We start from the raw sequence: 251,921 nt of genomic DNA, 5'->3' as shown, positions 1-251,921 counted from the left end.
TATTATTTGTTGATAAAATTGTGGTCAGTACATTTCTGCATAACATTGTATCCTTAACATTAAAGAAAAACCAAAAATAAATATAAATCTTCTGAATAACTAATAAAATGACTTATACTCCCTGCACACACTGACAATCAGAGCGCCGCTGCCACCTAACGCTGTGGATGTGCAATTACACTTGATCATAGTACGGAAAAAGAAAGCTCAGCATCGCAAACCCCCCATCAGAGGGACACCCCACTGTTTGAGAGACTGTTTATAGGATTCCATAAGTACTGCTGTTTTGTTTAGCAACAGATTTCAACCTGAGCATGTGGTGTAAACTGCTTCTGTCACATCCCTTATGATCACTTGAAAATTCAGCTCCTAAAACTGGTTTAACTTCGTAACTTGAAATTTGGTAGGCATGTCTGTCATGAGTAGACCCACAAATAAAGCCTCATCAAGCCATGCCCAAAAAGATACAGGACGTCTGCCAATTTGGTTTGAAATGCACATTTTATATTCATTTGGGTTATTTTCAGGGGTCCTTCAAGGATGACAAATTTTGTCCGTTTGCTACCAAATTTGGACTCTACCAGACAGATTGGACAACCTAAATAGTGACTTTTGTGTCTTCGTCATTTCGTGTGGGCAGGGTATGGTGGAAGTTTGATAACTCATAATAACACTTGACGCTAATACCTCCACAAGGTAAAGATTCAAAAATTCAGTGCCTGAAGGCAGTTTTTGACAACATGAAATTTTGTTATGAGAAGCCCCACAAAAAAGCCTAAAAAAATCAATCCCCCCAAAAAACTCAGTAAGTCTGCCATTGTAGGCTCTTTTTATGAAATTTCCAGGATTCCGAAATCGTTTTTGCCAAATTGCAACCGATGATGACCATGATGATGAAGAGAAGCATATGTCTAAAAATAAACAAGACACGTGCAGACTGATTCGCACATTCAAATCGCTCACACTGGGAATTAATGAAGAGCATTCATGAAGTCTGACTTCTAATCCGAAACGGCGGAAAGAGGGAGGGTGGTGTGCATTCGGTATCGAGCAAGATAACTGTTGTAATCCAAACGCCTCGGGCATCTGCTAGAGTAATTCATAAAAAAAAGAACAACTTTTGAAAAATCTATTAATAAAGCTTTAATTAAAAACTACATATTTTAATATCTCAAGACCTTTTCAATTGACATTTTTTCTAACCGGATTTGCTCACTGGCCTCGAGCGCTTTTTTCACACCAGTAGTGACGACATGCGCTCAACAGCGCAGCCCATTTAACACATTTACATATCATATTGACGCTATTGTTTCGTCTCTCCGAAACCTGGATGTTGACGTCACTTTGGATCCTCAGCCTGATAGCAAACTATTCCATAACATCACTAAGACTAACCACAACCGTCATAGTGTGTAGACTTAGTGCACAGAAAAAAAATACAAGCGTGACCTTTTTTATGACCTTTTCATTTAAGTTAGGTCAGATAATTAACCTGCAATGGAAACCATTACTGGGTTGTTTAGACCCAAATAGTCAGATGATTCGGGGAGGAAAATGTTTTAGAATGTATACAACCCCTCCTTGCAAACAATAAAATAATTCATATTTAAAAATGAGTGAATTTAAAACTGGGGTAATTGGTTTGACCCAATTTTGGGGTTAATTGAAAAACCCCAAAAGTTGGGTCAAATTCACCTAGACTAGCTATCATTCAAAACCAGTGGTGGGATGTAACAATGATACAAATACTCTCTTACCATACATAAGTACTAGATATTTCAAGTATCCAACTTTATTAAAGTATTAATTTTAGGACAACTTTTGACTTTTACTCTCTACGTTTGAAAACACAATAGGCTCATTACTTTTTCAAACCTTGGCAGATCGCAACATAAAATAAAAATCATCTTTTGCAAATTGAGCATTTTTTGTTTATTTGTTAGGAAAATGAGCAAAATTATGGTTGGTAGGCATAAAAGTGGTGCCAATGCTAGCAAACGCTTAACAGCATATGACATGTAATGTGAATTTTATTTTTTTTACATTAAAAAAGATAAATGTCTATGTACAGAGTCCCCCCCCCCCATCATGCCAAAGTATCAAAATAGAGGTTGCATATAATTGACAAAAATAACTTTACTTTTACTTTTGAACATTTCAGACTTTGTACTTACATTTACTAAAGAACTGATTCGGTACTTCTAGTTCTACCAGAGGCTTTTTCCAAATATCTTCTGATGTAAAATAAACTGTTTAATAAAGAACAATTTTCCTTTGATTTTCACAAAACCATCCAAGACTGTATATTGGGTTCACTTGAAGGAAAAAAAGTCTATAGATTTTAGCTGAGCAATTGTGTAAATTTGATCATCACAATTAAACCTTTGTGCGTTCTCACACAAGCAAGCATGCATCGACAACTTTTTCAGGCGGGATGATAAGGTGCGTTGAGGGCACAGCAGCTGCTGCAGCGATGCGTTCAGGTGCAAAACCTGTGGCTGCCGAGTTGTGCGCGTGTGTCTGCGTGTGCGAAAAGCAGGTAGTGTCGGAAGAGATGTTGCCATGGTAACACAGAGAGAGAAGCGGTTTGTCTGTGCTCGTGTCCTGACCCATTTCCTTTCTCACCCACAAGTGTTTGCCGCCATGTTTTACAACTCCTCCTCACTCGCAACTCCAAAGGTACATTGTGCTTCCCGTCCACGAAAGCATTCAAGTGCCCTCACAAGAAACAAAGTTTGGGGTTTGAACCTGCATTAGCTTTGAGATTATGTTCCCTTCTGCTGCCCATTATCATCCACAGTTGTCAGCAAAATTGTCCCGGATGTTATTGCAAATACATTTCATTCACAAAAGACAAGAAAGTGTCCAAATTGCTTATCACTTGAATTATACATATCAATACATATCAACTGTATTGATCTGTGGGCCAGTTAAGACAGGGATGCACAGAGAAAGGAAATAAATAAATAATTAAAAATAATAATAGTATATGCACACATTTATACACTTGTACGTGCCATCATGTGCAGTCGACTTGCCTGTCATACTCACCTATTTGCATTTCCTGTTGCTTTGCATCACCACAAGATGGCACTCAAGGTCAGGCTAATGGGGTAAGTCGTATTTGGTGTCAAGGAAGTACGTATATAATTGAAGTGATAATTCGTATGCCGGGGGAATCTCAATTTGAAAATATGCTTTGGTTTGCTTTAAATCTATTAGATAGTATAATGTACATGCTTTTGTACACATCAAATATACTTTAGTCTTACCAGTAATCCAATTTAAACTTGTGTTTCAAAGTACAATTAACAATTTGACGATGACAAAGACTCTTAGAATGAAAGTATAGAGAAAATTACACAATAAACTAAACTATACAACGCTGCATACGTTTTATTTTATAATTTAAACTTATCATAACTAATAAAACAAAGCAAATCTTGTACTATGTTGTAAATGCTTACTCGTTCATGGCAAAACATCAGCTAACATTTATTCGTGCTGTCGTTGCACCAAATTAATTACAGTAGAGCACGATTTTAATGCTAAGCTAAAATGCTAAGCCAAAAAATAGCTACAGTAAATCTTTACTTGTGGGTTGAAAGTTCAAAAAACAAGCAAGTAGCGCATTGCCTGTTTGCAGCACATCCGAATATGGATGAAATATACTCCGAATACCGGAGCAGCAACTTCTTCTATGGTGGAATCTCATTAACATCGTAATAGCTTCCAGGCTCATTTGCATTTTGCCGTGAGTGATTTTTTTTTTCACCCAACTCCCTCCACCTCCTCCTCCTCCTTTTCTTCTCACCCTCTTAGCTTTTGGCTGTTGGCTGTAATAATAAAAATAATAGTAATAATAATAATGATAATAATAATATTAATATTAATAATAATAAAAAAGACACGGTGGGGCACTGGTTAGCACGTCCGCCTCACAGTTCAGAGGTTGTGGGTTTGATTCCATCTCCGGCCCTCCCTGTGTGGAGTTTGCATGTTCTCCCCGTGCCTGCGTGAGTTTTTTCCTCCCACATCCCAAAAACATGCTTGGTTGACCGATTGAGCACTCCTAATTGCCCATACTAGGTGTGAGTGCGTGTGGGGATGATTGTTCATCTCTGTGCGCCCTGCGATTGGCTGGCAACCAGTTCAGGGTGTCCCCCGCCTACTGCCCGATGCTGGCTGGGATAGGCTCCAGCACGCCAGCGACCCCCGTGGGGACTACCGGTACAAATAATGGATGGATGGATGGATGGATGGATGGATGGATGGATGGATGGATGGATGGATGGATGGATGGATGAACGGATGGATAAAAATAATGACAAATTCAAACTTTGAATGAGCCCTCTTTTTTCCCTTGTACCAAATTATTTATGTTAAACAAATGATAATTGAAAAGCACTTTTCAATTATGCAGTGCGCAGACAAAAATCGAGCAGCACAATTACAGGATGCCAAAGTCTTATTTGCACACGGCGGGATGACAAATGGTCGCGCACAGGCGAGGACGGGAGTTTGTTTGAAAGGAGAGTATAACACAATCATAATAAGGCATTGAGGCTTAAGGACGCACACTCCAAGTTAGTAAATGTATTGTATTGTGGGTGGGTGTCAAGCTGGCCACGCATGTCCTTGACACACCACAAGCTTGTATTTCACACATACACACACACATGCACGCATATATATATATATATATATATATATATATATATATATATATATATATATATATATATATGTGTATTGCTGATGAGCCATGATTGATTCATAATATATTTCAGTTACCAATTTGATTCGTAACGTGAAAAAATCGGGAAAAATTGGATAATTGTTTTCCAATTATTTTATTTTTATTCCACATGATAATAATGAACCTTCTCAAAACTAATACACAAAAACAAAAAAAAAACGCATGATCTGATACACAATCGAGTCTGGTAAGGCATTCACACTGATAATGTCGCAACACAGCTATGTAGTGAGCTAACAAGTTGGATTAGTATTTACAAACAAACACAAACACACACACGTCCACACACTGATGGTTAAAACACGAACATACATGCTCAAATACAAAAACAAAATACAAAAACACAGATACAAGAAAGATACATGTGAATACACACACATACAGAACACACACAGTAATGTACTCATTCATGACACATAAAAGAACAAAAGAACACACACATGCCCTAATATAGAAGCACACACAGGGACACATGCAGGCTTGTACATGCCTGCATGTGTGTGTGTGCCTACATGCATGTACAAGCACAGGCACGTGCACAAACAGTCACAAACATACACAGTGACTACACAGAGACATGTGCATTCAAACACTAACAAATAAATGCACAGCTAAATATATCAAGCAAATTCATACTCAGATACACATATGTACACAACTTCACAAAAAAAACATGTAAAAAAACAGACACAAATTCATGCACAACACACAATAATACCCACTTACACACAAATACACAGTAGTACATACGCACTATTGAGCAGTTCAGTGAGCAAAGGATTAATAGTTCATACACACAACACACAATAATACGTACTTACACGCACATACACAGTAGTACAGGCGCACTATTGAGCAGTTTAGTGAGCAAAGGGTTAATAGTTCCTACCAATTCTAACTCACGCACACACGAAAAGCACGGAAACACTCACTACACTCAGCAACATACAGAAGCACATCCATGCACAACGACACATACAGTACACGGAACACGCACACAAACAGAATCCTGAACACACATAAAAAACACTCGTAAACTAGCATGAACACACACACACGCACATAACACACACTGCACGAGAGGGCACACACAAAAATACTGACAGACACACTCACAGTCAATCACACGCACGAGCGTGTTGTGTCTCTAGTAAGACATACATGCATACAAATACTAGTAAAACTCAATGAGCATGGTTACACACCCACAAATACAAACCTGTATAGAAATACATTACGTATATTGACATGCATAGAAAAAAACAACCACACATTGATACATGCACACATGTTCATTCAAAATATATTTCCAAACAAGCATGAACACACACACACACACACATGCGCATACACACACACATGCGCACACACACACACACGCAGGTGGTACACAATCCCACACATTAAGAGAAATACAGAAAAACAGACATGCATACAAAGCAAACACATTTACACACAAACACAGTTTAGCTAGTTTTCACTTCAGAGCAGTGCAGTACGCAATGGGTTAATATTTTTTCTACCAGTTCTGACTAAGACACACACATGCACGCACGCACACGCACACACACACACATCCGTGCAAACCATCACCCTTGATCACGCTTAGACTTGTGCACACACACACATATACAGCAACACACACACATGCGCGCACGCACACGCAACTCCCCCTCCTCACCCACCACTTCCTCCTCCTGCCTCCCTGGGCTCAACAACCTCCCCCCTTCCTCCTCCTCTTCCTCCATTCTCCATCGGCACCCCCCTGTCCTCCTCAACTCCCCCTCCCTACTCCACCAGCCCCGCTCACCACCCCCCAGGTCAGTTAATAAGCGAGCCTTTGCTGGGGCTCTGCTGTCTGGAGGACATGCAGAGGGAGAAGAGGGAGGGTGGTGGTGGTTGGGTTGGGGGTGGGGGTGATTGGAGGGTGGGGGCCGAGGCTTGGGGTTGTGGTGGGGGGGCACGTCTCCCAGGAATTGGCTCTTGCTGAATGCAGAGCTCCGCTGAGAGAATTTTAACCCCGTGCGGGAGAAAACCAAACATGCAAAAAAATGTGCACCCCCACACTATCCGAGGGTACATTTCAGGGGGTGACTCTCTCGCCGTCCCAAAACACGTTAACAATGTTAGCGTGGGGTAGCTAATGAGTTGCCTTGCAGGTTTGGGGAACCTTCAGTGTTTCAGCACTCAACTTTGAGAAAGTCACCCTCTTTTTCCTTAAAACCACAGCGCCATCTATTGGAGGGAAGTTAAGTAGCGGATTATGATGCTAAACGTGTAGCACATCAGAAATCCCACTTTGTGTATATAAGTAAGTACCTTGGTTTTCAGGTCGCAGGATGGTGACCCGATGGTTACTTATGCCTCATAGTCAAGATATTGGATTCTTTTTCGGAAGATATCCAGTACTCTTGGATACTCTTACTCTTGTTTGCCAGTACAAAAAAACATGCTATATCGATGAATTACAATTTGTATGTATGTTGGACAACATGGACAAGCAGCAGCTTGCCTCTGTGACTGAGCCTCGCACCCTAATTCAAAGGAAGACCCCGGACAGCGGACACCTTGTGGAGGAAACGCTGCTTGTATCTGGGATCTCGTTTTTTTCGGTTAAATCCCACAATTTGCGACACGAGCAGATTTTGATTCCCATCGTCCTCCCACAGAAAATAATCCTGTCCCGTCCCAGTCTCCGACTATAATCATTTTTTTTAAAATAAATCCTAGTGAGTACTGCTTTCGGTAAAAACAACTCCAGCTCCCAGTCTGCTCCTGTTCGGAATGACCCCCGCTTCTGTGCTGATCCTATTTTGGAAATCAGCTACATAAAAAAAAAAGACTGCACGTGTCTTGAGTTTTTTTTCCTACTGGATAATCCCGCTCCTGTCTAGCCCTGTGAACTTTTATCCTTTACCGTCAGAAACCCATGATAAAAGGTAAAGTTGCCATTCCTGAAAAAAGTCATGATCATAGGTGAGGATAGGAGGAAGGTAGATCGACTGGTAAATGTGAAACGGCATCACGGCAGATGGACGATCTGCCTGTTGATCTCCCGCTTCACCCTGCCCTCACTCATGAGCAAGACCCCCAGGTACTTGAACTCCTCCGCTTGGGGCAGGATCTCATCCCTCACCCGGAGAGGCTTTATTCCAGACTTTTTCAAATGGATATGAGGGGAATGAAAAATCTCAGTATGAAATGCCATCCATCCATCCATCCATCCATCCATCCATCCATCCATCCATCCATCCATCCATCCATCCATCCATCCATCCATCCATCCATCCATCCATCCATCCATCCATCCATCCATCCATCCATCCATCCATCCATCCATCCATCCATCCATCCATCCATCCATCCATCCATCCATCCATCCATCCATCCATCCATTTTTAAAAATGCTTACAGTGTGGATTTGGGACTTATCCCTTCGAAAAGTCCTCATGCAATTCTGCTGCCTGCCCCCCCCCCCCCACCCCTCCCACCATCTCCCCCGTCATCCTCCTTCTCCCTTCACTGCAGATGTTTCAGGCGAAAATGTGCTCCCCGGCCGAGGAAAGCTAACGCCGCTCGGCCAAGCGTCGTTGACAACTTTTGGCATACCGACAGAGGGCAAAGCGAGGTCGTTGACAACACAAAGTCAAGAGCGCCTTCATGGGAGTAATCAAGTCTTTTTTTCACACAGAGCCTTAATTAAACTAACTGAACAGTGGCCAGTACACTTTTCTTTCTTTTTTTCATGACACTTTTTAAATTTAGCACACTTTTCAACCCTAATCATGTATTGTGGCACTTCAATATGCTAATATTTTGAAGAGTCATTTTTTCATCATGATACTTCAAATCTTTGACACATTTAATACGTTACATTGGGTTAGGGTTACATTGCAAGATACTTTTCAACAATATCAAAACTTGTTTTCACTTTTAATATTCTCATATTCAAAATGACTATTTTTGGTACTTTTAATATGATAACTTCATAAGCCAATCAGAGAGATTAACATAGCAGACTATTTAGCTGAACCAATTGGATGATGGAAAAATACTGACATCACAGTAAGCCTTCCCCAAGGCGCAGAGCAGGGAATCTAAAATCTGACTGGTTGAAATAAGACAGAGTTCAATGGTGTGTGTGCGTGCGTGTGTGTGTGTGTGTGTGTGTGAGAAAGAGAGAGAGAGAGAGCGAGAGAGCAAGCGAGAGAGAGAGACTCGGGATTCTGAAGGTAGTGGCTGATTACATTGAGATGGCAACACAGAAGTTAAAATCTGATTGGACGAAAAAATAAATGAAGCCATTAATGATTGGAGGCTGTGCAGCCAAAGACACGCTACAAAATGAAAACAAAAGACAGTTGGAAATAAAAAAATACATCTCATGTGAAGTTGTTAATGTATGTGCAATTTGACACTTTTAATATACTATTGCGGCACTTACTTTTTGTCACTTACTTTTCAACAGCATGTAATAGTTGATGCATGACAGTTTTGTTTTTATCATCGTTACCAAGCATCACTTTTAACATGTTAAAAGCCCTTTTGATCATTTTTTTGTGACTCTTCCGTGACAAAATGAATCAAAGCAGGCATACATTTTGGTGCTGATCCAAATTAGGATTGCTTTGCCTTGGCTTAGGCCCGTGCTGAATGTCCTTGTAGCTAGAAGATCATAACTAGACTGTGTGCAAGCATATCTTTCCCACTTTTATCATGCTGACATTGCAAAATAGGTCATGTTTCAACTTTGTCCTAATATTTGTGGTCACTTTTGATGTATGCAATATTGTACAGGGCATTTGGGGGCATTTTCTTTCTTTCTTTCTTTCTTTCTTTCTTTCTTTCTTTCTTTCTTTCTTTCTTTCTTTCTTTCTATAACTAAACTATATTTTTCCACGTTCCATCCATCCATCCATCCATCTTCTTCCGCTTATCCGGGGTCGGGTCGCGGGGGCAGCAGCTTTAGGAGGGACTCCCAGACTTCCCTCTCCCCAGCCACTTCATCCAGCTCATCCCGGGGGATCCCAAGGCGTTCCCAGGCCAGCTGAGAGACATAGTCTCTCCAGCGCGTCCTGGGTCGTCCCCGGGGTCTCCTACCGGTGGGACATGCCCGGAACACCTCCCCAGGGAGGCGTCCAGGAGGCATCCTGATAAGATGCCCGAGCCACCTCATCTGGCTCCTCTCAACGTGGAGGAGTAGCGACTCTACTCCGAGTCTCTCCCGGATGACCGAGCTTCTCACCCTATCTCTAAGGGAGAGCCCGGACATCCTGCGGAGAAAACTCATTTCGGCCGCTTGTATCCGAGATCTCGTTCTTTCGGTCACGACCCATAGCTCGTGACCATAGGTGAGGGTAGGAGCGTAAATCGACCGGTAAATTGAGAGCTTTGCCTTTTGGCTCAGCTCTCTCTTCACCACAACGGACCGGTACAGGGTCCGCATTACTGCCGACGCTGCACCGATCCGCCTGTCGATCTCACGCTCCATCCTCCCCTCACTCGTGAACAAGACTCCAAGATACTTGAACTCCTCCACTTGGGGCAGGATCTCATCCCCGATCCGGAGAGGGCATTCCACCCTTTTCCGATCGAGGACCATGGACTCGGATTTGGAGGTGCTGACCCTCATCCCGACCGCTTCACACTCGGCTGCGAATCGTTCCAGCGAGAGCTGGAGATCACGGCCTGAAGAAGCCAACAGCACCACGTCATCTGCAAAAAGCAGAGACGCGATGCTGAGGTCCCCAAACCGGACCCCCTCAACGCCTCGGCTGCGCCTAGAAATTCTGTCCATAAAAATTATGAACAGAATCGGTGACAAAGGGCAGCCTTGGCGGAGTCCAACCCTCACTGGGAACGAATCCGTCTTACTGCCGGAAATGCGGACCAGACTCTGGCATCGGTGATACAGGGACCGAACCGCCCTTATTAGTTGGCTCGGCACCCCGTACTCCCGAAGCACCCTCCACAGAACCTCCCGAGGGACACGGTCGAACGCCTTCTCCAAGTCCACAAAACACATGTGGACTGGTTGGGCGAACTCCCATGCACCCTCGAGGATCCTGCCGAGGGTGTAGAGCTGGTCCACTGTTCCACGGCCAGGACGAAAGCCACACTGCTCCTCCTGAATCCGAGGTTCGACCTCCCGACGGACCCTCCTCTCCAGCACCCCTGAATAGACCTTACCAGGGAGGCTGAGGAGTGTGATTCCCCTGTAATTGGAACACACCCTCCGGTCCCCCTTCTTAAAGAGGGGAACCACCACCCCAGTCTGCCAATCCAGAGGCACTGTCCCCGATGTCCACGCAACGTTGTAGAGGCGTGTCAGCCATGACAGCCCCACAACATCCAGAGCCTTTAAGAACTCCGGGCGGATCTCATCCACCCCCGGGGCCTTGCCACCGAGGAGTTTTTTGACTACCTCAGTGACTTCGGCCCCAGAGATTGGAGAATCCGCCTCAGAGTCTCCAGGCCCTGCTTCCTCAATGGAAGGCGTGTAGGTGGAATTGAGGAGGTCTTCGAAGTATTCTCCCCACCGACTCACGACGTCCCGAGTCGAGGTCAGCAGCACGCCATCCCCACTGTAAACAGTGTTGACGTTGCACTGCTTCCCCCTCCTGAGACGCCGGATGGTGGACCAGAATTTCCTCGAAGCCGTCCGAAAGTCATTCTCCATGGCCTCACCGAACTCCTCCCACGCCCGGGTTTTTGCCTCAGCAACCGCCGAAGCCGCGTTCCGCTTGGCCATCCGGTACCTGTCAGCTGCCTCCGGAGTCCCGCAGGCCAAAACGGCCCGATAGGACTCCTTCTTCAGCTTGACGGCATCCCTTACCGCCGGTGTCCACCAGCGGGTTCGGGGATTGCCGCCACGACAGGCACCAACGACCTTACGGCCACAGCTCCGGTCGGCCGCCTCAACAATGGAGGCGCGGAACATGGTCCACTCAGACTCAATGTCCCCCGCCTCCCCCGGGACGTGGGAAAAGCTCTGCCGGAGGTGGGAGTTGAAGCTCTTCCTGACAGGAGATTCTGCCAGACGTTCCCAGCAGACCCTCACAGAGCGTTTGGGTCTGCCAGGTCGGACCGGCATCTTCCCCCACCATCGGAGCCAACCCACCACCAGGTGGTGATCAGTTGACAGCTCCGCCCCTCTCTTCACCCGAGTGTCCAAAACATGCGGCCGCAAATCCGATGACACGACTACAAAGTCGATCATCGAACTGCGGCCTAGGGTGTCCTGGTGCCAAGTGCACACATGGACACCCTTATGTTTGAACATGGTGTTCATTATTGAAAATCCGTGTCGAGCACAGAAGTCCAACAATAGAACACCGCTCGGGTTCAGATCAGGGGGGCCGTTCCTCCCAATCACGCCCTTCCAGGTCTCACTGTCATTGCCCACGTGAGCATTGAAGTCACCCAGTAGAACGATGGAGTCCCCAGAAGGAGCGCTCTCCAGCACTTCTTCCAGGGACCCCAAGAAGGGTGGGTACTCTGAGCTGCTGTTTGGTGCATAGACACAAACAACAGTCAGGACCCGTCCCCCCACCCGAAGGCGGAGGGAGGCTACCCTCTCGTTCACCGGGGTGAACCCCAATGTGCAGGCGCCCAGCCGGGGGGCAATAAGTATACCCACACCTGCTCGACGCCTCTCACCGTGGGCAACTCCAGAGTGGAAGAGAGTCCAGCCCCTCTCGAGAGGGCTTGTACCGGAACCCAAACTGTGTGTGGAGGCTAGTCCGACTATATCTAGTCGGAATCTTTCTGCCTCGCACACCAGCTCGGGCTCCTTTCCAGCCAGAGAGGTGACATTCCATGTCCCAAGAGCCAGCTTCTGCAGCCGGGGATCAGACCGCCAAGGTCCCTGCCTTTGGCTGCCGCCCAGCTCACATTGCACCCGACCCCTTCGGCCCCTCCCACAGGTGGTGAGCCCATGGGAATTTTTTCCACGTTACCTGTTTTATTTTATTCTCCTAATAATGCAAGATCTAACATTGACAGAGCATTTTTCAACATGTTTCTATTTTTCACAACTTTTTGTATGCCAACATTGCCAAAATTGTCTTTAATTGTTTTCATGATGATTTGTACAACATCATGTTTGGTGGAAAACATGAAGACAGTTTGTGCAAGACCAAACTTGATGGTCAGGAGGAGAAAGAAAATAAACGAGATGGCTGCACTGCTACCATCCCCCATCTCGTAGGCATGGCAGCAGCTTTGCGCGCACACACACACACACACACACACACACGCACACACACTCACACACGCACGCACACACACGCACGCACACACAAACACACACACATACGCACATACGCACACACAGCCCATCTCTCTGAGCTACCTGATGTGAGGCAGTCAGAATAATCCAGAAGCACAATGAACGTTCCCGTGCTATTCACAAACACTCACACACACATGCATGCACACACACACACACACACACATGCACATACGCACACACTCACACCATAAAAATCATGCTAATTAAAGTAAGCGCATTTAAAGCAGCTGCGGCTAGTAAGAGGAAGCTACCTTCTTAGCTAACATCATGTCATTTTTCTTTAAACAGTAATGAACAAAACAACTGTAGAACATTTGACCCCAAAAATATTTTTGGAAATTGCTGACATCGGAAAGATAGGGCTTTTTTTTTTTTTTTTTAATTGATTTTGTAACGTTTTGTCTTTTTTAACTCATTGACTGGCAACCATTTTTCAAAGCCGAGTTTCCCATCTTGCCAGTGATTCAAGAGCATTTTGACTCATCCGTCAAGAGCCACGCAATATTGTTTTGTATTGTGCCCTGCTGATTGATATTTTAGCAATGGATTTTTTTTTAATATTGAACGTTAAGAAGTGGAGGAGGCTTCACAGGAGGGCCCCTAAAGGTTTTGGGCTTTGGGACCTCTTTCAGTTTTTCACCCCAGGGCACAATGTAACTTTTATTAATTTAGTTCCAATATTGTTCTCATTTTGGGTTATTTTTAACTTAAGATTGCTTGATTGGGCACTTTCAAGCTCTGTCCTTTTTTGTTATTTCTAATATGAAAGCATTGATTGTAGGAAAGGATTTTTTTCAAACTGTCACGATAATGTAATGATAAAATGTATATTATGCATTGATTGTAGGAAGGATTTTTTTATCACAATAATTTCTAATATGTATTCTGTATATTTGCCAAACCCCAAAGATAATCAATAGAGCACCACCATGCTGACTATTGGCCCCGCCTCTTTCCTGCAAGCAGGTGTATCATGGGAATTGGTGAGGTGAAACTCTTGAACGAGGACCTAGTGAGCTCTTGGCAAAAGTGAGTGATCAAACATGAACGGAAGATGTGCTGCACTTAATACATATGCACTGAATCCGTTAGTGGGAATACAAAAGGGAGTTAAAAAATGAAGCACTCTCTAAATGGGGCGAAAGGATGAAAAAGAGTGCGCACCTTGTTTCTTCTATTTTTTTTTCTTTTTCTAGCAATGGCATCCTGTGTTCTTGGATGTGGCGTTGCCATGGCAACTGTAACTTGGTGACCTCGTTATTTCTGCCTAATCCCGCGCTGGAAATTATGGCTGCTCCACCCTTTTGCCTGGCTGCCCTGATAACATAATCATTGCAAATGAGGCAAACGCCAGCCGATGGAGAGAGTGCGCAGACGAAGGACAAGGAGAGGGAGGATGAGGGAGAGGGGAAGGAGAAGAAAGACAGGAAAAAGACTTTTACTGCAACAACCCAATTGCATACGATTTATATATTTAATATTAATTTATTAATCATTAGGTATTTCTTATTCATTATAGTTTATATTTCTCGTATGTATTTAACATTTGAAATATTTATCTTATATGTGATTTATTTTTTCAAATATAGAATGCATGTATTATGGCAATTTATAATTCATTATATGTATCTTATATCCATTCTATTATTTATTGTAGATTTAAATATTTGTTCTATTTGTAATGTTATTTGTAATGCTTTATATCTATTATTTTTTTCATCAATATTTATTCAACATTTATATTTATATCATGGACTTACAATGCCATAGCAAAAAGTGATGCCACTGGCGACCATTTTACATAGCCATTCATTAAGCGCGCCAAACTTCAATTCTCCGTAAAGTTTTCTAGTACTTATTTTCTGTCTCCATGGCGCAAATGCCAGTGGGTGGGGCATGGTTGTTTCAATAAATCTGAGAGAAGTGCTGCATGCACATTTCCATGGGTAAGAATGCAATTATGAATGTTCTCTTATAAGGTATATCTCGTATTATAGTTATCTTCTGGGGCTTATTTGTTTAAATATCGTATTGTTTTGTTATATAACTATTTAAAAAATAGTTTTTCTGTAGAATCCTGCACCAATGGCCGGTGAGTCTTTAAAATGCGCATTGAGCGCTAATTGTCGGTGAACGTCTGCTAAACTGTATTGATTTCAGATCAGTCATGGGTTTATTAATGAGGCAACTCGGGCCAAAATCACTGCTTGCCAAATTTTGTACCCAAACCGTTCCCACCCCTAAAATGCAACGCAAACGCATCACAACAGCTCAATTCTTGATTCTGTGTTTGATTAGATTGACTTATTGGATTGAGGTACACTGAAAAATTGATGTCTTTTTCTTTTTTGGGGGGAAAGGAGAGCAGATAAACATGCAAACTAATAAGAAACCCTCAGTCATGCCTATTCAATAATTCAGCACATTTACATACTATTATTGGCATATCTCATTACCGCAGCGCGAGGCACACTTATATATTCCAAAATTGTATTAGTCGGGTGGCGGCTTGCATAAATTAACATGGCTAATCAAGGACAAAAGTGATTCCCAGATATTCTCTCATTAGGAACGCAAGAGGGAAGCTGGCTTTGACTTAAACGTGTGATTGGGAAGTCTACATATGTCAAGTTTTAATACGCATTAGGATCAACTTAAAGATCAACTCATGATATTATTATGATGTGACTGAAAATAAAATGAATGCTTTTACACACTGTGAGCTTGATTGTTCTTCTATGGTCTGCCACCTACGTAAATAGTAGCCACTCCAGCCCCAAGTTACCGTCATCCATTGAAAATAAGTGTAATCTTTACACAGGTATAAAGTCAGATTTTTCTAAATTAAAAAAGGCTCAACGTTAGAAATAAATGGTTTAATCTTTCGCAAATAAAACTTATAGACTATGTAATGCTACGTTTTAATAAAAAAAATAGCTGCAATTTTACATGAATAGTTGTTTCAGAGATTAATATTGCTACACAAATAGAGAAAATTATCTTATTGGAAAAAAATCTCATAAAATACGGTATAAAGCTTTCATTGTTGTTAAACAAAAGTGGAGTTGTTACCAAAACAATATTTATTGAAAAAAGTAGTAAAATTATGAAACTAAGTAGAATTTCTTTTGAAGGAAAAACGATAGTCGTAAGAGAATAAAATCATTATGTTACAAGTAAAAATTGCAATATTCTGACGAGATACCGTCTGACAAAATAAAAGCCGCATCTGCAAAATGTACAGGGCAGGGATGAACCCAGTGGAGGCTTTTCACCTAAACTGTCACATATTAACAGTTTTCAATTGAATTTTAGGTGCATTACAAAAATACATGTAGGCGGCCATGTTTCTAAAGGGCCAACGACGATGTTTCAATCCATGTTGAACCAGCGCATGCATATCCTTTTAGTGACCCAGGATGTAAATGAGGAACACGTGTGTATGTGTGTGTGGGCGGCCGGTGTGTGTGGGTAGGGTGGGGTAAAGTGGGGGATGGAGGGGGGGTAATGTTTTGGGAGACGGTTTCCACAGCGACCAGAGTCTTAATAAGGGAACCCCATTGTCTGTTTTATGGTTTGGGGCCTCATTTTTTTAAACGGGCGTTGTACACAGACAGCCATATTGATTGACAGGAGAGTGAAAGACAGACAGGAGGACAGATGTGCTGCAGCGGAGAAGTGCATGCGTGTGCGTAATCTGTCCTAAGAGGCGACTGCGCTGCTCTCAAGAGGATTAACTTGGTCAGATCCTGTTGACTGTATGGAAAGTCTCTATTTGGACACAGAGTTGATTTCGCCTATTGTTACATAGTCTACCCCCTCCCCATACAACCCCCCCAGCACTGACCTGGATTTGACTGGCTACTGCCCGCCGCAGTTTCCGCCCACACTGGCTCTGAGGCTCAGGTTGTTGTGTCTTTTTGCTGAGATGGGGGGAAAAATACCAGCAAGACTACAGACAACATTCTGTAACAACACTGGAATACACTGAAAGCAGTTGTTGGCCGTGTACAATAATTACTGAGATTTATGGAAATAATTAGGATACATTTGTATTTTTACACAGAAGTAGACAATGCGACCCGGCATTTGGGGCAAAAGCGGTAGTACCCCACTAGATTTCGCGAATGGCGCTCTGGTTCTCTCTCTCTCTCTCTCTCTCTCTCTCTCTCTCTCTCTCTCTCTCTCTCTCTCTCTCTCTCTCTCTCTCTCTCTCTCTCTTCCTTACTCTCTCTCTCTCTCACTATCTCTCTCTCTCTCTCTCTCTCTCTCTCTCTCTCTCTCTCTCTCTCTCTCTCTCTCTCTCTCTCTCTCTCTCTTTATATATATATATATATATATATATATATATATATATATATATATATATATATATATATATATATATATATATATATATATATCATATGTATTGGCCCGAATATAAGGTGTTTTTTGCATTGAAATAAGACTGAAAAAGTGGCGGTCGTCTTACATTCGGGGTCGAGACATTATACCCATTCACAACGCTAGATGGCGCCAAATATCTTTAAAACGAACGCTGAACTTAACTCCGCAGGTCAAAGCAAACCCCTGTCACGAAGAATAAAAATAAAAATAACGGTAGCAGTTCGCATTATTTATATTGCAATGTTTTTTCTTATTCAGATTTGTTTCACGACTACAGTTACAGTTAGACTTCACTTTGATGGTGAATGCAGTTATTGCAATTTTGTTGTTTTATCACAGTAGATTTACATTTCAAAAACCAGAAGCTATTCATTTACAAATGCGAATACACTTTAGTTACATATTTAAATGTTCAGATATTAAGATGTGATAGTCTTTGCATGATTTGAATGAGGCAAAATAGCATGCTTTTTCTCTCCAATATATTGTTATAATCATTTGTTTCAGATGTACTGTAATTGTTTTCTGTATAAAAATTACATTTGGTGTTCAAAAATTCTTTTTTCAAACTTGAGTCTCGAAAAAGAGGGGGTCGTCTTATAATCAGGGGCGTCTTATATTCGGGCCAATACAGTATGCACACGCACACACACACATATATACATATATATACATAAATACACATATATAGTAACAAGAGACTAACAACGGACTAACAAGAGAAAACATCATGAAAATAATCGTTTCGTTATAAGAAAAAAAAGTGTGCGTGTTTGTGTGTACTGTTTTTTGTAAATTTGTAAGAGAAAAAACCAAGAATTTTACAAGAAATATGTGGCATTTTCTTTGAGAAAAGTTACGCATATTCATTTTTGGGGAGTAAAGGATTTGAATTTTACAATCCGTCGTTGAATTTTTTTAGAAAAAGTCAGACTTTTACAAGCAGTGATATTTAGAAGTAGTACAAAGTTGTTAAGTTGCAAGAAAAAGGAGCAACATTTCCTGAAAATAGCTATTTTTTCCTAAAAGAAAAGCTATCAACTTGAGAGAAAAAAATATTTTTTAGGGGGAAAACAACATTACGTGACTGTTTTCTACTAAAGACGTGCTGGATAAGAAAATCCCAGTCATTTCCTCAACTCACAATTTTACAAAATTTTACAAATCTCCTGAACCACCAAACTGACCTTTTGCTTCTTGTTGTGCATGAAATGCTGTGCATGCTTTGCGAGGCGCTCTTAACAAGAGGGAACAAGAAGCTGATAGATTTCTTTCTCTCTTTTCACACGGGTCAGATGTGATTAGGTGGGTCGTATGTGATGTCCTCCCCCTTCCTCCCAACACTGCCGTTTAGCCCCTACTCTCCTTCCCCCCTTGCCACGATATAACGAGTCCATTATGGTTCCCTTCCTCCTTTCTCTTGGACCTGGACTAAGAAAGTATAAGAACGCTGCGAGGAGGAGAAGCTGGTCTAGGGCCGAGGAGTAAGGTCATGTATAGTGCCCATAGCCTGAGGCCCATTGGGGGGGTGGGGGTCTTCCAAGCTGGCTTACTCCTGGCTGATGTAGCGAGGTCATGAAGAAAAGGGCGATAATTCCAACCTTTTCCATTGTTTTTTGTAACCTACTGTTTAAACTGTAGCATTCAATTAGAAACAATTCAAATAAGTCATTGAGAGGCAACTGAGATGTGGTTGCACAAGTGTGCACACCCTCTTAGCCAGTAGGAAGCCCAGTGGGGCTTGACTCAAGGTGAACCCTTTGACATAGCAGTCAATGTTAGCACAAACTGAGCGTGGTTTGAAGTTAAACGTGGTTGCTTTAGTTTTGAAGAAAATAGATTACTATCTTCCAAACTGCTGCTTGTTGAGAAGTGAACTCAAGTCACTACCATTACACTTGTATCTCCAAGTCTTGCGAAGCAAAAACAATCGGTCGAACGGTAGGTTCTATCTTGAAAAACTCTCAAGGTACCACTTTCCAAGAGGCCACATGACGGGAGCAAAGGAATACTTTTGTTTGAATGAAGCACTTCAACTCACTTTAGTAAACCCTTGGCATCAAGATCTGAACAGAAACACCAATTAGGTAAGTTCAAACAAAGAGCAGGGAAAAAATATGAAATTATTTAAAAAAAAAGGCAAATAAAGCCTTTACCCATCTGCAGTTGAGTAACCAAAGGCCCCTTTGCCATCTTTTGTTTTGAAGCAGTGCACACACAGCTGCGACTGACACAAATAAGTATTTAAAAAATATAAATTTTCTAGTAGAGTGAAACTTTTGGTTGCATGCATGAAGACGCTCAGCTTGCACCAAAGGGCGAGGTTGAGGGGCTCCTCCTCCTCCTCAGTACATTATTTATTCATTCACATGGATTCTCTCTCGCACTCCACATCTCATGCTGCCTTGAACTTGAGAGACTCCCAACCTGATGTTGCCTTTCTTGGAGAAGGGGAGTCGAAGGGGGGGGGGGGGGGGGGTGTGGGGGGGGGGGCATATTCAACATCCACACCGACCTTGCACTGCCAGTCGCTGGCTTCAGGGCCGCTTAATTAAATCACAAACTTATCACTCGAATTTTTAATTACGTTGCCGCCACGGCATGGCTACAGTACACTTGACTTGAAGCTTTTGTGCCATCTGGAGGTCAATAAGAGTATTAACTACCCCCCCCCCCCCCCCCCACACACACACAAAATGCAAACAATACTGTATGTAGTAGCCAAAGGACACTGATTAAAAGGCGTGTCCCAAAACCTTAGTCCAAATGGTGTACAGTACTTGAGTAAATTTCTTTTTATAGGAACTTTTTATTTACTCAACTGCAGATGGTACCAAGGGTTGATCACGCATTCTGAATTATTTCCATGAATTCTTTCATTTAGAAGGAATCGTATAATATATCAAATAAAAGGACATTTTCCATCCATCCATCCATCCATCCATCCATCCATCCATCCATCCATCCATCCATCCATCCATCCATCCATCCATCCATCCATCCATCCATCCATCCATCCATCCATCCATCCATCCATCCATCCATCCATCCATCCATCCATCCATCCATCCATCCATCCATCCATCCATCCATCTATCAATAACAATAATAATGGATTACACTATGATCATAGCCATGTCTAACATATTTAACATACTATATTTGTGACCTGCCATCTTTTTCTGTCTTTTGGGAGGCTGGGTGGGTTTGTGCACAAAAGGCCCTAAGCATAACAATAGCAATAAGCTATGGTTTCATATTTTGAGACTGACTCTTGTTGACCAATAATCAGTTCCCCATAATCAATAGTCTTCATAGGGGGGAGGCTAAATATTCTCATGAACTTCCAATCAAGCATGGGGCAAAACTGGTTGTCATGTTTTATGTTGAGGCAGTGTTTACAGAAGCGAATGTTGTAATCTAATGTGTTACTTGTAGTTTAACTTTCAAAACAAAGTAATCTTAAAAGTATGTCATTTTAAATAGCACGAAAGCAACATACATTTCCAAGCTAAGTGTGGCAATGCTGATCGCCGAACATCACTGTCATTTTTTCCTTAATATGTTCACAAAAACTTGGATTGAGACTATGTTGAGTTGACCACAACATGAAAAACAGCATAGAAGAAGAGGAAGACTGCCAGGAAGCCAAGAGGCAGGTGGGGGTTCCTGGGCTTGGGTGGGGGGGTGACTTACTCTCACGCAACACATGTGGCGTCTGGTCCTCAGGAGGCAGAGAGGTCCTTCCCCTGCAAGCTCAGGTTACACACGAACTGCCACCGCCGAGGAATAACCACAACCATCTGGCTTCACCTCGATGGCTTCCACATGTAGGGTACCTCCTTGTCACACACGCACACACGTACACACACACACAAAACATCATTTGACGCAAACAGACAAAAAGCACAAATGATCATTGAAGAAGTCCTTAACATTTTTTACATTTTGGAAGGCTTTTCAGAGCAAGCAGCAATATGTCAAACTTTTTGCTGCTTTGTGCAAAGGCGCCTTGATACAGAAATAACCGTCGCTGTGCTGTATGTGGGATAATGGAATGTACGCAGAAAGTTTGTGTGCGTGTATGTTTTTCAACTTCAAAGTTACCGTGGACCCCCGCTATTCAGGGGGGGGATACAGATGGGGTCAGCCTACGAAAACCCAAAATCTGTGTGTAATTGACAAGCAGTATTTGGATAAAAAAATGCAGGGACACTTGGAATTGTGAACCTGGGATTCGCATATAATCGCAATCATTTTAAGTACAACATTTTTCTTTTGGGGACTTAGATGTTTGTATCTTCATGGAAAATGCATATTGACTGCATTTCTCAATTTTTTTGCAAGCTTTAATGCTTTTTGAGAATAGAATAAACTCCAGTGCCTCTGTAACCAACACCTCCAGTCTCACCACATTGATTGGAGTCTAGGTTGGCTGACTCCAATTAGTACTTGGAGAAGTCGGCCGTTCTTGGGAGTTCACATACTTTTTCCACCTTGCACATGGTGGGTCCAATAAGAACATAAATGATCAGTTTCAGGAGCCTGTATATTTATGTGACTTCAAAAAGATGAGATAATATTTTATGAGCAATTTATACAGAAATCCAGGTAATTACACAGGGTCCACACAACTTTTCTAGCAACCGTATGCTGATTGGTTGTATCATATGTGCGGAAATCGTTGTCAGATCAGAGCTGACGAGGAAACAATGCAAACATAGGAACAACAACGCACCCAGTGCCAAGTGTAGTCACATATATGCACACACAATGGAAGGTTTTAATCAACAAATACACCTCAGGGAAATGGCTGGGGGGGCAGGGCCATTTGTTTTGGGGTTATAGTGGTTGACGCACACAATGAATCACAAGCGGGCTGCCCAAAACTGAGAGCCTTGACCCCCCCGGTGCCAATAATGCTAAGTGTGAAACGCAATCTCCCATATATGCTTTCATGGAAGTGTCTGATGAAAACGGGTCACATTCATATTTTCTCATGTTGATGTTTTGTTTTGACTTTGTGCATTGTTTCATTGGGACAATAATAAAAACAAAAAATGGGCACAGAGGTAACAAGGTAACATGATGTGGTCAATGTGTTTTATTAACAGTTGTTGCCTTATTTTTGAGTTATATTTACAAATAAAAAATGATGAGTTACCTTAAAATGTAAACAAAAGGGGACTTTCTCCAAGTTTTGTATATTATTGTCATTTATCTCCTTTTTTGAAGAGGAAAAACACCACTTTTGGACGCAGCTCTGGCTCATTATTTAATCCAATTGGTGTTACTTATTTGACCTTTGAGTACACAGCGTCCCCTTCCACACAGACACCACACTGCCATAAAATCCCAGGGTCAAATTCATCGCCCCACCATTCCGTGTCTGTGACATACAGGCAGAACTGACTCACTGGGTGCAGCAGCAAGGCATCATGGGAGAAGGCGCTCACGCCTGTGAATGATCCCGCCACCTCGAATAAATACATATCAGCTTCTCCGGGGAGCCGGGCCCCGCTTTTGCTTCTTCCTATTAATCCTCAGCGGCGGTGATTTATCGCGGCGAGCTTGTCAACAGCCACGCGTGCGCTCCCACGGCAGGCAGCCTGAGGAACAGCAGAGTTTAACACTGCGCCTGTTTATGAGCATTCGCCTCCCTACTCTGCTGCTGCTGAATATACGATCTGCTGTTGTGCACACAAGTGAAAACAGGCCCGTTGGAATAATCTATTGGTCATGCAATGGATGCAAGCGAGCATTTGCATTCGCCAAGGTGAGAGGGAGGCGAGCTCAGAGCAGTGTGTAAATTATTTTTATGCCCAAACACATAGCCGTGCATGTAGGCATGACTCTTGTTAAACACTGCCATCTGGTGGATGCTACGTTTTTTTAAGTTGTTGGGTTCCTAAAAATGTGCTGTATGACACGAATTAATTAAGTGGCTCTCATTATGTGTACTTAATGTTTTGGCCCATCATGTTTTCACACCAAAACCCACCTTTGAACATCACAATGGTTCTTTTATTATATATTTTTTAATCACGTTTTTGACAGGCAGCCATTGCCTAACAGCAAGAGTAACATGCACAGGTAGATGGCGCTGTTATCCTTCATGTAACACTGACCTCTTTACCCCTCCCCCCTTTCCTTCAGACTCCATCATCTCCTGATCCTCCTCTCTATCTCCTCTCCATCCTTATCTTCCATTCTCCCTCGATGACAATGTTGCCACTGCTGCGGTCCGTCTCCCTGTCCTCTATGGCGCCGCCACGGCCTCAGTTTTGCCGCCGGAGGTGAGCAGCTGCATGAGGCTGCCAGACGCCGGCCTGTCGACGTCCGTGGCCCACTTGAAGAATGTTCTGAAGTGGGAAAAAGATGTGAGAAAAGGTTAAAACATGGCTGCAAACACCAACAGTGGATTTTGTATCATGGTGAAATCTCCACACACATTCATAGGGACCAGTGGGGTTGTGAAACATTTATTCCCCATGGGAGGTAATGGAAATCTATAATAACTAGCATTATAAGCTCTCATATATGCTTAAAAATAAATCACTGTCACTGTAATATATTATAGATGAGAATACATAACCAATGTTTAAATTGATTCCTTTTGATTTTAGCACTTTTGGATTATTTCCAAGCCCCATGCAAAACTCACAACTGGACATTATTGCTGTTCTTGAGAAATGATCATGACAGGAGGCTTAATGCAAACTCTTTCAGAGCGGACAACCGCACCATGTGAGAAATTATGACACATGTTCATCACATGCAAGGTCATCGTGCTAATAAAAAATAAAAAAAAGATAGAATGCTCGAAACGATCACTTTTCATTTCCCCCGCCGGGCAGATTCTTTTCTATTATCGACCCTCATCCAGTCTCAATCTAATCCCCCCGATAATCCCATGAGGTTTTTCACAGGTCTGGGATCTGTCGAAATGCATCTGTATTTGTTCTCATTTCAAAATAACTCCCAGTAGGAAATAATGTCATTGTGTTAAAAAAAAAATCAAGAAAAATGAAAAATTATTAACATAATACCTTAATTACCGTTCTCACTGTATCTAAAATCATATTTTAATTTACTCGACCTTCATACATGTGTAAAAAAGGAGGTTAAACACTACAGAATAAAATGTCTACTGTACCATAATTAATAGATATTTATAATGAGTGATAGGTTAGTGGTATTATAATAACTCATACTCACTCTGCAACGTATTCAAGAGGTGTCCATGAGCCAAAATCAGCATCTGGCATGAACTTCCTGTTCATGGGCGTATCCAAGGTAACCCTGTTGTGAAACGGAGGCAGATGACAATCAGGAGCTGGGCGAGCAGCAGCAGAAGTGTCTGGGTCTGACTCAAAGCATCATCATGTGCAAATACAAATGTTAGAAAACATGTCTGGTGGCGAAAAACTATGAAAACATACAAAGAAATACAAACAAAAATAATCTAATATTAGAAAAAATATATTCTGACATGAATACATTTGTTAAATGTTTTTAATTGACAAAAACTATAAAACGAATGTTTTAAAATTTGAATTTAGCTTCCCCGCCCAATAATAATAATACTATAATAGCTGAGCTTTATTTAGGTTTAATTAGAGGCACTGTAGTTTGTGGCAGGTTAGCTGACTGGAATTTAAAATGAGTTGAAATGGGATAGGTTAGAGCTGAACGCAGCCAACATCCCTGGTTACGACTAAGGATTTCATTTGTGTTTTTTTACTTCAAATGAGTTAAGCATGTCAGGTCACAATGGTGGACCGTGTGTTGCAATGATTTATCTTAGTCTTATTTTTTATGTCACAAAACTCTTGCATTTCAACAGGGGTGTGTAGACTTGAAGACTATGAACCAATACAGGAATCGAAAAGTTTTTTGTCCTGTGCGGTTTTGCCTCTTGACAACTAAGAGGCAACCCGAATATCAGAAATCTCTTTCTATACAACTCACACAATAATGAGACAAAAAGAATATATCACCTTTGTAGTGGTAGAATTGAGGATCAATTGAGGACTGCAATGTGCAGGTGTGCCTAATGTTGTGGCCATGGAGGAACAGAAAAAGCTGCCGCACAAGAAACCACATGCTTGCCTTATAGTACCAGGAGGCATCGGTCATGTGATCGAAAGTTGGTGCGTGGAGATGAAAAGTGGCAGACATGCAAGTCATTGGGCTAATGCAAAACACGTGTGACAGCTCCCCCTCAGCACACTGCCGCTGCGGTGGAAGGTGCAACCAAATGCAAGATAGAAAGACGATAAGACAAAAAGAGATTCTAGATTGCCATGATGGTGCAACAGGACACAACCATTCAGCTAAAACAGGCCCACCAGAGATCTGCCATTTGCGTCCTAATTTATGATGATTGTCTGCTGCTTATCTTCGCTTGGCTGTTTATCTGTCCGTCTGTGACGCATGTACAACATGGCTAATCACAGCACAGCAGTGTCTGTCTTTGCAAATGTTCAAATAAAAGAAAGAAAATGGCATGTTCATTTAATGCCATAAAAATACATTTGAGTTATGTTTAATTCATATCATATACTTTTCAAGATCATATGATCTGAATTTGACACCATTATGGAATAATACCAGTAGAACAATGTGAGCGGTACATGACAATTGACACTAATGAAACAAAAAAAGCTCAACTTCATCTATATTAGGGACTGTTTCCATGCCTTGGTAGTTGCTGCTTTTTTTTTGGTTAACAGATTTCAAGTGTGTTCCACAGTTAACAAATTAGGTTGATACACCTAGGTTAGGTTGACTATGGGGGTGCAGAGGCTATGAGCTCGACAGCAACTACTTCTTTGGTAAGTCAATGATAAGTAAGTGTAAAAAACAAGGTTGGCACGACAACCTGCGAAACATAGCAATTGAGGACTTACGGCAAAATGGCCACGGCAGCAGCGCCGGAAGGCATCCCGCTGTTTTTGCCTGCCAGGCTCCGACATAGCTGGTGCACAGCAGCCTTGGCCATCCCGTAGCCCATCATGCCTTGGGGTCAAAAAAGGAAATAGGTGGGGGGGGGGGGACAAAAGTAGCTGGATGAGAATGTTTTCTAGCTGCAGCATCTGGCTGCACTAAAGTAGTGGCTTTGCAAAGAATTACAAGAATTCCCGTCTGGCACGGACACGCCAATAAAGAATGGACCAATGAGAACGAGGGGAGTTTTCCTCCATACGTCTTACCAACGTGAAGCCAAGCTAGAACGGATGCAACGGACTTGAGGTCTCCCTGGGAGCGCGGACTTCTGCCACTATCAGACAGGGTGCAGATTCAATCTCCTTGCTTTATTGACGATGACCTAATGAGCTCGTTTGTTTTTACAGTACAATCTGTTTTAATGGCCAATAGCGTAATGGTGTCCAATGTGTCACTAAAGTGACAGGGGAGTCTGGTTGTCAGAGTGCAGAAAAGTATTTGACTACAGAATACATATTTTTAAACACAATCTTACTTTTCAGACGCTATGTAAACAATGTAGTCAAGGCTAGGAGAATTTATCTTCAACTCTATGAGGGTTAATCATTAATGTGTATTTTATCGATAATTTCAATGCTATATTAATTACACTATTTTAGTTTTACACTTAACATTATACTCCGTAACTATAGTTCTGTATCAGGTAACCTGATTTGTCTTAATTGCTGCAATTGTGCCTTTTCCTGAAAATAATTTCTTTTGGCTTCTTACTGGCTAAAACATTCTGAGCTTCAATTTGAGCTCCACTTGACAGTCCTTGCTCGTGGGCACAGAGTAATTTTTATGCTATATTTTTCATGTATACAATATTTCAATAACTTCAGTTCAAAAGTTCAAAAGATTATTCTATACATTCCAAAAGTTTGCAGCAGAGTCTCCCCACATGAACTCCAGCCTGCTACTTTCTAAATATTGACTCGGCCTCCCTTTGCCAGTGATCGAAGCGAAGCGATTGGGTCGTGGCCAGGTCAGCGTGCCGGCTGATGGACAAACGGGCGTATCAGAGCATTGACTTTCTGTTTACGAAGCAAGGAATTGTCCATTTCTTCTCCCTTGCTCAGATCCATTTTATCGGCACATCTTCCGATAGGAGAGTCGATTCCCTACAGTGCTTTCTATTATACGCATCATCTGTATTGACAGGCCGGGGGACAACACGCACAGATCAATAGACTCACGTGGATGAGAATGGGTAAACACACACAAACACACAAAAGTAGACCTCACCTCCGGTTCCTGACAGAGCGGCTTTGGCCCCTGCCAAAGTTAACAGACCTCCTGGCTTCAGGTGCACGGCCGCCAGGTGGCTGGAGATGGTGGAGGTCCACACACTCTGTTTCCACATTAGATCTGTGTTTTTGTACATGTCTGAAGTGGGAAGAAAAAAAACACACAAATATGATGCCATCATAACAGACACAATATCTCAAAGGTGTGTCCAAGGGAAATATTTGTATTTTAGAAGCGCGGTCCCAGGAAGATGGAAGAAATATCCGCCGACACCGGTTTCATTAATGGAAATTGGGTCAACATGTCTATTCTAATAGCACATGCAATACAATAAAAATTTATTTACTATATGCCACATTTCACAACAGATGTAGCTGTCAACACAAAGACAGTGAAAACGTACACAAAAAAGTCTGAAGACCCAAGGCCCGAAATTCAAAGTTGGCCATTTTGATTTAAAGTAGCCATTTTGGGGTGACTTCCGTGGGCTCATGCTTTGCCAAACTACTATGAGGTAATTGATCCAAATGAGTCAAAATTGTAAGAAACAATCCAGGACAGATATGTGAAGCTAAATTACCAAGCTTTTTAAGCCTATGCCAGCAAATGTAGACGGGAAATGTCACCAAAGTTTGATGATCCCTTCCACTATTTGCCAGGTAAAAATGCATCGCTGTTTGCAAACGCACGTCGTAGTCAGACGTGCTCGCTCACGCGAGCTTGCCGAGCGGCATTTAGAAAATATACGGTTGAGTGGACCTCCTGCAAGGGAGTGCATGCGTCAATATTTCTTTATGTTCTGACGTCAAAGACTCAATGTAAACAGTAACATGTGGAGCAAGTAGAGCCAAAAAAAAAAAAATGTAGAACAGGCGCGCCTTGGCCAGTGCTAGTATCTTCCTGGTGGTGCCTGTAATTCTACAACAAGGTGAAATTTTGCAAAATGAAGTGTTTTGATATATTAATAGGGCGCCCAGAGGATGGTTGTTGTCGTTGCTAGCCCATGTCAGAGCTTCTTTAAAAGTCTTGCTGGGTCTCCATAGTGCTTGCCCACCCGTCAAGTGTGATTAATTTGCAGTAATTCTTAACCAAAATTCATCACAGATTTGTTTTTAAGACACCTAGGATCCACATTTAATTCTGGGGAAATGTACTTCAGTACTTTAACATGTACGAAAACTGACAAAAATTCTGAACCAGATTTTATTTGGATTCAGTTTTGCTTGTACAAAGCAACCTCTTACCTTTGGAACTGCAGTTTCCTCCTGCCCATCCACCAGCGACGCACAAAATGGCGTCCACCTTCTGCTCTCCAAGCAGGCGCGCCACATCTGATGTGACCTAAGAATAAATCAGTGTTCTATTTTTTAATCTGTTGAGACATCAAAAACACATTATGCTCTCCAGGGCTAGACAGGGGGAGATTAGTAACATTTTTTTTGTAAATCTGTGTCAGCTGATGACGCTGGGTCACAAGGCATCTTATCAACAAAGGATGTTTTTCAAAGCAGTGAATTCACCATTTGACTTGTTCACATGCAAATGTTAGCAGTAATGGACATTACTACTTATTCTAGTTTTATATACTGTACTACCATTCATTAAGAACAATTGAGGGATTGCCTTTTTGCTGTATTTGACCAAACAAATAGCCTGATCAGGCGAGTTAAAAAAAACAAAAAAAAAAACAACACACGCACGCTCCTCTCATGAACGCAACAAACGACCAGAAAAAAAAATTCTTAAATTCTCCAGGTAACGTGAACGCAACGCCTCCCGGTAACTCGAACGCAACCACGGCAGCTCGACTCTCCCACACAAACTAATAGGATGTTACCATTTACGATTAATTTAATATTTTCAGTAGAAGTTTATGAAATGTATAGATGCATAAACTAAAAGAATCGTCTCTTCGCTGTCTGTCATCACCCACCTGGCCAGCCTGCTCGCAGAAGGAGTCTGTCAACTTGACAATGACGTTTTCGTTAGCGTCCTCGTTAGCACCCATGTCGATATTGGCAACCCACTAAGTTAGAAGAGGAGGAAACATTTGCAAATTGATTTGAACTCGGTGAACCGGGGGCTAGCTGTATAGTTAGCCGCGTTAGCGTGTTCTGCTAGCAACTCATTCACTGGCACTCACCCATCCTTTGGATTTGAAATGCTGGACACACTTGGAACCCAGCGCGCCTCTCCCACCGTAAACTATCACTTTATTAGCAGCCATGCGTCTACCTGGTGGAGTAGCCAAGGAGTGAGCCGGGGGAGAGGCAGGCAGCTGGCGAAGAGGGAAAGCAGAAAGAGGAGAGGAGGCGGCTCCCTTGGACGGCAACAGGTTGGTGGAGCAGAATTGACGATGCGTTCAAGACACACTGTTACTTTTGCTTTCGTCCGCTTTACGATTACCATGTATGCACGCACAAGTGGTTTTATATCAATTATAGTAATCAAATGATAAGAGAAAAAAGATTATACGGTGCTTAACTGTTGCCGAGTAGCAATCCAGAAAGATCAAGTTGTAGTTTAAAGATACCACCTCAGGAAAAGGACGTAAAATAACATATCTCCCAAACTGAGCAAATGGGGGCCTTGGCCACACTACGCGTGGCCTCCTGGATGGTAATTTTTATGCTAAAGAGCCCTTTGCACTGGAAACAAAATCACAGAAAATGATTATTTTGTTGCTGTTTTCAACCCCGTTGTTGTTGCGTAGTGGATCTTTGATACACGCATTAAAACCCCATCCATCCATCCATCCATTCTTAACATTGCTCATCCTGTTGTCCAGGGTTGGGAAGGGTGGGGGGTGCTGGAGCCTATCCTAGCTCACGATAGGCGGAAAACATTAAAATGTATTTAAAAAAAAAATCGAATATATTAAGAGCATTTACTACTAATTTGGAAGTGTGCAGTCTTATGTAGCCCACAAGTAGCACTGATGCAAAATTGTTGCCCCTGAAAAGAGGTAAAAATTAATTATCAAGCGATGATTCGAGTAGATATCATTTACTTGAGTGGTACCAAGTAGCAATTCAACAAAATAAAGTGGTTCGTAAAATAGTTTGCATCTGTAAAAGAATTGGGTTGTTTTCTCTTCCAGAACAGATGAGCACTAAGTAGGTGTGTTCAATCCAGAAACGAGACACTCATTAATGCAAGTCTGCTGGCTGCACCGGAAGGAGGCACATGGGTGACACGAGTGACACGTTGACACCCAGCCTGTCAACAAACATGAAGTTGCCTTGCTGCAGCCCACAACAGGTACCCCAAGTTTCCATTAATGAGGACAGCGGCAGACTGCTTGTCATGCCCCTGGTCGTAGGAGTGGTGACACCTGTCGCAACATTAGGTACACTTGCACAGTGTAATGAGATCCATCACAAGACCGCTGTCAAAAAAAGATCAGTCTTTTGTTTGTTACTATGGCTTTAGAACATTGGTGTCAAATTCATTTTCTTTGCATGACACATATGGTAGTTATGTTTTTTTCTTTTTCAGAGGGCCGTATGAAAAACATACCGTATCGGTGATAGAAAGGTTTTGATTCATTTTTAGTAAATACGGAGCTGATATTGGCAATGGCAAGATCTGGTATTGGTCTGATGCTAGGTAAACACGGAGAGGACCGTGTTTAATTGTGGATAGTTCTCCCAATACTTTATTCCATGGCATACACGTGACATCGCTTTAAATGGATTTTTTCTTTGCAGCTCTTTAAATGGGTTAACCTTAGTGAACACTAGATGTCCTCATGGGTCTTTACTAAAAGTCTTTGCCAGTAGGAAAAGCAAAGTCCTGAACACGTCAGAGACGCTGCTTTCACAAACAAGCATGTTTGATGTGGGCTCAAGCGACAAGATTAATTGTTATGCATAATATATATCAGGACCCTATTAAATCAGCATCATTTTTAAAAGAGTTTTTTTAAAGGATTAATTTGGGGCATTCGTTGATGTGACAACACAATTTCGAAGCCTGATCATGCCATTAATTAGAAATAATGTACCAGTAGTGTAGATGTTTGGAAATGATTAGTACTTGTGACTTATGTCCGTAATGTGGAAAAAGCGTTGGCGAATAAGTTACATTTCCTTGATAAAATCAAAAATAGATACAGCTGCTCCAAAGATGATGTCAGACAGTCTTCTGGATAAACAACCCTGTCCCAAAATTCGTCAGAAGTGTGACTCAAAAACAATCACAGCATTTGAAATTGATTAGGCTTGATTCAAAACCAATGACACCACAACGATCACACCCATAAACCGGTGTTAGAGGTGTCTTTCAAATCCAACAACGTCTTTGGCAGAGCTACAAAACCATGGCTTCAATTTACTGTCAGAAGCGAAATTTGAAACCAATAACATCTTTGGCATAAATCCGGGAGCAATAGATACGTACACTCCGTAAGAAAAAAAAAATACTGGTCCTTACGTTAATTTTCAAAAATCCTTTTCTGAGTCACTTTGAATCTGAGTCATCCTCGAATCATCAGTCCCACTTTGAGTGAACAAGTGGTTTGATTGGCTCATTGTGGTCATATAGTTGTCCCGAATATAGATGGGTCCAGTCTGTTACAGCAACCAATATGAGGATGCACGCACATATTTAATCTGTAACAGCAAATGGCTACAAATAAGACCTTGAATAGGTCCAGACCGCAGACCACCATTTGAATATACCCAGGACTATGACCCTGACCGAAAAAGAGATTTGAAACCACAGACTTTAGCATAGACTACACCTCAACCCAGAATTTCTGTCAGAAGTGGGACTCAAAACCCAGCAACACCTTCAGTAAAGATTACGGCCCTACAAATATGAGTGAACGTGAGCCTGTTTCGATTAGTAAGCCGCTCCCCAAGGTGTTGGTCACAGGAGGGTGCCATTGTGATTAAATGGAGATTGGCGGTAAGTTGCAGGTAATCAGCAGCATCTGCGCGGGTGACTATTGGGGTCTTGCTTTTTCCTGCGTGTGCAAGGAAACAATAAAAAAAAACTAATTTGCAAAGGATCAAGAATTGGAATTGTTCCAGGTTCCCGTGAGGCGGCACCCCTGATCCCAGAGAGAAAGTAATGTCTATGCCTTAACACAGCCTGGTGAATAAAATAAAATAAAATAAAATAAAATAAAATAAAATAAAATAAAATAAAATAAATACAATGCGCTAACTCTAAAGACCCTCACTCTAACCAGTCTGACTCTGAACCCCTACCCTTTGAAAATGCTTGACTCACACATGTAATGAAGGATCAGAGAGAAAGTGAGTGAAATGCTGAAAGACAACTATGAGTTTGCTGACGTGTTTTAAAGACTTCTTCTACTTTTGAGTGTTTTTTCTTTTCATTCTTCAGAAAGCGTTTGCTCAACTCTGTCGAGGCAGGTTGGCAGTGGGACGACTGATCCTCGGTATTAGAAATAGAAAGAAAGACATTTTTCTGGTAAGACAATGTTCCATCTTCTAATATATGTTGAAAAAAACCTTGACATTTTCAAGTATAAACAAAAGATATCTGATGCAATAAGTGCTGAATGCTTGTTTTATTTCTCCGAATGTTGTCCTATTGAACCAAATGCCAGTATGTAAATAGAAAAAATGACACTGCCAACAATCTTTGATGGTTGACCATGAAGCTTTATACAAATTCTGCTTTTATCCTGGATAGTTTTCAACAACTCTTAGCACCTTCACCTTGAATTCTAACTTGTTGTAATATGTAACTTGAACACAAACTCAACACAAACTAGAGCTGCAAGTGGCTATAAAAGGGTCCTAACAATTCTAGTCACTTTGGGGTACTGGCAAATTGGTGCAGGCACAAAGGACAATAACCCTCGAAAATAGAAAAGGTTTTGCCAGGCCTGATGTGTGTGCAAAGTTTGATGAGTTTTCGCCCAGTTTTTCTTTGCAGACAGCACGTCGCCACGGCAACAGCGTGACACTATAGAAAGGATTCTGTAAGTTTTCACCTCAAACATGTTTAGATGAAACACCCGAGTTTAAGATGGTTGGAAAAGTTTTCTAAAAGGAGTTTGCTCAAATATGACCTTTCTAAAAGGCCCCAAATGATTCCAAAGTCAACCTCCCAAAGTACCCATATATTAACCACCCTTACCACTCCAACCCATCGCCCCAACCTTCACAGACCTTAATCATAACTATTCTGGTCTTCTCCAAAGCCAAATAGTTCGACACTATTGGCATTTCATGGTATAAAAGATAATGTAACCTAATGCTCTGAGTTCTCACTGGAGTTGTGTTGTCTTATGTTCTTTTGTTGTTACACATCAACATGACTTTCCAGTTTAGGAATTATGGAACTATATTAGTTTAAAAATGGGCATCCCAATATCTCATCCTGAACTGCATCATCAAGACATTTCTTCTCTGTCACACGTCTAAATGTCAATATTTACACAACACTCTCTGAAAACAACATTAGCGCAACCTGCGCCAGCCCACCGGGGATTGCTAATACAAACCGGATGAGGCTTGTCATCACGCAGTCATTTGCTATGAAAGATAACCCTCGCCCTCAGGCCCCCCGCTGAGGCAAAGTCCGTGCCGAAGCTGCCATGTTCGTTTGCTTTGCATAATGAGATCTGATGGCAATATGGACAGAATGCAGGCATGCATATCAATGCTAGTTGGAAAGGGCCGCTGAGACGGTGCTCCAGTGCCGGGGATAATCCCGATGTGTCACCATTAGCTCTCAGACGTGCCAGCATTAACGATATTAGTTTAAAAAATATAAATAAAATACATAATTACAATATGCTGTACAAATTTAACTCCAGCACTATCCCCGATCGTAACGACCGCAACGGTAATTTAACGTAACCTTAATCCGAAACCCTCCAATAACAAGCCACACCACATTTCAATTGATTTCTTAATTCTGTACACCCATTCCTAATCCGACAAGGGGTGTAACAAAAAACAATTTGAATTGGAAAGTCGGGTTTGATTTGACAAATCCAAACATTACATTTTCAAATCATTGCACCCTTTAATCGTATCTTGTATTGAGAATCGTATCGAATCATCTTATGTGGGGTTGCAGAAGCAAATCCTACCCTTTCAACTCATAACTACTTTAAGATCATTGTAATCTGAACAACCCTAACTTTATCCCTAACCACCCATCTTTAATTCTATTCATCCTAACCGGTCTTCCCCAACTACCATAACTAATGAATAAAATCCATTTATTATTTTAGCCGTCTTTATTTGACTTTATGTTCCAGTACTTTGAATGCAACTGTGTTGGTTTTTAAAGTGCTCCATTAATAAAGTTGAGTTGAATTGAGTTAGCTAGCTAGCTACGCCCACATCCCACACATGCATCTTAACATCAAGAGTACCATCAGAAATTTCATGCTAATGTCCACAACACCTTGATCATCATCCAGTGCCAACGCTACAGTTAGCAGAGCTCATTAAATTTTCACCCCCTGTTGACTTTTTTTTCCAAAATAACCCTCATCGTGTCTTAAAGCAAAGTTTCTCTTTGGGTTTGTTTCTCTCCCGCTGTGATCAGTCCAAGTACACTCCCTTCGGGAAACACCGTCCTGTATGACTAAGCGCACTTCACAAGGTTACAGTGCTCATTTTTCCAACATGGATCAGCGTTGAAGTGCGTTGTGCTTTTGTCCTTCTGGAAGAAGTTTTTGATCGCAGTCAGGGGTAGCTCAGATGTTCACTTTTAATCACAGCAAAGTTCAATCAAAAAATGTAACTTTCATCAGCTTCATTCTTTAGTGTGTGCTGGCCTACGTAAATCTGTGAAGCTTTTCACTCAAATTTCAATCCCTATTTGGAAACCGTAAACCTGTCTCTAAGTCTTACCACGATAGGCCAACTTTGGAAATTACTATTATATAAATCTTTATTTTGAACTATAACCATGACCCAGGTTTATGCCCTTAATTTGAAACCCTAACCCTTGTTTGAAACACTAACCCTTTCTTTAAATTCTTCTTGAAACCCAATTTCTGAATGATTTAAAGGCTGACCCATATTTGGAACCTCAACTCAGATTTAAGACCTGATTTACAAAGCCTAACCCTGTTTTGATACTCTACTTTGGAAACCATAAATAATATGAGACCCTTTTCACTGTTTAAAACCTTAATCTATGCTTGAAACACATTTTTAAACACGTAAACAGAAGGTTTCAAAACCTAACTTAAAACGTAAACCCTGCCTTGAAACCCAACTTCAAAAGGCTAATCTTGACTCAGAAACCTATCTTGAAACCCTATTTTGAAACTCTAACCCTGGATGAAAACCTTAATCCTGACACCTTTAGATAGGCTGAAAATAACTCATTTAAAATCCTAATCCTTCCTTGAAGCCCCAATTCTAGAGTTACACCCTGACCTATGACCCCAACTTTGTCCTGAAAGCCTTCCTCTGCCGTGAAACCAAAACCCCTTGGTTGAAACGCTAACCTTGCCACAGCAGGCTTGTAATGCTAATTTGTGTAATGACTTTGGCACGCATGTTAAGTGAAAAGCAGTGTACACCATTGTAGCCAAATTTCGTTTTCAGAACTTTGGGGCATGAATGGAGTGGTGCTTGATATGAGAGCACAGACAAAGGCTTTCAGATCAATGGCTGCTGCATTATGGATGCCCTGGTGAGTTATTCCATTAGAGTTGACTTCTCACTCATCCACAAAGAAGGAAACACTCTCAAATGCAAAATACTCAGCCGCATTGGAACATTTCAGTGGAAGAAACTAAAGTATATTTAGAGACACACCAAAGAGCTGAGATTGAAAGTCACAACAGCTGAAAACGTAACCCTTTCTTGAAACCATAACCCGACGTTCTAATCCTGTCTTCAAATCCTAATTTGAATTTCGCAATTTCAATCTGAAATGTGTTTACTTTGAAACACTAGCCTTGGCCATGAAACCTTAATTTGAAACCCTAAAGCTTTCTTTTTTGAGACACATAATTTAAAAACCCACCTTGACGCACTTATTCTGGTTTAGAACTCTACACCTGTTTTGAAACCTTACTTTGACACCATAGCTCGAAACCTGGACTTTGTCTTGGAACCCTTTCTTGGACCCTCAATCCAGTGTAAAATCATGCTTTAAACCCATATCTAGAAAACATAACCTTGTCTTGAAACAAAGACTTCAAACTCTAATCCTGTCTTGAAACCCTCATTTGAAATATTACTTAAAGCCTAATCCGGCCTTCAGATTCTACATGTCTTGAAATCCTAGTTTGAAAACATAAACCTCATTTGAAACCCTCACCTTATCTTGAATCTATGACCAAAACCGTTATTTCTTTCTTCTCATCCTTACAGTGAATTTTGAATTCTTAAACTTGCCTTGAATTTAGTCTTAAAACTAACCAGATACAAAACCGCAATTTAAAACCTTACCTTTTATCCCTACTCTGTTTTAAAATCCTAATCCTGGCTATGATGAACCCGGGATTGGCTCGGTCCTTTTTGGAACCAGCTCTGTCTTAACTCTTCCACCCAATTTGGGTTAGATTTGACCCAGCAGTTTTAACAGAACCCTGTCTTGAAACAACCTTCTTTAAACACTATGGATTTAAATCGTAATAAAAGGTGACATGCAAGACTGCTCACAGAAAAATCTTCAACACTCACCTACACACATGCACGCACGCACACGCACTTACACACACACATGCACTAAATGTCAGCGTCAACTTTGCATAACATCTCCTCCAATTAGCATTCGGTACATTAATGCTTCACTTGATGAATTGGCAACGTGTGACATGTACTTGCCGTTGGTTTATAAGCCCAGATGCCACCGCGCCATCTTCTTCACACGTGCAGGGAATGTCAAGGGAGCTTCTTCTCCTGTTCCTCCTCTTCTGTGTTTGTCCTACACCAGCTGCATTCATTTGTGAAGAAGCGCATACAACAATAGCCAGTCTGTCAGCCACTTGTTTTCTACATAGGTGAATTTTAAGATGTTTTTTTTTTGGACTTTATTCTCATTGCATTGAATTTTTCCACTACATCACAGATATCAAACTTAAGGCCCAGGAGCCAGATCCGGCCCACTGTAGCATTATTTTGAAAGCAAATCATGTCAACTTCCGTGATCATTGTTAAAATCTGGACAACATTTTTAATTTGGGATTTGTAATAAATATTAACATTGAGATTTTGCAATATTCTTGTGACCATTTTTACAGTAATTGGAACAATAATTGACAAACGATTATGTCTGATTTCAAAATTAGCAGTACACCTCTGGGGGAAGCCGTAACTACAAAGTGCCCTGCAATAAAAGTGTTCGATACCCCTGTGCTAACATTTTTAGTGTGAGCCTGCCTACTTTTATTCTCACTGGCTCAATTTGTAGACACAATTTACTATTTTGCGTGCACTTCACATTTATTTTGTGGCTACCATCTAATTTATTTCAAGTCATGTTTGGGGCTATGTGATTTTCAGCCAATAATCCAACTGTTTCATTTCTTTCTCTCGCAGCATCCCGCTCAAGGACAGTTTGCCTGATCCGCTTGTGTCGCCTACTCCGGATTGGCTCCTGTTCCCCTCATCCCTCCCTTCCTCCCTCTCCCCGCGTGACTCGGCGCAAACCCGCCGGTGGGGGTGTGCACGCGAGCGGAGGTGAGCTCGCCGTCTCCCTATTCGCTGGGGCACACGCGAGCAGTGCGCGGCCAAGGTGAGATCACACAACCGTGCTGCTTCTCGTTGGGAGCTGTCCATCCACTACTACGCTACACGGATCTCCGTTACACCGCACTGTTACTGGGAATTACCGGTTGGATTGTTGCAAGCGCTCACTTGCATTTCTTTTTGAATTTTGCGCGTGTGGATTATTATTTGTTTTTAATTTTCCACGCGTGGATACACACACACAGGTAAAAGACATGTTTTTTTGTGTGTTTTTTTTACTAGTTTGCAGTCTCAGAAGTGAGTTATAGCTGTGTCAAATAATCGGACACGTCTGATATATGTGGAACCTCTGCCTTCATTTATCAACCAAATACTTTGTACGTGTCTGTGTGTGATGGTGATGGTGGGGGTGGGTAGGGGCTATAATCCTTGAGTGACACCGTTTTGGCGCACAGGAATTAAGACTTTTGTTTTTATCTTGTTTGGGGGGGGTAATGTCTTCTGTGTGTGTTTGTGTCAGTGCGTGTGCGCATACATGTGCATGAGTGTGTTTGAAGGGGTCACTTGATTGTTTTGATGATGTCGCTCTGGGAGTGTTTTAATCATTGCAGCAGATGGTAGTTGAAGTCTGTGTGTGTGTGCGTGTGCGTGCGTGTGTGTGCGTGTGTGTGTGTGTGTGTGTGTGTGGTTTAAAGCAGATTAACTTCTCATAGACAACATAAACCCTGAGTCCTACTGGGGTCATAATGAACTATATACAGTGGTGCCTGGAGATATAAGATTAATTTGGTTCGTGACTATGCTTGTAACATAAAAATTCAGATCTCAAATCATCTTTCCTATTGAATTGAATAGAGATGTTATTAATCTGTTTCGGTACCCCCAAAAATCAACTTTGTAATTTTTTTTGTTTGTTTTAAGAAAAAAAAATTAAGGATAAGAGCGCTCTACCAATATATTTTGTAAAAACATATCATAACATAATTAGAAATGTAAAGAATTAAATACTAAATAATGCATTGTGATTAAATCATTGTGGTGCCGACTCGAGTGTGCAACTCAGACACCAGGTGACAGCGTAACACAGTCATGCAGACAAAACAGTTGAAATGATGCCTGAGAGTTTATATATCATCTGCCTACATGTATTGCCGCACCATTTGTGTTAAAACAAGTGTTATGCATTGTTTGATTGCATTAAGCTATAAACAACTGTTAAAAATGCAAAGCAATTAGATTGTTTATCTCAAATTTATTCTCAGTTAATTAGAGGCACTTTAAATGGTGGCAGGTATGTGCTGACTCCCATATGTAAAATCACAAACCTGGCATTTAACAAGAGTTATGTATAAATATTTTATATTCACTGTAAAGCATGTGAAACAGGCAGTCACTGTCAATTGCAATGCAGTACAGTAGTGTGGTAGGTCTAAGTGTTCATAAAACTAATACTATTGGAATCATAACATTATGAATTATTAACACGGTGCCTATATACATATGGGAAACAAATACCACAAGTGATTCTAGTAATTAACTTTGAGAGAATTGTTACAGAGTTAGTATAGTTAGCGTCTGCTATTTGGCACAGTAGTTTATCACGGCCCTTGTTGCATTTCCACACACATCTGGCATTTGATGGCGCATGTTTGAGCAGCAGCGAATAGCAATTGATGACCTACCCAACCTCATCTTTTAAGCCTTCTTACATCTGCCAAAACAAAAAACAAAACAAAAAAGAGCCCCGACATGGAGCAGGCGTTCACCCATCCTTAACATGGAAAACGCGCCTTGTTCGGCCGTCTCTATTAAACAAGCTTTTGGCAATAACAATCCAACAATCCACTCAGAGTTCCATCTTGGCGTGGCGCGAGGAAGGTCACGCTTCAGAAATTCGTTTGAAGACAAAAAGCCTCAAACTAGGTTTGATCCTCCAAACATGAGTTAGCAGGAAATACAATCTCAAAACATAACAGTGAGAGCAGTGCTAGTTATGAGTGCACAGTAAACATGCTAAAGAGCACAACACTTCATTCTGCTTTGCCTCCAGAAGCAAATGTACAAATATTTATTCACATTTAGAGCATTTTGGCTAGTCTCTCAAGAGTCACAGAATATTTTGTTTTGTGGCATTGGCAATGTAAGCAACAAATCTACTATAAGGAAGTTTATATTTTATATGTCTTTAGTAATCAGCAGTAACAGGTCTCTGCTTTTGAGCGATCCCGTCCTATTAATACAATATTTACATGCTAATTATCCAATTGAAGATGTTTGATGATCTTCTGGTGAGCTCAGTGTCCAGGTAAAAGGACTGAAGGGACAATTCTTCCAGCAAGTAGTGTGTAAACACAACTCGGCGGGCCTATTAAAAAGTGTACAAAGTTGCACCACTGGAGTCGTTTCAAATGTAATGAGTGCAGCGTTGCCTCCCTTATGAGTGCACGCGCCAATGCTGGCAGCACGGGCAGGCAAATGTGTGGATTTTGCCAATCCAAAAGTGGAGTAAGTATAATTAAAGCTGGCTGCAGTGATACATTTCCATTTCAACTGTTATTGTTTCTTTTTTGGTCAGGCTTTGGTGCTTGGAGAGTCAAGTTATTAGTTTCACATTTTATGGCGAGTCATCAAAATTTGCCACTGTGCTCTGTTTGGACTAAATATTTGCAAATTTGCATCCGTGACATACATGTGGTTGATCACTGGGACAAATTTATCCTGAAAGACCTCGACAAATGTGAAAAAATTCCCCAATATGGTGGCTTTCAACCAAAAGGCAAACTTCTTGTGTCTTTCAGTGTATGGCCTCTTTTTATGTTGGTCTCCTCATGATAGATGTGCTCACCAAATTGCCTATTACTAAGTGAAACTCACTTGAGGGGCGGCTCTTTTTTTTTTAAAATCTGTTTTATGATACGTCAGTAGAGAATTGTTAGATGTCAAATTTTTCCCCATACTCCACCCACATCCAATGACCAAAACTAACAGTCTGTCTTGTACTCCTGGTTGAAAAATAACTCTCAATTGGTTGACTCCCTGTGTCCTTTTGGGCCCGACTTCTTCAGAATTTTTTGTGTGCCTTAAGTCATGATATAGCAGACATGCCTCCCCGATTCCATATTGAGGGGCTACATTTTCAAAACATTCTGAAAGTGCTATCTGAGTTTTTGGTGACGGTAATGCTCTCACAGTGGTGATTTATGATAATGACAAAGAAATGAAGCAATTTCAAGAGGACCATCTTGCATAGTTTAAACGTTGACATTTTCACAACACGGCCACATTATGTGTTTTATGTATCTTTCGGTCACTGGGACTAGTAATCCAATTGTCACCCTAAAAGCTTTTTAAATTGAACATTCTTGTTGTTTCCTTATTTTCTATTTTGACTTTTTATGGCGCATCCATACAATTTTCATTTCACGGCAGAGTAAGCAGAAAATGCTCCGTGGAGAATGTTGGACCATATTTTCTCTCATGACTAATAAATCTTTCAGAAAGCGGTTGAACAGCTTGAAACTGCAGGCTGACGGTAAACAACATCTTTTGTTTTGGTAATAACTACAAAAAACTGACACATGAATGTGGGCTGAGGTTTGGAACAGACCCCCACTATCGCTGTTGTCCAGCAATTTAAGCCACCTGACCAGAAGGAACCCCTGCACAGCTTAATGAGATTCAATACAGACGCTGTATGAAAAATGTATTGCTGTATCGTGGTTCACTACCTTTGACCTCATGGATCACATCCTGGTTGCTGTAGACTTGGTTTGTAATGTGGCCTACGCTGACCTATTCTTGCAAACAAAACTAAAGTATGGTGGCCTCAGAGGACTGAAAAAGATCACCATTGGTTGAAGAGTTCTGTGCGCCATAGCAAATTGGCTGCAAATATTTGGCAACTCACTTGTCATTTCTTCAACCTGCCCCAGACTTTTTAAGAGGTGCACCACCTTTGACACCCTCAGGGAATCACTGACCCTCATTTGTTATGCGCATGTTGAGGAACTGTCAGGATTTACAATATCCTTGTGCCATGTTTGGACTGAACACTCACAGAGCATTGCTGTGCTAACACACCGCAGAGAAGAATACACCTTGAATCATCAGCCCGTGTATTATAGCTTTGAGCTACCTGGCAGGGAAGTCACACAAGGGGTATGCGTTCTTGCATGCATATGTGGGTTTGATGAACGAGACCACCTGCACCGTCCCCCCCCCCCCCCCACTGCCCCAGGTCTCTCGCTCCTGCGTTTTCCACTTTCTCCTGTCTCAGCTGTCTCATTTTATACATTTATTGAATTACCTAGGGAAAAAATGAAAGTTGTTTTTAGTTTGTCCCTCTTTTGTTGTTTTATGATATATATACATATATGTATATATTTATTATTATTATTATAACAAGAAAAGTCCATCCATCCAACCATTTTCTGTACCGCTTGTCCTCAATAGGGGTCAAATGTCCATAATACGTCCCCTAAACCAACAGGCTTCAGTGGTCCAAGTGAGGTCATGTCTCCCTCCCTTGCACACAATGTCTGTGTCATCATTGAGTCTTCAGAGGAAGATGGTGAGTGTAAATGAGAATGTGGTCAGGGTAACGAGAGTTCACATCGCTCAGTAAGCACTGCACTAATGAGCCTCAGATGACTTTGGAAGTGGACGGGCGGTTTTGTTCTCAGCAGGACAATAGCGTGTGTACCACAGTTTGAACACCCCAAAATTTAAAAAAAATGGTGTCTCTTTTGAGATAGAAGTCAGATGAAGTGTAGCAGCCCTCAAGACATTTCATTAAGTTCAAACAAATACGTACGAGCAATGGACAGGTACGTTTTTGAGTTTTACTTTTGTGAGATCGACAGTCACAACATTGCCAGGACCAACCTTGACCACACTTGCCTGAACCTAGACCAGTGGCTCTCACTTTTTACATCAAATGTAAAAAACTACTACTACCTAAAACTACTTCACTTAAAGTATCACCTAATAGTTTCAATATCAGGTCAAAAAGACTGTACTTAAATGTTAAATAATAACACATACAAGTTTATGTAAAACGGTAAAAAATTGTCCTAAATATATTTCTGAAAGATTCATTTCAAATATATTGCACTCTAGTTGAATATGATTTAGCTGTACTTAACAAATGCATTGTCCTGGATTTAAAAAAAAAAAAAAAAGTTTGCACATCAGTTATATTTCATTGATCTTTTCGCTTACCACTAGAGGTAGCCCGCATTGCCCCACACTTTAAGAATCAGCGCACTTGACTCTCAACTCTAATAGGCAAGTATTTGGGCATGGGCCAAAAATAAACTTTGGATGGCAATTTTATTCAAATGAAACATTCCCTGAGCTCTAATTGGAAAGAATTGTCACACAGATGCGACTCTGTGGAGTACAGAAGAAAATAGGTTGCACTGAAAAAAGGATGGTAGCATTTTGGATCGGATATTCTTGCAAATTAATCTCATGCTGACATTTTAAGTTAATCCCTTCAAATTTGAACAAGATTCTTTTGAGCCTGAGCCTGCTTTGTGCAAAGAAAAATTGGCTGGGTAGCAACACTCAGAAGTTTTTGAAAATTCAAGCCCCTGGAGCAAGTTTCGCTGACATTTAATAGGCATGTCAATCAAACGGAAACGCACAAAAATGTCTCAAGAACCCATTCTGCTTTGAAATGGTCATATTAGTGTCATTTTGACGATTTCCAGCGATCCTTCACAGAAAACCGCCGTGAGAAAATGTGTCCTATTGCTGCCAAATTTTAACATTTCTGTGTACAGACAATATGTTAAACTGATATAAGGAAGCAGTCAAGGCTAACTATAGTCAATTTTGCTTATTTCCAGGAATCCATCACAACTTGTCCTAAATACTTTGCTATCAAATTAACAAAATCACATCGACTAGACAGAAGAATGAACTAAACTGCGAATCCTTTGAATTTTTTTCATTGTGTCTGTGAAAAATGTCGCCAAAGCAGTTCGGAATGAGTTACATAAAGCTCACAGATGCAGAGAGATGACAAAAATCTGATGACATTTAACCCACAACTTTCTTCTGAGGAGAAAGAAAAAACAAATAGCACAAGCCAAGAAATGTTGGAAGTCCAAATAGTATTACCTTTGTGGCAAACTTTAAAGGATTTACTGTAGTAAACTATTCGTGAATGTGTGTCTGTGTCTGTGTGTTTGTGTGCATATCAGCCCAAGAGTGGCGTCATTAATAAGTCATTTAACACAAAGAGATTGATTGGCCTGCTGCCAGGAGACGATACGGATGGGGGAAAAAGTAATCCGGCTCACTTTTATCTCCGCTATTGCGGCTCCAGCGAGGCGGAGAAGAAGCAGCTGCATGCGCCACTCCCGATGGGGTGGGATGCACCTCAACGGCGGGAAATAGAACGAGACTGGTGGTTGATAAAGGTGCAAGTCGGTCAGGCGAGCAGAGAACTTTCACAACATATTTCCGCAAGCCATCCCTAGAAAACTTTGTATTATTGTTCTGTTGTTTGAAGATAAGAAGGCAAATGAGTTGGAAACAAAGTGTAAAATGAGAATTACAACTCATGTATTTTACTACTATTGCTATTATTGTGTATTTCAAAATCAAAGCACATAAATTACAATAGTGTTCGAATATTATATCAACTGTATTATTAGTTAAACATTATTTTTATTTAAACCTATTAATATTTAAACATTATTTTTATTTAAACTTATTAATATTTAAACATTTTTTTTATTTAAACATAATTACTGTGCATAAAAATAACACGAAAAGAAATCAACATCACTCATGTCCAAACATTTAGTTGTTGTTGTTTTAATTCTTACAACTAGAAAATGTTCCTTTTTTTGTAACATCATTTATCAAGTTCCAGGTTGTGGTCTTGAAGCAATTGGAGGCAAAACATTGTTCTTTTTCTTTTCTGACAGCAAACATTTGAAAATGCTTCATGTTGGATTTCAAACGGTAATTCCCAGCGGATTATCACAGCACCTTGAACACTCACCCCTCAGAGACGCAACTTAATAACTAGTGCTGTGAAGGTCTTAAGACTCCAAAGCAGCAAGTTTGCTTGCATCATTTATTCCTTTTTAGTTGTTGTTGCTTAATTGCCTTTTTTGATGCATGCTCTTTTCCTTAATTCTGTGCTAATTAGCAGCCACATAGCAAGCATGTCACTTCCATTCATCGGGCATGCAGGAACAGGAGAGGGCGGAGATGCTATCTGGCTTTTTTAAGCACGAGATGGAGAGCTTAAGTGCTAACACCAATGAAAAGTGTGTGTGTGTGTGTGTGTGCGCGCGTATGTGAGTGTATGCGCGTGTGTATGCGTTTATGTAACTTTCATCGAAACTTGAGATGAGTATGTCGTGTGGAAATTTAATTTTGTTAGTCTTGGCAAGGGTGATAGAAAAAGTCGGTAAAAGTCGCAATAATAATAACTCTTCCTAGCCTATAATGAGCATGATTAAGACAATATAACAATTTCTGTAATCAATTTCATTTATCATCAGATTTCAAGTCTTTTTTGGAGTAAATTTGGACAAAATCATTGTTATTTCTCTCTACGGGTGCATGGTATTTGATTTTTCGAATATAAAATATGTGCCTCAGCTCCTTAAAGGTTTGGAAACACTTATTTGACAGACGGGCGGCCCCAAGTTGTTCAAGTTTTCATTATTAGCTGCGGGCAGAGGTTGGCAAAAAATGCGCAAGTGTTAGAAAATATTAGCTCTCATGAGTCTGACTGATTAGCAATCTGACCTGATATTCGTTTCCCACCGTTAACACACTTTAGTTTCACACTTGTTGCAACATTATTTTGCTTGGGCGTGATGACTAATGGAGCGGTTCTCCTAGGACAAGTTGAAAGTGAATTCTTTGAGTTACTCGTATGAATAAAGATGTTTGCTCTCGACTGTGGAATCTAGGCCTCATTAACTCGTAAAGGCCTCGCTGTAATTGTCTTAATCCATCGTCTCGTTGTCTTCCCCCAATCTTCATCTCCTGGTGACGCGTCTATTTTTCCTCCTAATTGATCTAATCACAGAGACCATATTTGATAGCCTCGCTTTAAAAGGGTGACGTTGCTCATTATGTTTTGGGGCTTGTTCTTCCCCAACAGGACAAGACCAATGACGGCGGTCGGATGGTGGTCAGCAGCCATTTTACTGGCAGCGCTGACAGTCTTCTTCGCAGACGGGATGCCTAACAATGACCAGGGGTTGCATCCCTATCGGCCTGTCTTGAGATTCCGACATAAGGTATTGTTTTACCTATTATGGTTACCATTAGATGACTGGATTTCGTGTCTGAATGATCAGCGATGTGTTGTCAATTTCTATTTTGTGGCGATAGCAATTGGCAATGAAAAAAGGCTGTTGTTATCACATCTAATCGTAGTGCCATGGACCAGTAGATCTTAACTTGATCAAAGTTAAAATTATGTAACTAGAATAACGAAAACATTTAAGTGGAATACGGTACTGGAGTAGGATGTTGCTGGCAAGATTTGAATGTAGCTTCTCTTCACTCTTTCCTCCCCCTCTGGCATTTCTGCCAAACGAAACACCCAAAGAACAAAAACGATCAGTTTGATGTTATATTTTTTCAAATGTACAATCAACTAAAACATGAGAGGCTTTATCTGGTGACCCGAATGGAACGTTCACGTGGGCGCACGTGGTTGCTGTGTTTCAAATCCTAACATCATTTCCCTTGAGAGCCTCTGTGCCTCCTCATGAGCCCTAATGAACGACGATGTGTGCACTACAAATGACTTGGTCGAGCCTTCCGTCTCTACTAGAATCTCTGGTATATTTTATTCACAACATTATACGTTAAAGAATAACCATTAAAAATAAATTTGATGCATAAGATGGGGCCAAAGAGTGATGATTTCCCCCAAAACCAATTTAAGAATATTTTACTGTCAGTTTAACATACCTAACAAGTGTTTTTATCACTGCAAGCTCCAACTTGAAAGACAAAAAAGAAAAAAATATCTGCCAGTAAAACGTGAAAAACCCTTCTAAAATCAAAAAGCCTAAAGCTTAAAAAAATCCCTCCAGTGCACATTACCTACACATGTATAAATATTGTATTTTGTATTTCAAGAACCTATTCAGAACCAATAATAACATCTCAATAACACAACTGCTTGAAGCAAAAGAAATTCCGCAAAAGCTGCCAGATGAGAAGAACGCACTTGTCAGACAAAGAACAATCATGAAGTAGCTTGCCTTGATTTGAGAGCTTTATTCTTGCTTTGATTATAGTTTTTTTCTCAGCATAATCATCAGGTTAATGCAGTATTACAGAGTTGACGTTAGAATAACAGAAAATAACCCACATAGTTTTGACAAACCTACTCTTTATGATTCAGAAGATAACATGGAAGAAAGACAACTCAAGATCAAAATGTTCACCCGTTTCTGCCACTTCCAACAAATCAGTAACGTTCTAAGTTACTTATTCATTGTGACAGCAGTTGAGGCAAGCATTCAAAGCGATGCTATTGTGCGTTAACGCACCACAACAGAAAAAGAATGTTCTGCTTTTGTCTCGCTGAATAGTAGTGCCATCCGTCATCGGAAACCAAATCGATCAAAGGAATGGATTTGCGGCTCGGACAGGACTGCCGAGTCATTCGTTTTTTCAGCACAAATATCAATCGGAAGCTAAAATAATGGACTTTTACTGCAAAGGGAATCAAAGGCAGCATCTCTGATGTTCAAATATTGTGGTGCCCTGAGATACGAGTCTTTCAGCGACTGCGATTGTATCTCAAAAGACATGTACCTCAAATTATGAATGGAAATTATATGAATCCATTTCAGCCACCCTTTCCAGTCCAAAAAAATATCATGTATTTTCTAATGAGGAGAAATATCACTATAATAGTAAGGGGCTGTGACACTTTGACTTGATGCAAATTTTTTGATAGTCCCTGGGGATTTCTCTAATGTGTTATACAAAAAAAAATCACATATACAGTCAACAGAGGAATAGTTTCTGCCATTTTGCAATAAGTTATAATTAAAATAAGTAACATGTGGATGTTTTATATATGGATATATAAAAAGCAACAGCATAAAAAAGGTTTGTATACTTTAATTAAGCAGTGGCATCATTCATTGGATGTTACATCAATCAAGGGAGAGAATGACTTTTTTCAGTGAGATAAAAGCATCACAGCCATCATTAAAAATTATTGAAACCCCCAAAGCAGATTTGTGCCCTTTTCCAAACAGCTTTTTAAAAAAAATTGTCCAACATTGTTGGTATGAGACGTACACAAGCTTGCACTTGCGAAAGAAACCAGCAAAAACAGCAAATAGCGGCTTTTATCTCACTTAATAGCCGTGCCGTTGCTCATCGGATACTATATCAATCAAAGGAAAAAATGTGTCTCAGACAGGATTGCTGTATCATTATTTTTCTCCATAGTGACAGAAATTGGAAGCTGAATATTAGACTTTCTCTGCAAGAGCAAAAATACAAAAAAAGCAGGAAAGAAAAAAACAAAGTTCAAATCAATAGAGAAAGAAATCAATAGACTGTAATTTTTGAGAGATTTCGACCTTTAACAAACAGAAAAAAAACCAAAGTTCAAATCAATAGAGAAAGAAATCAATAGACTGAGATTTTTGAGAGATTTTGCCCTTTTCCAAAGAGTTTGCTTCCCAAAATCCACATGGATTTCTCAGACCTTTTTGGTGGCATCTTTTGCTTGCTAAAGATGCTCGCTGCAACACTAAAAGAGCTTGTATCTTTTTTAATAGCAGTCCCATCACTCATACTACATCAATCAAAGGAAAGAGATGCAGCTTGTATCATTCGATTTCTCTGTCCCGACACATACCAGAAGGCAAATATTAGACTTTTTTGTTTTGCAAGAGGATTAAAAACAGCCAAATTAATGGATGTGAATTTTTCGATGTTGTTACCCTTTTCCAAACAATTTTCATTCACAAATACAGATAGATGTAGCTTTGTAGCAGGCAAAAAGATTGTCCTCACTAAAGCTAGCAACAACAACAAAAATCAGTTTTTATCTCCTTTAATAGCGGTATCATCACTCACCGGATGCTTCATCAATCAAAAAGAAAAATGTGCGACTGTGACAGAGCTGCTTTGTCATTACTTTTCACTGTTCGGAAGTTTAATGTGAGAAGATCAAATCCACACTGCGACTGCATACTTATAAACAGTGGAGAACTCGATTAGATTATTTTTGTGAATTCCCGTCCTTTTACCAAAATGTTTCCATCAAAAACACTACGAATCATTTTCATTCTGGTGTTTGGTTGTATTCTCATCACACCATGCGATGACGTCGACACAAACAAAATGGAGTCAAAGGGCCAGCCGCGTGCTCGCGCAAAATCCCGCAGATTGACGGCCATGCCGCATTGGCCGGGCTACGCAGCTAATCCAGATTAACATGGATTGAGTGGGGATGGAATAGAGTGGGGGGTCGGGGTTGGGTGTTTAGGTCCGCGAGGGAGAGAAGTGTGATGAGGAGGCCAAAAAAACAAAGCTGAAATAGAATTAGAAACAACCCATTTTCATCCATAAGGTACAGCTACGAAAAAAAGACATTTGGTAAAAATCATTAGGTGGTCTTGTTAAAGTGCTACAAATCTTCAAAACGGATTGAATTTGTTTGTTTCGATCATTATTACAGACAAAACGTGCCAGGTTGGTCAAACTCCAAACACTGGGGATTTTTATATAAAAAGAAAAAATTGCACTTCGGAATGGAATGTTTACAAAAAGATAGTCAGAGATTATGAGATAATGTGGGTGGTCACCCAGGGGATTGGCTGAATGGCGCCCCCTACAGGTGGGAGGCGAGCTGCTTCACTGCCCCCAAAAGCCCCGAGGGAAATCATTCTGTTCAAACAAAATGAGTGTGAATTGTGTGTGTGGGTATCCTATGCAAATAAGGCTTGGGCTAATGTCGCCTCCACCTGTGGAGCTTTGCTAAATGTCAGCTGCTCAACACTGCAAGCGAGGAGGCAGGAATAAGATGCAGTCACAGGTGGCCACTACTGTGCTCAGCCGGCTTAGCCCAATAAAATGAAAACAGAGAGGTATTCATTTCACCCTTCACTGCAAGTAACTGTCCAACATTTGTCATCAAAAACCTGGATTTTTAATTTACTCTTGCAAGAACATTCCCATTTAATCAACTTCTGAGACAACTACTATTTTGTCGTACCTGCTAAAATCTGTTTACAATTGAACATATTAATAAATGGATTTAAATGAATACATTTAACTGTAAATATGCCACAAACTGGGATACTGCGTTAGTACTATGTACGCCTCACAGTTCAGAGGTTGCGGGTTCAATTCCACTTCCAGCCCTCCCTGTGTGGAGTTTGCATGTTCTCCCCATGCCTGCGTGCGTTTTCTCCATGCACTCTGGTTTCCTCCCATTCCCACTTCCCAAAAACATGCGTGGTAGGCTGATTGAGCACCCCAAATTGCCCGTAGGTGCGAGTGCGAGTGTGGATGGTTGTTTGTCTCTGTGTGCCTTGCGATTGGCTGGCAACCAGTTCAGGGTGTCCCCTCACCTACTGCCTGATGACTGGGGTAGGCTCCAGCACGCCTGCGACCCCCGTGGGGTAAACCAATTCGGAAAATGGATGGATGCCACAAACTATGACCCCCAAAGCACTGTCAAATAAATTCGAAATTGATCCTGCAATCAATTAAAAATTGTGTGTAGAGCTTTTGATTTAAAAAATACATATATAAGAAAAACAATGCTTGTACAGTTGGAGTGAATCTTATGGAATGAACTGTAGTTTATCGCATTTGAAGTGAATGACAAATTATAATTGGGGTGAATCACATCATATCATCATTGGAGCAAATTATATTATTATTATTAAGTGAGTCATACCGTATCGTATTTGGAGCAAATTGCCTTGTATTGTAATTGAATGAATTTTATTGTGTTGTAATTGAATTAAATTGTATTGTATCTCATTGTAATTGGAGGGAATCATATCATATGCTAATTGGAGTTAATTGCGTCGAGAGAGAATTGTGTCAGTCTTGGATTGAATCATGTATCTGCAGTGAATTGTGTCATAGTTGGAGTGAATCGAATTTTGAATTGTATCGTAAATGGAGCGAACGATACGTCCCATTGTAATCGGGGCAAATTTTTTCATATCGCGATTGCAATGAATTGTATCTCATTGCAGTGAAATATATTGGGGTCATCCAAATGATATTGTATCGTAATTAGAGTAACCTAAGATGTATTATCTCGTAATTTGACAGAATTGTTTCATAATCAAAATCAATCATCTATCATTTTTGAAATGAATCCCATTGTAATTTCAGTGGATCATTCAAATGTCATGAATCGTATCAAGCTGGAGTTAATCGTTTTTTGCTGAGCGTGGGCTTTGGTGTTTTCCATGACTATTTTCAGCAAGCATTTTCAGCAAGCAGCATCTGTGGCTGTTGATTATTGACCTGTTGCATAATGCATCTTGTTCTTCATAACACCTCCCCAGCCAGCTAGCCAGCCAGCCAGCCAGCTTGGAGTTTTCTGAGCAAGAACAAGAACAAATGTTGCAGAAATCAAATATTTATGGCTGCTTCTTCCGCATTCACGCATCACGCTGCTGGAGATGCTGCAAACTGTCTTTTCCAGCAGCATTAAATGCACCACTCCCTCTTTCCCCGAGTCACTTTCCATGGACTTGAGACTAAACTATTTATTCCTTTGTGGGGAATAATCAGGTTCACTGTGACAAAAATTGCTGCCTGCGGAGTTGTTTGGAAGATCGCCTCCTTGAAGTTCATGCCCTGTCTTTACTGGGAAATGGTGGCTGAACAAAGAGGGAAACAACAAGGCCGTGTTTATCGAAACATAGGATTCAAATATATGTTTGCCATTTTCAGTGTATTTTTTTAAATATAAAGATATTATTCAAATGATGTCACGATAATGTATTGTAGTATACTGTCTTATTTAAGTGTTCTAACTTATTCACAGTTTTAGTTATTTTATTTTATTTTTTTTCTCTTTAAATAATGTATTAACTTTACATTAATTTTAGTCTTTCTTTTTTTTACGCCAAGTGCCACCTGAATATATGTTTTGTTCCAAGTATATTTTATATTATTGTAAGCCAACATCATTGCACAGTTTGAAAAGTAATGCTGTGCTTAACATTCATTCAAACGTGTGGCATTTAAGAATTAATTAAAAATTCTACCTAAAATCCTTCAAACCAGTTTTGAGAGAAAAAATACAAATATATTGATTATTAAATGCAACCAAAATGGATTTAAACATTGATTCCATCAAGTACCACTAGAGAATCCGTGTTCTATCTTTTCTTATTATATGCATGTTAACTTCTTTTTTTTATTTGATACATTTGTTCTTTACATGCTATGTGTTGTTAATGCTATGTATTAACTATATTATATTTGGCGATTATTCATTCGTCTGGACACAGATACGACTAGTCCCAATTTGTTGGTATTTATTGAGTCTGATAGTCTTTCTTCTCGTGTCTCATTGGCTAAAATGGTCTTTGTTGGATTTGCTGTTTATAGTGCCACCTGTTGCATTAGAATCAACTTCAGATTCATAATATGACAGCTAGTATGTTTTGTCTACTATATGTCGTGTAGCATAGCAGTAGAAGTTTATTTTATTCAATGGGGAAAAAAGTTCCATGTCACCTTGGATGGTTTATTTTAACTCTTTATTTTTCTTTATCCTGCAGGATGGAATCACCGAGAGCGTAAAGATGAAGGGTAAGTTTTCAATTTGTGATTCCCTCACGCCTTTTCTGTCCCTAGCAAAAAAACTTATGTCACTTAGGTGAAATATGGCTATTATGTTGTGCATCAGTAGGGACGAGTGTGTGTAATTTTTAATATTGTACAGTATATACATTTTTTTCAAAACGTTATGCAAATAAGGGACAGCGCTAATTGATTGGGAAAAGACGACTTCCATCCCACAATGGTGCACAAACGTATGACTCCGCCCAATAATCCCAGCGCAAAATCTCACACAAAAACCAACATAAAGAAAATTCCATACATCCGAAGTGGCCATTTTAGAGCCTTGTTTTCATCTGAGAGTGCTCACACATTATGGAAGGAAGGTGGAAGCGTAAATGTGGGAAAGAAGTCTGTAGTGACAGCAGCGTGAATTTCATCTATATTTTATGGATTTGCAGCACAGGCGTTACAATTGCTAATTGATCAGGTAAAAAAAAAAAAAAAAGATCAACAATTCCTCACCAGGCTGCATAAAAAAGTAATAACAAATATTGTCAAAATGTCCTCAAATGAGCATGAGATTCTCCTTCCAAACCGGACGTCGACAAGGTCGTGGTAGTAATTGCGCAGGCCGCATTAGCATAACACGCCCGGAGGGAAAGTCTCACTCCGGTCTGTTTTCAGCAACTCGTTTGCAGCCGCCACGTTGACGAGAGCGAGGAGGAGGAAGTCATAAATAATTCAGGCTTCACCTCACGCACATTCGCCGCCTTCTGATGATTACACAAGTGAGGTCAATTGAGCTTTAATGTCTCCGTTTTACGAGCTGTGTCCAGCTCTCAGATGGGATTTCACAGCAAAACGAAGCAGTAGAGTTCACGCAGACAACAACCCAAAAAAATCCTCTAAACACAGAGCAAAGACCTTGGCCAATGTATGGATGAATAAATGCCTACTCAAAGAAATGCATTTCCCCTTTCAGTCACGTAAGAACGGATCGTGACAGCAAATAGTATGATTAAGCCCAAAACTGACACAAGTGCAGTCATTATTACCTCAACACACAAAGACAAATTAATAGCAGAAGTAGTATTTGTATAGCTGGAAAAGAAACGTTGCAAATAAAAGAAAGTGCAATCGAACGGGCTGTAACAGAAACCGTCTTGAATCGGAAATGTGTTTTGATAAAAATTGTAGGTGGCTCACATTGCCTTTATGTGTGTGTGATAAACTACAGCAGAGGTGGCATCTCTAAAACTGAATCCTGAATTCCTCATTAAAAAAAATCTACTAAGATATCTGGACAATACACTAAGTTGAAAGGTTGCATTCAAATAATCAGAATGGTCATGGTGGAGGTGATACAATAGAATTACAAACCCCTTCCGAGGCTTTTATGTAATCGAGCGAGTTTGTGAGCAAAATGAATGGAGACTAATGATATGCTTCTTTTTTTTTTTTTTTTTGGCGTGCACCAGGACTAAAAAGCCTTGGCTGTCGCATGAAAGAGCAAAAAAAATGGCAGCCGCATTCGCTAATTGGGAGTCCCCGCACCGAGAGCTCGTCACGAATTCCTGACTCATCAATTTTCAGGCAATATTTAGCTTGGCAGACCACCCAAAAGCTGGCTCAATGTCCACCCATACATCCAACCATCTGTCCACCAACCAACCCAACATGGCCTGATGCGACCTCATCGTCTGACTGATTTAAATTATCCCGCCCCTAAATCTTTCATTTAATACAGTATCCGTCCGACAAAGTGCACATCTCGTGCTTTGGAAAAATTCAATCAATACTTTTTGAGCGGTGCACTTGAAATCCATTGTTGATTTTAAGTAGCAATTTGAAATGAAAAAGAAGCACAATTACGCGTGACAAAAGCGCGGCGGCGTAATTGGAGATTGTGCTCGGCGAATCGGGAAATATTTCCCACCGTGATGGCAGTGCCGGAGACAATCAATGTGGCTAATATGTTGAAAGACGCATCTTACTCACCTCGGAACGTGGCCTCGAAGGGCACATCCTCCAATGAGATCATGTTTACATGCCTCGGCGACTCGTTGGCACGCTTTTCATCCGTCAGCCTCCATCTCCATCGTAATTACCTTCATTTGTATGCCGAGAGAGCGTTCGTAAGTAGAGGTTGAACCATTTCAAGCAATACATTGGACAAAATGTTTTTTTTGTATTTTTTCTCTGTTTTTTATTTTCTCAAATACTTTAGTATTTTTTATATTTTGCCTCATATTTTCTCTTCAGTATTTTGTTATACATGTTTATATTTTTCTTTCTATTTTATATTATCTAATAAGTTGTATTTTTTTCCATTCATTTTTTTGCGTTCTACGTACTTGTGTTTGTTGGCAATTATTTTTCTTTTTTTAGTATATTGTATATATTTTTTTATTTTTAGTGTACCAGTATTTTGTTGACCAATTGCTCTGTAGTTTTAATATATCAATATAATATATATAATAATATATATTGATTTTTTTTTTTTTTTATTCATTTAGGTTGTGAGAATTTGTAGTTTCCAAACATTTTGTCTCATATTTTACCCACTTATGTTTTCAAACATAATCATGTGTATATGCGAGCAGATGCATATAGAAGGTTGCATACTGTGGAAATGCGGGAAACCCCCCGCTTGGTCTGGGCCCCGTATTATGGTGTATCTTATGATTAAGCCATCAGGATGGCTCCCTGTTGTTCCGTCGTCACCACGCATGGCGACACGATGACAACTTTAATCACCGAGACAGACTCTGGAGCAGTGATGTTTTTGTATGGAAAAAAATAGTACATGCCAAAGAAACTACATCCCTTTTTTTTCTGTGCTTTAACTACGCTTCAAGAAAATCAAAGTAATCATATGTCTGTTATGTGTTTATATTTTTCATCAAATATAGTCTAATTTCCCCTGACAACACATTGACAAGACAATTAGTGAATTTGTAATTTCACTCAAAGAAAGTTAATGTGTTGATAAAACACAACATCTGAAAACTTCGACGTCTCTGCAAAGGCGACCGCTCTTGTTTACACAACTGCTGTTCCGCAGTTAGTCACAGAAGAAATAGTGCCTCACCCAATTATGCTTGTCGTTAATGTGTTCTGCGCATGTGTTTGCTCAACCTTAAATAGGTTTCATTATTTGCTATGGCTTTTATGCAACAAAGCTTATTTGCGTGATACTGCACACATTTGTGGGCTAATCTCCTCAAACAATTTTTTGGGGAAGCACAAAGGCAATTAGTCTAATTAGAACAATGAACATTTGAAACAGATGAACACATCTCATTCATGGCCTCCAGCATGCATAAATAATTCATTTTATATTTTGCCATGAATGGAATACCTCCCTGTAGGAACAATATGTGACGATTTTACAATATAAATCAGATGTCTATTACAAGTAGGCATTGTTCTTTTAAGCATACTCATTTCCCCAAACAGTGGTGCTTTAGTCACCGGGTGCATTATCCACTTATGGAATAAATACCTCATTTGCAATCAAGGTTTCTTGCAAAATGCACCCTTTCTAATTTGAGGACATCTCCCTTGGATTCACCAGATTTTAACATAAAAAACGATGGCACATTTGAAAAATGTATGCCCGCGTCTACCAATTTAAAAAAAAAAAAGAAATTCATTAACATTTGAGTTTGCTTGCTGTTCAAAGCCTTAATGTGAACATGAACTAAAGCATTTTGAAACCCAACAACTGAATGGCTCCAGAGTGAACGCAAACTCCAGTATTTTCTCACCCTGAACCCAATGGAGAGTTGCAGATTTTCCCCCGTTAAAAATAAATAAATAAAATAATAAAACTCAGACTCAGTGAGGTAGAAGTCATCAATGTTTCAAAGCCAAGCGACTTAGTGGCGTTCCTCCGAAGGGAAGGAGAAAGCTCTTAGGCCTCAAATAGCTTCTCATAAAATCTTCACGACTTGTTTATGCCAGCAGGAGCTCAAGTGTTGTCACTGGTGCAGCAATTAGCAGAGGGAAGGACCGTGTGAAGGGGGGTGAGAAAAGGAAAGGTTATTTTTTTTCCCCTCACATTTTCCATCTCGGCTTGACGTTTGTCTTTGCTGAGTCTAAAACATCTTTCCATCATTTCTTCGTCAGCAAAGTGGCACCGTACTGGTTCCGTGAAAGTGGGGGAGGGAAAAATCTGCGGCCGGTGGCGTATTTAATGAAACCCGTGCATACATTAATCCATCTTTGCGTGACAACAGGTGTGCTAAAAATACACTCGCTGTGCACGCCAGCTGAGACCTGTAAAAGTGTCATGATATTGTCTGTGTTCTTCTGCATGTCCTTTTAAGGGTGTGTCGGTGAGCAAACCAATGAAAAGGGGTTTTGTAACATTACATTTATAATGAGCCAGGTCTGACGGTCAAAATGCATCTCTGACGTTGACTCGACTGTTTGATGCTCGTACCGTTTACTGATATTAGCGTTTCAAATTACACTGGCGCAAGTAAACCTTTCAAGAGTTCTTTTATGTGCGGATTCTAAATCCACCTATCTTGTTATCTCGAGCGCATCCGGTTTTCATGATAATTATATATATAATAATAAAATTGTGTGTATATAATTATCTGAATAGCACTAGAATAATACACCTTTGGTGGCGACTGTCAATCACAACGTTATGTTCTCAAACAAAAACTGTATCTCATTAGATAATATTTGGGCATCATAGAACATCATGGGTCATAGGGTCATCTTCTCCCTGATGTCGTCCAACAAAAAGATGGTCGTACAAGCGTCCTGGTGACAAATGAGGGCGCCCTTCAATGACCCCGCCGGTGGCACAGGATGCTCGCCCCTGCCGCGGCGCGCAAATTCGTGGAATAATCATTACGCAGGAGAGCCGCCGGAAATTAATAAAGTGGCAAATTGACTGTCTCCATTCAGGTCACAGCGCGCTTGCCTCTGTGTGTGTATGTGTGTGTGTGTCAATGTGTCCGTGCCTGTGTGTGTTTAGGAAGACGTCAGAGGTTCTAAATCGGTTTGTTCACGCCAACAAGCACGCCCAGCGGTTGAGGCCTGCCATTTTAGCGAGCGCTTCTATTTGATCCATCTGAAATAATATGTTCGGTGTTGCCATTATCAAGACTTATATTAACAAAAATGTTCATAGGTTTGTGTGATCCGCTACATATTTAATCATTCATATATAAATAAATGAGAACGAGAAGTGACTAAACATGACTACACCACAACACCATATCTTGTTCTCGGCTCCTTGAAATCTCAAGTTTAATTTTGTTTTGGCTCTTGATTTGGCTCAAGCCTGAGAGTCTTGACTCATTTCAAAGCCCTCTAAATCTTGGCCATGATTCGCATCCCAATCCATGATAATCTTGTACTTGGTCTCTTCTCCTTCGAGTTTTGATCTTAATCTAAACCCTTCAAAATCTGCTCTCAAGTCTTGAGTTGGTCTTGGCTCCCTTAATGCTTGATATTAAATCAATCTCTTGGTTTACCAAGTATGTTTTTTATGGATTGTGTGGGTATTAGGTAGATTTACCCTTTCTGACCATCTGCAGAAGTAGACGTTTGTTTCATCCCTTTTCCATTTCCAGGTTTGATGAACCACCATAGCGACCCGCCTCCATGCGAGCACAAGTACTGCGGCCTGGGCCGCCGCTGCTCCGTCAATCCGCAGACGGGTCGAGGGGAGTGTAACTGCTTGGAGCATTGCAAACCTCACTACAAGCCCGTGTGCGGCTCAGACGGGAAACTTTACCCCAACCACTGTGAGCTGCACCGCGCGTCCTGCTCGGAACGTCGCAGGATTACCATCGTTCACGGCGAGGAGTGTTTCTACAAAGGTAGGAGCTCAAGTGACCTTTTGTGAAGGATATGTGGGATTTGCGGGGTATTGTATGCATCGAATAGTAACCTTTACAGATGCTGATCCAACATCCTGGTTGCCTTTCCGACTGGATTATACTGGGATTTTTGCTAATACCGGCAATATGGGGATATGAGGTGCTTCAGAAGTGTATATCCTGACAGTTCCGTGCCTAAATGTCATGGCTTAGCTCTGAAATGCTCACCAATGACATGATTTTGAAACTGAAGCTATTAACTAGTGGAACACCCCTAGAGTTGTACAATTTGGAATTTGACTCCAACACGTAAGAAAAATAGCTCTAAAGTTGGGCAAAACTTCAGAGTACAAACCATTTGATCTGGACTGAGGTGATGGAACTGAGAATTTGGCTAAATGGCGAAACTTGGAAATGTGCTAAGTCATGCGGAAGTGCCAGCACTGGAACTGCAAAAACACGTGGGGGCTGGTCATCTAAATTCATCACTCTATGTATCACCGCTTTCTTTTCAGTTTGTCTCAATTGCTTTGTTAAGTTATAATATATTTGATAAAAAGCTGAAGCTTGACCTCAGAACTTGATGAGAAGTTGACTTTTCAATGTAGAACACAAACATTACACACAAAGAGCAATAGAACTGATCAAACGCCAAACTTCAGCTGCTCCACTCATCTCTTTGGCAACCTCCCAAACGTCATTACTGGCTTCCCATCTAATCTTTGGTACTGTTGGAAGTAGGTTCCAATTCTGGCATGCAGATAGAGAAAAGTGCCGACTCTGGGCCTTTCTGACTTATGGACTGGATAAAACGGCAACGCTCCAGTAAAGTTGATGATGTGATTTCACACGCCGGTCAAAGGCGTTTTTATGGAGCTTGCTGAAACAACACATTACGAGGTGACGCTTAACTGCAGTTAAAGTAGGAAGAGACGCGACGACGCACTTGGAACGTTAGATTTGCACAACACAAAGTGTCTCGATATGCGCCAACGCTCATGGAACGGTACGGCTGTCAGTCAATCCAAAAGTGAGGTCATACAGACAAAAACCTTCCACTCAGACCTTGCACAGTTATAAACGTTTCATGCATAATGACATTAAGTCATCAAACTTCATCTCGTTGACGTTGCGAGGCGTCTTTGACAGTCCGTCAAAAGACCTGAAAATTGTGGGGCACAAAAGATCGAGCAGTGGACGGCTGCCATTATCTGTTTTAAAATCACCTAGCGGTCTCACACAGGCTCATATTACAAGTCATAGTTGGGCAGTTAATTCCTCGAAGCTGCCATGTGGAAAAACTGAAACGGTTGCTAAGGGCCACACCAACACACTAACTCAGTTGTATTCACGATTAATTTCTTGTTGCTGCTCTTCTTCAATTGCACTACTGATAAATACACTTCCAAATGAAGGCAGCACATATTTCACTGTTTAGTTTGACTTCCTAAAGGATAAGCTCATACATTTATTTGGGTTGACAGTCATAATGGCCCTCCGGAAGAAGCTATGACTACGATGCGGCCCGCGAAAAAAAATGAGTTTGACACCCCTGATCCATGAGGTTGGCGGGTCAGGAGAAAAAAAAAAAAAAGAAAAACCTCTAGTGCTCATATGAGAACCACACCAAAATGTTTATATGTACCCCTGAAAATAGCAGACTTTCATTTTGAGATTTTTTTTTTATGACTGCACTCATGATAGAAAGTACACCAAACTTCATGTTGCTAAATTGTGTTTGACTGGAGCACTTTCACTCAAAGTTTTCCATCCCTGCAGCGTAAAAATCTTCTCCCCAATCCAAAATGTCCACAGGCACCTCGCAGCAAACATGGTCTTGATATCCGTACGTGCTTGTGCTCCCAATGCTTCAAACTGACTCCCTTTTACAAAAATATGATAGTGACCAGATGAATAAATCATCATGTTTTAATCCACAATGAGGCAGATGTGCTTTGCTTGTATAATAGATAACTCGCAGCAGCAGCGTGTAGTCGCAAAGATAGAATGCCCAAAACAACATATTATGCATATCGCAAGACATTTGTACTGCAGCGTTTGTATGGAATTTACATATCCGCAGTCCTCCTCTGGTACTTAACATGGCCTGTAATCTGAAAGGCATGCATAAATACATAAGGTGAGCTATTAACATACTATATGAGAGTGGAATTACAGATGGAATATTATGTTGAAAGGATGGAAGTGTTTAGTTGCAGCACAGTCACACAAGACTTTGTTTGTTGTGTTGACGGAAGGCTCGAGTTAGGTGAGGGGTGGGTAGGATGTCACCAGATCATGACAATCCTTATCACACTGCTGTGGTATTTATATGATGCGAGATCTGGGTTATTTTAAATTGCCAGAAAGGGAGGGGCAGGGCTAAACAGTTGATTTTAGGTGAGGTGTATTTTGCTGTATCATTTAATTGTTTATGCCAAATGAGTTCAAAACAGAAGAAGTGGTGGAGGGCCAAACAGTTCATTTGAGGAGAGTTGGATATTTTTATTTTGGAGAGAGAATATATATTTATTTGAGGAGAAGTATTTAGGGTGTATGCACATAGTTCTTGTGATATGATGTCAATACAGCTATAAGTTACATTGTCTGCTTTTATTCTGGAAAGGAAAACAAACGTTTATTTGAGGGCGAGCCTTTTTTTTTTTTTTGATCCACCCAGTGATTGTCAATATGTTTACCGGATTTACGCAGAAATTAGTTTGGAGTGCGTGGGCATCAATTAGGTGGGAGGCTTTTTTACCATTCCGTTTCAGCAAAACTGAAGTTTAAAACAAAAAAGGGTGAGGTGAGCATTTAATCAAATACATAATTGTGTTTTATTTAATTCCTAAAGTGATTGAGGCATGATGCGAGGATAACATGATACCTCGAGGCGTATATTTACTCAGCAGAAAAGGTGACTATTAGACGGCAATGTCGTAATCAGCAATATTTTCCCTCAGTGATATTTGTCACTAGTCAAGTTTTATTAGGTGAAACTACAGTTTAAGGGTGGAGATGACAAGGGTTTATTTGAGGTGAGGCATCTTATTAGCTCTCATGGATGTGAATGATCTTTTCTCTCGTAGATTGTAGGTGTGTGTGTACGAATGGGAACATGTCTGAATGCTGCATGTTTGCGTCAAACGATGCACATGCTGTGCATCCACAACAAAAGTGACGAAGAGCAGTAATTAGGATCTTTCCAGAAACGTGTTGCTTCAAACACCCCTGGCAGCACCAACAAGAACATCAACAACAAGAAACAGAGGCCCCTGGAGAGCCTCCGCCATAACGAGGCGTCTGTCTGTCTGTCCCAGTGGAGACAGAGAGATGACTTGCTCTCCTCTAATGACTTGTTGGCACTCGGTAGTTAATTATGAGGTCATCCTGCAGGCGTTGTCTAATGTGAGACAATGATTCTACATTGTACTGTATATATTTGTAGTTCTTTATTATCCAAAATAATGCTAAATGAATAAATAAGGTAGATGTGTATAAAAAATAATATAATGGAAAATCAAAACAGGGTGGCACGGTGGCGCACTGGTTACCAATGAAATTATTACAAGAAATGAAATGCATAAAGCCAAACTATTGTGCGAATAAGGATACAATTTAGCCCCATCACTCACTCCTCGCTGTACATCGTTCATACTTTGCTCTTCTGTTTTTTTCAATGAATATTTCATGCATAGATTCGACACGCCTTTGATATGCACTTGCTGGCAAAAGAAAACGCGCATACTGTAGCATTCTAAATCATTTACACTATACATCTCAATCTGACAAGCCTGTAATCTTATTTGCTTGCAGGCTGATGGAGGTTAGATGATGACTCTGTGCATGTGCGCACATGATCAATAGGCTTATTTATAGTGCCGGCCTTGAGACCTCGCTGTATCGATTTGCATGTTCATTACAGGGAGCGGAATGAGCCCATTATTCCTCGTGCCGAGCCCCAACAATCATATGACAAATTGGCTGATTAAGCGTTGCGGATTATTGTTCCCTCCCCAAAGCACCAAGTGAGACATTTATGACATCCATGCGCTCACATTCATTAAAAGGAAACTTCTGTGTAGCATTTGAATGTGCGTAGGATTTTCATTTTACTGCTCAGGCAATGTTTTGAATCATATTCTTAACAGTATTAAGTCCGTCATACAAGTGTCAAGATGTAAAGTGTCTTGAAGAGTCTGCAGTGGTAAAACTGCCAGCAACATTTGAATGCCGCTTCCCTTCATTAACCTCTCTCCTACTTGAGTGTCTGACTAAAGACACGCACCCTCACAATCATGATTGTCACGAGTGTGATTCTTAAACATGGCCATGCATCATAGCATATTGAAAGTACATAGTCATGTTACTCAGAAAAAAACATGTCCAGCTTTGAGAAAATAGCAGCGGTAGCTGAGCTAGGATTGGCAGTTTAAACAAGCTGATGTTAGCCACGGCCGCTACGACTACAATTGAGATGTTAAATATCATTTCGCACCGGACTATAAGGCGCACCTTCAATGAATGGCCCATTTAAAAACTTTGTCCTTATATAAGGCGCACCGGACTATAAGGCGCACTGTGGGCTTTTGAGAAAATTTTAGATTTTTAGGTGCGCCTTATAGTCCAGAAAATACGGTACTTGGAAAAATTCAAGGAATAATCATAACTATTACTCTTGGTTCTCACTGAAATGAACTCGTCATTCCGTAGAGAGCTTCCAACTCTTGTTTTGTGTGACTTTAGAGACTTAGTTTCTTGAAGTGAAGCAATGTGCCTTGTTTTGGTGTCATCGCGATAAAACCAAACAAAGAGTAGTAGTGTATTTAATATTTGTGTATGTATTCATTGTGCTAGCGAGGGGAGTTACGAAATGGAGCTGCATTCACCTCTAAAAAAACAAAACATAAAAATCTATTTTTTAAAAATATTATCTAAATGAAATCTATTGGAGCAGGCAGCAGATTCTGGCCTTGGTCTTTGTGGCCTTGTAATTTGTGTGAGATGACTGTTCCAATATTTGTTCACCAATTTATGTTTTATTGTATCTGAGCTATTTGTTGGATTTGTTTTGACGTAAACTGTTTTAAAAACACTTTAGTGTACCACTGCTGGACTCTTTGCTACCACACACTTGAGGAGGAGGAAGAGAGCTTTGACTGGGTCATCGTACCGTGGGCGTCTTCTCATATCAAAGCTATGAATAGTCCACTCCACACTGTCCCCATCGCAACCTTCCCTGTAGAACTTTCCTCCCGTGTAATTAAACTGCACTCTAGAACCCAAGTGTGACCTTACCTATACCTCTCATGAAATCATCATTAGGAGATATTAAAAGTTCCCTTCATATCAAAGCAGGAGTTCAAATCTCCATGGGGACCGTGTCGAAAAGAGCAAGTCACTAAGAATAACATTGACAGAGACACAATAGGCTTTGATTTATGAAGGCTTGAATGTTAAAATATGAATTAATTTAATTAAAATGTGAACAAATCCATCAAATTATTATCAAGGATTACATTGTGCAATAGAATATTTAGTCATTATACTGAAGCTTTTTCATGATCATTTGACGCATGACTATCATGCATTGTATATGTTTCAAAGAGGCTTAATGTAAGAGAAAGATGGACACAAAGATGATGTATGGATAGATGGATAGCTAGATAGCTGGCTAGACGTATCCAGGTCAACAGGACCATCAAATATTGGAGTCCAGGAGGTGCATTCATTGGTCTTGCCGGATGAATGGTCGGAAATCGAAATGTTTGCTGATGTATGGAGTCATCTGCCGTATTGGCAGCCAGTTCCACCGCGTCCCCCGCCTACTTGGCAAGCGGGAGGACGACAAAGTAATTTATCTACGAGCTGCACTCCAGGAAGGCAGGATGTGGAGTCCCTCAGGACTTGGCTTTGGAACGAACACCCCCTAAAATGACTGCAATGAGCCACAATCCCATGATTAATATAGAAATTACAGATACATTTACTTCCATTATAGTATGTTATATTCAAACAAATTGGGGGGAAAAAAAGCCCCATACACGTATATTTGTACATAGAATGTTTCAATAACTGAAATGTACTGAAATGACTGGTAGGTATTTGTAATTAAGCTTACTGTGATGAATATTTGGCTCAAACGCAGCCATAGCAAACTCCACGCAGATGTTAAATTTTCTAGTTTGGCAGTTTTGGTTTTCTTTATTTACGTAGGTATGGCCATTTAGAACTAATTGTAGTATTCTGTATAAATGAAGTTGAAATGAGTTGACTGGATTTTACTTTGGCTTCCTTCCACATTCCAAATACATGCATGTTAGTTTCAGTGAAGATGATTCCAAATTTTCTCTCGGCGTACGTGGTCGGTTGTCGATACGTGCCAATGAGCAGTCCACCTGAGGAGCTGCATGCTTCTCTGGCTGTGTAATTCACATGACAACTCTGTTTTTATTCACCCAAAAGTAATATACGTGAGAGTTATTCACTCAGATGGCTTATGTTGTAGCACTGCCGAACAAGTGGCGGGGTTCAACGTCTACTCAAACAGAATCTCCAATAACACCGCAAAAAGTCACAGGATTCTCCAGGCGCTAGTATTCACTCTATATGAGGAAGTGTGGTAACCCCACTCACAAAGCCGCCTCGGCAGAGGTGATAAAATATAAAAGGCAAGGCTGCTGAGACGGCGACCCTTCCCGTTAGCGTCACCTTTTTGTCAAGTCGACGGCTTTAGGAGGCGATCGATGAAGGCTGAGGATGATGCCACATGCGGCGCAATAGATCTATGGGATTACATCACTTAAGTTCGGATGGATGGTGATGATGAGAGTTTGTGTGTGTGTGTGTGTGTGTTCACCTCTCTCTCAGAGAGTATTACCAGTCAACCTCAAGAGACGTCTTGATAATCATTGTGTTTGCCAGTTTGCCAGCAACAGTGATCCACTTTTTGTGCGCCAGAAACCAGTTTGTGTTCAAACGATTATGAAAAACATCATAACTGTGGTCTTGATTAAGCTTATCGAGATAAAAAAAATTGGCAAAGTTGCAAAAGTCAACAAAGTTTACTGCTATGCATCAGTCAAGCCGATTTTGAATTTTCTTTTTCTTTTTTTTATGAAACTCTACTTTTTAAGTTCTTTGTTGCACTTTAATAAAATACTGGTTAAATTGCATAGCATTCATCGAAGTCCCTTGCTTGTCCACCATAGGGGTGAACTTTATTAAGCCTTTAAATCAAGCAGCGACCATGTGACAGCTCATCCCAGGAATGATTCCTCCCCTGCAGAGAAGCTAGCATTTTGTTATTTGCAGCGCAGGCAACACGAACCTGAGTGCTATGCCGGTGTTTTTGTTTCAGTTGTTTTGGTTTCCTTCAAGTACTAATAAAGGTTATTTATCGTAATCAACACACGGCCACTTTGATGGTGTCTGAGCTGCTTTTTAAGGCGGTGCAGTAAAACCCGCAGTGATAGATGCTGCTTAGGTGTTTATGGAAGTGAACACAATTGATTGAAGGGGGCGAGATTAAGTACAGTCGTTAACAAGTCAACTTGACACACTTTTGCTCACGACTAATGCTACTGACCGAGTAACGCTCTCCATTTACTAAAGTCAGCAGAGGATGCAATCAATCCATGCCTGGCTAGTTGAATGCCTAAATGGGCTGAAGTAAAATCGAAAATAGAATTTTGTTACGCAAAAGTGAATGAAGTAAGGGCATGGTAAAAAGGCTGATCACCTAAAATGGCATCTCAGAGAAACCAAGAACGAATGACGACGTGCCGTTGTGATTCTCAACGTGAGTACACGAGCAAGCAATCACTGCCCAGTTTGGTTTGAGTTAACTTTTGGTTGCAGTTAATGTTGAAGATCAGTACACATAATCTTTAGAAACTCCCAATTTTTTAGCGGCTTGCATTTGGGACTTGAACATTTAATCGGCTCGTGTTAGCGCTTTCAAAACATACGTGTATATATTTTTTTTAAACCAAATTAATTGATTACAAGATAAGACAAAGGTAATGACATTCAAACATTTCCCATCCACAAAATAAAATTCATGAAAAAAATTGATCGACTGATTTTTCCCTCAGTCGTAGTTAAACTAACAAAAACGACCAAGTATTGTAAACCAGTAACATTCTGCTTGGAATTCACTTCTTCATTTGGGGTAAATGTTAAGGGACATTGAAGAACGTTTTTCATTCATTATATTAATCAATCGACATTTATTCCGCTACCAGAATTTTATTCTGCCAAATATCGTAATCAGCATCGCTATAAAAATATCCTTATCGGTCCGGCACTAGCCTTAAAGAGATAAGACACCAGTGCTCTTGAAGTGAACTGTGAATGTATGGCGTCATACGTTAGTTTACTGCCAAGCTCAGGTGTCGCGGCCCGCACTCGCCCTTCAAGATTGCCATCAGTGACCTGCGCTTGAGGCCAGCTCGCTTGTCACCATGCTGATGGATGGTGGGAGCGGCTACGACCGCGGCCAAGGCCACGGGCGGATGTGCTATTCGCGACTCGCATTTCGTTCTTGGCTATTGAGCCACAGATTTTTTTATTTGGGAGTGAGATAGAAGAACAAGGTGTGATTTTGATTGTAGAAGGCCTTTCGGTTACGACCTTGCGCAGCATTGTTGTTCATGACGCTTTGTGTGAGGCATCACAAAAAAGACATGGACTGCCTTGTCATTGTCACGTTGCATCTTACAAAGAAGGAAATACTTTTCAAAGATTTTATTCAATTCAATTATAATATATTATATATATATATTACATATAAAATGTATTATATGTACCCATACACACAAAAATATCCACTGTATATATCCATCATACAATTTAATATATTTTTCAGGGGACTCAAAAAGATTTGGCAAAAATAAAGTTGGTCTTCCTTGAGAAAATAAGAATAAAACAATGCCATATAGAAACTTTTTGGGTGAGAAAAAAATTGTAGTCTTACGAGAATAAAGTTAATAAACCTTAAGAAAAGAATAAAACAATTAATACCTACTTATTTTGTGGATATGTGACGAGATGAGGAGACAAAGGCAAGTTGTGTCTACTCTCCACACACTTTCTAAAGCAAGCAGCAACCTGCTCTCCTTCAACCTTTTCAGATTTATCATCCCTTTGAACCCACTCACAGGTGTTAAGGTCTCTGACTTGGGGTCACCACAGTACTTAAACCAAAAAGTGGTTGGACTGTAACATGAAAAAAAAAACTGTACTGTAATTTTAGGTTTTAGAAAAGTTGACATTTTTGCCGTTGGTTTCCATGGCAACACATTTCGTACAGTTAAAAAGATGAAACAAGAGGCTTTGTCACGCGTGACTGTATTTACAATCACAGGGCGCAATCAATATAAATAAGGTTTCATGTGCCAATAAATGTGCTATTGCACTAAAGAACGCCGCTGGGAGTCGTAGAGCAGAGACGTCTTCACAACCTTCACCTATTTTTGTCTGGGTGAATCATGCATATTAGCCACTTCCAGCTATCTCATTTTGTTTTGGCACTCACAATAAAAAGGCATCCATCTTTTTGATACAGCTGCTTTTTGACAAAACAGAAAATGTATCGCTTGGTTTCATTTCAAGTGCCTGTGAACCAGCTTTAATAAAGAAGCTGCATTACAGCTGCTGTCCTACAAGGCTCAAGTCATATTTATTTGAGGAAACATTTATGATTTTTAAGAAAGCAAATATTTGCTTAACAAAATAGTTTTTTTTTCCCAAGGGCAAGTCAATAACCGTACAAAGTTGCAATTGAATGAGAAGACTCATTTTTGAGAAAAGTGTTTTCCAAGAAAGATTTTAAAACAAAAAAATAAATAAAACAGGACTGAATTGCTTAATACATTTTGTGGCACTAAAGTTGTGAATCGAAATGTTAGGGTAGCAAAGAAAGTTTACCATTGAACTGAATAGAAATACAAATAATCTGTTCCACCCTCAGCACTAAGGTATCTTATCTTTATCGGTTGTGTGATTATAAACAACATAGAAATAAGTGAAAGCACGTTTAAAAAAAAAAAAAAAACTTGTTTTATAGCAAATTACTGCACATTGGTTGCCTTTTTGATTCTCCTGCTGTGTGTGTTCACCATAGATGACCAAAATGACCGCCATATTCAACAACACAATGTGGCTTTTGAATTGCATTGTAGGATGTGGCGGACATTTACAGGAAATTGGTCATCAGAAATTTTGTTCGTAAATTGAACCGTTTGTCAACGCAGCTGTCCATCAGCTGAGTTTTCGCTGTCGACTTTGCGGAATACTGTTAGCGTGCAAACAATCGTGTTAATATCACGCATTTGTCTATTTCTCCATTTGCATGAAGAGAAAGAAATGCTTGTGATAGTGGCTAGTACTGTACCTCTGAGCCTGCGCGTGTGGTCGCGTGTGCGCCGCAACGTGACGGCCGTGACCTTCACGTTCCCGAGGGTCCGCCGACCGCCATTTATCTTTTATTCATTGTGCCATTTGCGAAGCGGGCGGCTTGTCTGATGCTGATGCTTGTCAAGAGATGTCACAACAGTCCTGTCATAGGCGAGGCATCACCACACACTTTTTACTCCTTTCACAGCGCAAAGACTTGTGTCCAGTCAGAAACACAGCGTGACAGCGTTCCGTACTATACTCATTACAAGACAACATTACACAGGAGAAAACTCAACACGTGACTTGAAACATTGAACGTCTTCTTGAGCACTTGTGGCTTAGTTCTCTCAGTTCCTTCTTAATCTTATTAAAACTAAAGCAGCCGGGGCGATCCTCTTCTTGCTTGGCATTTGTGCCACATTATTCATAGCTCAAATTAAAAATGTATTATTTATTATTTATGGTGCCTCAAACCATTGTTTTTCCAATAACGCCTTGGGTAGTTGTTTTCAGTTGCAGCGAGTTGCTAATTTATATACAGTAGTGTGAAAGTTTGTTAGTTTTTGTTTTTGCACACTTAAATATTTCCTATCATTAAACACCTTTAATTATTAATCAAAGACAGCACAAGCAAACAGATTGCAGTTTTTCAACACAGGTTTTTTCATTATTAGGAGAGAGAAAAAAAAAATCCAAACCTCCATGGCCCTCTGTGACCAAGGGATTGCCTCTAAACCTAATAACTGGTTGGTTCACTCTCAGCAGCAAGTGAAAAGTGAAAGTGAAATCAAGCTTTTTTATATGTGGCAATGAGTCTTGCAATTTCTGTGGAGATCTTTTGTTCAGCTCTTCCTTGCAGATTTGCTTTGATTCCGCATCATCGGATCAGTAACATGGTTTCTGGTAAGAATGGCCTTCAATAGTTTCTTTTCACTTGATAAATCAAATCAGGAAATAAAACTGCATTTTACTTAGGTTATCTTTGTCTTTGTTACAACTTTCTGTCCTCTATACATTACAATATTTTTTATTTAAAATTACATTTTTGCTGTCCTTATTAAAGGGATCTCATTCAAGCTACTGAATATTTCAAATGCGGTTTACTTGCTCTTACAACTTCTATCTCATGACGCCATGGAAATTCGGAGTAAAAATAAAAGGTTGGCAGGAAAAAAAAAGCTCTCTAAGTACGTATTCATGAAAACTCTCCCCAATGTTGGATTGAGGTGGTGACAGCAGCAGATGTCGCGGGAGATCTGACAGTGACTCTGCTCCGAGTTTGACTCACGACCTCCTTGTGGCCTCTTCGCGTCAGTGATGTTAGAGCCTGTGATGGTGACTTGCAAAAGGCAATTTCTGATCCTGTCGCTCGTCGACTATGGCGCTTCTGCCTCAACTTGCTACAAGGGATGTTGGGTTGTCACTAAAGCGGAGGCAATCAAAGAGTGTCACCAATTTGGCCAGTTTTTTAACAATATTCACAAAACTCATCAAGGACCCGACCAAAAATTAAACAGGCAGTCGGCCATTTTTAAATGCCCTTGACTTCTATGTTAGCATCTGATTGTCACGACTCGTCCCCGGTTGCTTTATTATGTCTGTTACCATGGTTTCTATTCGCGTCGCCCCTCCCCTCCTGTGTTACCTCAATCAATGTAATCAATCTTGTATTTAAGTCCTGTCTGCCCCTTACCTTAACCCTAACCCTTACTCGTTGATGTTCTTGTTTCTTATGGTTCCTGTCTTTGCCAGTTCTGTTTTGGTTAGACAGTCTGTCGGTCGGTCCGTTAAGTTATGTCAGTTTGCCGGTTCTGTTCGTTTGTTCCCCTTATCCTCTCTTCCAACTACCTTTTCCCTTCAACAAACCCTGGTCCAAGCTGCGTTTGGTCGCCCTGCTCCATTCCGATCCATGACACTGATGCTAGCTGCCAAATAGTTCGCTTTGACCTTTGACAAGACTGAGTGAAACTGTCTCATGCTACCTGTGCAGTTTTAAATGACGTTTATGGTCGAGATCATTTACAATAATATGACTTGTGACGTCCTCCTGAATGATAAAGAGTGTTTCATTGTTTTTAACCTACTCATATTAAACTGAGTGAGTGGACTGCTTCACCTTTCAGTCCTCAATGAAATGCCACCTTTTTTTTCTCCTTCTAGGTGACAGCTGCAGACTGAGCGACTACCGGCGTCTCAAGGCCAAGGTCTTGGACGTGTACGACAAAAGACATGCCACGACAAAGGTGGCAAGTAGGAGCCGCAAGGACAACATGGCCGCCAGGAAGCAGCTGGTCGACGCAATGTTCAGAGGTTTCGACGCAGACAGAAATGGGCAGGTCTCAGCAAGTGAACTTTCACAGGTAAATGGAGAGCAGTCCATTCATTTTCAGTTGAAGATAAACACAGATTTTTTGTACCTGAACTCCTCATCTAGAATTTAGCCAATCACCAAATTTAAATTTGACATTCTTTGCCCAAGTCATAATTGAGTATTTTTGGAAAACAAGAAACATACAGTGAATTCAACCAACATGAAGAGCCCAGTTGCCTTGATTCAACCTTTGTAAATTCATTATTTTAATTAATTTAAATTCATTCTAGCACATTAGTGGTTTTTTTATTCTGTACATTAGTGTTTTATGGCTATGGTGACAGTAAGTTAAAAATGACAGGAAATTATATTAGGTGGAGAAGATACTAAACACAGGTGAGACTGTGGAAGTTGTGACCGTTCATTAGAACTTCCAGGCATAACAATAATGTTAGTTGTATTTCTAAGAAAGTGAGAATTCAGAGAAAAAAGTTGTAATCTTACGAGACTAATGGTGTAATTAAAAGGTAAAAATGTATATCTTAAAAAAGGCCTAATAGTATGAGAATATGACTACTTATTTTTTGAGTGAGGGATTTTAAGTAATAAAAGCCAACATCTTACGAGTAAAACATTGACAAACTATTTTTTTATGAAAAAAGTCATACTGTTGCAACAAAAATGTGACTTTCTTAACATAGTAAAACTTTAATCTTGTGGGAATAAAGATGCTTTTTTTCCAATTTTATTGGAATTGATCCAGTTATTCAATAATATTTTATTAAATGCCTTCAGTCTTTAGGGAGTTTAGGGTAGGTTCACTGTGGTTAGCTTTGTTATCCATCAGAATGTCTCTTCAGATCTATTTTCATGTATTCCCGCTGGAGTTCAGTGTCTTTCTTAGTAACCGTCTGCCAGCCTTGACATCTCTTTTTAATATTAACATATTTTTTACATGTTTTTACATTCTTGCCGTGCGTCTCTTGACAGCACGCAAGGAATGAAAGCTTGTTAAGGCAAAATATGTTGCAAAAGTTCGGCCTGTATTTTTTCAACATGACTTTGAAGACACTATTCTCAAGCTTGCTTGATACAATTTTTTTCTTCAATTTTAATTTGTCTTGAAAATGAGATTAATTAGTGAGACAGTGTTTGTAGACATCAGAGATTAACAGTGCTGAACAGACGTTAAGTCTCTGGGAGAAAATGCAATTAAAGTCACTGTAACTACATTATTGGTTAGCCACAATGTCTGTTATTATGCTCATATAACTAAGTGTTTTTTTCATCGGGCAACGACAGAGTTTGTTGACGGAGTAGAAATAAAAAAAATAAATTAAAAAAAGAAAAGCACCGCCATCTTAACACCATCTTTCCTTTCTCAAGGTGACGAAGCACCAAGGTCTGCCTAAGGACATTGGCGAGTGTACATTGTTGGATCTGCTCAAGTACAACGATGTGGACGATGACCAGCACCTCACCAAGGAAGAATTCTACACCACCTTCGGTAGGCTGGCCACGTTTCCTTGGATACCTTAACGATCACCACTGGGAATAAAACCCTGATGTGTAAATCGCATCTTTATCTGATTGCGGCTGCATGGAAAAAAATTACAAATACTGTAAAGGAATTTTGTACTTTAAAAAAATAAATAAAATAGGGTGAGAAGCTCGGTTAGGGTGAGAAGCTTGGTCATCCGGGAGAGACTCGGAGTAGAGCCACTGCTCATCCACGTTGAGAGGAGCCAGATGAGGTGGCTCGGGCATCTCATCTGGATGCCTCCTGGACGCCTCCTTGGGGAGGTGTTCCGGGCATGTCCCACCGGCAGGAGATCCCGTGGACAACCCAGGACGCGCTGGAGAGACTATATCTCTCAGCTGGCCTGGGAACGCCTTGGGATCCCCCGGGATGAGCTGGACGAAGTGGCTGGGGAAAGGAAAGTCTCGAAGTCCCTCCTAAAGCTGCTGCCCCCGATAGATTAAAATAAATTAAAAAGAAATAAAAAGTAGTTTGCTAAAATTATCCAAAGAACGTACCGCGCAAGAGAAAGATTATAGAAATGCTTTATAAGACCAAAAGTATGGGGGGGGGGGGGAATTAAGGAATAGTTTTATATTAACCTGGGTTTAGAAACAATTACACTTGGTGCTGACTTGAGTTCTGTTGGCATCTTATTCTCTTTCCATGCGGCATAACATCTAAATGCCAATTCAACACGTTTGCTTTCAACTCTGGCTCTTGAGGCCGCTGACCTCAAAACCCTAATGGATTCACATTCAATTCGCATTTCTGAATATATTCTAGACCAAAACCTTGGAGTGTTCCATCTAAGACATAGTCAGGTTTTTGCCATGCTTAATTGGGAATAAATGGAAAAATCTGGACGAAAACAGTCCAATATCTTTCTATGCGTAAAGGGCCTTAGTTGCAAGTTTACAAGTCTGTTAGTTCCTCACATCGTTACATCAAAGTATATTGAATCTGTCCAGTGGGGCAGGCAGATGAAGGCGGAACAAGTTTGACGGCTTAGCATTTGCCAAAAAGAAAGCAGGTCACACAATAACAAGTCGTTAAGGGCGACACAGGTGCTTGGCGAAGGCAAACACGCGTGCACTACTTTTCCATCCCCTTTGTTCCCCCTCCACCTCTTCACCATCATCATGGCTTTCATGACTCCCTTTCCCATCTGACATTTTGCAGCCTGCCTTGATATCTTTTGACGGGATCTGACATTTGGCTGGCGTGACACATTTAGTGGCAGGGGGCGGCAGAGTCCCCTGCCGCCGCCTTCATCTTATCAGCCAATACAAAGTCGTGAGCCTGTGTGTGTGTGTGTGTGTATGTGTGTGTGTGTGTGTGTGTATGAGAAGCTCTTCAGGACCAAACTGCAAACAATGTGAACTCAACTGTGTTGCCTTGAAGAAGCACTTGTTTGGCTGAAGCTCACAAGACGAAATTATTGGCCTTCCCTTGAATATGTCAATATGTTGCCAGGTGCATCAATTTATTTTACGCACGCACGCACATACACACACACACGCACACACACACACATGCATTTTAACCCTAACCCAGTGATTCAGCATGGATGGCACAAAGGCGACCCAGCAATCCAGCAATTTCCCATGTCTGGCTGTTGTACGCGAGCCGTAACTGAGGTGGGACGGCACCTGTGTGAAATGAAAGGTTAACCATCGTCAGGACTCTGCAAAGTTAATTTCAACATTTTGACATGATAACGACACCTGTCGGGGGCGCTCCCTTAACAGTGGTGCCTCAGCACACCTTTAGTAGCGTCCATTTATTATTCAAAGCAACGCCAGAATAAATTTACATGGAGAAAACCACCAGGCACACACATCATATTTTAATAAACGGCATCAATGTTGCTGCTTGAATAATATGCGGAGTCATGGCTCACTGATTTGTGGACAAGAAATTATGTCCCATGACCCAACACTGCATTTTAAATGGAATACACCAGATAGTTTCAAACCTCGGTTATGGTTCCAAAGTCAGAATTCAAGGCACTGATAAAGTTAGGATGCAAGGTTTGGGATTCAAATTAGGATTTTAAGACAGGGTGGAGGATTCAAAATTGGGTTTAAAATCGGTGTTAATATTTCAAGCCTGGGTAGGGGTTTCAAAGTAGGGTTTCAAACACAGGTTAGGATTTCAAATAGAGTAGGGCTTCAAAATAGGGTTGCAGTTTGTAGTCATGGAAATGTTTTCAAACTAATGTTAAGGTTTCAAGGTATTGTTTTAAGTAAGCGTTAACAATTCAAGTCAGGGCTTCAAGCCAGAGGTAGGGTTTCAAGTGTTAAAGTTACCAGCAAGTGTTAGGATTTCATGGCAAGGTTTGGGTTTCAAAGTATAGTTTATGACAGGCTCGGAGTTTTGAAGTACGGTTCCTGTCGTGGCTAGGATTTCAAAAAAACGATTTCAATCTAAAGCTTGGGTTTTAAAAAAAAAAGCATTTCAAGCGCTTGCAGCATTTCAAGACAGAGGGTTCAAAATTCCATGGCTTTATTGTGTTCAATTAAGGTGCTTGGACAGGGTTGGTGTTTCAAAATTTTGATGTGTGAAAAGTGATATGTAACCGCTTCTCTCTCTATAAAATGCCGTCAAGCCTTTTAGCACATAATATTATGGCTTCTGTACATAATGCACCTTTTAAATGTAGTGGCTGAGGTAGCAGTGTAAAATTGAGTCCAATTATAATTCTTGAGGGAATACTCGGAAAAAAATCAGAGCGGCACCATGCAGCTGTTTTTCATTCAGCAAGGTTTTATTTATTATTGCAAGTGGACATTAGTATGCTTGTAGTGTTTGCGGGAGGAGGGACAAATTAGTCACTAAGCGACCTTGTGCATTTAAATGCACGCTTCCTTTGAACGAGTTGATACTATTTTGTTGATTTAAGAGTTGTGTGTGCTTCAAATATGAAAGTCTGACAACACCGTATGCGTGTCGGGATGGTAGTGGCTGGTGAGTCAGAGAAATTAGAAGAAACAATTTCATTTATATTTATTTGATTTCTCATGGATCCGATTTGTCGGCTACACGAAGGATGAGGGATTGAATACCCCCCAGGGTCAAGTTTCGGCTACCATAAATAAATTGTAGTCATTTGGAATCAGGACTGGTATTAGTGCCGTTACTCATGTCAAATGGGATGTGCGGACAGTTTTGAACATTCACAAGTTGGCTCACTTCCTAATGTAAAACAAAACCAAAAAATATCAATGGCTTAGTCACCTGTGTCATCAAGCCACCATCTTTTCATCAGCAAATAGCAACATTCAGTGGCAAAACAAAAAGCAAGTATCAAAGGCAGACTTTTGTAGCCAATGAAGAATGTCTGCTTTCATTTGAAGTGTCCTTTTGTCTATTAAAGCAGCTCGGAGCAGGGGACAAAATGTGGAAGCGAGACGGCGTCAACATGTGGGCAAGTGTTGCTTTCTTTATTTGGACGCGGGACTCCACATCAAAGCCCAAAATACAAGAAGGGAAGACAAAAGGGAGTGCTTGTGTTTCCAACTAGTTTCTGTCTTTGTCAGAGATGTGGCATCAAAAACAGAAACCCATCCTTTTTCTTCTTCTGGGAACCAAGGAGCTCTCTCGAGTCAACTGAGCCGTCCAAGATCACAGAAACCTTCCCTTTTCTGATCTTGGCGTCTTTTTTCCCATTCCCTGCCTGTGTGCGGAAAAAGGCTTTTATCTGCACTCCGAGGCGTCGAAGTGCAAGCGTTGGTGGGTAGCTTCGGTTGTTGATGGACCTGCCTGTGAAAGCCACGAGGCGACGAAGGAGAGCGACGGGCTAAGAGCAAGAGCTGAGTTAAGCGACCGACCTGTAATTTGTCTTCATGCGGTGACCCTCGCGGCAATTTTAAATGTGGCCGTATCTCTCCGTCCCGCTCCTTAATTGCTTATTACAGGTTCATCGTACGAGGTTGATCCTTCCCCGGGGAGGTCGAGTCACTCCAGCCTGGAAATCTTACAGGGGGGCCAATTACTCTTTTAATAAATATCAAATGAAAATTTCTGCACTTGTTTGATTCACATTCCAAAGGCTCACATTCAGTTGAGCTTCAAATACTCACAGATTTTGTCTTTTTGGAAGCGATATGCAACAAGCTATTTTTGTTGACAGGCCAAAGGAATAAAAGTACATTGGCGCATTCTTATGGCATCTTGGTACCCAAGAACTATTTCCGAGCAGGTTGAGGAGCTTCATTCTGACAAAAGTTGTCCTTTTGTGGCAAAACATACACCAATATTCCTGTTGGAAATTCTCTCCGAATAATGACGGTCACCCCAAATGCCATGGGAAATAAAAAAATAAAATGTTAAGATAAACATTTTCACACAAGACATATGGCTAGAGCACGAGACACTAACATTTCCTGTCTTATATGTTCCGTAGGGAAAACTCAGTCAGAAAAAATAATCCCCTCCCAGAAGTTTACCAGGCACTCTTCCTCTGGGGATCAGCTGCAAATGGAGTTTGTAGCTTGTCGCGCATCCCGGCGGCATTACTCGACAAGATTGAACGGTTAGAGGACGACATTATGGGAATGAGATTTCGGATCAGCTGATCCACCAGCCAGCAGCTGGACGAGTCTAACTTTGTCGGGTTTCACTGTCCGCAAGGGGAAGAGGCGGAGAATACATTGGCCCTAGCTCATCGAACGACAGATCCAATTTCCTTGCGTATTTACCTTCCGCATCTGAAGAATGTCGGATGAGTTTTACTTTCCCAGGACACTGTGAAGGGGGAAAAAGTGACCCAAGTTTCAAATTCAGGGTTTTCAGTACCAACTTTGGACCTGTGTTCTGATTAGGTAATTGGCAGAAAGGATGTACAGACCAAACAATGGCTAAGCAATTTAAATTGGGATTTTCTTGCAAAATTACAGTAATCCTCCATGAAGGAGTGAGGACACCAGCGAATAGTAAAAAGATGCATGTAATTAACCCTGCCAAAAGATGTTTATAATTGCCTATATTATTAGTTTTACTCTACCAGGAACTATAATCCCCAAAACACTTGAGTATCATTCAAGCTTATCTTACATTTCCCTTGAAAAATCATCAAATATACTTAAAGATGATTCGACTTTGAAAAAAATAACGTGTTCATGCAGCAAACACTCTCTGGTTTATGTGATATACAAATATTGTCTCTGTCGCAATGTGTCACTTCAGCATATTTCCTTGACACCAATGTACTTCTTTTGTATTAGGTTGGGTGTTAATTTATTCAACGTATTCAGCGAGTGACTGCCGATAAGTTCCGTAAGAAACCAAATTTGCAATCAGAAGTTTAATTCATAAATATTGAGTGTGGTCATAAGTTTTTGTCAGAAAAAAGAATTGCGACTATTATTCTTGGAAAAAAAAGCCTTTAATCTCATAATGCCAGTTTTTCACTTTTAAATACATTCCCATAAAATTCTGACTCTTACCTATGAAAATAAAAAGACATCTTTATCACAACTATTTTTGGAGCTTTAGCAAAAATGTGACATTTTTGTTGCTGAATTTGAACTTTTTTTCTTATGATATTCCAACTGTTGTCAATACCATATCATAATCGTATAACCTTTTAGTTCCTCTATAAATAGTGTTTCTCAAAATAATACGACTTTGTTTTACCGATTATTACATTTACCGTAAAATATTTTGTAAAATATAATGAACATCAAAATTAACCAAATCATCTAATATTACTGTAGTACTGAGTATTTATTTCCTATGAAAGTTGTGTATGCATATATATTGTATATAAATTGTAAACGCAAAATGTAAAATTATAATAAAATAGTAATATTAGTAACGAGAGCAAAACTCCATCGCTGGTATTGCATCACGAAGATATTAATCTTTAAATCATTACGGCTGTACATAAAACACAACAACGAGGTGATGGAGGTTTGGACCACTGGGCATTGTTAATCCCCTGATTTCGCTGCGATCCTGACTGTGCTTTAGTCGGCCAAGTGAGAGATTACCAGTCTTAGCTGTGAGCCTCGCCATTCTCTCCGCCCTCTGGTCCCATTGGTCAGTTGAGCTCTTGCAGGTCGGTCGAGGTCGCCAAGACATGGAAGGTTAAGACGGAAATACGCGGGGTCTTTGGGTTTGGATTTTACACCTTCAGGAGCACAACTAATGGAGTCTGTTTTGGAGTGAAAGCTTAAAGAAGCCTTTCTTTCAGACACGGGGTTGCGTAACACAACTCAGTGACTTGATGCAATTGCTGGACACCATGCAACCCTCCATCCACTATTGGGAACAGTACATTCTTGTATCTGTAGAGAATGACTCCAGACTATATATATATATACACGTATATATATATATATATATTTTTTTTTTTTTACTGTAAATAAACTCCCTCACATTTCCTCTTATTTTCACTGTACTACTAATAAATGGTTTGGCAGAAGTGTTTTAATTTTTCTTGTAAATGTGCAAGTTTTGACACATAAGTTATACAGCTGAGATACTAAAAATGTAAACGTAATGCAGCTAACCCCAAAGACACACTTAGGCTCTGGATTTTCTAAGTTACGAGTAGGTAGTTAGGGTTTAGTTTGTTTAAGGTGGTTGGTTAGGTTTGTGGCTCCAGTTACCTTCAAGTCCAATTTGTAGCCCAAAAAAAATGATTTGTGAGGGAGTGTGTTTGCAAATGGTCGATATTCTTCAATTGCTTAGAGATAATTGTCCCGTGTCTTAGCAAGAACACTATTCATTAAGCATGATTGAAACCAAGATTAGCCTTGGTCCAAGTACACCTTTCTAACAATTCCCTTCTTCATTTATTCAGATTTTTAAATGATTAAACTCCTCTCCCTCATTAAACCCCTAAACCAATATTGTTATTCCAGATCAGACTCTGCAGCACACCAGCAAATAACCTTGTGTTCATTTATAATCACATTGTTTTATTCTCTCGGCATGGATTGACACTGCAGGTTCGTTCCTATTCTGATTTCGTGTCTGTTTTGACTGAAACCCCCAAAACACAAGTTGGCATTCATGTCTCTGTGCCAACAGATGTGTACCTGTTGGATCTGCCGGAGAACCAGAGGGTGACGGTGAAGACCGTGACAGTGGGGCAAAGCGTCGTGCTGATCTGTGCCATCACGGGCCAGCGCCGCCCGCCCATCCTGTGGAAGAGGCACAATCAGTATCTCAACGCCTTGAACCTCGACGACATCAATGTAAGTATGACAACAAGAACATAAATGGCCAGTTTTATAGTTACTGTAGAGACGTACCAGAGACGTACTGAGACTCATTTTCACACTGCGACTATTCGTCATGAGCCAAATTGTAATCTGGAGCCTATCGCAGCTGACATTGGGCAAAAGGGAAACTACACCCTGAATTGGTCGCCAGTCAGTCACATAGAGACAAACAAGCAAATATATCCACATGCACACTGAGCGGGGATCAATTCCACACTGTCCGCGCACAAGACAATCGTGGAATAACTGGAAATTTCTATCTTTCTCAAAAATGCAGAATTAGGATTTTTTTTTTCCTTCATGATTTTAACCCCTGTTACGAGTTTTGAAATATAATTGTTTAGATATAACATTAGAAATTTAGACTTTAATTGTAATAATCAGATTTTTTTGTTCTTGGTTTGCTGGCTGTGCATTTAGCGTGTGTGACTTTTGGCGCTTTGCATTGAGACACAGAGACTGACGATAATTCAGCACGTCAGCTGCTCGTGTCGTGCTCTGAGGTGACTGCGGAAGATGGCAGGGGGGATTTGTGAAGTGAAATGAAGGTGGATATCGAGGGACTTCAAAACAGTTTTGGCATTTATTATTTTATGAGAAAATATGGCTTTTTAGTTTTCATAAAAAATGTAAAAAATATTTTTGCACAATTATGATTTCGGTTTTGAGAGCTTAAAATGCGACTTTTGGTGTTGAAGTTAAAAAAAAAACAACTTCATTTTTACACAATTACAACTTTATTCTTGCTTGGAGTTTTGAAGTGTTAATATTACTTTTGTTTTTAGATTCTGACAATATGGTAATATGCCAATTTTTCTCCAAAAATAAAATAAAAAGAAAGAATAACAAGTTTGTTTTAGTTAGGTTAGCCCCTCCAAATAAAAAAGGGAAAAATAGTATTTTGGCGCACCTCGGCCTTCTGAACTTCTTCATGACTTTTGTAGGGATAATGTTCAACTTTTACTCTCTCAATATTTTTCATTTTCTGGACAAAACACGACAATACTTTTTTTTCACCAAAAATACAATGGTCTACGTTGATTAGAGACATGTTTGAGACTTTTTAAATTCACTTACTAAAGAAAGAATGCAAATATCGTGAAAATGTAAATAAATACATTTTGTTTTCTTTTGCTCAATTAGAATCTAATTGTTTAGAATTTAAAAACTACACAATTGACTTTTTACTCTAAAAATCACTATTCTACACAATTATGGTTTTATCTTAAATTGGATTTTGGGAATTGTATTAAGATTACTGAAATAATTTACATGTTTGTATTTTTTGGGAGTTGTGGGTACTTTGGGTGACTTTTAGTGCTTTGCATTGCGACTTGGACAATAATCCAGCATGTCTTTTGCTCTTGTGCTGCTCTGAGATATGCTGGGAAGGACGACAGGGGGATTTCAGGGACGGGAAAAGAAAATGATGGTTGATACCAAGGGGGTTTCAAAACAACTACACAATGTTGGACTTTGTGCGTGTGTGTGTGTGTGCCTCTGTGAGCTCAGTGTGGGGGAGATACCAGATAAAACCACCTCCCCTTTTTTTTTTACATTTCTACTGTGTGCGTGTGTATGTGTGATGCATAATAAAGTCAACAGCGTTGCAGTAGATAAAGGGAGCCCCAGTGAAGCCAGCGATGTAAAACATTAAATCTTGATGACCCTTCAAATGAGCCGCCCAGCTGTCCGCAGTCATCCTCCGACACTCCGGGAAGCAGTGTGACGCATTTAAACACTCAATTTTCACACGTTATATAACGCTTTGAGAATTTTATGGTGAGGAAAATGAAAAAAAAGAGAAAGCTCAAGATGTAACAAAAAGGGAGACGTCAAGATAGATTATTTCTTCAGACTGCTCTGAAGGATTTACGTGAGTGGAGAAAGTAAGAAGGTACGAGGGGTTCTGTGGGGTTGCTAAACTTGGAAAATAAATGCTTTGTGTCTGAGTCACGGCTGCTAAATGAAAATATGTGACAGGTCCTATGCGACTATTTATATTGGAAGTGCGAGCTAATGCATCCAAATTAGATTTAAAGGGGGTTTATTATGGAAAATGGACTTTTTAATACAAATAGTTGGGTTCCCGAGGTGCCTGCCTACCCATCAAGTGTGAAATTACACAAGCAGGTAAAACTTTTCTTAGTTGCCTAATACTGAAAAGGTGAATTTGACACAATTGTGACATTACAATTTATGTCATAAGTAGTGCCCCCACAACTGAGATTTTCCACCAATGACTGGCCAGTTAGGGTTGGCCAACATCAGCTGTTTTCAAGCAATGACACAGAAGCACTGTCATATCAAATCTAAACGTTAAGCAGAGCTGTTGCGTTGTTGGATGCACAGATTAGTGTCTGATAAGCAACCTGTTTTGTTTGTATGCTACATGCGTTACATGAACTGATTGACTGCAATCTTTGGAGCCTCTTGGCGTTGTGAAAATGTGGCTTATGGCATAATTCTATGCCACATTGCTGGCTGTTGCGTCATCACTCAAAGCCCGTCAGCCCAGCGGAGCTGCTCTGATTGTTGCAGACTCGAACATATTTGTGGACAAAATTTTTCTGGTAGATCGAGAGTTACGGATTGCATGGGATTGGTGGAATGCGATATATATTTGTTTTAAATCAACAAAAGAAAACTGACAAGGTCACATTGTGGAGTGATTGCATGTTAAAGTTAAATGAAAAAAATACAAGAACAGGCTGCTACATATCTGATGAAGCAACATGTGGTTCATTGTCCAATGTTCGTTTTGTTTGTTTACTGTGAACAGTCGCGTGTACTTTTTTTCCATGTGTTTAAAAATATTTAAAATATTTGCCATATATTTTTCCAATATTGGTAGTTTTAATATACTATTAAAGCAACATTTAAATAATATATTATTTATTATTATTTTAATTTTTTTTGTTTAATGTAATTGATATAATATTTATATAATTATATAATTTTAGAAATGTGGCACAAATGTGATTGGTGCATTCGTAACATTCACATTATTCAATATGGTCAACTCTGACTTTAATGCCTCACTCATCTTCATGACACAAGCGAGGTTGATTTATGTGGTCGCGTTCTTCTTTACAGTTGGAAAAGAGAATGGACGGCAGGTTTTGACCTCAGGAAGGCTGCGCGAAGCCAACGCTGTCACCATGCCGAGTGAAAAATGAACGGGTGGAGGGGATGAAAGTCAGTGCGGTAGAACCTTCGGCGGGCTGTCCGGTGCTGTGCTGACTGGGCGCGTATAGCTGGGGGGCACACAAGGGCAGATGGATTTACCCTCCGGAGACTATAATTAATACGGCCGCCAGAAGCAACCTGCTTTAAAATACAGTTGACCTCACTGCACTGCGTACACATACACACACGTCTTGCATATACGTACGTATCTCAAGTAGAACAAATCCCATCTCAGCTTTATTTCATGTTAATCAGAGACACTGGGAGGTGTGAGCTGGCTCATATTTCATTTCAGTTTATTTTTATTGGTTGATTCTAAAAACAACTAGAGTCTCAGTTACAAGAGGGTGTGCACACACAATCACATTATCTCAGTTGCTTTTTTTAATTTCCTGTCATACTTTTTTTCACTTGCATTGTACAGGTTAAAAGTTTAGAAATGTTTTATCTTGGTTTTATCTTGGTTTCACACACACACTCTATCTCTCACTCAAAGTCATCCAGGCCTCAGCTATCTGGCCAATCCAAGGTTTGAGGATAAACGCTAAAATGGACGACCGGACAAAAGATAATCCTCATGTTGCCGGTCGAGGCATGCCAGCATCAACATAATTAATTAATGTGCTTTGTTTTCAATTGAAAAGTAAACATAAACAACAGTGCGAAAAAAAGACAAACATTTGCCATTAGTGAGAAAAGCCACCGCAAACTAATGAGCTTGTCAACGATGGATAAAAAGGAGGGGGGGGGGGGGGCGAGACAATTCATCTATCTCATATTTAGAGCGGTTTGAATTATTCATACAGCCACCAAGGAATGTTTTGCTTTTGACAAAATCGAGTGTTGATTCTTTCCGATATGAATTCGCTTGTTTTGCTCAGGGATGTCTTTGAAGTAATCACCTCACATGCATTACGGTTATTTTATTCATTATGTTGTGTTGCTGACAAGAGCCTCGTTGCATGTTTTTGTCATTGTAAGCTTAGAAGAATGTGCACAAGCCGCAGCAATTGAGAATATTTACACTGTTAATGACAACAACAAAAATTGGCAGACAAAACATTTCACTTGCTTTGATAATGAATCAGAAAGTACACAATTTACTGCCGTGATTCTCAAAGTGAGCTTAGCAGGTTCTCTTGCTGTATGTGAATGAATCACTGACTGGAACGGAGCCAATGAAAATATGATTTAATACAAGCAAAACAACAAAACATTCCAATGAAGCTTGTGTAGCTATGCTCACTGCATGTTTAAACGTTTTGAATCAAGCTCAAATCAAGAAATAGTCATATTTCTTTACAATAACACATTCAACCCCTCCCCACTAATCTAAACATATTAATAATATTGTGATTAATATTACATTTGTGGAATATGAATTAAGCCAAAAAATTCGCCCAATTTTAATCCATCTCAGTGGGCCAACATTTTGCCACATATCACAAGGCTCAAGCAACGAGTCACAAGTCTACAAGACCCAACTATTTGTATACAGGCCATTAAAAAGTCACCTTTGCATAATACATCCCTGCCCAAAAGCACATTTTGTTGTTTTCACCTGGCTGCGTTTGTCTTTGTTACAATCAGGACTTTGGCGATGACGGCTCCTTGTACTTCACCAAGGTGAGCGCCACCCACATGGGCAATTACACCTGCCACGCCGACGGCTACGAGAAACTCTTCCAGACGCACGTTCTCCACGTGGATGGTAAGAGGCCTCTTGTGTGGAGTGGCGACTTTTTGTTCTCGGGGTTTGAATCAATTAGGCGTCACATGTAACAGATGGCCCATTCATCATTCTTGCCAACTTAAAGATGGATTTTGAGCTCCAACTGAGCGCTTTGGCAAGGATACGCCAGTAGTCTCCGGACGTTTATGGAAGGGATTTACAAGGTATTTACACGAAGAGAAAGCTTTCCGACGGGAATCCCAAACATCTGCTGCTGTTGTAAATTCCGACCTCCCCAAAAAATGTTTTTGCAATGTATCTTTTCCCAGGATATTCTTTTGATTAAAAGGCAGTCTCAGAACACTATCGCTGATTCTGATTTGGGGTTTGCTTTGGCAAGTGCTTCCAAAACTTATAGCAATATTTTTATTTAAAATTTCCAACAAAGAACAAAAGATAGATGGATATGAAAAGTCTACTAGTTTTAAAAATGTGGGGAACAAAAATCATTGTCAGATTTGAAAATACCAGGTTCTTAAAATGAATTGTAAGTCATTGGAGTTACGTAATGTGCTCCCTCTTATGTGTTCCAGTTCAGAGGCGAACGGCAGCATTTTACTAATTAGTGTGCTGCCGTGGAAGATAAGCCTCACCTTTGCCAGATCCCTGCGGTGAAAAAAAAGCAGGGCTTGACAATCGCACTGAACAGAAAGCTTTTATGCTGGGGAGTAGATTTTATTGGCCGATATCAAGCCTTTTCAAAATAAAAGGAATCAGCTGGAGTTTTGCCCATTAAGCTCTGCTACAATCTTACTCTCTCATAAAAACATCGGCAATGGCCTCAAAACACCCAAATCGGCTGGGCTCTAAAGGCTACAGCTCAGTCACTACTTTTGTTTGAATTTTGAAGTACCAATAGTGTTCAATGATGGAGGTTCACTTTCATCCCACTTGGTCTTCGTTCACCATGAGGTGAAGAGTTTTGCTCCTTTGCTAATTGGGCTAACTTTGGGAGTAAAATGAGCTCTTTATGGAGAAGGTAAAGGTCACGGGTGTGCTGTGGAGTACCTGCTTTCCCTCCTAATGAGCTGGCAGGGAGTTGAGGAAACTTCCTTCTACGTTTGACAGACAGCTGCTTCATTAGCATTCATTCAAAAGTCAATCGCTGTGACCGTTAATTGAAACACTACAGGGAGACGAACAATTGTTCTGTTTATGAAAACCCCGGCGCCCGGGAAAGAGCGAAGAATCCCAGTCGTAATTGATTCCGGACCAGAACTTTTCAACATCACCGCTATGGATTTCACATTGCGGGGCCCCTGAGAAGACGCTATTGCCTCCTGACGAAGCGACTTGACGTTTTCTAAAACTCAATTAGGCAAGCGAGCTCGATACCTAAGTGGATTTGGAACGCTGTTCATTGCCACCGACGCACGAGAATGTGATGGACACCTTTGAATTTGAAGTGGAAGTAGAAGCATGAAGGAGAATAGTTAGAATAGTTGGGGTCTCGCATATATACATATATATATATATATATACTATATATATATATATATATATATATACATATATGTGTGTGTGTGTGTTTGCCTTAGAAAATTATGCATTTGAATAAATTATTTGACTCATTTGCTTCAAGGCACAATTCATCAATCAATTCCACACCAGCAACCAAATTCTTAGTGCTCAATGAATCCTCATCCCTACTGCTGCTGAAGCCAAATTATTTAAGATCCTGTATCGCCAGTGTGCCTATTCATTTATTTGACATCATTTTAATAATGCCAGTTCATTTCATACGCCAGACTGGCTGCTGCCATTCATCTCAACCAAGACGTTTATCCATACCGCGACACCCTCGGAAACGATTTTCCCCAGATGGTCGGCCATGTTTCATCAGTGGCACATATGCTGCTGTAACAACACCAGCAGAGAAGGATTAATGCATAAATATTACAAGAAATACAGTACAATGAACGCCCTTTGATTTTGATCACTTCTTTTTTTTGTATAGTCCATATGCTACTAGCCCTCCCACATGTATGTAAACTTTAAACAGAACAGATTTTCCAAATACGTTGTTAACATACATATATGGGATCTTCATACATGGCAATTCATGTTGTTTTGCACCTTTATTACACAGTGACTGATGTAGTGCATTTCTGGGGATGCAGAAATATTACTCATACAAAAAACAAAATAACCATATATTGTGATTTTTTCCCCAGTGCAAAGAACTCTCTTGCATAAAAACTGCATTTCAGGGACGGCACTCTACTGCTGAACAAGAAACCAACATAAAGCGCAACAACTCATATTTCCACCTCCCAAAATGGCCCCAAAAATGATTTGGCCTTCTCACGTCGTAATGTGGTGCAATATATGACTAATTTTAAGTGAACTAAGACATATAGTGGAAATTACAGTATCACGATCAATAATTTTTCATAGTGTGGATTGTTCCTGCCACAACCCCTATTTTCGTCCGTTTTTCATGAAAAACGCATGTTGAATGTTTTCATCTGATTTCCAATGAAGAAAATTGTTGTACAGCATGCTTGTTTCCCCCCCCCCCCGCCACCCTTGCCCTCCTTACTTTTGCATGTGCACATTAGCCACAGCATGTTGCCGCGATGCATCTGATTGGCAGCACATATCTCAGAGGTACATGGTCGACTACGTGCTTTTTAGCCGACGCCTCCAGCTTCTTTGTGTGATTGAAGTGGCTGCTTGGAATTTCACAGTTTGAGAGCAAAACAGCCTGCTGCCTGTGTATGCTGTGTGCGTGTGTGCGCACGTGTAAACCAGTGTGTGTGTGCGCAGACAGTGGCCTTGCTGGGTGATTGACGAGCGGCCGGCGAGCTGCATGAAGGACTTGTCAGCTATGTCGCAGTGAGCCTGCAGTGCAAGTCGTCTACATTCCATACGTACGGAACTCAAAGCATGGGTGGATGAGGAGGAGTGTTTGAAAAGGCTTTTTCCTTCACGATGCCCATGTTATAAATACACAGACTCTAGTGCACCAGTTGTAGATGATCCATAGTAAAAGCTTTTTTTTTTTATGATGAAAAGAGTTCGACCTTGGAAAAGATTATTTCTACGTGAATTATTCTCCATGGGGAGTATATGTTTCTAAACACCGCAAGACAAAAAATAATTCCATACCCTAAAAGACTTTTTGTATTCCGTCATCTCAAACACCAAGTTGTTTGTTTGGATTAAAAATTAATCTTCAAAATTTTTAGAATTTTTTTTGTTTTTTTCTTATTAGCTGAATGTAAGATGTAATAAAAAATGTTGGACTTTTTTTTTTACACAAAATGAAAGGAATGAATAATTGTTTTTAATGTATAATTTAACATAAATTTTACACATTAAAAAAATCTGCAACCCAAATAAGTTACTTTTATATATTTTCAAACTACGGAGCATAATTTTATCATCATTAATTAAAAAAAAACTTCATCCTCTAAAATTCTAAGAACATGTTTGTTAACATTCTAAAACCACAAATTTAAATGATTGTTTGAACTGCATCTTGTCAGATATAAAAAGATACTATTCTGACACTTTTGACACTTTTTCTATGTTGTCAGTCTGCGTTTATATGCTGCCCTTCAGTCAGTGTCCTAGATTGTGTTTGTGCCTTTTTATGGGTTGAAGCTGCACCATTGCAACTGCGTTGTGACCTTGTGTTTGCGATTGTTAACAGCGGCCCATATGTGTGACTGACTGCCAACACGCCAACGGGACATTCCAAAGCTCGCCTGTACCTAACGGTCCAGATGGCGATGGCGGCCATTCCTGGAGGCCACCATCCACCTGGATACCTAGACAAACTTTTTTGTGAGGCTTCTCAGCAAAAAACTAGAACAATTATTAGAGGATTATGGTAGGCTCGGTTGGAAGATGACAAGATGGAGTTGTGTGTTAGGATTTTGCTATTTTTGGATGCCTTTTGTGAATATTTCACACTGTGTGCTCTTATTTCTTTGAAATTCCTTCGATATCAAACATGTTCCGTGAAGCTGGATAAGCAAAACGTAATCTCCCTTGTGTATACTATGCATAAATGCATTTGATTATTAATATATCGCCTGCTTGGAAGTTCACAGTGTATATTTTGATGATTTGCTATTGCCACAGGGTAAAGATTTTTTTAAAGAGCCAAGTCAGGTACTAGACGTTGTGCTTCGTCTGCTTGCTGACAAAAGGTTGCTTGAAATCGATAGAAAGCAGGAAAAAAAGTCAATGACCTCTTAATGGTTCTATTGCTCATTTATATGCGTGATTTGTATACGCTCAATCGTACGGGACCAAAGGCTGCGGGGAAACAACGGAAACATTGATCGTGCTCTAAATACGGCACTCTAAAGCTTACCCAAAAGGTGATACTAATAGAATACTAATAGTTTTTTCAATTAGATTGTAAATTTCAAGTTTACAGGACTTGGCACAGTTCTGTGATTAAAATCCCTCATGACACCCTATTAAGAAAGTTTTGCATTGCCGTCTTTTTATATATATATATATATATATATATATATATATATATATATATATATATATATATATATATATATATATAGTCTGACAAACATTAACAGTTTATTGAAATTCTGATGGTGTCCATGCCCCCACAGTTCCACCCGTTATCCGAGTGTACCCGGAGAGCCAAGCCAGAGAGCCGGGCGTCACCGCCAGCCTACGATGCCACGCCGAGGGCATCCCCCAGCCGCAGCTGACCTGGCTCAAGAACGGAATGGATATCACACCCAAGCTATCCAAGCAACTTACACTGCAAGGTAGTTACTTTCTTGTAAGGTAGTTTTATTTTCATCTAACACATTAGCTATTAGTGTTTTGTTTTTTTTGTGCATATTTTTGAAGTAATTGAAAGCCGTTAGATTTTAACCAGTGCAATTTATGGCAGATTTAAAGTAAGGGATTAAGGGATTCAATTTGTTCTTGAATCTACATAGCTTTTGGGAGCTTCACCATTGTGCCTGTTTAATAGTTGTAATTTGTTCATTGTCAAAACTATGCATCTTTTGTGTTATTCAACACTCCTTTTAGACTTTGGGGATTTAAGGGAGTCATGCTAACCTACACAACTATTAGATTTTTAGTAGTCCTTCTAAAAAAAAAACTGGGTAACTAAGGTTGTCTAATTTTATCTTCTGTAATAATGGATGGGATTTCAGGTCATGTAAATTTAGCCAGAAAAACTTTTGTTTGGATTTGCACTTGTCTTGTTTGAATCTGGGGGGAGTTACACTAGAGCTATCAACCAATGCAATATATGGCAGTTTTTTGTCAATTTGTAAGTTAAGTAAGTTAACAGTCATTTTACTTTAACACTTCTAACTCTTAGCACATATAAGTTCATCTTATTTTACATTGCATAATGTTTGGGGTATTTATGGTAAATTAATCTGTTCAATTTTTGGTGACTTTAAGGTAGTGCTTGGCTATTTTAAACTTGTATGAGTATTCTGTGGCATCTCATTTTGAATCTGCACAATTTTTGAAGGTGATTTGAATGAATACTTTAACCTGAGCAGATGTTGGGAAAATACTGAGAGAAGCATAATTTTTTTTGTGTGCGTCTGCTCATCCTAGCTAATGGCAGTGAAGTGCACATCAGCAACGTGCACTTTGAGGACACCGGTGCTTACACCTGCATCGCTAAAAACCAGGCAGGCATGGATGAGGATATCTCTTCTCTCTTCATAGAGGACTCGGCGCGCAAAACCTGTAAGTCAGCATGGAGACGTCCATTTGAGATGTCCGCCCGTCTGCCCGCCCTTGATTTCCGATGCAGCAGTGACAGAAAATAACAAATAGCCTCAGAGTGCGTCGACCGAGCCTGACAAAGCAGAAACAATTGGCACACTGTGAAAGGCATCTCTTTTGTGCCAGTTAGCAGCAGACTGTTGCCGTTTGAGGCACGGCGGACTGTTTAACAGGCCTGGAAAATAAGTCCTCTGCTCCCAAATGTACTTTATTGACAGCCAACTGGAGTGTGGCCCTCGTAAAAAAATGATTTGACCTTCAGAGGCGGGGATATCATAATGTTGTTTAGTCTGTTCAGACCACTGCTAAAAGCTTGGTGACGTACTGACCATGTTAAAACTGAGTTCAATTAGCTGTTTCACAAGGAAAGCAGCCAGTAGGTTAAAGGCAGAAGGAAGTGCAGCTACATTCAAACTAGCGACAAAATGGGATGAAAATGACAGCGCGACTCCTTCCAATTTCATTTTCCTCAGAGGAGGAAGAAAGTATCATGGGTGAAAAGTACACGACTCGCAGTCCATTGTTAAACCCAAAGTGTAATGCCCATAGGTATTGGAGTGTCTGGACCGGGAAAAAGAACTTTTGTAATTCCTGTCCTCTTGTCATTAACCCCTCCAAAATTAAATTAAATAACTTGTTAGAAAATCTGCCAAATTAGCCACTGTCCATCTTTTTATAGGGAATCTTTGGTTCATGAGTTCCATTCGTACGCTGACAATGTGTACAAACATCTTTACACATAGTAGTCTATTACTAGCCTATGCCAGTCTATTTCTAGCCTATGCTAACACATCATTGGTGTCAATATTTATACCTAAACACTTCTCGCCCATAAGTTAAAAAAAATAATAATAATTAAATGAATAAAAAATATAAGTAGCCTACTATGTTGAGAACTGCCTTCTTGTGTCGTTTGACCACAGGTTGTTTATTGTGAGCTACACACTGCCGCGACTAACAACTTTCTGTTGTTCAAGTAAAGCGCTAATGTTGGAAACTAATGATGAGAGAAAAGCGGTAGAGAATGAAACTGTCATTGCAAAAATATCTCAACTGATTTGCCTTACTTCTTAAGTTTATTTGGCGAAAAGTATATGATTGTGGCTTGTCATTCCACTGTGGATACTCTGATTCTAAAAACGATGGTAAAATCTACTGTGCACAAATAATCCATATCAAAGAAAAACAAAACTGTCCTTGGAAAAAATAACTCCAATGATATGCCTTCTCACATGTTTTTTAAGTGTAAAAAAGAGACAACGTGGGTGACTTTTTTTAAGTGGTGTGTATGTGTGTGGTTTGGGACCCTTAATTACCCTGAGGAGCGCCACAGCATACCGACAACGGCTCTCCAACCCCCAAACAACACGTGACATTTGATAAAAGGTCACAGTTAATTAGCTTGCCCTCCTTATTTAGAAAAAAAGCGTCTAAATTTCAATGAAGTAGTCTTGGAATAATGTTGTTTGGTGACATGTTGACTGGACTTATTCAAATAACCGCTGGCATTTTCAGCCTCATTAAGAAGAGACTCTCAGCCCCTTTCAAAGAGAAAACCTGCAGATTTGATGCAGAACACACCCTTTCACTTAATTTACTCTTATTTTGATATGCGTTTTTTTTTTTATCATTATTATTTTTTTTTTAAAGTCATCTTATTTGAATATGAGCACTTTCAAGAGGTTCAGTTGTCTTCTTTTAATGCAAAATGTAAAACATTTGGAAACATTTAAGCTGGTCTTAATTCAATATGTAAAACTTTGGGGGAATTTAAGGTAGTATTTTGACCTCTCCAACTTTTGCATGCCTATGTGACTTTGTACTGCTTAACTTTTGAGGGCTTTTGAGTTATGCTAATTTAAACCCGTGCAACTTTTGGTGGCTTTCACCATCTCCGTTTTACCTGTGCAACCTTTGGTGCGTTTATGGTACTTTAAAAAAAAAAAAAAAAAATCATTTCGTTGCAGGCTTACTTTAAAGCCATCATCGGGCTATTGCAAAGCCCCGCTCGTCAAAACGTCAGCACATCAGTGCTTGTGGATCTCCGTCTGGTCTCACGACTGCTCTAAATCCTCCCCATCAAACTTTATGACTCACAGTGAAGGTCTGTTAGATAAGAAATGACCTCAACGGGAACAGAACACGGCATCTTGGAAAGGTAGTGGGCTGAAAAGTCGGGCGTTGCATGGCAAAAAAATAAAATTCGTCTTTGTTCTATTGTATTGTATAGAACCCTGAAAAATAGGACTAGAGCTTTTATGCTGCACTTTTTCCTGGTTATTAAATGACCTTAACTCAACTTAATTCAATATATCTCCTTAAGAAACTATTGAAATGAATTCAGTACTTTTATTCAACTTCTCAGATAATGGACAAAAACAACAATGGTTAGAAGCTTCAATGCAATCCATACTCTGTTGGCTCAGTGCTGAGTGAAATCAGATGCAAGAAGTGTGTTATTTATATTGAGATTGCACAGACCAGGCTGGAAAGCAATGAAAAAACAACACTGTGAAACAACTGGGAGCAATTATGCAGTCACTACACATTTTTAAGTCCCTTACGTTATAGCTTTTGTTTACCTGATTCTAAAACCTTTTGCCAAATTGTTGTGTGTTTTTTTTATTCTTCCTTAGAAGACCACAGGTAGCCCTTGACAATGTTTCATTACCTGGTGTGACAGACCTTGGTGCCTCGAAAGCAACATTGTGTGCAGCCCACAATAAATACAGCAAGTTGGTGCCAAGGAAGTATATTGAAATATGTATTTGTATCTCAGGGAGTAGCATACATTTAGTTGGAAGTTGAGGGGAGATTATTGCCGCATGTCAGCGCATTTTTTTGTTTATTTTTTATTTTTATATTCAGAGAGTCTAATGATAAACATTTTAGGAGAGCATCCGTTACTTGCGGGCCAAAGTGAATCAAGGTTTAGTGTTATCATAACTACGTTATGAATTAAAAAAGAGAATCCACTTATTCTTTAAATGAATTAATGAATTAATTCAACATCAACACCTTTAGTTATACATTCGTTGTATGAAGCCAGAGGTCAAATAAATAGTTATGATTACCAAATTTGATTACCACATTTATTTTTTTAACCTCATACTATATGACTGGCCTGCCCCCCTACTCTTTCTCTACACTGTTTCTGGGCTAATTAGCGCCGTCAAAGTATGAATGGTCTGTCCCGGGTCGCCATCGCCATGAGCCAGTCATAGCGTAACCTTGCCGCTGGGCCTCCCGGGCGTGACGTCCCCAAGCTTTGGCGTCCAGCACAAACCGTTATCACGAGAGAGCCAAACGATTGCCCGCCGCCGTCCGCCGGCTTGTTTTTGCTACAGTATATGGACACTGAAGTTGATATATGGGCCCCTCGCACGCGCACAACAGCCGCAGTCTTTTCGACCCCGGGTGATGAATAGCATCAATATGGCGTTCGTACGAGTGCTTTCTTTCTATTTTGTTTCCATCCCTGGCAAGCGCTGCCATAAACGCCATTGTTCTCCAGTTTTTCTGTCCACCGTCCATTTTGCAGATGACACGGTGCTACTTTTGTGACGCTTTTTAATGAGCTGAAAAAGATTCGCAAGAGTGCACAGGAAGGGTAACACTCGACAAAGCGTTTTTTTTTGCAACGATTACGCCTGACCCTCGCCGCTTTGTCTCTTTGCCAGTGCCGTTCCACGGGAGAATGAGTGCAGGAGGACAGATTAGCATCGGCGCCAATTGGCCCACAAATTGGACAGCCCGTCAGAAAATGGAAGACGGGAGTGGGTTGATGGAGGGACTGGCAGACAATAGGCAGAGAGGGTCGACATTAAGGACACAGCGTTGTATTTGCATGAAAATAGAGTTCATATCACCGTTGCATTTCTTCCTCACAACAGTGACCCTGTCACAGTTGACCTCATACAAAAACTCATTTTCACTCTCAGGAAAGAAATAAGTCCGAATCCATCATAAAACTGCACAGGCAAAGCCTTCATTCAGCCGATCTTTTTGTTTTGACTTGTGAGCAAATGTGACGTAGGACCGCTATATGGTGGCAGTGAAACATAATTTTGCTGGCTTGATATATGTGATTCTCTTTTTGAATTGAACTACCCAAAAATTGTGACTTGCAATATAACTACAACAAAGTGGAATTAGTCACCCCTTTGAAAAAAATGCCTGAAAGACGTGATGGAAGGGGAAACGAAAAATGATGCAGTCACTTAGTGGCATTTTTGCAGGTATTGCTGTTACAATAAAGAAAAGGTTTACCACCGCAAAATCCATCACCTGAAATGGAGTAAAACTACTCACCCTTTGAAGATATCTGACGGACAAAATAATGACAGAGGTAACTGGTAGTGGTAGCTATCAGAAGCTCTCAGGCTCTGGTCTGGCACTGCGAGTGTCATTAGCCATCTCGCAATGACTTTAATGGGAAAAAAAAAAAAATCAAGGTCTGCTGCTTCTAAGAACAGAAAGATGGGCCATTAATCCATGTTAATGAAGCATTACAATGACCTTAGCCTGAGAAATGATTTAGTCACCTGGGGCATCTGAGGTAACCCATATCACCTCACACTAAATATATACTAAGGGCACAAACTTTAATATATTTGGAAAGTACGGTGATAAGTAACGAGGGAACAAGCAAACGTTGTCTGGATCATTTCTCAACACTAAGCCGCCTAGCGAGCAAAACATACTGCTGGGATCTAATCCCAAATATGCAACTGTCAACCAAAATAATGTGCAACTGCAAACTTGATGTACAATTGTGACAAACAAACAAACAATTTTGGATCACAAACATATATGTATGTACATTAGCAATAGTGTTCGCAATTGTTCAGGTCAAATTCTCAAAGTATTGTGTTGTTTATATGCTAGATCAAGAGAAATGTAGCATAAAAGTCATCCTTGCTTGCCCGCTGCTTTGCTCGCATTTCAGGCTCATGCTAAATTATATTGTTGATTGAAGTCGATTCCCGTAAGCATAAGCAAACACAGTTGGCGATGTCTAAAACCAAACATCCTTATTTCCGAGCAGAAGACTCAATTATCTGTTGCATTGGATATCGGGGCCCAAGCATTCCAATAAAAGTCTCACAAATGTGATGTTATTGATTGTGGCGTTTAATGTTCAATGTTCTCTTTCTCTTTTTCTGCCTGGCAGTGGCCAACATTCTGTGGCGGGATGAAGGTACGGCTCCGTGGCTGCATTCATTAAAGTGACTTAATTGAATTCCTGTAATAGGGTTAGCCAACTGTGACAAGAGGGATTAAATGATTGCACAGTGCCTTATTTACTTTAGGGTGTATAGTGTCGCTCCTATTTCACCGGGCGAGTGACGTTCTTTGTTGTTGCAGGTCTTGGTATCGGAAACATGTTCTACGTGTTCTACCAGGACGGCATTAAAGTCATCCAGCCGGTGGCGTGCGAGATACAGAGACACATCAAGCCCAGCGAGAAACTGCTGGCTCTTAAGGTGACAGACTCAATAACACTGCATGGATGGTTGGAAAAAAACAAAAATTAGCCTGGCCATCATTTCCACTAATTCCACCCAGAAATTCAATTGGCATGTCCATCATAAGACACATGAAAATATCTCATGTCCAAACTTGACATTTTGATTTGAATCATTTTGAATGAATTCTAAGGGCTGCTACTCTGACAAAACCTTACTCGGGGGGGAAACAACACAAGCCAATTTCACCGATTGACACCAAATTGCTTTGACTTGTTTATCCTGTCTGATGAAAGTGTAATAAACCCAAGCCTAAAATTGAAGGGTAATTGAAGCTGCCCTTGCATTCTGAATTTGGTATCCTGGGTGGATAGGCAATGCTAAATTGCCAAGCCGAGCGTTTGTTTCGTTATTATTCCAGGATTCACCAAATTCAGGCCTTCAGTCAAGATTGCAGATTCCCAGGCAATTTTACTTTCTTGAGAAATTTTCAGGGTCTATCCATGATAGACACGTAACAGAAAATTTCATGTTGCTAAATGACACTTTACTGGGGCTTTTTCCTTGTACTTTCGGGGTCTCTCTTCCACCGATCGATGTTAAATTGGACAAACGTCCGTCATACAAGATAGTTCTGAAGAATAAACAGGAAGCCATTTTGGACAAATTCAAGTTTCAACTGCTGGTTAGTCTGTTTTTTTATACGCGATATTTTTGTATCCCTCTAGGAAGTCTCTATGCTGCAGAGACGGTTTTGAAGTTTTTGCTCCCCGGTGAGACGCTTTTGTGGATAATTGGATTTTTTTTTGTGGCGGGGAGGGGTTACGTTCACAACCAATCATAGGTTACAGTAGGTAATGTGGCAATACATTCCACTTTTGCCTTCCCGAGAGTTATCTTGCTAAAATTCAATCGAAAAGAAGACTTGAGGAAAGGTGAATTAAGACCAGTAATGCTGCATTAAGGATTTTAATGAATTCGCAAGAAAAATATACTTCTGACTGTCAAGGGAATTTCACACAGAACAAAAACAAACATATTTAAGTCGCCCACACTCAACCCCACGCAAAGTACAGTATGCAATGTGCCGAGACATTGCAGCCGCCTTCGTGCATACCCTCAGCTGCATCAACGAGAATGTTGGTAAAAGAAGAGGAAGAATAGCTTCGCATAAATAACTTCTGAACAATTGACTAATGTGGATCCTGTTTTTTTTTTTTTTACTCTTGCCATGTATCTGAATCCATCTCTTTGCCTTGGAACATCCGTGGCTGCCGCCGTGCATCTGATTATAGATTACTGCGGTAGTTTCTAGTGCTATCGGTTTTATGTCGCAACATTAGTGCCGGTGTAGATTTACTGCACTACTAGAGAAGACAAGAGCGGTATATGCCCCTTCTTAACCGAGACAAGTTGGCCAGCGGGAAGGCACCTGTCACCGCACTGCCTCTGTGGTTATAAATACACACGAGAAGAAGAAGACGCGTTAAGTCCAACGTCCCGGAGCCTTTTTATTTCAACTCTCCTGGCCGGAAGCCGCTCTAAATCGCCCCGCAGAGTCTGGAACAGACGGCCGGGCAGGGGATAGCCACGTCAGCCAGCCAGGCAAAAAGCTGCCAGGGCCTGGAAGCTGAACATCCGTGGGAACGTGCAGGCTTTGTTGTGTGGATTATGCGTTAGAAAGAAAAAAAAAACTCATTTGTCAGTAGGCGGGAAAGGAACAGCAACACTGTTGATAAGATAACTGCAAACTGTCTTGCACGTGTGTGTGTGTGTGTGCGCGTGTGTTTGCGTGTATGTGTGTGCGTAGGAGGAAGTGTGTCCTGCCTCAGAAGACGACGAAGTGCAGAAGTGTGTGTGGTCGGCGGCGGTCAACGTCAAGGACAAATTTATTTACGCGGCACAGCCCACATTAGATCGCTTGCTCATTGTGGACGTCCAGTCGCAGAAGGCTGTCCAGGTAACTCAATTTACATGTTAACACTCAATTAACATGAATTCATGTCCCTAAGTAAACAGTTGGTATGCAGTCAAATTTGATAAGCCAACGCATCATTTAGAAGAAATGCTAACCAAGGAGGTTTGGGTAAGCCAATGCCTGCAATGATTAATAGCACGCAAAATGCATTCAGTTATTAAAGCAATAAGCAGTACAGCTGGAATACTAACTCCATATGTACACTGGAAAATGTAACACGTTTTTCATTATTTTTATGAGAGAGATTGCCAATCTATATTTCTTGCTCCATTAAAAAAGTTATGTATGTAATTATGTAGCGTGCAAGGCACTCAGTTTGTATTTAAATAGTTTTAAATATTGTTAATTTCATATTTTTTAAATTGTGTATGTTTCAGAATATTTTATTGTTCTATTAGTCACTAGTTTTATTTTACAATTAAATGTGTTTTCTTGTTTTTTACATTGTAAAATTTTTAAATCCTTTTTAAATCATGCTTTATTTCTATAGTCATTTTTATTTATGTATTATTGTACAATACACAATGTTTTACATGTTATATTTTAGGGAATATACATGAAGACATTATAACATTTGATCACCTATATTATGTTCTAATATGACATACAGTACAATTCGTAGTTTGAACGAAACGCTACGGAATCGATAAGAATTGCTGTCATGTACGACATCGCATCCAAAACCTCAGTGCAGTAAACATTGAAAGATCAAATGCACATTTTTTATTATTTTTTATTTTTTTGCATCAAAATCTCATTGCGACTCATCTCAGTTCCACACGGGGCCCATTACACTTGTTATTAAATAGTCTTTTTGCTTTGCAGGGAGAATTTGTTATATTTGTCATGGCTGCCACACAAACATCCAACATGCTTGTTGTTTTAAACTAAATGGCCATGAGTGCAGTCATGTGTGTCGGTGTTTTTTTCTGGGTGTGTTGTGCAACCCCAGACGGCCGTTTACGCCTCGCCAGCCTCTTGGGGGGAGGAGAGCCACCGCTGCTAAGCAGGCCGAGCTCCCCCGAAAACTGTCAGCAGCTCATTTATTCAGGCCGCCCAGAGGTTGAGCTCCACTGCGTTATATTAGCAGCTGTTAATTAAAGCACCTGAACCTCCCCCCATGAGCACACACACACACACACACACACACACACACACACACACACACACACACACACACACACACACACACACACACACACACACACACACACACACTGTACTATATTTCTACTAAAGTGATGACTCCAGCAATGTAACAGTTTCCAGAATGGGAATCAATGAAAAGTACAAAGTCCCAGATGGTGGTATGTTCCAGTGGCAGGCTATGCATTCAATTCTTAACCCAACTCTCAATACCAACGTAATTATATAACTCAGGTAAATCCATTGGGATTGCAGAAAGGCTGATGTTGTGTGTATGTGTGTGATGCAGACAGTCAGCACTGACCCATATCCCGTCAAGTTGCACTATGACAAGTCCCGTGACCAGGTGTGGGTCCTCAGCTGGGGGGACAGGCAGAAGAGCTTCCCGACACTGCAGGTAAAGGAAAGACAAATCTCAGACCAAGAGAGAAACAATGTCAATAAGACATACTTGGAACAGGCATTGGGTGGATTCGGACCTTTGTGATGTGCATTTTCATTCAAAAATCTGAGGTCACTTATGCAAATGTTTTTCAGGGATTTTGACATCAATGTGTTATTTTGGACATCCCTAATACACACACATACAAAACACAAATATCCTTGCAGGTGATCAGTGAGGCGAGCGTGAGGGTGTCCCACCACACGGTGCACATGCAGCCGGTGGGTGGACGCTTCGACAGAGTGGACGACTTCTTCATCCCCTCCACCAGCCTGATGGTAGACAGCCTAAGGTGCGTAAGTACACCCCATCCACGCACATGTTGGGCTTTCAAGTCGGCCCTTGGGAATGCTTAGGTGGTTTGTTTGCAGTCGTCTCGAACGGGCCTGCTTTTACCCGCCTGTCCGTCAAGCCAAGAGCGGGTAGGTGGTGTAATTACGTTGCCAGGCATCCAGCGTCGAGCGTACAGACAGGCTTATTTTAAATCTTGTGTGTGTATCTCTTGGTATAATCCCCCCCCCCCCTCGCTATTCATGGGGGTAAAGCAACAAATCACCCTGACAAATACGACACAAATAATGACTAAAATCAATTAATGCCCCACTCCTAGATAACCAAGGTTGACTGTAGCTCTTATTACTTATACAAATACTTTGTATGAACTTGACTGGTGTCAAGAGGAGATGAACAAGAAACAAGAGATCGGTCACATATAAAAGGATGTTAGACTTTTTTTGAAAATTGAAAACATTTCACAGGTGACTCGTTTGACATCTCACCACGTCAGCAAAGTCACCGGGCATGAGACGCTTGTCAGAAGCTAACGCTAATCTGCGTGACCCAAAAAAACAGAAAAAAAAAAACACTTAGTGCACCTCTGCTTACCTTTTGGTTTTGACATAATAATGTTTCAAATGTATTGGCATTGGATGAACCTTTCATTTGGCATAATATTTTATTTTTGTATTGGACCTCATTAGATTGAGCCTGATGTTGCTCCCTTTGTTGAAATATCAACATTCCAAGAATTGCACGTGGCTCTATTTTTTAAAAAATTTTTAATTGTTAGCAAAATAGCAAACGATTTCAAGGAATTGGTAATGTGGAAACCGGTTCTTGTTGAGAATTCCCATCTCTACCTGGGGGCGTTCACAAATCGAAGCATTCAAAATGATCTTGTGATGAACACGGTGGTGGCAAAATGGAAAAAAGTCTTTGTGTGAACGATTCATGACTTGCTTCCATGAATCAAAAGCAGTGTTAGGAAACATCAAGCTCCATCTGCCATTGTGGCTGAAGGAAACATGCTGGTTTTATGACTGAATTGGAACAAAAGAAAAAGTGGACAATACGCATGATGTATTTATAGAAAATCAATAGGATTTGCTCCTTGTGATGTGAAGAAGAGTTTGAAGGCCATCGTTGCGGATTGCTCGAGCTCCCAACAGAAACACTGATCGATTTCAAATGTGAGTGCGGCAACTTCAACCATTTGATGACACTTTTATTCAACATCAATATGACTCAGGCCTGAATACCAGACAAAAATCCATGAAATGCAACAGGTTGTAGTTTAGAGGTACGAGAAGTGTCTTATGGCAGAAGACAAAAGCTGGATTTACACTAATGTAAATGAATCCGATATTCTCAGATCGCGAGCCTGATATCTGTGTATACAGTGTAAAATGGACCTAAAACAAACAGACCACCACAAAAAATAAAATAGAAAACAAGACTAAACGTGAAATTAAACCAACTAACCATTTTGAGCTTCTTATTTTTTAAAATGTGTCAGAGCAAACCATTCCAAATTCCGTCAGATCCTGACACAACATCAACTAATTAGCATAATCCCGCCCCCACCCAGTTGCTTCAGTTCACTTGTATTTATTTTTATGCAAAACCCAAGATGGCAAACCCTAAACGTTATTGAAATTCAGAATTTGACCAGCATTCGGTGTATGTAAAAGATTGTTTACAGCCTAATAAATATGTATGTCCCTTATCCATCTGCGGCACGTACAAATAAAAAGTTCTGGCGGCTGCCTGGCGACGCAATCTGTGGATCAATGATTGCCTTGACAGAGAGCCTGATAATATGCACTCGGTGTGTGCCCACCACCTGCTGAATGTTCAAACGCCATAAAAAGATGACGAACGGTCTCGAGATTGAGACGGCCGTCAGCCGGTCAAAAGCGTGCATACCTTAGCCTACCGTCTGAATGTGATGTTCCGTTCTTTCATTCTGTGGCAATGTCTTCTTGGGACAATGGAGGTGGGCTCAATATGAAGACCGTCAGGGGCTAGACTAGAGACTGAACCATTAAAAAAACATCAGACAATGGGCTTTTTGTCCGTCTAGTTTTCATCAGTCAGGGTGTAACTTTTTCTTCTTCATGTAATTCAGTGGCTTTAATGGCATCCAGAAAATTCCCGGAACTGATGAAGAGAAAACATGCTGATCTCTTCTGTATAAGATATTCTAAAATAAAGTCAAAGTCAAAGATGGGATTTGCCCATTAAGGAATGGAATGGAATGGAATGCCATGCCATGCCATGCCATACCATGCCATGCCATACCATACCATACAATACAATACAATACAACTTTTTTTATATAGCGCAATTCATGACAGCTGGGGATGTAGTAAACGGTGAAACACCCAAAATGTGCCTTGTGTCAGACTGGCTACTTATCCAGAGTCACGTTCGCCTTTAGCATCAGTCATGTCATTAACTTTGTAAATTTATAAAATAAATATTTCTGGAGATAATTTGTGCGATTCTGTCTTTGATATGTTTATGACTTTTAAACACCGGTGGAGAACTGCTTACCAACACAAGAAACTTTGTGGACCAGGTCCAAATAAGCAGATGCAGCAGTGTCGCATTGCAGGGACAATAACTAATGTTCCTTAGCACCAGACTGTTTGCACGAATAAATGTAAATGTAGAAAAAACCCGAAGCATTATCATCTCTACTTCAGCCTGTAGCATTATTGCTCTGGATTGGATTATGCATTTCTGTATACTCGCTGCTGAATGTTGATGTCGGTTACCCCTAGGTAATTAGAATTAAGCCTGGGGGCATCGTAAATACGTGCGCAGAATGTTCAGACGTAGCAAAACATCACAAGATCACAATCAGAACAACAGAAAATGTTACGTTTTTATTTATCTGAACATCAGACCTGTCCTCGCGTATAGGGGTCGCGGCGAGGTTCGCGCACGTGTCTGTGTTCTTTTGTTTTAAAATTGTATACTTTAATGTTGACCGTGTTGCTGTATTTTGCTGTATACCAGTTTTTCAGTCATAGCATCTCTCCCTTCTCAAATCCATCTAGGGTGTGGTGGGCCTTTCATCCAATCCAAAGTGTTGGGTGCATATTTGACCTTTGAGCGACAGGCAAACAATTCACAATCTGCCCTGTGCTAAATTGGCCAACACTACCTTGGATAGTAGTGTGAAGCAGACCCTTGACACAACGAGCGGTATGAAATGAATAGCTGCATGAACGGTCCAGTATGTGACCCAAGTGTGTAGTTGTCTGTCTGTACAAAATACGGTTGCGCTCCATCCAAAGAGTTGATGACTTTTCAGTCTAAAACAAAGCGGCGACTGGTCCAGCCGTGACAAATTACTGGTTCAAGCACAGAAATGTCATGATTATCTATTGATTCAATCTTTTGTGTTGTCTCTCCTGAAATTGCCAACAGATTTGGCCTCATCTTTCACCGAAACGAGCCTGTCCTGCACAAGATCGACTTGGACACGATGGCTTATGTGAGGAACATCAGCCTGCGGGACTTTAACTGCATCCCCAAGTCGGCGGCTTACACCCACCTGGGCGGCTATTACTTTATCAATTGCCGCCCCGACTCCACCGGCGCCACGCAGCCTCAGGTCATCTTGGACAGTGTGACGGACGGCGTGGTGGGCCAGAACCGCGACGTCACCGGAACGCCCCACGCGTCCCCGGACGGCCGTTACCTCGTCACCGTGGACGACGGCCACGGCCTAATGCGGATACAGACGGTCTCAGAGCGAGGCGACGTCGGGGAGCCCTTTGACATCCATACCAACCTGCACCTCTCCGACCTGGCCTTCCAGCGCTCCTTCACCGAGGCCCACCAGTACAACGTGTTCGGCAGCTCCGGCCGCCAGACCGACGTACTGTTTGTGGAGCTGCACAGCGGCAAAGTGAAGATGATCAAGAGCCTGAAAGAGGCCATCAAACCGTACGAATGGCCTTGGAGCGCCAGCAACCGGGCGGTGGTGGGCGGCGGGACTTTCGGCCAGTACCTCATGACTCCTTCAAGGGAGTCCCTCTTCATCCTGGATGGGCGGCTCAACAAGCTCAACTGCGAGATCACCGATGTGGTCAAAGGCAACGTCTTGGTGTGGGTCGGGGAGACTTAATTGGGTTCCCATATTGCTGTACTGAATTTTGTGGGAGAGCAACAGATTTGAAAATGCTAATTAAACATGCCGAGCTCCATATTACGATTGAGCCAAAAGTAATCAGAGTCAATAAAATAATTACACTGGTCAACATTTTTTTTTTAATTCAATCAGAGATGGAAACTCTAAAGAACATATTCAAGAAATGTTTTGAATCGGCATCAAAATACTTGAAGGGACACTTCTGCGATTAAAATTTGCTGTTGACCAAGTGTTATTTAATGAAGAGATACCTTTTAAAAACTCCAATACAGATCCAGACGTCTCTCGTAACTTACCCTGAACTTCTCTCCCGTGCCTTGAAGGAAAATTAATCAGTCATTTTTCTCCTTGCCCCTTCACATTCACGCTGAGCCCGGCTATCCACAGCCTGATGCTGTCTGCTTTAAAGTGCAGCCCAAGAGTCTCATTACAGTCCGATGCTCACTAACCTATAAGCATCATGCGGTCAATTTTAATTTGGTGTTTCATTTTTGTTTGTTGCAGTCCAAAGCAGGAAAATCAAGTTGACTGTGATGTTTATTTCAGCTTTAAGAAGGCAAAAATATCACTTCATTTTAAAGATTGTTCCTTGAGAAAGAGTTAATAGAGCACCTGTCTGTATGAAAGATTAAACCTTGGACCAAACGAACAGAAAGGAATTTAGACTAGACTAGGATGCACCCTGGTGAGATTAGAGTGAGATAGACTATGGGTATTTATGATGTACAATGTTGAAGACAAGCTTCCATGCTGACAATGGACTCCTTTCTATGCATTAACAATCCCAATGACAACTGCATCTGAAAAATCCACAATGGACTTTTGGTGTGTATATACGATATGAAATCTGTTTTTCCTGTCTCATCGTGTGTCACGCGTCACTATCCCATTTTCTGCCACACAATTTCTTTTACGCCCCGAGCGGCTGATTCGATTGGTTTGTTCCGAGTGTACAGATTAAAACGCAAGTGATGGTCCTCCACTTCACCGCTTTCCACATCCATGGTATTCATGTCCTCTGTGTGTGTGTGCGTGCGTGCGCGCGTGTCCCTTTGTGCAATGGCTGATTGCTATTTATACATATATAAATAACGCTTGTCCTTTTACCCAACAATAAAATCGAAACAAATGAAACCATGTGTCATATCTGCCCTTTCAATCATGAGCGCAATTTTCCTCACTCGATGGAAGACAAGTTGATCAATATAACGCTTAGCCCTTATCTTATCATGGCAACAAGACACGCATTCATCTGGTAGCCAAGATTCTTGATGTAATGTGCAATCATCACAACATGAGAATGCAATTACTGGCAAAATTGTCGGCATATGTTGGAGGGATTCCTATTGAGACTTGCTGTTCATCTGGCAGTAATATTTTTAGACATTCAACAGCCTATATTATTTAGACCAGGGGTCGACAACCCGCGGCTCCAGAGCCGCATGCGGCTCCCTGGAGTTTTTGCAAAAATGCGTGAAAATGGGAAAAATGTTTGTTGTTGTTGTTTTATGTTTTTTAGACGCTAATCGTGACTCAACCGTTCTTATGCTGTAAAAATGTATGTAGTTATAAATATATTAAAAATACAAAATTTAAGAATGACGCATAATAGCAAAATTGCGTCATAGCCTGCGACACAGCACAGGTGAGTTGTAAACAAACAGGTGTGTGAGTGATCGGCCACGGATTCAAAAGGCAAAAAGAAAGATTGCTGATGAGAGCAGAGGCTTTAAGAAAGAATGGACGGAACTCTTTGCTTTCATTGTCAATGCTGAAGCATTGCCTGCATGTTTGATTTGCAATGAGAAGTTGTCAAATAACAAGAAGAGGAATTTGGAGCGACATTTTCAGCGAAAGGGTGCTAAATTTGTTGCCGATCACCCAGTTGCAACTGAAAGGAAAGGTGCAATTGCAGTGCTGGTGGAGAAATTTGAGGACCGCAAAAACAGTTTCAAGAAGTGGATTGCATCTCCAAACTCTACTTACTACTGCAAGTTTTGTTGCAGCCCGGGAGATAATAAAACGCGGAAAACCGTTCACCGAGTACATGAAGGCTCTCCGCACAAACAATATCACCGATCAGCAAATCAAGGACATCAATTCAGCTCCAGCTTTCTCAATTGCCTGTGATGGATGAGTCGTGTGACGTGACCGATATCGAACAGACAGGGCTGCTATGCAGGTACGTGAATAATGGGGCGCAAGAAGAAATGATCAAATTGACACCACGATTTTTCTTTAAATGATTCTAATAGTAGGCATACAACTTATGTATTGACAGTCTGTGTTGCATTATAAAAGGCTTTTAGGTTTTTGCGGCTCCAGACAGATATGTTTTTTATATTTTTGGGCCAATATGGCTCTTTGAACTTTTTGGGTTGCTGAACTCTGATTTAGACCTTTGACAGATATGGATATGGGCCAATGATTTCAAAATTAAAGTTGTTCACACGTTTTAGCAATTAAATGAAAGCCAAAGTACAGTCGTGAGCCTCATGTAAGATGCATAATAATTACATTTTGGATTTGAATGATTTTCCTTTTTGAATGTGAAACTTGTGAGACAGCCAGCTAACTAGGGTTAGTTTTAAACCCTAACCCTAATTTGAAACCCTAGTTTGAAACCCCAAATCTAATTTGAAACCCTAGTTTGAAACCCTAATCATAGTTTGAAACCCTAACCCTAATTGTCTCCATTGCTATCGTCAACTGCAGACCGTGTTGGGTGGGGGTCACTTAGTGACGTATATCCATTATTGGTAGTGGAACTCTGTCCCTCTTACCAGCGAATAGGATGACTTGAATGTACCTGCAAAGTTCTAATGAATGCATTCCTTGGCCGCCTATCTCCATTTTCTATTCTCCATATAGCCACACAGGCTGGTGATTTACATGAATCCCCCCCCCCCCCCCCCCCCCCCCTAGCTGGATGTCCCTTAATAACACAGCCGCACAAATAGAAAGAAGGTGCTGGCACTTTCTTAATTATCTCTAGTTGGCGCTTTATCTGGGCTAGGTCACATGGGCGGGCCGCAATCTCGTCTCCATCAGGAGACGTTAACTCCGCCACCGGGACGCTTCATCGTGTCGCCTCCGTGATGACTGATGGGTTGTGGTTCCATGTGCCAGTCACAGCACTAACAGCATCGCATGACACACAGGTTCTCTTTTGTATATAAAGATATTTGTCATGCTGGGCCAGTGAGCAAAATGTGTCTGGGTTTAATCAAAATGAATAGTTTGTTATTCTTACCAACTGCATGCGCTGAACCAATTAGCACCAGGAAGGAAGCGGCTCAGTGTTTGTTAAATTAACATCGCAAAGTCCACAACAAAAAGCCATTTAGAGGACCCGCTTCCACAATCAATATGTCTAAAAGCAAATACAGGCATGCTAATATTGTGAGTTAAGATAGAGACTGAGAAACACAAGGAAAAACTAAAATATAAAACACTTTTGTTCATCAAATATAATGCTTATAAACATAAATTGAAACATTTGAGAAAACTAAATGTAACGATAATTATAGTGAAAATGTCTTTCAGTGGGCAGCTCGGTAAACATTCTAAATCTTAAGAACAATCGACTTTGCCGGCAGTGATGTCTTTCTGACATTTTCATCTTCCTGTTAAGTCGTTGCAAAAAATGAACATCTTGACTTTTTGCCTACGTCTCGTCCGCACGGGTACAACACTGGCTGCTCTGCAATCTTTGACCTCTTATTAGATCAGAATGTTTTGTTTCAAAACAATAATGGAAATAATGTAATCTCAAAGTACATTTTACAAATCACACACACACGCACACATACACATATACCAACCAACCAACCAACCAACCTGTCAAATAACATCTATTCAGCCTGACCTGACTTGCTTATTACGAGTCTTGACATGTTATGTCGTCCTCATCAGAGACAAAGTCGCGGCTCGTTGCACACCAGGCAACCATTTTGTGTGCGTGTGTTTGTGATACTGTGATGTTTTATTCTCAGAGCTGTCTGATGTGTGACTACAAGATCTTCTTCTCCTTCAAAAGAGGAAAGACGCTACCTTTCACAGAGCTCCACATAAGTTGGTGGATACGGCACAAACACAGTTATTACCGACAGGAAAACGGAAGAGGTGAATTAGAAGGTAATTCCAATGCAACGGAGCAAGCACACAAAAGCTGGCGTCACCCTGAAACAATAAAAGAAGCAGGCCTGGATTTGCCAGGTTCCTCTATAGATTGCTCGCACGGTACTGACGTCGCCTGGGAGCTTTTTCTCGGGTAGGTGAGACGCCTTCCACCTGGCTGCGTGCTCATTATCAGCAGATGATACCTTGCACATATGCTCTGTGTGTGTGTGTGTTTTGGGTAGATGTGTGTGTGTGTAATTGTAAGTGGGCGTGGGCATACTATGTGAGATGAATATAATGCAATAAATGAAAGCAAAGGGTTCAAAAAGAGGTATCATGAATGTCCTTTTCACACTTTTAAACTGTCCCCAGGTCTCTTAATATGACATGCTTTGTCCAATTGGAGAAGGATTGAGAATTACAAGCACACGTTATTTCTGTACACTAAATTTTCCATATTATACGCTCGTTAAAATAGTCCAGAATCATTAAAGTTACTGTCACATGACTTTTGCAGTATGTAATGAGGTAAACTGAGTTTACTTTAGGTACGGTTGCACTCCAGTCCTGTAGGTGGCAATACTTGAAGTGGTTACAAAACGCTGTGCTCAGTCTGGATTTGATGAGACTCCACCAAACTTGACCTGAAAACAGTCAGATTGGAAGCACAAGTAAAAATATATTCCATGATCTGCACCAGACTTGAATACACGATTCCAGGATCTAACCTCACGTTTTTCATGCTCGCAGGACGTAATGAAGCATAATCATGTGCGTAACGAATACCACCAGGCGTTATGTTAATTGCGCACTTTTGAAAGCCTCACTGATTAGTTAATGGCCACGCACAATGTACAGCAATGAAGCATCTGGACTCACCAGGCAGTAGACAACAAAATAATGAACAATAATTATAATTAGAGCATTTCAATTCCCTGAGTGTGAATTTTTTTTACCGCCTGAAAACGGCAGGATTTACCCACCTTTGTTCCAGGTTGCTGTTTCATTAGAATGGCCAGAGGTGATGTTGCTTGTTCTCAAATAATCTGTAGACTGTGGAGAAAAATTGAGACCTTCAACACACCCTAGCTTCCAAGTCATGGGTGGAAATGGGAATTACGCTATGTACATTTGCTGACATTATTAGGCAAAATTCAGAAGGGCTTACCATTGACATTTTGAATTGTAGGCCAAAAAATACTTGGTTGTTTGATTTCACACACTGCTGAAACTGCTGGGCCAAAAAATGAAAAAGAAATTTGTCAAAAATTGGACCAACCCGCCACAACAATTTTTGGGGCTGTTTTGTACAAAACAAGCCAGAAGGTTGGGTCGGATTGATCCAAATGTGTCTGTTCAATTTTTGATCAAAATTCGTTTGCTCTTGATCCATTTTAAGAGTGCATGACTTTACAGAGTGTTTTTTTCCCAAATGTGACCTCAAAGCCAAAGGAGCCTAAACTAACTCACTTTGCACCTTCAATATGTAAATTGTTGAAGGCGCAACCTTTAAAAAGAAAAACACCTGCCAGAGTAGTTTATAGTTTGTTTTAACCACCAAACAAAGGCAGACGCTCAGTGTGCTTTTGGATCTTTGTTGCAGCACAGGGAAGCTGAGCTTGCTGCACCACGTCTGGAAAACACTCGCACACAAACATAAATGTGAGCTGTAAACATTCCATGCCATTATGAATTCAAACGTGGGTAGAAAACTACACTAAGCTAATACGACTCTTTGTGTTTGGCCTTTTGCCATGGCAGTACAATGTTTTAAAGATCGTGAGTAACGCATTCCTGCCAGGGAAGACAAAGTCAAGTCTGCTTTTGCTGAGAATACAAAATGAGCAGCTTTGGTGCGGCTGGATGCATTTGTCAAAGTCATGTCAAGGAATCCATAAGATGGGGTACACAAAAACAATTGTATAAATGCGAGACCTGGGTAAAAAAACATTACTGTTCTTTGGGTGTGTGGTGTAGTCGAGATTAGAGCTCGATCGATATAGATTTTGTTTTTTTTTTAGGAAAAAGCCAATTTTGATGTTTGATGAAATGAAAGTCTTACAACTCATTATTTAGCCAAGTATATATAATGAAGGAAAAAAAACCCTTTTTTTTTTTCCCCCTTAACGGTTACAACAATAATGATATGAATTAGATACTTTGTCCTTCAGTATTTGAAAACACGCAAATTGGGCCTGTCTGTCGAAATGGCGCCCATGTTATAGGAGAAGCTGCAACTGCTTTGGTGACCCTCCTTAATTGAAATGGAGTTTTATGAACAAGAGAGCCTCGTAAACTGTAAATCTTCCATTTGCTTGACACCTCGCGCGTGAAATGCATTCCCGTCTTTTCACTTGTCACCTCCGAGCAAGTCGCCCGATCGCGTTAAAGCCTCAGCGAATGAGCGACAGAGACGAAGTATCGTCCGACATGGCGCTAACGTAGAAGACGACCAGGGTGAACTGAACACTAACAAGATCTCCTTCAGATTATACTGCCAGCCCCAAGTCATTTGTGATATCACATGATAAATCTAGTCAAATTTAATTGTCCTCAGGAGGAAATGATGGTTGCCCCCACCTCACGTCCAAAATCAGCTATGAAAGGCTACAGCTCACCCGCAACCCTAATGAGGACAAGCAGTAGAGAAAATCGACAGATAAGTGTCTTTCAGAAAATCCCAGAATCCCCTCACATTTAAATAGCACGGCTCTTTAATAACACAAAACATATTCCCCGCAAATAAGAGTTTTGCTGCCGAGAGGACATTTGCTAAATGTAATCAGCAAAACTATTTTCTCCTCTCTTTTTGTGTCCTCCAAATGCTTGATTAAAAGGGTTGGCGCAATCACGCTGAATGAGCCGGCCGCTTCGCAGGCAGACTGAGTGTATTCTGCATTAGGCGTGATTACAATGAGTCCCGCCAGCCTTTCTGAGAGCACATCACTTTGGAAGCAAATGAAGCCTGCCGTGCTGTTGGGAGACATTGGGCGGATATTGGCAATTCCTTCATGCTTACATGTCATTCAGCCAAAGAGGCAGTTGCAAGGTTTTATTGTACATTCATAGGAGGGTATTTTGCTTCATTAATTGCATATGCATAATAATAACAATTATTATTATTAGATAACCAGAGGTTAGCAGTCTGTCATTACCAATGGAAAGTCCGTTGCAAACAGACTCACGTTTCTCCCAAGCGACGTGAAGCTGTGGTCATGTACTTGGCATGCAGTGGGAAGTAGCTGCAAACAGATCCATTTGCCTGAAGCTAAAAAAGACAGTTTCCACCCTCTTAATAAAACATGACCAACTTTTTTACTGTATTATTTATTACTGTATTACCGGTATTGAGCTTTTTAGATTTCTCATGTCTGAAGCGACAGTTTGTTATGTCGTTGGACATGACTGTAATGTTGCTGGACACTTTTTATTTATGTCCTCCTAGATCGCTAAATTAACAGGAAGCGAGATTAAAACGCTTTCTCCTAAAAACGAATGTTCCCACATTGTTAAAGTCAGGAACTGTCGTACAAAGTGGAGTTGCACCAAAAGTTCACGTAAAAATAAAATGCTGGTTTTAGCAATACTGGAAGTGCCGCCAACATTTCACGCAAAGGATCATGTGGTGTCGGGATAAAGTGGATTATCTGAGAACAAACTAAAGATAACGATACTAAAGCACTAACTAACCAAGAACAAACTAAAGAAAACTCCAGTACTAACTAACTTAACAAACTAACGTAAGACCAAAAAAATGTCAAAAACTTGATGTGCTCAGTAGACCGTAAGGACATTTTTAAAATCAGCATCAAAATACATTTAGGGACACATAAATCCATCTCTGGCTCAGTGTATTCTTTAAACATATCCATGTTTCCTACTTTGACAGGCCATAACGGAAAAATGGACTCCGATCAACTCATGATTGAAGCGGACTAAAGCTGCTTCGTAACAAAGCGGTGGTAGCGCCTGAACATGAAAGAGGTATCATTTCAAACAAGTACTTTCCATTGCAATTTTAGAGGTCCCTCTCTGTATGTGCATTTTTCCGAGCAGCCCAAATGATTTCCCGCCTGCCCATCTTTCCCCATCGCGCTGATGCAGCTATTACTTCAACACTCCATACAACATTTATCAGGCAGGCAGAACAGAGGAAACGACTTCCCGTAGACTCTCTTCAGACAAAGGGTCTTACATCTCACTCGCAGGTTCTGCTTGAATAGAATCGTCAGCCTGCTTTTTCTTATTGTTCTTCTTTTTCCCTGTCTGAGCTCAACCCGGACCGCTAAAGAGAAATATATCTGCCAAATGCTCTTTTTCTCCAATTGCGAAGAGACAAAAGAATGAGCCGCAGGGTTGAGGGCACCGAGCATATCCTTCCCCTTTCTTCAGATTCCATAGCTAGAAATGAGGTGGAAAGTGGACTTTTCTAAAGTTTCCAGAGATAGGCTTCCTGGTGAGCAGCTCAATCAACGGAATGTATCAAAAGTCTGTTTTCAGACAGACTTGAGAAATGAAAGTTGCAACTGGCCCATGAATGGCCTACCGCTGCCCCCAAAGTTGAAAGGTTGAGCAGATGGAGGAAATGAAATGGAAAGAAAACCTGAGAGTTATCGTGCAATGTAAAGGGCAGAAATCGATCTCATCGCATTTCGCCTCTCGTAGTCTTTCATCATTACGGATCTTTCAGTTAAACGTAACTACAAGCTTACTGCAGGTCTTCACTTCCCAATGTACAATCACTGTACAATAACAATTACTGCTACGCCTCCCCTGCCATCATGAAAAAGGGGGAAACTAATTTTGTTTTTATAATAGTCATTTTCCTTTTAATTTCAATAATTTTGTATCATTTTCAACCAAAATCGCTGAATTTTTATAGTTATTTTAAAACCGAAGACAACGTCCTGTCTAGCCTCCTCTGAGGATTGCGTAATCACACTGCTGCCTATGTTGACAGGCTATACAGTTAGATTGAACTGCTCTGTCTTTATGTGGCTGTTTAAGTGTTCAAACACTGTGGCTATATTAATTAATTTCCGTAGTTAAGATGGTGTGTGTATCTTATTTTTTGTCATCTGTCTGTAACGTCGTGTTTCTTTAGATGAACAAAACGGCTTTGAAAAGAGATCATACGGAGGCTACGAAAAAAGGTTCTCCACAGTGTTGGCTCGTGAGTGAACGACTCGTTCAAAAGACCGAATTTATTTCAGTGAACGAGAGTGAACAAAACACTTCCTAAAGTGATTCGTTCTTTTTGCAGTTCATACGACTTCAACCAGTAGGTGTCTGTAATGCGCATTGAAGCTGGTGCCACCTCGCCGTAAAACAAAACGAAGAAGAAAATGACGTAACTTCCTGTTCACGAACAAGTCGTAAATTGCATTTCCTGGCCACCAATTGAATCAGATCTCTGAGTGAACGAGTCAGTGAGTGAGTGATTTGCCTTTCCAGTTCATCGCGAGAACGGATCAGTGAGGGAAGTTATCCTGACTTTCCCGTGGGCGAACGAGTTAATGGGTGAACTGCCTTCCCGTGCATCAACGGATCAGTCAGTGAACGTGTTGCGCCCCCTGGCGTGAACTTTGTAAGCCAGAATGTAGATTTACGATTTGCCAAGGAAAGAAAGACCCACTCACTGAAACACCACTTCTTTTATGCACGTTTTCTCCAAGCTAACGGCTTGCATGAAGGGATGCGCTGTTATGCAACAACGGGGAGATTATGCTTCTCATTGGGTAATCTTGATTTTGTAACATTTAGTAATTTTTAAATAACGTGTATGCATATATACGCCTAAATATTGTTCTCCAATACAGCTACTGCAATTTCACATTGGATTGCTGGTTTGAAATTTACTTTTATTATTATTGTTTTAATAAACATTTATGTTAAAACGTGTCTGGTGTTTTATTCCTTGTTTTTATATTTGCCAATTAAAGCATAAAAATCAGACATTTGGTTCACTGCTTTCTATGACGTGTAAGTACACTTCAATAGGTACACTACACGAGGTAAAAAATAAATAAATGTTCATTGCACAATAAATGCACATTCAAGCATGTTCTCACAACTGGGATCGAACCAACGTCTTACCGAGCAAGAGCCTGCGTTACTAACCAGTTGGCTGTTTCAACATGACAGGTAATGGTTCAATGCACTGTTTTGTACTAGTGATGTGCATCACAAGCCAATAGGGAAAAAGCTTAAGTGAAGTGAGACGTGCCACAACCGCCCTCACTCCCACCTCCTGATTGGCTGTTTGAGCTGTGATGTCCCTTGGACACTCCATTAGGCACACCGCCATTTTCAAGTGTACCTAATGACAGGCCACTTTATTAGGGAAATATCATGGTCAAAGGTCACAGGTGTCAAGCTCTAGTACTCGGGGCCACGTTCCAACATGTTTTCCAAGTTACCCTCGTTAAGTGCAGGTGCGTGAAAAGTTTTAGCCACTTTCACATTCAAAAGGAGCTAAAACTTTTCACGCACCTGCACTTAACGAGGGAATCACACGGACACTCCATTAGGTACACCGCCATTTTCAAGTGTACCTAATAACAGGCCACTTTATTAGGGACATATCATGGTCAAAGTTCACAGGTGTCAAGCGCTAGTCCTCGGGGCCACGTTCCAATATGTTTTCCAAGTTACCCTCGTTAAGTGCAGGTGCGTGAAAAGTTTTAGCCACTTTCACATTCAAAAGGAGCTAAAACTTTTCACGCACCTGCACTTAACGAGGGAATCACACGGACACTCCATTAGGTACACCGCCATTTTCAAGTGTACCTAATAACAGGCCACTTTATTAGGGACATATCATGGTCATAGTTCACATGTGTCAAGCGCTAGTCCTCGGGGCCACGTTCCAATATGTTTTCCAAGTTACCCTCGTTAAGTGCAGGTGCGTGAAAAGTTTTAGCCACTTTCACATTCAAAAGGAGCTAAAACTTTTCACGCACCTGCACTTAACGAGGGAATCACACGGACACTCCATTAGGTACACCGCCATTTTCAAGTGTACCTAATAACAGGCCACTTTATTAGGGAAATAGCATGGTCAAAGGTCACAGGTGTCAAGCTGTAGTCCTCAGGGCCGCGTTCCAACATGAGATTCACCTCGTGTATTTTCCTAATAAAGTGGCCTGTTATTAGGTACACTTAAAAATGGCGGTGTACCTAATGGAGTGTCCAAGTGACATCACAGCTCAAACAGCCAATCAGGAGGTGGGGGTGAGGGCGGGTGTGGCACTTTTCACTTTCACTTAAGCTTTTTCCCTATTGGCCTGTGATGCACATCATTAGTACAAAACAGTGCATTCGACCACAACCTGTCATGTTGAAACAGCTGACTGGTTAGTAACGCGGGCTCTTGCTCGGTAAGATCTTGGTTCGATCCCAGGTGCGAGAAAATACTTGAATGTACTTTTATTGTGCAATTAACCCTTTATTTATTCTTTTTTTATTTTTTACCTTGTGTAGTGTACCTATTGAAGTGTCCATGAGGTGTACCTACACATGTTGTCATATAAAGCAGTTAACCAAATGTCTGATTTTTATGTTTTAATTGGCGAGTATAAAAACAAGGAATAAAACACCAGACAAGTTTTAACATAAATGTTTATTAAAATAATAACAATAAAAGTAAATTTCAAACTAGCAATCCAATGTGAAATTGCAGTAGATATATTGGATAACAATATTTAGGCGTATATATGCATACACGTCATTTAAAAACTACTACAAGTGTTATAAAATCAAGATTACCCAAAGAGAAGCATAATCTCCCCGTTGTTGCATAACGGCGCATCCTTTCATGCAATAAAGTTAGCCGTTAGCTTGGAGAAAACGTGCATAAAAGAAGCGGTGTTTCAGTGAGTGGGTCTTTCTTTCCTTGGCAGTAGATTGCTGGTTTGAAATGTACTTTTATTATTATTATTTTAAATTATTATTTTAATAAACATTTATGTTAAAACTTGTTTTATTCCCTGTATTTATATTCGCCAATCAAAACTTAAAAATCAGACATTTGGTTAACTGCTTTATATGACAATATGTATATATATGCATTTTACGTTGTTATACGAGTTGGTGTCCCCAGTCAGTGCCTCCCCAGTCATGAACCTCACCGCACGTCACTGCGTCAGAGACTGTGAGGTTGCCCAACCAAATGAGAGATAATAGACTGGTTTTAATCACCAACTTCATTTCCATCAGGCGAGAAGTTCTATGAGGCAGAGTCGGATCATTCACATGCAAATGTCTTGTCGGGCTTTTGCCGGAAATTCCCAGCAGTGCAGGCGGTGGCGGCGGCGGCCTCTGAATGTCAAGATGAGACAACCGCAAGATTACCCAGGCGCTGCTTGTCTGCGGGAAGGACAATTGTGGCGCTTCATCTGGGAGACTCAAATTGAGCGCTTCCCCGCAACCTGTTTCACAAACTAACAAAGTGCCGTCCAGTCAAGATGTGTGCGCCGGCATGCCGGAAGGATTTATGCCCTCGTCTCTTTGAAGGGTTGCCTCACTCAGTCTAATGGTCTGGCCTTTGTGGACTAATTGCTTGTCTGCTGCACAGTCGCTTCTCGCAACTGCTCAAAGGCAAAATCACTTCTCCTGAAAAAAAAAACAACCAAAAAAATCAAGTGAAGTTGTCGAGACAGCTCCATCGTTTAAAACAGAATTACGGAAACAAAATGTGCCAGGGTAGCTGGATAATACCCTTGCAATGAACACTTGCTTTGACACTTTTAATGAAAACCATCTGTTTCCCTCCCACCCAAAACATGTTAGACTCAAAGACTTGATTAGAGTCTAAAGAAAAAAAAAAAACAATCAACGCAGCATTAAAAGTGAAGACATTGTCGTTTTTGACACTAGGCTGAATGTCAGTCAGCCTATTGATAGAATGATTGAGGGCGCAGGGGAAAAAGCTTTGCAATTTAGTGTCTCAGAGACATCAAATCAATGATTACTTGGTTAAATTCTCTAGTAGAAGTTTGTCCAAGTGTGAGCTTGAGAAATGGCTGCTTCACACTACACTTCCTGCTGGATTTCAGGCATGGATCCTTGAGGATTTGTGTTTGGTTATTATAGACCTGTCCGGGAAACTTCCTGTGGTGTGCACATTTTTTCCCCCTAACTTTCCAGAGAGCTCAACTGAGTGAATGTTTGGGAGTCTGTTTAAACGACAATTCAAGAATCAAATAAGAAGAAATAACACAGAGATTACACAGAAATTCCACGAGGGCCTCTATTTATTGCCTTGTGAAATCAATAAATTCATTGTGTCCACAATTGGGAGAGATTTTGGAAAATGCACTTTCTTAATTTACGTGGATGCTTGATGGTTAGGCTTCAGCCTTCAATTTGCTCAATACGGTAAGGCTAAAAATCATTAAAACCATTTGCACTAATAGCTCATTAGCATCAAGCCAGCTAAACGGCAAGAGGCTGATTGATTGGTAACACACATTGTCTACAGGGACCATGGATGCAGTCCACAATAAGGTTGCCCAGACATTTGATGGCTGGAAAATGTTGAGTTTAGATGCCTAATTGAACACATTCATTGCTATGCTAACAAGTTGAAGGTTTTCGAGAAATAGATTTGCAATTCATGCAGGATAGGCATCGAACCTGCCACAAATCGGAAAAAAAACAATAATCAACACGACCACAACACTTTCTTTATTAATACAGTAGTTTAAATGCATCACAAGTTCCAAACTTATCCCAAAACTCATTTCATACTTACCTTATTTCATTTTCCTTTCTACATCGCTTACATCAGACTGTAGTGTTGAAATTATCAACACAGGCCTAGAGCGCCCTCATGTGGTATAGTGTGAAAATAACATGCAGAATTATATAATCGCATACATAAATCGCTCCTGAGTACAAGTCGCACCCCTGGACAAACTACGATTAAAAAAAAAAAAACTGCAACTTATAGTCTGGAAAATACGGTACTAGCGTACTTTTCTAGTTAGCCGGGTCTTTGGCAGCATCTTGTGAAAAACTACAAATGCATGTTTTTCAGTAAATGGCTTAAGATTCGTTCGATACAAAAGAAGAGTTCAAGAGTTCCATTTGTGTAACATGTTGAGCTCTGACAAAAATGACCATAGATCATGGTGGGGAACTTGTAAACTCTAGCAACAAAATGTCCAGCTCAGTTAGGCAGTTGAATGCAGAATTTTCAAAGCTAACAAGAAACATGTGGGAGGCTTTCCGTTTGACAAGCTAATTTGCAGGAGGAATAGAATGTGTCAAAGGGAGGAGACTGTAATAGCCCCTCTTTGATGGACTGTTTTGCTGCCTTAAAGCACGGTTGAAAGGTCAAATCCACATAAAGGTTTGTCTTTTTGATGTTTAAAATGCCCATTGAGGTTCCCTCACACAAGAGCATCCCTTCTGGAAATGTACTCTGCGCCGTTGTTGACACTCAACAGTGAAAGTCTTTTGCAGCTCACCACTCCAAGCAAGATTGGATCCGCAGCGGCGGCGTAAATAACACTGGCTGGGACTCAGGATGACGACGGACAGCAAATAAGCGAGACGATGGGGTGACATTGCAAATACAGCAACTGCAACTGTTCAAGTATAGCGCACATGATGCGGAGCCCTGAACTCTCCCGATGAGAACAGACTATTCAAAATTCAGACCGGATGCTGAGAGAAACATATATCAGATGCAGTGTGATGTTGTCTGGCTTTTTCATACTTCCTACCGCCTCACAGTAATGCACCGAAACACCTTTTGTATTCCGAGAGAGGATTATAAAAAACCCAAGGTCAGTCTGGTCGCAATACAAACAAGTGATGTCAGAAACATCTCAAGGACTGAACAATTAGTCAAATAAAAGTTTCAAATCATATACTGTGAGTGGCTGGCGACCAATTCGCAGTATCTGCAATATAATTTTAAAGATACTGTTATAAGAGGAGTTTGGAATGAGTGCTTTGTGATTATATTCTGTGGTACGATTACAGTTTAAAGTTAATATGGGCAATTATAAACATTATAGAGTAGACGTCAATTAGTATGTTTTTTCCCCCTTGGCTATTCACGGACCGACATAGCCCAATTGACTACAATTACCCGAGGCGTCAATTTGAGTTAGGTGTTTATTTGTCTTTAGTAGATGACCCTCCAATTTAAGGGGAAGAAACTATTTAAGGAAATAGTGTCCTTTTACTAACCTGACCATGACTGAACTTAATCAATACGACGCTAGTTTTCTTAATAGATAAAAGATAGCGTATGCGAATGTTAGCACTATTAAATTCCAGCCAATCTTGAAAATTGCAGATTCAATTTATGATGGCCGTCTTTTATTTAGAGCGTGCAGGTAGGAGGAGGACAAACTCCACTTTAAGTGCTAATTCATCAGCAGAGTCATTAAAGCTAACGACTGCTGCATAGCCACATCAGCATCTTAATGGCCTTGCACTAGTGCGAGTGAACCTGCTCAGATGTATTGTTTACACATGAAGCAAAACACCCTGCAGATAATTAATTTTTACACAGGCACCCCGCCTTCAACAATTACTCTTCTTTTGGGTCGCATTATAATACTATTTCCCAGCACTATGAATGGGCTTGTATATTTTACTTGCAAATCGGCACACTAAATAAAAAAACAAAAACTTTAAGAGTTCAATGACCAGACGCGGCCTCGTCAAATTTCAGCAAATAATGATCACCAGCAGCTAAAAGTGACAACTAAATGTCTTTACGTTGCTTAGACGCCCTACTGAGAGCTAGTATTATAACGCACAAAAGCTCAGATAGATGGCTCGGCTCCAGTTATTGTTACCCAATGGAAGACTGTACAGTATATAGATATACACTGTTCTGCTTTTGGCTGCAGTGATATTATGCAGTCAACATAAAACACATCAATGTGTGTGTGTGAAGGCACTTTCAAATCCATTTAGTCTCACAAAGCAATATCGCTTTGTGGGATTCTTGTGCGGCAAAATGTGCCGTGCAAATGAGATTTGTGCTTCTTGATGAGAGCAAAATGCCTTTCAGGCATAACGATGGCGCCGCACTCAAGGTTAGCAACCAACGAAAAGGGTATAACAACAACTTTTGTTGTTGTCTTGTGGATATAATGCTGCATTTAAAAGCCTTAGTAAATGATTCATTGAGAATTACAGCAAACCCTGCTTCACAGGAAAGTAGTCATCTTTAGCTTGTGTTGCTAGTGGCCAAAATATGTTTATTATGTTATTAAAGTCCTTGTAAAGTGAAATCAGATATGGTGGTATTTGATTAACTGTTAAAAAAATAATGGGCTGTGGTTAGACAAATTCTGCAGACAGACCCACAGAGCTTGAGAGCGGAGACAACAGCTTGATTTTCCATGATTTTGAAGCTCATTTTAGATTTAGTGGAACCTTAGTTGAAAAAAGAATGTTTTACGAGCAAACGACCTTACAGTACTGGTATTTGAGAGTAGGACCACAGAGCAAATTAAATTCATCAGCTGAGGTTGCATTACTTGTAAATTTAGCAGTTTAGTCAAGTCAACTCAATTTTATTTATATGGCCCTTAATCACGAACATGTCTCAAAGGACTTCCCATGGCCACAGTTGACAGTTATTCTCAATTATTATTATTTATAACATGCAGCACAAAAATCAGAAATAAAAAGAAAGTCTACTACTTTAATAACGGCATGTATTGCTAGTCCAAAAAGGACCAGGATGAAGTTAAACTTGGGGTTGTTAACGACCCTCTTCCGCGCTGTGACATTTTTACTTTCATCTTGACAGGGACATTAAAGTGTGACCATCTTACAAAGCTCATAAATGTCTAAACCGTCTTACTTGAACTTTCACTTCCAACATGCTTCCACACAGCATGAAAAATGTACAGAAGAACACAATTCAACGATTGAATCCACTCGAAAACATAAAAACACACAAATAGAAGCATCTGTTCACTTGAGGACCAAATTTGATAAGTGCTTGAGGAATCTCAAATGATCTGCCGATTTGTCTTTTGTGGGTTATTTGTTGCAGCTCAAAGACAACAGTTATGAAGTTAGCAGTGTCACTTTCAAAACAAGTGTAGTCACGCAGATTTTAAGATTTAAAAAAAAAAAAAAAGTTCTTGTTAAGGTTTTCATAAAGCAAAACAATTAGGATGAGCACCTTTTACATTTCACTGTGCGATATCTAGCAGACACACAAAGGAGATTGACATCACAGTCAAACGTAAGCGAGGAGGAGGAAAAAAAAATTGGTAAACCTCATTTTGGAAGAAGGAGACGTCGTTTATCTTAATCTTCTTTGCCTGCGTGGGTTTGTTCTTGGCCCTCATCTTGACATTTTCCGTTTGAAATTAACGCCTGCCTATGGCGCGAGACAACACTTTTTTTTTTTTTAAAAGTACATTTTGATTAGCTTTGCCCATTCAAACAGCTTCAATCGTGCTCTCCTGCAACCTCCATTACTTATTGGAACCATGCCGGAAAAGTCACTTATATCACTCTACTTGAAAAATGTTCTCATCTTAAATGAGATGAATTTAGTAACAATTTATATTCATGCATGGAGGTGGTTGGGTACAGGCAAAACAAAAGAATCATTCGTCTTTGATTGGGTTGTACTTAGCCAGTTATTGCCAGGCAGTATTCTGAAAAATAAAAACAACTTATAATGACTGGGGTAACGGGTTTCTGTTTCATTGTTGAAACATGAACGGAGGCTGGGGACGACGCTTTGTGGTCACGGGTGTGCAGTAAATATCCAACTGATTAACATTCACTTATATTGATGTCTCCATCGTTTGTATCTATCAAACACGCTCACATCTCCCTTAGCGTATGCATTTGATGTGATGCATGACAAATAGAAGCATAAATTCAATGCGTCCGCAAGGGGAGATCAAGTTTTCATCTCGTAAAAGCAGATGCAACCTGGCATTAAAAGGCTCTGTTGAAGGAAACGACTTTACTCAAAGAGAATGCAGCTTTGTTCCAAGTCACCAGTCAGCAGGCAGAAATCCCCAAAGTTAAAATCCATCGAGGAAAACAGGAAGGATTTAAAGCATCTTCCCGTGATGGCTTTCATTAACGCAAAAATGCAAATGGAACAGATGGAGGAATAAAAAAATGAAACCCCAGACATTAAAAACCACGTTCACCAGCATGCTCATGAACAACGAAAGGAGTTTTTTCCTTTTCAGTTTACAGTGTGTACGTAACGTGTTTGTGTGTGCATTAAGCTAATGCCGTACCCTGAGATGACTTTGGAATTTAATATTTGGCCAAGTAATAAGAGATTTTGGGGACAGTCACAATACTCAATGTGGTTAAATGAAAAACTCTAAATAAAAGGTGGATATACTGAGTGTATCTTTTTAAAAAGCAGTAACATTGGATCTCATCGATTATACGGGCGTACCTAAAAAAGTATCCAGCTGGTCTGTGTGTCGCCGACGCTGAGAAAGCATTTCCATGGCAACTAAGCTAATTGGCTGTGACCCTGCCGTGACATCCCGCCTGTCAGGCGCGAAGCAAGGAGGCAAGCCGCTGACCCTAGACACCCGTGTCATGGTCGCTTCAGGACGCTTTTCAAGTGCAAAGTGTCTTCCTCAGGTGAACTCGCTCGTGCGAACACTGGTGCCACGCGACAAAGAAAAACATGCTTTCAGTTGACTGCTGTTGGATTTTGTCCACAATTTAGGGAGCGCGTTATCTGCGCCTCACGGCAAAAGCCTTTGCCAATCACCTGTTATTCAATTTACTCACTGCGTGCTCGTTTGATTTCTTCAGATTTAGGAAAATGCAAAGACACTGAAGCAGAAATTAGACTTAGACAGCTTGGTTGAGTTCAATCACAATTCTTGTTCAAAAAGCTCTGTTTTCAGGAAAGTGCAATACAGCGCTGGGCCCTTCAAGAGCGGAAAGTCTCCATTCAGAAAAGGGCAAAGTCCAAGGTTGTTAGATCAGTTTTATATTCAGTAGCACATTGTGGGCCGGGATTGATGGGCGATGAGTCTTCGGGGTGGGGCAAGTTCGAAGGAGAGTCTGCTTCCATGCGAGTGGTGCTGGTTATGGGCGATTCGGTGTGTTGGTGGGGGCTGTTGGTGTGTGTGTGTGGAGGGGGTTGTTGTCTTCCATCCCGTATCTCGGCCTTGGCGATCATCTTTGGCCGAGTTCTCGGGTGGCTCCTTCTGGCACCAGCTGGTTTTATCTCCACGTGACCTTCCTGTGAACATTCTCCTCCAATCTCGGACATACACTGTCGTACCGCATTCAACCGTATCTTTTTCTTTGTGAGGCCAAGATATTTCCCTCTGTGCAGAACGTTCAGTAGTAATCAAAAACTGGCGTCTAGCATTAGTCAAAACATAAGATACAATCAAGTACTGAACGGTCAAGACGACTGCGGCCGTGTCCATGATTCAGAGAAAAAACATCAGGCATGCATTCCACAGTTCCTTAAGGGTCATTAAGGTATTTAGGCAATATATCAAAAGTCATTTGTTATTTCAAAGTCCTCAGAAATATATATATCAGATCATAAAGTTATAAAAACCTTTCTCATCACCACTTATCAAAAATGTCTAGTTATGTCTTCTTTATTGATTTGGTGTGTAGGTATAATTATATGCTTCAAATGTTTCTTTTATTTATTTAATATGTGAATATACTTGTCTGCTTATGTACTTTATTCAATGAGGTTTGAGCATATCTGTTTTTGTAGCGAGGCAGGACTTTTTGTATTTCGACCTCATTCCTTCACTCCCTCTGTTGACCTCAGTTTTACTGAGGTCACCAAAATCGTTGATGCCACCAGGGTCCCTCTGTTGGCACACCACGTCCCTCTGTGGAGCCGCTACAAGTCCCTCTGTGGGGCCGCCAATGAGTGAGAAAAATAAATATAGATAAAATTCATACCCAGACATTTGTAAAAGATGGAGAGTGGAAAGGCAATTGGCCTAGACGACATTCCAGTGACAGCATGGAACTATCAAGGAGAGATGGCAGGGGAGATTCTTAAAAAGCGAGAAGTTCCCCGGAAAGGTGTTGACTTCTATTTCTTAATTCAGACCACGGCGATGCGCAGAACTGTAGTAGCTACAGAGGTGTTGTTATGTTTATTAAGCAAAGCATGAAGTTATCGGAAAGAATGTTAGAAGCGAGGCTTGGAAATCTACTAGCCAAAATAATGGAGAGTGTGGCAGAGACAAAGATAGGACATGCAGATGGTTGGTGGCACAGAAAGATATGGAAACGATCGCTCTGCAGTCGCGGCCCCTAACAGGAGCAGCCGAAAGAAGTGGAAGATGAGAAAGAAAATGTGAAAGAGAAATACATAAACAAATAACGAATTACATACGTAAAACAAATAACGAAATACATACATACATATATAGTACATACATATAGACAGACAGACATCGAACAATTGCCCATTCGGCCACTCAGCCCTTCAGTCAGTCACTCAATGAATCACTCAATCAATAAACCAACCAATCAATCAATCAACCACCCAATCAATCAATCAATCAATCAATCACACAGGTGTTAACTAATTTGTAATTGTATTGCAAGCAATTCAAACTCTAATGGAATATGATGATGTCCATATCTGTTTTATCAAATTCTAATCCTACTTTACCTTTGTATAAGGCACAGGTGTCAAACTCAAGACCTGGGGGCCAGATGCAGCCCGACACATGATTTTATGCGGCCCCCGAAGACAAATTGTGCTTTTTATTCATGAGTCATTACTCGAATTGCAAATTGTCTTCACTTTTAATAATATTTTATTTTTAAATATTAGACCAGTTTTTATTTGTCTGATTTGAAAGCGAGTTACTTGTCAGTTTGTTTTGTAGCTTTTACTCTATATAATATGAGGTGCTCACACATTTATTTGGGTATGACAGTCATACCGGTCCTCCGAAAGAAGCTATGACTACACTGCGGCCCGTGAACAAATGAGTTTGACCCCCCTGGTACAAGGGATAGCCTTCTCATTGATCAATCACGTATCTTAAATCATGCTTTTCCTCCTTTGAAGCGACTATGTACTTCAAACCCAAACGGCACCATTTTATAGGGAAAAAACTTGTTGAATCTATTTGTTTTCGACATAATACTACCGCAATCATCTTAAATTTGTTCAGTTTATCAATCCCTTCCATTGTTTATCCTGCAATCACGTGAATAATGTGTTATTCAAACTTTAACGTTCATAATCCACCTGTTCCCAATTTGTTTGGAGTCTGTATGTTATTGTTCTAATTTTTTACATTTAATACTCTCCCACCTATTTGATCCTATCTTGTGAAGGTCTACAGTTTATTATGAGCTATTTTGAAACTCTTCACACTTGTTACCAGGCTTTGGCTCCATCTCATGATGTTGTCTCCCATTCACTTCATTTCTGCCGAGCTGCTTCTTCTCCTCCGTCCAGCATGTTGAAGACTTAAAAACCATCAAATCTGAAAACACTTAAAATCTCACAATTCCCCCCTTTGTTTTTTTTTTTTATTATTTTTCTACCTCCCCCTTTTGACACATTCTAAAAAATGTGTCACAATGGTTAAAAAGTAAAAATAACAATATCCATGGTGACATACCCATCGCCAGCTGGACTTCGGTGTACCTCCAGATGCCATCCTAGCCTGGAATCACCAATTCTCAGTCCCTGAAACTCGACTGGCAGCATCTCCCATGGCTGTATGAACAAAAGCCACCACCCACCTGTAGCTGTGCATGCAGCTCTCCGTACAATAAACATCCATAATACCAAAAAATAAAATTCATAATGATAAAAATAATCCACACATGGGCGCATGTCAAACGCATGAAATAGAAAATTGGAGCCTGCCGAGCCTGTCATGAAACCGATCACATTTACAAACTCGTTATGAAAAGTAAGGGGTTAGTTGTTAATGCATGTTCACAGACATGACACAAAATTCTCCAAGACTGCAGTTGACAACCTGCAAAGTAAAGCAAGTTTAACAAATAAAGCACAATCTGCTCCCTGGGTTGCTGTTAGAGGCTGCAATACAATTAGGTAAAACATCAAAACAAAGCAAGTCATCACAAATTCCGTCACATACATTTCGTCACACTGTCAGGTAAGTCCAGAGTTGTTGTCATACACTGTCTTGGCTCAGAGTCTTGATTGTCAATGCTGGTATAGTCACGTCTGGTCATAATCTTGAAATGGGCCTTCTCCATTGAAGTCTTTTGTTGTCAATGGTGCCCCAGAGTAATCCTAAACCCATATTTAGTCCAAAATGAGCCCTGATCAATCTTGCTTTTTTCAAATCTGTAGTATCTTTATATTTTTCAGGTGAGAGGAATGTTATCCTCTGCTGTGATCACATCACCCCAACCTTAAATCATGTTAACCATTCACAATACACAAACCCCATCCCAAGTACAGACTTGACATTCATACAGCATGACAGACAAACTGTCATCCCACAACACACACATAAAACATACAATATTAAATTGTAAAAAGAACCCTCCCTATGCAAAATTTTCTCCTCAATTAAAATTTCCCTTTTTTATTTTAAATCCAAAATTAATATCTAATTGTCTGGTCTCCTGTCCTCACATCGTTTGCCAATATGCATAATACTGGAACATGATTTAACTCCCCATTTAGTTTGCTCACATCTCACACTTAGACTATTTGACACTTTGTGTTGAGCTGTAACTTCAATATTTCCACCTTCTCATATTTCTTCCACTAAACAGTTCCATTTTGCTTTCAGTTTAAATTCATCCCTCCAAATAACTACCTCTGGCAAAAAACCAAAAATTTTTAGAGCACTCCCTTTTACTGTCACCTTGTTCCTTCATTCATCTCCTCACAAGCATTACTGACCCTCCTAAGAAATAATGATACTGAAAATAATGTTTAAAAAATATACACAGCTTCCTCCTGCCACTTACACTATAACCTTGGATTATCGTTCTCATTTTTGTTGATGCCAATTCTTAGAATTAAAAAGAAAGACTTACTCTTGATAATTGAGTGACGCTATATCACAAATTTTGAAAACCTTCTTCCATGTTCCCCCTTTGTTCCTATCAAAACCAATTAGAAATATTTTTGCTGTCATGATCATCATTGTGGCCCTCACACTTATTGTTCTTGTATTTTAAATTGGCAATTTTTGTACATTTGGAGCCCTTTGAGACTTGCTTGTGGGATATATAAATAAATTTGAATTGCCTTGACTTTATTATTATTCAACTTCTTCTGCATTCCTCTTCCTTTTATTTTAATCTTAACTACTTCCACATAATTCATCTGATTTACTCCATTACACTTTTAACCTCCGAGATTCAAATTCAAATTTCACATCCTCACTTCCAACATTGCGGTAAAATTTTGCAAAGTTTCATTTTTTTTTCCCTTCTAATTTCTTCTAGTTTTCCTTTTTTCTTCTTTTTTTTTTTTTTTCCACTGACTCAACTCATTTCAATTTTTTTTTTTTTTTTTTAACTGTTCATCTTATGCCTACCTATTCCAAAACTTCCCACTCCCCAAATTTCAAATTTTCAACTTTAAAATTCACGCCCAATTTAACAAAATTCTTTCTAAATTTTTATCAATTTTCTAGCCAATTCATCACGTTCCAAATTTAAACATAACCTTGTAGCTTTCCCCGAATTTTTATTCAGCCTCTTCGCTTTCACACGCAATTTCTACAGAAATGAATAATTCTAGTTATTATTGTTAATCATCTGTGGCCCTCGTAAGGACAAGCCACACCAGTAATGGATGGATGGATGGATTGTTAATCCTAACCCCAAATGCCGATCATAAATTGCCATTTAAATCAATTGTCGCAAGGGTCATGTCAATGTATTTGTTATTTAAAGCCCTACTGTATTACTATTTTGCCGACTATCCAGAATTCCAACTTTCTTATGGCCCCTCACCCATTCAAGCTGAAATATGCATCCTATAAGTCAGTCGCAGTTGATGTGTAATTAAATTCTGTTGTTTTGATAAAGGTCAATTAAGTTTAGCAATTCAGCCTTCTGTTGCCCGAATCCAAATTTTCACTGGTCCAATTATAAAATTTCATTATTTCAGTTAGATTAATTATGTCTTCGAAATGCTAAGTTACATATAAAAATTTATGATTCAAAAGATTTAATTTCTATTGATCAATGTCCACCTTGCAAAGTTTCTGATCACGCGGTTGTGTAATTTGTCAGTGCATCTTCACTGTCCCTATCTATGTATTTTATTTTTTTTTATCCCCGTTTCAGTGTCAATAAGCAGCCTTATTATTCCCACTTTTATCAAAACTCCTCAGTTATGTCTGCCCCAGCACCCAAACACACTTCCATCCCTTTTGTCCCACACTCCACCAACTTTGTAATGCTTCAGCAGTCTTTAGCAATGTGTCCAGTTTGACTTCATGTGACTCGTGCAAGTCTTTAGCAGCCTCTCCTCTTAGATTCTCATGATGATGATTCAGGGCTGGACCGTCCGCCATTCTCAAATGCGTCCATCTTGTCTTTGTTCTTTCAGTCCATTTTCTTTTTGATCTGCAACTGTGTGTATTCCACCAACTATATGGTTCTTGTCCTGTGAAGAGCTGTGCTTGCCCCCTTCAAGCATGATAATAGTTCCTGTTGTTCTCCCAAAGGTCAAAGGTGTCTCATGACCAGGGACAGTCCTCTGTTGATTTTGAGGCAGCCAGTAGAGTACAAGGACTCAGTTCAGGACTTGTGCCATGCGCGAGGGCAGAACACACTGGGACACAAATTTCACAAAACTATCTTCGTGTTATCAGTCTTCATGTGTAGTATTTGTTCCTTACACCCCAAATCTTCCCATTAACATATTGTATCCTATCAGTTGCGCACACACATCATCTTACTATCAAGCCGCCCTTATCAAAAGCTTTTTTTTTTTTTTTTTTCGAGTAATCCATCCACCCTACCCATTAACACGGCTAAAATCCTCGTTCCAGTGTTTATCAGCAAATAAAGTTCCGAAATCCTTTGTAATAAACTGTAATGTAATTTAACAATCTACCAACATGGTTGTATATGCGGTGAATGTTATTGTTCAATCTATAGGTCATACAGCGCCTGTGTTCCAACTATGACACTCCTCCTTGGTTTACCATCTCATAAGTTATTGTTGTCAGCAGCGCTAAATGATAGTGCTTGAAAGTGAATGTCTTATCGCCCAATTTAAAACACATGCCGCATTTGAGCGAGTATTTATTCATTTATTTGCCATCCTCATGTTAGCTGGCATGTGTCAGAATTAAAATGTAATTTTGCTTTTAATTTTAAGTCTTTCAAAATTGCTTTATCCTTACTGCACCGAGATAAACTGTCAAATATATCTTTAAAAACAAACAAAAACAATCTATGCTCTGCACAGACTCTTAAAAGTGGCACCCAAATGCCAGATTACAAATCAAACCTCCTCCTTCACTCTCACATTTTTGATAAAACAGTCTACTTATCTAGACACTGTCATCACATACGAAATAATGGCCTGCAAATTAAATATAATGTCGTTGCTCTGGTCCCTCAAAACATGTAACTAGGATTTGGACAATTATTAACCCCCATCAATTGATCAATTTTCTCCTCACTAAATTCCTAGCCTGTTAATCTATCTGCATAAAGAAGACATTTACAATGCAGGGGATAAGAGAATAACAAGGAACACCTTAACAATAAACACAAGGAAAACCTAACAATAAACAAAATAAACCCAAACCACAATCAAAACCAAATAAACTCGGCCCATGACCTATGTAGACCAACACAGTACTCCAAATATTTCCCCATTAAAAATTTAAGCCTTTTTGTGTAGAGCACCATTGATTTCTAATCATTGACCTAATTTTATCCTTAATTTAATCCCAATCACGAATGCCCCCTACTTACTTTACTTGGTGTTCTTTTAATAAAAAGTGCCCCCTTGCAATGTCGTTTTTATTTGTTGTTTTTAACTCTAAGTGATTCAAATCTTTGACTTATCCTTACATGTGTCCTTGTATAGTCTTATGTCATAACCAATCAATAATTCCCCCTAAATTTAAAATCTGCAATCATAATTTAATTTTATCCAATTCTACAATGTATGTTCTCTCTTACTCTCACATTTTTATGAGGGCTGGGCACTCTCCTCGTTGGACGAGTTTCTGACCACAACCCTCAGATTATTCTATCATTTCTAATTTTTACATTTAACAATGCAAATCTGATTAACCATTGTCTAGCACACCGTTTCCGTGCACCAATTTAACGCAATTCCATCCTTTATAACGAACTGATACACAAAGACAAACATACACATAAACAAACACACGGGCCCACAACATAGACATGACAATCTTCCCAGTTGATAACAAGGGTGGGGGGGGCAACTGAAGTGCGGAGAGCCTCGCCATCACCACGTCGCACAATGTAACCCCCCACCTCTGTCCAAAAGGTGCATTTGTGCCCACCTGACCGTTTGGCCCAAACTTTAGAGCTGCACCCTTTTGAAAACAAAAATGGTTACAGTTTAACCCCACCACACAATGGGATATAACCTTCATGCTAATTAAATATACATTCTTTATCAAATTCTTGTTAAGCCATTTTTTCTGACTCCAACTCTCATGCAAAATCAAAATAAAATCAACAATTTTATACAAATCAACTTATTGTTCTTCATGAACCACAAATCATCACTTCCATCCCATGAACAGCACCACAACTAATCACTCACTTCTTCAGCTGCGCCGCTGTCCCATCTGACAGCCAAGCCTGCTTTCCACACAATATCATCATAGACACACTTCAACAATTATGTAGCGACCTGGTTAACCCAGTTACCCTTCGCCCTAGACAACAATATAAGTCTCTAAGGTCGCACTATTGAAGTCGCCAGGCATCCGTCCTGCTATATCAGCGATGCCTTCACCATTTTTTTTTTCTTTTTTTTTTTTTTCTTTTTTTTTAATTATATTTTTTTTTCACGAGTCCCTGACTCGTATTGGTGGCCTGGCCGATCCAATCGACCCCGACCTTAGGCAACAGTATAAGTTCCTAAGTGTCTACTATTGAGGCCACTCAGGTGCCCATATGCTAGTCACTGGCATCCCACAAGTTCCAGCGGTGTGAGCGCCCTTTGCTGATCAGACAAAGTCCTCACCACCTTTCTCTTAATTCACCACGACTCGGACATCCCAGATGTCCCTCGCCTTAGACAGCCCTATAATGTTCTAAGGTCACACTATTGGAGTCGCTCGGCATCCGTACTGCTATATCAGCGACGCCTTCACCTGTTTTTGTATTTTTAATTTTTTCCACAAATCACTTTTACCAAATTCCACACAAACACACACTTCTATACAACCACCATTCCTGAACACAGAGCTGAAATTATTAATTTTTGTATTCCGCTTTCACTCCACAATATTGCTGAACTGGGAGAGAGAAAAAAAAAAGTTTCCCCCTTACCTTTTGTGCCGATCGGACTGCAATACTGTTGAGCAAGAGCGGAGAAGGAAGAATCCTTTGTGGAGCATGCACTTTCCCTTCTGAAGAAATCACGTCGGATGGTCACCATTTGTTGGATTTTGTCCACAATTTAGGGAGCGCGTTATCTGCGCCTCACGGCAAAAGCCTTTGCCAATCACCTGTTATTCAATTTACTCACTGCGTGCTCGTTTGATTTCTTCAGATTTAGGAAAATGCAAAGACACTGAAGCAGAAATTAGACTTAGACAGCTTGGTTGAGTTCAATCACAATTCTTGTTCAAAAAGCTCTGTTTTCAGGAAAGTGCAATACAGCGCTGGGCCCTTCAAGAGCGGAAAGTCTCCATTCAGAAAAGGGCAAAGTCCAAGGTTGTTAGATCAGTTTTATATTCAGTAGCACATTGTGGGCCGGGATTGATGGGCGATGAGTCTTCGGGGTGGGGCAAGTTCGAAGGAGAGTCTGCTTCCATGCGAGTGGTGCTGGTTATGGGCGATTCGGTGTGTTGGTGGGGGCTGTTGGTGTGTGTGTGTGGAGGGGGTTGTTGTCTTCCATCCCGTATCTCGGCCTTGGCGATCATCTTTGGCCGAGTTCTCGGGTGGCTCCTTCTGGCACCAGCTGGTTTTATCTCCACGTGACCTTCCTGTGAACATTCTCCTCCAATCTCGGACATACACTGTCGTACCGCATTCAACCGTATCTTTTTCTTTGTGAGGCCAAGATATTTCCCTCTGTGCAGAACGTTCAGTAGTAATCAAAAACTGGCGTCTAGCATTAGTCAAAACATAAGATACAATCAAGTACTGAACGGTCAAGACGACTGCGGCCGTGTCCATGATTCAGAGAAAAAACATCAGGCATGCATTCCACAGTTCCTTAAGGGTCATTAAGGTATTTAGGCAATATATCAAAAGTCATTTGTTATTTCAAAGTCCTCAGAAATATATATATCAGATCATAAAGTTATAAAAACCTTTCTCATCACCACTTATCAAAAATGTCTAGTTATGTCTTCTTTATTGATTTGGTGTGTAGGTATAATTATATGCTTCAAATGTTTCTTTTATTTATTTAATATGTGAATATACTTGTCTGCTTATGTACTTTATTCAATGAGGTTTGAGCATATCTGTTTTTGTAGCGAGGCAGGACTTTTTGTATTTCGACCTCATTCCTTCACTGCCAACAAAAAGCGCAACTCACGTGGACTCGTTTCAGCATAATTTCAATGTGATATGCGCGTCTCCAAACATTTTGCCCATCAATTTTTTTCAGATGACGAAACTATTACAGTTCATGTACTAATGGCACCAATGTATAGTGACAGGCAAAACGGTTAAAATGCTCGTATAAGAAACCTTTATTATTACAAGATCATCATTATCATTATTCACTATTGCTATATTTGACATTAGTTTGGCGTTGATTATTCAAATGGGAAATTGGTGCTTTGGCTCAATAAAGGTTAGAAAGCACCTGTTTTCACTATCAGGAAATGCCAGACTATATCGACTTTCACGAACAGCAAACAAACAAAAAAAAAAAATCTCACTTGCTAGAACGGGTCTCAGAGGCAAAGTGTGCTTCCTTCAAGCTGTCACTCCGAGTCAAGGTTAACATTGGCACATTAAACAAACAGAGTATTACACATTGTTAAATAAACACAGGCATGTTCAACCAATGAAAATCTGCTATCTTAATGCTTAATGCATATGTAGAACGCAAAAAGTGATGAAAAAACACTCTTACTGCAGCTTAATAGGAGCACTTGAAAAATGCTTTGACAGTCAAGTAATGTACATTTAGTTATGACCTTGGTCACAGAATGAATATAACTTGACTGTCAAGGTTTCACTTTATGTGTTGCGACTGGCCAATATACTTGAAGAAAAAAAAAGCGAACTGTATGTAAAAAGAAACTGCAGAAGCGTGGAACGCCCAATGTGGAAAACATATTTTTGAATGGGCTGCCATTCCAATATGATTGGTAAAGTCCTTCAGATATATTGTCAAACTCATAGCATCATGGGGAAATTGCTGGTTTTGCATTTAGACAACGTTTTACCAATACATTCAAATGACTTTACCAGTAGGTTCAAACAACTTTGTCACGAGATTTGAACAATTTTACAGTACGTTCAGTCGACTTTGTAGTAGGTTAAAAAAAAAGTTGACTCGACATTGGCAGGCTCATGCTTCTGTAAAAAACAGACTAACGTTTCTGCTTACAAAAGCATTGTTGAGGTTATTCCGCTTGACTAAATGTCTCGAAAAGCAACGAAAAGGACTGCAGGCTTTTTTGTATTAGGAAGCCTTTTAGTCACTTGTGCTTGATCATTTGCTTGGCTAGCTGGTTTCTTATCCAGAGAAAGCAGAGGAGTCAAAGCGGTGTGCCTCCATGCTGGTCTGCACGGCGTTAATGCAAACTGTCAGCTGTCTGCTTCACTGAAGACGCAGTAAAAGGCAAACGGGCCTGCGGGCGTCGGGGTCTTTCCTAACCTTTTCTCAGGAAACAAACGCCTCCTTAGCTGATGTGCGCTTTGATGCCAGCTTTAGCCTTTGGAAAATGTCACCCCTAATTACCAGGGAAATCCATCTGCGCCCACCGCCACCAGCAGGAACTCCCTGTTCTTGACTATCACGCTCAAGAGGCCGCTCACATTCTAAGTGAGACAACCTCGGCGAGACTTCAACTACCAAATGAGAGAGATTGCGGCTAATGAGAGAAGATGCTAACATAGCATTTAACATCTTCACTCAGTGCAACATCTTGTCAAACACAAACAGATGATTCACATACACGACACCAGTCACAGAAGATTCAAATCAAAGATATTTGTTTTCAAAACAAACGACTTCTGGCTGTGAAAGCGAGCAACCCAACGGGAATTCAAACATAAGGACTCAAATGCACTACACACCATTTATAACCTCCCCCCAAGAAATGCCCTTGTCTTTCATATTAGTCCTCGCCCCACCTACAATTAAAATCAAGGCAATGATACCTATATTGCAGTCATTTGAATTAAAAGATTTTTTTCCATAATTTATGGGTGCATCTAATTAAAATGTTATAAAGACTTTCTTCATAATTCAGTTTTAAAAAAAACATGCACCCACACATCCCTTAATTACATCACGGTTATTTTAACACACAAAGTATTTCATAAAATCATATTTGCTCACAGCCACTCTGTCAAATTTCCATGCACATTCTCAAAAGGTCTCAAGAAGTCAGGTCTAAAGTGACAAAGGAAGTTTTCTATTTTTCTCAGAATCAGCCATTTTTGTCTGAATCAACCATTTTGGGTTTTTTTACATTTGCATAATGAAATGGATTCCTGCGGTCCTTAAAGAATGAATTTGATGGAGAGATTTTGTCTGATCACCATAGTTAAAATATGTAAAATATATCTGCGAATAGTGTTTGTTCAGGTTATTGTGTGGGAGAAAGCAAGGCATTATTTTTTGATAGTCATCTCAAGCGTGACAAAAAAAGCCGTCCCTTCAAAACGACAATAACTGTGTTTGTGATCGTGCGCCAAACATCAGATGCATTGCACCGGCTCGACTGGTGCTCTGGTTACAATGCACATTTCTCCTCATGCAATTTCTAACCATAAGGCTATCACACTATTTACCTGCATGTGAAATAAGTTGCTGATGCGGTTTAAGAAAACAAAAGGCTCCGTTGAACGACTTCTCACAGTGTGTGCCTCCCCACTGGGACCTGTTACCGAGTCACATGCCGAGAACACTGCTGCACCATTAAATCTGCAAAACAAGTGGAGGTATTCTTAGCTATTAAAAAAGGCAAAGTAAATCCTCGTCCTGTATTCTTGACTTCACCACGCTCCATTAACTTTATATGTGGAGTGGCTATATAGATGAAGCCCATCGAGCCCATGGAATTACATCTCATCTCGTGACCTCGGCCGCGATGCTGAGGATTTGCATTCCGTGGACTCGTGAAACATGCGAGTAAAATATTCTCGCAGCCCCGATATAAATATATGATGTCTGCACGAACACGCTGGTTGAAAAGAGCATCAATAAAGGGCACAAGGCGAGGGTGTTTGCACTTTATTTATACTCTGTTCACGAGCAGAAGCGGTAAGGTCGGGTTTTGACATTGTGAACAGTTTATCGTCACCTCTAGAAATAAAACAATGAGAAAAAAAAACCGCAGAGCCTTTTTTGTTAGGAGCTAAATTCACGACTGGCAACCAACAGCGAACAAATGTGTCATTCACGACTGGCAACCAACAGCGAACAAATGTGTCATCCCTGGCACGACTGCTTGAAATTGTCAATCAACTTCCCACTGAACTGACAATTAGCGGCTAATGCACGTTGGCTGATTTTGGAAAGGTGCGCGGGAGAGGAGCGAATCCTAATGAATGACTTTGCAACCTTAAACTGGTAGGCTTCGCTTCAGACACGCACAGACCTTCATTTCTGCTTATAGCTTTTTATTGCAGACGTTTACGTCATGCAGCTCAAGATGGATGTTGTCCATTGGAGCCGAGTCAATTTCAACTTGAAGGCTTTGTTTCGTCATATTTGGCAATTTAGTGTCATCCATGTGTCTGGTGGACCTGATTCAAAGTTGGTTGCGGGTAGACATATACTCTCAAGGATTAACTGCCTTTTCAGGCAAGTTCTCGAGTTCTTTTTTTGTGGATCTACCAATGATTTTGTTCCCGAGTTGAACTGGCTTTGGGCGGCGAATTTTCAAGCAGTGATGTGTGTTTAATGGTGTCTTGGAACCTCAGCACCATGACCCACCTACACGCAAAACTGTAATTCGTTCTCGCTGAAGTAAACTCTAAAATGGCTTCTTCGAACTAAAATGGGAGACATCAAGTGTGTCTACACCCATAGCTTCTTTTGTTGCATGATAGTCGTGCCCACCTAATTCTATATTTTTGTTAAACTGACTTTGGGGGACGAATTTTCTACTTTTCTACTTTCTGTTTTTCGCAAGTGGAACCCACTTTGAAGTACTGAAGCTGCCACAATCAATTTGTTGTAATGGAGTGAAATCTGGTGCGGCTGTTGAGACAAATAACATCTTAAGCAAAGACTATTTTTAATGCATTAGCGTGTCAACCAAACAAGTGGGCCAGCGAGATCGTAAAGACAAAGGCTCTGACAGGCCCAATGAACATTTGAATTGGTTCGAAAAATCACTGGTGAGGACTACAAAATGTCAGCGGGAGGCGAAACAGGCCTGCAGTCATTTGTATTGATCAAGCGCCACGATCTGCTCCCACGCATATCCAATTACGTTGTGTTCTGCTGTCTGCACTAGACGCCTCAAATCAAGCGGGTTAGTCTTTTAATAAAGAGAATGGAAAAAACAAATGCACTGTTATTCGACTGCTATTTGACTTCAGACTTATCAATGACCCTCAGAGGCCTCCCCCTTGGCCAAGCAACAATGGAGCCATATATATATATATATATATATATATATATATATATATATATATATATATATATATATATATATTCCAATTTGGTCATATTGGAATAGAAAGCATTTGTTTCAGCTGAGAGTAGATTGTGTGTGATTAAATGAACGCCATTGTCCTCCGTTCTCTTCAACGTTCATTCAAAATTGGACGACGCTACTGGGCGACGGCTTCCCAGGACACACATTTTGACAAAGAAAAACGAGTCAATTAAAACGCGGCTGCTTGCCGCTTTGTAAGACTGTTAATATGTACTGACCTTTAATTCTTTGCTGGGTTAAGTGAATATTTGTTGGAAAGGGATACGGAGTCAGAGAGTCATGACAGGGCTCTGCATGATTACAGTTGAAAATACGCGGCGTGGTCATGACACAAAGGGATACCAGTTGGACATGGAATAATTTTTTTTTCCGAAGACCTCTCAATAGCGTTGATGTTATTACAGTCTGACTAATGACATCTGGTGTATTCAAGGAACCATTAAGTGAGTACTTGTGGCATTCACTTATAATAATATTTCTTTTTAGAAAGTCCTTACCGAGAACCTTAATTGACAGTAGTTAATTGATTTTGAGCTCATTATTAGGTCGAAGGTAGATTTTGATAGCACATTCAAGGAAAAAACATGTTTTTCACTCATTACATCCTCACATCAGAGTATATTGACTGATCAGTCAGCGATCTGAGGTGCGACACAAATGGATTTGCTGCCAACTGAGTTTGAAACGGTTATACATAGTATGTGGTCACTAAATAGGAAGTGGCATGACATTTTTTTTCAGAGCTGAAAAACAATCATAATGCTACTTGGAGGTTTGACTTGACATGCTTTGTTGCTAATTGATTTTAAAAGCACTACTACTGGTAGCTAAATAAACAAGTGGCGGTTTTAAGATTTTATTTACTTATTCGTCGATGAATTATAGTAAAGCATTAAAGACTAGGGAAGCATTAGTGTGATTATGAACTTGAGACAGTAAGGGTTGCTAACAAAAAATAAAAAGACAAAGAATTTGACTTCAAACCGTAGTTAAGAAAACTGAAGGTATGTCTTAATATGGACAGTACTGCAGATCCGTCAAATACATGATTTTGTGCCTCATTTGCTTTTTGACAAGATCGTGATACAGTTTTGGGAGTAAAGCAAGGAGCTTTATTTACAGTCTATAGCACTTCATACACAAAGTAAACAAAATAATCTTACCAGAATCACTAAAGGAATATAAATATTAACAGAAAATATTAAAAACATTACAAATCAGGTAAAGTCGGACGACTAACAATAATCAGGCCAACTGGAGATAAAAGGATTCTACTGGTTTGCTTGGAGGAGTCTGGAGCTGTGTCTCAACCAATACAAGACAGTTTCAGGGAGTGATCTGATATGAAGGACACAACAGCATATTGGGCCTTGCTGGCAAGATGATCAAGTTGCATCACTGAAGCTCAGCTTCTTTTGGGCATATTTCATATTTATGAAACCAAGTCATAATACGAAAACAAAAAGCAGAGGGACGTAGGCTACTGCGAGACCGACGGTGTTTTGCCCACGATGCTTATCTTTACGAGCACATTATTACGACGTACAAAGGCAGCAGCAGCAGTCGCTGATTCATCTGGCCCAGAAGAAACAGTCAATTAGTAAGTGCTAACCTGGTGGCGGATATGGAGGGGCGATAAAGAATTGAATGGCTCCATAAATTTCATATGCTGACACAGACGCAAATCGGATGACTAAATGGAGACAGTCGGGAAAAATGTGTGCGACATTGTTAGCAAGATTTGCATGATTAGCTTATTACCGCTAATAATGGCTGGTCCACTAATAGACGCCACAATTAGTCTCCACGTGCATCATCCTCTCAAGACAAATAAATGCCTCCCTCAAATAAACCTGAGGCAGCCGTAATGACCTCGAGGAAACGTACAATGCCAACAATGCTTCTGTTACGTGCAACAAAAATGACGCTTTAGCTTAAAGTTCACAGTTTGCTTCACGTTAAGTGCACTAAACAACATGCTTCAACTGTTAACAAAAAAATTGTCAAAATTATATTATAAATGTCTAGTTTTATTTTAAACTCCATTTTCACTTCACCGGAGTTGTATTCCTGCTAAAAGTGTTTAATATTCCCAAAACGTGTTAATAGAGGCCACCCATCATCTGTGCTGATCGGTAATGAAAGTCCCCAGCCACTATTTTGGTGTGTAACTATTACATTGCCGCTCATCTCCATAACCGTACCAATAATGATTACTCGACCATGAAGAAGCCATGATGATAGTCATAAAAATAACGACATATTTAGCATCTCTTATTACAAGTATGGTTTAGTGCCTTTTGTTTTCTGTGTAAATGAAAATAAGGAATCTGTCCAGGCTAACTAGATACGAAGTGAGTTTGGGAAGCAGGTTATTGTAGAAACACAAAGGAATTGAACCCTGAGATGAGGGGAAGCCTGGAATTCCGAGTCAGACTTTTTAAACCTACTACTCATGCCTGTTGGCAGGACAGGCAACTTAATTTTCTACGGCGTTAATCCTACCGAAACAACTCTCTTATGTACTGAAAGTGAAAGCAGTGTTTTTAGCATTGATAGTTCATGCATGAAGTATATGACTGCAGCATTTGAAACTTGTTTTTACAGATGATGGATTTCAAGCGGAAGGATCAATTTTGTTGCTTGCTATATATACGGTGAATTTCTGTGAATCCTCGAGGGTGGGTTTTTAATTATTCAGTGTTTCGTCATGTGTTAGGACTCATCACGTCTGGGGATGTGAAAAAATAAAATAAAAAGACAGCAGCTGCTCATAAGTGATGTGATGGATTTCACAGTTTAGAACAGCTGGAAATTAACACGGTGAGGCTGTTGCACAAGTTTAAAGAGAAGTTCGCCATTGTAAAATGAAGTAAAACTACTTGAGCAATACACATGTGCAGTTCATACTTTGAATCAAAACCTTTGTGAATACCCCAGAAATATAATTAATGGCCCACCAAAAAGGCTTATAATTGCCTATAGATGCCACAACATGACTTTTCTGCAAAATGGCGCTTTAACCTGACTAAATAAAGCTCCTCAATTCAAGTTAAAGTAGTTAATTGTCGGCAGGATACCAGCAAAAATAGAAAATCCAAGGTCACCATAGCAACAATTTATAGACTACTGTCGGTTATTTAAAAAAAAAAAAAATCACAATATCTCATATGGTTATTGTTGCTTTAATTGAACAAACACGTAATGTGAATAAAATACTTTATTATTATCATTTATTTTTACCACAATGAATATTTATGACATAAGGTCTTCCGAGCAAAAGAAGAGTTTAGAAAAAGTTTTTCCCATTATGCAAACAGTTATGATGTATTGTTTGCCCTTGCACTGGAAGGCATTAAAGAAATTAATGGCACCAAGGAGGAGAAAAATAATGAGCTCGACAAAATGTGTTGTAGTGTAGATGAATGCAAATGATGCTTTAATACCTGGCTTGGTTTAATATGTAAATAAATCTCACTGTATGTAAATGTTACCTACCTTTCTGACTTTAAACACAATTATTTTGCAAACTGTTTTGCAATACGTTTCATTCCACTTTGTAGAGCTGCTCTTAGAATAGAATTTCTGATATACAAAGTGTTTTGGAAAAGGTCCAGGACTGGTCTCACGAAAGACATTTTTCAAAGGTGAACTACATAAAACGATTTCCCCCCTACAAAGTGGGCCAGAAAATCAACCGCTGTGTCTACAATCAGATGCTCTGGCAGGAAAATTTGTGGTTACCTGTTTCATTAAAAATGTTTACTAAATTTTCAAATAATTTAGGCCAAATGCCTAAACAAAATGGCTTTTTATATTCTTTTTTCATGCAGCTCCATAGTTAATTTCATTTTTATGAATATATGATTTTAACCATGGGTGCGAGACTTCACTGTACTCTTTTATGGTGGCAAAAAATTTTTTATATAGTATTTTCTCAAAAAAGGAAAAAATGAAGAGCAAATGTGGAGTAATTCCTGTCAGAAAGTGGTCATCCACTGTTAGCACATGCAAATGTCGAGTTGATTTTTCCTGAGTGAGTGTGGTTCTGATTGGGTCCTGCCCTCGGGCGCCGTCGTATATCTCTACCTCGGGGGCGTGTGTGAAAATATTCGCACCGAGAGCGGCCGGAGGGAAATCCTGCGGAATGATTTCTGAAGCGGCGGCCGCAAGCCAATGAAAGCCTCTGCCTTCTCATTGACATTCAGCGTGGATTCATTTAGCCGTGCTTTCATCACGGGAGTGCCTCGCAAGGCTTTGAGAGCAGATAAAAAAACAATGGGGGGAAATGAAGTGAGATGCTGCGCGTGCACGCGCGTGGCTGATGAGGTGATAATTCCCTAGCAGGGGGCTTCTATGAGGGTATTAAAAAAGAGAGCATGTTATTCCCATGAATCTTGCGTCATGTTTGAAAAGATGCCAACGGTGTTAGTACATTTGGAACTTGGTGTGGCTCCCTTTAATTATCGACTTGAAACTGTTATAAAGGCTGCACAACTGTCGGTACTGCAAGTAACTAATTTCATTTGAACACTGCCTGCGTGGTCCACTTTAATCGTGAGGGATATTTTGAGAAAAAAAATCTTCAAAATGAATTCTTCCACTTAATGTTCATTCTCTATACTAATTTTATGCCATCCTTGAATGGTTAAAAAAAAAGAAGAAATGGTTATCTTGTTTGCTGTAAATCTTGACCTTTTGAACTTTAGACTAACTTCTGCGAAAGCCCCTTTGAGAGTTCAAGTCAATCGACTTGTTGCTTTTAATGCGAGGGAATCCATCTCAATCTCTGACAAGATGCGGACAGAGCGGCCATCAGCGGCTTAAACGTTTAATTGGTAACAATGCAAACCTTTGGAAGGTGGAGAGCGGCAGGACGTATTTCAAAGACAACTTAGAATGAACCAAGCTCTTATGTGAGGAAAGAAGAAAAAAAAGACAGCAAATTAACAATTTTGGAGCCAATCTGTGAGAAAGCAGTGGGGAAACTTATCCACACATCGAGCCTAATTAGTTTCCCGAAACCATAAAAAAACATGTCAGAGGATAATTAGTGCAAATCTAGCACGCAGGCCTTTGCACGCTGTCCCAATCCCATAAACACCAGGAGCGATATATCATGTTGTGCCAATAATCAAAAAAATAGGTCATGAAAAATGATTAAAGTTATTTAAACATGACATAAAAAAAATAGGCTGTTCTCGGAACTCCCTCCAGGTTAAATCAAGTTTATTTATATGGCCCTTATTAGTGCCATGGTTTGAACGGCAAATTCTTTTAGGACAACCAATTACCGATTTTGCATGAAATGCAAAAAATCTTCCAAATCTATCAGGCTGATCAGATCTGTGTAAAATCTCCTTTTCATTGTGTTGACAAAAGACAAAATATCAAAGCTGAAAACACGTCAGTGGTGTCCTCTAAAAGTACAGCGTCAGCCCATGGCTGCCAACTAAATTGTTCCTATTGGGATTGTTCAAACAGTTGAAGCCCCATCTGCCTCACACCGTGAGTATGCGCCCGCGAGGGTAATTAGACAACGGGCCAAAGTCGAGCGTCCCCCTCAAGGCCACCGCCGTCTGCGGCGTGCTGATAACATTGACATGGCGTCCTCCCGCTCGACGCCGGAGACAATGGCGGGAGCACCTGGGGTTGGCCAGGGAGACCATGGTGATGGGTGAAGAGAAGGGGTGACCTTCCTCAATCCCCAAGTGTGGGCCACGTCAACGGATGCCGCTTTGACAATCACGTGACGTTAAGCTTGGTGGTTTTTCAGTCAGCTTGAGCCCATCTCAGCTGACTTTGGCCAAGCGGAGTGGGGTGCGCTCTGGATTGGTCGCCAGTCAATCACTGGGCAGAGACGGACAAATCTTTTGCACTCACATTCAGACCCTACACACAATTTAGACCAGGGATGGGCAAATTGCATGTCGGAGAGGGACACCATTTTCCGTCAGTGCTGTGGTGGGCACATAGGACCACGCACAACACGACATGGATGACGGAAATGCTATATGGACAAAGTACGCGTGCAAAGCAAGGCCCCGTTATATTACAATTCTCAATGCACGTATAAAAGCTCCAACCTTCAACAACAAAGGTTTTGAAGAGTCATGTGATATTTTTTTCCCTCACTTTAAGGGGCTCACACATCAAAATATTATCATTTAATGATGGCACCAAACAGCTGAACAATAAACCAACATTAAAATAAAGTAACATGAGGATTACCCAGTTTTTTTAGGACGGCTACACTACTCTTTGTTAATTGTGCTTTTAAGACAAAGAATAAAGTAACAACATTTTGAGTGGTTTATATGCTTGTTTTGATTCTGGAATTTGTTCAAAAGTCACAAAATGAAGATGCGTGTTTTTCAGGGACAGCAATTAAATGTTTCAGCTGCAGATCAGAAGTGGAATGAGGTGGAGAGTATATTGCCAGGCCGGGACTTTGAAGAACCAACTCTCACAGACATCACCTAATGATGTGATCGCCACGCGGCGTAACACACATCGTCTGGACTTTTTAGATTCCTTCATTTCCTTCCATGAAACTTGAACTTTCCTTATAGCTGGTGAACCCTGTACGTATTTTCTTCTGCTGAACTTTCCACCTCTTTCTCTTCTTCCAGCGCGCCTCCTGCTAATGAGGCCCAACTGCTCTCCTTCATCCAGCGAACCCTTCAGACATACATCGAATCAGCGCCACGGGGGGAAGCTGTCAGTGAGTCCAAGTCGAGTTAAACCCAAGAAAACGCGAACGCTTAATGCGAGAACTAACGGACTCCATCACACACACATATGTGCACGCACACACACACGTGTACTGAGCTCTTTCATGAAGGTCTTAAATTGAATAAGAAACAAAAAAGCTGATGATTAAGGACGTTAAATGTTCATTAAGCTCCAAGATGCTCTTAATTACATTTTCATGTGCTATGTATTTGCCCTGACAAAAAAAAAAAAAACACAAAATGAGGCATGGGATCAGAGGGGGTGTTCTCCTTCCCAATCCATTCCAACCCATCCCACCCAACCCTGCTCACCCACCCCGTAGTTCTATTCTCATAGTTTGAAATAATGATTCTCCATTTAGTTCAAATAATATCTGATGAGTGTTTACCTTTAGTTTCACAGGCGCCATCTGTCTGGGCTCCTTGTCTGGGGATCCAACAACCTATAGCAGCACAACAAACAATGCTTTGAAAAAATGGCCCAGAAAAAGAAAAAAAAAAACACTCACAATATCCAGAAAATGGCCTCTCTGACTCACATGATGAATATTTGTTTATCCAACATGTTGGTGGTTGATATCAGGGGGACTCTTGATGTGAACCTTCAATAAACAGAAGGAAACAGGACTCAACGACCAACATGGCACTGTGTGACATCATGAGAAAACGACACAATACAGATGCTGGTTATCAACATAGCATGGGAAGGTTGAGAAAAGTCGAACCCTGCCACAGTATGGCTTGTGGTAGTTTTTTCGAACAGTTTTTGGGGAAAATTGTTGGGTGCAAATTATGCAATGGACACCAGAAGGGGGCCTAAACATTTACATTACGCACAGCCCGCCACCCGTTGATAAGCGCCACCTTTACATTAAGCAGTTTCGTGGGGGATGGCGCCCTCTAGAGGCCAACCATATGACACCATATCTCCTCTAATTGGCCAGGACGTGGAAATATTTGTGTTTGTTTGCTCATCCATCCCGACTTCACTCGCACTAATCAATCCGGGACACAAGGCACAAAGTGCGTTTAATCATAATGGACAAAAGTGTCAGAGTTCACAGTAACGGCTATTTGCTCTGCACACAAAGTGAACTCAAAGAGACATTCGACAATGCATTTCCACACTTTAAAACATTTCCCGACCAGGTGTTTTAAAACGCCAGTGGCTCTCCAATACCCCATAAATCAGGATTTATAGAAAGGTTTATCCATAATATTTCTTACCATGGTGATTTATCTTATTTTCCGTTCTACTGGGATGACTGCTTTGTTTTCCACAAAACTCGCCGTCGAACTTGCTTCTCTAATTGCTGACCATTTCCTCATTCAAGTCAGCGCATGCGCAGTAAGAAAATATAAGAGTCCATTGCATTAGAAGGGAAGGGAGCAGAATTTGCATTTTGAAGTGTCCTCAATAAGTTGAACAATAGATTCATTGCTTGAAACAAAGAAAATATAGAAAACGTCGGTTGAGAGGCAAGCTTGAATGGAGGAAAGGGTTGAAATTGGTATCCAAAAAGAAATCTCAGTGACTCAGTACTCTGTATGCAGGATTTATTGATTCCCAGCTTCCTATAAAACTGGATGTTGAGGCATGAACATAATACGTTTGAACAAAAATAGAACCAATATTTACAATTATTGTATTAAAAATACAAAAAAAAGAAACAAGAACAAGGGACGCGTACTCCACCGATTGTCTTTGTAAAAGACATACAAGTGTGAGTTGTAGTAGAGGGAAGGAGAACATCACCAGCTAAAATGTACACATGTATGTTATCTTCATCATGGTCATTATCATCATCATCATCACAACAGTAGCAGTTCTACCCACGACATCAAACCGACACGTTTTGTGCAATGTCACGTCTTCAAATGCGGCCCGTACAAAACTAAACAAAAATATATCACACAGTAACAAAAAGAACTTTTTTTAGTGTTATCGCAACGGAAAACACTCACCCCTTCAGTCTAGTTCATTTTAATGATATATATATATATATTTATCTTTTGTCACCAAACTGATCAATGTGATCAGCAAAATTCTGTGATTGGAGGACCAGAGATATCATCATTCACCCGAGGAGTCTTAGCACAACACAAAAGAAAACTACAGGAAAATGTTTCATTCGCAGAAAACCAAGTCAGAAAACTAGGACACAGTTTTAGCAGAAATCAAAATTTGACCAGAAAAGTTGCAAAGTTATAGGAATACTTATATAATATTTTCACTTGTTTCTCACAATATTCACATTTTATTATTTTAAATGTAAAAATTCCAACTTTTCTGGTAATATTCAGATTTTATTCTGCAAAAATATTTTTTGTTGTAAAATCTGGACAGTTTTTTTTCTTTTCCCATTCATAGTGGGATTTTATCCTCAAAAGAACTTTATTCTAACATTATGAATTTACGCTCATTAAATGATGACTTTTTCTCTCCACCAGAGATATTGTGGCCTCCTTTGCTTTTTCCTACAACTACAACTTCATTATGTTATGTTACTGACATTTGTGAATTTTGGTAACATTACCATTTTATGCTTGCAATATTGCATTTTGTACAACTCTTATTTTGAAAGAAAGAAAAGGTTCACCCTTAAATTTAGGATTTTGTTGTGGTAAACTTTACAAGTTATTTCCAGACAAATTGCATGTTTCGTATTTTAACTTCATTCTCATTAAACAAATAAGACCATTGCTTGCCATGATTAAATTAGCAGGATATTTCAGGCTTGTTTTTTCTTGGTAGCTTGCAATCTTGTAAACGTCCAACTGTTTAAAAAAAAAAAAAAATACAATACAGATTTCATATGTAATTTTTGTAACGTTTTATAGTAAGGACGTCCTAATTGCTGGCATCTGGTCAACACGCAGAGGTGAGAATTTAGTAAATTCTACTTTTCAAAATGTCAATATCCCGTTATTAGTTCGTTTCAACCTTATTTGATGTATTTAAGTTCTCATTTCTGTGTGGCTTTAACACTCCTCGGCATTGATCTCATTGGTAGCCTTATTTATCTTCTTTTATTTTATTCAATTCCTTCATCACCGAAGTCTACAAAAACAACAACAACAACAGAAAAGTCCTTCAGTCAAGTCCTAGTGTTACTGATTGTGGGGATCTCCACTTTTATGTGTGTTTATGTGTCTGTGTGTGTGTGTGTGTGTTAGGGTGCGGGACGATGATGTAAAGAATGCGTTGAGGAATAAGGCATTTCACTCTGCTCATTGAAGTTGGGGTACACGTTGTGTGATGACTGTGCAGTCGGTAAGGCGCTTTGAACATTCACACAAACTTGACTATGAATGTCTACGAGGGCCATGATTGACAGCTTTCCAGTCCTCAGGGCGCCATGTCCTGGCTTTTTCAGATTCCCTCTTTTGTCATTATTGTTGTGCTTTTTGGATACCCAACAGCATCCCTGCAGATGACGGGATCCCGCCCCTCGTCGTCATCGTTACCCTGGCGTCCACGAGCGCGTCCGCAAGGTCTTGTGCTGAAAGTGCTCGTCAAGTGTGTGTGTGCGTGTGTGAGAAATGTTGTCCTTTCTGTGTGTGCGTATGTTAATACTGGCGTCATTGTTCCAACCTCCTGGAGCGGGTCAGGAGTGCAAACGTTTAATTGAGAAAGTCCTCAAAATGTCTGCTGCTTGTTTTCTTTTCTTGTCTTCTTTATAGTGCAGATGGATGTCAACATTGTTGTATTTATGTTTAAAAATGTCTTTATATCGTCGAAAAAGTGCCAGGCATGTTATCTTTTACCTCCTCTTCATCTTCTTCACAGTATTTTCTTTGTTTTTGCATGCAGGGTCTGTCAACCCCCCATGATGCTTTAAGGCGGGGGGGCGGGGAGAAAGAGGAGGCGCCAACGAGGAATCCACCAATCAGGAGGCAGAGCAGGCACGTATGTAGCTTGACGATGAGAGTCTATTGGTTGCTTGGAAGGACGGCCAAGAGTTTGTTTTTGCCTCAGACCGCCGACACCTGCTCGTCATCTGCGGACAGAAAACAAAACAGTCGACAAAGTTACATCAGCACGCATTTGGTTCCCTCCGCCATAAATCAAAAACCATTGAGAGGAATTTGAATTTCTTCCACATGTATGAGGAGCAAAGTCAGCTGTTCGTGTGTGCACGCAACACGGTGAATGTGGCATGTTGCCCAGGATGTTACTTTTTCCTCTTAAAATGTGTTTTTTCCCCAAACTTTTTTTTCCCTCAAAATATCAGTTTTTACAATGGCCCGATCAATATGGATTATTTTAGGCAAATTCTGATTCCAATATTTGGCAGGATAGGATTCTGATAACCATTTGATTTTATTTTTAGATTTTATTTAGATTACTATTCTTTTAAAAATAATAATTTTTGTCAAAACAAACTGAATAGGCTAAGTTAAGGTCATGTAGAATAATCACTATTACAGTCTACATTTGTGTTTTCTACGAACATCATTAGACAGACTCCATCCACAGTGTCAGTGGGGCTGTGGAAAGGGGTGGGGTAAGGGGGTGGTGTGTGTTTGTGGGGAGGGGGGGCACTGTTTGAGGTGTGAGATGTTGAGCTTCTATTTATTCCATGCATTAAAATACCGCTTCACAAAAACATCGATGATAAACCTGGTAGTTGTTAGGGAATGAGGGGAGGGGTGGCACCCCCCAAGATGTAGCAGGAAGTAGTGAGTGGTCAAGTTTCAGTCCAAGTGTGTTGGCATGCTTTGAGGTGGGGATAGGGAAGGGGTGGGACTATCTGATGAATCAGTCTTTACCTGCCATGGGGGGGAGGGGGCGCCCCTCCTGCACACACACTGTCAAGGTCGGGGGGGCCGGGGGGTACGCTGCGCCCTCGGCTTCCTCAGAGCGACTAGTTTAGGAGACTCACCCTCCTCCTCCTCCTCTTCGGCCGCCGCCTCGTCGTCGTCATCCCGGACGCACCGGAGGTTGCTGGTCCTCTGCTTGGATGCCGCTTGATGGGCCTGCGAGTCGGGGGATTGCGTGATCATGCGCGAGCGCTGCAGCGCCGTGGTGTAGTCGGGAGGACGGCGGCTTGTCGGCGTCGCAGATGTGGTGGAATTCGGTCCGGGAGGGGGCGGCGACTGGCCATCCGCCAGGTCGGAAATGGTCAGTGCTGTGTAGCCCGGTGGCGTTGGGGGAGGCTCGCGATATCGCCCCTCTTTCCGGGCTTCAGGTACACAACACAAAATTGCAACTTTAGTTGGTGATTTTATTCTCGTAGAAATATATTCTTTTCGGGTACTACTATAAATTTTGCCAATTGGAGAAACTCACATACGAGTCCTTTACAGGCAGCGGTGACGGGTGAGGGCGAGGGCCTCCCCGTCTGCTTGGCTTCCTCTGACCCGGTGGACGTGATGCTGCTGGTCTCGGCGTCTGCGTTGACGTCCTTACCGCCTCGCCTCTTGATGGTGCCCGTGTCACCTTCTGAGTCTTCGCCCCAGTAGGCGGCAGACGATGATGAAGAGGAGCCGGCCGAGGCCCAGCTGCCCCGTGTCTGCGCCGCCCACAGTAGGGCCTCCGGACCGCCGGCGGGCGGGAGCCCCCCACTGAAGGCCAGTGTTTCCCAGCTGCGGCCTTGCTGCATGGTCTGGATGTTGTCGTGGGAACCGGACGAACAAGACGTCCAGGAGCCGCGCCCGCTATCGGCCGCGTCCAGGGACACGCGGTCCCCCTGGTCCTGGGTCAGCTCCTCAGAGCTGGGTGACGACAACACCGTGGGGCAGCCCGCATAGATGCCCCTACAGTCCTGCATCGACGAGTACGACCTGCCACCCAAACGCCATGTCACATCCTCTGGTGTAAGGCAATCGACTGTATTGCTTATCACCCAAATGCCACAAGACAATATGCTTTCTTGATTGATTTTTTGTGTGTAGAGTGCTGCAAAACACGTTTGTTCATTGAAAATTTTTAGAGCTACATCAAAACGAAACAAAAATGTTTGCACGCTCTCATTTTAGAGGCGTGATTTCAGTTGTGCGACGTAATCACGTACCCTAGACTATACTGGTCGGGATCGGTGGCGGCTCGCCGTTCTAGGCGCATTCCACCGACATGGGACTCGCCGACGCCCCCCGAATGCCTCAGCCGCCGCTCGTCCTCGAAAGACAAGTTGCTGAGAAGGCTGGAGCGAGACGACATCTCACTCTGACTGCAGTCAGAGTACGAGTCGCCCATGCGGTTGAAACCTGTAACACACATGTAAAAAATAAGACACTTGGCCTTAAAAAAAAAAAGCCGTCATGAAAATAAATGTGAAGAAAAAATATTGATACATTATTCTAAAGGAAATAAACAAACATTCAATATTAAACTAAAACAATTATTAAACAAAAATAAAAAATAACTCATCCTTAATTAAAATAAAGGCCAGTAATATATATGAAACTCACAAAAATCTAAATGATACTGACAAAAGTATATGGTGACGTATCATTATAATGGTAAGGAATGAGTAAGAAAATTCCCAGCAAAACAGTAAATAATGCTAAAATAAATGTGAAGTAATATCAAATTTGCATAATTAATTTTAAAAATGAGTATTAATTTCATATAGAGTAGTAACTGAATTCTATTGATCCAATTTGTGACACATGTGCAATGCACAAGCCAAGCAGCAGGGGGTGGAACTATACCACATTGGTGTGTTTACCCTTCTTGGGGGAGCTCTGTGGGGAGCCGGGTGGAGAGGAGAGCTGCGAGGTGGTATTGGACGCTGTGGCATCGTCGGGATGTCTGCGATGGCGCTCGCTGGCCTCTTCCGACAGAGACAGGATTTTCTTCAGCGACTGAGGGGAGCTGGTGCCTGAAACAAAGACGCAGTTGTCTGTCTCAATACATTTGACCACATGATGTACCTGCGAAAACGCTGAGAAGTTATATGATAAAACATTTAATTTCTTCTCCCACTATTAATCTTACCAAAGGGAGGCAGGTCCTTTACAGGCACCTTCTTGCGCGATGGGTACAGGGCCACGGCGGGCACCTGCAGGGCCTGGGAGCCTTTGGCCAGTTGGCCTCTCTGCTGGCTGGCCGCTCTGGACACCACGGGGGAAGTGTCGGCACGGCGGACCCCTGAGTTCTTGGGCACTGGGAGGCACAACGCACGTTAGGGTTTGAGACACATGCTGAAAAGAGTCCAATGTATTACATGGGTGGAGTAGGGACTACATTTAAATTTTGTATTACCAGTAACATAGCTCGTTTTTGTTGTTGTGTTGTTTTCTAGTGTGTGTGACTCACGTGTGCTGACAGAGGGTTCGCATTGCAGCGAGAGCGTCTGCAGGCTCTCCTCATTGGTCTCCAGACTGAGGTTGGCTAGGTACTGCTTGACCTTGCGAGCCATCTGTGCATCCTCGTACAGCTTCTTGGCATTGAGGAAGGAACTGCGTCGCACGCGCTTCTTGTGGCCGCCCGCCTGGTTAACGTCCAGCACGGCTGCGTTAGCGCTGCCTTGACTTAAGGAGCTACATAAGACAGAAACACAGAAGAAATAGCCAAAGTAGACGCAATGGGTATTAATAAAGTGCACTCTTGACTTGAGTCTTGTGATGCTAAACATGCAGAAAAGCAGCATTAGGTGCTCCGAAAAGAATTCCACAGTATTCCAGGTAGAATAAAGTGGCTGTGAGTTTATTACTTGCCTTCATAGTTAACATTCTTGTGGTTCGTGTAATCTCTTTTATAGCGTAATTACAACCTACATTCCACAGGATTACAAGCTGATTTTTAACAAGTAATGAGATATGATCTATGGAGATAAACCCCCCCTAATTAGAAAACATTCATCACGTACAACAACTCGTGTTTTCTCCCGCAGGCTTGCCATTAAATGGTGAGTATGCGTACCACAAAAATGTCAAGAATGATGAAAGGGAACGTCATTTGTCAAGAGGCCTATGGGTCTCTTAAATAATGGAGGGGAAATGAAAAAATTAAAAGAACTATTTAGAAAGTAAATCTCGCCATCTACCTTAAAAACATATCTCTATAAAATATGCATAGAAATGCACGTGCATAAAAAAAATAAGTATTTTAACAGATATAGAAAAATACATAAATAAAAAAGTCTCAACAGGAATTGTAAAATCTATTATAAAAGAAGACTTGGAGAGCAATGATGGGCATGCATAACCAAGGGATAACCAAGGATCGACTTTGCTGGTGGCAAGATGCTCGGAATGTTATCATCATACTAGTGCAATGTAATTTACAGTGTAATGAAATGTTATTACACCGAACAATGCATTACAATATTTAGCATTAACATTTAGTCCCCCCATTTCCCACTCCTGTCAAGGTAATCGCCAGCAAAATGACCCGTGTTGAGAGGGAGTGCAGTGAACCCGAGCTATTACCAAGGCTTGCCAGGAATAGTGAAAATCTGCAAATAATAGCCGCTCCCTAAAAGAGGCTTCTAATTGAATATAGATGCCACAAGATGGCGCTTAAAATGGAGAGGATCGGAATGCATCAACACCATTGGTGGAGAATGTGCACAATTAGGAACTCGTAACTGAATGAGCATGGGTTCACTGTACTGCATGTATTATTAGTAAAGCCATTCAAGTCAACCTGTTCAAAGGAAAGCCAGCAAAGAAATGTGGAGGCACATGTAAACTTACCCTAAACTTCTCCACTTCTTCTTCCTACAGCCCACGAACAGACAAGCGTGGGGGGCGGAGGGTGGATGAGCGAGAGGAAGAAGACAAAACAAGCTTTTAAGGACAGGAAAGAGCACCAAAGACCACCAAAGAAAATCAAATGCCACCGCGTAGGAAAAAAAAGCCACTGGAGAGGAGCTTAAAGACCACTTAATGGAGACACTGACATTGGTTTCAACAACAGGAGAAGCTTTCTAAAAGCTACAATATGTTTTTTTACTAGGGCTTCCGTACCTTGTCCTGAACATGAGGTTAGGGTCCATGTTGACCGAGGCCATGCGGCCCACGTGGCGGATTTCTTTGGCGATCATTCGCAGCTTCTCAAAGTTCACGAGGCCGTCAACTTTGGAGTCGTTACCTGGAGGCAGCACATCACAAATGATTTTTAAATACAAAAATGATGCAATAATTACAAAAATGTTTTCCCATGTCGTACCTTCGTGCAGGAAGGTCAGGTCCTTCTTGATGACAGGAAAGAGCGGGATGATGGGCGGCTGCAGGTTCTGGTTGTTGAGGACGTTTCGGTACTTAGCCATGTTCCTGGAGGGATCGAACAAGTCCTGTAGATCACCAAAGAGCTTCTCGTACTTGCTGGGCAGCTTCTCCCACGTTCCTCGAAGGCGAGAGACGGGAGCCAAGTTCAAACCGCTAAGAAAAAAAAGGAGAAAAGAATTAAAACAACTGCCTTAAGGGATTAAATTATTCTATATAAGTATTAACCTACCGGAAAAACAAGCAACTAACTAAATAAAGTGCCCAACTAGCTGTAAATGGTTAAATAAGTGAGCAACAACCCATCTAAATGACTAACAAATGTGGAAGGGGTACAGGGCGCATCGAACCTGATAATGGCAAACATGGAGTTGAAGTTCTTGCATTCGCGGCAGTGCAGCGCAATCTTGATGAAGTGCTTGATGGTCTTCATGCGCTTGAGCTGATTGGCCTCCCGCGTGACCTCTGTGGCCACCCAGAAGGTCTCGTGGTTGATGGCCTCCTCGAAGCGCTTGAGGCTGGCGGCGCCGCCCGCCTTGGGGCGCAACTTGAAGAGGTCGTCGATGTACTCGGTGGGCTCGATGGCGCAGAAGAGCTGGAAGGCGCGCATGGACAGTTGCGTGGCCACCTCCACCGTGCTCAGCTGCAGCAGCGAGATCTGGCCCTCGCGAAGGAGATCCTGGGCGTCCTCGTCCGAGCACAGTGTCTCTGTCTCCATGTTGCTCTTTAGGTAGTACCTGTTTGCGGAAAAATAAGGCATTACATGAGCGTTATATGACTTTTATTCAAGTGCTATGAGACCCATGTTTTCAGTTTGGTTAATGTATTTTCTTCATTACTATGGGAAGTTATTGTTTTTCATGTAACAAACAGAAACTGAAAAAAAATTTTAGGAGACAATGTTTCGGTCAAGTTGTTTCCAATTCGCAACTATTTTATTATTTGTAACAAAAAAAAAATGTTTCCGAGTTTCAAATAAAAAGCGGGGGAAAAACTGAAACTAAAAATATGAGATACATGTCTTTTTGATCAAAATTGTTTTGGGGCAAAGAAAATGCAAACTTTTTTCTATTTGAATCCGAACGTGTGTGCTATTCAACTACCAAATTATAACATGCAGTATATGCGCGAGTGTCTACCTTCCGCTCAGCTGTATCCTGTCGGCTAGCTTCGAGAGCTGGTCGGGCAGCCGCCTCTGCTTGATGACGCCCTCGGGTGTGACCGATACCTCGCACAGCGAATAGGCCTCGGGCGCGGCTGTCAGCGCAAACTCGCGAATGGCCTGGGCCACCACCTCCTTGGCTGTGGTGTCCTTGCCAATCATGATGTAACGCGACTGCTGGTCCGCTTTAAAGACCCGCAGCACCTGGTCAGACATATCTGCAGAGAGAGAGTTGGTCAAAACCATTGTTCTAAAATGGATGTTACCAGCAAACTGTTCTGTTGTTCATTTGGGCTGGTTGTCTATGTAAACGTGCTGTGGTTGAAATTGAATTCTAATGTAACATAAGCCAAGTTGACAAAAGTCAAAGTACAACAATATGTATGTTAGCGAAACATTGTGGAGCAAAAAACCGAAACAATAACAGGCTCATGGCATAAATGTGTAATGCAAAGTAAACGTGACCCAATGTAAACATAACCAAAAAACTTGTGCAAATACAGAAAACCAACAAATTCTCTTCATTGTGTATTTTCACCAATTGCAGGTTGATCTGGAACGTATCTCCCATGATGAATGAACGCTCAGTATATTTGGATTCATGCTTCTCATTAAGACCATTCAAGCAAAGAACATTTTTTTCCCTCCACCAGTAACCCAGCATTCCATGTGACAAGTGTGATTAAAAGACGCAAACAAAGACCCACAGGAGAAGAAGGCTGGCGCTTGACTTGATTAGCCCCAGTGAATGCACAGGCTTTACGCTTAGTAAATTAGCAATAACCGCCAATGGCCATCAAAGGTGCAATTGTGCCCAGGGATCACCAGGTACACAAAGTACTTACTCAGGTTGACCGGCACTGGAAGAACACAAATAACGTGTTGGTAAATATTAGCACAGATTAGCCGGTTTTAAAAGTGGAACGGGATTAGCGATGACAAGGCTCACCGGGTTGGTTGTTGAAGTCCAGGATGCGGTGGTGCGACTGGAGCAGGTCGGGGTTGGACGATGACAGGTTGCCGCTGACGGGGAGCGCCGGCGGGATCTGCTTGGACTGCTTCATGCCCACAATGCTGTCGTCCTGCGACTGGCCCACGCAAACGTCGCTGCGGGAAACGGACAGAAAGTTGCAGCATGAATGAGTTTAATATAAGAAGTTAAACATACAAAAGTGACTGGGTGTTTTTTCCTTTTGCGCTTCCTGTTATTGTAGACTTTAGTTTGGCTTTATTGTGAAACTTTCTTGTTTCCCGAGAAAAAGACACAAACCATGCCCAACTTACTTGTAAGGTTTGGGAGGCAGGATGCTGGTGAGTGTCTTGTCAAAAATCTTCTTGAGCTTGTTGCGTCCGCCCACCGAGTTGCTCTTGACCTTTTTGCTGGCCTTCTCCAGGCCCATCACTTGCTCCACATCAACCGCCAGGTCCGGTATTGAGTAGCGGCTGGCTTTTTTTATGTCGCCAATCTTGGGCAGGTGCGGCGCGCCGTTCTTTCGGTCGTGCTCGTCCTCACCATCCACATCGCCGTGAAGCTCCTGCTCGGGTCTGGTTAGCAGCTCTTTAAACACTGCACAGGGTTGGGCACAATAGATTTGGTTATGTTATGTCAACATGACTTTTTTTTTTTTTCAAGTCTTAAGTTTAATGACTGATTTCGTCAGCCTCCACAAGAAGCCGATACTCGTCTGACACAGATAGTACCTGGTATCGGTACTCACTCATACTTAATCACAACTATCCATTTAAAAAAACATTACTTACTCAAATATACTGTACCTAGTCACTCTTTAGTGCCTAAAAATTAATCTAGACTTTCAACCTTGAGGAAACAATATGGGAAGAGATTAGGTTTTACTGCAATTCTCAGACAATCGAACACTTAATAGAGTTAATTGATTTGCTGCAATCACTTTACATCTGTTTTGTGATTTATGGGGAAAAAAAATTCTTAAATTGACCATAATTGTGGATGCAAAAAAGTTGTGTCCAAATACGATATTTCCTGTACACAACCTTCAGGCTGGATATTTGACAGAATCCTGAGATGTCAGCAATCAAAAGTCACCAACAGAAAAAGAAAAATGCATTTTGAATGTGCATGTGCTTTTTTTCTTTTTTTTACCTAAAAGGTTGGTTTTCACAGTTATGGACAAGTGCGTGTTGTTCTTCAGTATCTCATTGGCTTTGCTGAGTTGGACATTCTCAAAGTTCTGCCCATTCACCTCCAAGATCTTGACGGCAAGGAAAACAAGACACAAGAGTGCTCAAATTAAGACAATGAACTCAAAGACAGTTTTGTGACTTTTACTCTTGGATGTTCTCAGATTTTAAAGCCTAACGTTTCTCTTTGTCTGGTTGCCTGCCTCACACACTGCATACAATGTTTGGACTAGAGGTTAGTGACTCCACCTAATTTCCATCAAAGATGCACAAATGTAGCCATTTCACTGATATTGCAAATGTGTCGGACAATTGTAATCTACGACTTGAGAAAAAGGAAATGTTAAAGGATATTAACGCAAGCAAATATTTGTTAGTTTTGTGATAGACCAAAACATTTTTTAAGAACTGAGCTACTTGGTGGCAGCAAGCACTTTGCTGGCTTTCTCCTCAAAGCTGGACTTCGCAAGCACTTTCGCTCTTGCCGATGTTCTGAGCTTTCCAGCTAAAGTCTTCTTAATCCTGGAAACCCATCTGGAGAGTGTCTGAATCCGCATTAAATCTCGTCCGATCCAAACATTCCCTACAGCTCTTCTTTCCGCGTGCTTTGCTATTTTTGCTCGCTAGCTAACTAACACGATCCACCGGGAGTCGGTCCCGACGTTCTTATTAGTCAGAGGTGAAGTTTAGTCAGCCGCCTGTGGGTGCTCATCCTTGGGCAGGGAGCAGATGCTGTGTAGTCTAGTTGGCTAATTGCTGTTGTTTGTGTTTTTACTGGCCTGAGAGGAGCGCAGGATGGCCTTTACTTAGATGGCGGTCCAAGGGGGACACAAAAGAGGCTTGTTAGCACATTACGTTTGATCAAGAAAGGTCCCCAAAGGTGGACTCTGGATTAAATTTGGGTGATGCTTTCAAACCAGAACACATTTTTTAAATGTCGCTTAAATTAGTTCAGGATGTTCATATGTGGCTGAGCTTGTTACCTTTGGAGCGGGGGTGTGGGAGGCGGGCAAGCAGCAAAGAACAAAACACAGGATAGGAGTATTTGAGGAGGATCATATACAATTTGACCTTGTGAGTGGAACAAACGGGCGTGTGCGAGACAGGCAAGTGGTGAAGCAGAAAATTAAAGAAAGCAATATTTTAAAAATGTATTTGTTCTAGTTGTCTGTATGAAAAAATACCAGATATGCTAAAAACAGGTTTTTGCACGACTCTTTACCTGATCCCCTCGTTTGAGCCCGGCCTCCGCCGCCTTGCTCCCGGCCTCCACGGCGTCAATGAAGACCCTGAAGCCTTTGTCTTGTCCTCCCAGCAGGCTGAAGGCAAGGTCGGCCTCCCTGGACGCTTTCGTCAGCGTCACCAGGCGAGGTTTGGCTTTGGCAGCGCACGCGATGTTCAACAGCCGCAGGTGGCCGCACATTTTCTAAAGGTGCATGCAACAACATGCTGTGTGTGAGGAGAACGCGTCTTACTTTTCATGATTTAACTTTTCAGAAACGTACTTCTCTCTCAAGGTTGTTTTCAAACTCCTCCAGGAAGTGAGTCATTGCGGCGTCACCCTCAAAATCGTTGAAGTGGTTATTCACCCACAGCAAAACCACCCGTGTCACCTGGACAATAAACAAAACAAAAACATTTCTTCAGCTAATTTTTTAAAATAATTAAAGAAAAATGAAATCTTTTGAGATTCTATACCTTGTCCCTGAGACTGGGGTCATGGAACCACTCCAGCAGCTTCTTGCCCACCACCATAGGGCTGGATAGGAATGTCCTGTACGTCAACAGGAAGTCCTCAATGTAGGTGGGATCAACCACCGAGTGCTCCTCCACCAGGTGCATGGTCAGACGCTCCGGAGTGCCCTGAGTGGAGCAAGCGTGGCGGTGTTATAATGAAGAAAATCAACAATGCAAATAGTGACGGCAATGTTCCTATGCAGTCACCTTGATGACTATGTGTCCTTTCCTGGTGCCGGTTCGGTCCAGTTCTCTGTGCTCCTTGACCATGACGATCTCGCCTTCCTCTTCCACCTTCTGCATGTTCTTCTCCACTTGGTTCAGGATGCAGCAGTAGTCTTGCTGGGCTATGCACACAAACTACAAAAAAAGACATCCAAAACAATAAGTCAAATTTTCTTCACGTTTAATCTTACTGCAAAACACGATTAATTTGATACATTTTCTAACTTTAGTCGACACTATGTTCTGCTTGATTTGACATAACTGTTAACGGTTTTGCACTATTGATTTTTATCAAAGTCAAAGTCTGCTTTATTGTCAATTTCCTCACATTATGTACATTTGAGTGTGTGTATGCTAATTTCTTGTTTAAGCTCATCGTTATTTCCCTGATAATCTCACCATCTTGAAAATAACGTTGCTATGGTGATATTAAAAGCGTGATGAGGCTGAAAATTGTTGGAAAAGGTGTTTCCTTTGCACTACTCATCATTTCGAAACAAGAGGTCATGTCGACCATGCGCGAAAGCGCTGCCTGAAAATGGCCCATTAAGTCGACTCCCTGGAGAGCATCGTCAACAGCGAGGCCCCCAGGGGGTCGTTAGGAGGTGCCAGGGCGAGAACATTAGCTGCAAACGACCTCCACCATTAAGGAGTCTAACAGCCGTTGAACGGGCGTGTTTGGTGGCATGTGAAGGACACGCTACCTGGCAGTCGTCCACCTTGGTCTTCATGGCCCCCTTCATGTACTCCTTTTCCATGGTGGGTGACACCCCAAAACTGTTGCCCATGCACAGGATCTCCGTGCGCCCCTCGGGGTATGTCACCTCCACGGAGCCGTTCAAAATCACGGACCAAGAGTCGAGCTAGAGATACAACATCACATCACATGATTGGTCACAAAGGCATCGCTAATGCTACACGCTAACTCATTCAAAGAAATCTCTAGCCAAGTGATTCCAAACTGCACAAATTTAAATTTAATTGGTCAGAAAATTAAGACTTACTTTATATACATAGTATATCTTTGTTCATCTATTTATGCCAGTGAAAAAAATATAGTGGCAACTCAAGCAGTGCATTTCATGCTCCTGATTGACACCGACTTAATAATGACAAATAAATGGAAAATATGGGCCAAAACAAAATCTTATAATGTATGGTTTTCAGCAAAATGGTTGGATATTTCTTCGAAAGAGGTGGAGAATAATGTGGCATTCTGTTTTGCAAAAGAAAACAACCTCAAAATCATTACTTCTGAGTTTTGGGGGAAAAATTTATAAGAATAATGTGTTCTGTAATCTTTCTGGGAAGTATAATTGTTTTCAATTTTATAAGAATAACGTCAAAATCTTTTTGAGATTTAATTTAAGTCAGAATTTTATTAAAAAAAAAGTTTTTCGTTGTAAGAAAAAAGCATTAATCTTAGAAGTATAACGTGATTATCTTAAAGGGACAAAATAAATCATGATCGTATAACAATACCTTATTAATAATATTTGTGACCCAAAAATATAATGTGGGAATAAATGTATTATATTTACGATATCGAATATTCCCACAAAGAAAGGCTGGTGGATCTTGAAAGAACACTATTTTTTACTTGCATGACATGCGACTTACAAAAGTCAACACGGCCAGTGTATTTATCGAGGCCATTATCATATTTGCCTTGGCACGAATCATTTCTATTAGTTCCTGTGGTTAAAGCCTGTTCAGTCAACCCACTGACTAAGTACAGTTGCGGGGCAAAATTGTGGCCATTGAAAGCCGCGTCTCGCTTCAGCCGCCCGAGGATGTCCATGGGAGACGAGACGCTCTGCATTCAGCTTTAATAGAGCGGAAAATACACAAAACGGGAGAAGATTCATTCATGTTTTTTCCCCCAACAAAATAAACGCACCTCCTCGCCGTCGTTGAGAACAATGGTACCGGCGCGCTCAACCACGGCGAACACCATGACGGCGCACAGTTCACGCCGCACTGACATGGTCATGTTAGCGAAGGCCGGCAGCTGATGCATGAACTCCAGCAATTGCTCTGTGAGAGGGGGTAGAAAAGAAAACAATGCAAAGGTTATTAAAAAAAAATAAAAAATCCCTCAGCTGTCCTTAGCTTAATTCTAACACAATGCTGCAAATGAGCTAGTGAAACTTGCATCTGTCATGACATCATCAGCGTTTCAGCAAGGGAGGAATAAACACACAATAGGACACTATTAAGAGGCATATATTCTTCATCTTCTGCAAAAAAGGATTACTGCAACTTATTGAGCAGCTGTGACCGTCTTTGTGTATATACAGTACGTATCCATTGCAATTATTTATTGTACTTGCCCTAGGGGCCGAGTAGTACACATGGAAAGGAACTGCACAATAACAAAGCGTAAAATAACGATGCACAGTGTTCCACGATGTCTTCTCCATTAAATTATGTAATTGATATTTTAATTTACCCAAGCAATGATGTGGGGAGAAGTTATCATATATCAGGTATGTAGGCACTTTTGAGTGACAAATAAAACAATGATGGCAAATTATTTTGCACGTTACGGCTCAGTTTGAGAACATGTAGCGTAGTCATCAAAAGTGGCTCTCAGGTCCAACATCGATGCCATCGATGACTTGTGTGGGGAGCAGAATAAGTGCTGACACGTTACACTCTGTGACCTCACTGCAGACTTTAAAACACTGCATCGTACCAACCACTGACCATTTTTTTGTTTTAAAACGTGGACTCACTAAGAAATGGTAGAGAACTACAAGGGTGTTTTATGGCCACAAACACAAAAAGAAACTACAAAAGTCATGAAATTTTTTGTTTAGGACAAAATGTTAGGTATTTTGCAGAAAAAGGTTGACTTGATTGCATACGCTTATGACGTCAAGAAAATCAGACCCTATCCTGGCATGGTTACCTATTTTCCTCAAAAAACAACCATATTTATCATGTTAAAAATCTGAACCTAAGTGCTGGTATTCTTTCTACAAAAAGAGGGTGACTTCATTGACTTGTGAATTTCTTGAAAATATATTACTAATTCATGAGATAAACACCACTCACAAGATTGCCTTTTTGTTTTTTTAAAAATATACTTGAAAATATATTGATGTATTTCTTGAAAGAGAAATGTAATTCATAATTTTTACTTATTCGAAAAATTAATATTTTTAATTTCGAGAATACACTACTTCTTTTCTAGAAAAATGAATACTATAAAAGATTGAAACTTGTTTTCTAAAAAAAATAGCAACTAAACCTTAAGACTATTTCATTATTCACCATGTGATCCTGTTTGCCCCGCAACTAGAAAATCCTCAAAATATTTAAACCCAAATTCAAAATTGCAAATATTTGCTCCATGGGTGCGTGAGGGTGTTAGCGGTGACCTCCGGTCGTCACGGCAACAAGCAGGTCTCGCGTCTGCAGAGGCAAGCGTTTGAATGTTTGATGCGCTGGGCGAGGCGAGGCTGCAGGATGTGCCAGGAGTGACCTAGAAAAGCCTGCTGGCATGGAGGAGGGGAGGGAGGGCTGGTGGGCTGGCTGCTGCGGGGGAGATTAACTGTGGAGATGGAGGAGGACGACAAAGAGGGCACTCGCTCTTCCTCGCACTACAGCCGACGCATCCTCCTCCTCCTCTTGTCAACATTAAGCCTCTTCAAACGTGGCTAACTCACATAGTGGGCCACAGCTTTGATGGTGTGATACACCAAAAGTTCGGTGAGGCTATGCGAAAACTACAGGGAACGAGGCATTTATGGATGGTGTGACAGCAATAGTTCTTCCCTATTTTCAGAAAAGTCCATCAACAGTTTGCCATCTTTTTAGGTAAGTGCAAAATCAGTACAAGTACAAAATCAATTGTAAATTTGTCCGAAATATGAAAAATATATAATCGTATACAACCCTACAATTGAATCCTTCTTTTTTTCTGCTCCCTACTTAATGTGTTCTGCGTAGGAATAGGGAAAGTCCTGTACAGTACTGCTCTGTCTCACCTATGTCGTCATCCGTCCTGTCCATGGGGTCCTTCTCCAGGCAGTCTCGGACAATGTCCCGGCTCATGAGAGGGTCTGACGCTCGCTCAATGTCTTCTTCATCGTCATCCTCCTCAGAGTCGACGGCAGTCTCAGGCAGGCCGCTCAAGTCCATGTCACCCGATTCGTTCTCGGTGGCCTAGAAGGGGGAGAAGAAATCGTCATGGTTTTAAAAGTTGCCTGGGATTTTGGACGAGTGGTTGAAGTTCTGACGAATGAAGTGAAGCGCTATCCTGCCATCACTATTCAGCTCACCCAATCAATCCAAAAATAAACAACACAAATCTACGGATTCCAACCAAACAGCAATTACAAACTAATGCAAAACTGGGTTACAAAGCGTTATGTCTCAAGTCGCAAAGGAAAAACAAATGTTCTGAGAAAATGGAACTACAAATAAATAAATGCAATAAATTCAAATATCACAAAAAATGGAAAATGGCTTTATGTACAAAAACAAATGGAGCAAAAATAAACCACTATTTAAAAAGACAATTGACTAAGACTAAAGACGAAAACATATTCAGCAACACCACATGAAAAGAATTTAGAAAAATAAAATAACCAAATTAATAATTAGTATATTTTACAATAAAATAATAATTAAAATTAAAAAATAAAAATAACCAAATTAATAATTAATAAATTATATGAATGAAATACATACTGCAATATTAAAAACATGCACAATTTGACTGACAAATATTTGTAAAATTCAATACTGCTGAAACACACAAAAAGACCCTAAAAATATTAACTTAAAATATGCTCCAGTTTCCAGTAAAGCAACAACTCCAAGTCTAAGCAAAAGTGCGTTGCAGAAACGTGTCCCATTTCGAACACTTTCTCAGCACACAACCACACGCCGGCTCTAGCGCTGCATGACAAACAGGCTGCCGCTGCCGCGCATAGAGACAAGCTCATTAACTCCCAAGCGCTTCCCAAGCCCCAGAGTCAGCGTTGAGCCTCCCGGCAACATCGCGTTCTTTGAAAGCCGTGATGCAATTACTCCAGCTTTGGCGCTACCAAGTAAACAAAATACTGTAGTGAAGGAAAACGGCCGTCCTAACAGCATCTTCTGCAAGCTCACCTCATTGGCCATGGGAAAAAATGCAATCTTGGCAAAATTCCCGCAAAATTCCAGTGCCAGACGCATTGTGGTCACAATTCACACTTTTAAAGGTAAGGAGTAGCCAAGAGCCCTCGTCTTCTCGTGTCATCTTCAAATGCGAGACAAGATCAGAGAAGCTCATCAATGATTCATCAACACCAGGTCGTCGAGGACGTTTGGGCGTGGACCCACTAGTGGGTGGGCCCAGCCCCGTATGAGGAGTTTTGATTTAAGTTTATTTTTTGTTTTTGTTTTAATCACCATTAATGCAAGAAAAACGTTTATGATAGTCGATGATGTCACCGTTATCGCAAAAGGAAATATATGTCAGTGATTTCCATATGCAAAGGAAAAGCACAAGTATAAAATATTAGTTGTGATGATGCTCAAAATATTACATTTAATATTGAAAAAAATACAAAAAATTTATAAATTATAGGGAAAAATGGTTTAAATTAAGAAAAACATCCAATTATTACAATACATAACTGCTCAAATATTCACCAAAAATATTCGCAAACCTAACAGTAACAATGCTTAATGTTGGATTAGATATTTGAGAAATACAACATAAATAAGTATTATATTAAAAAAGCAACGATATGATGTAAAATATGATAATAGGAGATGAAAACCCCAAACAAAAAAACGTTTGGCAAAAACTATAATCTGGACAAATCGTAGCGTAAATGTCGAGTCACCTTTAAACAAAGGACGCCTATCCGTGTGTTGCGGGCCCCGCCTTTTTGTCATTCTAAATCTATACGAACGGGCAGCCGCCATTTAAAGTTGGGCGTTAATATTTCATCAGGGCTATTCTTGGATCAATGCTTTCAACGGCTGCTTGAAGGACCAGTGTCATCATTTATTCAGGCACGCACGCAAGCACCAACGCGCAAAATACACACATTCCTGTCGTGTTGTTGACAACGACCATGACCAACGCTTCTCATCAGTAATTAAGCTTTTTGGAGCTTCCCATTCAACAATATCTCCAAAGTCAGCACTTTCCGACAAGGTAACAAACAGATCGTTTCATGGGCTCCCAAGAGTAACTATTAAAAAACACACTGTATCCAATGGATCATTCTAAACGAGTCATGTTGTCTACAGTATTAGCATGGCAATATTCATATTTTGACGGTAAATGCCTCTCATGAGTTCTACTGCTCGCTCTTGCTAGCTCGTCAATTCACAGTTAGCATTAGGCTGGCAATCTTTCCAAAACGAAGCTTATGTCAGTAAACTCCAACTGGGGTGTCAATAAAACATCTGGCATGAATTAAACGATTAAACTGCCCTACCAATCTGTACAACTCAATAAAATAATGAAATATTTGAAATATTTGAGGGGACTGAGATAAGTGATTGGAAAAGAGTGCCCACCCGCTTATCACTGGACACGTGTCCGTGTTCAGAATAAATCAATAAAATGTTAAATGGGAGTGAGCGCACGCCATTTAAAGTGCCCGATTAAACCCAAATACACCTCAGATGTTCAAATAGACTTCCTGGGTGTGTAGACTTATCATAGCCAATGAGCTTGGTCAAATGGGACTGTTGTCATGGACTGGCTGGTAAGGGTAAACGTAGTCTTAAATTCTTTAAACAAGCCCTCACGTAATCCTGTTTGTTGTGGAAATGTGCAATGGAACCCCCACTGTGGGTTCTTAAAAATAAACCCGCTGTGGGGTCAGGGGGTGATTATCGCGCAGCAATTACATGTTACTTGTCAATCTTTTTCTTTAACTAAAACAGTCATTTGTAAGCTGTCATTCTCAAACCCAAAGTTTGATCCTGATAAAGACAATCTGCCTCGCATGCAACAAATAGAAGACGCGTCAAAGTGGAAACACCAAAATATTAGCAAAACTTGAAAACTATACAAGCACCATAATATGGTATGAGGAAAATATTGAATGTAATGCTAATATGGTGGGGTTCCCTAAGATAATATGGTATTAAATGAAAAAGAGAAAATGTTAAATATTAAGATAAAAATATGAAGTTAAAAATAAAAAAAAATCTACAAAAAATAAAATATTAAGAGACAATATAGAGGTATATGAAAGATACACACATACTTAAAAATATTTTTAAATTAATGTACATAAAATGCAAAATATACACACAAAAATAATAGTGGTAATATTCAAAAATGTAAAAAAAAAAAAATTATGGGGGAGTTTAAAAGCAGCGTCAGGAACCGTAAAGTGACTGTGTGCGCAATTGCCAGATGGCCTTATGATCACTGTCGCACACTGGCCTGTCAAAACACATAAGCACACGCACAAGGTTGATGTCGAGTGATGGTGTGTGTGTGTGGACTGTGAAATGGAACTCACAAAGAATGCGACGGTGTTAAGATGTGTAGGAATTAAGAGGATTAGTCAGCGCAAGATTTCTGCGCTCTTTTAAGCCGTTTTATTTACGCCCGCGGGGATGACGATGCTACTTTGAGTTCTTTTATTAAAAATACCCTTCATTAATCCATCAATTTCAAATGCTGCATCAGTCAACCTTTAAAAGTTCTCACATTTAAATAACGTGGAGAAACTATCCATAGATAGAAAAGATTTGAAATTATGAACATATCAAATATCAGCACAGTTGATACTTTTTTAAAACTTGTCATGCTGTTTCCAGCCGCCATATTTGAATTGAATTTAAGTATATCTATTTGTCGCTTTTCCCGCCCCTATGCTTTATCCTCTGTAAACGTTACAAAAACACCAACCAGGAAAATACACAAAGACAAAAAGTTACACACAAGCATGACGTTTAAATAAACCACAACATATCATCCTTTGCACTGTATGGAGGTACGTTCTATGAGGAAAATTCTCCATAGTTTCCGACAACAACTTGGGCTAAACTTAACTCCTCCCCGACATTCAAAGATCTCTCTGTCAAGATGCAGAACTTCCAATAACGACCTTGCTCTTAGCCTTGGCTTTAACCAGCTTGCAGAGAACAAGCTAAGCAAAAAGCCAAGGGGAAGCAAAACAGGTGAAGTCATTCATAGCAAGGCGCAAAAAAGCGTGGGTTCACTCTACTTACCTTCAAACCTAGCTATCAGAAAAGAACTGACCAACGCAAAGGAACGCGGTAGTCGGGACCGCCCGCCGTCTGAGGGAGGGCTTTTTGGCGGCGGGGCGGTCCCGTTTTCCCCGTGCCTCACCTGATAGATATCAGACAGGCTGCTGCTTCCCGAGTCGCTGGTGATACTACATCCTGAGTGGCTGGAGGACACGTGCGTCACCTGTGGGTGCAAGCCGTCGGCCAGATGAAGTCGGCTGAAGTCTGCGGGTAACTGCACACACACACACGACACACGTCAGAATGGCGACGCAGTAGGGCCTACAGCGAGGGACGTACTAGGAGACCGCACGTAATGAACGTGGTACTAACTGAGACAAACACTCACTGGAAGAATTCACATAACAAAAATGATGGCAATAAATGAAAAGGAAGTCCTTGAGTTTCATTCCTAAGGCGTCGATGTAATGCAAAAAAATTGTAAGCATGTTGGCCCGCCACGTCTTCAATCATCAACGTACGCTACTGTGATAGCAAAGTTAGAATCAGATGAGTCAATTATTTCTACGAAAAACACTTCTGGGCCAAGAAAATAAAGCAATCCAATGCCTTTTCTTACCTCCATGATCATGGCTGTGGCTATTGAATATTTTTAGAATTATGAATTATTGGGGAAAAAAATATTTGGCATAATTAACCACAATACCAAGTACATGTGGGCTGCAGGTATTATTTTTCTCCACTTGAGGTCTCACATTTTACTCTAGTATTGTGACTGAGGCTTTGAAAAGGAACTAGTGAGTGATGTAAGCGTCAGCACAGAAGACTGTATAGCTAGTTTGTTTGACCCTTTTTCTCTATTTGAGTTATTGTAGCAGCCTTTAAGGTATTGAAAAGCACCTGTCTAAATTATGTCAAATGATCGTGAAAATAGAACGTGTAAAAAAAACACATTTAAGACAAACCGCAAAAGCAAACTGAAGACGCATGTAATCAACAATGAGTACCAACGCCATTCCACTCCGGTCCTTTAGAGGGCAGCAATGCATATTACATCATTTCAACTATGATCTATGCCATTTCAACATCAAAATAAAACTTGGAAGATGGATCCATACTGAATTATTATTATAATTAGTAGGTATAGTATATAGATTGAGACCTCTACAAAATCTAAGAGAAAATGGTACTTTTCCTTATAATTAAGCTAATAATAAAAACAAAAAGACCCATAGCTTTATAAAGTATTCTATTATCGTTGCACACGTTACATCTGTGTATGAGCCGTGATGCAGGGAAAAAACTGATTTACAGGCAGCGCTAAAGGGGCTTTAGTGCTCCAATGTGTTTTTTATATTGTCATTTGTTTTTACTTTCTTGGGGATGACATTATCAGGTAGTTCAGCCCATGTAATAGACATTTATCGCACTAGCACAAAAGTGTCTGGGGCGCAAAAACCAATAATAACGGCACGCTCGGTCGACGGCGGTCCGGGTGAAGTGGAGCAGATGAGGAAGACAATGGCTTGAGGAAAGTTTTTGACCAAGGACGAATCGCTCCGGTCCACCAATTTGGCGAGTGCAGCCGGCCAGATAATTAAACAACATGGCAATTTTTTGACACCAAGCAATCACATTCAACCTCCAATGCACGGGAGATGACTCGATAGCGCTCTCATTTTTCTGTAATAAAAGCAGGACAGTGTCCATGTGTGGGGAAATGACCGGACTAAACTCAAGTTTTGACACATTTTTCAGATTTTTTTTTTCCCCCCCAGAAGACAAAGCCACCTTGCTTATTCTTTTACCCTCTATATCTAGATTATTTGTGAGATTCAGCATATTTACTCTGGGGACATTTAGAAATTGGCAAACGGGGGTCGACCCATTTCCTGGCGCGCCACATTTGGAATGGCGGGTGGCGCACAGATGTAATATTGATGGTGCACCACATCGCCAGATGCACAGCCGGCCTCCCTACTGGGGATCATCTCGATAAATTCGGTAAATAGAACAGCAGGCAGTGTGAAATATTCATACGCATTGACCCGGTGAACCACTTTTCAACTGTTTGATCACGTGACTCGCATGTACTGTATAACAGTAAGATAAGCATGACTTTTTTGCTTTTTAATTTGAGTAGTTCTAAACACAGATGAAATGAAGTGGAGGTTTTTTTTTTTCGATACCCAGCGTTTAAAATTACCACTGGCTTTTTTTAATCTAAACTACTTTACATTTCATAAACAACCTCCTGGGAAAAAAAACTTGTCTCGTTAAAGGACAGTTTTTTTCAATAGCATATGTTAGCTTGTTAGCCACGCGCTGACTTTAATGAGGGAACGTCTCTGGTGAATAAACAGTATGTGCAGTGTTTGTAAATGAAATTTCTGTGAAGCTAACTGTGGTAATGTTTTCTACATGTAATAATATTTGCAGTTAAATAAGATGAATGTAAAGCAAAGAGCAGGCAAATGCAGAATATTTTGTCACAAGACTCTTGGAGGTAGATTTATAAAAGTAAATATGTAACGATCTAAATTGAACACATTACTGCAATACAGTACAATAAGTGGCAATAAACATAAAAAGTGCACTAAATGGTTGAAGCTTTAAAAGTCATACTGAGTTTGTGTTGCCTGAATTTAAAGCTGAAAAACATTGTAACCTGATCAAAGTGCAATAAACTCTCACGGTGCAATAGTTCACATTACAAAGTGTGCAAAGCACAATTTAATGATGTTTAAGCATTAAACCTCGTCAATTCATAGCTATTTGAACACATTTTGATACCATAAAAGTTCATTCCAATGCGAGCTAGTTTAATAGCATTCAATGTCTGACATGAATTGTGGTTAGGTGGGTCCATATGAGCACTATGCAAGTTAGTAAAATGAAAGCTATTTTGTGGCAGACACGTTATTGTTCTTAGTCATCAAAACAGTTCTTGTATAAAATTCACTATTCATTTTTATATTTCATTGGTGCATTTCAGTCATATATTTTTTTTAAACTAACTTAGCTACAGTTGAATTAGTACCTCTAGTTTTGTGCATTTTGACACAATTATCTCCGTGTTAACTCTAGAGTGAGTAGCATTCTTTTTTTTTAGCCATTGACAGCTGACATCACACAGGAAGTAGACATCTTAACTAGTAAGAGAGACTGGTCGCAAGGAGCCGGTCAATAAGAGTTTTCCCGCCTGACCCGATAATTACATCCCCCTGCGTGATTTCCACAATCACAGTGAAAGCCCCACCAACCACGAGACCCTCCCCCATTGGTAAAGAGGATAATAAAACATTTAATCCTTTCTCTACGTTCATTTAGGTCATCTGTCTGTGGGTCAATAAGCTGGCGAACGATCGCTCTGTAAGCATGTGACCGCCTTGTTGGGACAACACGCAACAGAAACAACACTGCGCTCAGACAATCGCCTTGATTGATCCTACCGTTACGATGGGTGAGATGCGGTCCCGTAGTTTGTCCGGCAAATGGAAAAGCATGTGTCCAATCAGTTGTTACGGGCTAGGTCGGGAGAGGGTTGGATTAAGCCAGGCGCTCGCCGTTACTGCTGGAGCAACAGAGCTCACTCACTAGCTAGCCGCGGCCTACATGTGAGCAGATGTGGTGCTCCTTAAATTACACTGCAGACCTAATGACCTAGATCAGCGGGATGGGAAGCGCGGGGCTGCCTTTCAATCTATTTAGCGCCCAGCTACGCTACCGGAGAATCACTGGGAGATGTCCATTACGGCCACGAGAGGCTAATGCGAGCATCCAGTGAAGTGTGAGGGCAGGGCGAGGCAAGACCCATTTCCACCAGGCGGGAGAGCACACAATATTAGATTTTATAGCTTGATTGTCAAATTAAAGCTGCAAATACAAGGGTGGGGGATTTATGGTGACTCATTAAATGTTGCCGTTACGCAATGACGGAAATTAGAATGCTTCACAATTTATTGCTCCTCTGTAAAGAACAGTTACGATCGGGGGATGTCAAGAAAAATTGTGAATTGTAGTCATGTGAAGCCCTTAGAGACGTGTTTGTGATTAAGATCTATATAAATAAAAATTGACTTGACAGTATTTCCTTCCTATAGCACTAGCCATAGCATATTTTATGTGCAAATCCTCATGGCACAATGCCACAAAAATACCCCGAAAAGTATGCATACTAAAAAAAAATTCCGATTTTGTTTCACAAATTTGCCAACCCCAAAACCCAAACGACTCAACCTAAAGCCTAGCCTCCAATCAATTATCACATCCCAAGGAATCGAACCCTAATACTAATCCATAACCTAAAACCTGACCAACTCCAAGCTAGCCCCGGTTAGCTTCTTCATTTCTTCGTCATGGCAAAGTCATCAATATTTTACACTTTAGCGTTGCCCATTAGAGTAGAATTATCTTGTTCAAATGCGGTAGCAATAAAGTAGAATGTTTTTGGGTGGGGTTGGGTCGACTTGACATACTTACAAAGTTGCATGTTGTAAGTAAAACTGACTCTGGACTTACTAGTTTCTTGTTTTAAGGCAAGTGATCAAATTTGCCCAGCAGGCTCAGCTCACACTCAAGGACGAAAACTAAAATGGTTCGCAATTTAACGTCTCCATCTGTGTCGTATATGTGGTGCAAATTTGATAAAATCTCAACGACAACTTTGTCTTTGAAGGACTCGAGGAAAGGAAATGGCTGAATGAAAAAGTTCCCATGTTGAAGGACGTCAGAGTCTGGCAGAGATGCCTTGACAGTGCGGTCAGCTGTCTTGAGCCTTAGGGATCAAGAGATTAACGCCTCTTTTGGCAGTATGTCTGATTAAATTGGCCCTATATGCTAACAGGGTTTTTGCTCTCTGTGTAACGGTCAGCAGGTAGCCAAATTGACCTTATGTGTCAGTTGTACCACATTTACATAAACTGCTTTGTGTTGAGGTTTGCGCGACTAAACACGATGCCTTTAGTGGCCACTTTTACGGTCAGGGGTAGAGGGGGCCAACTCTGTTGGGATCTTGTTGGTTAAAGGCAAATTTATGATCAAATCATTGAAGGTAGTTCCCAACCCAACACAAAACCCTGACACGGAGCTGCCACTGTCCAAAACGTCACTTGCATAACAATTTGACTGAATTTGCATATTTTTAACCTATCGTCAAGAACCTTACCGCGTTAATGAAGCATTTATGTAAAATGTTAAATCTAGGTACTCTCCTCCATGTTGTCACGGTTACAGTAAGAAAGCTTCGGTGTCGGCCGCTGTTTACCCCTCGGCCCCGCACCTTTCCTGCCGGGTTGAGTGTATATTTACACAAGCCACAATAAATATGCTAACGACACAGGGAAACAATCAAATGAAGGGAGTGTGACAGCTGATAAGCGGGCTCCCCTGCAAACAAGAGCTGCAGAGAATAAGCCATTACAAGTGTGCAGCCACTGTGCATTATGTGCCTAATATTGTTTTTACACCAAGATAAATGTTACGGGAGTGCTCACTTTTACAGTTCCCTGAAAAGTGTTGAGTCAGCAGTCAAGGGTCCAGTTTAACAAGGGAAAATGACACCAAGCATTGTCTTGTGGACTGTTAGGATTTGAAGCTGTCAACACAGCATCAGTGTGTACCCAATGGCTAGTTAAAAAACAAGAACCCACTAAAATCCACCCATTAAGGCTAACCTTTAAATCAAACACTAGACCCAACACGATACTACTAATAACCCCTAACACAAGCCATAAGCTCCAAAACCCTAACATGTTTTTGGCTGGGCTGCCTAACCATAACCCTAACTATCAAGCAATTCATAACTCTCCGCCACCAGCTAGTAAATAATGAAATGCACAGGGTTCAGCAAACTACCATTTATCAACACGGTGTAAAATCGACTGTGGTTGATTAAAAACAGAATATGTACGTACATACAAGACGCTTTTGTGGCCCCATAAAGCCTCTGAAACACACAAACTGCAGGGACGATGATGCATTTGCCACCATTACAGTGATTTGTTGTCGCTGGTGAACATGACAATATACAGGGGGGTGGGGGGGTAATGTATGGCCTGTGTGGGCGGTTGGGTGTGACGAACACAATTGTTGGTGTTGACGAATGACAAGAGATCAATGCCTTCAAGTGCGTGTGGTCTCAAAGCCTGGGACCAGATAGGTTTCAGCACCAAGGATAGCGACACCACAGACTCTATGACCCTGATGGGAAGAAAACGGCCGTCATTGCTTTTCGACACCATTGGTACTAATAAATATACAATTTGTTACCTTGGAGTAAAATAATACGTTACTGTAGCTATAATTACAACATGTCAAAATGTACGCCATGCATACACTACCATGGCAACAGTCCAGTGCCTGGACTTTTCTTAAAAAGCAGATGATGTGAGTATGTGTGCAGAACAGAAAAGCACATGGTGTACGTTTCTACTACAAAACTGACACACATAGTGGGCTAAACCAGCCTTCTAGCATGATAGCTTTAAAATTGTGCCCCAGGAGCTAATTTCACTTAGCAACATGAAATTTGACTATCATAAGTACCTCGAGTTAGACAGTTAGACTGCCCTTGCTACCGAGTTTGAACCAAATGAAGTAGACAAATAGATTATTTTAATTTTTACCATAGCATATGGGCGGAGCATGATGTCAAAGTTTAAGCCTCACCATCAAAAAAAAAAAAAAAAAAGACTATAATGAAGAAGCTTCTTTAACAATTCAGCCTCCTGAAGACACTTTGACTGAGCAACAATATGCTGGGTAGGCATGTCTATTATGAGAGGAACCACGGAAATGTCTCAAGGAGCCATGCCCAGAAAGTCAGAGAGTCTGCTATTTTCTTTTGAATCTGCCATTTTACACTCATTATGTCCATTTCCAAAGGTTGCTCAAAGATAAAATTGTCCCATCAATGTTGTCATGTTATTCCCCAATTTGAGTCACTTGTCAGTTCGACTGAAATGTGCTCAGTCACAAGTAGGTTGTAATTTTTTTGGGATAGGTTTAACTGGCATGCTTGTACCTTGAAGTGAGAAGCGCCTTGTCACTTGGGGTGGTGTCTTTGAAGGTTCTGCTTTTTCCCCTGCTGCTTTTTCACACCTTAGCTACCTACCATCTTTGCACTAGAGAAGGCTAAACAGGGATCTTTGAGTGCAATAATTAGCCTACCATTGCTTGGATAAAATCAGATAAAATGTAGAGCACCAAAAGAGCATGATATCAGCATTTTGATCTTGCATTCCTGCCACCTCCCTAAAAACGGCTATGAATGACGTGCGTGGCCGCGTAACAGAAAAGCACATGGTGTCCGTTTCTACTACAACACACTGACACACATCCCAGGCTGCGCCGGCCTCGTTCCCCAATGAGGGGAGGGTCAAGGACGCGGCCGGACGTCGGCATCGCGCTGCTACTCACCGGCGTTTTATCCTGCTGGCTCGGCACTCCATTGCTGTCTACCGCTGCTGCTGCTAACGGTTTCATGGTGATAACAGTCCTCTCCGGGGCTCAAATTGTACCAAAATTTAACATCTCCCCCTGTTGCCCCCCCCCCCCCTCCCTGAAGGGAGTATCCGCTAGATTAGACGCTCCAAATCGACAACGTTAAAATCCAGTCCGGAGAAAATACCTCCCAAAAATAATGAGTGGGAAGCATTGAGGTAAAAAAAAAAAAAACGTCTTTCAGTTACTGCTTTGCCTCTGTCGCCTCACCTCCATGGCGACGGGAGAATGGAGCATCCTTCTAAAATAAAAAAACATTAAAAAAAAGGAAAAGGAAAAAAAGCCAGCGGTTTGTTTGCCAGCACGGGGGGTGGATGGTTGGGTGGGTGGGTTCATGTGTGTCACGGGTGGAGGAGGGGATGGCGGCTGTGGTGAAGTGGGAAGGAGGAGGAGGGGTGCTGGGGTTAGTATTTTAAGCGCCTCCTTCCTTACGGACGCCCCCAGACAGAAGGGATGGAAAGAGGAGCCGATACGGAAGAAGGAGAAAGCAGAGTGGGCTCCATTACGTCTCTTGGCTGGAGACGGTTGTCATGGCAACAATAAAAAAGTAAAAAAAAAAAATCAGGTGCTAAAAAGGAGCTCAATCTGAAATAATTTTTGCAAGGAGCAATGATGTCACTCTGCCTCTCAGCTGGGGTCGTCCTGGCAACCGGCCCCTCCCGTCACTGGTTTGCACACCCTCCGGGAGACAACGGTTGCTGTGGCAACGGAAACAGCCAAGTGGGAGGGGACTGGGAGGGTAGACTGGGAGAAAAGTGTCACCTCGCTTCTTCTGTCAGCCAGAATTGGCGGGTCCAAAAATGGGGGACAACATTTGTCCCCGTCGGCAGCCGTTTGAAGCTCAGTTTGAGCATTTCCGAGGTTCATTCAAATATATATTTGAGCATTTCGGAGGCTCTTTCAAAAAAAAAAAGTGGAATTTTTTTGAAAATCCGCTCCCCCACGGACCAGTAGAACTAGTTTTCAGTTTTATTGAGGTACATGAAATTTGCCAAAAATTCCTATCATAGGTAGACCCACAAAAAAGTCTCGAGACGCCAAGCCCGAAAAGACAGCAAATCTGCCACTTTGGTTCCAAGAGGCCATTTTAGGGTGCATCTTGGCATTTCTAGGGTTCCTTCAAAGATGAACTTGTCCTAGCAATTTTGTCCAATTGCTACAAATTTTGAACCACGGACCCTCGGCATATGAGTGATCTTCAGTCCGGAATATTTCCATTGCTGCATTTAGGTACAATATGGCAGAAACGTTTAATAAACAGATATCTAACCCAGTAATTTTGCATTTTTGTTAATTCACGGCATGTCTGTCATGACACGCCTTACACCCACAAAAGTCTGAAGAACCCATGAACAGAAAGTCATGAATCTGCCATCTTGAATTGAAACGACTATTTTAGATTGAGTTCGGTCATCTCCAGGGGTCCTTCAAGAAGTAAGGTTTAACCTATCAAAGATATCTTATTTTAGCTATTTAGTCTTAAGAAGAGAGGCATGAAGAACCTTCTGATTGAACCACATACACTGATGAGACAGATGTATAACAGGGTCTTTTTGACATTGCGAATGCTAACGAGGTCTTCGAGACTGCCAATCAGTACAGTGCAGACCTCCGCCAAGGCCAAGCAATCCCAATTTGGATCGGCACCAAGCTACTTTTTTAAGTGCTTAAACAAGGCACTGTTAACAAGTCAAAAACTTTCTGGATGCGCACCAAAATTGAATGGATTTTCGTTGGCTGATGTCCCATCCATCCGTTTCATGGAAATGAGTTTTCCCCAAAACAAATGGCCACTGACAGAGGTAACAAAATGGTGGAAAGGCCCAAAACGTCTGAGCACATACTACATCATAAGAGCAAGGATAGACATAGAACTCATTAATGCAAAACACAGAGGTTCAGAGCCTATTTTCCAACATCAAGCTTTTGCCGAAGATTGCTGAAGTGAAACGTCCCACACAACAAGAATACAATATCACAGTGAGCCAGCCATCACCACGCAACGTCACATCAAGTTTTCATATTTAGTGTCAAAATGAATCCCCCTTTAAGGATAAGACTGTCACTGTCACATACAATATAAGTTTCTATCCCTTTATTCCAGAACAGAGAATTATTAGAAATTGAGGGTGCAGAAAATGCACAAACAATTCTAATTAAGTGACTGGTTTGGTGTGTAACAAGTCAGAACGTGTGCAAAAATGTTGATCGTTGTTTGAAAGTAGGTGTGTAGGTCGTTGTAAATGTCATTTCGGAAAAACACAATGTATCTAAAGGATGACAAAACTGTCATTTTCAAGAATTGCCAAGTAAATGTTAATAAGTTAACAATTTTATTCATTGAAATATATATATACACACACACACACACACAAACAACAAAAGCCCTGTTATTGTTCCTGTTCATTGTAAAAGAAAAATAATATCATTGTCTCTTCCAGTAAGAAAGCATGGCAGACAAAGCCTGGCTGGCCGACATTTGCAGATTGGGGGAAGGGGGTGCAGCTCACTGTCCCCCTTAGCTCCCCGCCCCCCCTCACTATGATGTAATGCTTCAAACCACAACAAAAAAGAGCTCAGGTGCTCAGATGGCTTGCGTATCTGCATGTGTGTGTGTGGGGGCACTAGCCTAGCATATTATATCACCATCACTCCAACAACAATGGAGATGGAAGGGGGGGTCACGCTTAGGGAATATCAAAACCTGATGATCCCCTCCTGTTTTGTCACTAACGTTTTGAAAGTAAAGAAATAATCAGACATGAATGAGCCCTGACCAAATCTCTCTCCCTACCTTATACGTTTACAGCAACTTTTGATATACAGTAGTGTATTCCTGCTAACAAACCGAGAAAATTAATTTAACTAGAATTTGGGTGAATTCTCTAAACAGGGTTTAATGTGAGTTCTAGTATGGTAGACGTAATAATATATTGGGGGGGACATGTTTATGGAGTGCTTTGACAGACCAACTGGACAAACTAACCAGAACATGAATCACACGATAACATTCTACAACCTACATCAAACATTTCTGGGCATGTTAAGGCCCTCAAAAGCAAAGATTTGTGGTGATGTAACTCTCGCAAGTACACATCTAAATAGCGCTGTTAGTGCAAGAAAGACGACGTAATAACCAGGCTGCGTCCCGTCCCCCAGGGACCGCTTCATTCATCACGCTGCCATTGCCTGGAAATAATCAGCACTAGTACAGACAGCTGTTTTTTTTTGGTTTGCCCCTTCGCAGGTTGACGGCGGGGCCAAACGCACGACCCGCCTGGTAGCATTAATCATCCACACGGGCAGGTAGTTCCGAGCCGTCGCGTTTGAGGTTAACATGTAACTAGAAGCTTCCGATTGGGGTTGCGGAACAAGGTGTGCTTAGGTCACGAAGCGGACGTCGTTTAGTTTTGCTCGGGGCAAAATGTTCTAGACTTAACTGAGACAAGGATGACTTAACTATTGTGGTTAAACAATGCAATGTTTAACCAATGCAATGGGCTAAATGAAGCACAACTATTAGCCACGGCAACATATAGCAAGAGGAAATTTGAGCAATAGAGCAAGTATTCATACACACTGCAATCGTTTGCTTCATTCTCAACAGCTCATCTATTTAATACATTCTCGGTACGTGCATATTTATTTTTATGACGCTAGTGACTAGTCTTACTGCATGTAAAAATTGCTGGTGTATATTTAATCTTGAACTGCATGGATACTATGTGGTGCCCATGTAAAGGTTTTTGCTACATGCTTTTGATTACTCTTGCTGCTCTTCCCGTTCACATCTCTTCTCTATATGTAATCTAAAAGCGGTGGTGTTTATTTAATTCTCAAGTGCTTATCTATTGACCCTTTCTTGATATATTGATAGTTTGATTGCCGCATACAATCCATTGCTGCTGAATATTCTTGCCCAAAATATAGTTGTCAGGAGACTGCTGATAGCCCTGTTGGTGTTCATGAAATTCCCCACATAATAATTATAGATTCTTTATTGATACCTGACACGTACAGTGTTATTTTTAGCTACATTTCGTAAAATGCTGCTGACTATTCCTGCTGTTGTTCACTCTTGCCTGCTTATACAGTAAATTTAGTGTTCTACATCCAATTCCGTGGACTATTCATGATGCAATTAACACTCACAATATAGTAACTACTGGTTGAGGTACAGTTTGTCGCGAACATTCACAGCACTGCGCAATGCCTGATGTGAATACGATAGCTACTTTTGTATTTTTAAATGTTATTCCAACAGCTGTAAAACCCCAATTCATGCCTAACATATCTAACAATTGTGTCATAACAGCAGTGTGATTGTCACCCCCTTCCCCCCCGTCCCCCAAAATCGACTCAATAAATGTCATCTGACAAGCTTTTTGAAAATACATTGCAGTTAATAATGAAAAAAAAAGCAGCTGAATGTCAACGGCAACATGAAACACACGTCAAATGTCAGGCCGGCGCGGTGGGAGACGAAATGGATGCCGAATTGCAGTAAAACCCCCTCCCCCTCATTTGCATTTTTGGCACTCATCCAAAAATATCGCTTCTATTTCTATCCTGGCTTTAATGTTTGATGGTGTGCTATAAATAAGCATAAACGGCGGTAGGGTGTAGGGAGGAGCATCTGCATATTTGAGCAAATTTGACACTAAAATATATGCCACACACTGTACAGGAGACACCGTCTATATTTTTAGTTTGGCATCACATGACGAAAAGCACGGATCCATCACTCTGCTTTTCACAGCCAAGCACTTCCTCCGCCGTATATTCAGGCCTGTGCCGCCTTTTGTATGCGAGCCGTGCCCAGGTTGGTCACAAAGGACGGTGCTAAAAATAGAGCAGCGGTGGATTTGTTGTCGACCGTCTCACAGCAGGTGTAGGCGCTAGACGCCTCTATAAACGACGATGTGAGACTTGACAATGATGTTTATAAAAATCGTAATTATAGGATTATGATAATTTAGCATTGATATTATTATAGAAGCTACTGATTGGCGCTGAGTTTGAAAAGGGCCGTTAGAACCTGCCCAAAATGGCAGCTTCAAACTAAAATGGTAATGATAGACATTCCAAAGAACTAACTAAATTCTGGTCGTGGGCTCATATTCAGCACAGGCATTTTCACATTGAGTGTTTTCCAACATATAAAAATCAACCATAAAAGCATCCATTAAACAGCTGCATCAAGTTTGGATGGCCACAATTGGTCGCACGCTGTAACCACACCCACATATAGCTCGCAACACTCACAGCCTCAAGACATAAAAAACAATTTAGACGTGCCTCAATCAGCTAAACGGCCGCGATTATCTCCCCGTTTACAAGCCGCCACGAGCCATACAAGCGTGTCGTTGCCATCCGTTCTCATATTCGAGCGATCGCGGCAGATCACATAGCGGCTGAGACGAATGGGTGGACATTTTTTATTACAGTCAAAGCGGGGAGCTGGTTTATCTAGCTACATGGAATGGAAGGTGTTTATGAAAAGGTGCTAAGAAAATACAGCTAGGGAACACAAACACGACACACACAACATGATTAATAGTGAAATGTATGGTACCTTATTGCATTCCTAGGAGCCATGAAAAGAAGAGAGAGAAGAGATGAAAGTTATCAAAATGTTCCAAGCGAGCTCAAGCTTTGGAAGTAGCGTGAACAGAAAACTGAATGTGAAAGGATTTGAAATTGTAGAATTTATGACTCAATCGCACAGAAAAGAAGTATGACACAAAAGGTGAAATCAAAGGCCACCACACGAGGGTCAAAAAAGTATTGCTTAGAATTCCCCCAGGTTTTCTGCATGTATAAACGGTTTCTGTGAACAAAACGTTAGTTAATACTAACATCAAGCGGTTTAGATTTATTATTGAATAATTTTAAAATATAAATGAATATAAAAACCTATATGTAATTAATTATTCCAAGAAATAAAAATAATCTGACCACGTAATCAAATTTTAGGATAAAATTAAAGTAAAAATAATAAAAAAAAAAAAGAAGGTTGGTCAAAGACTCATCTGCCTTCATTCATTTTAGTTAAAATGCTAAACTAATTTAATGTTGATTCTCGTGCTAACATCACGCTGAACAGTTACTTAGGCATTTGTTCATGCTAATAACAAAATAAATACAAATATACTACCATTAACTGATAACACTGATAAAAACTGATTAAAAAAACAAAATGCAAACACAGTATAATTGATCGTATGCTTGGAATTGAACAAATACAAGATCTACACAACGACAAAATGAACGAGGATAAACAATATAATAATGACCCTTACAGATAGCACAATTTATATTTGAAATGAAAAAAATACTACATTAAAACAAAAGTAAATGTATACAAAACATTTAACCAGAATATGTCTTTACATTAAAGTGGCAATTTATCAAGAGATTTCTAATTTGCTGTTGCATCTTTTAGGATTGACAACATTGCAAAGTTTTAAGGATAAGTTAATGAGACAAATTTCATTTTTGTGGGTGTTAAGCGTGTTGTCTAATTGCAGCTGCCTAAGACTGTCAAGCTCACGTTCGCAAACAGCAGATGAGGCGGCAACATCATATTATTGTACGTTCAGTTTCTCCTTATCACCATTTGGTTGCCATGGTGCCCTGCTTCCTTCCCATTCCTCTCATCCCTCGAGTGCAGCGTGCGACGAAGACAAGTGACCATGAGAAAGTTGAGTGCAGGCCTTTTTCATGACCAAAAACGCTGCTCTAAATTTAGGAAACAGGGCGCGGCCTCTCAGCCCTTTGCCGCATTCTTCCCCTTTTTGGGGAGAGTGTGTGTGTGTGTGTGTGGGGGGGGGGGGGGGGTGTTCACAGCGTTCCAGGAGGGATCGGGTACACGCCGGGAATGTACGGAATGCAGTGAAATTGTGCAGAACAGGAAAGGCACTATGCACAGACTGAACACTGTGAGAACGCTTCACTTCTTATTCCCAGGAAGAAAAGACTCAAAAGATGTTCACCATGCAGTACTGTACACTACAGTACAATGCAAAAAAAACTATATGTGCCCCAAATTTAAATGAACCGAGTTTACAGATGAAATAGCAACATTTCCATAAGTTATGTGGCATTCATGTTTCAAACATGGGCTTGTAAAGGATTGATAATGCAAACAAACAGGTAGGAATAGTGACAAAAGAACAAACGCTATGATTTAAGCCGAAAAGAAACGGGCAATTTAGATGCAATGTATGGATGGATAAGGTGAGGAAAGAGATGTTCAGACTTACCCTTAAGACAACCAGGGCTGCCACAAACTACTTTTTGTTAAGTCAACTCGTCACCAATACTCGTGAATCACCTAATTGGTTCATGTGTAACATATTGCACCGGCAAGCAGCAGTTCTTTCACAACCAATATTCCCTTGAATTCTTCAAAGTATGTAAATACTAAAAACAGACAAGATATCACATTCAACTTTCAGTGAACTTTGAAACCCGTACTGGGATTTCTTACATGTTAGTTTTTACCATGTATATAAATATGAGAGAGGGAGGATCAAGCAAAAATAAGCATTTGAACACAAACACACCATAGCAGAAAAACTACAGCGAAAGCTATCAACACAAGTTGTTAAAAGACACTTCAATGAACAACACTGACCATCTGACAAGGAAGAGACAACTACAACAAAAAACTACCAGGGTGAGCTGAGCTACTTCCAAAATCCTACAAAACAGCACAAACAACAACACAGCAACAGCAGCGGTGATATCCAGCACAGCAAGGGTTAAAAGTGGCTACAAACCAGCAGCACACCTCCACCCCTCCCCTCCCTAAACTCACCGTGTGGTAGCCCCGGGCCATGGGCGGCTTCCCGGCGGGGTACGGATCCACTGTGTCAATGATGGTCTGCCGTTCGCCTTTCTGGTTGATCTTCCGAAAGCGGCGGCGGGACTGGCGGTGGGAGGCTTGTCTCTGAAAGTACTCCTCATTCTCATCCATATAGTCCACCTGGGAAACATGCAGAGAAGACGATTACGGGGGATGCCGGGGCAGGGGGTCGGGAAATGGCAGTGCCATGCCTGAACTCGTCTGTGATGGGAGAACTTATTTTTTAATCAAGCTGTTTAAAAAAAAAAAAAAAAAAAAAAAAAAAAAGGTCTCAGCTCTGACGCACAACGATTTTGTGCAACCGGAGCAAACCTGTTATGAAACAAATTTCAGGTTATCTTCTATTTCCCATTGATTGATTTGGTTTTCACTTTTTGATGACGTACTTTTGAGAACTGACATGCTGTATGAACCAGAGGCTAAACTTGACTAGCGTACATTTTAGTAAACGTCAAAAATAATTAGAACATGATAGAACTGTAGTCACTGAAACAAAGATGTACAGTCAGAAAATCAATTCAGTTTTATGAAATATTGTATAACATATGTAAATAAAAAAGGCAGGTCGTGATTGTAGGCGTGATATTAAATGACTTCAGTGATAATGGTTGAAAGTGGAAAATTGTAAAAGCTAAAATCCCGGTTTCCACTTCATGGTAAAGACAGAAAAAATTCAGAGTATAAAAGTGAGCCAGTCATCCTCTCTTCATGACTTCTCTCTTCATTTTTCTTTTTTCTTTTGATTCCTCTCCGCTTCACATTCCTACAGCGACAGGGATTACACCACTGAAATCTCCCTCTTCCGCTACCATGACAACCGTCTCCGGTTGCAAATCTCGCTGCATGCAAAACGAGAGTGTCTATTTTTTTCCCCCCTTGCTTTTGCACGTCCATTCCAAAGTTAGGGATCATCTGGATCTATTGCAATAAATAGCATTGCATAGGCATCCTGCAACAGAAATTAGAGGGCTAGATTGCACCTATTAAGCAAACATCAGCAGCGAGTGTTATTCTTACGAGGGGAAGGGGGGGGGCTTGGTGCTGGGGGTGCGCTGTGTGATAGCTCAGTCAACGCACAGCAATTACGGCTTGCGAAAGGGAGATTAGTGGGATCCGTTGCAATCTGACGCGCTGCCGGCCAGCTGTTATTTGGTAGCATTGCACGCCAATGCTTCGAGAGAAGCGGCTCGAGAGGCTACCATGACATAAACACGATGACAACAAGTAACAAGAACATTGCTCATGCAAACTAATCTAGTGGACCTATTTCAACATCAAGCACAGTGCGGTCTTGAGTGGGCTGAACATGTATTTTTCTCCAACAGAGTTGTATGGTTTAAATACAGCATTTATTTTAAAGTCGTATGGTTTCAAATACGTAACAAGTATGTCAGTAAAGAACTTGGCCAACCACAAACAGCGGACGCATTCCAGCACGTATACCGTTAAATTTGCTTGGACCACAAACATTTCAGTCAGGAAGACTCACCACAATCATCTCTGATGGTTCCAGGACGATGCACTCACATCCACGCCTCAGACTGCCTGCCGATCGCTTGCCGAAACTGCCCACAAACAAAAAAACAAAATGATTAATATCTCTTCGACGACCAACTATATCATTTGACACTTGCTTGGCTAAAGCGTCTAAAAGACTTAACTTTAAATTGGTACTTACCTTTACACATTTTTAAATCTGCACGTCAAAATGTATTATTGAACATAAGTGGTGGAAAAGTAAACTACACATAGTTACATGCACATTTGGAAATAGTGTCTGTTTGAGGCCAACTTTCCAATCTCGCTTTTTACAGATTTGTTCCGGAATTTCTGCATCAAGTCATTCAAAGAGCAGCATTGAAGTGGGGATAACCCCCCCCTAATTGGGAATGGCACCGCCACTCGTCTCTGGAAAACTCTACTAGAGCGACGTCACAATTTGTACTCACAGCTCGTGAGGCGGCGAGCAAGAACGTATTAAAAGACCCCAAATATCCCAAAGAAGAGCAGCAGCAGTGGCCTTGGAAATTCTGGGGCGGTTTTGACGAAGAAGGCTGCCTTTGTTGGGACACAAGGGCTTCCTTGTTTGATGCTTTTAAGACGGGTCTTCATTGAGAATGGGAGCGGCGCGTCGTCGATTAGCTGATCGCCTCGTTGGATAAACTTCTGCGACACAATTACTGATAAACCCGAGTGGCTCCATAACTTAAATCCAGTTAGAATATTTCCCAACTTATTGTAGCAAAGGCACATCATTTGGGGTGAAAATGCTATCAACTTATCACCATGACATAGCAAATGCTTGCATGTTAAGACGTATCAGTAGCTAAGAGATTGCTCGATTTAAAATGTTGCCTTTTTGGCGTATGTTAGCATTTTAGGCATTCCAATTGAAAATAGTGCCTGAATACAAGGCCAAATGGAATGCCTTTATGAATCAACCGAGGTTGGGATCTTGTGCTGTTAGAATGCTATCAGTTGTCATTTGAAGTAGTACCTAAACACAGGGCAAGATTTAAAATCTCAACAATCTGCCTCAGCAATTTTTGCACTCAGGTTGCTATATTGCTATGAGTTGGCCTACAAATTATTAACATCTTAGCTTTTTAGCAGTTCAGCATTTTCATAAGAAATCACATTTTCTAGTTTCTGCGGCGGGCTGAAGAGATGTAATAATTCAGGTTTATGATACCCGGTGCATTTATTTCCGATGTACCGGTATGTTTTGCGACAGTGCGCCAACGGATAAGAGGATGACAGTGATGAGGAAGGTGGCCAGATGCCGGTGCGGATCATAACTCTTTGAGACGAGCGTGCAACTCTGCAAAAAGATTAAACTGTTTTTGTCACGCATCGCCAGCCAACATTCAGATGTAAAACTGCGTTAAGCCCAGCAATGCTGTGTGTTTTGCGCAATGAGAATACAGCCTGTGACGGACGGCACAGATGGACGTAGCAAAAATAATATCATCACATTGAGAATTAAGTTTTTTTTTACCCCCCTTGAGAGATTGAAAATTACTGCCTTATAAATTATGCTGCATCAATGACCTTGGCCGTCTTAGCACGCAACTCTGCATCGACATTCAAATCGAGATTGGAAACTCTTAAGATAGCAATTCCATAGCAGAAGTCATGAATATCAGGAATACCAAAAATGAGAAGTTATGGAACATTTGGGAAATGAAGAAAGTTGGTCCCCTGTTTTGTATATCTCTCACGTATCTCACATTTCAAGTCTATTTACATTTAAATATATAAATATGAATAAAAACTGCTAGACTATACGACCAATAGAAACAACTCCAGCCATAAACCTAACCGCAACCTCACCCGCAATTTTAAATCCAAAGGCCATACCTAATCTCAAACACCTAACTCGAACCCTGAGCGCTAATTGCCTAGCAACCGCAAAAGAAGATGAACTGACATATGGACAAATTAGGTGAACTCTGACAATTTCTCACACCGGTGTCCGACAGCACCCTGGTTGGGACTCACTGCTCTCGGGCATGAGCATGCAGGAAAACCGATCCCTCATGCCTTTCCTCACTGTCATCAGACTGTGTCGTTCATATCCACACGTCATATTTGTAGACGAGTTCCTTGCTCGATCAGGTGACCGGCACCCCCTTGGCGACCTCCTGTTATACAACGGGCCCGGGTTATTTGGAATGTCACAGCGCATACATCAGCCGCCTTTTCAGTCTGTGAGCCCGGCGGCTCACCGCCAAAGCCTCAAATCCATTCTGCTGTCGGCGACTCGACCGGTGCGCCGCCTAATCCCGGCTGGAAGAGGGCGGACGAAAAGGGAGGGAAGCGGGGAGAATTGGGGGTCTAGGCTTTTACGCAAAGCTGTTTAGTGGTGCGGTGAGCGGGTACACCAGCTTTTTTAACTCACTTGGGCCTTTAAGAAGGACAAAGATTAATCCTGTTGGTTACGAAAGATGAAGAGAAGGAGAATTAAAAACCCAGATTTGATACCACTGGAACACTGCCCCCCCAATCTCGCTCAGGGTAGCAGCTGACCACCCAACCACCTTTCAGCTTTGTAAACACAATTCCTCTAGCCACGTGGAAGCAGATAGTTCACGGTTTGTACCTTCCGGAATAGACTCTGATCCCACTGGCAAGATTGTTCCTCGGATGCATGACTACTTTTAGCTCATCAAAACAGGCCAATGACCATAAGATGCTTTTGCTTTTTGCTCCCTATTTTGGGCAAACATCCAAATTCATTTCGGCATTGAAGGAAATAAATTGGGTGCTACCTTAACTAAGAAAAACAACATATTTAAGCTGTGATATTAATGTTTGTTTTACTGTATGCACATTATTTGGGACCCAATTTATTTTAGAATCGTAAAAAAAGACAAACAGCACTTTCCTAAAATCAAGACAAACTATTATTCCCAAAATGACAAACTACCTGCTGTTGCACTTTCCTAAGCAGATGACAAAGTACTGATGATGCACTTTCCCAAAATGAATACAAAGTATGGAGGCACTTGCCTAAAATGAAGACAAAAGGTGATTGATTTGACACTTTTTAAAATTATGTTGCATTTTCTCAAACAGAAGAAAAATACGTAAGTGCTGTTGTAAGTTCCTGAAAAAACAAATTGACGTTTGGCTTTCCTAAAAACTATTGTTTGTTGTGCATTCCTGAAAAGAAGAAAAACTAATAACGTTGCATTTTTTAGTAAGAAAACCAGCATTTTTGTACTTTCTCCACGGACAAAATGACAAAAAGAAAAGCGATTAATGTTAAGTTTAAGTAATTTAACTGGTGAGCTTTTTTTTTAAAAATTGTTTACATTTTATTTGAGAATCTTTCATTCATTAAAGATGACAAGATACGGATAGTGCACTTTCCCTAATATGGACTTTGACGTTGTGATATCCCAAAAAAGATTCATTATTGCATATTTGTGATTATAAACCCAAGACAGGCATAAACCGAGAAGACCCCTGTTCATTATAATATTGTAAAATCCATTAAAAAAGAGTTTGGAAAGTTTTCTGGGTGGTATCAGTCAACTCTTGCTGCACTTTGAATCTCCCGCAGCAAGGAACCTTGTCTTTTGACGTTTGGCTTCAAAAGCGTGCTCCAATCTAGATCCAAAATAGCTCCCGCTGCGCATTCCACACCCTTGAAGACTTCACCCGCTCCTGGCTCACATTTTAACATCACAACCAAAACAAGCCACTTTTTTCTAAGGCACTGGGAGTTAATTGACGCTTACCCACCCGCCACCACTCTGCTGTCGGAGTGAAGCCGCCACCTGATAAGATTAGACGATCCTCCTTCCTCCTCCTCCGGAAATATCCCGCAAGGTTAGTCCCTTAGTTAAGTCCCGCGGACATGTTCCAGGTCGGCAGATTGCGGTGTATATCCCACCGTGCGCACCCCTTCACCACTACTGTGAGAATGAGAGTGCGTAGCTGGTAGATCAAACCCCCGCCCCCCCTCGTCCAATGGCTCGGCCCCTTTTACGCCAGCCCCCTTTACCCCTCGTAATGCGCTACGCAGCCGGCATTCCAGCATACAACTCACTTCCTGCTACAATGGAGTCAAGAGGGTGGAGTGTGTCATTTGTCAAAGGGGGGTGAGGGAGGGAGGGAGAGAGGGGAGTAGGAATCCTCCCGCTATTCGGCAGAAGTTACTCATGAATACCATGTTGTAAAAACAGTCAATCAACCGGAATGATGCCTTGTGAAGTAAGAGCCTTTCCCAAGCTTTTGAAGCAACACTCCCTTTTAAAGTTAAACTTCCCAACATTGGCGCAACCCAAAATAAAACCACCAACATCAGTAAAGCACTTCACTAAGTAGCTAAAAATGTGTTTTGTGTCAAAACTAAACAGTCTATGTCACACCAACATAATTGTAATCACATTAATAAATCATAGCAAAATATTTACTCGCACTTGTCACTAAGTTACTTAAAAAAAAAAGTTCCTGGCAAAGGATGCACATTCCCATATACTAACAATTTGTCTGTCTACACTTAGAAAGTGAATTTGCTGAGATGTAAATGATAAAGATCGGGCAAAGACAGAATAAAGTTTTTTTTAAAAATAGCGTTTTCCTGGGTTGTTGCATCGCGACTGACAAGAACTGGTGTGAACTCTGCTAACCTTTACCGCAGCACGTCATGGCGTAACATTCCTAGTTCCCATCAGGCAGTTGATTCGTTTTTACTCGCCTTGACAGGAAGTGATGAATTTTCTACGAATTAAAGACCAGACCAGCGCCAGTCAGCTGATAGTGGAGATAAATTTAATAAATGTCGGAAGTGAAACCAGAATCAGAATGAGTGGAATGCTTTTCATCACTGCTTCCTCTATTAGACTTTGGAAAAAAAAAAATTGAGAAAGAAGCTGGTAGAGCTTCGATTGTCAAAACTTAGTTAATGTTTGGGAAAGTTTACATATATTTATGCAAGCAGTAACTAAGTGTAAAAAAGTGCAGCTACCAGCTAGCTTTGACAAAAAAACGACAAACTACTGCAACGATGTAGTAAGTATATAAATAAATAAATGCAGGGTGTGGCTCTTTAAAAAAGGGCTTTTTAAAAAAGACAAAACGGCTGGTGTTGTACACTCGCCAAAAAAAAAAAAAAAAAAGGACAAATTACTGATTGTAAACATTCTTAAAAAGAACAAAATATTGATGCCGCACAATCTTGAAAAGATCAACTATTGATGTTAGATGTGAATGTGTGTCACCCACTCGTCAGGCTCGGCTTATCTGGGTTACGTTTGATGTTACACCGGCCTCTGGGATAAACAAACTTTTTAACTTTGAACGAGTCAACCATTGTCAGACGGCTCCGCTGAGAAGCGCCGATAGAAGGCGAATGAAGAAGCCAACGCCACCATGCCGTTATAATCTCCAGGAAGATATCTTCTCACTGGACTCCTAGAAGTTTGTCAAAAAACTAATTCAGCCCTGAGGCATTGTCGCGTTCCCTTGTTGAGTCGTACAGACTTTTTCCAGAGCTGTCAGAGGTAGGGGATTTCATTTAAGTGTGCAATTTGGGTTCAAATTGAAAAAGGCATAGGTGGAGTCTTTTCTTTTCTTCTTACCCTAGTTATTATTGAAACTTGATTTTGACTTGGTTGGATCAAGCGCAAACTGCTGCCCTCAGGTATCACTGTAAAAATCTATAGCTTTTGACAGACATTTGAATCTCACAACCATTCATTATAATGAACGTTTGACTTGATGCCAAGTTTGGTGGAAGTGACAAAACTGTGATGACTTCAGGTACCCCTGTAAGAATGAGCAGCTAAAAAAGTATGAATAGTAAAATGAATAGTGTGCAATAAATTCTAATAATACCGGCATCACGCTTACAAGCATTTTCAAAGTTAAAAGGTTAGCATTAACAGTTTTTTGGGCTTTCAAACGCCTCCCCAACTTCATCTGAACGACCGGTGAGCAACTCCCACCCTCTCGCGGCACCACGACCCGGCCGCCCGAATGCTCTTTTGTGTGTTACGCAATGCACAAAAAAGATCGCCCACGTTGGTCGGTTCGAGCAACAAAGACAGCTCTTTTTTTTTTCCCCAACAATGCTACGGGCCTAATCAGAAGAGACAATCACTTTGAAATAAACCCTCAATGAGCCCCCCAACAAAACAAAAAACCCCAAGAAAAACAAAATGGTGGACAACCTACCTGCTTCTGGGCAGGAACATGGATTCCTTGATGAACACAGAACCTGACAAAAGGATGTACCAGCAGCTTCCAATGTCATCAGGGCTGCAAGGAGAGATTAGAAAATAATAAAATTAATAGAGGATTAGTGCTAATTCCGACACAAAGGATCAAATATATACATATTAAATTGCATCAAATAGAATAAATGAAATCCAAGACAATGTTTTATTTAAAAAAAAAAAAAGGGGGGGGGGGGATACTGAATAGAAAAGAGTAGTGGTAGACAAAGTATAAACCACTGGCAACACAAGCGACCTTTTTAACCATCTGAAGTTCAACTAGTGGGTGCTTCACAATGAAGACGTTCGCTGGATATTTGTCAACAGTCTTAGTTTTTTCATTTTCATTTTCTATTTAAAAATAAATGACCGTTTGTGGTTTCACTTTTTGGAGCATTGATTGATTGATTGATTTCGGCATGTATACAGTCACTTCATCACAGTTTTCCTTGTGTGCACCAAACAAACAGAAGTTGCCGGAATGGGAAACGGCATAAAGCAAACTTGCTCATCGTTTCAACCAAGGATTTTGTTTACAAGGCACAATATCATCGTAGCATCATAATTTAGGAGTGACAAATCGTCGCTGATTAGTGTCACCCTTTGTTTTCTACAATTTATTTCATGTTCTGTGTTGGTTTGAAACAACACCTCTGAGACACTAAGCTAGCAAGTAACTATAATTATAACTATAAAGGCTTTCGAATTTGTAAATAAGAAGCTGTGAACAGTGTCAAAAAGTGCAGACGGGAGAACTGTGAATGAACCGGCAAGCGCGCCGCCATCCGCCCACATCTATTACAGCGCCCGAGGAGACGAGGAAGCACAGACGGGAGTAAACTCGCGGTGACCCGGCGTGATGACGCCAACGCCGTCGTTGTTGGCTGGCACAGCCTTTTGCAGATAATTGCCAAACAAATGCGCTCGTACTCTCCCGGTGGGAACATTTTGACAAGTTAATCACCAGACTTTTCCAGTTCAAAAGCGGCTCCTGCGGTGAACAACTACATTAGTATTATTAGGGAGACACCCAATAAGCAACTTGAACTATGGAAGAGTGTGTGCAGAGTCTGATAAGGAATTTGCATGAGAAAGATTTGGAATCACAATTTGGAGAGAAAAAAAACAAGAAGTCGCCTTGGCAACAGTCTGCCATCGGCGCCGGAATGGGATGCCGCCTGTGAAGAAGTGTGTCTCGCGATGGTGGCACAGACACGGTTGTGAAGTTTGCTAACAAAGAAATTGTAGTGAGCGAACAAGCTGACAGCTTGACTGATTTGGGCCACGTGTACGGGAAGAGGCGGCCAATGCGGGGGCGTCGGACGGGGATGCTCAGTTTTCTTTTAACTGACACATTTTTTTTTTTTTCAAGAATAATGTCAGTTTATTGTTTAAAAGTGACATGAGTAGTTTTATTCGGGATAGTGTGCCAACAATAGTGTTTTTTTGATAAACGCCCAGTATCAATTGTATTTCTTTTTACAAAATTGCAACGTTAGTACTTTGTCTTTTCAGGAAACAGCTATATCAGTATTTTGTCATCGCAGCAAGCCGTCGTTTGGCATCTTTTTAACAAGCAAAAGCAAATATTTTAAGTTTTGGACATTACACGGCACTTCATGACTAAAATTAGTTTTTACTTTATTTGACTTGTGTAGCTCTATTGCACCGCGGTTAACTTTGCACTCCTTGTGACAGTTTAAAATGATAAAACGGACGGTTAATAACAGTTAAAACTTTTAATATTTGCAATTACAAGTAAAAAAATCTGTGCACGAGAATGAACAAGAGGTTTCTTCATTTTGGACTAAAGCAGCCATTTTGAACTCCTACTTTTATGGGTGCCTACTTGAGAACTTGGCCAAAAGAACTAAAAAGGAATGCCACTATCTGTGACAGACGCTTGCTTAAATTGCCAAGAAGCACACATCAAAGTTTAATGATCATTTTGAGGACTGAAACGAACCCAGACACTTGTTTTATTGGTTGACACAAAATTGGGCGGACATGGCAACATACACATAAAAAAGACTCAAGGACCCATGACTGAAATCGGCTATTTTGGTTTAAGAGAGCCATTTTGCGAGACTTCCAGGGCTTGTACTTTGAAGAACACCAACTAGGGAATTCGTCCAAATGAGTTACAATTAAGTATCCAAGACAGATGGGTCAGGCTGGAGTGTGAGAAATGATTTTATTTCTTATTCTATTCTCAGAGCGCCGTTCCCCCCCAAAAAAAACAGCTAGAGAATAAAAGCTGTTTGGACTGACAAGATGGAGAGACGTTTGACAGGAGCGTTGCAGCGTCCGATGCGAACCAAAAGATAAAAATATAACAAGGAAAAAGTTTGTTTTCGACGCTTTTGCCATGAAAGGCGCATGGGGGGGGAAGAGTCTCGGCGTGGCAACGTTGTTGTCAAACTAACTTTTGAGTGTTCCGACAGCATCCACAAAAAGAAAAGTCTATCCAGTAATGTTTGTTTGGAAGCACTTTGGAATGCGCTGCAGCAACTTTTCCCCTCTTGCATTTGCGTCTTAAGGAGAAACAAAGCGACGGCAGCTGAGGCCTATATTACTATTTTTTGTTGTTGCTGCTCTAGAAATGCACCGAACTACACTTGAAAAATAACAAAGACGACAGGCAATGGCTGACGGCTAGTGTACTTGCAAATGGCGACACTGAAGAGGTTAAAAGGCTGATCAGACGATAGCAACCTCAAGTAAAAATGTGTCAGGTCAGCCTCTTATCTGCGAGAAAACTGTAATCAGCGGACGGTAAATCCTGCAGGGTTCTGGCTCTTTTGCCATACAGGCACTTTTGCAGAAGCTTTGGATTGTGCGTTTGTGCCAGCGAGAGAGCAAAAATATGACTTTTCCAACAATTATCCTTGTGTCGCTCAGTGACATCAGTAGCGCAAAGGTACGATGAGGTTGTTAACTGGGTCATAGGTGCATGTCATTCTGTGTTATGTGATCTGTATTTGGGAACGAAAAAAAATCCGACTTCATAAAGACCCAAATGTGGGACAGCTCATAAGCAGAATGATTTGGAGCGCCAAATACATGATGAACAAACACGAACTTTCGTTCCATTTTTTTCAACACAAAGCAAAAGGCCCCTTTAGGTTCGTCAGTGATAGACAGGAGGCTGCGCGTAGCCATGTTTAAACCTCCGCTTATTAAATCACGTGTGAGCGTTCGCGTGTCAAAGTGATGTACAGCAAGCACCAAATGCACTTCCATAAAGGTGTCCGTCAAATTATCAGCATCCGTTCAAACAACATCACATTACGTTTGCACTTACTAGTAAAGCACTTCGTTGGCTTCGTGTCTCTCGTAGCGCACCGTCTCGCACATGATCCTGCAGGGGTGAAAGGTAATTTCAGAATGAATACTTCCTGCATATAAATGTGGACGTGCCTCCATTCCATCAAATTTCCACATCATTCAACATTTATTTGACCAACATTGCATCAGATTTATTTTTTCAATTTTTCAAGATAAAACTCATACATTTTTTACTTGTATCTGTCTGTACAAGGACTGGGCAATAAGGCTTGTTCCCCCAAATTCAGCTTTTACTTATTAATTTGTCCTTTTCGATAAAAAGCAAAACTAAATAACACAGAATAGTTTTTAAATTCCAGTTTTCACACACTATACTTTATTTCCTTCCTTTCAGCGGATTCTACGCTTTTCCGTTGGGCATCGGCTAAATTTCGACAGAAATTTCATTTCGTAGTTGTGAACGCATTCAAAGAAATCGGTTTCGTAATAACTTTCAACTTCATTCATTGCAACTGAAGTTTCTGTGCGGGTAGTGAATTCCCTAGATGTCATCTGCATCAGGACCCCCCCCCCCCCCACCCCCCCATAGCCTCCAGAAACAACACTGCGACATCACAGAGTGTGTTGTAACTCACAGTAGCTCATCTAAACACAGCTGAGGGGCACACTCAAACAAACACTAGCCTGTCTGTGTGCGTGTGTGTGTGTGTGTGTGCGTGTGTGTAGGGGCAACACAAAAACAAGATCTTTAACATAATCCTTTGCTAAGTGTGGTGTCTGACTGGAAAGTGAGTGCTGGGAAAGGGTCAGTCACTGCGTGGAATGTTCCAGCTCACAGGTCATGTACTTTACATTGTTCCCTCGGCGGGATAATCCACATGTATGCACACACACGAGGCATGCTGGAAACGCATTGGCTGCCGGGAAAGTCACGTGTATTTTCCACAAAGATGTTTTATTAGTTATTTGGGAAAACGCTGGTAAAATTTGAGCCTTGACATGATTTTTTTTTGATGAATTTCATTGTTGTAAAATGCAACGCCCACCTGAGCTGGTGCTCCCGCAGGTTGGACAAGGCCTCCATGCCATGGAGGTAGGAGTAGACAATCTCCAGGTCCTAAAAAAAACAGAAAATTCACATCAGAACGGGATGTATGTTAAGACGTAACCTAAAATTGAAACTAAAAGATGCAAGATGAGGCTTCCTTTGCTTCACATATGGACAACTAAGCATAACAAAGCACTGCTCCAGCGCCCCCATGTGGACAAAAGCACATTCAGAAAGCTACAATGACAACAAGGCCACTATAGAAACATTTCTAAGTGAAGCAACTGTATAGGGAGCACTATGTTATAGTGTAGAAAGAAAGTGCATATAAACTCCCCATTCAAAGTCTTTATAAAGTGAACCAGTGAGTACCGGTGGGGGTATTTTGGAATGGGATCCCAACGAGACTGAGGTGAAACGCGCCACTGTGTTGACACACGCTGGGTCATTGACCGCGTATGTGAGCAAATGCTTACTGGGCCGTGCAGTGAACTAGGGCTGATGCCACCAATATTTTTAGGATCAAGCATGTTACGAGTTGATTAACCCGTTAGTCGTTCTGCATATTGAGTGACTCGGCATGAGCTGCGCCTGGCTATCGGCAGCTACTGTCTGAATGGTTATACACTGTTTTGAACTATTTGTTTAATATAGCAATTAAAATGTATGCCATTAGTGATTCACAGTTTACGAATGACAAATGACACTTTTTTCTCCTGGGGAATGCAGACTCGAATATTTGTTGAAAACGGACTTTTTTTTTTTTCCTCCTTCTAGAATGCTTAACTAACAGGAATGTAGTAATGATGATGTGATACAGTGCATCCCAACAAATAGACTATATTTACCTAAAAATGGTGAATGGGTTATTGTAATTTGATTTCAATTAAGGTTAAAATAATTTCATACTCGATGTATCACACATACTTTATTTTATTCTTCTGCAGGGTTCTGTGTAAAAGAAAATTAGCGGATAAATGCTGAGTTCCTCTGTGACAACTCTGACGCAGTTATTTTGTGTAAACCAAAGAGGCAACACACAGAGTGTCCTGTCCATGCACAAGTTTGTTAAGTCAACATTGCGCGTGCGAAACTCCTTCAGCAGGGCTCGCTTACGTCACACATTCCCAACATTGGCACTACCAAGCTGAACCTTCAGTCCACAACGCAGCGCCTGAGGAGCCAGGTGTAGTCAGCTACTGCCACCTCCTGGCACACAGAGCAACTTTCCCCTTTAAGGTGACCCTAATGATTTCAGAAACTTTATTATCCCCCTCGGGAGCAATTTGTTTTGCAACAGCAGAACAACACAAAGTCACCATTCATTAATAATATAATTAATGAATGGCACTTGGGGTTGAAAATGATTATAACGTACAATTTATCCATTCATACTGATTTGTTTGGATAGATTTTATGCAAGTTAAGGAAATGAAACGCGTTATTCCCGCAGGACTGCAAAAAACATTTTTAACTTTTTGTCCATTAATCAAACTGCTCGGGTTGTAGCTGAGGCATCCACAAAACAGTAACTAATAAATGACTGTTTCACACCATTTAGTAAGTGCATACGAACGACAAGTGCATTTTATTTTTTTTGGACCAATAGCTAAAAGTGCATTAATATTCAGTAATAAATTAATAAAAGGTGTGATATTACAGAGTTATGTTTTTGGAATTAAATTTTAAAACGAAAAATTTCTTCCCTTGTTACACCTTGAAATCATTATATTCTTACTTTATCATGGAAGTACTTAGCTTCATTCTTGCACAATTATGAATTTTTTGCCGTGATTAAAATCCTGATTTTTTTATTGGCAAAATTGTACTTCTAAGATAAGACAGCCTCTGAGTCCTATAATGGGGAAATTATAATAATTTATAGATTTTTTTTCTGGCCCAATGTTTTCCTAACACCAAAACCTTTTCCTAAAAAAATACTTGAGAAAACAGTCAACTTTTTAATTCCAATGGCATGGAGGATTCCACACGCACTTATGTTTAACGGGTGTAAAAATGTTGGCCCTGTAAGGAGGAGTCTCAGACTTTAGAAATTCCCAAACCCGGGAGCTGTAATTTAACATGGAGTCCACTAGATGGCAGCCTCGCCAAGTTACATGACAATGAATGGGCCTCCACCAGCACTCAAGCAAGCAAAGCGCAACTATATCAACCCATCAATTATGGCTTAGCTTTCCAATAGTTTTGAGATTGGTTGTATGGAAAGAATGTAAAGAAGGCCAGCTTTCCTACTTTCCAAAGTTGACTTTTTTTTTTTTTAAACTGTCAGATAGACCCAATTGCCGCAAAAATGCTTGTGAATATTTACAGTGGTGAGGATGCATGAATGCAACCAGGATGTGGGCACGTGTAGGAAAACCTCCTTCAAACTACTACAAAGACAAATATGAACATATTACTTCTTGACAAACGAGTGCAGATATAATAAGATCACAATCATCACATTAATGATCATCATGCATTCACAAAAGGTTGGTAGACCTCAGCCAAAGAGAATCGGAGCTAGCAACAATCATTCCGAACTCCAACATCCATTCAATCTAAAAATAATAATAATAAATGTATCCACAAGAAGTTGGTCGATAAGAGTCTTGAGAGCAAGAATGTCATCCGTGACCTAAACCTCTAAAACACAACATTTAATCCCCCCTCCCAAACTAATCCTTCCAGGAATACAGGTGGTCCTCGCTAGAGGAAAAGAACATTCCAGGATGCCGATGCGGATCAGGCCTCAATGCTGACATGGAGCAGGCATAAGTGCTCGTCAACAGTTTTTTCCCCTTCGGGTATTTACACAATAAATGTTAATACAAACAATAACCTGTTTTTGGTAAGAAAATAAAATCAACAGTTTGTTATGTAGCATGAAAACATACAGCTCTCCTCTACATGACTTGCCAAAGTTGCAAGCACAAAACATAACTGGACTTCTTACCTTTCCTCATTCTTTGCCGATCAATACCGTAAAGTCTCCTATGCCCCATTGTACGTATTAAACGAAGAGCCGACCTGCCCTCCACTATAGGTGAAAATCGGTCGGTCTTATCTGGGACCACCACGGGGGTCTGCCGGCATAGATTACACAAGGCTTCCCATTCATTGCAGCTCTGATGGTCAATCCGGGTATTCATTCGGGTTTAAGGCTGAGAACAGATAGCAAGCAGCTCCCCATGCATCTTTTAGCCAGCAGAGACAAGAATCACACTGAGGCTTGCAACAAGAATGGAGCCATTGCTCCCGGGGCTTGCAATTTGTAATGTATACTTAGATACTTGTCTTGTGGGTGGACTGATTACGATGGCTAATGAGATCAAGTTTGAATTTAAATGACGCTGGTTAGGCCTCTAAAATCAAACAATGTCTAAATGATCAAGTTACAATCAATATCAATTACTACTATCAATATTTAGACACTCTCCTATTTGCAGCGCTCTGTGTATTTTTGTGCTCCATCAGTTATGCCCTACAATTGTACTGGACGGCGTCAAAGCACTGGATTACAAAGAATCAGTTATTTATGTCAATGAAGTTGTAATGGGGAACCGCGGTGATGCGTACCGATACTTCTGTTTGTACACTTTGTACTTGGTAGAGGAAATTAGCTCATCTAAGGTAACATCCAAAGAGTGTGTGGAATGAGGAAACTTTTAATGGAAAATGGGAGGACGAGAGGATGAACACCCCACGGTGAGGCAAACTTGTAAATTAAGGATTTATGATGGGTGAAACGGTCTTAATTGTGAAGCGTGACAGTTTGGTCAAGTGAAAGCTCTTCGGTTTGCTCTCCGTTGCTTGCTAACGGATTGGAAACCAAAAAGCTACAGCGGGGGAAAGAGTCTGTTCAAGAAAGAAGAAAATGGGCATTTTTATGAGCAAAACGTCTCTGCCTTGCATTGAATCCTGCCGCTCAAAAGGCCTTGAGGGGATGTTGTGATTTGTTCTGTTTTGGAGAAAAAGAAAACTTGCTGGGAAAAAAACAAATTAATCCCCCAAGCCAGGACGGCCTAGTTTCTCTGACAATTGCTCACTTGTAAAATATAGAGCTGGGGGATTCATGTCTTTAACCTGTCCTGCTGAACTTTTACAAGGACAAAGTGCTCGGCAAAACTAATTTCAAGGGAGTCAACTTTCAGACACGATTGTTTTGTAATTAAAAATCCGGCCCAAAAAAAAATATTTAATTTATATTCAAAACGCTTTGCGTTAATTCTTTCAAAATGTTCTCTCTGACCCTTTTGTCTTCTTTTCACTTCTTTCTCTGCTTGGCTGCCCAGTTTCCATTCAAAATATCTACCTGCTCATACGGAGGCCAAAATTCAGAGACATCAACGGGTCAAACAGCTCGGGCCCTAACACACTCATCCCCTCAAATGAACGAAAAGGAAATTCCTTTGAAGCGTTGACCTCCTCCATGGTTGCTTTGAAAGCCTCCCCCGTTAAGAGTTGCTGAGTATTCTTGGCAGGATCCTGTTACGAGGGACAGCGGAGAGAGGCCGTTTTGGGTGTTGAGGCTCACATTCCTCACATGACAGTGGGCCAGATAATGTCTTAGAGTGCCCAACCACACATGGGACCACCTCAGCGACTCGTAAAAAGACATGTCAGCAAGTCGTGTCACGCAAATGCAAAGTCTTGCCGCGCTGCTGAGACGGACGGACGGACGGGTTGAACCAAACCGGAGTCAGCATATTTGGCTGAAAATCATTTTCAGCATTTTGAACATTTTTTTTTTTTACATGACCTATGAAAATTCCAACTTTAAGTGTGGTCAGTAAATAAAAATAGCCAGAGCATGTGGGGATTACGTTAAGTCTCGCTGCAAGGCGAAAGGCGCACCTTTCTTAAACGCATTTTCTGGTCTTCTGGCACGGAATCAAACATCTTGTCGATATCAATGCAATTAGCGGCTCTTAACAGCCTCCGCTGGAGCCGTCCTAACGAGGTAAACGGAGAGCCGGGCCGCCGGGTGGCCAGCGTTGCGGGTCTGAAGGTCATCCGCTAATGACAATATATGGCAGTAAATTGTCAGCTCAGCAAGCAGAGTGCAGCGGCGGCACTCTCTTCCAAATGTCATACACCTCCAGCGGCCTCCGTATGTGCGCACGGGTGGGCGTCTTTGTTTGTGCATTCCCCTGTTAGCAGCTGCCCTTGACTCTCTCGATTGACAAGATGGTGTCGGGTATTTTTATCCATTAGAGCAGGTGGAGGCAAGGCAGGCGGCGGCAAGGTCACGACGTGACAACATCTGCGGTCTTTAAGCACATGCGGCGAGGTTTGCGAGTCACTTGCGCTATTGTTCGTGGCGAAAGGGTTTATCGACGCCGGCGCATGATTGTTTTCAAACGGTACTTTTTTTCCCTTGTGAAACTCAAAAGCATTCACTGGGATTAACCTTGAGCAACCGATATGTTGGATCTGTTTGCAAACCACAATAAAAAGGAGGATTAATGGCTAGCAAAACAGAACAATAGATGGTGTAATGTTTAGAAACAACACTAGAGGTCATGGTATGAAGCAGCAAAATTGTTAGAAAATAGGCTAGAAAAAAAGTCTAGTACAGAACTTTTCCAAGTGAATCTCAAAACATTTATAGTTTCATTTTAAACTGGTCATGTTGAAACCCGCATAAAACAAAGAATGAAACAACAATACAGTATGAATATTTTTCCCACCTTATCGGCAATCATTTTTGGCTGAGATTGGTCAACAAATGCGGTGTTGAGACTGAACTCGGTTTTAATGTTTTGTTTCTATTGTGGTGCTGACTCTGACCTCCATCCCAGTTGCGTTAATTGGTCAGAAGAAGGAGGGGGGTCAAGTTCAACTGTCGATTAAAGTGCAACCAAGTCCTGTTTCATCTCCCCTGCTTTATTCCTGGCTACTTTTGCAGTGAATCGATCATCATAGGTCGCTGTGTAACTTTGGTGACGACGGCGCTTTACTTCTTTGAGGCTTTTGTTTGAACCAGACGGAGCGAGTCTCATCAGGTCGGACGGGCGGCATTGTTCTTCCGCGACGGCAACTACGTTCAGTTGATGACGGGTGGCTTAGAGAACCCCCTCCTTTTGTGCCCGCTACTGAAGCCACATTCAACACGCTTAAAGCAAATACACGGCAGCGTTTTTCCTCGATATGTATTATTTATCTTCGCAGAGAGCAGCAATTCCCCAACTCTGTGCTGTGGTGAGGGCAATCATCCAATCCCGCTTCATTGGTTAACTACAATTAATACATCTTCATTTATGCCAGAAAAGTATAGTGACAAGCAGAGCAATTAATTCTCTTACACTAGATGGCAGATAACAGTGTCGTTGACTGCAAGAAACCAAACATCGAAAATCAAAACTCTCCAGTAAGAAAAGTTGATATACATTTTTTTTCCGTTGCGTTACATTCCCAGAAATGTCTCCCATGGCATTTTTCCTTCCAGCCTAGGCTGATTATAAGCTATTAGCTGCAGCCGTGTTCAGCACATGTGGTCTGTGCAGGAACCGGCGGTGGGATGGAGGGTCCGGCGGTCTGCGTTGAATGAGCTGTGGTCTGGGTGGTGGGTTTATGGCGCGACACATTGGTTTTATGGCATCTACATCAGTGCTAGACCGTAGAAGTCAGCGTGCGAACGATCAGAACGGACGGAACCACTTCTAGCTTAATTTGAACTGGGGGGAAAAAATAACATTCTGTTTAACTAAAAGGTGACAGAAAAAAAGCTTCATGAGGATGTCATGATGCTGTATAAAAAAATCCCTTTGTACAAAAGGCTTTCTTTAGCTATTAGCTATTAGCCCCCGTCTCAAGAGCGCGGATGGTTTTATGCTAGCAGCCCAAGTAGGTGTAGCTGTTAAGCTCATTCACATGCTTCCCTGATTCCTGTACCAGGACGTCGCCATGCTGACCAGCTGCTGCATTTCACCGGGATATAATCAACATCTCGCCCGCAGTTCCATCAAATTGTGTTAGCGGTGGTTATTCCGCTAGCTGTCATTGACTTCCTGTTCATACAACAGCTGCGTGTTGTCTCCATCAACAGGTGCAATGTGTAATTCAAGATTTCGCCAGGACCAGTGAGAGCTAAACACGTCGAGTTGGGACTTAAGCGCTTAAAGTCAGTAAGGAGGCTAATTAGCTTTGTGTACTGCGCGACGACTCCATTTGACCTAATACCAGCCATGACCGACAGTAGAGGACTAAAGTTGATATCAATATATGCGCAAGAAAGAAAAGTTGACTCAATACCTCTCACGATACAATATAAATATGACAACGAGCTGAATTGTCTCATTTTCAGTAAGGCTACAATTTCGTATTGTATTGTTGGCTCTTGTGGTGCGATACGGATACAGACGGCAACATCAGATGTCCTGATTTGCCCTTGTCGTTCATCTAAGCCCATGTGAAATATTCATGCTATTCTTCTACCATGTATCTTTTAAATCTATGCCGCCTCAGCCGTGCTCTCTCCAGTACTAATTAATTCTAGCATTACAATGCGACTCCTGGGGGTTGCTAGGCAACAGGCTGCTTTCACTATGGCGTCGGGCCAGCCGCATTCCATTTGTTGGCACATTTACATGATTGCGTTCACGTTTGTTCATTCACAAAAAAAACATTTGACATTTGATACATAGTAAAGTTTGAAAAAATCAAAGTATGAAACTCATAAAATACATCTTAGCTAACTGCTAACAAGCACATAATCAACCGTGTAAGGCACATTGTTACTTTCATTACTATTACAACTTCACATTAAAATGTGTCCTGCATCGACAACCTCACAGAACAAGCTTGAGGGATTGCTTCATTGCATCCCACTGATGTAATTCTGACTAATGAAAAATGAAACTAATTGATGATACACAGCCACCTCTCAATGGAAGCTGTAGTCTAACAGGCAGTTTGCCTGTAAATACAAAAATGTGCATGTAAACAGAAAATGTCAAAATGATCAATCATCTGGGTCACAGGTAAAAAGTTGAAGAAAGGCAATTACTGAATTTGGTTTTCGGTGTTCAGAAAACATTTGAGTATGACTTGCATCTGTTCGCATTGAATATGACAAATATTAATAGTGGAGTAAATGTTTAGAGCCAGTTCAACATTGACATCTCAACACTAATTAGTCTGCAATTTTTCATGAAAGGAGACCGATTAGCTCTTGCTTCATCAAAATAAGACATCTGCTTTTACTTTGGAAAGCAATATGCACACCAGTGAGTGATTCTGTTTCAGAAAGTCTGCTGAGTACATCAACCCCTCTTGTGATTGTTTTTTTAATCAGTGAACAATACCAAATAAAAAAGCACAATCATTTAACAGTAACCGTGAGAATTTTTTCCCAATTAATCGTCTGAATACGCGTTTGATTCCAAAAATATTCAATTGTGAGGGCCTACACTGCACATTACACACTGAATGGGGAGAGTCAGCATGAAAGGGGCTTGTGATTTGGTTTGTCATTCTGTGCTGGCTGACGGCAATCCTCGAACATTCGGTTTCTGCGAAGATTATCATTTCTTCGTTTTTCAATGAGGTGCTAAATTCCTCGTCATTTTCTTGCGTCAGGGCTTCTGCCGTTCCTCAGCAAAGTTTCCTGTTTACGGCGCTGCGCACATCCCGCTCGGGGGGCCTTCCCGTCCCGGCTCGGGAAAACAAGAATGCCTGGGCCGCAGACGGGCGAGGGGTTTGAGGCTACATCCTCAGGATGTTGCACAAAAGGATCGCAGGGGGATGGTGGGGCCATTGCCGACAATTAGCTGGACTTCATATGGCAACGTCGGTCCTTTCCAAATTGAATGCTACCATTTTGGACTACATTTGACTTGTTACGTCCTCTACATGCATCTGCAACAATACTGGGTGACAGGCTCTAAAACTAAATAGGATCATTTTTCCAATTCCATTTTTTTTTTTTTTATATGGGGAAAAAAAGAAAAGGCCAATGACATTTATCAAACGGAGATTCGTGTGTTTTTCATCCTGGGATTTGCGATTTCTCGAAACTAAACCGCCCTGGCAAAGGAACTTGAAGTAATTGATCAAATTAATCAGCCAATCTGCTGCGACTCCCGAACGCTAACCCCATACAGTATATTCATTTTGAGGCTTTATTCGAGCGAAGTGGTCGCAGCTGATACATTTTCAGGGTAAACACTATTATTCCTGGCATAGCTGTCGTGTAATTGGCGTGACCTTAAGTGCTTTTGACGGGCAGAAGCTGGCTGGAACAGGGGCGTCATTGTGTCGGGTGCGCATCGCACAGGCGGCTGCGACTGAACGCATCTTTGCCTCCAATTTCAGTCGCGTTTGGGCTGGCCATTTAGCGCACGGCTGCAAAGCATTCCAGACACCGCATTGCCGCTAATGCGCCTTCCTTTTCCCCTCATCCGTACATAACTCACTTTATAAACACTGTCGTTCGCACATTACTGATATGTTTGACTACATTTGAACACCGTTAATAACCAACATTGACACAAGGAGTGCTTGATCTAAATTGTAACACATTGCGCAGCAGCTAATAAATGCCTCCGCCTGTCTACAGTTGAGAAAATAAACGGTGTAGACGCTTGTGCTAAAGTAAGGCACAAATGTATTGTGAGTTGTCAACAGTATGAATGGATAACTTGCATAATACATCATGTTGTTTTCAGATTAGCAAGTGATTCTTTTCCCTTCCACACAGAACCTCAACCTAATGATTGAAAGGCAGAGGAAAAGCACACACACTTCCTCAAGTATATTACACAAGCCCTCAAAAAAGAAGTGCTAATGTGGCGTTATGCAAGCCTCTTTTTGATACTTCTTTGTTCTGCCCAGTGTACACTCGCATGCATCCAAATGGAGATCGGTATGATTAATGAGACCGGGTTAGAGGCAGCGGGAACAGGTTAAGTGAGGAGGAAACGTGCAGCCAGATGGGAGAACGTAGGGTCAATCAAGGTAAATGTTAATTAGAGCAGTCACAACCGGAAAACTGCATCAATTGCGCATAACAAAGAAGAGAATCACACGACCTGCCAAACGAGGTGAAAATAGGAATAAAAAGCATTCCATTCTAAACTCAAAAATCTTTGTGTCCCAGCGTTTGTGCTTTTTACACAGTTCTAAAACTGCTGCACTGCGTTTATTCACCAAGTAGGTGTATGGCTCGAGTGGAACGCAGTTAAACTATTGGGAACTTTGCACAGCAAAATGTAGATACAAATATATGTACCATGACACAAGTGGACCTGGATCCTTTTTAACCCAGAGCTAGGAAAATGCCAGTACGCATGTGGAAATAGCCTTCGTGATGCCAAGTCTTCCCAACAAGCAGGAAGAATCCGGTCACGTTGAGTCATTGTCCATTTTCCTTTTTGGGCAATGGAAGACTACAGCGTACAAAAAAACGTGACCAAGCAAACCCCGAAGGATCAATTACCTAGATAAAGTTTCGACACGACAAATCTCGACAAGCAATCTGCACCGCTGCACACGCAGAAAGTGGAACAAACACAATTTCTCTTATAAGGAGACAACAGCTTTTTTGAAAACTTTTTTCTTATAGCGTGAATAAAAGCAGCTGGTTTTGGGATCCTGCCGCCTGGTTTTGGGTGCATGATACGAGTCATCACCGGGTTAGCATGACTCGACACTTTTATTTCTTTCATTTAAGTGGCCGTGCACCTCAACACAAAGAATGCAATTATTTACTGAACAGTGAGTCACTTCCGACAAATGCGATCCATCAAGAATAATGTTATGAGTAATACCTACTTCCACTTTCTCTGTAATCTACAGATTTTTTTACGACATCCACCTTTTACGCGATTAAAATCTACATCCACTTTTTTTAACATGATCTGCATCCATCTTTTTACATTATCTAAGTCAATTTTTTACACAATCTACATCGACTTGAAGAAAAGAAAAGCAAGACATCCATGTTTTAGTGTTGAACGAATCCAGATGGAAATATAGATAATCAAATACTGGAATTGATTTCCAGTATTTAATTATACATTCCATACGGTTTGTGTCAATATGGCTGTACTGTGGCATAAGGGTCCTCATTGGATGTCAGAATAATTTTTAAAACTGCTACAATGCGTTGATTCAATCAAAACTAAATAAATTGATACAACCCACTGATACCAACATTGCAGCCCTATCAACCTAATTTGTGTCTCTCCGTTGTGAGCAGCACTGTAAACAAGCATTAGAGGCGTGCCGGAGCCATATTCTGGGATTTAGGGACCTCTAATCACACTAAATTAATCAGCTCGCCATCTGATGCGCGTCATGTCTGAGCGGTTCGCCAAGAGGCAGATTATACTGCAGATTATGTGGCGAAGTGCAAGCCTGAAGCTAAATTACGGCTAACTCGTCATTGACAACATTGTAAGCGTTAAAAGAAGAATATCTTGATCCACACTGGGATGGTGGTAGCTGTTACCATTTTGTTTTTTTGTCCAGCAATCAAAAACTGTAGTCTATCTTGACCCAATATTTAGGTAGCATAGTTTTCTTTCGGTAGACTCGATGTGACCAGCCTCTGTCCAACAATATACATACTAGCCTATACACCTCATTGACATTCCATAAAGCGGTCTAGTTTGCTGTGGTAGAATTTAGAGCGGCAAATCCTGATCTAGTTCAATTTTATGCTGTCGGCATTCTCTGTCCGCTAAATCTACAGACTGTGGTGTGCCTAACTGTCATTTAGGTACCCAACGACTAGGTTCATGTTCAACACATTGTGATATTGCGTCACTTGGCTTGTGTGTGTGAGCTGGCCTAGTGACTGAAAGTGGACTTGGCTGATGCCTCAAGTTAGCAGCTGGCTGTGAACTGGCTCACCATTAGCCAGTCTTTCTGAATGTCAATTGTGAGCCTTTAATTACTAATCAATTCAGATAATTGATATTATGCAATGTTCTGAACTTCTTTCCATGCCTGTTACATTGGTGAAATGTTTTGTTTCCATCTGCTTAATTTCTCCGAACGGCGACCTTCCCAAAACGTCAAATAAGAGCTGCCCCTACTTTCATGACGAGCCTCACAGTGTAACTCAATCGCGTCCGTGTAAACACCAAACGTCACAAAGGGTTTATCCTCCGTGGCTTGGCGGGTCTTTGGGCTAAGTATGCAAAGATTGCGGTTCCCCCTCCGTGGTCGCCAACGGAGCTTCGGCTGCCACTTTCCGCCATGAAGGCCAATGGAATTTATGGCGCCTCCGACGGCCGAGCTGTTTTTCTTCCTACTTTATAAATATCACAAGGAATGCGAACAAAAGCAACTGGCGTATGAAACTAGTATGTGGGTGCGTGTGTGTTGTTAGTGAGTGGGGTAGAAACAAAAACACAGTGTGACCCTGACGGTGACAAGATAACTGAACGCTAGCATTCAAATCTACAAACCAGTACAAGGTCGAGGGTGAAAATAATCATACGAGAAGAAGGCGACGCACATCAATCGAGGCTGTTTGACCTACATATACATAACCCGAGAGATTACAAAGTCCCTCCTCCGTTTTAGGCCGGGACATTAAAGCACTGCGTGGAGAACAACGAAAATGTTTCCTTCCAAAAAATCAGGCTGTTGCAGTTTTAAATGAGTTGTTTGTTAACTCCAAAGTGCTACTGTTCCAAATCCTGTTGGTCATCTTTTCTCAAATAGGGGTCAGAAAGCCATAATTGGTGGGTAAGCACAATATTTTGCAATGTTATTTCACAGCGTTTTGAAAAGTACATAACTCAATGACATCTCCCTTACCTTAGGGCCAATAAAAAGCTTTGCTGTGATCGTGACCTCGCATTTAAATGCCGTACTCTGCATGTTTCAAATTGTTACCAACTGGCAAAACAAATCAAGAAGACAACTATTCAGCCAACTGTGTTAAAATGTACGACGTTAGCAAAAATGAATTAATATTTGTGCTACGAGCCGCTGGAAGTGTCCAACTGCTCCCCCTTGTAAATGTGTTTTCTGCCATATTTAATGCTGTGCTTAACTGCTAAATACAACTAACAAAGTCACAATGTCATACACAGTCCTGTCAACAAAGTTGACGGAGTACACTATACAACAGTAAAGAGACTACCAAATCATCCCCAATTCAAAAGAAAGTTGGCCAACTAGGAATAAGACTTCAAAAGTCACACAGTTCAAGAAGAAACTAAGACTTGAAGCAGCAGCCAAGAATGACATCAAAAGTGTGTCGGCACGACGCATTCCTGAAGTAACATTTCACTGGGAGTGTAAATCACAAGTTTCATCACCTACTCCGACAAATATGCAACGCTCGCATAACTCAGGGAATCCGTTGAGCATCCACTCGCAGGATTGGAAGGCAAGCAGTCTCAAGAGACGCATTTGAAAATCACTTCGTCGTGACGTTACCAGTCGCCCCGCGTGGACAAACGATGAGCTCATGAGCACATTTTTCAGGAGTCTCGCTGGACTGGCTTGCAGCGCGAGGCTCACATGTTGAACAGATGATCACGTTGCTTGCATGTTTTGCGAGCGCTGTCACCAGGAACTGATGATTGGCATAAAACAAGCCAAAAGGACTTTGTAAGATTCATTTGTTGAAATTGAAATCATACGACCTCCACCAGCTTAAAGGTTCAAACGAATTTCAAAAACGAACTCGCGTTCAAGAGCTTTTTTTAAGGGTTCTGTGCTACAGTTGATGCATTGTTCGCCTCAACCCCAGTTTAAACATAAACTAGTGTGTGTATTTGTCTAGTCGCGTGTGGACTTTTGAGCACAAAGGAACGCTGGTGTTTGAGAAGCTGCAGACCTGGCCGCACTGGTGAACACGTTTGACATTTCCGCAAAGCTATCCTCGCAAACTGCACAATCAATCATTTTAATTGAATAATCGTGTTTACATGGCCTCGGGTGATGTTTGACGAGCATACGATGACCCCGGATGAGCATGCACAACATTTTTATACAAAAATCGTCTAAAAGTATCACCCCCCCAGATTTAAACAAGGCGGGAATATATCAGCGCAACGGCTGTGGCATGCAGATGCAGTACAGTTCCAAAAAGAAGAAGAATGTGACATCACTCCAAGACCTGCTAGAAGTTTGGCGAATTAGAAAAATCCATTGTCGCCTGGGCGGGATTAGACTCCTTCAAATCTTGAGGCTGCTGCCAAACCGGACAAGGAAGGAAGTAACAAACCCACACCCAACTTCAGGGGGGAAAAAATGGAGGAAAGGTTGTTCTATTTAGCAGCACTTCATCCTGTTTGAGTTCCATACGCATCCTGACACTTTTCCAAGTTACCCTAAATCCTTTTACAACCTGCAGCGACCACTTGCTGTTGTTGTTTTTTTTTGTATCAATTATTGCTGTTGGGATGCTAGTCGAGTATTGCTAGAATGCGGCCTCCTCAGCAGATGACCCCACTTGCGGCCTTTAGCTTTGGCCACCTGGCTGAAGACGACCAGACGTGAGAGGTGACAGGTCAAGGTAAGCTTCAGGACAGACTGTCTGCATCTTAAAGACTCTCTTACCCTTTGACAGTTTCTGCCAGATTGGAGCCACCAGGCATGCCATTTGACATTTATTTGCCTTTGCCATTTGCAAAGAACCTATCAAACAAGATAATTTCACACAGGAGGGCGGGAGAACCCAGTGCCTGGGGGTTGACTCCATTTCGTAGCTACTTTCTTCCGCACAACAATGGAACCCCGGAAACCCCGGAGATGTACGAATCATCTTGAATTCCACCAATTAAACCATAGATGGTATGACGCTGTCTTGATCAGTCCTTGATTCAAAAAAAAAAATATGCAGGCGGCAGCCAGAATCACAACGGAACAGGTGTTAAACTTCACACCCTGTTCCTGACGTTACACAATTGCCTTTCACAAAGACAACAAAACAAGAGATTTAGATACCTTTTACACACAACAGTGAGCTAGTAAAAGCTTTGTTAAAGTTACACTTGAAGCCGACAGATATTTATTCGCCGTTGCCTTTAACACGGAATCTTTTTTTCCAGTTCATCGCCAGTGCGAGACCGAGGGTCAACCGGGGCCAGTCTTGAGCCTTCTGACGATTTACTAATCCTGCCAAATGGATGTCGTCAACACCTTAAGGATAACGCGGTGGCTCCAACAGTCGGATAGGTGCTTCTATTCATGGGGGAGGCAAAGATGTGCCACTTCGGCTCCACTAACGGTGGAAAGAGAAGTGGGAATAACACTTTCCGTATGTGAACGCACACCTCCTTTTTGAGTGTTAGATTCAAACAACACTACGAAAGATTAGCATTCAATTGAAAATCTTGACTTGATTAGTTAGGGAACAAAAGCTCATTACATGAAGTGTAATGTAGTGTCTGCTCATTTCAAGATGAATTAACCCAATAATGTTTGGTAAAAACTTGCATCCAGTCCTAATTGAGTGACCAAAATAAGAATACTGTTGACTACAGCTGTCCAAAATAAGCAACCACAAGGGCCTTCTTAGCAATTATAGCAGACATGACATAACGCGGCGCGGCAAAGCTTGGTTTAGCTTACAAGCCGGCACTGTTGCTTCTGAATGCTTTGCCGCCAGTAGCTGCTTCCCGCTGCGTCAAGCGGTGGCGTATTGATCGTCTATTGTGTGCAAAAGCAACATCCATTTGCAGTGCAAGCGGCACTCGTGCGGAAAGGAAGAACTGTCGCTCGTGTGAGGGGATAGTCGCTGTCTAATGAAAAAACATTCACCTGCACAAAATGATGATTTTATTTTAAGCAAAAACATCAAATTTGGAAACATGTTCAAGCTTGTTTAGTACTTCCCCAATTCAAATGCACAGTGATGACAATTGTGTTCTTCAGGTAGGCTGTCATATTGTCTTGTGTTTAATTCTATCTTGTTTTGATTTGTTCAATTTGAATTTAAAAATGTTGAATAATTTTATATTTTTTCTAATATTTTAGGTTTTTTTTTAATTTGTTTTCAGTCATGGCATCTGTATTTTTTTCTTGAAGATTGGAATTTTGACAGACAACGGCAATTAATATGTTCCATCTTTTAAGGGAGAAACAGCCGTACCAGTGAGTTTGCAAACAACAAAATCAATTCCTTTTCTGTATATCTGTAATCTGCAATGGTTCAATCGAGCCATAGGACTTCTCTTGTTTTCGAAAAAGATTCAAATAGGATTCCGTCTCACACCTATAGAGAATTGAGGCCCCAAATAACTTTATAGTAATGTGGGACCGGTTAACTGGTATGATACTAAACTCCACGAAAGTAGACAAGAGCCTAGATTCGAACATAAACTGTGAACCAGAGGTCCAAAACACTTTCTGCACCTGGTTGCATTATCATAATATCCTTTTTTATTGTGTAAGCAAAGTTTCAATGGCATCAAAGCAGGGGGTAGGAAACCGGCATTGAAAGATAATATCCCACCAAAAGAGGCCAATGTTATCCAATGAGCGATCTTGTTCGCATAGAATTAGCATTTAAAATGTTACCTTGAAGACATTTTATTGTTATTGGTTATTGGTTGCACGTCTTGCTATGCTAAGCATTGGCCGATTATCTCCCCTGATAGGCAGCTTAAGCGGCATGGAACCATGCGCGACCCGAAACATAAACACTTTAAAAACCAACATGAAATACTTTCAGTGTGTTTTAACTGGTGCTTCGTAAAATGTTAAAAGGTCAAACCTGTTGCGTTCTGTCCGCCGGGTTCATCATCACCGCTTCCCGAAAGCTGTTATCCACATAGGACGCCATTTTCATCGTCTTGGAAGTGGACGGTGCGATTTAATCCTGTTCAAAATGTTAATTTAGCTCCAAAAAGACGGGAGGGGCAGAAAGATAAAGAAAGGCCTCCACCTCTTCCTCCGGGATCCGAGAGCCACTTGGCCGTCTGCCCGAAGAGACGAGTGGGGCTGGAGGCTTTGGGAGTGCCCCGGAGCCCCAGGCCCAAGGACCCTGCTTAAACCCCCTGTACAAACACTATCCCCTCGGCGTGGACTCCTGGCTTCAGCCCGGTACTGGACCGAGCGACAACCGAGAATTGCCAAACTTGCTCTCGACTAAGCTCGCCTCCCCTTTTATGTACTGTTCACCGCCATTCTGCTCGTTGCTACCCAAAAAAAAAAAAAAGACAAAAAAGGAGGGGGAGTGGGGCCAGAAAGACTAACCCGCCGACAATAACGCGGTGCCCATTTTTCCCCCTCTATTTTTCTTAAGAGGCCAAGCCACTCACGGACGAAACATGGTGCTCCGCTTACGGACTCTCAGAAAAGTGCGGTGCGCGTTAGCTCCACCGCCGCTCCCACTGTGCTGATCTGTTGTATGCCACCTCCATGGTGACTGAATGGTGGCAGCGGCAGAAGAAAGAAGTCAAACACCGTGACTTGTTCCTGCACGTATTTTCGAAATAAACTTAGCGCGAGGTACGTGTTTGAGCCCATAAGAATAATAAGATGCAAATACATCATGCTAGTTTGCAAATATACCAAATTTCGTTATTTTAACCACATGTGGAGGATTTTCAACTCGGTAACATGGAACGTTTGGGCGTTTTTTCTTTTAATCTGATGGAAACTTTCGTCATTTTCCGTTTTAGGGTACGTCGGTCGTCGTCTTACCGCTGACTTTACACCTGTGGAACCCTGACTGATTGCGGCTGCGTCAAAGCGTGAGATAACATTTCGAGCCATTCCGGTAACAACTCTACAATATAAACGACCAGTACTACGAGTATTATTAAGTCTTACATTAATACATATAAGTATATCGTAAAAGTATTATTCATATTCCAAATAGATATGTTTACAGTGTTCAAGAACAGAGAATTATTTTGGAACTATGTAGACGTTAAGGAAGTCTCGTACTTCAAGAACCTTACGTGATGTCTACTATATTCCAATAATGATGTAACTAATGCATATTTATATTGTGCCTCGGATCGACTCTGTTACAGAAAGATGGGAAATTACAGCTATAATTTTTAATATGACAGCTATATAATTTCTAGTCGTGGAGTCAACGTTGGGTTTACCTAATTTACTTTGAAAGAAACCTCTGGTCACTTCCCGTTTGGCAGGCGGCGATCTTTCTGCCACCCCCACGCAGATGAGTGTCACGGGGAGGCCCATAGACGAGTCCATGTCGCAACACAGAAGAGGGGTGCGGCTCGAAGTAGGAAAAACGATGCTTTAGCTCAATCTAGTGGCAAGATATGGAACAAATTATAGTTTTATACTTATTTCTGCGTTCTGTGATCAAGTAAACACACGCCTCTTGTTTAATCGTTTGAAAATGCACTTTGAAGATAATTGTGTATTTTTACGTCATTTACTGATCATCAATGGTGCTTTATTACGTTTACTAATTCTGACAGAGTTCTACCCTCCCTCCCCTAGTCACAAAGTAAATGAGGCCATCAGCAGTTCGGTTCCCATGCCAACCGATCATGACCCATGGTCACAGAGGAGGGCCTCGCTAGCGTCATCTTTCAGCGGGGCCCAGTCCTGCGCCTGACAGAAACGTCCCGAGGAGGACATCATGCAAAACTGCAAAGAATCTGCAGGACAAAGAATTATTTTTACAGGTAAGACTGAGCTGTCATTAAGCTTCAATAAAACCATCTTATTAGAAGTAGTTATGGTGGTATAGTAGTAGTATAAAAGCATAAGATGATATTTAACACAACTTCAATCATTTTGGCTGCCTAGACTGTATTATTTTATTAGATCTAATTTGTTTATTCAAGAATGAACAGTTATTTGTCAGCATTTTTTTTCCAAAACATACAACCATTTTTTAAGTCTTGATTTTTTTTCTGCTGTGCTCAGAAGAACCCTGACGACATTCAAGCTCCTATATAAGTAACTTGTATTAATGGGTGTATTTTTTTCCTACATGCTCATTAAGGGCCGGATGGTATCGGTGACTACCGCCCGAGGTTCAATAAGTCCCCATCTGTGGGAGTGGGCGCATTGTCCCCTGGGGCCACAAGCGACCTGTCTTACCTGTGGAGGGCAGCCCCGGAGGCGCCCCCACCTTTACCCAAGAATGGCTACGTGGGTGAAGTGGGTTGGTGCTGGCAGTACAATTCAATGTTGAACCACAACACATTACGCAGTGGCATGCAAATTAGGGTAAAGCTTCAGAACACACATATGATCAAAATGATTAATTAAATACTAATTACAATACATAACTCAAATCAATTATGTCAAGTTGGCATTATTTTTATTTGTTTACACGTGTTGCTAAATTCCTTTTAGAGGGGCATGCTTAATTTTAAGTCCGTCAATGTAAAATATATTTTAAAAAAATCAATTTTCTTTCAGAAAAGCATCACACGAATGGAAGTAGAGGAGCAAGCAAGCTACAAGTTTTTGCAGCAATCGTAAGTCAACAAAGACCGTGTGTTTATTCGGCCACGGCTGTGCAGAATCACATGACGCATGCCAAATGGTATGGCAGTGTTGAGTGTCTTGTGTTGTTAGCTCAACTCATCCATAATGCAACACTACACTTTGGCATCCACACACGCGCAGAGCATCAGATAAGAATACCACAGCGGATAACCATGTTTCCTCCTTCAGCGAGATCGAGTCATTTTTAAGATTTTGCAGTTTTGAAAGTGGTTGGGAGCAATAAATCAAAAGCTTCTTTGCAGTCAAGTGGAGCTGATGGCCTGTCAAAATGGATATTGTGATGAATTTTTTTTGTGTATTTATCCTTAAGGGTTTGAAAAGATTTAAAAATGAGGAAAAAGATGAAATCAGACAGCACTATCTGAACATGTTTAATGGAAATCTGAAAATAAGAAAAAACACATTTTAAAAAAATGCTTTAAAAACAACAATATTCCAATTGAATGGAAACATCTTTGAGAATCATTAAGTGTTTTTGTTGATTTTTTTCCTTTTGTTTTTATATCCAGATTCATATACAAACGGGCCATATAAAAGAGAAAATTTTCATTTTATATTTTAAATTCAACATGTAAAATCCCATTTAATCTTTATTTGTATTTTATTTTCCTGATGCCAGAGAGAAGATGACTGCTATGCAGAAAACTCAAAACAGAGACTGACAGTAAAATGGCAAGCAGGACCAGACACTGGATGATTAAAATTAAATACTACTAATGTTCTTTTCCTTTCACACCAAAATATAGAGACACATGGCCCAGTTTGACGGCTCATTTTATGATAAAAATGTTAATTCAGGACAGAAGGGACTTCGTATGTATGTAGAAACATGTCTATTTCTGTGGACATTGTTATAATACGGTATGTACATATACCATACTGTACAACCACATCACGATTGTGTGACGCCTTCAAAATAAAGTTGTGATGGGCAGAAAAACTGTGTTGCTCTTATTTTGATGGATCATACCAAATCTGCCACTTCCGGAATACTTCCAGAACTTTCCCTCTTCCCGTCACACCGGCCGGCCGCCGTGTAGCTAGCTTAGCATAGGCTAACGGTTCAATAGTGTTTCAAAATGTCTCACCCAGTGCCCACCAACAAGCCGTCCAATCCTGAAAACCCTCGCGTTTTCCTCGACGTTGACATTGGCGGCACTAGAGGTAAGAAGACCCTTAAAATCTAATATAAAATATAGTAAATATCGTAGTTACCGCTAGCCTTGTTAGCTTAGCTTGCTCGTGCTCAATCGGATAAACTTGATTGTTCGTGTTAATGTGCCAACGGATTTATTTTAAATTGGCTAAGTGTGCATAGCAATGTTTGCATGTGGCTTGCATACGGTATATGTGTAATATTCCACTCCATGCACATGATTTGAATTTGGAGAGGCGGAGTGCGCTCCATTCATTCCTTCCTAGATGGAGAACACTAGCGTAAGGTTTCCCAATTCGGTGCGCCTAGTTTTTGGTTCACTCTCAATAACTAATTGAACGTCACATTGGAGCAACGCTTGTCAGAGATGGTGTTAAACTGATGTCCAGGTATTAACAAGCACGTATTATTTTATAACTACACATTCCGCAGCTTGTCGAAGGAGGTCAAATACAATAATTGCACTGAAAATATGGCCTCGTACATAAATAATAAAAATATTCAAATACCTTCCAAATGGAGCTCTTGTACTGAAGTGCATGTCTTGTTGTTTTTCCTTAGCTGGCCGAATTGTTTTGGAGCTGTTTGTTGACGTCACTCCCAAGACGGCTGAGAACTTTCGAGCCCTCTGTACTGGAGAAAAAGGCCTGGGGAAAACCACAGGGAAACCTCTGCACTTCAAAGGCTGCCCCTTCCACAGGAGTACGTGGCGTTACCGTGTTCAACATCCTGTAATGGATTACTGTGCTTATACTATTGAACTGTAAATTGACTTTTCTCAACAGTTATTAAGAAGTTCATGATCCAGGGAGGTGACTTCTCCAACCAGGACGGCACGGGTGGTGAGAGCATCTACGGGGAGAAGTTTGAGGATGAAAACTTTCACTACAAGGTAATAGAGACAACGCTGGTCTTTGTCCACAAAATCACAAATTTTACACAGCTTAACAGCCTCTGTTCATGTTTTGTTTATAATGTGATTTTTTTTTCATTGTTGTAATTCTCAGTTTGTAATTTTCTTGAGCGCATTGCACACAGCAACCAAATTAATAGCTTGAGTTTTGTTTAAAAAAAAAAAAAGGGGGCAGTAATTCATCAGATGGAATAAAAGTGGCCTTATTGTGTGCATGTTGTTGTCAGCACGACCAAGTGGGCCTGCTAAGCATGGCCAACGCAGGGCCCAACACCAACGGCTCGCAATTTTTCATCACCACGGTGCCCACGCCACATCTGGATGGCAAGCATGTGGTCTTTGGACAAGTGCTCAAGGGGATGGGCGTGGTTAAAAAGCTCGAGGCGATCGACACCCAAGACAGCGCTCCTCTCAAGGTAAAGAAAGAACAGCGGCACACCTTTGAGAGTGAGACCATCGCAAAATGTCTGAGAAGCAACCCAAGACTTTTCTTCTTTCAGCCTTGCGTGATTGCTGACTGTGGCGACCACAAGGACGGCGACAGCTGGGGCGTTGCCACTTGTGACGGCACGGGGGATGCCCACCATGACTTCCCAGAGGACTCAGATGTTGACTTTAAGGATGTACGTCTGCTTTTCTCCCTTATTTTGTCCTAACATTCACACACACACACACACTTTGAATTTTAAATGTATTAAACTGTTGCACAAGCATGGAGCATATATGTATGTTAATACCATAAATCAAAACGGTGCACTTTGCAGATTCAATTTTCCTCAAAATTGATTTTCAACTATTTTCCACCCACAGGTGGACAAAGTTGTGTCAGTGGCCGAGGACATTAAGAAAGTTGGAAACACTCTTTTTAAGAGTCAAGACTGGAATGCTGCTGTCGACAAATACAGCAAAGCTCTCAGGTTTCTCAAGTTAAATAATCAACCACTTGTATTATGATTCCAGAAGACAACAACATGGCATCTTGTCCATGCCTTTTTCTACAGGTATTTGGAAACGTGTGGCGAGCTTTTGGAGGAGGAGGGTGAGGAGTCTCCAGCGCAAAAGAAGCTGGTGCCCGCTGTGCTCAGCTGTTACCTCAACACAGCTGCCTGCAAGTTAAAGCTGCAAATGTGGCAGGAGGCCGTGGACAGCTGCACCGAGGTTTGGCGTTGACAGACTTGGCCACTAGATGGTGATACTACGCTATAGGTATGCTCAATCGTCTCAATTTTTCTTTGTAGGCTCTGGAGCTGGACAATGGCAACACCAAGGCCCTTTTCCGCAGGGCTCAGGCCTGGCAGGGTCTCAAAGAGTATGGCCAAGCCATGGTAACATATTTGATACTTCAAACCTCCAAATTGTCTGGAACCAATGCTTTGTGCTAAGACCTCCATTTTATTTGCAGTCTGATCTGAAGACAGCTCAGGGAATAGCGCCAGAAGACAAAGGTGAGTGTTTGTCTTTGTTGACAAACTGCAAAATTAGCATGGCAGATCGAACGCAGCAGTTGTAATAATAATTAGGTCTGCGCCATATTTACACTAAGCCCTCTGATTGATCCTATTTAATGAGCCAGGCACCACTAATTTAACATTTTCAAAGATAGACATTTGATGGTCTAGGCACCTCCTGTGCAGGCCTACCATATTTACAATTCTGACACCCCGAATGCATCATGTTCACTCCATTGTCTGCTCATCTCTAATGCAGCCGATTCACATTCACAACAGCAAAGTGAAAAATATAGAGCGTGACTACCATCCTCAATTACTCATACTTGTTAACTTTCTCCGGCAGCCATCAGCAATGAGATGAAGCGTGTGCAGCTCCAAGTCCAGCAGGAGAAGGAAAGAGAGAAGAAAATCTACGCCAAAATGTTTGCCTAATGTTTCCCTTCGTTTAATCCGCCTCCTGATGTAATGAAGCTCAAGTCGTTTTTCTATACTGAATGGCAAATGTGGTCACCGTTTTGTCCTTGGAACGTATGACAAGATCCTCAGCGAGCGCGCAACAGTCAACTAGTTTATTCACTGATGTGACATTATGTAAAGTACAACAAAATGTACCAGGAATAAATGTTAACTTATCAAAAATGCAATCCGTAAGTCCATATTTAATATACTTGAAGGCCACTACTATGCAGATATGTTGAAGCCTCACTATTTTTGTGTGGTAGCGGTAGTGTCACATCATAAATAAAATCCGGGCTCTTTAAACATGATTTGTGTCCATACAGTACATACATAGATACACTACCAGTCAAAAGTTTGACCACACTTGTGATACAATGAGACAGCATATCCAAACTTTTGACAGTATAAAAGCAACAACAGGCACATTTTTCCTGGCGAGAGGCCCTGAATATTCTTTCGGTCGTGGTTCAAGTTTACCGTATTTTCCTGAAACGGTGGCCGGGCCAGTGTTTACATTCCATTGTAGGCGGGTCCGCCTCCACCCTCGGGAACCACCCAGTTGATGTTCTGGCTGGGGTCCTTGATGTCGCACGTCTTACAGTGTACACAGTTCTGAGCGTTGATCTGCAGCCGCATGCCGTCGCCCGATTCCACGGGAACGTACTCGTACACGCCTGAGAAAAACGTGCAATGCAAAGTATGGGATCAGGACAATTATTGTAACTATAAGCTATAATTCACCACATTCATAGTACACATGTCTGTGCACCTTGAATATTTAATGGTCTTTGCGCTTCTCACTCGGACCCCATGTTATTTCAGGGTCTGTGAGCAGGATATTTATTTACCTGCCGGGCAGAAGCGTTGTTCAGGCCCGTCGTAGATGGCGAGGTTCCTGTCGACAGGCACGTTGTCGTCCATGAGGGTAAGGTGCGCGGGCTGGTCCCCCTCGTGGTTGGTGCCGCTGAGCGCCACGGAGGAAAGCAGGTCAAAGCTGATCTTTCCATCAGGCTTGGGGTACTCGATGGGTGTGCAGTCTTTGGCTGGCTTCAGCTGGTCGGCGTCGCGGCCTGACGCGCACCCAAACCAGATAAGGCGATTCTGATAAGACGAGGTCGAACCATATTTTGGCAAATAGTGACTCACCGCAGTGTTTGAGTGTCCATGGCTCTTTGCCCCTCAGGATCCAGTAGAAGAGTCCTGTGTAGACCATGCCGCCATACAGGCCAAAGTAGTTGTGGAAGGACGGACGGATGTTCCTAACGGCGTGGAGCTCCTTCCACACCCACGATGCCTTCAGGGCCTCAGCGTACTCGGGAACATGCAGACCTAAAGGACCAAATTTCGAGCCGCAGAAGAGTCTGTGCACTGCTAATGTAACGTTTACATCTCATGATCCTTGCACCATCTAACACACATCACAATTAATGGTTTACAACGCCTCAAATGTAGCACGGTGTACAGACATGAGCTTCAAATGGCCGGTGAACGTTCAATGTACCATATTAATAATATTCAATGGCCAGTACATCAAATGTACCTCTTTAACGGACTGTGCACCGCTATTGTATTTTGTACCTGCGGTCTCCGACCCGCCGTTTTCAGCCGCTGCCACCAATTGTGGGAAAATGGTCTCCGCCGCCAGCATGCCGCTCTTCATGGCCGTATGCGTTCCTTTGATCTTTGGCACGTTCATAAAGCCGGGGCTGCAGCCGATCAGTAGGCCGCCCGGGAACGTCAGCTTGGGGACAGACTGCGCCGATCCCAGACAGGGCAGACAACAATAGTTTTAGTTTTCCTAAATTACCTGAGGGCAGTTCATAATATAATAATAATAATTCAACGAAAGAATTTAAAAAATGAGCCACGACTCGAAGCAATTATCTTAGCCTGTTTTGCGCCAATGTCGTCCAACATGGTTACCGCGACAACATTTGAAGATCATTTTGAATTAGAGCAATGAAAAAGTTTATGATCAGTCTTGTGTGTCGATGAATTTCTTCTATAGCTCAAACCTTACCTGGAAGCCACCCTCGTTCAGGGCGCGGGCTCCATACGCGATCCTGTTGCCTCCCTCCAGTGTGGGGGCGACAAAAGGATGATGCTTCCACCGCTGGAACTCCCGGAAGGGGCTCAGGTAAGGGTTGGAGTAGTCCAGACCCACCTGTGTGCAACCATCATGACCATTTAACAGGGATTGTTGGACTTCAGAAAAAAATGTACACAAATTCCAACTCACCACAAAGCCCAGAGCCACCAGGGGCTCTCCTTCGTTGAGGTGATACAGGAAGGATCCGCCGTACGTATTCCTGTTGAGAGGCCAGCCCACCGAATGCTCCACTCGGCCCGGACGCCACTTCTTCTCATCGATGCTCCACACCTCAAATCAACGCAAAATAATCATCATGCAAAGGAGGCACTGGTGTGAAAAGGGACCACATTACAATATATGTCTTACAGCATACTACATGCCTTCTTAGTAACAGTTTTGTGTTGCACTCCAGTTAGTTGATATTGCAATAAAAAGTGCCGCATTGCATCACTCAGATACTGATGATAGTCACAGTCGATGGAAAGTTTCTATCCCCAAGTTTTGTGGAAGCGGACCCCGCAATTTAAACTAAATTGTGACAGTTACTGTACTGCACGGATGAGATTATTACACTACGTGACCTTTAAGCCGCCGAGGTGTCGGTTACCTCCTTGAGACCGATGGCGTACGTCTGCGGCTCGCAGTTTTCCCGCAGGTTGAAGCGCTTGTAGAGCTGCTTGGCGAGATGGCCGTGACATCCCTCTCCAAACAACGTCACCTTCGCGTGGAGCTCCATCCCCCGCTCAAAGATGTCCTGGACACAGATGCTCATTGGCCGCAAATTCCTTACATAGCCAATAGAATTTGGCGTGTGCTTGTAGGGTACCTTCGGTGAGCCGTCTTTGGCGATGCCGACGTCGTTGGTGGCTACTCCTTTGACGCTTCCGTCTTCGTGGAACAAAACCTTCGCAGCACAAGAGACACAAAGTGAACAAATATACAGACAGAACAGGATGACATGATATAAAACGGATTGCTATATTTCATTCAAAATGTCAAAAGCGTCACCTCGGAGGCGGCATAACCGGGATACAACTCCACTCCCAGCTCCTCGGCCTGCTCGCCCAGCCAGCGGACAAAGTTGCCCAGTCGCACTATGTAGTTGCCATGATTCCTCATGGGCAGACCTGTCTCACACACACACACACACACACACAAACACTAATCCATTTAGACTCTTATCGTGACACAATTGATACAGAGCATATATGCCACCAACCAACAGTACCTGGCAACATGGGCACGGGGATTCTGTGCTTCTCTGTCAAAATGTTGAAGATATCCTCCGTCACTGGCGTGTTGAGCGGAGCCTGAGGCAAGAAAGAGAGGAGAAACATTGGTATTTAACTTAAGATGATGATCGTATGCAAGGACAGGCACGGCTCAGAGTCAATACACAAGTGAGGAAACATTCATTCAGTTAGTTTTTTGGGCGGATTTAACTCAAGGATGGCCACCACCAGACAAACAGGAACCTTATTTTACAATATGTTGGTGAAAAGTACAAAATGACGCTATAAAAATGTTACAATAGAGGAGCTTTTTTTATTCATGCTTTCATCTCATTCATTAGCAACTAGCATTAGTTCTTCAAAACAGGCTTTCAACCAGGGTTACAAACTAAGGTTCAGTTTAGAAAACGGGCTTTCAAGACTGTTCTCAAATAAGCGACTTGTGATCTGCGCAAGCAGACTTCCAATGGCAGCAGGGGTGTTTCCAGTCAAACCTGGAAAAGCCTCCGATGCTTCAAGCTGCAAGAAAGAGTAAAGTCGGCGTCAGAAGCTCACCCCTCGTTCCTTCCAATCAGGGAAGAGTTCGTGGAGCGCGCTGGGCTCCAGGCAGGCCCCTGACAGCGTGTGCGCCCCCATTTGAGACGCCTTCTCCACCAGGCACACGCGCAGCTCCTTCTCCTGCTCGTTAGCTAGCTGCTTGAGGCGAATGGCGGCCGACAGACCGGCGGGACCCCCTCCCACGATCACCACGTCCGCCTCGTCCGCGAACCTTTCCATTTCCACGCCTGAGGAGAACCCACTTGTTACTGACGGCTCTCGCATCGCATAGGCAGAATGACTGACAGCTCATTACACTGGCTTCACCGCAGGCTTGTGTTAAATAACTCAACAATATGGACTGTGACACTGGGATAAACCTGGGACGTCTACAAAGCTCAGAAAACGTTTCGGAATAAAATAGTCTTTCCAGTCACCTCCCTTACACAGTGCCCTATTAGCACCCTGTGTTAAGATTTTATTGTAAAACTACTATACAGAAACCTGTAGAAATGGTTCACAGAATCAAGCTCCTCCTATGGCCATTTTTGTCCACAGACCTCGAGCTTGCTGTGGAGGAATGAAAAAGTGGATACAACACACACACCTTTTTTATGTGATATTATTTTGGGAAAAATAAGTACAGAGGGCAGTGTGTATGGACAGAGTAACCGCAACTTCCACCCCACCAGCAATTCATTCTTTAACCACAACACACACGTTGATGGACCCAGCCTCCGCTGTACACACTTCTCACCTTCCCATCTTGGATCTTTGTCCCGAGGGTGTACGGTATAGTGTGTTGTGATGCGAGGCGCAGACGCCGAGGAGCAGCTCCGTCTGTGTAATGTCGTGTAGAGCTGAGGTGACGTGTGCTCTCCCTGCACCGTCTTCAAAGCCCTGATACACCTGTGGGCTGTAGGAAGAGGACAACAGTTAAGAGCACATCGAGCTGCTTGCCAATTGGACCAGGGGTAGCCGTTTTATGATCAAGGGTCATTTTTGAAGTCGGAAAGTCCTCTGAGGGCATTGCATCAACAAAAGAAGAGTATGACGCAGGTATTCAATAACAACCAATTCCTAAACAGATCTTGGATTATTATACATGATTGTGTGATAAAATACTAGACAGGGCGTTGGCCCGACGGCCCGACCGCCGGAGCAAGAGCATTCCCAGCACCCCCCCTTCCCCACGCACACCTACAGACATACACACACAAAAACACTCTCAAACGATTGTTGATGATAGGGCATGAAGATATTGCAAGGGATCCGCAAAGTGTGAGTTAGGAAAATATTTTCGGGGCTGTAGGGATCAATCCGTGGACCAAGCATCACAGTGAAGTATGCTATGGAGGTTCTTTCTAACATTTTGATCAAATTGGGAAAAAGTCTCAGTGCTAAAAAGACATGCGAGTTCATATGTGACAATAAAACAGATAACCTGACTTAAACGTCTCACAGGTTAAATATTAACTTCGGAGTTGATTTAAAAAATAAAACCGTGTGATTGTGAACGTGTTTACAAAACTGAGCAGTCGTAAATTTAAAAATAAAGGAATGACCAATACTGTATGACTTGACATACGACTTGCTTGAAAATTAGAAGAAGCGCCCCCCCCCCCCTTCACTTGTTTACCTTTTACTAGTAACATGGGACCTGCTAGAAAATAAACAAGTTGCACTTGGAAATATGCGAGTTACTTTCTATCTTTAGATAACACATCCCATAATCTCAAGCAATGCATTTGATAACTGAGCAGGTGCAACATTGCAAAACACAAACTTTGTACTGGCCTATTATTTTTTGTTTAAAAAAAATTACAAACCCCTCCCAACAAGCAAATTATTTTATTGTTAACATACCATATTAAAAGGCAACAACGAGTATACGTGATATATGCAAGCAAAGTTGATGACCCATATTCCAAATGAACTTTACCCTACATTTTAGCATGGTGCTAAAATACATGCTAATGCTAGCACATACTGCAGCATTTCTGTGCGCGTCACACACAAGGACATAACTTCAAATAAATGTTATTACATACAAGAGAGCGATTTAGGTTTCCAAAACATGCCTTCATTTCACGTCTCTGTGAATTAGCAAAGGATTTATTAAGTTTGCAGCTAGCCCGACGTACCTTTACTCGAGTATCTGCTAGCTGGGAACATCTCGCCACAGCTGGTGACTTTCTGCTACTGTTTTCTCTTCGAGGACACGAGAAGCCTCTGTTGTCCCGTAGTGACCGACAAGTAAATTACGTAAGCGGGTACGACTGACACGTTTCAACCTTAACGATTACTTGTCTCATAATACTACCATTGGGGAGGAGTGGGGGCACGACGCGAATGAACCGCGCATGCGCACATCTATAACTTTACACAACAGAACCTGCTTGAACCGAGTTGTGGGGTCCTCCACGTCAGTGTCCACCGAAGATTTGATTTGAGAAAATCATCCTGTATTCTGAGCTTCACGTAGTCCTTAAAAAACATATAACTTTCTATGATCATTTTAAAATGCATTAAATATTGCGTTTATATCTCATTAGCATTCCCTAAATGTATTCAGGACCCAAATATTTTAGACCAGTAGAATGGTAAAATCCGTTCTGCGGTTGACTGTGAGCCAGAGTAAAAGTACTCAAGTGATATGTTCTGATAGAGTATGCAAAAAGTGCAATTACAGACAAGAAAACTGTATCCAACTGGTAGGCAAATTTAATTTTCAGAATTTTGCAGCCTCATTTTGTATATTTGATGATTTTCGCATTAGTTCAAATTTTGCAGGCTTCTTAACAAGTGGTTAGAGGTTGCTGGTCTTTTTTGCTTGACCATAGTTTTTGTAAATTCCTATCGTTGACTGCAGAGCCGGTTCAGACCTCCAGGGGGCCCTACGCAAAAATATGTCAAGAGACCAATTTTTGTCATTTTAATTAGTCACAGTACAGACAACAATTAAAGCCACGATACACATCAAATAAATCCATCAACAATCCCCACAGACATTAATTCAAGAACTAGCAGATAAACATACATTAAAATGCTGAGCCTCATACACAAGGAAAACTCAGCAACAAATGTTTATATTTACAAAGTCTGGAGAGAAAATGATTTCCATTGGAATTCATATAACACAGTGTGCTAAGAGCAAAGCATCCAATGCAAAAATATGTTGTCATGATCCACAACCAAAGCCCAGTCCAGCTGGGGGATGTAACCAAAAATCCCATAAAATCCTATTAAAACATTTCGAAAGCATGACCAAGCAATGCAATGAAATCTGTAGAAAAATAACCATACCTGCTGGAGTGTTACTTAAACTAGATTATTCACTATTTTATAACTGAGGAGTTGACTTTCACTTTAAGTTAAATTAAAAGTTGTGTTTTGTGCATCTTCAGATTTGTCGCTAGCAAATTATCGAATTACATTTTGTACGATGACACCACATTTAATTCAAAATACATGACCTCGCTCTATCATTGATTCGAGGTAATCCCTGAAAGCTTGAGGAAAACTGATTAACCAACATAGCGAGTCACCAAAACATCATTTTTCATTTCGTTTTAATTTGACAAGATGTATTAATCAATTTGGACGAGCAGTTTATTATGAAGTAAATTGGGCACACTGGATTTTAAACACAACTGAAATGAACAGACTTATATATAAAATGTCATTTTCTGAGTTCCTTCAAGGCCGCTGTGGAAGCATTCCAACAAGCCGAGGTAGCTGCTGCTTGAGTTGCAAAACAACAAAGAAATTGATCATATTAACAATAAATGTAAAAATCAGTCAGAGTCGGAATGGAATTTGCCAGAGGTATGTAAGATGTAATTTCATTTGACATTTTTTGTCTTTTCCTGCAACACTCGCAGGTGGCCAGGTGTGTCTTGCTACATGAGCACATTGGTAATGTTAATGTTCCTATGCTGGTTGATGAGTGTGACCCACTAAATATATTCAAAACTCATGTAAAGAAAAATATATAATAAAGAAAATAAAATAGAAAATAAAATAATGAGGCCATATCTTCATTTTTAAAAACATTTTAAATAAATATATAATTTCAGCGGAATCATTTTTACGCCCAAAATAACATGGGTTAAACCATTGCCTGTACAGTTACTGGGGGGGGTTTGAATCTGGAAGTAATCTACTCATTTTATTTGCCTATTGTAACTTACAAAGCCCCTAAAGTGTAATATTGTGAGTGAACGCAAAGTATTTGTTCTTCTTTCTAATCACCTAGTAGAAACCTGTACGCGGATTCTTTTGATTAAAAAAAAAAATCCTCCACTTTTGTGTGTTAACTTTGATTCCAGAACAAAATATTGCAAGGTCAAATTCAGCGAGCACAGGCGATGGCGGGCATCTTGATTGAGTTACCTTGCTTTTCTTAGCTTCATTTTTATTGCACAAACCCAAATCCGTACAACCAAGGCCACAGTGAAATTGATTAGAAATAATCTTTCCATGCATTGTGAAGCCTGAAAGATTGGTACATACCAACATTACAAAGAACAAGAAACTTTATGAGTGAAAGTGGATGAGTTTAAATTACTTGGGGTCAACTATCCAAAGTAATGGAAAGTGTGGCAGAAAGGTGGAGAAAAGAGTGCTGGCAGATGGAGTGGGTGGAGAAATGTGGCAGGAGGGATCGGCAAGGATGAAGGGGAAAGTCTACAAGGCAGTAGTGCGACCAGCTATGTTGTGTGGCTTAGAGACGGACAGTATTAGGAATGAACAAGTCAGAGAGACGAGAATGAGATGGCTTGGACGTGTGCTGAGGAGAAGAGGGAGGCCAAAGAGGAAATGTATGGATGTGTTGAGGGAGGACATGCAGGTGGTTGGTGTGTCAGAAGAAGATACAGAGGACAGAGCGAGATGGAAACGACTGATCTGCTGTGCCGAAAGAAGAAGATTAAAAAGAACATAAAACGATGAACCATGAACTAGCTGTGCTGTGATAAGAGTCGCTAAAAAGACTTATGCTTGCTATCACACTGCTTTTTTCCCTGATGTTTTGCTGACTTGCTGTCATGTGTAGAAGGTACCAACGTAGGATGGGTTGTTCAAGTCAACTTGCAAATTTGCCACATAATTGCTCAACCTTGGTCGACGTCAGCGCCCAACCAGTTCATTTCCAATCGAGCGCACTGCCGCTGACTCTGTAGCGGATTCACACAGGAACGCCGGTGTCAGTTTCCACGTGGCTGACTAGCTTGGCCGGGTTGGCCTCGGTCCCATCCCTATGACGTCCCTCCGCTGGGCTGGAGTCCTGCAGTGGCCACATTTCCTGCCAGGTGAGCGAGGGCTGATGGATGGGGTGACTTGCTACCACTGGCCTCCGCTGCCTATAGTTGGCCCACACCTGCATCAGGGTCTCCTTGAAGGGACGGGTGGTCAGGGTGTAAAGGATGGGGTTAAGGGCACTGTTGATGGGCAGGATGAATATGACCACCCATGAGGTAATCGTGCCTACAGGGGCAAAAGGAAGGAGGTGGCACAAAAAGCTAATTAGGGATTATAAATATGGATTTACCTATCGCCCCATGTGGTCATTATGCTGTTTGCTTTGGAGGATACCGTTAATTAGGCACTCCACTCAAAAGCAATTTGGCCACATAATGAATCCACCACATCCCAATAGGGGTTCTCATTAGGAAGCATGCCAGATAATAAATTAGCACTCCAGCTTACACCCCCTAACCCATGCAAACACACTGAAAGTGGTTCTTGAAAGGAACTGAGGCCCTTCAGGACACTGAAGGTACACATCTGCAAAACAGCACTTACACTAATCCTTAAAACGCATAACCCTAACACCACACACAACACTTATCCTTACAAAAAATAAAAACTTACTTGTACCCTTACAACCCTAACCATTAAAACCTCAAATTATCATTAAACCCAAACAATATCTCCTAAGGCCATTCAAGCAATCCTTAAAAATCCTCATTTAACCTAACATGAATGCTGAACACCGCAACCTTTAGAAAAAAAACAACAAAAAAAACTATGTAGTACCCTTTAATTCCTAAAACTGCGGTATACTATACCGGGAATCTCCACCTGCAGCAAGGACAGTATCTTGAGGACGAAAATGGGGATCCAGCAAAGCGAGTCTGTCATGACGATGGAGAAGAAGCGTTTGGCGATGGTCACCTCCTTCTTGATGTGGTTGCTGTACTTGGTGGTCTGCGTACCCGTGCGCTGGATGTTGTAGAACATGCTGGCGTATGACAGCACGATGATCAGGAATGCTACAAGGTTCAAACCTGTAGGGGGCAGTACAGACAGAGACAGTGATCACAGTCAAATGTTATCTGACCGTCAACCGTCTAGTCTCATCAATGAACCTTAACACCAACCCTTGAACTCCAACTCCTACCTCGAAGCGCACTCACCCAGGAAGATGACGATGGAGTAAACGTGTGCCCAGAGCGTCTCGGGCTGCTCCGAGTGCAGTGGGAAGCACACACCGTTGGTACCATAGAAGTTCCGGAAAAGCCCCTTGAAGGCCAGGGGCAGGAATGCCACCATGAAGCCGAATACCCAGATGCCCAGGAGCACCGTCACGGTACGGCGCCAACCTGGCGTCAGGTAACGGAAGGGGTACACGATGCAGATGTACTTCTCCAGAGTCAGGTAAGTGAGCAGCAGGACCGACACCTCGGTGGACAGCATGGCCAGGGAGCCGATCACCTGGCACTGGCCGCTGTCCATCCAGGCCTGGGCGTGTCGGTTGTATTCGCCGCGGAACTTCAGGTCGTACGCCCCGATCATGAACAGGTAGACGCCCATCAACCCATCTGCGCCTGACAAGGGAATGTGGGATGAGTATCCACCAGCAATATCTAGCACGTAGTAGCGTTTGTCATTCATTCGATTTATGCGATTCGAACGGTGCACGGAATGAGAAGAGTCGCTTGCAAAAGTGTTCAGGCCCACAACGGCGCAAACGCCCATTTCTTACTGCTTTGGTCTGTGAAAATAGCAAAAGAAAGAAGCGGCTTGGTGATTAATGCTATAATGTCAGATGTCAAACAAATTAGGAAGGTCATGTCTGAATTAAAACCAAAGGTTGTGTGGGGAATCACTGTAGCAATTAAAGACGGAGCTCCAGGTTTGTGACAAATACAATAACCATATTAAAAGTGCAAAGGGTCAGAAATGTAACAGCACAAAGGAAACTAATTTCATGCAAAGCGCTGAAGGTAAAAAAAGAGGATTTGAATGCAAGTGAGTAGTAAATGATATTGGATTGATGTAAGTCAGTAGCTTAAAGAAAGCCGTGTGCCCTTTTTTAATTTTTGCAGGGACGTCGTTGAAACTTGTGAAGAACGCCGTGCCGTTATCAGCCAATTGATGGCTTTTCGCTGGCAACACACATAAAAACCCGCATATGGCGTTTAGTGTAGCAAGAAATGTCAAGGTTTAAAGGGTTTAAACCGGATGTGCTACTGCTGGCCCTTTTTTTCCTTCAAAGACAGAGTGAAAAAGAATAAGCTGGGAAATGTAATGATAGAGAAAAGATAAAACTGAATATCTTGAAGGTATGGCATGAAAAGATATGGAGGAGGGAAAAGAGCTCCCAGATATTCGTCAGTCTGCCATAAGATAAACAACGAAATGCATTGAGTGGAAATTCTGCAGAAATCAGTGTGATAAAAACTGGGAAACACCAAGAGAGAAGAAACCAGACTTGCATGCAATGCAGCACGTTACACAAAAGTTTCTCACTACCACTACAGCACCTTCCACCACAGGCGGAGTTAAGATTTCTTGCCTAGGGTGTGTGTGTGTGTGTGTGTGTGTGTGCGTGTGTGTGTAGTGGTGGTGCATAAGGGTTAATTAGGGTTGATTATGTCTTATAGGAACCACAAAACCAAAATTAGAGGTTAATTAGGGTTGGTTATATCTTATAGAACCCACAAAACAAAATCTATTTTACAAATACAAAAAAAGTCCTACATTTGTCTTTGATACATATTTAATATACAGTCAGTGTGTTAACAAGGATGGATGTAAATGCTGAGGGAAAAGAAATCAGAAAATACCCACAAAGTCAATTATCTAGCCAAGTATATTCCAGGGGGGGAGGGCAGTACCCCTCCGGTCCCCCCCCTTTAGTTCTACCAGTGCTAACCACATGCTGCTTCACCTCCGAAGCAGGTCTGACTCTTTTATAGTCGACTCGCAAGCTAATATCTAAAAAAATGTAGCCCCCATAGCAAGTTTTATGTAGAAGCATGAACAATTGCCTAGCATGTTATTGTACAAGATAATACAAATATTTCAATGCAACAAAGGACTCAATTTTCTCTGAGAAATGCAACGAAATCATTTCCAGAAGTCATCTTTGTGTATTTATTCGAATCAAATGACCACTATGACTTATGCCATTGTGCAACTGCTTCTGCAATTTAAGTGCAGAAAAATGTGTATACAATTTAAATCACAAGAATGCTGTGATTTTTGCGGACCACCTTCATGACTGAAATTGTCATTCTGTACAAAGGCTACTGTGATTACGATTTTTATCCAGATGAGTTTGGTTTGCGAGTGAAAAACAAAAAGGCTGAGACTGACAAGGAATTTGAATGGTTGACAATGACACAAATGAGCTGTCAAATAAACCAGTGTAAATCCCACACAGGCTTGATCTCTTTCTGTGGGCACAAATGGCTAAGCGTGATGATAATCTGCATTATCAGAGGCTGAACAAATAACAGTTCAGAGGGTTATTATGTGCTGTAATCACACAAATCTAGCATTCTGCTAAAAATGTACAGCTGCGGGGGCGTGACAGTGAAAAACATCTATTTTTGACTTTTTTCAGGGGAGGGCAATTCCATCCATCCATTTTCTGAACCGCTTCATCCTCGCGAGACATCAGTAATTTCCTGAACTGACATCTTTGTGATAAAACATCATTAAAGACCTCTTTGAAAAACCAATTGCTCAATATATATTCACTTAGCCCAAAATAAAAGAATATTAGTTTTAACCTGGGAGAAGAAAAAAATCCATTTGACCAAATTTTCCAAAAATGCATGCCTGCTGTTCTAATTGAATTCTTCCCTTCCACTCCCCATAAAATCAGATCTGGATCAAACGTCTTGTAGGTGATGAATAATCTGCCAAGAAGTGATTCCCTTTGTAACATATATAGAAATGAGTATCTATAATTACGTAATATCCTTATATAACACAGCCTTATCATAATCCATAATTGAGGTGGCAACTCACAGCAGAGGGAGATGATGCACATGGCGTGTAGCTTGTTCTCGGAGCGAATGTACGAGCGCATGCAGATGACAAAGATGTTGCCAAAGCAAGTGGTGGCCGAGACCACCCAGACGAAGACCCTCAGCACGATGTTGGCCAGCAGGTCTTCGAAGGACGAGATGCCGTCCGTGTTGGGCTTGCAGCTGCGCACGTGAGGCGCATAGCCGCAGTACTGGAACTTTTTGAAGTAGCTGCCAAGCACATGCACGCACACACGTGTTCTAGTTAATTACACAAAACATAAATAAACAACAATAATAAATTAAAAATAATTAGGCAGCCTGTTGTCGCAGTACATTAATTTCTTGTGGTGAGATTTTGAGTGATGACTGGAAAGATTGAGCATTTGCGTTTCAATTATTTTTCCTAATTTTAAACATTACAAAAGTCGTCCATGGAGCAGTAGCTCAAACAGATCGTGGGCATTTCATTAATAACTTGTCTGGGAAATACTCTCGCTCAAATACCATTCAGTAAAGAATGTGGTGAACAAAGTGTCATGCTCACAGGCCACTTTGGATTTGTTGATGAGATGAAAAATAATAAAATACTAACAAATTTATCTAAAACATTGTTTATAGGAGCCCTCAAGGACCTGAAGTGGTGACCCCTCGATTACATTGTCTTCCTACTCTCCTGATTGGTGGAAATGTACAGATGAGCGAGTGAGAATGGCTTCAAACTCACATGTGGGTCAAGTATTTAAGAGGCTCGAACATTCGTCGTTGGATGTTGGCAATTTCGATGCCCTCGATGCTTCTGGAGAAAAGAAAAACACACGGGAACATGATTTAGAGACAAACAGATGCAAGCATCAATGTATTGAGTGTATTCCTGATTAGTTTAAAGCTTTCCTCATTAACAAAATAGCAATTTTATTTTAAAATTAAGGCCTCATTTCTAAGTGACCCCAAACTTTTGAACTGTAGTGTTTGTATATACTATAAATGTGTGTGTGTGCGTGTGTGTTAGACAAAGCACAACACTCATACTCACAAGGACTTGAGTTTAAGTAGCTTGTCAAAGTGGTCCACCTGCAGCTCTCTGATGGGATTGTATGAAATGTTTCTGTAAAATAAAAGAAGGTCACCAGATCTAGCTCATGGAAACATGTCCATAAAGGCTGAGAGACTTGAAAGTCCTTGGGTTGAATTATATTTAAGAATCCTTCAGATGGCTATGACTTTTTTTGTGCGTATACTCACGATTGACATTACTACCAAATTTCAAGTTGCTAAGAAATTGTCTTTGACTGAGAGAATGTATTAGATAACCCAATAAATACAGATACAACTCACAGTTGAAGCAAATCCCCAAGAGGGAAGAAGAGATTAAGTGGGATCTTCATCAGTCTGTTGCTCGACAGATCCCTGTGTAAAAAACAACATGTAACATCAAATAAATAATAAAAGATATATGTTTAATGACTATTAAAAGCCAAACTCTTACAACTCTCCAAGCTTTTGGAGGACCGAAAAGGCTTGCTCATGTATGTAGCTGATCCTGTTGCGCTGGAGAACCCTTAACAATAAAAACCATAAGGAGGATTTATCATAATAAATAAATTAAAAAAAACAATAGTAGATAATATAAGTAAAAATACTTCCAATATATCAAATGTGTATAATAAAAAGGATAACTGATGTAAATATGTACTTTAATTAATTGATAAAAAATATGTGCAATCGACTAAGCGTGAACTTTACACATGTAAACAAGTCAAGTCAAATGTATTTGTATCTGTAAATCCTATAATAACCACTCAAGCGTCTCAAGGCGCTTCAAAGGCCCACACATCATCAATTTTGAAATGTGCCCTAACGATGAACGTCAACATTACGTACAAGACTGTCAGCATACTGCAGGAGTAGAACGACACATTCTCCAAGGTCTCGATCAAGTTTCCCTCCAAATCCCTAAAAAAATATGATGCACATATGACTAAATATTGCATATACCTAATATTCTCTCTCTCTCTCTCTCTGGGTTAGTAAATTGATTTTTTAAGGAATTTAACTGATGATACACATGGCTTCATCCAACATCAGCATCCACTGTCTCCGACTCATTTTATATTTCCTACACATTCAGCTTATTGCATTATCTGGTTTTGTGGCGGCTTAGCAAAAAAAGTCAATTTTCTACCCAACTTGTGCCAGACAGTGTGATGATGACTTTTTGTACTTACAGCCAGTTGAGTCTGGCCATCTCACGACAAATGTCATCTAGCTTTGTCAGAGTGTTGTTCAGCAAAGCCCTGTCAATCAAAGTGAGGACACACATAATTCAATCCGTCATACAAAATGATGCTTTCAAGGGTCAGTACAAAAGAAAGGAACTCACAGCAAGACCAGTGAATGGAGTCCTGAAAAAGCGTTGGACGAGATGTGATGGATGTTATTGTTCTCCAAGATCCTACAACACATAATTTGTCTGTCTGATTGTATCGTTGAGTGTTGAGAAAGCATTCCCTCCAGTGGAAGGGAATGAGTGCTATTCAACATTCAGCGGACATACAACCACTCCAGTTTATGCAGGTCCCTGAATACACCGGGCATCAGCATGGAAATGCGGTTGTAGTTCAGATATCTACAAAAAAATACATCAAGAAATAGTATAAGATCATATTTGAAATGTAAGCATTTTTTATGAAATCTCTGAGCTCTACTATACCATAGAAGCATGAACACTCCCTGCTTTTATTTTTAGTTGTCATTTATTATGTGGGAGAAAAGCCCTGCTGTTAATCTTTGAAATAAATGTGAAAAACACAATTAACACAAAAGGTGATTATTTTTTTCCCATTAAGTCAAAGTTAGTGTTGTGGCACGCAACATATTGTAAATAGATTAAATTAAAAACTAGCCCTGGAGCCTCCTGCTTTTTTAAATTCTCATCAGGATAGACACACATTTGTTTCGGCAGTATTGGGGCCCCTCAAAAAGGGTTTGCTTGTTAAACAATGAGAAATTCCTTAGATCAAGGCCAAAATGCTGCTTGAAACAAAAATTACCAACTTTCTGTTCAAGTTCAGGCATGGGTCTAATATTCAAAAAGTAAATATTCATGTTTTTTCTGAAGGGGGGGGGGGTGCTCACACAAATGAAAACAATTAGACAAGACACACTTGAAAATCTTGGGGATGTTTTGTTTTTTCCTCTGAGAGGAGCTCTGGAATTCACCCTAAATAATTACGTTCAACTGGAATTGCAAACTTTCTGTTCAGTTTCAGACAGCCTCCTCAAGACTTTTTTTGTGCATCTTTTCATAAATGACATGCCAACCCAATTTCGTCTCCATCAGTGAAACTGTCTAGGGCGGATTTTTATCTCAACTCTTCAGTCTTTAACAATGTCCCCGGAATTGTTTTTTCATGCGATACGATGAGTCTTACAGCCTGGTGAGATTGTACAGTCCTCTGAAAGCAGTTGGGCTGACATCTTCGATCTCGTTGTGTTGCAGATATCTTAAGAAACACACACACAAACCAAAATACAAGACGTACGAGCACATTGGAGAAACTGCACGGTGTACAGTGTATCTGGAAAGTATTATTTATGTTACAGCCTCATTCCAAAATGGAATAAATTCATTCTTTTCAAGGTCTCGTGAAGGATTCGCACATATGAGAAGGAAAATCTGGTCTTTGGCTAGGTGGAAACCAGCACTCATCAACGACCATCAACAACGACTCTAAGCACACAGACAATACAAGCAAGGATTGGCTTTGGGACAACTCCGTGATTGTCTTTGAGTGACCTAGCCAGAGCCCAGATGTGAATCCAATTGAATAAGCTCTCTGGAGAGAACCGAAAATGGTTGCTGGCGGCAATTTCTGCCAAAATTACAGTCATTGAGCAGAGGCTGTCAATACTTACGGACTTGTCGTTTTGAAAAAAATGTCATTATTGTGTGTAAAATTTTCAGGAAGAATGAATCCATCACATTTTGGGATATAACACAGAATGTGAAAAAAAAAAAGAAACATTGTCTGTGAATGTTTAATGCTATTAGTTTCCGATCACCCAATTCGCAAATCCAGATGGTCTCGCTGTTTTGGCCTGAAATGGAACTGCCTGGAACAATTTTTGCGATGCATTAACGAGTGCAATGTAAAACTCACAGTTTCTGCAGGTTATGGTAAATGAAGAAAGCGTGTGCTTTCAGCTTCTGCAGGTGGTTCCTCTGCAAGGACCTGATAACACGAGACATACGCACATCACTGTACGCACACACGGTGACAGCTCACACGTCGCAAATATATACTGAAAGGTGATTTTATCAATATTTGATATTTGATGGATGTTTCATATGTCAAGTTAGATTTTAGAAGGCACATGTGGTCTTCAAAGCAATTAAGAGCAAGCGCTCCTTACTCACATCATGGTGACGTTCACAGCCACCACTGGCACGTCGCGGAGCTGCGTGCCGTCACAGTCCAGCTCCAGATCCCGACACTGGCACAAGTCCGGAATGAGGCCAAGCACTGGTGGGGGGGAGAATTTGGGTCAGAGCAATCATATGTGTGGTAAAGGAGGAACCAGGGTTGTTAGCACTTCTGGAATCTTCAATGCATTTCAACGCAAACAAATATACAACAGTATATTTTGAATTTAACAAAGCGAGGCGAAAAATTAAAAAGAGAACCCACGGCACATGTTGGACTTTGTTCTGTCACTGCGGTTCGGCATTCCAAAGTACTTGTCAAAGAGGTGCGGCCATCCGTTGTTATCTCCTGAGGAAGGATGAGAAACATTCCATCATTTTCAATTTTCCAAAAACGTCAAAAGCTCTTTGGTGTCAAGTTCTCCAAGAACTGCATATGGGTCTTTGATGTTTACCAAATTTACATAAGATCTTTAAAACTGTTTTTTTTTTTTTTTATGTAAAACTCATGTTAGGGTCTGTGAAGACTAATTTATCTTCTACGTTTACAAGCCCAATAGAAGAGTCTTCTTTGTTGACAAATACATATGTAAGCATCACGTAAGAAATGCTCTTTCATGTCTTGAAACATGCAGAACTGTCTGAATACAAAATGATCTTCTACCATATTGTATGGAGGGCAACTGTAGTTCAAGGTGAGCATCAATAGAAATCACTGTCTGACGTTATTTCTGCGGCGAGGACATCTTTTGTCTTCTTCTTGGCTTTTTTATCGAGTGTGTCACCCATCACGCCATTCACATTCATCAGGTGCCTGTCCTTCATTTCCTATCCGCCAACAATTAATCAAAGCCCAGAGCGGGGTGCTTCAATTTGATTTGTGCTTTGACCACAGGGACTCAATGCATGATGAGCCATTCAATAATGTGTTGGATTATTTTTTTTTTTTTTGAGATTCCAGATTCTCTTTAATGTTAAGAACACGGTTGGTAAACGGAAATTTGAAATTCTACATGTACAGTACTTTATTTCTTTTTGAAGAGGGGAGGTGCTGTGCCTGATACCCCCTCTCAGGTGGATCCTGAACCCTGCTGAACCCCTTGGAACAATCTTTCAAAAACCTTATTGAGCCAAGGAAAAAAATTTACATTTGAAAGATGTCACGGCGCACCATCCAAAAAGTCACAAATTGTATATGTACGAACATTACGACAGTTTCATTTCAATTTACTCCCAAACTCAAGACATACTCCATTTGAAATGTGGGTCATTCTTCAAAAGCATTTGCGGCACTTTCCGATTGCTTTACTCTTTTGTGGTTCATACAATTGCCTACGCTTTGACAAGAAAGGCATTTTTCCCAAAGAATGGATCTCCTTGAAGCGAGCCATCATAATGAGAAATGCGGAAAAACGCACAATGAGCACAGGAATATTTCAAGAGCTGAACAAAACACTTTGCTCGCCACCGGGAATTTTGCATGTATAGATAACCCACAGACATGTTCTGTGTTTTTTTTTTTTTTTCTCCATGATGCAAGGCATGCATAATCATTGCATCTAAAGATAATCTGAATGCGGTGAAGACAATGCATTTGCCTCGCTAAAATTTCTTCCCCGGAGATGTAAAGGTTTTATCTCCTTATTTATCGCTGCGGTGATCTCAAAGCCCATGTAAATTGAATCTTGTGTACCAACATTCACATGCATACTAATTTATTTGTACTTTTTATGGCTGCAGATTAGAAAGATGTGAAAGGCATGCAAATGTACTGAATAACGGAATTCTTTTTGATGTGAACAAAAACATGTATGTCAGGTTCCTTTGACGATTTTAAATGGTTTTTGAACTACTCAAACAAACTGCATTTTCTGTATTGCAAATGTACGGTACTCAGCAAAATCATTCCATTGGCAAAAAAAAAAAGTATCTTGTGATTTTTAAAAACAATACAGTTGGTGAAGAGAAAGGTACATAAATACGCAATCTAATATTGGAGCTTGAACTCACGTAAGCAATTAATTTAGTGCAACTGGATTCTTTTTTTTTTCTTTAAACTTTTTAATTATTTCAAGCACTCAGAAATTAGATTAGGTTGTCTTAATTACTTAATGCAAATGTGTAAAGGAATGTGTTCAGGTCAAATGTATTTCATTGCATTCTTAAGCATTAACATAAATTAACATTCCCTAACATCCATTTCGTGTAGCTAAGGTATTAACACTCGTTGATGAGGTGATAGCACTACGGGTGTTTTTAACAATTAAATAATTTTATCTTGACAAACAAATGATTCAATAAAATAATTAGACCTGGTGCCTCTTTTTAGCGGGAAAATAATAATTAAAAGAACCTTAAAAGAACCACCTAAGAATAATGAAAAACACCAAACAAATTGTAATCAAGCGTGACGTTGAAAACAAAAAACGGATCTGAATTTGTCAGTGCTGAATAGGCAGAAAAATTATTCAAATGAAAATTGAAATGTACAATGCGATTGTCAGATCGCTAAATTTGGGTCCTTCGGTACTGTCTTTCATGTATATTCAAGGTTCATTTGCCTCGATTTTAGACTAACCTATAAATCCAAAACCTTCACGTAGAATACATTTGAGAGTATATTGCAGGGCTATTCGCTTACAAATTCAGTTGGTCTAAATTTTCAACAGGAGAAAAATCAGCCCTAATGGTGAACTTTTAACATGCGTGGGTTCGCTGTAAATGCACCAAAAGACTGAGCAGTATGCAAGTGATTAAAAAAATATCCCAGAGCTGGCTTTGCCTTATTGTTTTGCTTTCTGATCACAAGTGCTTTAAGCAGCACTTAAAAAGAACTTTGCCGATGTATTCCCTCTTGCTGCCTTTAATGTCTTGCGGTGGCCCGATGGCCAAGGCGCACGTCTTCATTTTCATATTGATGGACAAGTGCTACAAAAACAAGTGCTTGCCTTGAATGAAAGCGTGATAAAAAGGTACCGACCGCTATGCAGCCGCATCTGCAGGGATAACAAAGAAGCATGTTGTCGTTTTTTCCAATCTGAATTATAATCTAGGCTTTAATTTCTGTTGTTGCCTTTATCAGTAACGGCATCTTCAATCAACCTATGTTTTTTTTTTTTCAAACATCAATGACAAGGCTCAATGAGTTATCTCTATCGTCCCGGTTCTGTCAAAGACTTCACTTCACTGATTCGCTTCACACGGAGACCTGATTAATCCTCTAACTGAGATGGATCAGACCACCATGGAAAACTCAATCTGTCGTCGGGAGGACACATAAAACAAAAAAAAAGTTATTACCGCTGACAGACAGATTTGTTCGGCATGGACGGCTGCCTCTTTTTAAAGTCGTCATCATTTTTAATATTCATAAAGACGTGAGACTTCTTGAAAGTTTAAGCATTGAGAACTTTTGGATGGTTTCTTTTCTGCATCTGATTGATGAGCTAATTTTTCTTCAAATTTCCACTTTTAAATTGATATGTTCACTTTCTCAGATTCGTTAAATTCCAACGATATAAAAGCACAAAGAGGCTGATGCATCAAAGCAATAACTGGAAACAAAGAGGGCAGGTGGATTATCTGCAGAAGCGCTAGTATGAAACCACGATTTCTGTTTTGCACAAAAACTCATTCCACTTGATAACAGCCTCCCCAAACACACAGACACACACACACGCATACACACATACCACCACTCCGATCCATCTCCCGGGAAAAAAAAAAAATCAGAGGAAGGCTACAGTGTTCCCCTTTGCGAAACACGTGAAAGCGAGTGAAAATGAGTGCAGATGAAACATTCATGGCTTCCTTGCCAAGCACCTGCCCCTCTCACTGAAATGTGATCATTCCTCCGGCTGTGGATAATCAGATGAATCTTCATCGTAGATTCACTTTCGACCAATGCCATCTCTTTCAAAAATTATGAGAAGAGCTGGCCGACGCCTTGGGGGGCCATGCGTTCATATCAATTACCATGTGGGTTTAGCAGGTCAACGGTTAAGACGGTGGAATCACAGCAGGGATGTTCCAGATGGCAAAAGTAGCTTTCAGCTCAGCCCTACCATGAACTCGACTTCCATATATGTCATACTTACATACATTACATGAAATTTGAAATATCCAAGGAACAAAAAAAAGGGTTGATGTTAGGAAAGCGTATTTTCCTGACCTTAAAGTTTGAGTGTCAATGAAACCAGAGCATACTGTAACTCTGTAAACAAATTAAAAAGACATGAGAGCTTTTGATTTGTCTTTGGTGCCTTTTCAAATATTTTGGTTCAAGGGTTAAGGTGTCTTTGACATTACCTAATACTTAAAAAAATCAAAGAAAATTACTCAAAAAGACCCATTCAAATGTCTTGTAAGCATCAAAGACACTTCAGTCTAAGATCAATTGCCTCAACTAATCCTTGTATACATTAAAAACCATTTAGTCTTTGATGATTTTTTGTGAACAAAAACAAATTTATCTTCAATGAATATAAATAACATCTTGTAAATATCTAAAAAAAATTACAGTCTTCTTCTGTCCAGCTACTCAAATGTAACTTTGATGGGCTTCAAAGAATTTTCAATTTTGGACAAACCTAGTGTAGTTTCTGTGAACATCAAAGATACTTCGAATATTCAATTGCCCTATCATGTATGCTTTTTAACCGTCAAAGACCAGATGGTCTCCAATGACATTTGGACAACATCAAAGAAGTTAGTCTTCAGTGAATGTAGCATACATATTTTCTAAAGATGAAAAACATTCTATTTTTTTTTTTTTAATCAAATGAACCCATGTTTTAGTAACTACATTCACTGTACATGCGTGTTTTTCTAACCATCAAGGGCCAGCCTCCAATTACATGCGAATCGACCGAATCCACAACCCCCTGCAAGTATCGTTGGACCTCAATGACATGAAAATATGAATAACCGTAAAGCCTCATCGACCTCACTGCGCCTTTGCTGCTTTTCTCTGGGAACATTAGCGCAGCAATTTCAAAGACCAGATTCAAGTGAGCAGTAGGTGTCCACGCACATTACGGGATTAATTTGAGTGGGCTTAGTTAGGCCCCCTGAGCATCTTTAGATTGGGGAGATACCGTGATCTTTTGTCGTAGCATGTTAAGTCAAAATCAAAATGTGCCTTAAAACTAAACCCCGGCTGTCTTTTGTGTGAGTCACTGTGGCGATATACAGGTGGGATACAAACAAGTGACAGTAGGTACGCCACTTCAAATAGCCTATGAAGAATGCAACTGGAGAATTTGAAGGCATAGAAAGTCATCAGTTCATTTGTTGATCCAACCCGCTTATCCTCCCCTATCAGAGTTATTTTTCTTTCTTTGAGAAGACAAACATAGAGGCAAAAACGTTTTGGACTTAGTTGAAGGCAAAGAAGTTATTTAAATTGAATGTACTGTATAGATTATATATAAATAATAATTATAAATATATAATAAATAATATAAAAATAAATGTAATGGATGGATGCTAGATGTTTGGAATCGATGCGCAACCAATACAGGGAAAATTCTACTTACGAGGTTGTAAGTTGAAGCAATTTTTAGAATGAATACAAAATGTAAAATTAATGTTTAAGAGCTTTACCTTGAAAGACGTGACAAATTGCTCTTGTAGGCGCTTAAGAAACAGCGAGTGGGAGGGAGTAATCATATACAGTTTGCTTAATTCCTACATTCGATACACCCTCTTCTAACTATGCTCGACGTTATTTGCATTAGCTTTCTTAGGAGTGACTATAAAACTGCGGAGGAACTATGGGTGAACTTTTCAATATGATAACTCGCACACAGGAACACTGGAGCTGGCCGAGTGAAGGGTAGAAACACGCACACAGGTCACAACGTCACCTGACACGCTCTGACAATCGCTCACAGGTTCGGATATTGAATTTGTTTCGTAAGTAGAGGTGAAAAAGTCTCAAGGCTCCCGTTCGTATCTCAAAATGTTCATTAGTATATCTGTACTCACATTAGTATCGATTCTATGAATTCTTGGATCTATCCGTGCAGCTCCTACATAGATTGCGAGATCAAACATGGCTTTGCACATGACACCACCCTGCAAAAATTAATCATCATCATCACTACTTAAAGGTCAGTGAGAAAAAAAAAAAAAAAAAAAACTCCACATCCATCACATTTGGGAGGTATAATTGGCCTTTCATGCCGAAGGCGGGGAAACTCAACAAGCGTAATTAATTCACTGGTATGATCAAACCTTCATTTAACTGCCCTGACATTGTTTTAACTAAAGGGAAGAAAAATTAGCCTTCGGTGCCTTTTCGGGAATGGCTTGTTGATGCTTTTTGATGGATCCATGCATGAGTGACAGGCCAACCAAATCGCATCGATAAGTAAAGGTTTAGGGGAAGAAATTTCAACATTGAATACATTTATTGAATTTACTGAATTTTGAATTTGCTGAATTTAGAGTTTCAAATTAAGCCTAAAATGTCTGCCTCAAACCAAAATAACAGATGCCTTTTGTTACTCTGGGCATGGCTTCCAGAAGATTTTTGTGAATCTATTCATAATTTCACATTTGTTCATTGGATGCAGAATTTTCAAAATAGTGAAGTTACTACATTAAGAGTCCATTAAGAGTTGCATTAAGAGAAAGACTAAAATGGCGGACTTCTTATGTCTTCCCGGGCATGTTATTGTAAGACTTTTTTTAATGCTTGATGTTCCACCAAACATCACCAACATTCCCACCAAATTTCATGGCGCAAAGTCAAACATTTGAGGGGCTGATTTTTCAAGATTGTGGCTGGATTGAGAGAGCTGATCGTGAAGGCAGCTTTGTCCCTTGTCTTCACCTCCTTTCCAAGTGTGAACACAAAAAAAACCCGAACTCCCACCAGGATGCAGTTCGTTGTTGTCAAGTCAATGCTGCCTGCCAACACCCCCCCCCCCCCCCCTCCACCAACCCCCTCCTTTGCAGGATGTAACAATGTAAAGTTGGGCAGGTTCAAGATCCCTCTGGCATTGTATGATTGTTTTTGTTCAGTATGTATACTGCAAACGCTGCAGGCAAGATGCCAACTTGTATTTAAATGTTAAAGACATGAGATTAATTATTAATTATTTTGAATTTAATTTTCTTTTTTAATTTGGAAAAAAAATCTGCGATGTAGTGAAACTGCGCTAAACAAACCGCAATGTAGCGAGGGATTACTGTAATACCATCCAACAAACCGACCATCCTACCTATTATGCAAATTGCCTGGCGACTCAGCCCCCATTTTTCTACTTAACAACCTTGCCACCTTCTGCCTATGCACCTCCAAACCTAGTATTTACCTATACAACCAACCTACTGGCATAGACCAATCCCGACTACTTACCAATCAGCCTACCTACCTGCTTGCTTACCTACCTACCTACCTACCTACCTACCTACCTACCTACCTACCTACCTACCTACCTACCTACCTACCTACCTACCTACCTACCTACCTACCTACCTACCTACCTACCGACCTACCATCCTTCTCCCTACTACTTTATAGTATTTTCAACTCTGCACCCTGCCTATTTCCCCTTTCACCAACCAAACCCATTTACTTACCAACAGACCTGCGACTGACTTATTTACCTACGTACCAAACATGGGAAACTGTAACATGCCTCTGTCTGACATTTAGTCTAAATAATAATCTCAGTTATTACTTGGTAGACATTAATGAGAAACCTCCAGAGAGACAGCTGAGTATCATTTGTTCCATTTATTTTTTCTGCCACTGCTACAAACTAAACACACCTCCAAATGCGCATCTGGAGAGACAATACAGACCCTTATAGAGACGATCGATAGTATTTTATGTTCCCGTTACCAAGCAGCGGGATATAACATGCTACTGTGACATTCTGTGCAGGAAAGGCTAGTTAGTTTCTGACACAGGCAAAAGAGGGTAAATACTGGGAGTACGAATGTCAATGTATACGTGTAGGGTCAACATCAGTCATTATACAAAACAAACGATGTGTCCGACTCCTGTGGTGAATTCCAGAATAAGAACCAGGAGCCAGTAGTGTCTGAAAGATAAAGCTTTCCCTTACAGTCAACCTGGGCCCCAATGCTAGGTATACTCCAGTTTCCATTTTGTTGCATCTGACCGTCAGTCTCCTCTAATATGTTTTCTTTACTCTACAAGCTCTCCTTTAACCCAACAATGTACCTATCTATTTCACAATTTCTTGCCTACTAACCTAATTAGTGTATACCAACTAACCTCTTAACTAATTTATATACCAAGCAACCTGCCTAGCTATTACACCCACGCTCCTACTTCCTACCTCAGGTATAATTACCTACCTACCTGGCAACCCATAGGCACAGTGTTCCACTTGTTGATTGACAAGAAGCAAAACTAATGTGAGTGAAGGAGGGATCAAAAGCTTTGGCTGAGTTAATTACGGTTCAATCCAAGCACACAGATGAAAAGTGATGACACATACACTGGATGTGGGAAAAGATGTGCTTGGCTGGCGGGTTAACTGGCTCACCGCAGTTCTCCTCGTCCGCTTGGTTCCCACAGTCATCGGCACCGTTGCAGTGCAGCACTTGGGGTAGACACATGGTCAGGTTGCCGCACGGGAAGAAGCCAAGAGGGCACGAGGGCGACACTTCCGTCACGTTAGCGGCTGGAAAGTAAGCAGCGATGAAGGATAGGTTAGTAATCGGTAGGCATGTGCGGAAGCAGGAGTTTGTCGCCCTATTGCAAAGTATTGTACAACACAGAAATCAATAATACTGAAGGAAATATTCTCTATTGGAGTAAAATGGCTTAAACAATCCAATTCTAAAAATGCAGTGAGACTGATTGTTGTGGCTGTAGTCATGCAGATCTGTAATCGATTTGATTCCCTCACTGCCAGAAACAATCAGCCCAATAACAATACTCCACTTTACATTACACTTCTCCTAGGAAGCAATTCACATACGTAGATAAGATAGACGTATCTGGCCCCGGGGCCATGAATTTGACACCTGTGCCCTAAAGGGTTCCAAGCTGCAAAAAGGTGTAAAAATCAGAGTGGTGTGAAACTGAACATCCAATTTGTGTGCTTTAGAAAGCCCCTACCCCAAGAGCTTAAGCTATGAATGAAAAAGAAAATCCTTCTAGAAACGTTGGCGGAATGGCGAAGCAGCCCATTAGTGAAGACATCTGCATGCACTCTCTCCCTTTCTTGGATGTGCTCACTCTTCAAGAGTCCGCAGGGTATCGACTCAACCCGTCTCAACAAAAGTGGCGAAAGTCGCCCCCACGCCACCCAAAGTGGATGCAATTCACACGCTTTCAGGCCGCTTTGTATTGAACGTTGCTTTTTGCCCTTTGAGTGGAAAGTCTTACTTTTATAAGTGTGTATTGATTGTCGTGTGTATCCATCAATAAAGTTTATTAACTCTAAAGGCCATCTTTTAGCCCTCTGAACGGTCAAATAAGTAAAAATAATTAGTTGACTCTCTCATTATGTTGTATGTCCTGTTGACTCGAGGGGGAAAATATAGATTTAAAATGTTCCAGGAGGAAAAAAAAGAAGAAAGAATCCCTTTTGCTGGTTTGATATACTTGGGAAAAAAATGATCAATGTTTTGTTTATTTTCAATTAAAGGTTGTTGACCAGTATACGAATTCTTGGAAGACTGAAATAAAACAAACAGTATTTTTTTTTCATCTCCATTTAAGCTAACTAACAAAATCATCAAGTCCACAAAACAATTCGTGACTTGTCATTTTTTTCTACATTACACTCATTCACAGGAAAAATAAACATGTCACTACAATTAGTATTTCCACCACCGTCTTCTGTATTTTATGAGTCAAAAAAGATTGGAGAAAAAGACAAGGACGTTCCCAGATTGGTTGAAAATTACACTGAAAATGCTTTTTCCCCTCTATTGACGCAATTTCTATGGTCAACTCAAGGTCTCGCCACCAATATTTGCTCAGCTTTTCACAAGCCTGTTTCTGTACATTACTGCTGCTAAGAGTCCAAGCAATGCCTGAAACCTCATAGATTGGCCTTTTCAACATCCAACGACCTCATCAGCAATCTTATCATCTATCTTCATCCCCCCGCGTTTTCTTTGAGACATTAAGCAGCCATAAGAGCATCAAATTGTGCACTCAAAAGCTCAGAGATGAGCAAGGATGAATGTGTTACGGCATCCCGCTGCTTGTGCCGTATCGGCGGCATTGCGACGTCAAACAGCGACATTCTCTGCAGGATGCATCTCCGGTCTTTTTTCTGGCTGTATTGATGAAAGCGTGGCAATAAATTGTAGAATTGTGTGTAAAAAAAACAAAAAAAAACAAACTAACCCACGACTGAAGGCTAGTAAACTTTTATCAGTTTACATTGGTTTTCTTGACGTAGAAGCACAATGCTAACTGGTGTCACGATTGCAACATGATGCTGGTTTGTTATCCACTTATAATACACTCCACGGAGAAGGAGGAAGAGGAGGAGGAAGAGGTCATTTCAATGTTTGCGGGTACTGTACGTGTTTACGTTTTTTTTTCAGTACAATACCGTTCAGTCCAATTCTCTTATGAAAAAACATTTGGGAAAAAAACAGCTGTTTTGGCAGGCTTCTGGAATGAGATAAACGAGACTGATTCAAACTATCTCCTAAGGCAGCACTAATGACACCTCTCAATTCACATCAACATAGCTCCTTGGTACCCAAATGGCACCAAATGGGGCCAAAGCACTACTTTTGTCATAATGGAGCTCCTCAATTCACTTCCACATAATTCCTTGGCACCAGCATTCCACAAGATGGTGGCAAAGCACAAGTTTTGTCTGAACAGAGCTCCTCAGTTAACTTCAACAGTAGCTTGTGGCACCTAGATGCCACAAGAGGGCGGCAAAGCACTGCTTTTAGCCAAACGAAACACCTCAACTCTCGTCAACATGGTACCTTGATAGCAAGATGCCACCTTAAAGGAAGATCAGATTGACTTAAACATAGTTCCTTGGCACCAAGAAGCCACGAGATGGAGTCAAAGCACTACTTTTACTGTAGTAGCATCAGCACAAAAGTATGTATTGGGGTTATGGATTCAGTTGCAGTTTTTAAATCACAGTATTTCCCAAATGAAAAAAATGAGTGTAGTTTTACAACTGAAACCAATAGAGCATATTTTGTGGTCCTGCCTCATTTTTCAATTAGTGGGTAGTTAATGTGAGAGTGGCATTAAAATAACAGTGCTGCACATTCAAAATCAATCGGAGGTCTGAAGTGGCATTGAACGGCAGGATTTATCGGAAGTATACACTATTTAGTCGAACCCGATGCGGTGCCTCGAGGTAATTGTGATGCAGGTGGTCATCACACATTACAGTGCAAAATCAATAGGTCTTAAAAGACTTAGCAAGGCCTACATGTATTTTCAAAAGCCGAGGTCTTGACAATTACGTGTTGTTACACCCTTCAAACAGCTGGGTTAAAAATTGGACCGACCCACCCAGGAAGGTGGATGATCAATTGAGCCCAACTTTGAGTTGCTTTGCAAAATAACATCTCAATTTGTTGGGTTGTTTTGTACAAAAATGGGTTGTTTTGTGCAAAACAAACCAAGAACTTAATTTGCTCAAAATGTTTCACTCTTACATAAAAACACGAGTAACATGAGTCAGGTACCAAAGGCAAGCTCAAAATGTTTCACTCCTATTTAAAATGCAACAGGGGTCTTTAGATAATGATACTAGGACGTAGCCATAAGGTAACTTTAATTATTAAAGATTATTTCATTATTAAAGACAAGTGAAAAGTTGAACTGACCCGACAAGACGCAAGCCACAATAAGGAGCACATAAACTTGCGCCACGCCAGACGAATATCCTGCGGGGAAAGAGATCATCTCCATCAGCAGGTTGTCGGTTACACCCCCCAAAAAAAAGAGGAAAAAAAAGTGGAGAGAGCAAGTCGGTGTGACTTGGAGATGAGAAACGACACGGCTGCCGGCCGGTGCAGCAACCTGCTGGTTGAGTGCAGCAACCGATGTGCGCACCCGAAAGAGTGTGAAGGAGCAGTGACGCACGAGAGGAAGCGCAAAACACCCGGGGTGGGTGGGTGGCGGCATATGGCTTTATTGGAGGAGGGGGCGTGCAAAAAGGCTCTCCCTGCCGCAGTTACATTAACTCCTGCTCACTGTTAAAATATCAACACCTCTTCCTTTCCTTCAATCAGGAAAATAAAATATAAAAAAAATAACAGATGCACCGAATTTCCCGATAAAGAAAATAAACAATGCATTTTGTAAATGGCTTCTTATAGCCTAGTTTCTTGTTACCATGAGGGGTTCAAGAGAAGTTACATTTTTACCCCAAATGCATACAGAAAAAGGAATGCCTCCCATAAACACTGTCAATATTTAAGCATTTAAAGATTTGTAGCATAATTTTTCCACGTTGTAAACCAGCCTTGATAGCTTTTACGTCAGGTTTAAAAAAAAAATAAAATAATCAGTTCCACCTATAAACGTTCCTCAAATACTAAATGCATGATCCCTGTTCTCCAATCAGAAAAATAAGAACAGATCACAACGTATGTTGAAATTGACTTGCTTGAATTGTGAAAATATGAGTATAAGGAGAAATTATTCTAATGAGAAAAACATCTGTGAGTACTTGAAACAAACAGTCTCTTGAAAACGTTTGGGATGAATATCTTTGAGTGACACTGACAACTTCCCATTGAAAATGCAATATCCTGCCTTCAATGGGTTCTATGTAAAAGCTATCTTAAAGACAATATCTTCCGTTACGGTTTTGATGTGGCAAATTTTGTGGAAACTCCCCAAAAATGTGATGAGAACAAAAACAAGTCTGTTGTCGGCCTGGGGCAACATTTCATTCAAGTCGGGTGGCGGGAGTCGGGTGAGCTCTGCACCAGTGTTAGCTTTTCAATTAACTTTCAACACGCGCCCTTGTTGGAACAAAGTCAACGCTTTGAGGGATATCTAAATCTGATTGCCTTTTTTGTTTAACCCCAGTTGGGGATAAGACGTCCCACGATTCCTTTAAAAGACGTTTCACAGTCTGTCACTGCAAATTGGGATAGCCAACAGGATGGCTTTGACAGCAACTGACTGAAGTCAGTTATTTTCATAATCCATCTGCATGCCGTTAGAAGACTGACAAAATCCCTCACACTCAGCGTTGTTAAGGATTATCAATCGTTAGCTCGTCATATTGATGGATAAGATCCACAAAGCTCTATCCGCACCAACCGAAAATAGATTTTGTTGAGTTTACGGTATAGTTCTTGAGTAAGGTATCTGGCTCCAGATTATTTTGTTTTGAACAGCCAGTCGACAGAATAAACTCCTTGGTTATTAGCAACTATCAACTGTTATACAACACAAAACAACTTTATTTATATCACACATTTCTTGCCACGTGCAGCTGTAACAAAGCGCTTTATAAAGACAATTTTGGGCTCGACTTTCTACCAATTCCCTGTGGATTAGTTAAAGTGGTGTCAGGTGATTATTTTTTATTTCAAAACAAGCATTAATCATTCACATCATGCTCTGCTAATATTAGATAATAGACAAAAAATAAACATCTTGATGTAGCATTGCCAATCTTTGTAGGATACCTTCTTCTAATTGGGGCTTATTTGCGCAAATTATTAAGAATTTGTCTAAAATATCACGAGTGACTTCCAGGTGAGTTTTTATCATGTCCTCTTACCTAAAACATGTCGCCCTGATTTCTTGTTGCTTGGTGAAACTGGTGTCGTTATTTCGACTACTTTCCAGGGCGCATTACTGAGTTTTGTTCTTTTACTAAGCGGTGGTCTAATATACATTAGTTAAATGGAGAACAATTCGTAAAGCAGAAATGAGCTTTCCACGAAATTGCAAGAATTGTAGAATGAATGTAAATGTGACATCCTTATTAGATTAGACAAAAATATGTCTGCTCATTTGGCAATCAACATAACCACCAGCCGAGGGGTCATAATCATTTCATTTGAAACTGTCAGTTGATTATACATTCATATACGCATCACAATTTAATGACTCATAATCAAGAGTGTTTGCTGTTGCCATGGCCACTGCAGATTGGCTACTTTTTTGGCGCTTTTGTCATCTACACGTATGATACACGCGCGATAAGAAGAACATTGGAATTAATATTGGTTGCGAAGCCATAGATCACTGAAAATGTAGGCAAAAAAAATGCTGCAATCATCAGAGGGTCAAAACAAAAAAATTACCTAACCACGCTGTGTCGACGTTTTTAACGTTTGAATTTGACGCGTGTCTTTGATATAGTTTCTATTTAGACAATTTACCAAAGGGATTCGACTCGCCCATCTGCTGGTGTCACCAAACATTAATCTGTTTCCCTCTATCTATTTTGTAGAAATGAAAAAAAGAAAAGTAAAAAAAATATTAAATGGTGGAATTTTTTACTTTTTTGTAATCAGCATCAAAACAATAAAAGTTGTGTGTTTCAAAGGAAGATAATCAAGACCAAAAGTCAAATCTGCATAGTCACTTTTCATCATGTGTTCATTTACGCTCAGTCTAACAACAGTAAAAAGAACTCCATGGATTATGTCACCACTAATTTGAAAGCATTATCATCTAAAACTGTGAGCAGCCATCAATGAAGAAAATTTGAACGCATCATCATCCACAATTGTTAGTAGCCTTCAATGAAGGAAAAACCCCGTAATGGTTCCTAAAATAGGTTAATAGAAAAGGTGACGCAATCCTTCTCAGCTGCAATAATATTAGCCATTCTTCACAGAGGATAAATAATACACGCCTGCAATTATTGTTGCAGCATCACACTGATGCTCATCATTAGCTTGCATTGATTGTGAGCATTAAGCTGAATGGCTTTATCGAAAGGAAAGCTGTGTGGTTGTTCTAAATAAACAATGTGTAATTGTATTTGTTTTATGCGGAGTTAGACAGTAAACAAATATTAACCAGTAACTGTTCGATGCCTGATTAAGCAGAGTAGTCCAGAACCTCAAGAGGCGCCGTTACATCTTGCGTCTTGACCCGTGTGCAGGGTACACCAACATCTTAAGTTGCTTTTTGCTATCAACAATTTTGTCCTAGTTTTTACGGTGATGGAGTTTAAGTACTTTACCAAATGTTGTGTGCTTGCACTGGATTTTTGTAGCCTCAGTTTGTCAGATGCTAAAAGCCCCGAGGAAGAGTAGAAGGAGGGGGCATGGGGAGAAAGGGGATTTATCGGAAAAGCTCCAACAGCTTCCTGTTGAATTAAGACTTTCACCAAATCTCCTCACTGATCTCAGCAAAGCAGATTGTATTTTTATTTTTATCCTCAATGCCGCTTTACAATCAATGTTTGTTTACAGGCTGATGAGCGGAGGACTGGGGTGCAGGACACGTTACGTGTGTAAAAAATTGCTTACATTTTTTACTGGAATGGGGAAAAAATAAAAATACATTATCCATCATTTATATTCTGAATCACTGGCATGCTAGAGCCTATCCCAGGTGTCTTAAGGCAGTAGGCGGGGTACACCCGTAACTGGTCGCCAGCCAATCACAGGGCAAATGTTACCTCCCGATTATTCAAACTGGCTACAGTTCACTGCATGCTTAATACGACGTTAAATTAGACCAAACACTGAAATGTGTCAACACGGTTCATGGAGCAAAATCCAACAAGCTGAATGGAGGGATTAAGCTCCATCGCTCACCGCCGTTACCGGGTTCTGCTGGCGCGACAACGCACACGAATCGGTTGACTGGTAGCGTATATCAGTTCTGACAGGCTCTTCAGGGTAATCCATCACTCGCAGAATGGTCGGGTCAAACTTTTAATCATGACTGCCATCCACATGTCAAGTAGGCCACTCGGTTGCAGAGTTCAAAATGTGGGAAGAATGATTTCATGTCTGATGGAGTTTTAGACTGTTGAGGTTATTAAGAAAAAGATATCTAATTTTTTCATAGAACTCCATGGGTTATGTCACCACTGATTTGAAAGCATCATCATCCAAAATTGTTGGTAGCCTTCAATGAAGAAAAACCTTGCAATAGATACTAAAATAGGTCAATATAAAAGGTGATGCCATCCTCCTCAGCTGCAATAATATTAGCCATTCTTCACAGAGGATAAATAACACTATAATAATCAATTATTACAGCTTGTTTATGCCCCGCCCACATCCCAAATAATGGTTTAATCCAAAGTCATGTTTATCCCGCAAAACAATCATCAGCGATTGCTCGACGAATAAGAATTTGGCCAGATGAAGGCATTGTCGGTGTCCTGACAAAAAAGATTTTTACTACATGCAAGATGATGATGTCCTTGGTTTAGATACTGGAATGTTTTTAATATTGAATAAAACATCCAGATATTTTCAAAGCAAATAAAACAGTTGTATTATTTAGTTATTTTATCTTACTTTATG

The 251,921-nt window shown here is 41.0% G+C and overlaps 7 protein-coding genes and 2 long non-coding RNA genes across 28 annotated transcripts; 4 read left to right on the top strand and 5 right to left on the bottom strand.

Moving 5' to 3' along the window:
• Window positions 1–23,443: 23,443 nt before the first annotated feature.
• qdpra (quinoid dihydropteridine reductase a) lies at window positions 23,444–30,024 on the bottom strand. Its single transcript, XM_088372037.1, has 7 exons — window positions 29,824–30,024; window positions 29,614–29,706; window positions 28,925–29,021; window positions 27,678–27,818; window positions 26,354–26,462; window positions 24,660–24,743; window positions 23,444–23,803 (listed from the first exon to the last, which is right to left on the bottom strand). The coding sequence occupies exons 1-7, from the start codon at window positions 29,905–29,907 to the stop codon at window positions 23,701–23,703; spliced, it is 711 nt and encodes a 236-aa protein (XP_088228163.1). The 5' UTR covers window positions 29,908–30,024; the 3' UTR covers window positions 23,444–23,700.
• On the top strand, window positions 29,455–105,700 carry fstl5 (follistatin-like 5). 3 transcript variants are annotated; one of them, XM_088372025.1, is made up of 19 exons: window positions 29,455–30,015; window positions 30,781–30,941; window positions 33,036–33,122; window positions 38,180–38,320; window positions 46,467–46,605; window positions 53,110–53,140; window positions 58,711–58,959; window positions 71,521–71,720; window positions 73,058–73,178; window positions 80,232–80,398; window positions 85,205–85,325; window positions 89,936–90,097; window positions 90,915–91,049; window positions 96,262–96,288; window positions 96,456–96,574; window positions 98,367–98,516; window positions 99,970–100,077; window positions 100,290–100,414; window positions 103,840–105,700. In XM_088372025.1, exons 5-19 carry the CDS (start codon window positions 46,477–46,479, stop codon window positions 104,540–104,542), a joined length of 2,547 nt encoding a protein of 848 aa, XP_088228151.1. In that variant the 5' UTR covers window positions 29,455–30,015; window positions 30,781–30,941; window positions 33,036–33,122; window positions 38,180–38,320; window positions 46,467–46,476; the 3' UTR covers window positions 104,543–105,700. The 3 variants fall into 3 exon arrangements, with proteins under 3 accessions (XP_088228151.1, XP_088228141.1, XP_088228134.1); XM_088372015.1 differs by having other exon boundaries at window positions 38,180–38,375; XM_088372008.1 differs by having other exon boundaries at window positions 38,180–38,574.
• A 529-nt stretch (window positions 105,701–106,229) lies between these two features.
• Window positions 106,230–114,478, top strand: LOC148403985 (uncharacterized). 2 transcript variants are annotated; one of them, XR_015857278.1, is made up of 4 exons: window positions 106,230–106,748; window positions 108,562–108,839; window positions 112,578–112,672; window positions 112,745–114,478. It is a non-coding gene; the product is annotated as an uncharacterized LOC148403985 (long non-coding RNA). The 2 variants fall into 2 exon arrangements; XR_015857276.1 differs by having other exon boundaries at window positions 112,578–114,478.
• A 2,216-nt stretch (window positions 114,479–116,694) lies between these two features.
• Window positions 116,695–145,800, bottom strand: LOC148403984 (uncharacterized). Of its 3 annotated transcripts, none has more exons than XR_015857268.1 (5): window positions 145,671–145,800; window positions 144,983–145,045; window positions 144,833–144,886; window positions 135,833–135,965; window positions 116,695–117,301 (listed from the first exon to the last, which is right to left on the bottom strand). It is a non-coding gene; the product is annotated as an uncharacterized LOC148403984 (long non-coding RNA). The 3 variants fall into 3 exon arrangements; XR_015857269.1 differs by lacking the exon at window positions 116,695–117,301 and adding an exon at window positions 123,531–134,884; XR_015857266.1 differs by lacking the exon at window positions 116,695–117,301 and having other exon boundaries at window positions 123,531–135,965.
• Window positions 145,801–145,986: 186 nt separating this feature from the next.
• On the bottom strand, window positions 145,987–212,771 carry rapgef2b (Rap guanine nucleotide exchange factor 2b). Of its 10 annotated transcripts, none has more exons than XM_088389116.1 (31): window positions 211,383–212,771; window positions 211,212–211,316; window positions 194,523–194,593; window positions 193,493–193,549; window positions 190,148–190,231; window positions 183,951–184,026; window positions 182,414–182,581; window positions 167,231–167,362; window positions 162,900–163,077; window positions 160,805–160,941; window positions 159,609–159,767; window positions 158,887–159,039; window positions 158,641–158,805; window positions 158,448–158,555; window positions 158,165–158,368; window positions 156,905–157,013; window positions 156,067–156,349; window positions 155,732–155,889; window positions 155,628–155,642; window positions 154,760–155,000; window positions 153,971–154,357; window positions 153,565–153,776; window positions 153,363–153,486; window positions 153,090–153,113; window positions 151,708–151,931; window positions 151,387–151,554; window positions 151,118–151,270; window positions 150,461–150,653; window positions 149,737–150,230; window positions 149,217–149,629; window positions 145,987–148,444 (listed from the first exon to the last, which is right to left on the bottom strand). In XM_088389116.1, exons 2-30 carry the CDS (start codon window positions 211,284–211,286, stop codon window positions 149,259–149,261), a joined length of 4,923 nt encoding a protein of 1,640 aa, XP_088245242.1. In that variant the 5' UTR covers window positions 211,287–211,316; window positions 211,383–212,771; the 3' UTR covers window positions 145,987–148,444; window positions 149,217–149,258. The 10 variants fall into 10 exon arrangements, with proteins under 10 accessions (XP_088245242.1, XP_088245493.1, XP_088245408.1 ...); XM_088389367.1 differs by having other exon boundaries at window positions 149,330–149,629; window positions 211,383–212,769; XM_088389282.1 differs by lacking the exon at window positions 153,090–153,113.
• Window positions 212,175–214,883, top strand: spmip2 (sperm microtubule inner protein 2). Of its 3 annotated transcripts, none has more exons than XM_088390700.1 (6): window positions 212,175–212,219; window positions 212,602–212,696; window positions 212,921–213,108; window positions 213,432–213,589; window positions 213,854–213,912; window positions 214,563–214,883. In XM_088390700.1, the coding sequence occupies exons 3-6, from the start codon at window positions 213,063–213,065 to the stop codon at window positions 214,603–214,605; spliced, it is 306 nt and encodes a 101-aa protein (XP_088246826.1). In that variant the 5' UTR covers window positions 212,175–212,219; window positions 212,602–212,696; window positions 212,921–213,062; the 3' UTR covers window positions 214,606–214,883. The 3 variants fall into 3 exon arrangements, with proteins under 3 accessions (XP_088246826.1, XP_088246665.1, XP_088246747.1); XM_088390539.1 differs by having other exon boundaries at window positions 212,189–212,219; window positions 213,432–213,658; XM_088390621.1 differs by lacking the exon at window positions 212,175–212,219 and having other exon boundaries at window positions 212,530–212,696; window positions 213,432–213,658.
• A 42-nt stretch (window positions 214,884–214,925) lies between these two features.
• Window positions 214,926–218,230, top strand: ppid (peptidylprolyl isomerase D). Its single transcript, XM_088390420.1, has 10 exons — window positions 214,926–215,107; window positions 215,661–215,801; window positions 215,885–215,991; window positions 216,240–216,428; window positions 216,513–216,635; window positions 216,823–216,929; window positions 217,014–217,170; window positions 217,251–217,337; window positions 217,415–217,457; window positions 217,807–218,230. Exons 1-10 carry the CDS (start codon window positions 215,023–215,025, stop codon window positions 217,893–217,895), a joined length of 1,128 nt encoding a protein of 375 aa, XP_088246546.1. The 5' UTR covers window positions 214,926–215,022; the 3' UTR covers window positions 217,896–218,230.
• etfdh (electron transfer flavoprotein dehydrogenase) lies at window positions 218,019–224,153 on the bottom strand. Its single transcript, XM_088390304.1, has 13 exons — window positions 223,928–224,153; window positions 222,541–222,699; window positions 221,802–222,031; window positions 221,243–221,324; window positions 221,023–221,141; window positions 220,841–220,918; window positions 220,622–220,768; window positions 220,162–220,302; window positions 219,943–220,086; window positions 219,501–219,675; window positions 219,069–219,251; window positions 218,771–218,992; window positions 218,019–218,596 (listed from the first exon to the last, which is right to left on the bottom strand). Exons 1-13 carry the CDS (start codon window positions 223,956–223,958, stop codon window positions 218,433–218,435), a joined length of 1,875 nt encoding a protein of 624 aa, XP_088246430.1. The 5' UTR covers window positions 223,959–224,153; the 3' UTR covers window positions 218,019–218,432.
• Window positions 224,154–224,704: 551 nt separating this feature from the next.
• On the bottom strand, window positions 224,705–247,540 carry rxfp1 (relaxin family peptide receptor 1). Of its 4 annotated transcripts, none has more exons than XM_088389939.1 (18): window positions 247,287–247,540; window positions 244,001–244,138; window positions 235,738–235,821; window positions 235,467–235,572; window positions 235,210–235,281; window positions 234,481–234,552; window positions 233,604–233,675; window positions 233,430–233,501; window positions 233,275–233,343; window positions 232,931–233,002; window positions 232,536–232,607; window positions 232,385–232,456; window positions 232,083–232,154; window positions 231,774–231,845; window positions 231,048–231,277; window positions 228,203–228,613; window positions 227,855–228,073; window positions 224,705–227,270 (listed from the first exon to the last, which is right to left on the bottom strand). In XM_088389939.1, exons 1-18 carry the CDS (start codon window positions 247,369–247,371, stop codon window positions 226,972–226,974), a joined length of 2,289 nt encoding a protein of 762 aa, XP_088246065.1. In that variant the 5' UTR covers window positions 247,372–247,540; the 3' UTR covers window positions 224,705–226,971. The 4 variants fall into 4 exon arrangements, with proteins under 4 accessions (XP_088246065.1, XP_088246215.1, XP_088246302.1 ...); XM_088390011.1 differs by having other exon boundaries at window positions 227,037–227,270; window positions 227,868–228,073; XM_088390089.1 differs by lacking the exon at window positions 247,287–247,540 and having other exon boundaries at window positions 243,953–244,082.
• Between the last annotated feature and the right edge of the window lie 4,381 nt (window positions 247,541–251,921).

Source organism: Syngnathus floridae, chromosome 1 (assembly GCF_059516105.1).
Source record: "Syngnathus floridae isolate MCC-2025c chromosome 1, RoL_Sflo_1.0, whole genome shotgun sequence".
Classification (NCBI taxonomy): domain Eukaryota; kingdom Metazoa; phylum Chordata; class Actinopteri; order Syngnathiformes; family Syngnathidae; genus Syngnathus; species Syngnathus floridae.
Note: the sequence above shows the minus strand (reverse complement) of the source record. Positions and strands in the feature narration are given on the sequence as shown.

Bases quoted from the DNA above. Each gene is read 5' to 3' on its own strand.
- rxfp1 (XM_088389939.1), bottom strand. From the start codon at position 247,371: ATGGAGATGATCTCTTTCCCCGCAGGATATTCGTCTGGCGTGGCGCAA. The intron at 235,573-235,737 runs GTGGGTTCTCTT...CCCCCCCACCAG, and splicing joins AACAAAGTCCAACATGTGCC to TGCTTGGCCTCATTCCGGAC. The intron at 232,608-232,930 runs GTACGTAATGTT...TTTATTGTTAAG, and splicing joins TGCAGTATGCTGACAGTCTT to GGTTCTCCAGCGCAACAGGA.
- etfdh (XM_088390304.1), bottom strand. From the start codon at position 223,958: ATGTTCCCAGCTAGCAGATACTCGAGTAAAG. The intron at 221,325-221,801 runs GTGAGCTTCTGA...TTCTTGCCTCAG, and splicing joins CTGATTGGAAGGAACGAGGG to GCTCCGCTCAACACGCCAGT. The intron at 220,769-220,840 runs GTACCCTACAAG...ATCTGTGTCCAG, and splicing joins CCAAAGACGGCTCACCGAAG to GACATCTTTGAGCGGGGGAT.
- ppid (XM_088390420.1), top strand. From the start codon at position 215,023: ATGTCTCACCCAGTGCCCACCAACAAGCCGTCCAATCCTGAAAACCCT. The intron at 216,636-216,822 runs GTACGTCTGCTT...TTCCACCCACAG, and splicing joins CAGATGTTGACTTTAAGGAT to GTGGACAAAGTTGTGTCAGT. The intron at 217,458-217,806 runs GTGAGTGTTTGT...TTTCTCCGGCAG, and splicing joins AATAGCGCCAGAAGACAAAG to CCATCAGCAATGAGATGAAG.
- qdpra (XM_088372037.1), bottom strand. From the start codon at position 29,907: ATGGCTGCTAATAAAGTGATAGTTTACGGTGGGAGAGGCGCGCTGGGT. The intron at 26,463-27,677 runs GTGAGGTCTACT...TTTGACCCCAAG, and splicing joins CGCTCTGTCAGGAACCGGAG to GCATGATGGGCTACGGGATG. The intron at 24,744-26,353 runs GTAAGTCCTCAA...GTTTCACAACAG, and splicing joins GCTGCCGTGGCCATTTTGCC to GGTTACCTTGGATACGCCCA.
- spmip2 (XM_088390539.1), top strand. From the start codon at position 213,063: ATGCAAAACTGCAAAGAATCTGCAGGACAAAGAATTATTTTTACAG. The intron at 213,109-213,431 runs GTAAGACTGAGC...ATGCTCATTAAG, and splicing joins ACAAAGAATTATTTTTACAG to GGCCGGATGGTATCGGTGAC. The intron at 213,659-213,853 runs GTAAAGCTTCAG...ATTTTCTTTCAG, and splicing joins GCAGTGGCATGCAAATTAGG to AAAAGCATCACACGAATGGA.
- rapgef2b (XM_088389116.1), bottom strand. From the start codon at position 211,286: ATGAAAATGGCGTCCTATGTGGATAACAGCTTTCGGGAAGCGGTGATG. The intron at 182,582-183,950 runs GTGAGTCTTCCT...CATGTTTCCCAG, and splicing joins AACCATCAGAGATGATTGTG to GTGGACTATATGGATGAGAA. The intron at 159,768-160,804 runs GTGCGTTTATTT...TTGTATCTCTAG, and splicing joins TTCTCAACGACGGCGAGGAG to CTCGACTCTTGGTCCGTGAT.
- fstl5 (XM_088372025.1), top strand. From the start codon at position 46,477: ATGACGGCGGTCGGATGGTGGTCAGCAGCCATTTTACTGGCAGCGCTG. The intron at 90,098-90,914 runs GTAGTTACTTTC...TGCTCATCCTAG, and splicing joins CAAGCAACTTACACTGCAAG to CTAATGGCAGTGAAGTGCAC. The intron at 96,289-96,455 runs GTACGGCTCCGT...TTGTTGTTGCAG, and splicing joins CATTCTGTGGCGGGATGAAG to GTCTTGGTATCGGAAACATG.